Consider the following 232,599-nt stretch of genomic DNA (forward strand, 5'->3'; position numbering starts at 1 on the left):
GACCCTCCACTGCACACAGGGCAATTTCAGGTTTCATATAGTTGACCAGAATGTAAGGCCACTGCTGGGTCTTCGGGGCAGCTTTACATTGAGTATTATGAAAAGAAAGCGGAGGGATAGAGCAGTGGACCCAGAGTGCGAAGGAAAGAAAGTGTGGATCAGCCTCAGCAGTCAGCTGTGGGCTTTGCAATTAGATCGGAGTTGGAACGCAAACTCAACTCGCGTGCCAAAGCTATCAACAATCGACACATGGTACTTCCAAAAGGTTTCGCTCGAAACCACTATGCAACACTCATCGATGCATGTGCACCAACTCTGACACCATACATGCGGGGCGAAAGAAGCCTTCCACGATAAACTCAACAGCATAAACTCTTCATCCTCGGTGATATCAAGTTGGTACAGACTACAATACATGGAGGTAAGTACTGGGACATCACTGTGTTGATAGGGTAAACACCCGACAATTTCGAACAAACTGCTTGTGAGACACCAATCAAATTTATATGTATCTTACTCTCTCTTCTACAACAATGGTGTGATGTCTGTACCTGGTCATATGGTTAGGCCTCATTTGCAATTTATGCGCAGTTCTAGACTCCATGTTGCAACAAGGATATAAAAGCATTGGAAAAGGTATCAGAAAGATTTACAAGTGTAATAACCCTCACAATGCCCACGGGGACACACTAATCAATCCCCCCGTGGGACCCGTAGAATACCAGCTTCCCCAAGAGTGGGAAGAGGCTGGCTCACCTGGGGCTCGTTACCATGCTCTGTAAAAGCCGGCCTTGATTGGGACCGGAGGGGGTGACCCAATAAAGGTCTTTCAAGTTCTAAAAGGATTTGGTAGTGCAGAGAGAAGCTGTTCCCGCCTGTGTACAAGTCCAGAACATAAGGGCCATTATATATAAGCCAGTCATTAATTAACCCAATTGGCGATTTAGGAGAAACATCTTTACCCAGCGACTGGGGAGAATGTGGGACTCACTGGAAAATGGATCCGCACATGAGCAAGAAAGAATAAGAAAGTGACTCTGATAGGATGCAATGAAGGGGTTGGGAGGAGGTTTGTGGGAGTATATAAATACTGTTAGGCAGAATGGTTGTGCTGAAAATATATTGAAATTCTATGCCACTATTTGCATATCTCATGAAGATTGGTCAGCTGTTGCCAGAGCTGGCGGCTCTTTCCTCTCTGAATTAAATTTTACCTTGGAGGTGGAGTCTATGCTCCCTGTCATAGAGGCAGGAACAAGTCAGCTTCCGCTTCTCCCCTTCTCCCCATAGCCAATTAACGGCCTTCTTCCGCCATCTGGGAGAAAGCCCCACCTCTGAGAGCTGTTGACCAATCAAATTGGCCATCAGCTCTCCTGTACCAGAAGCATCATGGAGAGTGGTGACCACTGCTGGGATTATAGGCAGTCCCCTGAAGAAGAGGAGCCAGGAACCTGGATAAGTCCGGGGTCTCTCCAGGGCTAATATGGTAGCCCCTGCTAGTGGGGTGGTGGGCCTGGGGTGGACAGGGGGGTTGGTTGGGAACTGCAGGTTTGGGAAAAGACCTGTGGGAGCCCCTGCTGGACAAAGGGGCCCAAAAAGAAGGTAATTTTCTGCAGTAGTGCAGCCCCTTTAAGGGGGTGGGGTCTGTAGTGTTGGGTGTTCTGATGTACAGATGAACCAACACGGTTGTATTTGGTACAACGCTGTTTTATTTCAACTTGTTATTTACAGTTCTGTCTTGATACTCTGCACGTGGTGACTCCCTGTGTGTGATGTTAATCAGGTCCTGTCCTTGTCCTGGTCTCCAGATCTACTGGCCACCAGGTGTCGTGTTTCTTCTCTTATACTGTCTCTGTCCTTGTCTATGATTGGTTGTCGTGTTGTGTGTGTTGATTTGTCTGTTGGTGTGTCTATCATGATATGTGTGTTTGAATATCATGACAGGGTCCACGATCCACGAGGCCAGCTCGGTGTCAATCGCATGGGAGAGCGCAAACTCTGGCCAATGGGGAGTTTGCGCGGGGCCCTGGAAACAGGAATCTGGGCAGTGTGGATTAGGGAGCCAAAGTGTTAAGACCTGTTGTATAATGCTCTGTGCCTGTTACTTAACTCTCTTTGCCTTTCATCAATAAACCCCTTTGTTAACTACTGGAAGCCTCCAGTGCATAGAATTCATAGAATTTATTCATAGAATTTACAGTGCAGAAGGAGGCCATTCGGCCCATCGAGTCTGCACAGGCTCTTGGAAAGAGCACCCCACCCAAGGTCAACACCTCCACCCTATCCCCATAACCCAGTAACCCCACCCAACACTAAGGGCAATTTTGGACTCTAAGGGCAATTTAGCATGGCCAATCCACCTAACCTGCACATCTTTGGACTGTGGGAGGAAACCGGAGCACCCGGAGGAAACCCACGCACACACGGGGAGGATGTGCAGACTCCGCACGGACAGTGACCCAAGCCGGAATCGAACCTGGGACCCGGGAGCTGTGAAGCAATTGTGCTATCCACAATGCTTCCGTGCTGCCCGGCATGTCTGGAGCCATCACACTCTCCAAATTGCTCAGCCACCAGTCTGCTAGGATTCAACTTGCAGGCTGGATACTTGAGGTTGACCTCCAGAACCTCAGGTAAAATCCCAGCAGTGGCAGGAGGAGGCCCTTCAGTGACCATTGATTGCCCAATTAAGGGCCTCAACAAGCTCACAAGCGAGCAAGGTGCCCGACACCTGCCCCAGCGCTGGTGGAATTGTAACAAGGTGGGTGGCAGGCTGACACCACTGCACCGGTGCAGAATTTTACTGCCCCCCCCCCCCCAAATAAAACCCTCTCCCTCCCTCCCTACCATCCTGCTGTAAAATTCTGGACTCTTTTTTGAAACAGCCAAAGGTGCAGTACTGAACGTTAGGAATTCCTCTGTATATTGGAGCAGTGAGTAAAATTATTTGGGGGTTAATGTGGTTTCTATCAGTAACTGGTGGAGTAATGATTATGTTAATGATATTAGTCACATGCTGGAGAGGGTCAGAGTCTGGACTAGACTTGCAGGATGAAGCTTCTGGTGGAGTTGCTAATTGTTCTGTCTCTTTGGCCTGTGAGTAGACTTATTTTTTGGCTCATTTGCCACTGTGCTCAAGGCTCGCTCCCCGATTAAGACAGAAATGTTGGTGTCAGCTTCCATAGGCTGCCACATGTTGAGCAGCAGGAGATAAGTCCAAAGTGCTGATACCCGAGGACTGGTTCCTCGAGTGCTGGTGGTCAGAGCTCCCGTGTATACCAGTATCGGGCCCAGCGTTACAAACGGTCTCTGTTTGGTATACACACCACCCTTTATAAACCTACAGAACCTCATCCAGTCTTTACCTTCTGCTGTCCACAGGTTGAGAGCAGGCCCGCGACTGCAGAGACCAGGTTATTGTCACCTGTGCGGATCAGCCTATTCTATGAGTCCCGCTGCCCAGACTGTCGTCATTTTGTGGTAACCCAACTCTGCCCAACGTGGTCCAGGCTGAAGGAAATTCTGAATATCCTGCTGATTCCATTTGGCAATGCTGAGGTAGGAGTCACAATACATTCAATGGAGAAGTTTAAGCAATATTTGTGTTCCCTCACGGAAGATGGTGGGGGCCTAGAATTCATTTTAAACACATTTGGATATACCCGTGAGGTCTAACCCACCAGGGCTGTAGACCAAGAGCTGGAAGGTTGGATTCAGCTGGATCATTCTTTCTTGGCCAGCATGGAGATAATGGGTTGAATGGCCTCCTTCTGGACTGTGTACCTTTCTTTGTTTCTTTTTTATAACTTTCCTGGCAGAACGAACTGCATTGAAATGTTATACAAAGAAATTAAGACATCAGGTAGTGAATTGCAGACTGAATTCTAATTGGAAGATTCAGTGGGGTTTATGTGTGGAATGCCAAAGATCTGGTGGTGTGTATTTACTCACCGATCTTCCAGCATGGAGCCATCGGCCCATTGTGTCTCTGCTAGCCCTACGACAGAGAAATCCAATCAGTCTCGCTTTCTCAGCTTTTCCCAAATTGTCCTTCTCCAGTATTTCTACAATTCTCATTTGAATATTGCTACTGAATCTGCCTCCACCATTCCTTCAGGCAGCTCCTACCAGAACACAACTGTTAAAAATAATCCTCACCATCTCCCCATTGGCCCTTTAGCCAATTGCTTTAGATCTGTGAGGCTCTGGTTCAGAATGCAGGAAATAGTGTTTCCTGATTTACTCTTATCAAAACCTTTCATGATTTTGAACACCCTCGATTAAATTTTCCCTGAAGCTTCTTTGTTCAAAAGAGAACACTCACAGCTTCTCTAGTCGTTCCACATAACTGAAATCTCTTATTGCTGCTACATTCCAGTAAATCCCCTCCGCACCATCTCCTTAGCATCCTGTTCAAGTCTGAATTCAGTACTGTGGCTGGGCCGCAACCAGTATTTTATAGAAGTTGAGCATAGCTTCCTTTATTTTGTATTCTATTCCCCTATTTATGAAGTCAAGGATTTCCCTTTTTTTTTTTGAAAAATATACTTTATTCATAAAATCTATCATAAACATTACCGAACATTTCGAATTGTCTTGACTGTACATTTCCATCAGAGTTACACATTCCCTTGACTTTCTTCCATTCAATTTTGATAACATTACACACATATCGCTCTTTACATTACAATTTCTTCTTAAACATTTACATTGTCATGTTTCTTTTATACATTGGAGTGTTAATGACCCAGACCGAGGGGGGTTTACACTGTTACCCGCCCCTCGGTGTACATTTGCTGGGTAAGACCTTACACAGTGGTCTTTCCCCATTGCGCCTTGGTGGCAAACAGTCTTCAACTTGCACTGCCACCTTCAAAGGTCTCTTCCTGCATGCCATTTAAACTTTGGGTAATTCACTTCATATGTCACTTCACATTAAATAGCATTACATTTTACCCGCCATTTGTCTGTCCATTTCACCCTCTCTATGCCCCCCATGAAATTTATCATACTTGCTGTTTACTTTATTGGCACGTTTTGTATCACTAAACTTTGAAATTCGGCCCCGCACCCCCAAATACAGGTCATCACCATATCTCAGGAAGCATAATGCCCTGTCACTTACATCGGGTTGGTTGGCCTGCAGCTGGGGATTTATCCTCCTCCCTTTCCCAAATATAACATTTCCCAGTCTCTAGTGGTCTGACTCAGAGGAAAACAGGAACAGGAGTGAGCTAGTTAAACCCACTCCTGTACATCATGCCTGAACTGTGAACTAACTGTAAGAGGGTCACGCTCCTGTTTCCCCTGATGGATGGTTCTTGACTTTAGGACTTTAGGACACAATTTGGCTCAACCACAAGCTTTTCGTTAATTAAAAAAAACTCCCAACACCCTAAAACAAAAAGTTCTAAACAAATGTATGTGGCACTATTCAACACTTAATTGGTTCATCTAATTTAAATCCCTCCACTTCCACTTAATCACACAAATCATCATGACTCAGGCAAAACCCCACACTTCTATTCCAAACTATCCCAGCTTCAAAAATCCCCAGCATTTGGTTGTTACCCTTAATGTTGCTTTAAAAACTTTGGGTGCAATCTACCGGCTGCATTGTGCTCTCGCTCAAGCGCATCACAACTGGTAGATCCAGGGGGAAGCATCCCGCGAGATTCTTGGCAGCCATCACTCCGCGGGATCTACCCAAGTCCAAAAGGGGAATGACCAAACAGCGCATGCCTAAGTAGTGTTTAAACCTACGTAGGCGCGCTTACCCGGGATATACCAGCCTCCCAGCGAGGCTGCAGCTGGATGTCACACAAACATGGAGCAGACAGAACAGCCCCCGTGGGGTCTCACGGGCCATCGGAGGTCCTTGGGTGGTCTCTCCCAGGATCTACCGGCCATGTTGCGCATGAACGAGAGCGTAACACGGCAGGTAGATCGCGCCCATATTGTCGTTTGATAGCGGTGAGGAACTCACCGGCAGAGCCGACGGGAAACTCCCCGAGAAACCCACCACAAATGAACTTAGAAACGTGCTGCGCGGTTAATTAGGACGAGACGAGGGTAGAGAGTAATCGAGGCTTTATTAAGCAGAGATGTGTAGCCTCTTGCAGATGCTGCCGAAATGGCTGCAGCTCGGTGAGCACACACATTTATACTCCGCCTACTGGGCAGAGCCAGCAGGCAGGGATCTACCCCTGTACCTGTAGTACAGGAGCCTTACCGTATTACTTCTCATACACGTCATATATACAAACAGTGGTGACTACCACATTCACCCCCTGTTAAAAAAAATAGTCCAGGGGGGGGGGGGCAACGGTGGAAAACTACTTACATGTATGTGAGCATTTTTAAAGTGTACAGTTTGGTGAAAAGTTCACAAGTTTAGCCGGTCCGGTGCTTTGATCCTCCACTGTGAGCGCCGCAGTCCCGGTGGCGACGCAGGCGCCGGCTTGGTCGCCGGTGACTCCGGGAGCGTGTAGTCCTCATCTTCATCCTCGGGTGGAACCAACGGGAGGACGGATCGTCCTGGAGCGGGGGCTGTGATGTGGTACGTTGGGGGGAGGGTGGGTGGCGCCGGAGCAGTTGGGGGGGGGGGCCCACCTGGTGCCAGGTCCCTGAGGGAGATGTTGTCTTGGCGGCCGTCGGGGTACGCCACTGCAGGTTTGCATAGAGTAGCTGTACCCTCTCGACCAACAGGTCCGCCTTGTGGAGCCGCACGTGCTTGCGGAGGAGAACGAGTCCTGGAGCTGCCAGCCGGGTTGGGAGCGAAACCCCGGAGGTGGACTTTCTGGGGAAGGCAAGGAGGCGTTCATGGGGGGTTGCATTAGTCGCAGTGCAAAGTAGCGATTGGATGGAGTGGAGGGCGTCGGGGACGACCTCCTGCCAGCGGGACACAAGGAGATATTTAGGCCGTACGGCCAGCAGGACGGCCTTCCAGACCGTCCCGTTCTCCCTCTCCACCTGCCCGTTTACCCGGGGGTTGTAGCTGGCCGTCCTGCTCGAGGCAATGCCCTTGCTGAGCAGGAATTGACGCAGCTCATCGCTCATAAAGGAGGATCCCCCGTCGCTGTGGACGTAAGCGGGGAAACCGAACAGAGCGAAGATGTTATTGAGGGCTTTGATTACTGTGGCAGACGTCATATCGGGGCATGGAATGGCGAAAGGGAATCTGGAGTATCCGTCAACCATGTTAAGGAAGTACGTGTTTCGGTCGGAGGAGGGGCGGGGCCCTTTGAAATCCATGCGGAGGCGTTTAAAGGGGCAGGAGGCCGTCACCAGGTGAGCTTGGTCTGGCCTGAATGCCGCGCAGACCTGGTAGTCTTTGGTGACCGCCCTGACTTCCGCAATGGAGTTGCGGGCCTTTATGAAGTGAAAGAACCGGGTGACCCCTGGGTGACAGAGACCATCGTGTAGGGGCCGGAGTCGGTCCACTTGTGTGCTGGCACATGTACCTCGGGATAGGGCATCGGGGGGACTCGTTGAGCTTACCGGGGCGATACAAAATCTCGCAATTGTAGATGGAGAGCTCGATCCTCCACCTCAAGGTTTTATCATTTTTGATCTTGCCCTGCTGTGTGTTATCGAACATGAAGGCAACCGACCGTTGGCCTGTGAGGAGAGTGAATCTCCTGCCGGCCAGGTAATACCTCCAATGCCGCACAGCCTCAATGATGGCTTGGGCCTCCTATTCGACGGAGGAGTGCTGAATTTCGGAGGCATGGAGGGTGCGGGAAAAGAATGCGACGTGTCTGCCTGCCTGGTTAAGGGTGGCGGCCAGAGAGACGTCTGATGCATCGCTCTCGACTTGAAAGGGGAGGGTCTCGTCGACCGCGTGCATCGCGGCCTTGGCGATGTCGGCCTTGATACAGTTGAAGGCCTGGTGAGCCTCGGCCGTCAGGGGGAAAACTGTGGAGTGAATGAGTGGGCGGGCCTTGTCCACATAGTTAGGGACCCACTGGGCGTAGTATGAGAAGAACCCCATCGTTTGAGGGCCTTGGGGGAGGGGGGGAGGGGGAATTCCATGAGGGGGCGCATGCGGTCGGGGTCGGACCCTAGAACTCCATTTTGCATCACATAGCCAAGGATGGCTAAGCGGTTGGTGCTGAACACGCACGTCTCCTTGTTATACGTTAGGTTCAGGAGTTTGGCGGTGTGGAGAAATTTGAAAAGGTTAGCATCGTGGTCCTGCTGATCCTGGCCGCAGTTGGTGACGTTATCCAGGTACGGGAAGGTGGCCTGCAGTTCGTACCGGTCAACAATTTGGTCCATCTCCCGTTGGAAGACCGAGACCCCATCAGTGATGCCGAAGGGAACCTTAAGGAAGTGATAAAGGCGGCCATCTGCTTCAAACGCAGTGTATTGGCGATCCGCCTTGCGGATGGGGAGCTGGTGGTAGGCAGATTTCAGGTCCACTGTAGAGAAGACCTGGTACTGTGCAATCTGATTGACCATATCAGATATGCGTGGGAGGGGGTACACGTCGAGCTGCGTGTACCGATTGATGGTCTGACTGTAGTCAATAACCATCCAGTGTTTCTCCCCAGTCTTCACAACTACCACTTTGGCTCTCCAGGGGCTGTTGCTGGCCTCGATGATGCCTTCCCGCAGCAGCCGCTGGACCTCCAACCTGATGAAGGTCCTGTCCTGGGCGCTGTACCGTCTGCTCCTGGTAGCGATGAGTTTGCGATCCGGGGTGAGGTTTGCGAACAGGGAAGGTGGGTCGTCCTTAAGGGTCGATAGGGGTGGTAGGGTCCCGCCGAATATCAGAGTTAGACTTTGGAGGTTGCACTGGAAGTCCAGGCCGAGTAGCAAGGCAGCGCAGAGGTTGGGGAGGACGTAGAGCCAGAGGTTGCTGAACTCTACGCCCTGGACGGTGAGGGTGGCGGTGCAGTACCCCCGTATCTCCACGGAGTGGGATCCGGAGGCCAGGGAGATACGTTGGGTAATGGGGTGCACCGCGAGGGAGCAGCGCCTTACTCTATCGGGGTGGATGAAGCTCTCCGTACTCCCGGAGTTGAGAAGGCAAGGTGTCTTGTGGCCATCGCCTTCACCGTCGTTGTCGAGGTTGCGAGGTTGTGTGGCCGGGACTGTTCGAGCATGATGGAGGCGAGCTGCGGCTGGTGTTGGTGGGCCCCGGGCTGGTCGGCGGCGGTTGCGGGTGATGAGCGGCCCGATGAGGTGCCCGATGAGCAAGGGTCCTGAGGCGCAGTCCAAAATGGCGGCGAAGATGGCGGCACCCACGGGGCGCACGTGGCAGACGGCGTTAAAGATGGCAGCGCCCACGGGCCGCACGTGTTCTGATCTGAGGAAGATGGCAGCGCCCACGGGCCGCACGTGGGTTGCGGGGACAAAAATGGCAGTGCCCACGGGTTGCACGTAGGGTGTGCAGGAACAATGGGCATGGTTACAGCGGCGATCGACCGGGCCTAGCACACCGCAGCGAAATGTCCTTTCTTCCCGCAGGCCTTGCAGATTGCGCTCTGCGCCAGGCAGCGCTGCTGGGGGTGTGGTGATGTGCATCAATGTAAATGCATGTAGGCGAGCTAGACACTAGAGGGAGCACCAGAAACATCACACACACACACTCAACCAATAGATCAGTTAGATAGGACACGGCCAATGGACATTTACGATACACACACACACACACAGGGGTGACACCACAACAGGGGGGCATTACACCAACCCATATATAAAAGGACACCACACACATGATCTGCCTCTTTCCAGTGGAGACAGTCAGTGAGTAGAGACACAGGGTTGATTCAATATTACACCCACCACGTGGATTGCAGCAGCTGGTTAGTCAGTCTGGGTAGCTATAGTAGGATTAGCAGTAGTGTCAAACCCGAGTAATAGAAGTGTAAATAGTTTAATAAACGTGTTGAAGTTGTCTCCACGTCTGAACCTTCCTTTGTCAAGTGCACCACAAGGAAGCCGCTTCTGTTACATCTAGAACATAACAAATCAGGGGGTGCTTTGTCTGCCCGCAGAAATAGCGCTTGGGCCCCCAGAGGTTGGTTGGCTGCCACGCGGCGCAGGCTTGGGGTTGGCTGGGGGTGGTCACTGGTGGGGTCCACGATGTCCAGGAGGGGGGCGCCGTGCGGTTGGGGGCATACGCTTGTACATTACGGGAGGCTACCGTTAGTGAGGGCGTGAGTTTCTTGATCACTGCGAGGTCGAGCATACCCCCTTCTAAGAGGCGCTGGCGGATGTACACCGAAACTATGCCCGTAACGAAAGCGTCCCTGATTAGGAGTTCGGAATGTTCAACGGCCGCAACTGCCTGGCAATCGCAGTTCCTCGCCAGGGCGTGCAGGGCACGCCAGAAATCTTCCAGTGACTCACCGGGGAGTTGTTGCCGCGTGGACAGGAGGTGCCTGGCGTAGAGTTTGTTGATCAGCTGGGTGTAGTTCTCTTTCAGAAGCATCATGGCCTCAGTGTAGTTGGGCTCATCCCGGATAACGGGAAAAATATCGGGGCTCAACCGTGTGTACAGGATCTGGAGTTTCTGTGCTTCTGAGGGTTGTTCTGTCGCTGATCCGATGTAGGCTTCAAAGCAAGCTAGCCAGTGGTCGAAGGCCGACGTGGCATTGTCTGCTTGAGGGTGCAGCTGCAGGCGATCTGGCTTGATGCGTAGGTCCATCACTGTAAAATCTCTGCTTAATAAATTGATGCACTATCAATTACGACGAGACGAGAGTAGAGATAATCGAGGCTTTATTAAGCAGAGATGTGTTGCCTCCTACAGCTGCTGCCGAAATGGCTGCAGCCCGGTGAGCACACACATTTATACTCCGCCAATTAATTTGCCCTTTAGCTCCAATACCCTTTGGATTTGACTGATAAATTACAGCCCCTACACGGTTGTTCCTTCTGGCATGAATTGTGGGTCCACAAGTCAGGTTGACAATTCCTGACCCTCCTTCTTGACTGCAGTTCCAGACCCTTTGATCTTGTCCTTTTTTATGATGATTTTTAGCAGAATATCCGAAACACATTTCCTGAAGCCATCCTGCCGAATGGTCAGTGCATAGTACCTCTCAATCTCTTTAGTCTGTTACATGCTCTGATCCAGTCAGACTCATTAAGTGCTCATATTATTTCAACAGCCAAAAACAATGGGCTCCATTAAAGTGAGGTATCTCTGGCTCCAAAGCTGATATGCCGGCAGTGAATGCTGGTGTGTGATGGGTGTTGTCTGGGGCCATTTGGTGGTAATAGTGGCCTCCTCAGCTAATTAACTGGGTGTGGTGGTACACTGGGTTATCCAAGCACCTCTGTTGTAATAATGTCCCACTATCCTTTCATAGTATCAGTTCTGCTTCAAAGTTGGGATGCTTGAAATTAACCCCTGACACTATAGTCTGCCTCTGTGTGCTTTTGTGTTGTGGGTTGGTTTTTTTTATTTGCAGTTTTTTTGGGTGCAATTCTCCGGAAAAAATTCTAAGTGTTGTAGCGAGCAGGATTTGCCGCGACTTCCCGGCCCTCAGCCTTGGTCCCCTCGATGAGGCCTCACAAGCTGCTCGTTGCAAATAAAGGCTCGCCAGCTGATTTGCCGGGACCATGCTCGCCAGCTCCCTGCTAACGAGGTCGAGCAACACTCAAGCTACACTTGCTCAGCCGACCCCAGCCTGGGGAGGTTGCACTGGAGGCCAGGAGGGATGTCCTGTTCCCCCCGGGGTTCTGGAGGGTCAGCCACAAGGCAGCCAGTGCTGCCTGGGATGAAGTGGAGGCTGTCAGCTCGGGGAGTGTGACCAGGACTGGCTTGCACTAACTACCCCCCCCCCCCCCCCCACCAAGGGAATATCCACCCCGCCAATTCCCATGCACATTGGGAGTGGGGTTTGTACAACACATTAAACACCTTTTCGCACAACCATTATGATGCCTCTGTCACTGCCTTCAGCAATGTGGACTGACCTCTGGGACCTTTTGCCCATCTCTCCAGACATCATCTCAACCACGCCGGAGCCGATTCACCGCTCTGCCCCGGGCTGAGAGAATCCCGTCCCATACACCCATTTCGTAGACACTCCTATCTTCAAGGAGGTTTAGAAGATTCTGATCAGATATTCCACAATTTCCACACTTAACTTCCTCAATAATCTAAGATAACTGGATTCTATTCTAAATGGACTACAGTTAAGCGCTTAAGTACCTCCACTTTAGGTTTATCCTATCCAATTTCTGTACTACCTCCTTGTTTACTGTGACATTAGCATCATTTTTCATTGAAAACAAATGCAAAGTTTTTGTTTAGTTCCTCAGCATTGGCCATTGTCTTCACAAGATGATCTTTTTAATTTCTAATTGACCCCACCCTCCCTTTGATTATCCTTTAATTATTTATAGGTTTACAAATGTTTCATGTTACCCGTTGACCTCTTATATTCCCCCTTTGCCCCATCATTCCCTTTTCAGGCCTCCTCCATACTTTCTATTTTAAGCTTAGTTCTCTCTTATTATGGACCTGACATTTATCTCAAGACTCCTTTTCCGTTTTGTTTCATTCTCAACATCTTTACTCATCCCGGGAGTTCTAGCTTTAAATGTCTTTCCTTTACGTCAATATAGGCCAGAATTCTCCAGCCAATGGGATTCCTTGTCCCCGCCGGCAATGCACCCCTGACCCGGGTTTCAACAAACAAAGAAATGTACAGCACAGGAACAGGCCCTTCGGCCCTCCAAGCCCGTGCCGACCATGCTGCCCGACTAAACTACAATCTTCTACACTTCCTGGGTCCGTATCCCTCTATTCCCATCCTATTCATGTATTTGTCAAGATGCCCATTAAATGTCACTATTGTCCCTGCTTCCACCACCTCCTCCTGCAGCGAGTTCCAGGCACCCACTACCCTCTGCGTAAAAAACTTGCCTCGTACATCTACTCTAAACCTTGCCCCTCTCACCTTAAACCTATGCTCCTTAGTAATTGACCCCTCTACCCCGGGGAAAAGCCTCTGACTATCCACTCTGTCTATGCCCTTCATAATTTTGTAGACCACTATCAGGTTGCCCCTCAACCTCCTTCGTTCCAGTGAGAACAAATCAAGTTTATTCAACCGCTCCTCATAGCTAATGCCCTCCATACCAGGCAACATCCTGGTAAATCTCTTCTGCACTCTCTCTAAAGCCTCCACATCCTTCTGGTAGTGTGGCGACCAGAATTGAACACTATACTCCAGGTGTGGCCTAACTAAGGTTCTATACAGCTGCAACATGACTTGCCAATTTTTATACTCAATGCCCTGGCCAATGAAGGCAAGCATGCCGTATGCCTCTTGACTACCTTCTCCACCTGTGTTGCCCCTTTCAGTGACATGTGGACCTGTATTCCTAGATCTCTTTGACTTTCAATACTCTTGAGGGTTCTACCATTCACTGTATATTCCTTACCTGCATTAGACCTTCCAAAATGCATTACCTCACATTTGTCCGGATTAAACTCCATCTGCCATCTCTCCGCCCAAGTCTCCAAACAATCTAAATCCTGCTGTATCCTCTGACAGTCCTCATCGCTATCCGCAATTCCACCAACCTTTGTGTCGCCTGCAAACTTACTAATCAGACCAGTTACAGTCCCGGCAGTGTGGGGTGGCTTCAATGGGAAATCCCATTGGCAAGCGACGGGAGCAGAGATTCCCACCGCCAATGAATGGCGCATCGCTGAGAATCACATGGCTGGGGGACCGGAGAATCCTGTTCACAATGCATTTCTAAATTTCCCCAGCTTGAAGACCTCCCATTATTCAACAGCTGCTCTAAATCTAGAGGGTTTGAATTGTGTGTTTGGCAAACGAGGACCATGTAGGAGTGAATGGAAGGCAGACATTTAATCCACATCGCATATCATACAATGTTAATGGTTTGGTTTTATTTCTGTCCCCAGTTGCTCTTTTAGCAGACTGTCATGTTCCAGTCATGACCACATGCTGTACGTTGATTAATATCAGAAGGTTATCAATGGGGGAAATAAAGCAGCTAGGAGGGGTCCTAGCCGGGAAGGGGGGGGTGGTGGAAATCGAGTTGCTGCTGCTATGGTCAAGGGGGAGTGGGAGCGCGTAGGGGGGGGGGTCGAGACGGGGGTCTGCCGCCGTGGGGAACGGGCCGGGCGTGGGGTGCGGGCGCGTGTCTGGCCGAGGAGGGGTTATGGCTAGTCGGCGGGGAGGGGGTAGCCCCCTGATCCGGCTGATAACCTGGAATGTAAGGGGACTGAACGGGCCGGTCAAGCGGGCCCGCGTGTTCGCGCACCTGAAGGGGCTGAAGGCGGATGTGGTCATGCTCCAGGAGACACACCTGAAGGTGGCAGACCAGGTAAGATTGAGGAAAGGGTGGGTAGGTCAGGTGTTTCATTTGGGGCCGGATGCCAAAAATCGGGGGGGTGGCGATCTTGGTGGGAAAGAAGGTGTCGTTCAAGGTGTCGAGCATTGTGGCAGATAATGGCGATAGGTATGTAATGGTAAGCTGCAGGGAGAGAGGATGGTGCTGGTCAATGTGTGTGCCCCGAACTGGGACGATGCGGGTTTTATGCGGCGCATGTTGGGCCGGTCCCCAGATTGGAAGTGGGGGGCGACTTTAACATGGTGTTGGATCCGGCACTGGGTCGCTCCAGGTCTAGGACGGGTAGGAAGCCGGCAGTGGCTAAGGTGCTGAGGGGATTTATGGACCGGATGGGAGGGGGCTAGGGAATTTTCAAGGCCGGGGGCGAGGGAATTTTCATTCTTCTCGCATGTCCATAAGGCTTATTCCCGAATCGACTTTTTTATTTTGAGCAGGGCGCTGAAAGCGAGAGTAGGGGATACAGAGTACTCGACAATAGCCATTTCGGATCACGCCCCGCATTGGGTGGACTTAGAGCTGGGGGAAGAGAGGGACCAGCGCCCGTTGTGGCGCTTGGAGGTGGGGCTGTTGGCGGACGAGGAGGTGAGCGGGTCCAAGGAAGCACAGAGAGATACCTGGAGGCCAACGATAACGGGGAGGTCTGAGTGGGGATGGTATGGGAGGCGCTGAAGGCGGTTGTTAGGGGAGAGTTGATCTCCATTAGGGCCCACAAGGAGAGGAGGGAGAGGGAGAGGCTGGTGGGGGAGATGGTGAGGGTAGACAGGAAGTATGCGGAGGTGCCTGAGGAAGGATTGTTGAGGAAGATCCAGGCCGAATTCGACCTGGTGACCACCAGGAAGGTGGAGGTGCAGTGGAGGAAGGCCCAGGGGGCGATTTATGAGTACGGGGAAAAGGCAAGCCGGATGCTGGCGCATCAGCTGCGGACGTGGGACGCAGCTAGGGAGATCGGGGGAGTTAAGGACAGGGGAGAGAGTGTGGTGCGGAGTGGGGTTGGCATCAATGGGGTCTTCAGGGACTTTTATGAGGAATTGTATCGGTCCGAGCCCCCACTGGAGGAGGGAGGGTAGGGCCGCTTTCTGGACCAACTGAAGTTTCCGAAGGTGGAGGAGGGATTGGTGGCAGGATTGGGGGCCCCGATTGGGCTGGAGGAGTTGGCCAAAGGGATAGGGAGCGTGCAGGCGGGGAAAGCACCAGGGCCGGATGGTTTCCCGGTACCACGCGCCCGGTAGTGGCGGCTGCCCTCAAAATCTGGGGGCAGCGGAGGCAGCACAGGGGGGGGAGGGGGGTTTTGCAGGGTTGCTTTTTAACTGTGTTTCGTATTTAACCCTGTTGGGTTCCTTTTTCATTTTGTTATTGATATTCTGTGAAAACCTTAATAAAACATTTTTTTTTTTAAATAACAGAAGGTTATGATGATATAACCTGCTTGGCACCTATTCCAGTTTTTATATTAGAATTTGCTCAGCATTGAAACAAATTACTGTAAAAACACAGAGCGCTGAAGAGGGCAAGCTGACACTGATCACGGTTTACTGATCATAGGCAAACAGTGCAGAAGGTTCAAGTACAAGGTTTAATTTCCAGCGGTTAGTAACCACACATTCATTCCAAAGGGGGAATGTTACAAACTAAATTCAACTACTTTTGTCCCTTTGTTGATGTGGATGTTTGGAACTGGGAGACAGTTGATTTGAGGAGCTAAACCAGCGACTAGAGATTGGAAACTGGGGAGCAGCGATGTGCAACCTGGGCTAGTGGGTGGGCCGCATGATTGGCCCTCCTTCATCTCAATGGGCCGCAAGATTGAAATCGGGGTTATTCACTCACCATGACCCATGAAAAAGATTAAATACATTTAATACATGCCAAATGTTTCACAATGAGTTATAGAAAACACTTAACCATTTATATATCTAGAGGATTATCGTCAACTTCAAATGGTAAACACAAAATACATATTTATACTTTGGACGCAGAGGGTGCCTCTCACAGTCAATGCTATCAGCAATCAGCACAAACGTCACATCGCTCGCCCTTGTTTTATCACTCGAGTCATAAGCTGATGGAAATCAGCGGAATGTGGTGACCCTGTGCGTGGGCCGCATCCAGAACTCAGGTGGGCCACATGTGGGCGCCGGGCCGCAGTTTGCCCACCACTGCTAGAGAAAGGACTGGGGATGGAGCATCTTTTTAGCTTGAGTCACTCACTCATCTCTGAAGAAATCACAGCTGCTTTCTCACCCATCTCGGTGTTTCCAAAGTTGCATTGCTCCACATCTTTAACAGACTCTCCCCTTGTTCTTACTCCCGGCTCTCCATATCCCCCTCCTTTTCCGTATTTCCCCCTTGAGTCCCCAATTCCAGGACACCCTGGTCTTTCCAGAAGGGTTGAGAACCCGTCTCCTATTAGGCCACTCCCTCCATCATGTCTTTTTAGAGAAATGGACCTCAGCTCTCCGTTCTCTCTATATTTGTTTAATAATGATAAAGATGAAAATTATTGACAGCACTAATCCTCTCAAAGAATTTGTATTCTAAATTGCCTACCACAGGATAAGCTGGAACCTGACAATAATGCAATTACCTTTCTATTTACTTTTTGCTTCAAATTCCACTCCCATAACAACCTACGGTTGCCTATTTAACTGATGATGTCAAAACGAGGAAACAAATCACCACCACCTCTTGAAATACTCCTCAGTTTCACTTTGTTCGTGAAGAGGACAATGCTCAAAAAGAGCATTTCCCATGGGTCATCACAATACTAAAGGCTTAGATCTACAGGTATTTGGATACTGTGATAACCCGCGCGGGTCGAATGGGGTAGGGATGATCCACAACCCTATGGAGCTTGCAGAATATGGGCTCGTTTATAAGAGGACGGGAGACCCTTAATGCAGCTCGTGTGCCTTTGCATAGAGTCGGCCAGTCAGGAACTGGAGCTTAGATAATAGTTAACCTGTTAAACAAAATAAAGTTTTGTTTTTCTAGGTGTGGACTTCTTTTTGTTGACCCTTACAACAGATTCTAAAGGAATTAAGAGATATGGGAATAGTTGGGAAAATGGAGTTGAGGAAAAAGGTCAGCCATGATCTTGTTGAACTGTGCAGATGGTTCACAGGCTCAAATGGCCAGTTCTGCCCCTTATTCTTACACTATTATGACCCCTCTGTACCCATTGACAGTGGCAACAGGTTCGGTGGTGCCCATCACTGCACAAGGCTTTCCTGGCGGCACTCTGGGCAGCATGGTAGTACAGTGGGTGCTTCACAATGCCAGGGTTCCAGGTTCGATTCAGAGCTTGCGTCACTGTCTGTGGAGTCTACACATTCTCCCCGTGTCTGCATGGGTTTCCTCTGGGTGCTCCGGTTTCCTCCCACAAGTTCCGAAAGACGTGCTTGTTAGGTCGTTCTGAATTCTCCCTCAGTGTACCCGAACTGTGGAGTTCTCTCATAATTTGGCAGTAGCAGACAGAAAATGGGCGCTTAGTCCACCGGCAGTGGTGACGGGTTTTCGCGTAGTATTTATGTTTGGGACGCTAGAAAAAAGGTTCCCCCGCCGGTTCCACGCCACCTTTGTGGCGGGCGGCCTCGGATTCATCCACCCCGCCATCAGCTGAGCACTTCAATCAACGGGGTGCTCCCCAGCCACTTCGTCATGGTCCAACACAGAGAATAGCTGCTAAGCCGTCTGCCCCACGATTTCCGGAGGCCTCCCTCATCAGGCTGCTGGTTGCCGTGGAGCATTGTATTGATGTCCTCTCACCACACACTTGAGAGGAGGCCAGCAAGCAATGGGAAGCAGTGGCAGCGCTGGTAAGCACCATGTTCCTGCATAACCCTAACCCAATGCTGAACAAGGATAAATGACCTCCTCCGTTCTGCCGGAGTGAGTCACTCCTCCCATCACCCTCAACTCACACACCGAGGTTGTTAATGGGTGAGGGATGGTGCATTGAACAACGAGAAAGATTGCTGGCGTGGTGGGTCCAATGTGACATTTGAAGATGCATTTTCAGTGATCTTGGCCACTCATATGGGGTCATTGAATCTTTTCTGGGGCTGTATTTAGGTTCTTCGCACCAGATTCCTTGCATTGACCTCTGGACTCATGGACTCATTCCCGTCGAAGTTTAAGTCCGGTTGGCCTCCTTGACCCCTGTAGAATTATGATCCCACTTTCACTGTTGCGTCCCTTCCTTCATTGGAGAACCTAGGAGCCTTTTCTCTGGCCTGTTGTTCTATTGCTCCTCTTTCTTCCTTCTGAGAAACACGTTGACAGAAACTTTCAACATCTCCTGCAGCCAGCCTGCACCTTTTGTTTTTGAGAGGGGGAGGCTAACCTTAGTTGGCGCTTTTCTCTATGAAACTAGGCCCTCCTGCTGGCCTTGCAGCCACTTAGCAGCACGTATATTATTGGGCTTCATGCCACAATAGAATCCCGTCAGTAGGGAAAGGAGGCTGTCCGGCACCAACCCTCTGAAAGAGCATCCTACCTAGGCTCACTCCCCTCCCCATCTCCGTAGCCCCGTCTAACCTGCACCAGCCACATCCAATCATTAGGCCATGTGCTGCCGGGTTCCAGAAATCGGCTGAGAGATTTTTTTAAAAATCTAAATGGCTGGAATTAGTCATTCCTATTTCTGTAGAATATTCTAGTTTTCAGGGATGCATGTCTAGTAGTATTCCAATGTTAGAGGGCCGTGACTGGGATGAGATATTAAGCCAAGACCACGCCTACTCTGAGGTGAATTGAATTAAATGCAATGGCACTTTCGAAGGCAGAGTAAGGGAGTTCTCCCTGCGTGACGGCCAACATTTACCTCTCAACCAAAACCTGAAAACAATTTTGTCATTGCCAAAGGAAAAAGAGTTGCATTTAAATCGCGTATTTCTTGACCTTGGGGCGTCACAAAACATTTTACAGGCAAAGACGTACTTTTGAAATGTAGTCACTATTGCAATGCGAGCAACACGACAGCTAATGTGTGCACAGCAAGATCTCACAAATAGCAATGCGATAGCAACCTAATAATCTTACTTTTTTTGTGATGTTGGTTGAGAAATAAAAGTTGGCCAGGACTCTCAACATAACTTTCCTGCTCTTCTTCGACATAGTGACTGTGAGATCTTTCTCATCCAAGGGGCCAGCTTGTGACTCTCATTTGAAAGAAAGCACCATACTAACAACGCAGCACTCCCTCGGGAGCCAGATTTAAGGAACCTGGATGCAATGAGGATGTTGTGACTCTGACTGGCATGTCAGTCCTTTAACCCTTGTCCTTTGGTGACCCCCAACCCACCCTCCAACATTCTTGACTAACCATTATTCACGTTAGTCCTTACCCGCATCAGCATTGGTCAACCCTCCAGCACACTGGAGCTGCCCCCGTTATCCTTGAACTGCCATCTGTCATCTTCAACCATCTACCTCGTTCATTCACACGGTTTTGCCTTGACCAATCAGATTCAATCTGCCTGGTTTGAATTTAAGCAAAAGCTTCTCAGTTAACTCTTCTCTGGTGCATTCTCCATGGTAATGCCTCAAGCAATCAAAGTCCACCCGCAAATCTCTTCACATGCAGTATAAATTATAGTTTTCTTTAAAATTGGTATTCTTGCGTATCTGATCTGATGAGTGCAAGTCGAACAGTTTTGACAGCATATCTCTTTTTTCAGCAGATGATGATGGACCAATTTTCATCCCATAGTCGGGAATCTGACATTGTCTCCCGCTCAATAAAGTTAGGTAATTTGGACATTCTGAATTCTCCCTCCGTGTTCACGAACAGGCGCCGGAATGTGGGGCGGGATTCTCTCAGCCCTGGGCCGGGCCGGAGAATCCCCGCGACCGGGCCACGCTGCCCTGATGCCGGCACGAGATTCTCCACAAGAGCGGAGAATCGGCGCCGGCGTGGTTGGCGCGTCGTGGGCCGCTCTACGCGGCCGGCCCGGCAATTCCCAGGCCGGGTGGGCCAAGCGGCCGTCGTGGAAGCGCGGAGTCCCGCCGACGTCGTCCACACCTGCTCTCAGCTGGCGGGAGCTCAGCGTGGAAGGATCGGTATGCCCACTTGTGACAATAAAGATTGGTATCCCTGCCCACCTCATTTCCTGCTCCAGGGAGATTCACAAGATTTTGCCCATTATATCGGTCCCCTTCCTTCTCCTCCTATTCCAAGTCATGTCACTCTTCATTTTTCTACTATAGAAAATTCAATTCCAAGCGCAGGCTTTTGGAAGATGCTGAGGTCTTCAAGGAAAAAACAGAACAAAGTCTTCAAAAGACAGAAACATAATTCCATTGGTACATCTAATTATTTTAAATATTTTGCTTCAATCCTTATATTAGAAAGGTGACATACAGGAAGTAGATGATGGACTGGGCGCGATTCTCCGGCCATTACCGCGCCCGCCATTGGCTGGTGCTGGGATCCTCCGGCCCGGCCACCGTCAATGAGGTTTTCCATTGAATCCACCCCACAGCGCTAGGAAAGCCACGGCAGGGGTGCGTTGTTGGTGGACCCGGAAGATCTTGCCGGCGTGAACAGCTAGAACAGCCTTAGTGTTGGGTGGGGTTGCTGGGTTATGGGGATAGGGTGGGGGTGTTGACCTTGGGTAGGGTGCTCTTTCTAAGAGCCGGTGCAGACCCGATGGGCCGAATGGCCTCCTTCTGCACTGTAAATTCTATGAAGATCTCGCCCTCTCGATGTGTTTGTACATTCCCGTTTCCAAATAACCTCGCAAACATATCAAATACTTTTATTCACAGGAAATTCTAGAAGGTCGGAGTTGGCAGTTCAGATGTCAGCATGGAGAGAACGAGTGCCAAGGGAACATCATCCAGGTCCAGTGACTTCTTATTGCAAATCATCATTTGAATCGATAAATTCAACCGTGCAGTGTCTGTTCCTCAGGTTTTAATTAGCCTGCCAAGCCTCCATACAACAGGTAGAGAGAGAATTCTCATTTCCAACACAAATGCTACACCGGACATTGGTGCTAGTCCTTTGTATATGCAAATAAGGTGACTGTTTGAGCTCGTCCTGAAGCACATCACAGAAAAGCGGCTCAAGTTGGCTAGGTAGCTGGTTCATGATGCAGGGCAAGGCCAACAGCGCAGGTTCAATTCCCGAACCGGCTGAAGTGTGGGGTTATGTATTAGGGGTAATATGGTACACCATGAATGCCGAGGAGCTATTGGAGGACAGATGCTGGGTCCCGATTGGATCTGCCGCCTACTGGGCTCCACCCAGATAGGCGGGGTATAAGAACCCGTTTTACTCCCCGCAGCGGCATTCTGTGACTGAGCTGCTGGGGAACAAGTCTGCTCAATAAAGCCTCGATTGAAGTTTTTTACGTCTCGCCTCGTGTGTGATCGATGGTGCTACATGGTGATCTTCGGGTTAAGTCACCACCAGTCAGCTCTCCCCCTCAAAAATACTTGGAACTATGGCGACTTTACTTTCCTCATATGAACAGTAAGAGGCCAACCAGCACCTTGAGCCTGATACACAGGTACAGGAAAAAGTCACTCAAGCCTGTTAAGGTCGAATCATTGACAAAGAGTCAAAAGAACAGGAGGAGACCATTTGGCCCATCATTTTTATGATGGCTATCCTTAGAGCATTTCTAGTCGGTCCCAATGCCCCCACTCTATCCCCATAGCCATGCAAATTTATTTCCCTCAAATGTCCATACAATTTCCCTTTGAAATAATTCATTATCTCAACTTCCACCATCCTTGAAAGCAGCAAATTCCAGATAAGAATTTACAGTGCAGAAGGAGGCCATTCGGCCCATCGAGTCTGCACCGGCTTTTGGAAAGAGCACTCTACCCAGTAACCCCACCGAACACTAAGGGCAATTTTGGACACGAAGGGCAATTTATCATGGCCTAACCTGCACATCTTTGGACTGTGGGAGGAAACCGGAGCACCCGGAGGAAACCCACGAACACACGGGGAGGATGTGCAGACTCCGCCCAGACAGAGACCCAAGCCGGAATCGAACTTGGGACCCTGGAACTGTGAAGCAATTGTGCTATCCACAATGCTACCGTGCTGCCGTAATTACCATAAGCTGTGTAAAGATCGTTCTCACTGCCCCTCCCATCTTAAATCTGTTTCCTCCATTCTTTGCCATCAGCAAGTGAGAACCACTTTTCTCTCTCCACCTTCTCACAACCTGTATAATCAAGCATACCTCTAATAAATCTCCCCTCAATATCTTTTGCTTCAAGAAAAATGTCTCCAGATTCCCCAACCTTATCTCATAACTAAAATCCCTTATAATTCTGTTAAATCCCCTCTGCAACCTCACAAGGATCTTCACATCCTTCCCAAAGTGTGGTGGCCAGAATTGGACACAATACTCTCGCAGTAGCCTCACCCAGAGCTTTATAAAGAGTCAGCCTAACACCCCTGCTTGGTTATGTCTATTTATGAAGCTGAAGATCTCCTATGTGTGACTAACCACTCTCTGAATATGTTCTGCTCACTTCAAAGGTCTATACACATGAGCCGCCCCCCCCCCCTTCCCCAGGCCCCTCTGTCTCTGTATGCTCTTGAACTGTACCATTGAGTCAATATTGTCCCTTTCCCTCCCTTCTGCCAAGATGCATCACCACACACTTCTCTGTATTAAATTCCATCTGCATCCTGTAAGTTCCAATAAGATCCCCCCTCATCCTTCTAAACTCCAACGAGTACAGACCCAGAGTCCTCAACCGTTCCTCACACGACAAGCTCTTCATTCCAGGGATCATTCTTGTGAGCCTCAGGGAATTAAATTTCAGATTTCCACAAGCGTTTGGGTGCAGACGTACACCTTAGAGTTGAAGGTTGGGGTGGGGCTGGGTGTGTGTAGAATGCAGTCTGGTGGTTGTAGGAGATTCAATAATTATGGAGGCTGAGAGTCATTGAGACATAGAGAACATCATTGTCGGCAAGCTGGAGAATCCTCATATACTGAAGCGTGTCCATGTCCATGCAAGACCTGGGCAATATCCAGGCTTCAGCTGTGTTATGGGCCAGGGTTTAGAGAACCCCAAAGTGTATCATGGAGTTCACCTGACCCACAACTTTTAATAGATTGTGGTATTGGCAGCACACGGCCCACTCTACAGGTGTGGTACAGCAGAAATAGAAAAGTATTTTTTAAAGCAAAACCATGTTTATTCTATGAACTCAAGTTAACCTTTTTGAAACATAGTGAACATCTTAGCAACCATCAATTCAAATACAGTCCCCAAAGAATACAACACTAAGTAATCCTTTAAGCTTTCCTTTTAACATCCATAAGACTTAAAACACCTTTTACCAGAAGCACATCAGGTTAAAGTCACTACTGTTATTAGTTTTAAATCACCAGGATCGATTTACAGTCTTTAGGTTACAGAGAGAGACTCTAATACACCTTCTGGCTGTGACTGCAGCTATCCAGCTCTGAAAACGAAACTAAAACACACCCTGCAGCAAACAGCCTAAAACAAAAGTAAAACGCTGACAGACAGCCCAACTCCACCCACTGTCTGACATCACTGCAGTAATAAACACCCAGTTCTTAAAGGTGCTCTCACTACAGATATTTATATACACACCCATTTCTTAAAGATACTCTCACATGACAGCTGCCAAGTGGCAAGTAACATTCATGCCATCGCTAACAAGAGAGGATCTAACCATCATCCCTTGACATTCAATGGCATTAACATCAGCAAATCTCTCACTATCAACATCTAGGGGGTTAAATTGACCAACAATTGAACTGGACTATTGTAAGAATCTATAATTTATGGGATCTTAACCTGTCGAACTACACCAAGTTTGGGGGAAGCTTAGTTGATGAATCAAGTCCTGGCGCAATACGACAAGTTGTAAGATTTGTAATATTTGTAGACTTTGCCAAGTTGTTCGATTCCTTGTATTATTCGACTGTTAAAGTTGAAGGAATTCATATCATCTCTGCTATTCGGTTATCAGTAGCACTTTGCGAATACTGGAACTCAGCAGAAATTTGCAGTATAAACTTCTCAGGTGCCAAAAAGAATTGTTTTATTTGTAGTCGCTTGATTACAATTTGAAAATCATTTAAAAGGCAATTCGTAGACAATTCGAAGCTTTCAGAGAATTACAGACATTATCTTTCTTTGCTTAGGCAGACAGCTTGAAAGTAACTTTTAAAAGGTCAAAGTCTGGCAATGAAACATGAAGAGAGAGAGAAAGCTAATCTTCAGCTAAACTCAAACTCAAAGTCAAAAGTGGACTAACATCACTGACACAGACTGATAGACTGACAGAACCCCCAAAAGACATCTCTAAAATGGAGACTATAAAGGACAAAACTGACTCAACTAACAGAAAGACAACACAAAGACATCTCCTCAACACACACCCCCAAAGACAATACTAAAATGGCGGGTAGAAACTTTTCAGTTATACACTTTCATATCTGTCTTAAGTCATCTAATTACACCCCAATATAATCCTAATTGGTTTGGGTTAGACTCAAACACATTTGATTTGATGGCAAGCCGTCCATCTTCAATGTGCAACATCAGCTTTTTAATTGTTTCATGTCTACATGTTATGGAATGTGATATTTTGCTAATCTTTCAGCTGGCTTGGCTAATGTAAAATTGAGACTTCATATCGAGAATATATATATGATTCAATGCTCTTACAAACTGCATTGGACTCTTGCCACCTAGTTGCCATGGAACTCAGTCCTTGGCCTTGACAATTAGCAGTGTCAAATTGTCTTGCAACTGTGCTGCTATAATCTTATAATGGAATTTTATGCTGTTTCATGTATCATATTGAAGTACTGAAATTCTCATTTTTAAAAATGAGTCCTTAAACAGCTATTTTTTTTACCTATACTAGTTGTATTTGAAATACCTGGCTTCTACAGTCGGCCCTTTGATAAATCGAAAAATTAAGTGAGATATATCAGAAAAGGTTAAATACATCATTAATGATAGGATAGGTAAAAGCGCAAAGAATCATTGCAGTTTTAAACAATAAAATTGACACTTAAAATACAACAGGCATTTCAAAATAATTATAATTAATAAATTAATCAAATTTAATCACATTGGTATGTTATGTAAATGATGAATACAGCTACACAGGAGAATAGGATTATTCTTATTGTGGACATTCCAGTGTGTTCAAGCCACCCACAAATTTTATCACAGAGAGAGATAAATTGGGGTGGATCAAGTTTTTTGATTTCTTTTTGGATATGTAATGCCAAATCTTTAATTTCTTTCGAGTTATCGGGAATGAAAGTGCAACACTCTGCACCAATCAGGGCGCAGGTGCCACCTTTTTCAGCTAGCACATAGTCAAGTGTCATTCGATTTTGTAATACTACGGTTAACATTTTACAGATCTTACCATTGATATACTGATTGAAAATTGATATCATGATTACATAATTCAGCAATAAACAATTAATAATAACTTCATGTATACAAATAAAATGATTATACAGTAAAAAGTTGAACATATGATCTAGTAATAAATGGTAAAATGATTATTAAAATTGATGTCAAGTCTTTGACATCTTCTGGATAATACACAAAAGCTTGTTGAAAGGGTTAATTTTCTTGCAGAGACAAAAAGAGGCGTATAGCTTGGAATGATGCCATTCGCATCTTTAAACTTTATTTTTGTCACTCAAATAAACAGGGAGTAAAAGTTGGATTGCTGCCAAATTCCCGTTATCAAATTTCTTTGAACAACCTGTTCTTTTGGCTTTTAATCAAAGATTGTTGGGTTTTTTTTTTAAACCAGCTTCCACATTGTTTGAAGTTTTAATTCCCAGGCTAATTTTAAACATTTATTTTAAAATATCAAATACAATAACTTATTAAATATATAACTGAACCAATCTTGGCTGTATCTTGATTTTCTGTAGATGAATTTGTCGATTCTGTTAAAGGAAACACAGCTAACAAGATATGTTAATTTCTTTAAATTAATAAAGCAACGTTCAGAATAATGACAGTTTTCTTAAGTTGACAGTTCTTGGCAACTTTTTAGCGATACATTGAGGTTTCTTTAGTTGCTTTGATGGCAGCCGTTCTCTTCTGAGTAAGTTCCCTTTCTCGTTTGGAAATTTTCTGTCCCAAGTAAACATCTTTCTGGGCAATTTGTGCTTTGTGAAAGCTAGCTTTGTGACTGTTAGTACTGAGGTGGTACAAGACCACCCGCAAGTCTTTGTCATGATCATCTTTATTGATGGAGGTTATCAGAACATCATTTTCATATTGGATAATGGTGGAAGGCCGAACAGGCAGTTGCCTGAGATGATTCTGTAAAGCCATGTGGTAAACAGTTGGGCTATTATGATACTGTTGTTGATAACTGTAAAAGCAAACCATGGTTGTAGTTGCTTAGCCAGTGTTGCTGACCAGAAGCCAAACTGGGTGTGTCTTGTTGGTACGTGTTACATGGTTGACCATGAGGGGGAGATGTATTGTAGTGAACATGGTCTACTTCATTATCATCTCTCGAATCCATCCGTTGTTTTTGATAGCATTTTGCCATCCAGTGTCCTACTCTACCACAGAAAAGACATTGTGGTATTTCCTTACGTGATTTTAATGGAGCAAGGGTACATGTTTGTTCTAGCGCTGGTGGTGAAATTGTAGTTACTGCTGATATCCCTGCAAGTGCTGCAACAGCCACCGTTGGAGCAGCAGGTAACATGGGCTGGATTTGAGCACTATCTTCGTCTGATTCATCTGACAAAGTAACTGATTTATTCGTGACATTTGTTCTTGGCTGTGCAATTGCCGATTGTGCCACTAGGTGGGGTGCTTGGGCTGCTCTGAGTTTGTGCTGTTTGTTCAAATTTCTGCACAGAAATTTTGCAGTGTTCAGCTAAAACACATCTTTCTTTCATTAACTTGCAATTTTCAAGTTCAATTCACTCAGTTTTTAATTGCAATTGTCGGTATTTTGACTCCACTTCAAAGACTTGATTTTGGAATTCTGTTATTTGAAAAGATTACTACTGGAGTTCAGAGGTTTTGTTTTGCAAATCTGTTTTAATTTCATCATAATGCTCAAGTTTGGATTTTGCATGTTGCAATTCTTCAACAACTGCAATTAGTTGCTTTTTAGTGGACCTATACTCATCATCACTTCGCTCAGTATTGAATTGCAACTGTTGGTATTTTGACTCCACTTTAAAAACTTGATTTTGAAATTCTCCGATTTGAACAGATAACTGCTGGAGTTCAGAGGTTTTATTTTGCAAATCTGTTCTAATTTCATCATAATGCTCAAGTTTGGATTTTGCAACTTGCAAATCTGTTTTAATTTCATCATAATACTCAAGTTTGGATTTTGCATCTTGCAATTCTTCAACAACTGCAATTAGTTGCTTTTTAGTAGACCTATACTCATGATCAAATTTAATTTTTGCAATTGTCTCTTGATGTTTTTGGAGCTGTGCCATTACTGCAAAAGATCATTTCATACGTCTTCCACCGTTTAACCGTGTGGTTTTACCCCATGCCTTCTTGATATTATCAAGGGACCACTGTCCTTTGGGGATATCATATTTTGATTCAATTTTTGTAGCAACTTCAGACAGTCCAAATTGTCTACGAATGAAAGATCTAAAATCCCACAACATATCTTCAACAGAAACATCTGGTATTCCAGCACCCCCCTTGGATGTAGTGGGGAGTAATTTTCTGTCTGCTAAAGGCTCTGAATCTACACTTTGATTTGGATCAGCCATAACTTTTCTTGATCGCTGACTGCCGTTTTATTTTAGTTACTGCAGTGACTAATCTTGCAGTCACGTCTATGATAGTCTGAACGACTGGCACTTGATTTATTTAACACCGTCTATAAAAAGTGTTCTTTTCAAGGGTCGAAATACTGATTGATGCAGCTTTAAGACTTTTAATGGGTGAAAAAGATATTTCTTACCCTAGTCTAGCCGTGGGTTCCGGCTGTCTTCTGGGCCTCCTCCGATTATCTCCGAAGCTTCCCGACCTCCTCCGATTATCTTCGAAGCTTTCCGTCGTCACCTGGGCCTCCGAAGGTCGTTCAGTATTCCCCCCCAGCTGCTGACTACGCCAAAATGAAGAGAGTCTATAATTTATGGGATCTTAACCTGTCGAACTACACCAAGTTTGGGGGAAGCTTAGTTGATGAATCAAGTCCTGGCGCAATACGACAAGTTGTAAGATTTGTAATATTTGTAGACTTTGCCAAGTTGTTCGATTCCTTGTATTGTTCGACTGTTAAAGTTGAAGGAATTTATATCATCTCTGCCATTCAGTTATCAGTAGCACTTTGCGAATACTGGAACTCAGCAGAAATTTGCAGTATAAACTTCTCAGGTGCCAAAAAGAATTGTTTTATTTGTAGTCGCATGATTACAATTTGAAAGTCATTTAAAAGGCAATTCGTAGACAATTCGAAGCTTTCAGAGAATTACAGACATTATCTTTCTTTGCTTAGGCAGACAGCTCGAAAGTAACTTTTAAACGGTCAAAGTCTGGCAATGAAACATAAAGAGAGAGAGAAAGCTAATCTTCAGCTAAACTCAAACTCAAAGTCAAAAGTGGACTAACATCACTGACACAGACTGATAGACTGACAGAATCCCCAAAAGACATCTCTAAAATGGAGACTATAAAGGACAAAACTGACTCAACTAACAGAAAGACAACACAAAGACATCTCCTCAACACACACCCCCAAAGACAATACTAAAATGGCGGGTGGAAACTTTTCAGTTATACACTTTCATATCTGTCTTAAGTCATCTAATTACACCCCAATATAATCCTAATTGGTTTGGGTTAGACTCAAACACATTTGATTTGATGGCAAGCCGTCCATCTTCAATGTGCAACATCAGCTTTTTAATTGTTTCATGTCTACATGTTATGGAATGTGATATTTTGCTAATCTTTTAGCTGGCTTGGCTAATGTAAAATTGAGACTTCATATCGAGAATATATTTATGATTCAATGCTCTTACAAACTGCATTGGACTCTTGCCACCTAGTTGCCATGGAACTCAGTCCTTGGCCTTGACAATTAGCAGTGTCAAATTGTCTTGCAACTGTGCTGCTATAATCTTATAATGGAATTTTATGCTGTTTCATGTATCATACTGAAGTCCTGAATTTATGTGTGCTGAAATTCTCATTTTTAAAAATGAGTACTTAAACAGCTATCTTTTACCTATACTAGTTGTATTTGAAATACCTGGCTTCTACAACTATACACTGTGGCTACCAGAGCAGGTCAAAGGTAGAAATCCTGGGGCGAGTAACTCATCCGGCTCCTTGGTCTGTCCACCATCTACAAGGCACAAGTCAGGAATGAGATGGAGTACCACCCTCTTCCCTCTTGCCTGGATGAGTGCAACTCCAACTTGAGAAGATCAACACCATCCAGGACAAAGCAGTCCACTTGATTGGCATTGTCCTGATCCCAGCTGGTGTTACTATTGGGTACTCAACTGTTCCCAGAGCAGAACCCTAGCTCACAGCTTTTATTTTTTGTTTGGAGATGGGGATGAATGGAGTGCCAATTAACTTTTTAACGAAAGAATAAAACATTTATTATCCAAGAAAAGCTCAACTATAATATATCATTCCTTCACAGATTTATAAGGATTACACAAGTTACAAAATATATCTCATGTTCTAATGTTCTCACACAGTCCATGTAAATGCCCAGTTGCGTGTCCCACTGTGAGTCAACTGGTCTTTCTACATGAGTGTTTCCAAAGTTCACTCTCAAAGAAGACACCTTAAAATCTTCCACCCCATGCTTCCTTTCTGGTGCCTTCATGAAGGATTCGCATCCAGGATTTCAACTTCTCCTTTCAGTATTCCTCTGCCCTGGATTGCCACGTGCATTCAAGCTTCCGTGCAATCTCTCAGGTATCCAGTCATGCCACCAGAACACCACTACTTCACAGGCTGTATTAAGATGTCATCAACCTTAGGATCACTTTGGATGTCTGGCTTCTCCCGACCTGATGTCTCCAGATCTGCACTTCACAGCTCAGTCTTTAATGGAGAGTCTCTCTCGTTTCCTGATACTAAATGGAAAGCTTTCCCAGATTTTTGTTCTCTATTCTTTTAATTTCCTGGAACTCACACTCCCTGATTTCTTGCTGTTCTTTAGCTTCTGCGACTTGTTTCCTGCATCCCTGTATTGTTCTGCCTGTACTGGCAACTTATGTGAGAGTTGCTTTCTTCAGATACCTGGGGCGGGATTCTCCCCTACCCGGCAGGGCAGGGGGTCCCGGCGCTGAGGAGTGGCATGAACCACTCCGGCGTCGGGCCGCCCCAAAGGTGCAGAATCCTCCGCACCTTCAGGGGCTAGGCCGGCCCCGGAGTGGTTTGCGTCGCGCCGGCCGGCGGGGAAGGGGCTTGGCGCCACGCCAACTGGCGCGAAGGGCCTCCGCCGGCCGGCACGAGTTGGTACATGCACGGGAGCGCCAGCGTGTGCTGGCGTCATCCCAGCACGTGCGCGGGAGTGTTCTCTCCACTTCGTCCATCGTGGAGGACCACAGCGGCTGATGCGGATGAATAGAGTGCCCCCACAGCACAGGCCTGCCCCGGGATGAGTGGACCCCGATCACGGGCCAGGCCACCGTGGGGGCACCTCCCGGGGCCAGATCCCCCCCCCCCCCCGCCCCCAGAGGACCCCGGAGGCTGCCACGCTGCCAGGTCCCGCCGGTAAGGACCTACTCTAATTTACGCCGGCGGGATTGGCAAAACACGGGCGGCCACTCGGCCCATCGCAGGCCGGAGAATTCCCGGGAGCCCACTGCCAGCAGCCGCCGAACGACGTGGCGCGATTCCCGCCCCCGCCAAATCTCCGGCACCGGATAATTCGGCAGCCGGTGGGGGCGGGATTCATGCGCCCCCCCGGCGATTCTCCGACCGGGGGGGGGGGGGGGGGGTCGGAGAATCCCGCCCCTGGTTCCAATTGAACTCAAATGCTTCTACTTTTCAGTGTGATCCTCTGGTTGCTAAGCAATGGCTTAATATTTTTACCTCTGTAATTGATTTGCAAACCCTTAATTACAATGCAGGCAAAGTCTAAAGTGAAACTAGAATTATAGACATGCAGGCAGTTTTCTTTAGCTTGAAGCCACCTATAAAGTTTTAACCCTTTCTTAGCACACAAATCTAAAAACCCAAGTTAAGCTTAAACGTACACCTTATTTCTGCTACCCACAGACAAATATAAATTACTTTAAAGTATATCTATTTTTTTAACAGGCATCCCTTCCACAAATATTCACCCCCTTCATCAATGATAAAGTGGCAGCAGTGTGTACCATCTACAAGATGCACTGCAGGAACCCACCAAGGTTCCTTCATCAGTACCTTCCAAACCCATGACCACTACCATTTAGAAGAACAAGAGAAGCAGACACATAGGAACACCCCCAGCTGGAGATTCCCCTCCAAGCCATTCACCACCCTGACTTGGAAATATATTGCCGTTCCTCCACAGTCACCGGGTCAGAATCCCTGAACTCCCTCGCTAACAGCACTATATGTTTACCCAGACCACATGGACAGCAGTGGTTGAAGACGACAGCTCACCAACACCTTCTCAATGTCAATTAATAAATGCTGGTCTAGCCAGTGATACCCACATACCAAAATTGTATTTTAAAAAGCATTCAATATATCTAAAAATGAAGTACAAACCTGGTAATGCTCACCTTGTGTATCTCACCCCTCCTGACCCTCTCCCTTTCCACTGGGACCTCTCTCACTTTAGCACTGTTGCCCCTCTACCCTCCAGCCCTAGCCCTCTTTACCTCATACCCTCCTCTCTCCATGCTCCTATTCCCTTCTCTTCTCCTCGCTCTCTCTTCCCCCCCCCCCCCCCCCCCCCTGCTCATCATCTCCCCCCTCAGGACTGTTGAGGTGAGGAATTATTGTGGAATCTTTCTCTTCCAATTTCAGCAGGTATAGGCCGCTGTGATTTGAAGGACCCAGGCACTAAGTCAGTGAGCTGGTGCAGACACAATGGGCCAAATGGCCTCCTTTTGTGCTTCGGTGAATATCCAGACACCCTTTTTTCAGAAAAAATGCTAATTTTCTAAGTATAAAATAAAACATTTTGAAATAACTCTAATTGTCTTTTCTGCTGGTTTGAATGAGAGGGTGTTTATGAATCGTTCACTATCATAATCTGTCTCAGGGTATCTTATTTTCCAGTTGCCAAGGAGAAATTTCACATTCAGAATGGGGTAGTGCAAAAATGCACTTATTTTTTGTAATGTTAATTTAATGTGGTTATGCTTGTCCAGAGCTGCGTGATGCACTACCTTCAGAATGCTACAAGTTATATGCCAGTGATTTGCTGCATGGAATCTGCCTCCTCAGCCCTTACTGAAGCTCAGCGGGTGAGTAACATTACCGAGACTCAAGCCTATAAATGTTAAGGGCTCACAAAAAGGCAATGAACCAGCTAAAACAAAGCCAACTGTTAGCGCCCATCATAGAATCCCTACAGTGCAGAAGGAGGCCATTTGGTCCATCGAGTTTGCAATGACCTACCTCGGCCCACTCCCCCACCCTATCCCCGAAACCCAGTAAACCTATCTATCATTTTTGGACGTTAAGGGGAAATCGAGCATGGCCAATCCATTTAACCCGCAAATCTTTGGACTGTGGGAGGAACCCCACGCAGACACGGAGAGAATGTGCAAACTCGGCACAGACAGTGACCCAAGGAATTGAACCCGGGTCCCTGGCGCTCTGAGGCAGCAGTGCTAACCACTGTGCTACCCTGCTGCTATCAATGTGGCTACAATGATTCCGTCTAATATACTTTACCTGTCTTATTCTGGGAAACCATTTATCTCCACAGTGTTTGCAAACGCATGCACCAGCCGTGTTGTGGGATACCATTAGTGACTGTGTAAACGGGGATCAGGGAAATGAGTTGATGCATCAAAATGCTCAAATGACAAATGAACTGGAACCATTGCACAATTATGTCCCATGGATCCTGATCAACGGGGTAAGAGATGTTATATTTTTGTGTGAGAACTGTACATATCTCAAACAATTGACATTAGTAAATTTCCTGTTGTGCTATTCATATGAATCAGATATGTTGTTTAAAAGCCAGTAAGACTCACTATAAGGTTGGGGCTGAACGCTCTAGCAACAGCGCCGCTCCCGATAGCACCGGGGAAATACTCAGGGAGTCCGGTAATAATAGCTTGATTGAAAATCTGGAGGTAGTTTCGCCAACACTTCGGGTTGGGGGCAGGGTCGGGGTGGGGCGGGGGGGGGGGGGGGGGGGGGCGGGGGGTGCTGATCACGTTCATATGTTTTGGTCCTATCCAAAGCTAGGAGAGTACTGGAAGGAGGTGTTTAGGGTAATTTCCAAGGTGGTGCGTGTGAAACTGGACCCGGGAGGCCATATTTGGGGTATCGGACCAGCCAGGGTTGGAAACGGGTGCGGAGGCAGATATCATTGCCTTCGCCTCGTTGATCGCCCGAAGGTTGATCCTGCTGGGATGGAGAGCAGCCTCTCCACCCAGTGCCCTGGCGTGACAGGGGGACCTGTTGGAATACTTGACCCTTGAGAAGGTTAAGTTCGAACTGAGGGGAGCTCGGAGGGGTTCTACAAGTCATGGGCACTATTTATTATGCACTTTCAAGGACTGGATAACATCGAACATTAGTTGGGGGGGGCTGTGTAGATTAAGGGTGACTATGGGTAATCCCGGATTCCTTTTTGTCATTTGTTTATGTAAACATGCGGGCTGATATTTGGGGGTTGGTAGGAGGATGGGAGCGGTGTTACTGCTATGGGGATTGACATATCTGTTGCTGATTATTGTTTATTGTTGATGGGTGTAAATGCGGGAGGAAATGTGAAAAAGGAGGAGAATAAAAATATGTATATTTTTTTTAAATGACTCACTATCAGATTTTATTCAAGTATTTTGTTCGCATTCACCAAAAAGACTCAACAGTTGGTGCATTTCTTTCTAGAAAATTTCTAAAACCTTCTTTCCTTGGATGCAAAATAATAAAATGTGAAACATTTCCAAACTTTACTGACACTGACCCTGTATCAGTTCCCATCATGCAATTTGGTTCTGCTGGATTCAATTAGTTTCCATCAAGTGCTGTCCCTTCATCACTCTCTTAAAACAACTCAACTTTTGTTACGATCCGAGTTGACGTTATAACTGGATGGGAAGATCCCAGCCACTGTGGCTCAAAAACGTTTTTCATAAAACCTGCAGGAACAGAGCCCCAAATTAGTTTTAAGAGCAAGACAAACACCAACATGAAAACATTGGATTATAATACAATACATTACTCTCCCCTTAGCTTAACGATTACACACATGTTTTAGGATTAACCTGAATTGAAAATTACATCTTAATCTACAGTGGTTTCATGAACACAAAGTCTCTTTTAAGCACACAGATGATTGTGGTCAAATACACACACTCACTCAGCTCTGAACCCATGTTAGGGTTTGTGGATTTCTCTTCAGAATCCCCCCCCCCCAGATGATGATCACATGAGAGTTTCCAAACTCCACTCCCCAAAAACAAGTTTAGAAATCATAATCGTACTTTCCCTTAGTTGTTTGAATTCCAAATCCAATCCAAGCTTTCAAAATGACATTTTAAAATAAAGCTTCCACTCCATTTTTTTTACAGCGAATCCAGTCCAGGACTACCCCCTTTATGATTTATTTCTTTTGACTGTTTTACATAATCTCCATATCCAGCCACCTATTTCCATAGTAATTTCAACTCCCGTTCCACAGGCTGTAGTAACATTTCACAAACCTTTAAAAATCATTTCATATATCTTTCTGGCATCTCAGCCTTCTTCTCAGCTTTGTCTGCCTTGACTGAACATGCTCTCTTTTAGTACCTTCAACCTTAGACTTCTTGGAAACTTCTCTTCATTTCTATGGTTTCCTTAACTAGTTGCTCTTCAGGGGCAGGATACTCTGACCCGCTGCCAGGTCGGAGAATCGCCGGGGGTGGTGTGAATCCCGCCCCCGCCAGCCGCGGAATTCTCCGGGACCGGAGATTCAGCGGAGGGGGGAATCGCGGCGCGCCGGTTGGCGGGCCCCCCCACGGCGATTCTCCGCCCCGCGATGGGCCAAAGACCCGCTGCTGTAATGCTGGTCCCGCCGGCATGAATTAAACCTTACTGGCGAGACCAGGCGGCGCGAGTGGGCTCCCGGGTCCTGGGGGGGGGGGGCGCGGGGCGATCTGACCCTGGGGGGTGCCCCCACTGTGGCCTGGCCCGTGATCGGGGCCCACCAATCCACAGGCGGGCCTGTGCCGTGGGGGCACTCTTCCACCTCCTCCTCGGCCATAGCCTCCGCGATGGCCGACACGGAGGTGACCCCCCCCGCACATGTGCGGGGATGACGTCAGCAGGCGCTGACACTCCTGCGCATGCACGGACTTCCGCTGGCTGGCGGAGTCCCTTCGGCCCCGGCTGGCATGGTGCCAAAGGTCTTCCACGCCAGCCGGCGGGACGGCAACCACTCCGGCGCGGGTGTAGCCCCTAAAGGTGAGGGCTTGGCCCCTAAGGTGCAGAGAAATCCGCACCTTTGGGGCGGCCCGACACCGGAGTGGTTCATGCCACTCCATCCCGCCGGGACCCCCGCCCCGCCGGGTAGGGGAGAATCTCGCCCCAGATCGCTGCACTTGTTTTCTTAACCATTACTCTATGCTCTGGCTTTTCTTCTAGCAAAGCCGAGAGAGATGTTCCCTCACTATAATAATAATAATCTTTATTGTCACAAGTAGGCTTACATTGAAGTTACTGTGAAAAGTCCCTAGTCACCACATTCGGTGCCTGTTTGAGAACACAGAGGGAGAATTCAGAATATCCAAATTACCCAATAGCACGTTTTTTGAGACTTGTGGGAGGAAACCGAAGTACCCAGAGGAAATCCACACAGACATGGAGAGAACGTGCAGACTCCGCACAGACCCAAGGCAGGAATTGAACCTGGGACCCTGGAGCTGTGAAGCAACTGTGCTAATCACTATGCTACCGTGCTGCCTCGATTTGTGAATCGGCCTGGTGGGTTAGCACGCCACATTGTCCCTAGGCTGGGGTTCGTCTGGAATTACATCCGATTTGCACTCCCGGGAGAGTTGTAAATTGGTTGCAATTCTCCGCCAACGAGAGAACATAGGGCGGGATTCTCCATCCCGCCGCACACGTTTTTTGGTGCGAAATCCTCCGTCCCGCCAACTGGCAAATGGGGTTTCCCTTTGTGGGCACTGCCATACCATCGGGAAATCCGCAGGCATGAGTACACTGCCAGCGAATGGGAGGATCCCACTGACAGAGCATCCAGCCCATAGTCTCCCAAACAGAGAAATCATCCTGAATGTCTTCACAAAGGAATTAGATATATCTAAGGATATGGGGGGGAAAAGCGGGAACAGGTTACTGAGTTGGATGATCATAATGAATGGTGGAGCAGGCTCGAAGGACTGAATGGCCTCCTGCTGCTCATACTTTCTATGTTATTATTGTGTGATAACCGGGACTGGGGTTTGTCTTTGCACAGGAACATTCTGAGGATCTCCAACATCAAGCTGAAACTGACCTCTTTAACCTGGTGTGCAAGACTTACATTGTGAGTGAGAAGGTGTGAGTGAGAAGGAAGGTTCTGACCCACATGTTGTCCACAGTGCAAGGGAATTAAGTGAAAATCATTAACAAAACAATGCTGAAAATAAACTGCAGATCAGGGGCCATCTAACAAATTCGAAAGTTTAAAAAAATCTTTTTGATATTTGCGGTTTTTCCATCAACTAAAATATATCAACACTTGTCGAATAAAGTTGCACTTTTGACAGAATAAAATTTGGACTAAATTTCTTACGAAGTCAAATTAAGATTGGAATTGGAGATGGAGCCAAAATTCAATCTAAAATTATTTCCAGTACTAAATTGGAAGTGATAAAACAATCGAGTAAACATTGGAATTAAAATCTTCTTCTTTGCCGATCACTGGCTAATGAGCATGATTGTCCACCTACGAAGCTCCGTGTTGCTGGTCACGGGTTCTGTGAGTCCTTGCGTGGCTTATGGGCCTGACCCCAGAGCCGCACCTTCGACTGCACACTTGTCAGGTGTTCCCGGAAGGTGGGATCCGTCCTTGCACTCTAGATCGCTGGTATTCCTTTCTCGCGATCCTTTTCCGGGCCTCCTCTTGCCGTTGGGTGCCCTCAATGAACTGTGTCCCAATATTATGGCGTGAGATAGTTTTCCGATCTGTGACACTGTTGGAAGAGCAGGTGGGATGAGATTCCCATTTGCCCAATGCGTTCAGCAGCGTTTTTGGTGGGGAGGAACCCCCCTCCAAACATTCTCAATGCTTCTGCCTACACCGAAGAACTGAAATTCAAGTCATTTTACGTTGTCCATCAATTGCCTCCAGTGAATTTCCTGCTATGGCCATTGAAAGGACAGTAAGGTCAAGAGGCAGAGAGACGTTGAAAGGTATTCCAGAGTTTGGGGCCTAGGAACTGAAAGCACAGCCATCGAAGATGGAGCAATTAAAATTAGGGCTAGAGGTCAGAATATGAGTTTGTGTCTAAGACAGAGATCTGGATCAAAGAAAGACTGGACTGCGTGTTAAATATTCCTGAGTACAATGTGTTTAGGCAGGTTAGTGTAGACCGAGTGGTCACGTGATGCTGCTATGACGCAGTTACTGAAGAGGTCATGTGACAGAAGCACAGGAGTTCTCCCCGGAATGCAAGCATGGAGTAGCTCACCTTCCGGAAACACCTGCCAAGTGTGCAGTCGAAGGTGCGGCTCTGGGGTCGGAGTATCAGCTGGTTAATAAACTATTCAAGGGCAGCAATGTGGCTCAGTGGTTAGCACTGGGACTACAGCGCTGAGGATCTGGGATCAAATCCCAGCTCTGGGTCACTGTCCGTCTGGAGTTTGCACATTCTCCCCGTGTCTGTGTGGGTTTCACCCCCACAGCCCAAAAGATGTGCAGGTTAGGTGGATTGGCCACGCTAAATTGCCCCTTAATTGGAACAAATATAATTGGGTACTCTGAATTTACTTTTAAAAAACTATTCATAGAATCATAGAATCCTGACAGTCCAAGGAAGCCATTGGGTCCATTCAGTCTGCACCGACCCTCCGAACGAGCCTATCTTGGCCCCCGCTTCTGCCACATCCATGTAACCCCACAAACCTTTTGGACACTAAGGGGCAATTCAGCATGGCCGATCCACTTAACCTGCACACCTTTGGACCGTGGGAGGAAACCGGAGCACCCGGAGGAAACCCACGCAGACACAGGGAGAATGTGCTAACTTCACACAGTCACCCAAAGTCAGAATCAATCCTGGGTCCCTACTGCCGCGAGGCAGCAATGCTAACCACTGCGCCACCGTGCTGCCCACACAAACTATTGTTTGTTACAAGTCTCTGGTTGCCATTCTTTGGGAATCCAGCACTTCCACATGGTGTCAGGAGTTGGTGCTGGTAATGTTTGACTGTAAATAACAGGAGAGAGAAATATAGTACATTCTGTATAGTTTAATTTAACTTTCCAAATGCAGATGAAAAGGTGAGATTGGTGGTGTCAAAGGACAAAAGCATGGTTTTCAGAATGTCAAAAGCATTAGCACCAAATTGTGAAGCGCAGTATAGCACGTGGTGAAGCGCAGTATAGCCCGTGGTGAAGCGCAGTATAGCACGTGGGTTTTGCCACATCGACCTGCTCGCATTTGATGAAAATATTGCAGTCAACTGGGCCAAGTTTGAAAGTGAGTGGCGTGTACACTGCGGTGCTGGATTATCAGATAAATCAAAAAAGGTACAAGCGTACACCTTACTAAATCTACCTGGTTCTGAGGCCATCTACAGTGATAGAATCTACATGCAGTGCAGAAGGAGGCCATTGGGCCCATCGAGTCTGCACCAGCTCTTGGAAAGAGCACCCCACTTAAGCCCACAGCTCCACCATATCCCCGTAAACCAGTAACCCCACCTAACCTAAGGGCAATTTAGCATGGGCAATCCACCTATCCTGCACATCTTTGGACTGTGGGAGCAAACCCACGCAGGCATGAGGAGAACGTACAGATTCCGCACAGACAGTGACCCAAGCCGGGAATTGAACCAGGGACCCTGGAGCTATAAAGGAACAGTGCTGACCACTGTGCTACCGTGCCGCCCAAGTTTGAGTCTTTAGTGTTTCAAATGGAGGAGGAGAAAGAGGACCCCAAAATAATTCTAAAAACGTTTAAGAATGTTTGCCTGCCAGCAGTGAACATAACACGTACCAGGCACATGTTAAACTCTGGAATTGATAGAATCATGCACTTCAAAAAACTGCGTAAAGAAATGTGCATTTGGCACTTTTTCCTGATGAGTTAGTCAGGGATTGAATTGTTTACGGGGTCCACAGCGACCTAGTTTGCAAGCAGCCCCTGAGAGAGAAAGATTTAACACTACAAACAAGGATTTGCATGCTTGACAAACAGTCAGGGAAAAGCCAGGAGTTCAGGCAGGAAACTGAAGTTTTTGCAGTGCAGGGCACGCCCTGCTCCAACTGTGGTGGCCATCACCCTGAGAACAGAGCATTTACATTTTTTAGAAATTTATTTACGGGATGTGGGCGTCGCTGGTTAGGCCAGCATTTATTGCCCATCCCTAGTTGACCTTCAGATGGTGGTGGTGAGTTACCTTCTTGAACCGCTGCAGTCCCGGAGGTGTAGCAGCATGTTTGACGTATGATAAACTGATGATAAATGCTGCAACAAGTGTGAAAAGTGGAGTCACTTTGCAAAATTCTGCAGATCAAAGTCACAGCAGCTTTCTTTTGACAAGAGCCACCCTGCAGCCAGGTCTCCTCCAAGGTTAGGAGCGTCAGCAAAGTGAATGGATCTCGGTCAGAGCAATCAAACCACTGAGGCTCCGACAACACTCTAACTGTGAGAGTGTCGACACACGTCACAGAGAAGGGAGAGATCTTCACCACCCTGAACATGATTTACAGCAACGCTAAACTGAAGGTAAAGGTAGACACAGGAGCAAAGTGTAATGTGTTGCCCAGTCGAATGTTATGGGAACTAGACCCATATTTAGCACAGGACCCTAATACCCAGGTGAACCCCGTGGCCTATGGTGTATAAATCATCCACACAGAAGGCGCGGCCACTCTCCATTGCACACAGGGCAATTTCAAGGTTCATACAGTTGACCAGAATGGAAGGCCACTGCCAGTTCTTTGCAACAACATCACACTGGGGCTCTTCTAACCCGGTCCAGTGGTATATCCTCTGCAACTCCAAGCCCCAGAAATTATAGGGTTCAAAAACCTCTTCAACTGTGTCATTCGTGAGCTACCGGAAATTTCCAGGCGAGATTAGATGACTTGGTACCACCAACAGTCCGAGAAGATCACCAATAACCATGAAGCAGAAAGTAGCCATTGAGCTGTACCGGGGGATGACAGCGGGTATCATAGCTCCTGTAGACCAGGCCGCAGAATGGGTTTCAGCAATGGGACGGTCAGTATTTGCATTGACCCAGTGAACTTGAATAAGGCTCTGCATAGACCTCCTCACCCTATGAAGACAGCGGAACAGGTCTAACTCTGCTAAATGCAGACATGTCTAACACCAAGGTTCTCAGCATCCTGGATGTGAAATACGGGTTCTTCCAAACTTAACATTCATGTCTCCAGTAGGCAGATATTGTTTTCTTCATATGCCTTATGGGATCTCCACTGGCAGCGAGATCCTCCAGCGGTGCATGGAGCAACTCTCTGCAGACCAACCCTGCAAAATCATTGTTGGTGACATTCTGGTTTGGGGGTCGTACTCCAATAACTTGGGCTGGGATTCACCCCTACCCGGCGGGGTGGGGGGGGTCCTGGCGAGAAGGAGTGGCGGGAACCACTCCGGTGTCGGGCCGCCCCAAAGGTGCGGATTTCTCCGCACCTTTAGGGGCCAAGCCCTCACCTTGAGGGGCTAGGCCGGGGGCGGTGGGAAGGGGGGGGGGGGGGGGGGTGTCTCGCCGACCGGCATGCCGCGATTCCCGCCCCCGCCGAATATCCAGTGCCGGAGAATTCGGCAACCAGCGGGGGCGGGATTCACGCCAGCCCCCGGCGATTCTCCGACCCGGCGGGGGGTCGGAGATCCCGCCCATGATGTCTGTCTTCGTCTCGTCCTAGACAAAATCAGGACCATACTGCTGAAGCTTAACTCTGCTAAATGCATATCCAGGATCAACCGGGCTCAGTATGTGGGCCACTTACTCACAGCCGATGTAGTGAAGCCAGATCCAGTCAAAACAACAGATGGACATCCCCGTGGGCAAGCACGCTTTACAGCACTTCTTTGGTGTGAGAAATGATCTTTCGAAGTTCAGCCTAAGTTAATGTGAGGTCACTGGACCTCTTCCAACAAGATGTCAAATGCTGTTGGTCGGAACATCATACAGCGGGTCTTCAACAGACTCAAACAAGCACGCTCGGCCCCACCGCCGTTACAATACTTTGACGTTCGAGCACCTGTACTTATATCAGCAGACACTTCCCAGCATAGACTTGGCAAAGTCTGCATCCAAAATGACAGGCCTTTTGCATCAAGGGCCCTCACTGACACGGATACCCATTATGCACAGATCGAAAAGGGGCTTCTTGCTTTAGTTTTCGCCTGACAGAAGTCGTCTGACTCCACATATGGTCGTCCTGCAACTGTTGAAACAGATCATCAACCACTCAAACTACCTTAAAGAAGCCTCTCCACACTGCGTCTGTACCACTGCAGCGCATAATGCCACATCTACAATGCTACTAACTCAGTGTCGTCCACAAACATGGTAAGCAGCAGTACTTGACCAATGCCCTCACTCAGCCTTGACGATCTATGAATTCCAAGTCACCTACTACAGGTTTCAAAACCAGCAGAAGCCACAGTACCCCAGCCATTCAGTCTACAGCATAGGCCCCCTGAATCAGTGTAAATGGAGGCCCTCCAGAGGCCCTACACAACAAGTCCTGCAGCCACTTGGCATCCCTATGGAGCATTCCAGGTGGTCCACACTGAGGACACCAGCCGGAGAACATCTAGAGCACAGCCAACCGGTACAATCACACACTCAGGGCATGTGACCAAAAACAGGGTTCCAGGACTATGCAGGGAACTAGTCGACACGATTACTTAAGAGGTCGGGTGATGGGAGTGCGGGATTTCTCCCCGGAGCACGGCACAGCACCAACATGGAACAGTCGCTCAGCTAGTGAATAAACTATTGTTTGTTACAAGTTTGTGGTCGGCAGTCTTTGGGAACCCAGCTCTTCCACGATAGGAAAGGAAGAAAAGGAAGAGGGTGGCCATGTTGATTGAGAAGAACATTGCTGTGCTGGAGAAAGGGGATGTCCCAGAGGGGTCAAAGACAGAATCAATTTGGCTGGAGCTGAGGAACAAAGAAAGTGTAATTTCATCACTCGGTGTAATTTATAGACCACCAATTAGTCAGAAAAGAAATTAGAGAAAGGTGCAAAATCTGTCTGGAGGGTTGGGGGTGATTGTGATATAGTGATATTGTCACTGGGCTAGTTAAAATTTTAAACAATGACCATGAAACCATTGTTGATTGTTGTTAAAAATCATCTGAATCTCCTTTAAGGAGGGAAATCTGCTGTTTTTACCTGGCCTGGCCTACTTGTGACTCCTTACCCACGGCAATGTGGTTGACTCTTAATTGCCCGCCTCAAATTACCTATTCAGTTCAAGGGCAATTCAGGGTGGACAATAAATGCTGGCCTCGCCAGTCATGCCCACATCCCACATATGAATTTTCAAATTATATTGGGGACTTTAGTTACCCAAATATAGTCTGCGGATAGTGGTATTGTAAAGGACAGAAAGACCCAAGAGCTCCCAGTCTACAGGAACATTTTCTACAGCAGTATATGTTTTCCACTACAACTAGAAAGGAGATACAGCTAGACCTGGTTCTTGGGAATGAGCTGGGCCAAGTGGATCCAAGTGTCAGTAGGAGAACATTTAGGGAATAGTGATCATTGTAGCGTAAAGTTTACCTTGAATGTGCGGTTCAAAGATTGGTTTGGGAAAAACAGGTTTCGATGCATAGGGCACTTGCATCAATAGCAGCAGGCACTTTTTACTTACCTTCAGAGAGTAGAGAGGAATGGACTTGTGTGGATGCACCTCTAATCAGGGAGGCAGCTTGGGGCCTTCTCCTTCAGGGAGTTGAGAGAACCCTGACTTTTGTGGAAGCATCTAGAATCAGGAGCCTTCAGGAACTGACTGTGTTTGAAAAAAAATAAACAGTTATATCACAGGAAAACCATAGATTGATTGGCTGGTGAGTAACTGTTTTTGGGTGTATATGTAAATAGCTAAAAATTAGGTGGGGGGGGGGGTACTTTTTAAGTAGCTACTTTATAATTAATTAAGACATGCAAACAGAAGGGAAGTAAGAGACTGTATTATTTTGAAGTGTTATGGTTTATTGCATCACCAAGGTTTAAATTAGTAGATTGAGCGGTGGTGAAGAGAGGCATTAAGAAAATAATTAATTAGCTAATTAAAACTCAATAAAGGGCAGGTGATGTGTTGCAGCTGCACTCTCTGGGGTTAATTGGTGTCAATGTGATCCATGGCAACCACACCGGCAGGAAGAGTCTGCGACATGAGGAACTTCAATTTAGACTCAATGGCTGGAGGACGATGGGGAGGGGGAAAGATACCGGGACACTTGGCTCTGGAAGCTGCACTTCTTAGAACCCTTACAATGCAGAAGGAGGCCATTCAGCCCACTGACACTGCACCAACCCTCTCAAAGAGCACCCTAGGCCCACTCCCCTGCCCAATTCCTGTAACCTGCACACCTTTGGAAACTAAGGGGCAATTTACCACGGCCAATCCACTTAACCAACACACCTTTGGACTGTGGGAGGAAACCGGAGCACCCTGAGGAAGCCCACGCAGACACGGGGGAGAACGTGCAAACTCCAAACAGACAGCCACTCAAGTTGGGAATCGAACCCCGGTCCCTGGCATTGTGAGGCAGGAGTGCTGATCACTGTGACACCATGCTTAGGCTAGGGTCTTCTGATCTGGTCCTGGGTAAGGGACGGAAAGGTTTGACTGCGAGTAGTCAGGTATGGGAATCAAGGTGGAAGTGATGGTGCCTCAGCCCTTGCAATTGTCCAACAGATTTGAGGTTCTTTCAGTTTGTGCAGATGATAGCGGAGGCTGTCGTGTGGATGAACAATCTGGTCGAAGCACCAGGAAGCTACACAGGTAGGGGAGAGTAAACAGGAGGGTAGTGGTAGTAGGAAAAGTAGTCAGGGAGATAGACACAGTTCTCTGCAGCCAAGGGTGAGAGTCCCGAAGGAGGGCTCAAGACATCTGCTTCGGGAGGGAGAAGAACTGAGAGGTGGAGGGAGATGATCCAATGCTTGTAGGTACCAAGACATTGATGGGACTAGAAAATAGATTCTGCTCCGGGATTTTGAGCAGCTAGCGCTAAATTAAAAAGCAGAACCTCAAAGGTAATCATCTCTGGATTATTAGGGTATCCTCGAGAAAATTGGAGTAAGGTAAAGAAGATTAGTGAAATGAATGAGTGGCTCAAAGATTGGTGTTGGAGAAATGGGTTGCAATTGGTGTAGCACTGGCACCAGTACTGGGGTAAGTGGCAGCCGTACTATTGGATTGTCTTCACCTGAACCGCGGTGGGGCTGAGTTCTGGTGATTCACTTTCTAACACATAGCTGAAGGCACGGAGTCGGGAGAGGAGGCAGGAGCAGACCAGTCCAGGCACAACGGAGGGAGTAAATTGAGAGGCAGTTCAGCGAACCTTTACTTACCTGAAGACAGAGTTGAGAGTGGAGGCAGGAAAATGACTGTTAGAGCTGCAGGGTGTGGAAAGGGGGCAGGAACGTGGCTGTTACAGCTGCAGGGTTGGGAAAGGGGGCAGGAACGTTGCTGTTACAGCTGCAGGGTTTGCGATGGGGGCAGGATCATGACTGTTACAGCTGCAGGGTTGGGAAAGGGGGCAGGAACGTGGCTGTTCCAGCTGCAGGGTTGGGAATGGGGGCAGGATCATGGCTGTTACAGCTGCAGGGTTGGGAAAGGGGGCAGGAACGTGGCTGTTACAGTTGCAGGGTTGCGAAAGTGGGCAGGAACGTGGCTGTTACAGCTGCAGGTTTGCGATGGGGCAGGAACGTGGTTGTTACAGCTGCAGGGTTGGGAAAGGGGGCAGGAACGTGGCTGTTACAGCTGCAGGGTTGCGATGGGGGCAGGAACGTGGTTGTTACAGCTGTAGGGTTGGGAAAGGGGGCAGGAATGTGGCTGTTCCAGCTGCAGGGTTTGGAAGGGGCAGGAACGTGGCTGTTACAGCTGCAGGGTTGGGAATGGGGGCAGGAACGTGGCTGTTACAGCTGCAGGGTTGGGAATGGGGGCAGGAATGTGCCTGTTCCAGCTGCAGGGTTGGAATGGGGCAGGAACGTGGCTGTTACAGTTGCAGGGTTGCAAAAGGGGGCAGGAACATGGCTGTTACAGCTGCAGGGTTGGGAAAGGGGGCAGGAATGTGGCTGTTCCAGCTGCAGGGTTGGGAATGGGGCAGGAACGTGGCTGTTCCAGCTGCAGGGTTGGGAATAGGGGTAGGAATGTGGCTGTTACAGCTGCTGGGTTGGGAATGGAGCAGGAACGTGGCTGTTACAGCTGCAGGTTTGGAATCGGAGCAGGAATGTGGCTGTTACAGCTGCAGGATTGGGAATGGGGGCAGGATCAGTGGCTGTTCCAGCAGCAGTGTTGGGGCAGCACGGTAGCACAGTGGTTAGCACAATTGCTTCACAGCTCCAGAGTCCCAGGTTCGATTCCAGCTTGGGTCACAGTCTGTGGGAAGTCTGCACATCCTCCCGTGTGTGCGTGGGTTTCCTCCGGGTGCTCTGGTTTCCTCCACAGTCCAAAGATGTGCAGATTAGGTGGATTGGCCATGAGAAATTGCCATTGGTGTCCAAAATTGCCCTTAGTGTTGGGGTGGGGTTGCTGGGTTGTGGGGATAGGGTGGAGGTGTGGACCTTGGGTGGGGTGCTCTTTCCAGGAGCCGGTGCAGACTCGATGGGCTGAATGGCCTCCTTCTGCACTGTAAATTCTATGATGATAGAATGGGGGGCAGAATGTGGCTGTTCCAGCCTGCAGAGTTGGGAGTAGAGGTGGGCAGGGGACGTCACCCTCAACGGAATGTAAGATCCCGCCAGTGGGAAGGAAAATCCCACACACATGAAAACGACTTGGGAAACGACTATTCAATATCTCAAACCTACTCCATCAATGGATCATGACAGCGGGATGCCTCCACCCCTCGCTGCAGTGAATGGAGATTTGGCTTTGGCTGGTTATCTCAAGTGGAAATGTGGAGGATAGCCCGACAGGGTATTCCTGCCGTATTTTTAAACTCGTGGAGAAAGAAGGGAAAGAGGCGGCTCCTACAAAGTCACGCTGGTGGGTTGGGCTCTGCGTGACCTGATTTTTAAAAAACTAAAATTGAAACATGGCCCCTCATGGAACTTCCCCACCTCACAGAACCCCCCCTCCCTCTCCCTGCCGACGGATTTCCCTCCCCCCACTGCATGGAATCCCTCAGTACCTCCCCCATAACTCCCCCCTCCCCTGTGGATCGACCCCCCCGTACCATACGTATCTCCCCCACCACCACAGAACTCCCTCTCCCCCCACCCCACTGTACATATCTCCCCCCCACCACCACAGAACGCCCCTCTCCCCACCCCACCGTACATATCTCCCCCCACCACCACAGAACTCCCTCTCCCCCCCACCATACGTATCTGCCCCCACCACCACAGAACTACCTCTCCCCCCCACCATACATATCTCCCCCACCACCACAGAACTCCCTCTTCCCCCCCCCCTACCATACGTATCTCCCCCACCACCACAGAACTCCCTCTTCCCCCCCTACCATACATATCTCCCCCACCACCACAGAACTCCCTCTCCACCACCCCACCATACTTATCTCCCCCCACCACACAGAACTCCCTCTTGCCCCCCCCCTACCATACGTATCTCCCCCCACCACCACAGAACTCCCTCTCCCCCCACCATACGTATCTTCCCCCCACCACCACAGAACTCCCTCTCCCCCCCACCATACATATCTCCCCCCACCACCACAGAACTCCCTCGCCCCCCACCATACGTATCTCCCCCCACCACCACAGAACTCCCTCTCCCCCCACCCCACCGTACATATCTCCCCCCACCACCACAGAACTCCCTCTTCCCCCCCCCACCATATGTATCTCCCCCCGCCACCACAGAACTCCCTCTCCCCCCCCCCCCCCCCCACCGTATGTATCTCCCCACCAGCACAGAACTCCCTCCTCCCCGCCCCCCTCCAAAGAACCCCCTCGGCACCTCACCCACGGAATTGCCCAATCCCCACACAAACACCCCTCCCCTCCCCAATGGAACCCCCCCCCCCCCCCCATGGAACAGACCCCACCCCTGATTTTCCCCCAGCATTGAACACTGCCACTGTCTGGGCAGTGCCTAGTGGGCATTACCAGGGTACTGCTTGGGCATGACCCTCTCCCTCTGGGAACTGTACTTACCTGTGCACCTCCAGTGGGTTCTGCTTGCCAGGTGTACATTGTGCGGGGTGGGGGGCCCTCTTGTGATTCATGGTGACGCGTCATCGCGCTGACTTAAATGGACAATTTAACATGTGGGGGGGGGGGCTGTATCAGGTGAAAGGCCTGATAATCATATATAAATTGTTACTGATTCCCATTACTTCATTGGCGGGGAGTGGGCAATTGATTGGAGAAACCCTGCCAGCACAGAAGCTATGTTATGTCCCCAGCGCAATCCCCCTCACCTCCCACCATTACCCCCCCAATAATGGGAGCGGGAACCTCACCTCCCCCTTCCTCTCCCCCCAGACTTCTTTCAGTACAGGAGAGCCCAGCTATATCACACTTCCACTGTGGAGAAACAACTGTGGATCTCCTTGCATTAAAACCTGAAGGAGTGTTAAACTGGACAGCCCTTCCTGGAGGAAATTATTGCATGTACTTTTATTTGCCTTTAACAGCCTGCATTGTTTCTTGTTCAACAGGGTCGTGAGGTCTGTGACCTGGGAGAGGACATCGCAAAATAATTCTCAAAAATGGCAATATTGCTGCACTGTCGAGTGGGAGCATTTTACATTGGATGTCATTTCATTCTCATAATTCTGTAATTCTGTCAGAACTTTGTGCTGTGTTCTGCACATTGGACTCTGTAACGCAGTTGTACTAAATTACTTGAGTCCAAACCTTTTCAAATTTGCCTTTAGTTCAGTTTTTCAGGTTTATTTGTATCCATGATAATCTGTCAACCACATGGAGAACAAAGTGGTGTCACAGGCAGAATGTATTTTCTCTCGACTGTACACGATCAGTATGTTTCTTGTGGAAAGAAATGAAATGAAAATCGCTTATTGTCACAAAGTTCTGTCTCTTCTTACCCTTGAAGTGTGTATTCCAATTAATAATTCAGCAGTATGCTTTCGTGACTTTAAATTAAAGAGGGTTATTTATTCTCGCACACTCACCCCAAATTAATGCAACATCACACACTTGGTTTCACACATGCAAACACACACACATACATAAACACACGAAGGGGTTGGATGCAGATAACGCTAGTGTACTTTTATAGATTACAGTTAATTCCACTTCTGATTTATGATCTCTGCTCTCGCATGTAGCAGGCCTGTGGTTTCTTGGATGGATTTGATTATCCAAGGACACCCCACGGATGACATGAAGCCCTTCCTCACTAAACAACAAGAACTGAGTGTAGAAGATGGCATCATCCTGCGAGGAGCCCAAGGAGTCCCCCCCCCATCCCCGTCCCCCGCCCAGGTCAGCACCACCCTAACGGAATTACACAATGGACACCCCAGGGTGACCAAGATGAAAATGCTCACAAGGAGCTATGTGTCTGTGGCTCGGCTCAATGCAGACATCGAGAATCTGGTGAAGTGATGCTCCTTGTGCCAGGAGGACCAGAAGCTCCCACCTTCGGCCTCTTTGCACCCATGGGAATGTCCAGGAAGACCATGGGTACTGGTGGATTCTGCGGGACCGTTGTTGGTCCTTATTATGATCAATGCCCACTCAATACTGTTAGAAGGTCATCGTATGTCCTCTATGACTTTTTGTGCAAATGTAGGAAAACTCCAGCAAAGTTTCTGTATGCTCCCAGAGGTCCTGGTCTCCGATAATTCTACCCCCTTTACCAGTGGAGAATTTCAGGCATTCATGAAGTCGAACGGTATTAAACACATCCGAACGGTGCCATACCATCCATCGTCTAATAGCCTGGCCCAACGGACGGTTCAGACATTCAAAACCAGAATGTTTCGGGATAGGAACCATCAGGTTTCCCGTGCCCTCCGGAGAATACGAACATCCCCGGTAACGGGGAAGGGTTCTCCCTCAACAGGAGCAGCCCCTCTCATATAAAAACCCCAACCTGGGTGCGGGGCGGGGAAGGAGACCCTCCGGGAAGTGGTGGCGTTTGACTTTATCGAGTGATAAACTTCTGTGCTCTAAACTACTGTGTGGCTACTTACCTCGTGTGATGAACGGTTACTGCCTTATCATCATGTAAGGTGATGTCCCCTTTAAGACCGGGCTTGGAACCCTGGGGACTCCGCCTCTGGCTCCGCCCATCTGGGAGCCATACATAAAGGGCTGCCTCATGGCTGTGTAACAGTCAGCTCTCGTCTCTAGCTCTAGCATAGTTATTAGTCTAATAAGCCTTCTTTACAGTTTAATCTCTAAGCGTCATTATTGAGGGTACCTCACCTCGAATCTAACAATGAAATGAAAATCGCTTATTGTCACAAGTAGGCTTCAAATGAAGTTACTGTGAAAAGCCCTAGTCGCCACATTCCGGCGCCTGTTCGGGGAGGCTGTTACGGGAATTGTACCGTGCTGCTGGCCTACCTTGGTCTGCTTTCGAAGCCAGCGATTTGGCCCTGCGCTAAACAGCCTCCCTCTGTGGCCTTGAGGCGCTCAAAAGGAAGCGACAATCCCCAGCCACTTTTTCCATTTCACAATTTTGTACATTAGAACACATGAAATACTGCCCCTTGTGTGGAAGATTTTTAATTCAAAAAAGACAGCTAATGATATAAATTACACCAAAGGAAGATTTTGTTCTAAATAAGGTGGATTGAGCACAATAATACTGCTGACTACAAAGTATTCAGGAAGGTAATGGGGGAAGCTGATAACATTGATCACTGAGCATTTCTGCATTGGAGAGGGACAATGTTGTTAAAGGGTTAAAGAATCTGTTTGGTTAGAATTAAGAAATATAACCGGGTGAGGAGCTGGAAAAAGGGGATGGCTAATCGACAAGGGGGGGGGGGGTAAAAAGCCCCCCAACCCGGTTGATCACGTGGAATGTGAGAGGGCTGAACGGGCCGATAAAGAGGGCACGAGTACTCGCACACCTTAAGAAACTTAAGGCAGACGTGGTTATGTTACAAGAGACGCACTTGAAACTTATAGACCAGGTTAGACTACGCAAAGGATGGGTGGGGCAGGTGTTTCATTCGGGGCTAGATGCGAAAAACAGGGGGGTGGCTATACTAGTGGGGAAGCGGGTTATGTTTGAGGCAAAGACCATAGTGGCGGATAGCGGGGGCAGATACGTGATGGTGAGTGGCAAATTACAGGGGGAGGCGGTGGTCTTGGTAAACGTATATGCCCCGAACTGGGATGATGCCAATTTTATGAGGCGCATGCTAGGATGCATCCCGGACCTAGAGGTGGGAAAGTTGGTAATGGGGGGAGATTTTAACACGGTGCTGGAGCCAGGGCTGGACAGGTCGAGATCCAGGACTGGAAGGAGGCCGGCTGCAGCCAAGGTGCTTAAAGATTTTATGGAGCAGATGGGAGGAGTAGACCCGTGGAGATTTAGTAGACCTAGGAGTAAGGAGTTTTCGTTTTTCTCCTAAGTCCACAAAGTTTATTCGCGAATAGACTTTTTTGTTTTGGGAAGGGCGTTGATCCCGAAGGTGAGGGGGACGGAGTATACGGCTATAGCCATTTCGGATCACGCTCCACATTGGGTAGACTTGGAGATAGGGAGAAACAGAAGGGCGTCCACCCTGGAGAATGGACATGGACTAATGGCAGATGAAGGGGTGTGTCTAAGGGTGAGGGGGTGCATTGAAAAATACTTGGAACTCAATGATAACGGGGAGGTCCAGGTGGGAGTGGTCTGGGAGGCGCTGAAGGCAGTGGTTAGAGGGGAGCTGATATCAATAAGGGCACATAAAGGAAAGCAGGAGAGTAGGGAACGGGAGTGGTTGCTGCAAGAACTTCTGAGGGTGGACAGGCAATATGCGGAGGCACTGGAGAGGGACTGTACAGGGAAAGGCAAAGGTTACACGTAGAATTTGACTTGCTGACAACGGGTACTGCAGAAGCACAGTGGAGGAAGGCACAGGGTGTACAGTATGAGTATGGGGAGAAGGCGAGCAGGTTGCTGGCCCATCAATTGAGGAAAAGGGGAGCAGCGAGGGAAATAGGGGGAGTGAGGGATGAGGAAGGAGAGATAGAGCGGGGAGCGGAGAGAGTGAATGGAGTGTTCAAGGCATTCTATAAAAGATTATACGAAGCTCAGCCCCCGGATGGGAAGGAGAGAATGATGTGCTTCCTGGACCGGCTGGAATTTCCTAAGGTGGAGGAGCAGGAGAGGGTGGGACTGGGAGCACAGATCGAGATAGAGGAAGTAGTGAAAGGAATTAGGAGTATGCAGGCGGGGAAGGCTCCAGGACCGGATGGATTTCCAGTCGAATTTTATAGGAAATATGTGGACTTGCTTGCCCGATACTGATGAGACCCTTTAATGAGGCGAAGGAAAGGGGACAGCTGCCCCCGACTATGTCAGAGGCAACGATATCGCTTCTCCTAAAGAAGGAAAAAGACCCGCTGCAATGCGGGTCCTGTAGACCTATTTCCCTCCTAAATGTAGACGCTAAGATTCTGGCCAAGGTAATGGCAATGAGGATAGAGGATTGTGTCCCGGGGGTAGTCCATGAGGACCAAACTGGGTTTGTGAAGGGGAGACAGCTGAATACGAATATACGGAGGCTGCTAGGGGTAATGATGATGCCCCCACCAGAGGGGGAAGCGGAGATAGTGGTGGCGATGGATGCCGAGAAAGCATTTGATAGAGTGGAGTGGGATTATTTGTGGGAGGTGTTGAGGAGATTTGGCTTTGGAGATGAGTATATTAAATGGGTACAGCTGCTGTAAAGGGCCCCGATGGCGAGCGTGGTCACAAATGGACGGGGGTCTGCGTATTTTCGGCTCCATAGAGGGACGAGGCAGGGATGTCCTCTGTCCCCATTATTGTTTGCACTGGCGATTGAGCCCCTGGCAATAGCATTGAGGGGTTCCAGGAAGTGGAGGGGAGTACTCAGGGGAGGAGAGGAACACCGGGTATCTCTTTACGCGGACGATTTATTGGTGTATGCGGCGGACCCGGCGGAGGGGATGCCAGAGATAATGCGGATACTTGGGGAGTTTGGAGAATTTTCAGGATATAAGCTGAACATGGGGAAAAGTGAGCTGTTTGTGGTGCATCCAGGGGAGCAGAGTAGAGAAATAGAGAACTTACCGCTGAGGAAGGTAACAAGGGACTTTCGCTACTTGGGGATCCAGATAGCCAAGAATTGGGGTACATTGCATAGGTTAAACTTAACGCGGTTGGTGGAACAGATGGAGGAGGACTTCAAGAGATGGGACATGGTATCCCTGTCACTGGCAGGGAGGATACAAGCGGTTAAAATGGTGGTCCTCCCGAGATTCCTCTTTGTGTTTCAGTGCCTCCCGGTGGTGATCGCGAAGGCTTTTTTCAAAAGGATTGAGAAGAATGTCATGAGTTTTGTGTGGGCCGGGAAGACCCGAGAGTGAGGAAGGGATTTTTGCAGCGTAGTAGGGATAGGGGGGGGCTGGCGCTACCGAACCTGAGTGAGTACTACTGGCCGCCAACATCTCAATGGTATGTAAGTGGATGGGAGAAGAGGAGGGAGCGGCGTGGAAGAGATTGGAGAAGGCATCCTGTAGGGGGACTTGCCTACAAGCCATGGTGACGGCGTCGTTGCCGTTCTCACCGAAGAAATACACCACAAGCCCGGTGGTGGTGGCTACTCTGAAAATTTGGGGGCAATGGAGACGGCATAGGGAAAGACGGGAGCCTCGGTGTGGTCCCCGATAAGAAATAATCATAGGTTTGCTCCGGGGAGAATGGATGGGGGATTTGGAACATGGCAAAGAGCAGGAGTACCACAATTGAGAGATCTGTTTGTAGATGGGACGTTTGCAAGTCTGGGAGCGCTGACCGAAAAATATGGGTTGCCCAAGGGAATGCATTCCGGTATATGCAACTGAGGGCTTTTACGAGGCAACAGGTGAGGGAATTCCTGCAGCTCCCGACGCAGGAGGTGCAGGACAGAGTGATCTCAAAGACATGGGTGGGGGACAGTAAGGTGTCAGACATATATAGGGAGATGAGAGACGAGGGGGAGATTATGGTAGACGAGCTGAAAGGGAAATGTTAAGAAGAGCTGGGGGAGGTGATTGAGGAGGGGCTGTGGGCTGATGCCCTAAGTAGGGTAAACTCATCATCCTCGTGTGCCAGGCTAAGCCTGATACAATTTAAGGTGTTACACGGGGCACATATGACTGGAACACGGCTTAGCAAATTTTTTGGAGTAGAGGATAGGTGTGCGAGATGCTCGAAAAGCCCAGCGAATCACACCCACATGTTCTGGTCATGTTCGGCACTACAGGGGTTTTGGGTGGGGGTGACAAAGGTGCTTTCGAAGGTAGTGGGAGTCCAGGTCGAACCAAGCTGGGGTTGGCTATATTTGGGGTTGCAGAAGAGCCGGGAGTGCAGGAGGCGAGAGAGGCCGATGTTTTGGCCTTTGCGTCCCTAGTAGCCCGGCGCAGGATACTGTTGATGTGGAAGGAAGCCAAGCCCCCGGATGTGGAGACCTGGATAAATGACATGGCAGGGTTTATAAAGCTGGAACGGATTAAGTTCGTCCTAAGGGAATCGGCTCAAGGGTTCACCAGGCGGTGGCAACCGTTCGTCGAATACCTCACAGAAAGATAGAGGGAATGGAAAAGAAGAAGACAGCAGCAGCAGCCCGGGGGGGGGTGGGGGGGGGGGGGGGGGGGGGAGGAACCAGAGGGATTCTCAGGGATGTTAATATATAAGTATAATATGTATAGGTTGTTGTTATAGATAATTGTATATTGGACTGTTAAAACATATTTTTGGAGAATATTTATCTGGGACAAGGCAGTTGCCAATTTAGTTTTGTTTCTGTTTTTGTTTATATATTATTTATTTCTTGTTTATAAAACTGGCCATTGTTATTTATATTGTTATATTACTGTGTAAAGGATACACAATGTACTGTGATGGTTGGCCAAAATTTTCAATAAAATATTTAAAAAAAAGAATTAAGAAATATTGGAGGAAATATTGTGCTGATTGGTGTGTGCTATAGGCCGATGGTAGGAATTATATAGTGGGGCAACTAGACAGTGGAAGCATTGGGCGTGATTTGGGTGCAAATAGCAGGGTGTTTCTCAGAGCCTGCAGCACCAAGAGGTAACGGTAAAGTCGCCATAGTCCCAGATGACTTTAGGCTGCTTTCCACCTCACTAAATGCAACCACACTTCCCTTAACGTATACATGCCCCCAGCGACAGTGAAGGAATGACAATATATTTCCAAGTCAGGGTGGTGCGTGACTTGGAGGGGAACCTCCAGGTGGTGGGGTTCCCAGGTATCTGCTGCTCTTATCCTTCCAGATGGTAGTGGACGTGGGTTTGGAAGTTGCTGGAAGGAACGTTGGCAAGTTACTACAGTGCATCTTGTAGGTCGTACACACGGCTGCCACTGTTCGTCAGTGGTGGAGGGAGTGAATGTTTGTGGAAGGGGGCGCAATCAACCGGGCTGCTTTGTCCTGGATGGTGCTGAGCTTCTTGAATGCTGTTGGAGCTGCACTCATCCAGGCAAGTGGAGAGTATTCCATTACACTCCTGACTTGCAGATGATGGACAGACTTTGGAGGTCAGGAGATGAGTTACTTGCCATAGGAATCCTAGCCTTTGACCTGCTCTGGTGGCCACAGTATTAATGTGGTTAGTCCAGTTTGCTTTTTTTTAGAAAGTATTTTATTGAAGCATTTGTAATTTTCACAATTTAACATGTTGACATTTCTAAAACAACCGCACGGGTCGACGCACAAAATACCCCCTAGAAGAACAACAAAACAATAAACCACGTCCCCCACTTCTCCCACCTGATGCGACCATCAATTCACTCAAGGACTCGTGTCGGAGTAAAACAGTGGTTTTAATTAACTATCAACTTTGCCTGCCTGCGACTGGTACATACTGAGGACAGTCCCACAGGCCAGCTATTCTTATACTCCTTCAAAGGGGCGGAGCCATGGGCTGAGCCCATACATGTTCCAACATCCTCCAACATCTCCCCCTGTGGGTCTAGCCACACAATGGCCCACAGATAAAACCCACAGGGTTAATAACATAGAACATAGAACATAACTGGTGAATTAACTGTATTTACATTCACCACACCACCCTGTCCCCAATTACCCGTTGACTAAGCCTTATTTAACATTACCCTGCCTCCGGTTTTCCTCCCCCCACCCCCTTTTCCCTTTCCCCCCTTACTGCTGACGTTCAGTTTTTGTTAAAGAAATCGATGAACGGCTGCCAACTCCGGGCGAATCCCTTTACTGATCCTCTCAGAGCGAACTTGATTTTCTCCAGACTGAGACTCTCTACCATATTGCTGACCCACACTCCTGACTTTGGGGGCTCCGAGTCCCTCCATCTCAGCAAGATCCGTCTCTGGGCCACCAGGGAGGGGAAGGCCAGAATATCGGCCTCCCTCCCCCACTTTGCCCCCGGATCTTCCGACACCCCAAATATTGCTAATTCTGGACTCGGAGTTACCCTACCTTCCAGGACTTCTGACATAACATCCACAAATCCCTGCCAGAATTCCCTCAGTTTCGGACATGCCCAAAACATATGAACATGGTTGGCCGGGCTACCCCCACACCGCCCACATCTGTCCTCCACCTCCTCGAAGAACCCACTCATCCGGGATACCATTATGTGGGCCCTCTGGACTACCTTGAGCTGAATCAAGCTAATTCTAGCACAGGACGAGGATGCATTTACCCTTTTCAAGGCTTTTTCCCACAGTCCAGTTTCCAGCTCCTCTACTAGCTCCTCTTCCCACTTCCTCTTCACCTCTCTGATAGGGGCCCCTTCCCACTCTAACAATTCCCTGTATATTCCGAAACCTTCCCACCTCCAACCCCTGTTTTTGACAGCACTTTATCCTGTAGTCCCCTCAGGGGGAGGCGAGGAAAGCTTGGGACCTATCTCCGCACAAAGTCCTGCACTTGAAGGTACCAAAACCCGTTCCCACCCGGCAAATCAAACTCTTCCTCTAATGTCTCCAAGGTCGGAAAGCCTTCCTGGATGAATAGATCCCCAAACCTCTCAATCCCTGCCCGCTGCCATACCTTAAAGCCCCCCACCCCCCCCTCCGGGACAGACCGGTGATTGTCACAATCGGTGACCACACCAGTCTCATATGCTGCCTCCATTGCCCCCACACCCTTAGCGCTGCCACCACCACCGGATTTGTAGAGTACCGAGCCGGCGGGAACGGCAGGGGCACCGTCAGTAAAGCCTCCAAACTCGTACCTTTGCAGGATACTGCCTCCATCCACTCACAGACCGACCCCTCCCCCACTACCCACTTCCTGACCATCGATATGTTGGCAGCCCAGTAATAGTTAATAAAGCTCGGGAGAGCCAAGCCCCCTTCTCCTCCGGCCCGTTCCAGGAGAGCCTTCCTTACTCTCGAGTTTTACCCACCCATATAAACCTCAATATCACCGCATTCATACTTCTGAAAAAAGCTTTTGGGACAAAAATTGGGAGACACTGAAAAATGAATAGCAGTCTCGGAAGGACCGCCATCTTCACCGTCTGAACCCTCCCCGCCAGCGCCAGTGGGAGCGTGTCCTATCTGCGGAAATCCCTTCTCATTTGATCCACTGCTTTGCCCAAATTTAACTTGTGAAGTGTGGTAATACCAGGTATTGCAGTGCCTAAGAGGTGGATGCCCATTGGCTAGACCTAGGAGTCTCCCATTGGCCAATGTACATAGCTCCGCCCTGAGAGGCGGGGTATAAGAACCGGTGCCGTCCCAGCAGCCTTCACTTTCTATATCGAAGCTGCTGGATACAGTTCTAGCTGATTAAAGCCGATTAGTATGACTCTCCTTGTCTCTCGAGTAATTGATTGTGCATCATGAAGCTGCCTCCAATCCTTGGCCACTTGAATTCCCAAATATCTAAAACTCTTCCCAACCACTTTAAAAGGTAGCTCCTTCAGTCTCCTTTCCTGCCCGAGTGCCTGGATCACGAACATCTCGCTCTTTCCCATATTTAACTTCTCGCCTGAAAATCGCCCAAATTCTCCTAATACCCCCATGATTCTGGTCATCCCCCCCATCGGGTCCATGACCTAAAGCAGCAAATCGTCCGCATAGAGAGAGACCCTGTGTTCCACCCCCCCCCCCCCCCTCCCCCCCTCCCCCTCAGAGCCATTGCTGAGGGTTCTATGGCCAGGGTAAACAGTAATGGGGAGAGCGGGCACCCCTGCCTTGTCCCCCGACATAGACTAAAGTATTCCGACTGAACTCAGTTCTTACATTTGCCACCGGGGCCCGGTACAATAACCGGACCCACTCCACAAATCCCTGCCCAAACCCAAACCTGCCTAAAATATCCCATAGATACTTCCACTCCACCCGGTCAAAAGCCTTCTCCGCGTCCCTGGTGACTACCACCTCAGCCTCGCGCCCCTCCACTGGCATCATAATTACATTAAGAAGCCGTCTAATTTTGGATGTCAGGTGCCTGCCCTTTACAAATCCCGTCTGATCCTCCCCAATTCTCTCCAGGACACAATCCTCTATTCGAGTGGCCAGGATCTTTGCCAATAATTTGGCATCTACATTCAAGAGGGAGATTGGCCTGTATGATCCACAGCTGTCCGGATCCTTGTCACGCTTCAGGATGAGAGAAATTGATTCCGGTGATAACGTTGGGGGGAGTACTCCCAGCTCCTTGGACTCGTTAAAAGCTTTAACCAGGAGCTTCCCCAGGAATTGACTCATGCCCCCCTCCCCAACCGGGGGTTCCAACTCGTATAGCTGGCTATAAAATTCCCGGAACACTTCATTCACCGCCCCCGGGTCCGTCACCATCTTCCCCATCATATCCTTTATTTTCCCCATTTCTCTCGCCGCCTCCTGTTTCCTCAGCTGATGTGCCAGCATCCTGCTAGCTTCCTCCTCATGTTCATATATTGCCCCTTTTACTCTCCTCAGCTGACCCTCTGCCTTACCTGTGGAAAGGAGCCCAAACTCCATTTGAAGTCTCTGACGCTCCTTCAGAAGCTCCTCATTTGGAGACTGAATATCTCCTGTCCACCTGTAAGATTTCTCCTACCAACCTGTCCAACTCCGACCGCTCAGTTTTATCGCTGTGGGCTCGAATCGAAATACATTCCTCACTGATAACCGCTTTCAGTGCCTCCCAGACCACCCCAGCCACAATCTCTCCCGTGTCATTGATCTGTATGTATTCCCGAATGGCCCCTCTCACTCGCTCACAGATCTCCTCATCTGCTAACAGCCCTGTATCTAGTCTCCACTGTGGGGATTCCCGTGCCTGCCCGTAGATCTATCCAGTCTGGTGCCTGATCATAATTGCTGAGTACTCAGTGTCCTCCACCCCTGCTAACAGTGTTTTATCTCGCACAAATAAATCTATCCTGGAGTACGCCTTATGTACATGGGAGTAGAATGAATATTCCCTGCTCCTTGCTCTCTCAAATCTCCATGGATCTACCCCTCCCATGCGCTCCATGAACCCCCGCAGTTCCTTTGCCGTTGCTGATAGCTTCCTCGACCTAGCACTCGACCGGTCCAATCTCGGGTCCAGGACCGTATTAAAGTCACCACCCATGATCAGCTGGTGCAAGTCAAGGTCTGGGATCTTCCCCAGCACCTTCCTGACAAATGCGACATTATCCCAATTTGGGGCATATATATTCACCAGCACCGCTGCCATTCCCTCTAGCTTCCCGCTAACCATAACAAATCTGCCTCCCAGGTCTGCCTCTAACTTCCCCACCTCGAATGTCACCCTTTTGTTAATCAGGATAGCCACCCCCCTTGTTTTAAAGTCCAGTCCTGAATGAAACACTTGCCCGACCCATCCCTTCTTTAATCTAATTTAGTCTCCCAGCTTCGGGTGTGTCTCCTGTAACATGGCCTCGTCCGCTTTTAACTGTCTCAGGTGTGCGAACACATGGGCTCCCTTAACCGGCCCATTCAGTCCACAATCATTCCATGTAACCAGTCTGGTCAGGGGGGCCCTTACCCTCCCCTCCCCTGTCGCTCAGCCATGACCTTTCCTAGGCCAGCTCCTAGCCCGTGTTCCGCATCTCACTTGATCCGCCCCTTGGCAGCGACCGCCATCTGATCTCCATTTCCAGTCTCCTAGCTGTCCCTTACCCATCAGCAGTACTCCACTCCCGCCCCCACCCCTCGCCCCCTCCTCTTCGTCTTTCCTCAGCTCTCCCCCCACTTTGCTCCCGTGAACTAGCTATCCAGCTATCCCATAGGCTCCCATCCTCTGGCGTCAAAAAACCTGCCATCTGCCAGATTCCATCCCCCCTAAACATAGCGCAAGCACTCAACACAATAACAACAATCCCCAAAAACAAACACACTATCCCCCAAAGCACAGGCAACAGGGCCCCACCTCTCCCCCTTTAACCGATTCTTATCAGTCCCATCACCTTCAAACAGAATCGAACACAATAGAAGAAGCTTCAATTAGCTTAAGGAAGATTTTTCATGCAAAAATCAACCATCTTTCTTACAGAAAAGAAACCCCCCCGTCGCAACTTAAAAGTTTTTTCCTTTGTAACCCAGTACACAAAGCAATAAATCAAATCAAAATTACACAAGAAATTAAAAAAACTTTTCTTCCCGAACATCGCGACGTAACTCACAGAATTAGAAAGACTGAAATGTTAAACAAGATAAAACAAAACACAGAACTATTTTTCTCCCCCCCCCCCCCCACTTTATCCCTTCCCCCAAACTCAGTCCACCACAGTTTGAATTTAAAACCTTAAACCAGATTATTGTCCTTCATAAAAGTAGCCACCTCTTCCGGAGAGTTAAGTACAGCTCCCAGTTCTCGTAGGTCACCCAAAGACGAGCCGGATACAGCAGTCCAAATTTACTGTCGTTCGCAAACAGGACAGCCTTAACTTTGTTGAAACTTGCTCTCTTCTTTGCAAGTTCTGGTCCCCAATCTTGGTACACCCGGACCTCTGATTCTTCCCACATGTACCGTTTTGTCTGCCTGGCCCACTTCATGATACGCTCCTTGTTGAGGAATCGATATAGCCTCACCACCATGGCCCTTGGGGCCTCACGGTCCTGGGGCTTACGTACGAGCACCCTATGTTACCGGTCCACCTCCAGCGGCTTGTCAAACACATTGGCCCCGACCATCTCCTGCAACATCTTCCCCACATACCCTCCCGCATCTGATCCCTCCTTTCTCTGGCAGCCCGGCGATTCGGATATTTTGCCTGCGAGACCGCTTCTCCAAGTCTTCTACCTTATCCAGCAGTCGTTTCTGGCTGTCCTGTGGCATGTTAATTTCCAAAGCCATTGCAGGGCATTCCTCCTCTCGTTCAGTCGCCTGCTCCGGCAACCTCTGAATCTCCTGTCCCTGGGTCATCATTTTCTTCTCCACCCGCTCAACCACCTCCTTAATCGAGGCTATCGCGTGAGTCATGTCTTCTGCACACTCCTTACAATGCCGGGCGAACTTCTCATCCAGGTCCTTGACCCATTGCTCCATCGACCAGTGAGCTGGCGCGGAGACGCTTTGTCTCATCACCATTGTGCTCGGTGGCCTCTGAGCCTTGCTTTCACTCATCTTTTGGTTTCTTCTTTTTCGACTCTTATTTGGACACAATCCCATAAATTGAGGGTCACCTCCTTTTCCTCTCCCTTCGATCAACTGATGTTGAGAAATTTCCTGAAAAACTCAGCTTAAAAACCATTATAAAAACCACTAAGGGCAAGAGCTGCTGAATGTGTGACCTTTCACTCCATTGTCGCCACCGGAAGTCGTCCAGTTCAATTTCTGATCAATGGTAACCCCAGGATGTTGATTGTGGGGGATTCAGTGATGGTCATGCCATTGAATGTCAAGGGGTGATTGTTAGATCCTCTCTTGTAGGAGAGAGCCTGGCACTTGTGTGGTGTGAATGTAACTTGCCACTTGTCAGCCCAAGCCTGGATATTGTCCAGATCTTGCTTCTTTTGGACATGGACTGCTTCATTACCTGAGAAGTTGCGAATGGGGCTGAACATTATGCAGTCATCCACAACCATCCTCACTTCTGACCTTATAAAATAAAATCTTTAATAGTTTAAACAAAATAATCTTTATTATTGTCACATTAGGCTTACATTAACACTGCAGTGAAGTTGCTGTGAAAATCCCCTAGTTGCCACATTCTGGCACCTGTTCGGGTACACAGAGGGAGAATCTCCCAGAATCCCCATAATTTCTTCCATCCCTTCCAATGGGTCCGACACATATAAGAGCAGATCGTCCGCGTATAGCGAGACTCTGTGTTCTACCCTCCAGGACCAGTCCCTTCCAGCCCTTTGAGGCTCCCAACTCAATTGCCAGCGGTTCTATGGCCAGTGCGAACAACAGCGGGGAGAGGGGGCATCCCTGCCTCGTCCCCCGGTGCAGCCTAAAATAATCCAATGTCAGCCTGTTCGTCCGAACACTTGCCGCGGGCGCCTGATACAGCAGCCTGACCCAGTCAATGAAGCCCCGCCCAAATCCAAACCGCCCCAGTACCCCCCACAGATAATCCCATTCCACCCGGTCAAGTGCCTTCTTTGCGTCCATTGCGACCACTACCTCTATGTCCCTACCCTCTGGGGGCATCATGATAACATTCAACAGCCTTCTTCCATTGGCCGCCAACTGCCTCCCTTTAACAAATCCCGTCTGGTCCTCCCAAACAGGTCCGGAACGCAGTCTTCAATCCTTGAGGACAGGATCCTAGCCAACAATTTGGTGTCTACATTTAGGAGAGAGATCAGTCTGTCGGACCCGCATTACTCCGGGTCCTTATCCTGCTTCAGGGTCAATGAGATAGTGGCCTGTGACATCGTCGGGGGAAGCCCCCTCCTCTCCCTTGCCTCGTTAAATGTCCTCATCAGCAGCGACCCCAGCATCGCAGAGAGCTTTTTGTAAAACTCCACGTGGTACCCATCCGGTCCCGGGGCTTTACCCGACTGCATGGCCTTCAGCCCATCTGCTATCACTTCCAACCCGATCGGGGCCCCCAGCCCTTCTACCAAGTCTTCATCAACCTCCGGGAACTTCAGCGCCCCTAAGAATTGCCTCATCCCCTCCAACCCAGCTGGGGGTTCCGACTCCTACAACCTGCTGTAGAATTCCTCAAACGCCTTATTGACCCTAGCTGAATCTCCGACCAGGTTCCCATCCCTGTCCCTTACTTTCCCAATCTCCCTGGCCGCCTCCCGCTTTCTAAGCTGCTGCGCAAGCATTCTACTGGATTTCTCCCTATATTCATAGATTGCTTTCCTCAGTTGCTCCAGCACCTTCCCTGTAGTTAACAAGCCAAACTCCACCTGAAGCCTCCGTCGTTCCCTTAGAAGCCCTGCCTCTGGGGTCTCCGCATACCTCCTGTCGACCTGTAGTATTTCCTTTATCAGTCGGTCCGTCTCTGCTCTGTCTGCCTTCTCCCTGTGGGCCCATATCGAGATCAGCTCCCCTCTAACCACTCCCTCCCAGACCACCACAGCCGGAACTTCCCCCGTGTCGTTGACTTCCAGATAGTTCTGAATACATTTCGTCAGCCGCCCACACACCTCCTCATCAGCTAAAAGTCCCATGTCCAGCCACCAGTGTGGGCGCTGGCTACTCTCCTTGCTCACCTGTAGGTCAACCGAGTGCGGGGCATGATCCGCGATCGTGATCGCTGAGTAATCAGTGTCCACTACCCCCATCAGTAAAGCCCTGTTCAGGATTTAAAAAAGTCAATCCGGGAGTACACTTTATGCATGTGCGAGTAGAAGGAAAACTCCTTCACCCTCGGCTGCCCGAATCTCCATGGGTCCCCCCCCCCCCCCCCCCCCCCATCTGCTCCATAAACCCCTTTAGCTCCTTTGCCATTGCCGGCACCCTGCCTGTCCTTGAGCTAGATCGGTCTAGCCCTGGGTTAATGACCGTGTTGATGTACCCCCCAAAACCAGCTTATGCAAATCCAGGTCCGGGATCTTCTCCAACATCCTCCTTATTAACTCCACATCATCCCAATTCGGGCGTACACATTCATGAGTACCACCAGCAGCCCCCCCAGCTTCCCACTGACCATTATGTACCGACCCATCACGTCCGCAACTATTCTTCCCACTTCGAATGACACTCGCTTATTAATCAAGATCATGACCCCTCTAGTCTTAGAGTCCAGCCCCGAATGGAAAACCTGTCCGACCCACCCCTTACTTAGTCTGACCTGGTCAGTTACGCTAAGGTGCGTCTACTGCAACATTGCCACGTCCGCCTTCAGTCCCCTCAAATGCGCAAACACGCGTGCCTTCTCAACCGGCCCATTTAGCCCTCTTATGTTCCATGTGATCAGCCTGGATGGAGGGCTTCTCCCCCCCCCCCTCCCCCCCCCCCCCACCCCCCCCCCCGCCGATCAGTCATCACCTTTCTTGGGCCAGTCTCCATCCCTCGCCCCACGCATCCGCAGGCCCGCCCCCCGGCAGCCTTCGCCCCCCCGACCTCCCTATTGTCCCACGACATAAGTCCCTCCCTCGTCAGCAGAACATTCCCCCCCCTCTCTCCCCCTAGTAACAGCACTATACACACAGCCCCCTCCAACAAGCATACCATCAGCTCACTTCCGTGAGCTAGCCCGCCCAGCTAGCTTGGTGGCCCCTGCCCATGGCGTCAGACATTTTCCCACCTATTGTTCCCTCCCCCCCCACCCCCCTCCGCTCGGACACACATATGCAAACGTAAACAATCCCAACCCAATTGCCCAAAATAAAAACACAAAGAAAATCAAAAAGAAGATCCAACATCTAACATTCACACCTCCATCCCCCATCAGTGAAAATGCTGATTTTAACTCAAGCAGCTCGTCCACAGATCCCAAATCAATACAAAAGGTATGACAAGCAACATCCAAAAATAACTAAAAAGAAGAGAAAAAACCCCACATGAACATTGCAGCAAAGTTCAGTTCAAACACCTCAGTCCGCGACCAGCACTTTCCTTCTCGCAAAGTCCATCGCTTCCTCGGACGACTCGAAGTAGAAATCTTCCTCTTCGTGCGTAATCCAAAGACGGGTCAGGTACAGTAGTCCAAACTTTACCTTCTTCTTAAAAAGGGTCGATTTTATCTGGTTGAACCCTGCTCTTCTCCTGGCCACGTCCGTGCTCAGATCCTGACACACACGCAGGACGCTGTTCTCCAATTTGCAGCTCCGCGTCTGCCTGACCCACCGTACAATGCACTCCTTGCCCATGTGCCTGTGGAATCTCACCACCATTGCTCTCGGGGGGTCACCCACACGCGCCTTCCTCGCTAGCGCATTGTGTGCCCTGTCCACCTCCAAGGGTCAGGTGAATGTCCCCTCTCCCAGTAACTTCTCAAACATAGCCGCTATGTATTTCCCTGCGTCCGTTCCTTCGGATCCCTCCGGGAAACCCACTATTCTCAGGTTCTGCCGGCGGGACCTGTTCTCTAGGTCCTCCACCTTCTCCTGGAGCCTTTTCTGTTGGTCTCTCAACATTCCCACCTCCAACTCCACTTGGTCCGTGCTTTCTCCACTCTCTGGATCGCCCATCTTGAGCATCCAGTCTGAGTTCCAGTCGCGCAATCGACTCCTTTTTTTTTTAATAAATATTTTATTGAAAATTTTTGGTCAACCAACACAGTACATTGTGCATCCTTTACACAACATTATAACAATACAGATAATAATGACCTTTTTTATATAAACAAAAAACAACAAATAAATAAATATTAAATAACAAAAATGAAAACTAGCCCTAATTGGCAACTGCCTTGTCACAGGCTATACCCCCCCCCCACCCCCCCCCCCCCAATCCCTCCCCCCCCCCCCCCCCAAGTCCTGGGCTGCTGCTGCTGCCTTCTTTTTTCCCCCATCTATCTTTCCGCAAGATATTCGACGAACGGTTGCCACCGCCTGGTGAACCCTTGAGCCGACCCCCTTAGGACGAACTTAATCCGCTCTAGCTTTATGAACCCCGCCATATCATTTATCCAGGTCTCCACCCCCGGTGGCTTGGCTTCTTTCCACATTAGCAATATCCTGCGCCGGGCTACTAGGGACGCAAAGGCCTCTCTCGCCTCCTGCACTCCCGGCTCTTGTGCAACCCCAAATATAGCCAACCCCCAGCTTGGTTCGACCCGGACTCCTACTACTTTTGAAAGCGCCTTTGTCACCCCCACCCAAAACCCCTGTAGTGCCGGGCATGACCAAAACATATGGGTATGATTCGCTGGGCTTCTCGAGCACCTCGCACACCTATCCTCCACCCCAAAAAATTTACTGAGCCGTGTTCCAGTCATATGTGCCCTGTGTAATACCTTAAACTGAATCAGGCTTAGCCTGGCGCACGAGGACGACGAGTTTACCCTGTTTAGGGCATCTGCCCACAGCCCCTCCTCGATCTCCTCCCCTAGCTCTTCTTCCCATTTCCCTTTTAGTTCGTCCACCATAGTTTCCCCTTCGTCCCTCATTTCCCTATATATATCCGACACCTTACCATCCCCCACCCATTTCTTTGAGATGACTCTGTCCTGCACCTCTTGTGTCGGGAGCTGCGGGAATTCCCTCACCTGTTGCCTCGCAAAAGCCCTCAATTGCATGTACCTGAATGCATTCCCTTGGGGCAACCCATATTTCTCGGTCAGCGCTCCCAGACTTGCGAACTTCCCGTCCACAAATAGATCTTTCAGTTGCGTTATTCCTGCTCTTTGCCACATTCCATATCCCCCATCCATTCCCCCCGGGGCAAACCTATGGTTGTTTCTTATCGGGGACCCCCCCAATGCTCCGGTCTTTCCCCTATGTCGTCTCCACTGTCCCCAAATCTTCAGTGTAGCTACCACCACCGGGCTCGTGGTGTAGTTCCTCGGTGAGAACGGCAATGGGGCTGTCACCATAGCCTGCAGGCTGGTCCCCCTACAGGACGCCCTCTCTAATCTCTTCCACGCCGCTCCCTCCTCCTCTCCCAACCACTTACTCACCATTGAAATATTAGCGGCCCAATAATACTCACTTAGGCTCGGTAATGCCAGCCCCCCCCTATCCCTACTACGCTGTAAGAATCCCTTCCTCACTCTCGGAGTCTTCCCGGCCCAAACAAAACCCATGATGCTCTTTTCTATCCTTTTAAAAAAAGCCTTCGTGATCACCACCGGGAGGCACTGAAACACAAAGAGGAATCTCGGGAGGACCACCATCTTAACCGCCTGCACCCTCCCTGCCATTGACAGTGCTACCATGTCCCATCTCTTGAAATCTTCCTCCATCTGTTCCACCAACCGCGTTAAATTTAGCCTGTGCAATGTGCCCCAATTCTTAGCTATCTGGATCCCCAGGTAACGAAAGTCTCTTGTTACCTTCCTCAACGGTAGGTCTTCTATTTCTCTACTCTGCTCCCCTGGATGCACCACAAACAGCTCACTCTTCCCCATGTTCAATTTATACCCTGAAAACTCCCCAAACTCCCCAAGTATCCGCATTATTTCTGGCATCCCCTCCGCCGGATCCGCCACATATAGTAGCAGATCATCCGCATATAAAGATACCCGGTGTTCTTCTCCTCCCCTAAGTATTCCCCTCCATCTCTTGGAACCTCTCAGCGCTATCGCCAGGGGCTCAATCGCCAGTGCAAACAGTAATGGGGACAGAGGACATCCCTGCCTTGTCCCTCTATGGAGCCGAAAATATGCCGATCCCCGTCCATTCGTGACCACACTCGCCACTGGGGCCCTATACAACAGCTGCACCCATCTAACATACCCCTCTCCAAAACCAAATCTCCTCAACACCTCCCACAGATAATCCCATTCCACTCTATCAAATGCTTTCTCGGCATCCATCGCCACTACTATCTCCGTTTCACCCTCTGGTGGGGCCATCATCATTACCCCTAACAGCCTCCGTATATTCGTGTTCAGCTGTCTCCCCTTCACAAACCCAGTTTGGTCCTCGTGAACCACCCCCGGGACACATTCCTCTATTCTCATTGCCATTACCTTGGCCAGGACCTTGGCATCCACATTTAGGAGGGAAATTGGTCTATAGGACCCGCATTGTAGCGGATCCTTTTCCTTCTTCAAGAGAAGCGATATCGTTGCTTCAGACATAGTCGGGGGCAGTTGTCCCCTTTCCTTTGCCTCGTTAAAGGTCCTCGTCAGTACCGGGGCGAGCAAGTCCAAATACTTTCTGTAAAATTCAACTGGGAATCCGTCCGGTCCCGGGGCCTTTCCCGTTTGCATGTTCCTAATTCCTTTCACCACTTCTTCTACCGTGATCTGTGCTCCCAGTCCCACCCTTTCCTGCTCTTCCACCTTGGGAATTTCCAGCCGATCCAAAAAATCCATCATTCTCTCCCTCCCATCCGGGGGTTGAGCTTCATACAATTTTTTATAAAATGTCTTGAACACTTCATTCACTCTCTCCGCCCCCCGCTCCATCTCTCCTTCCTCATCCCTCACTCCCCCTATTTCCCTCGCTGCTCCCCTTTTCCTCAATTGGTGTGCCAGCAATCTGCTCGCCTTCTCCCCATATTCATACTGTACACCCTGCGCCTTCCTCCATTGTGCCTCTGCAGTGCCTGTAGTCAGCAAGTCAAATTCCACATGCAGCCTTTGCCTTTCCTTGTACAGTCCCTCCTCCGGTGCTTCCGCATATTGTCTGTCCACCCTCAAAAGTTCTTGCAGCAACCGCTCCCGTTCCTTACTCTCCTGCTTCCCTTTATGTGCCCTTATTGATATCAGCTCCCCCCTAACCACCGCCTTCAACGCCTCCCAGACCACTCCCACCTGAACCTCCCCATTGTCATTGAGTTCCAAGTACTTTTCAATACATCCCCTCACCCTTAGGCACACCCCCTCATCCGCCATTAGTCCCATGTCCATTCTCCAGGGTGGGCGCCCTCCTGTTTCCTCCCCTATCTCCAAGTCTACCCAGTGTGGGGCATGATCCGAAATGGCTATAGCCGTATATTCCGTTCCCCTCACCTTCGGGATCAATGCCCTACCCAACACAAAAAAGTCTATGCGCGAATAGACTTTATGGACATAGGAGAAAAACGAGAACTCCTTACTCCTAGGTCTACTGAATCTCCACGGGTCCACACCTCCCATCTGCTCCATAAAATCCTTAAGCACCTTGGCTGCTGCCGGCCTCCTACCAGTCCTGGACTTCGACCTATCCAGCCTTGGTTCCAACACCGTGTTAAAGTCTCCCCCCATTATCAGCTTTCCCGTCTCTAGGTCCGGGATGCGTCCTAGCATTCGCCTCATAAAGTTGGCATCATCCCAGTTCGGGGCATACACGTTTACCAAAACCACCATCTCTCCCTGTAATTTGCCACTCACCATCACGTATCTGCCCCCGTTATCCACCACTATAGTCTTTGCCTCGAACATTACCCGCTTCCCCACTAATATAGCCACCCCCCTGTTTTTCGCATCCAGCCCCGAATGGAACACCTGCCCCACCCATCCTTTACGCAGCCTAACCTGGTCTATCAGTTTCAGGTGCGTTTCCTGTAACATAACCACATCTGCTTTAAGTTTCTTAAGGTGTGCGAGTACTCGTGCCCTCTTTATCGGCCCGTTGAGCCCTCTCACGTTCCACGTGATCAGCCGAGTTGGGGGGCTTCCCACCCCCCCCCCCCCCCCCCCCCCCCCCCCCCCCTTGCCGGTTAGCCATCATCTTTTTCCAGCTTCTCACCCAGTTCCCACGCAGCTGTATCTCCCCCAGGCGGTGCCCCCCCGCCCATCCTCTCCCGTACCCACTCCCCCCTTTCCCCAGCAGCAGCAACCCAGTAATTCCCCCCTCCCACCCCCCCCGCTAGACCCCCCGCTAGCGTAATTACTCCCCCCATGTTGCTCCCAGAAGTCAGCAAACTCTGGCTGACCTCGGCTTCCCCCCGTGACCACGGCTCGCACCGTGCGACGCCCCCTCCTTCCTGCTTCTCTATTCCCGCCATAATTATCATAGCGCGGGAACCAAGCCCGCGCCTCTCCCTCGGCCCCGCCTCCCATGGCCAACGCCCCATCTCCTCTCCCTCCCCACCTCCCCCCATCACCACCTGTGGGAGAAAGAAAAGTTACCATACCGCAGGATTAGAACATAAAACCCCTCTTCGCCCCCCCCATTCGTCCCACCACTTTGTCCAAACGTTCTTTTTCATAATCCACTCATTCCAGTTTTTCTTCTACAATAAAAGTCCACGCTTCATCCGCCGTCTCAAAGTAGTGGTGCCTCCCTTGATATGTGACCCACAGTCTTGCCGGTTGCAGCATTCCAAATTTTATCTTCCTTTTGTGAAGTACCGCCTTGGCCCGATTAAAGCTCGCCCTCCTTCTCGCCACCTCCGCACTCCAGTCTTGATAAACACGGATCACCGCGTTCTCCCATTTACTGCACCGAGTTTTCTTCGCCCATCTAAGGACCATTTCTCTATCCTTAAAACGGAGGAATCTCACCACTATGGCTCTGGGAGTTTCTCCTGCTCTCGATCCTCGCACCATAACTCGGTACGCTCCCTCCACCTCCAACGGACCCGTCGGGGCCTCCGCTCCCATTAACGAATGCAGCATCGTGCTCACATATGCCCCGACGTCCGCCCCCTCCACACCTTCAGGAAGGCCAAGAATCCTCAGGTTGTTCCTCCTTGCGTTGTTTTCCAGTGCCTCCAACCTCTCCACACATCGTTTCTGGTGTGCCTCCTGTATCTCCGACTTCACCACCAGGCCCTGTATATCGTTCTCATTCTCGGCTGCTTTCGCCTTCACGACCCGAAGCTCCTGCTCCTGGGTCTTTTGTTCCTCCTTTAGCCCTTCGATCGCCTGTAGTATCGGGGCCAACAACTCTTTCTTCATTTCCTTTTTTATCTCCTCCACGCAGCATTTCAAGAACTCTTGTTGTTCAGGGCCCCATATGAAACTGCCACCTTCCGACGCCATCTTGGTTTTTGCTTGCCTTCCTTGCCGTTGTTCCAAAGGATCCGCTGCAATCCGGCCACTTTCCTCTCCTTTTTCCATCCGTGTCCAGGGGGAACACCCTCCTGGTTTACCGCACGGTGTTTTTAGCCGTTAAAATTGCCGTTGGGGCTCCTATCAAGAGCCCAAAAGTCCGTTTCACAGGGAGCTGCCGAAACGTGCGACTCAGCTGGTCATCGCCGCACCCGGAAGTCCGCAATCGACTCCTTAATCGGGTCCAAGCATTCCTGTTTCTGCTTGGCGAAGCCCTCCTGTATAAACTATATCAACTGCCTGGGGCTGGTTTAGCACAGTGGGCTAAACAGCTGGCTTGTAAAGCAGAATAAGGTCAGCAGCGCGGGTTCAATTCCCGTACCAGCCTCCCCGAACAGGCGCCGGAATGTGGCGACTAGGGGCTTTTCACAGTAACTTCATTTGAAGCCTACTTGTGACAATAAACGATTTTCATTTCATTTCATTTCTCCGTCGACCGCTGGGTCGTCGAGCCAGAACTCCGGTCGTCCGCCATGCTTTCTCCCGTTGCAGCCTCAGCCGAAGCCTTCTCCGTTCGCCTATTTCTTCTTTGCGAGCACTCCTGGTCCGCTTCTCCATGCACTGATGTAGGATTCCTCGTCACAGTTGTATCCAACATCAATTTTCCACTTCATAGAACATAGAAAATACAGCACAGAACAGGCCCTTCGGCCCACGATGTTGTGCCGAACCTTTGTCCTAGATTAATCATAGATTATCATTGAATTTACAGTGCAGAAGGAGGCCATTCGGCCTTTTGAGTCTGCACCGGCTCTTGGAAAGAGCACCCTACCCAAACTCAACACCTCCACCCAACACCAAGGGCAATTTTACTTTAGTAATGGAGAAGGATAGGTGCATGCAACAGGGCAAGGTTTACAATTGGGGGAAGGGTAAATACGATGTTGTCAGACAAGAATTGAAGTGCATAAGTTGGGAACATAGGCTGTCAAGGAAGGACACAAGTGAAATGTGGAACTTGTTCAAGGAACAGGTACTACGTGTCCTTGATATGTATGTCCCTGTCAGGCAGGGAAGAGATGGTCGAGTGAGGGAACCATGGTTGACAAGAGAGATTGAATGTCTTGTTAAGAGGAAAAAGGAGACTTATGTAAGGCTGAGGAAACAAGGTTCAGACAGGGCATTGGAGTGATACAAGATTGCCAGGAGGGAACTGGAGAAAGGGATTAGGAGAGCTAAGAGAGGGCATGAACAATCTTTGGCGGGTAGGAACAAGGAAAACCCCAAGGCCTTTTACACGTATGTGAGAAATATGAGAATGACTAGAGCGAGGGTAGGTCCGATCAAGGACAGTAGCGGGAGATTGTGTATTGAGTCTGAAGAGATAGGAGAGGTCTTGAACGAGTACTTTTCTTCTGTATTTACAAATGAGAGGGGCGATATTGTTGGAGAGGACAGTGTGAAACAGATTGGTAAGCTCGAGGAAATACTTGTTAGGAAGGAAGATGTGTTGGGCATTTTGAAAAAAAAACTTGAGGATAGACAAGTCCCCCGGGCCTGACGGGATATATCCAAGGATTCTATGGGAAGCAAGAGATGAAATTGCAGAGCCATTGGCAATGATCTTTTCGTCCTCACTGTCAACAGGGGTGGTACCAGGGGATTGGAGACTGGCGAATGTCGTGCCCCTGTTCAAAAAAGGGACTAGGGATAACCCTGGGAATTACAGGCCAGTTAGTCTTACTTCGGTGGTAGGCAAAGTAATGGAAAGGGTACTGAAGGATAGGATTTCTGAGCATCTGGAAAGACACTGCTTGATTAGGGGTAGTCAGCACGGATTTGTGAGGGGTAGGTCTTGCCTTACAAGTCTTATTGAATTCTTTGAGGAGGTGACCAAGCATGTGGATGAAGGTAAAGCAGTGGATGTAGTGTACATGGATTTTAGTAAGGCATTTGATAAGGTTCCCCATGGTAGGCTTCTGCAGAAAGTAAGGAGGCATGGGATAGTGGGAAATTTAGCCAGTTGGATAACGAACTGGCTAACCGATAGAAGTCAGAGAGTGGTGGTGGATGGCAAATATTCAGCCTGGATCCCAGTTACCAGTGGCGTACCGCAGGGATCAGTTCTGGGTCCTCTGCTGTTTGTGATTTTCATTAATGACTTGGATGAGGGAGTTGAAGGGTGGGTCAGTAAATTTGCAGACGATATGAAGATTGGTGGAGTTGTGGATAGTAAGGAGGGCTGTTGTCGGCTGGAAAGAGACATAGATAGGATGCAGAGCTGGGCTGAGAAGTGGCAGATGGAGTTTAACCCTGAAAAGTGTGAGGTTGTCCATTTTGGAAGGACAAATGTGAATGCCGGATACAGGGTTAACGGTAGAGTTCTTGGCAATGTGGAGGAGCAGAGAGATCTTGGGGTCTATGTTCATACATCTTTGAAAGTTGCCACTCAAGTGGATAGAGCTGTGACGAAGGCCTATGGTGTGCTCGCGTTCATTAACAGAGGGATTGAATTTAAGAGCCGTGAGGTGATGATGCAGCTGTACAAAACTTTGGTAAGGCCACATTTAGAGTACTGTGTACAGTTCTGGTCGCCTCATTTTAGGAAGGATGTGGAAGCTTTGGAAAAGGTGCAAAGGAGATTTACCAGGATGTTGCCTGGAATGGAGAGTAGGTCTTACGAGGAAAGGTTGAGGGTGCTAGGCCTTTTCTCATTAGAACGGAGAAGGATGAGGGGCGACTTGATAGAGGTTTATAAGATGATCAGGGGAATAGATAGAGTAGACAGTCAGAGACTTTTTCCCCGGGTGGAACAAACCATTACAAGGGGACATAAATTTAAGGTGAAAGGTGGAAGATATAGGAGGGATATCAGAGGTAGGTTCTTTACCCAGAGAGTAGTGGGGGCATGGAATGCACTGTCTGTGGAAGTAGTTGAGTCGGAAACATTAGGGACCTTCAAGCAGCTATTGGATACGTGCATGGATTATGGTAAAATGATATAGTGTAGATTTATTTGTTCTTAAGGGCAGCACGGTAGCATTGTGGATAGCACAATTGCTTCACAGCTCCAGGGTCCCAGGTTCGATTCCGGCTTGGATCACTGTCTGTGCGGAGTCTGCACATCCTCCCCGTGTGTGCATGGGTTTCCTCCGGGTGCTCCGGTTTCCTCCCACAGTCCAAAGATGTGCAGGTTAGGTGGATTGGCCATGATAAATTGCCCTTAGTGTCCAGATCCGACAAAATATCGGAGAAAATGGTCCAAAGTTCCGAAGCGAGCGGGAGCCACCAAATGTGCGACCTACTCCTTCATAGCCGCCACCGGAAGTCTTAGTTGCTGTGTCACTGTGCACCAGGTGTCTGGGGGATTTCCGATTCCAAATGGCATGACTGGACACTGGTATAACCCATGCAGGATCCGAAGGCGGAGGTTTTCTTTGCTTGGGTGGTGAAGGGAACCTGCCCGTATCCTTTGAGTAAATCTATTTTAGTGATGTAGTCTACATCAGTGTTCTTCAAACTTTTTTTCCGGGGACCCATTTTTACCAACCGGCCAACCTTTGGGACCCAACCCGGCCGACCTTCGCGACCCACGCTGGCCAACCTTTGCGACCCACGCCGACCGAACTGCGCGATCCACCATTTTCTCTTACCTTGTTCAACAAAAATGGAGGAAATGGTTTTGGTTCCTTTTGGCCCTCGTACACGCTCCTCCAATGGAACCTGTTGGATGAAGGTGAAGCCTTCCGGTGTCGGAAAGTATGAAGTCGCCATCTGTCCAAAGTTTTGCATTTTTTTCCTGTAAGATTTTATCAAATAAACCTCGCCCGAACTTGTAAAAAAAAATGAATAAAATAAATGAAAAACTAAAAATTAAATGAATAAAATAAATGAATAAAAACCTCCCGAACTTGTCAAACAAAAATCTGCAGCCGTTTAAAAAATAGCGGCCGCACTGCGCATGCGTGCCCGATCATCGGCCTGTAAGCGCTATGCGGCCAAATTTTTTTTACATGTTCGCGGCCATTTTGAAGGCCGCTTGCAGCCGGCGTTATTAAAAGCCGGCTGCTGCGCGGGGATTTGCGCGATTGGGAGCGCCGTGAAGGACGGCTCCGCAACCCTCCCGACACTCGCCTGCGACCCAACCGCGGGTCGTGCCCCCGAGTTTGAAGAACACTGGTTTATATTACCCACGCTTTCTATGCAGCCCACCAGGTGGGAATCTGGTTGGAGCTGACTCTGGTCACTGCATTAACCTTTTGGTAGCCAATGCAGAGCCGTGTGGAGCCACCTGGCCTGGGTGTGAACACAGCTGGGGAAATCCAGCTTGCTGTCAATCTCTATTAGTTGGTGGTCCAGAATGTGGTATAAGTTTAGCTCACTTGGCTAAACAGCGGGTTTGTGATGCAGAGCAAGGCCAGCAGCACAGGTTCAATTCCCGTACTGGCTGAGGTTATTCATGAAGGCCCTGCCTTATCCTCAGGTAAATCACCACCAGTCAGCTCTTCCCCTCAAAGGAGAAAGCAGCCTATGGTCATCTGGGACTTTGGTGACTTTACCTTACCTTATAACTGGGCGGCACGGTGGCACTGTGGTTAGCACTGCTGACTCACAGCTCCCGGGTTCAATTCTGGCCTCGGGTGACTGTGTGGAGTTTGCACTTTCTCCCCGTGTCTGAGTGAGTTCCCTCCGGGTGCTCCGGTTTCCTCCCACAGTCCAAAGATGTGCAGGTTAGGTGGGGTTAATTGCCCCTTAGTGTCAAGAAGGTTAAGTGGGGTTACTGTGTTATGGGGATTGGGTGGAGGTATGGGCTTATGTTGGGTGCTCTTTTGAAGGACCGCTGCAGACTCGATGGGCCGAACTGCCTCCTTCTGCACTGTAAAATCTATGATCTATTATCTTCTTGAATCTGGGCCAGCCTTCCAGGACACAGATCGTCGGTGAAGTGTTGGGTGCTCTGAGGTACAGACGAACCAACACAGTTGCGATTGGTACAACGCAGTTTTATTCCATTAAACTATTTATACATCAAACTTGGTACTCAGCACGTTGTGACTGTGTGAGTGTCTTGCTTTGAGGTCCTGGCCCTGTGCCATCTCCAGATGGACTGCCCAGGAGGTGTCGTGTTTCTTGTTTTATACTGTGTCTGCTCTTGTCTGTGATTAGCTGTGCGTGTTATGTGTGCAAACTGGTCCGTTGCTCTGTCTATCATTATGTATGTGTTATGATGTATGTTTGAATATCATGACAGTCGGGATGTTGCCTTATGTTTTTAAATGTAGGGACAGTCTTATCAGGCTCTTCCTTCTGCGTTTAGGCATGCAAGATGGTGTCCAATTCTGCTAGAATACCTGTGTATGCTACCTGGCCAGTAGGAGGTTCTATGTGGGCCTCACTCATGTCTCCCTCCAATTCATCCTCACTCTTCCTTTTGCCCTTCAGGTCTCTTATTATTGGAGAGTCGGGATACATGTGCGTCCCCTTGTCAGCTGGGATTTGTTTTACCATGTTGGCGTGACACTACCTTTGCTTTCTCCTGTGGTCTGCAGTGTCAAGCTTCTTTGCGACTCTGTTTGGGCCCCTGACTTTGTCTTTTAGGGTCTCACCCAGTAGTGGTAGGGGCAAGCTAACATGCAGTCTCCTAGCTGCATGGTAGCACAGTGATTAGCACTGCGGCTTCACAGCGCCAGGGTCCCAGGTTTGATTCCCAGCTGGGTAACTGTCTGTGCGGAGTCTGCATGTTTTCCCCGTGTCTGCGTGGGTTTCCTCCGGGTGCTCCGGTTTCCTCCCACAAGTCCCGAAAGATGTGCTGTTAGGTAATTTGGACATTCTGAATTCTCCCTCTGCGAACCCGGAGAGGCGCCGGTATGTGGCGACTAGGGGCTTTTCACAGTAACTTCATTGCAGTGTTAATGAAAGCCTACTTGTGACAATAATAAAGATTATTATTATTAATAGCTGAAAGGTTAGGACCCTGCCATGTTTGGCTGCCTGTTTTTTCATAACTATTTGGGAGATTTAGAAATGTTTTTGACCCACGTCACAGCACTCGAGGGAACACAGTTGCATTGTCGAACAAGGAGATATGATAGTTTAATTTAATGCTAGTCTTCATCCAATGACCAGTTGTACGCGCTTCCACAAGAAGTTTCTCGCTAGCAGTCAGGATCTGGAATACTTGCCGATCTTCCTTGATCAAACCTGTTTGCTGAGCCAGCCCAGGCAGAATCACTTCACCTCAGCACAGATGAGAGATTGAGCTAGAGGCCTTCCTAATCCACACATGTCAGCTATCTGCCAGATAAATTAGCTACTGGTGGAACGGTTTTACCACGCTTTATGATGGTACTATACAGACTGGTCTGGGTATCTTTTGCGAGAGCCACGAAGAATCCAGCACGTGTTTCAAGGATACAAAGAAATACATTTATTGACAATAACATATATATACACAACAGCAGCAACCTCGCTTGCTGCTTACTCATTCCTGCTGGTTCCAAACTGGCCAGCTTTATTTATACAGGGAGTCTGCTAATGATTTCTCCGCCCCCTCATTGGGGAAGCTCATACTCCCACAGGATTGTGGGATTGTCATTAGTCCCCAGCCAATGGTAAGCAGGCAGGTTATAACATCCCTCCCCCCCAAAGTCCAAGGAATCCACCGAAGACCCTGGCGAAGGAGGGCGTCGGACTCGTTTTGCCGCAGGCCGGACACCATTTGCACGAGGCGCTGGATTGGGCGGCGTGTAACGAGACGGAGACCGGCGCTTCCGTGATGAACTGCGTAACGGTTGTACATCCACGGCCCGTGGGCCCGAGGATTCCCCCTCTGATGCGTCCTGTGTCTCCATCTCGGAGTCAGAGTCTGCTGCCTCTGTCATCTCGGAGTCTCTATCTCCGCGCGGTTCTGTAACGACCTGCGCAGGCTTTGAGTGAGGCACCAGAGGAATATTTTGAGGACTACTTTCCATTGTCTCTGGTCTCTGTGGCTGTAGACATGAGCTCCGGGGGTGGGGAATTTTTGGAAGGGATAGCCTTCTGGACCTAACGTGGTCTATATGTTTGTGCTGGAGACGACCCTGGGCTTGCACCTGGTAAGATATAGGGCCCGTTTGGCAAAAGATTACGCTAGGGACCCACTGGGCACCACCAGCAAAATTGCGAATGAACACTGGGTCACCGGGCGCAGACTGCCGAATCGGCCGATGCCGAGAAAAACCCTGTCCCTGCCGTTCCTGTGTGCGGCGTACTTTTGCGCCAATGTCCGGGAAAACCATACTAAGGCAGGTGCGAAGTCTCCGGCCCATTAGGACTTCTGTGGGAGCTACCCCAGTCACCGCATGGGGGTTGGTCCTATACGAAAACAAAAAGCGAGCCAGTCTAATGTCCATTGACCCGGAAGACTGCTTCTTTAGGCCTCGTTTGAATGTCTGCACTGCGCGCTCCGCCAACCCATTTGAAGCCGGGTGGTAAGGGGCAGTGCGGATATGGCATATGCCGTTCATCTTCATGAACCTCGCAAACTCCTCACGGATGAATGGAGTGCCGTTATCCGTGACCAGCACCTTGGGGAGGCCATGTGTACTAAAAGACAAATGCATCTTCTCAATTGTTGCGCAGGACATTGTGCTTAGCATCTTATGTACCTCTAGCCATTTAGACTGGGCGTCGATTAATAAAAGGAACATGGATCCTTGAAAAGGGCCAGCGAAATCCGCATGCAAGAGCGCCCAAGGCCGCCCTGGCCATTCCCAGTGATGTAGGGCGTGGCCGGCGGAAGCTTCTGATGCTCTTGGGAAATGGAGCAGTTTTGGGCCACCTTCTCAATGTCGGCGTCGAGGCCTGGCCACCAAACATAACTCCGAGCCAACATTTTCATTTTGGTCACACCTGGATGCCCATTGTGCAAGTCTCTTAGTATCAGCTCCTGTCCTTTTTCCGGGACAATCACACTCGTCCCCCACAAGAGGATGCCGTCTTCCACGCTGAATGCTGACAGCTAGGAGGAAAATGCCCGCAACTCGCCTGGGAGCTGTCTATGCTGCCCACCATACAGGACTATGTGTCGAACCTTTGACAGGACTGGCTCCGTCTGGGTCCACTCACGGATCTGTGATGCCGTGACAGGCAAGGTGTCCATAAAATTTAGGGTTGCAACCACCTCACCGGTCGTGGGGGTCAACATGGGGCCGGTCGATAAAGGCAATTGGCTCAGTGCGTCGGCATTCGCTATCTGCGTTCCTGGTTTGTGCTCCAGAGAATACTCGAATGCAGTGAGCAACAAAGCCCAGCGCTGGATCCGTGCGGAAGCAATGGGCGGTATTGGCTTATCCTCTCTAAAAGTCCCAGCAGAGTCTTATGATCAGTCACGATAGTGAAGTGGCGGCCATACACGTACTGGTGGAAACGTTTCACCCCAAGGACCACTGCCAGGCCCTCCTTCTCGATCGGCGCGTACTTTTTTTCCGCTGCAGTCAATGTGCGGGAGGCGAAAGCTATCGGCCGCTCGGCCCCGTTCTCCATCTTGTGGGACAGGACGGCCCCAATACCATATGGGGATGCATCACATGTGACGAGCAAAGGTTTTCCAGGATCATAGTGGGTTAGTAACCCAGACGATGACAATTGTTTTAACCGCCGGAAAGCGGTTTCTTGCGGCTGACCCTAAACCCAGGTGTGATTTTTCTTTAGCAGAAGATGCAACAAGGCCAGCGTAGTTGCCAGATTGGGGAGGAACTTCCCGTAATAGTTTACGAGGCCGAGAACGAACGAAGGTGCGAAGCGTCAGTCACGCGCACCTTCTCTGCGACAGGGTGCAAACCTTTGCGGTCCACCCGGTAACCCAGGTTGACTATTTCCTTCGCCTGAAAGACGCACTTTCTGCGACGTAAACGGACTCCAGCCTCCGAAAAGCGTCTAAGGACAGCCTCCAGGTTTTCCAAATGTTCCTGCTCCGGCATCCCTGTATTCGAAACGTTGTCTAAGTAGACAGCGACACGCGGTAAACCTCTCAAAATGCCCTCCATAATGCGTTGAAAAATAGCGCAGGCAGAGGATACTCCAAAGGGCAAACGTGTATATTCATACAGGCCCCGGTGTGTATTAATCGTTACATATGGTCGGGAGGCAGGGTCCAGCTCCAACTGTAGGTAGGCGTGACTCATTTCTAATTTTGTGAACGAGAGTCCGCCTGCAAGCTTCGCGTAGAGATCCTCTATGCGAGGCATTGGATATAGGTCGAGTCGGGAAGCCGTATTCACTGTACGTTTATAGTCGCTGCACAAGCGAACTGTGGCATCTGGCTTCATTACAGGTACAATTGGTGCTGCCCAGTCAGCGAAACGGACGGGCCTGATAATACCCAAAGTTCCCAAACGAGTGAGCTCCCCTTCTACCTTCTCGAGCAAGGCGTAAGGCACCGGGCGCGCCCGGAAATAGCACGTCGTGGCTCCTGGTTCGACTTGGATACGGGCTATGACCCCTTTTATTTTTCCCAAACCGGGCTGGAATACATCTGGGTATCGTCCTAGCACCTCAGTCAACCCACCAGAAACTGTTTGGAGGATGTGCTGCCACTGCAAGCGCAAATGGCGCAACCAGTCCCGACCCAACAGGCTGGGCCCATGGCCGCGCACCACGATAAGTGGGAAACGTCCCTCCTGGCGTTCATAAACAACAGGGGTCATCGTAGTTCCTGCAATGTTCAATGGTTCCTCCGTGTAGGTGGCCAACCTGTCCTGTGTGTCGGTTAATGTAGGGGTCTGTATACCCTGCCTGATGCGGTTGAATGTCCTCTGGGCGATCACGGAGACTGCTGCGCCAGTGTCCAACTCCATCTCAAGCGGGTGACCATTGACCCGTACTGTCACCTTAATGGGGGCCACACGGGGAGCTGCCACACAATGCAGCTGCAAGCAGTTGTCCTCCATCTCCACGTCCTCAGGAGTAGTCGCCACAGGTTCATGCACATGGAAGGTACGGCCCCTGGGCTGGTCCCAGTTTCGGTCAGAACGACGGCGCCTCTGGCGCCCGAAGGACCGGCGCCCGCGACGGGGTCGGCGCCTACAATTCTGACACGGACATGGCTCCTCATCCATTGGTTCTGGAGAAGGCTCCCTTCGGGGAGGAATGTCCGACAGCCACTGGCGTCGATCCGGACGTCATCTTGCCCAAGGTACCGCAGGAGTGCGGGGGGACATTTTCGGACGGAAGGGGTTGCGCCCCAAGGCATGCACTTCCATTCCCTGTATCTCCTGCACTCCTCGTTCTGCGCTCTCTCGGGACAATACTATTTGAATGGCCTGTTAAAAAGTCAATGTTGGCTGAGCTAACAACTTTCTCTGGGTGGCCGCATTGTTAATATCGCAAACCAAACGGTCGCGTAACATTTCTGACAAGGTCTCACCATAGTCACAGTACTCCGCAATCCTGCGTAGCTGGATAGAAAGTCGGCAAGGGATTCTCCTGGGTCCTCTCAGAGGTATCAAACCGGTAACGTTGGACTATCGTGGACGGGGTTGGGTTAAAATGCTGCCCCACTAAATTCACAAGTTCATCAAACCATAAGACCATAAGACCATAAGACATAGGAGTGGAAGTAAGGCCATTCGGCCCATCGAGTCCACTCCACCATTCAATCATGGCTGATTTCAACTCCATTTACCCGCTCTCTCTCCATAGCCCTTAATTCCTCGAGAAATCAAGAATTTATCAACTTCTGTCTTAAAGACACTCAACGTCCCGGCCTCCACCGCCCTCTGTGGCAATGAAGTCCACATACCCACCACTCTCTGGCTGAATAAATTTCTCCTCATCTCTGTTCTAAAGTGACTCCCCTTTATTCTAAGGCTGTGCCCCCGGGTCCTAGTCTCCTCTGCTAATGGAAACAACTTCCCTACATCCACCCTATCTAAGCCATTCATTATCTTGTAAGTTTCTATTAGATCTCCCCTCAACCTCCTAAACTCCAATGGATATAATCCCAGGATCCTCAGACGTTCATCGTATGTTAGGCCTACCATTCCTGGGATCATCCGTGTGAATCTCCGCTGGACCCGCTCCAGTGCCAGTATGTCCTTCCTGAGGTGTGGGGCCCAAAATTGCTCACAGTATTCTAAATGGGGCCTAACTAATGCTTTATAAAGCTTCAGAAGTACATCCCTGCTTTTATATTCCAAGCCTCTTGAGATGAATGACAACATTGCATTTGCTTTCTTAATTACGGACTCAACCTGCAAGTTTACCTTTAGAGAATCCTGGACTAGGACTCCCAAGTCCCTTTGCACTTCAGCATTATGAATTTTGTCACCGTTTAGAAAATAGTCCACGCCTCTATTCTTTTTTCCAAAGTGCAAGACCTCGCACTTGCCCACATTGAATTTCATCAGCCATTTCTTGGACCACTCTCCTAAACTGTCTAAATCTTTCTGAAGCCTCCCACCTCCTCCACACTACCTGCCCCTCCACCTATCTTCGTATCATCGGCAAACTTAGCCAGAATGCCCTCAGTCCCGTTATCTAGATGGTTAATATATAAAGAGAACAGCTGTGGTCCCAACACTGAACCCTGCGGGCCACCACTCGTCACCGGTTGCCATTCCGAAAAATAACCTTTTATCCCAACTCTCTGCCTTCTGCCTTACAGCCAATCGTCAATCCATGTTAGTACCTTGCCTCGAATATCATGGGCCCTTACTTTACTCAGTAGTCTCCCGTGAGGCACCTTATCAAAGGCCTTTTGGAAGTCAAGATAGATAACATCCATTGGCTCTCCTTGGTCTAACCTATTTGTTATCTTTTCAAAGAACTCTAACAGGTTTGTCAGGCACGACCTCCCCTTACTAAATCCATGCTGACTTGTCCTAATCCGACCCTGCACTTCCAAGAATTTAGAAATCTCATCCTTAACAATGGATTCTAGAATCTTGCCAACAACCGAGGTCAGGCTAATTGGCCTATAATTTTCCATCTTTTTCCTTGTTCCCTTCTTGAACAGTGGGGTTACAACAGCGATTTTCCAATCCTCTGGTACTTTCCCTGACTCCAGTGACTGTTGAAACATCATCACCAACGCCTCCACTATTTCTTCAGTTATCTCCTTTCGAACTCTAGGATGTAGCCCATCTGGGCCCGGAGATTTGTCAATTTTTAGACCTCTTAGTTTCTCTAGCACTTTCTCCTTTGTGATGGCTACCATATTCAACTCTGTCCCCTGACTCTCCGGAATTGTTGGGATATTACTCATGTCTTCTACTGTGAAGACTGACGCAAAGTACTTATTCAGTTCCTCGGCTATTTCCATGTCTCCCATCACAAAATTACCAGCGTCATTTTGGAGCGGCCCAATGTCAACTTTTGCCTCCCGTTTGTTTTTAATGTATTTAAAGAAACTTTTACTATCATTCCTAATGTTACTGGCTCACCTACCTTCAAATTTGATCCTCTCTTTCCTTATCTCTCTCTTTGTTATCCTCTGTTTGTTTTTGTAGCCTTCCCAATCTTCTGACTTCCCACTACACTTTGCCACATTATAGGCTTTCTCTTTTGCTTTGATGCATTCCCTAACTTCCTTTGTCAGCCATGGCTGCCTAATCCCCCCTCTGATAACCTTTCTTTTCTTTGGGATGAACCTCTGTACTGTGTCCCCAATTACACCCAGAAACTCCTGCCATTGCTGTTCTATTGTCTTTCCCACTAGGGTCTGCTCCCAGTCGATTTTCGTCAGTTCCTCCCTCATGCCCCTGTAGTTACCTTTATTTAACTGTAACACCTTTACATCTGATTCTACCTTCTTTCTTTCAAATTGGAGGTTGAATTCGACCATATTATGATCACTGCCTCCTAAGTGCTCCCTTACTTTAAGATCTTTAATCAAGTCTGGCTCATTACATAACACTAAGTCCAGAATGGCCTGTCTTGGTGTCCGGCACAGCTGGGTACGCAAGGCTCCTAATCACCCCAAACGTATGCGGGCCGCAGGCGGTGAGCAATATGACCACCTGGCGTTCGTTTTCGGTGATATTATTTGCCCGGAAATAGTAACGCATCCGTTGTGCATACTGGTTCCAACTTTCCAGCGCAGCATCAAAAACATCCAAACGTCCGTACAGAGGCATGGTGTAATAGAAAACAACTTCCAACCTGTATCCAACAAAAAAACAGGGAGGTGGCTTCAGCAATGTAGACAGCTATTCACTTTAACCCTCGTCGCCAGTTTTGTGAGGCCAGGAAGAATCCAGCACGAGTTTCAAGGATACAAAGAAATACATTTATTTACAATAACATATATATACACAACAGCAGCAATCCCGTTTGCTGCTTACTCCTTCCTGTTGGTTCCAAACTGGCCAGCTTTATTTATACAGGGAGTCTGCTAATGATTTCTCCGCCCCCCTCATTGGGGAAGCTCATACTCCCACAGGATTGTGGGATTGTCAGTAGCCCCCAGCCAATGGTAAGGAGGCAGGTTACAACAGTATCAGTCTCGTTTATGCCTAGCCTTTTTTCTTTTAGTTTCTGATTCAATCTAAGACAAATAATATTTTATGAATAAAAAGCTTCAAAAAGAATCAGTGCTTGAGGCTAATGTAATATATGGCTCACCCGCCATTTTATTATTATACATTCTCGTAAGTGAGTGTGAGTTTCTGTCCATTTTTATCATTTCAATTTAAACAGGAACCAGCTGTACTTCAATAAAACTGCGAAACCATAACTATTTCTGTCGTAACCTAATCAAGATCAGGATACATCACAGGAAAATATTTGGTTAGTTTAATTAATCTAAATGAAAATACTAGATATTCATTTTATTTTTATAGTGGTAAGACGATTTTACCCCCTGAACCATGGTATATTGTGACAATTTAGATGTTCTTTGTCGTGCATCTGAAATGGGGGCCAATTTTTTATATCCTCCTGTGGCAATTTGTGTGACCCAGACAATGCTGAACTGAAGAGCAGACTGATTGCATGTATCAGCTCAGATTCCTCAATTGGGATCAAGTGAGTGTTGTGTAGTCATACACGTTCATCTGTAAGATTAGTCAACTACGTGACTGGCACTGAAGTGACCAGACAATGCCAGGAGCACTCAAGTGAAGAATTTAAAATGACATCATGTTGGTATTGTTAGCACATCTTCACAGCCAGATACTGATTTTTTTTTACCCTTTGGGGAATAGTGGGGGAGGGGTTTCCGGGCTGATTACCAGACTGTTGCAACACGTTGAACAGGCTCCTTTCATGGTCAATAAGTCCTGCCATTGGACTTGAACCTTGAGCTTCTGGTCCAGCGGTAGGGGTGCTACCACTGCGTTACAAGGCCTCCTATAATTACGGCATTATGTATATTGAGAGTAGTCTCTCTCTCTTTTCACATGGGGGACGGACCCATTTCGATTTTTTTTGTTTTTGGTAAGATATTAAGGCTCCCCCCCCCACCCCACCCAATCCCCCAACTAGGCCCGTGAAACCTGGGCACTTTCAAGAGGAATCACATCAGGAGGTAGTAGCCAAGCAGGTCCTCCACTCATTTGGTGGGCTTTTCCTTTATTTAACAATATTTTTTATTAATTCATGTATCTAGGAATCAAAATTCATTGATATCACATTTTAAAAGGGCAGAAAAATACAGATCTGTAAAGAATGTTGAGCAATATATGCAAGGGTCTAAAATTGGTTTCGACAATTTCATGCAAATGTAGACAATGAAGCCATCAGAAGTTACTGAAGCTTTAATTTTTATCTTAATATACTGCAAAGTTTGTGATAGATTATGTACAAAAAGGACTGATGGATATAAAAGAGTATGGATGCGCTGCAGAAATGGTTCAATGGTTTCTCTGTATGGCTTGTTTATTATATTCCCGCAATAGAGCATAAAATACAAGATATAATAATTTCTATATTCATCACAATGTGCTTACAAATTTTTAATATTTTATTCGAGTGTGTATTTGTCGTGGAAATTATAATAAAGACAAATTACTCGAGGTTCGATTTAAGGAAATTTATTTACACAATTATAATTGCGGAGAGAGAGTGTTCTGGCTGTATAGCCGCACTGCACTCTGAGATTCGATTGAAGAAAGCATATTTTTATAGTCTGAAATAACAGCTTGAAGTAAACAGCCATGTTTATATTAAATAGACCTTGGAAAGTATGTAAGATGAAATACGTGGTACGTATGTTCTTGCCCTTGGCTAAAAACAATTCGAGTACACATTTTGTTATCTTTTGGAGGACAATGTGTTGTCACAATAAGGCCGAGACCAGAATATTAAGCAGTATTTTGTTTATGTTATCTGACCTACTTATTTTCATTCAAAAGCAGTGTTGAACTATAGTCAAGCATTTCCCAGCATGCTTCTAAGTTGGCAACTCCTTACTTTCCCTTCCACAGTATATATATATATCTATGATTAATTAAATAAGCAAATAAAAGAAAGAGACACAGCCAAAACTGGAATATTCAGGTGAGGCTGTGAACTAGCTGCTGTCTGGTGTTAGGTTGCCCAAAAGAAACCCAGACTTAAACAATTACACCTGGAAGTGCACTGGCAGTGATGATGCTAAATTGCACTTCCTCATTCTGCCACTTTGAAGACTCCATTTGCTGTGACTGCTTTTCCTTGTGGCCTCCACGGACTGTTCCACCAACTTGACCTTATTGCTCCTTTTGGGGCTGCGGCGCATGCGGTGGAGGGTGAAAGGGAGCTATGCTGTGAAAGCAAAGGATAAGGGGCTGGATGGGTCACCCTCATGCGTCCGGTGTGTGGGATGACTTGTTATTCCTGTGGTGGAGAGGGAAGGATGCCCTTCCTTATTGAGGGGTTGGCGCTGCTATCCTTGTTGGCGGGGGTTGACATTTGCATTGTGGCATGGAATGGGGGGACTATCCCTGGACGCTGGGATCATGGTGCCCGTTCAAAATGGCAGCCTGTACCAGTGATTGCAAGGAAACCAGTGTGTTCACTGCTGTGCATAGTTTTACATGGTAAGGGTATGAGAATATCACCTCGACGACAATCCTAGCTCCAGTGGGGATCAGTCCTGATTCTTGGCTGACGGGATCACTTTGCCTCTGAAACAGAGTTCCTGCCCCTTGTGTCTAGTTAAAAAGGAAGATTAACTTTTATTTTCCCTCAGAATACTCTAATATCACAATTAAATCTTCATGATAGTGGTGATTGTGAGACCGGGTGTGCATATATCTGTGCATGCATGAAGATGTTTTGTTTTAAAGATCAAGAACAACGGCAATGCCGAATCCATTGCTTATCCCGAGTTGCCTTGAGAAGGTGACAGTGATCCCTGTCCTTCTGCCTCTGCAGCCCCTGTGGTGGTAGGGCTGTCACTCCTCCAGGACTGTCCCAGAGTCTCCAGGGATAGAAGATTAACCGCCAGGACACTGCAGCGGGCAACTAGGGAGAAAAACCATAAGGATATTAAAAAAATAATTTTGTGTTCATTTCAGTTTCTTTCAGTACTTCTATTTATTCGTTATAAAAATAAGATTATAAAGATAGTTTTACCAGGTCGGGCAGAAGGAGGTCCCCCTTCAGAAATGTGTCTGACACATTTCAATATTTTCCTTAAGTATTATGACACCTGATTCCAGCCCCACTTGACCCAAAGTCACAACACAATTGAAATTAACAAATAATTCTGAGAGAAAGTCTTTGGCCTTTGGCTGCCTAATAACTACAGGAACGAGGGGCGCGATTCTCCGACCCCCCACCGGGTCGGCGAATCGCCGGCGGCTGGCGTGAATCCCGCCCCCGCCGTGTCCCGAATTCTCCGCCACCAGAGATTCGGCGGGGGCGGGAATTGCGGTGCGCCGGTCGGCTGGAATCACGCCGGTCGGCGGGCCCGCCCCCGGCGATTCTCCGGCCCGCGATGGGCCGAAGTCCTGCCACTGTCAACCCTCGCCAGCCGGCGTGGATTAGACCTCCTTTTGAACGCCGGGACAAGGCGGCGCGATCTGGCCCCGGGGGGCACTCTTTCTTCCACCTTCGCCATGGTCTTCACTATGGCGGAGGCGGAAGAGACCCCTTCCCTGCGCATGCGCGGCGATGCCGTAAGCGGCCGCTGATGATCCCGCGCATGCGTCGCCCGGCGAAGTCCTTTTGACGCCGGCTGGCATGGCGCCAAAGGCCTTTCCTGCCAGCTGGCGGAGTGGAAACCGCTCCAGCCGGGCCTAGCCCCTCAAGGTGAGGGCTTGGCCCCTAAAGGTGCGGAAAATTCCGCACCTTTGGGGCAGCCCAACGCCGGACTGATCCGCGCCGTTTTTGGCGCCGGGTAGCGGACATCGCGCCGTTTGCAGAGAATCCCGCCCCAGGTTTATAAATGTAAACACAATTAATCTTTATTAATAATGTTAGGGGCGAGGCATTTTAAGAAACCCAAAATGTATCATGGAGTTCAACCAACCTCTCCCTTTAATGCATTTGTTGCTTTTCCTAGCACACGACTTTTTCCCGAGGTGTGGGATTACAATTATGGACACGTGAGTTTTTAAACACAAAACACTGTTTATTCCATGAACTCAACTTAACATCTTAAATAAACATTGGATCTCTTAACACCCCTTACTTCAAAGATAACTCAGAAAATATTGCAACAGTAAATAACTCCTTAAAATGTTCCTTCAAACTTCCAAGACCTGTCCTTGGTTCTCTGAAAACCATCCCACTCAGGTAGGACCCGATCACCGCCCGTCACCGGGCAGAATTCAGCCTTTTGCTAATTCTTTGGCCACCAACCAATCAATCGAACCAAATCCCCCCGAGCTTTCCCAGGTGCCAAAAAGTTTGAGTTCTGCTGTTCAAAGGCTAGCACAGTGTACTATATTGCAACTTTTGAGTTCCTCACTTTCTCTGCTCACCTTGTCTATTATACATCAATGGATCATAAATGACAACAGCAAAATAAAAGAAATGGGAAATAAAGAATCAACAGGAAGGGTCCTTACAACAGTGGCACAATTCTTTTCAAACTATATACCTTGATAATGTTGCACTCTGTGGCGCTTCAATACATTTACATACGGTTAGGATTAAGCACACAGTTCAAGGGGTTTTACACTTCTACTAACCCTTACACAGTGGCCTTTCCCCAGCAATATGTCCGACCGGTTTGGTAACATTATGTGGTGATGACGTGACCAGACATCTGGGCCAGGATTCTCAGGAATCCAGGCCAAGTGTTGACGCCCGTGTAAACACCGGAGTGTTGTACGCTGGAGTCAACGGCCACCTGGCCCAGCAATTCACCGGTCTTTAGGGGGCTAGCATGGCGCCGGAGTGCTGCGCGCTGCTCCGGCGCTGAAAGACGGCCCTGCACGGCTCCGCGCATCCGAGCGACAGCCGTCTCTACGCCAGCGCATGCATGTGGGTGCCGTCAACGCGCCGGCACATGCGTGTGGTTGCCGTCCCTGCGCCGCCGCGGAGCAACATGTCGGGGACCTTACAGCAGGCCGCGCGGAAGGAGGTAGGGCCCCTCCAGATCTCTGCCGCCCGTCGATCGGAAGCCCCCGATTGCACGCCTGGACCTTGTGTAGGGCCACCCCCCACCCCCCCCCCCCCCAACCAGGATGTTCACCGCGGCCGTGGGTCTGAGCTCCCGCCGGGTGGTACCAAGTTTGAATCACGGCAGCGGGACTCGGCGGGAGTACGGCCCTTCGCCAGCGGAGAATCGCTCCGGGGGCCTATTTCAACGGTCCCAACCAGCGCCAAGGCGACCTCACAGGCGCGATTGACGCCAATTCTACAGTTGCCGGAGAATCAGCGTCCCGGCGTCGGTGTGGCAGGTATTTCCCGCGCTCCCACCGATACTCCAACCCGGCGCGGGCTTGGAGAATCCCGCCCCTGGATTTATACCAGACAGCGTGATCTTTAGCCGGTCTAGCCACTGTTTGCTCTGGGTGGCCTCACATCCTGTATTTTGAACCTTGGCCCACTTACTTTATTAAAGCACTGGCAGTGAGGTGGCTGTGATCATTCCTTTCCCCATCTGTAGCAGCCTCAATGCGATGGAGATGCAAAAATAAGATTTGTTTTCACAATTCAACCCCCACCCCCTCCCCCACCCACCCACCCTTTGTCTGTCCAATGGCAGGTAACCTGCATATGTGGTGACATCATTGTGGTACGAAGTTACATCAGCCTATGCTTGACGATGCAATCTGGAGAGTCGCGAAGGTGTCCTGTTTTGCTGGCCTCGACACTGGCCACCATGGTGTTCCCACGATGGAATTCTGGCCTTGATGGTCTTCACTTGGATGGTGACTCGGATGGTCGTGATCCCGGGACCTCCATTGGGGTTATAACAGGGCCCTCCAAAGTCCGGAGCAATATCCACAACCATGGGTAAATGCGCTGGGTCTATTTTTACCGTTTTGCCTGTGGACGGCGTTTAGGCGCAGACCTTGCGGTGTCAGGAGACCTGGGAGTGGAGTTTGCGTGACTAGCATCTGGGCAGCTACAGTATTGCTGGTGTGGCCACGAGGGCCAGCACAGGCGCCTCCAGTGGAGGGATGGCAGAACGTCCATCTCGGTTTTCACGTCGGAGTTAGGCCGTTCTTCACCCAGCATCTCAGTGTCTTTTTTTTTAAACTTAAGAGTATCCAATTATTTTTTTTCCAACTAAGGGCCAATTTTGTGTGGCAATTTTGTGTTGTGGTGGTGAGACCCACGCAAACACGGGGATAATATGCAAACTCCACACGGACGGTGACCCGGGACCGGGATCGAAACTGGGTCCTCAGTGCCATTAGGTAGCAGTGCTAACCACTGCACCGCTCCCTTGGTGTCTTCAAAAAAGATCTCGGGAGCCGGTGGAGACAGGGGTGGCAACAGGTGCAGTGGTGAAGATGGCAAACTGGGACATCCGAATCAATGGGTGGTACAGCTGGAGTGTCTGGCACACAGCTTTGAAAGTGGTCCGCCTGGCAATTAGACCCGTGGCTCTGTGTCTGTATTTGGTAGGAAACCGGACTTGTTTTCGCCAACCCAACACCCAGGATCCAAGCAGCCCCATCGCCAAAATTCCGGACGTGTACCACGTCTCCTGGGGCGAACTCACACAGTGGCCTGCGGCGGCCTGTGTCTGCTTCGGTTTGGTCCTGAGCGCAGCAGACCTTTCCGCCAATATCTGGAAAGACGAGATTCACGCGGGTGCGGACAGCGACCCATCAACATCTCAGTTGGTGCGATGCCTGTCATGGTATGCGGGGTTATCCGGTAGCAGGAACCCGATGTCTCATTTAATGTTACTCCGAATTCGCAAGTCTCAGCTAGTTTTCAGAGGCAGGCCAGGAAGTCACCAGCAACTCGGTCTGGGCCTGGGCAGCCATGTGGAAACGGAAACGGCGCACGATGAGCAATGGTTTGGGATCTAAATACTTCCCCTCTAGGGCCACCAGAGTGGTGAATGACTGAGTACCCAAGAGGTCCAGGTGAGTCAGGCTCTTTATCACACTGTAGGTAGATCCTCCGCAAGCCATTAGCAATACCAGTTTGTCTCTCATCACATTGTTTGAAAAAAAAAATATTATGCGTTCTACGTATTGCCCCCAATCATCTGCACTTGCGTTAAAAGGTTCCAGCTTTCCGATATGTGTTCAGTCGTGTTGAATCCCCGATAAGCAGAATGCCTAGACGGTAAGTAGAAATGAACAAACAGGGTTTATTACAATACAAATCCAAAACTCCTCCACTCTCCTAAGAGTCTTCTTCCCCAACCTGCACCCATGCCTGGGTTTTTAAGCAAGCAGAGGCTCACCTTGTTAAGGGGAAGTCCTGCCCCCTTAAAGGGGAAGTTCATATTCTGGGGAGGTCATGAGAAACCGTCATTCTCCAGGCCCTAAAATACATCATGGGAAACTGTCATTCTCGAGGCCTCCCATGCTTGGTGGGCACCACAGGGGTTGGATTGCTTTATTGACTCCTCTTTTCACATTATGATTTAATGTTTTTAAGTTTCCGTTTTTCTTTGTTATCTTTGGGCAATGCCCCGACCAGGAGCGGCCCCTTTTAATTCGTCCACGAGTTAATTTCTTTTACTATATTGTTTTAGAAGCGAAACCATACGGCCCTGATTCCGGGACCTCCACTGGGGTTCTAACAATTATATGTTAAAAAATAAAAATTTGCGGTCAAAAATGTGACTTTATTTCCTTCCTTGCCGTGGCTCATTTGGTCGCACTACACCTTCAGAATTGTGGATTTAATTGAGCACAACAATCTAGGCTGACATTGTAATACGGGCATATGAACAAGGAGCAGGAATAGGCCATTAAGTCTGTTATAACCCCCATGGAGGTCATGGGATAAGGACCATCCAGATTCCCGTGACCTCCACAGAATACGAACTTCCCCAGTAACATGGCGGGGCTTTCCCTTAACAAGGGGAGCCCTCACTTGTATAAAATCCCTGTCCTGGGTACAGATCGAGGAAGGAGACCTTTAGGGGAGTGGAGGTGTGTCGTATTGCGGATAAACCTTTATCCAGTATTTCCTATCTGCCATTTTTGCATGCTGCTTTATGCGGATTCGACACAGTCCCTCGAGCTTGCTCTGTTATTAAATAAGATCATGGTTGATCTGATAGTAACCTCAAATTTGCACCCTGTACAACTCCTGATAAGGTATCACCCCCTTCCTTACCAAGAATCTATCTGCTTCCTCATTAAAAATATTCAAGGACTCTGCTTCCACCACCTTTTCATGATGTGGAGATGCCGGCGTTGGACTGGGGTGAGCACAGTACGAAGTCTTACAACACCAGGTTAAAGTCCAACAGGTTTGTTTCGATGTCACTAGCTTTCGGAGCGCTGCTCCTTCCTCAGGTGAATGCAGAGGTCTGTTCCAGAAACACATATATAGACAAATATTTGTCTATATATGTGTTTCTGGAACAGACCTCTGCATTCACCTGAGGAAGGAGCAGCGCTCCAAAAGCTAGTGACATCGAAACAAACCTGTTGGACTTTAACCTGGTGTTGTAAGACTTCGTACCACCTTTCCAAGAAGGGAGTTCCAAAGACTCATGACCCATTGGGATCATGTCGGTCAGTGCCATTGTTTGAACAGTTATAGCCCCCCCTACTCTCATAGGTGGATGTAAAAGATCCACAGTGCAATCGGGTGGCACAGTAGCACAGTGGTTAGCACTGTTGCTTCACAGTGCCAGGGACCCGGATTCGATTCCCGTCTTGGGCCTCTGTCTGTGTGGAGTCTGCACGTTCTCTCCATGTCTGTGTTTCCTCCTGGTGCTCCGGTTTCCTCCTACAAGTCCCGAAAGACCTGCTTGTTAGGTGAATTGGACATTCTGAATCCTCCCTCAGTGTATCTGAACGAGTGCGGCGACTAGCGAATTTTCACAGTAACTTCATTGCAGTGTTAATGTAAGCCTACTTGTGACACTAATAAAGATTATCAAGAAGAGCAGGGGCGTTACCACAGAAGCAGCAAAAGTATTTATCCGTCAAACAACATCACGCAAAAATATAAAACCCTCAGATTAATACGGTCACAATCGCACCGTGGTTTGCAGGAGCTGGCTGTGCGCAAATTGGCTGCTGCGTGGCTGTAGAAGTGAGTGATACACTGGCTGTAAAGTGCTGTGGGACGCCCTGTGGTGGTGAAAGGTGCTACATAAATGTAATTGTCTGGTTTATTCACCCCCCCCCCCCCCCGGCTCCTAAATGTTTGCTGAGGGCAGGAGGCCTCACTGACGTCAGAGGCTGGAAGGAACCAAGATGGCGGCGGGGGGCGGGCGCAGCGGAGGGAGTGAGAGGGCCGCTCGGGGCTGAAGGCCGCTCCGCCAACTCCCTCCCTCCCCCACATACCCCCCTCTCGAAACCTCTCGAGGGGGGGTGATTATGCCTTGTCCCCGAGGCCGGGACCCGAGTGCAGAATGCTGCGTTCCACCGAGTTTTTCCGCAGCATCCAGTGTCCGTTTTACGGCGATGGCGGCGACTCCTCCTGTAACCGGCCCTATTGTCACTTCAGGCACCGCAGCCAGAAGCCCAGGGAGAGGCCCGAGGCGGACGGGCAGCCTCTAGCAGCCGACCGAGGTGAGTCGGCGGGAGGTGACTCTCCCGGTGTCCGCGGGTGGGGTGGGGTGGAGGAGGGAGGGTCTCCATTTCTGACCCTCGGCACACTCACGCCCGGGGGGCCGGGGGGTGATCTTCATGTCTGTTGTGGGTACGCTGTCCAGATCAGGTGCAATTGAATTTTCCCCGGGGGAAGTGGGAGGGCCTTCCTCCCCTCCTTCTCGGTGCACGCGTCAGTATTTTGGTTCAGTCGCTGCTCTTGTTTTTCCTCTTAAAGGTGTCCGTGTGGAGCCACCACTCTAGCTGCCAGCGACAGGACAAGAGTGTTGACCAGGTTAATTGGTGTTGACCAGGTTAATTTGTGCGGTGGTCTGAGGTGTGTGTTCCACAGTTTGGTGCTCTCTCTCTCTCTAACTGGCCTCTGTGCAGGTTTAAAGGGCAAGACACGTTTCTCAGAAAAATAAATGTCTGTGTAACTTGCCCTCCTTCGCTTGCGATCAATAGTTGGTCGTGGTTAAGTTTGTTTAGCTTCTCGGCCAGCCCAGCAGCCGGTGGCTGATCCATTTTGTGCTCCACAATAGGGAGAAAGGGGTGATGGAGGGGGGGCAAGAAAGCAGTGACCTCCAGCTTCCTCACAGACTTAATCATAAAGCTTGGAGAACTGATCTATCGTTGTTGGGTCAGTTGTGCATTTAGACAAAATTCAAGGAAAATATTATCTTTGATATGCAACACATTCAATTTTGATCACTCCGTCTGAGGTACAGCAGTAACACATTAAATTTAGATAACTCCATCTGAGGTACATGCATAAATTCTTTTCACAGATATGCCAAGTACACTATTTCATGCAACAATTATGAAAAGGGCACTTTCCTGACCTCTATAGGTGTTTAAAGATCGGATGGTGACTATTCAGCTTTTGTCAGTGTTTCAAAGCAAGCCCCATAGCCTTGAATATTTTCCAAAATGGAATGATCTCCACCTGAACTCCTTCCTGTGACAAAGCATTCCATGTGACAACAGTTTGTTCTAAAGACATTTCTCAAAACTTCAGTACATTTACTATTTTAAATTGGTGGCCCTTCACAGGATAATCTTTTTCTGTTCACTTTATCAAAAACCTTTTTAACCACCATCTTTTACTTTTTTTTAATACAAATTAAAATAATCCCAGTATTGATGTCTCTTTTCTCATAAAAGGTGCCATTCTAATCAACTTACTCTCCATATTCCATATCTTTAATGCCTATTCTAACCAACACATCCAAAATTGGACCATGATTCCATCTATGGCCTTATACAATTTTACCTTTACTACTTTGGCTTTGTTCTCTATCCTGTTTAAATTTTTTTTTATCACTTCTTGCAAATTCTGCTCCCTGACAGCCTTTTGCATCTTGCAATAGAGTAAATATTCTAATTCCTTTTTCTTTATTAAAGGCATTGCACACAGTTCTCCACATTAAATTTCATCTACAATCTGTTTGTTGTTGCTCTCTTGAAGTCTTTTACATTCCATGAATTTTTAATCTGTACCATTGGTAAATTTTGACATCGCTTTCCCAGTGCTCCAACCTAAATTATCTAATTGTGTACAAGTAAAACATAAGTTGATCTTTGAATCTGACACTTACAATCCTGCTCCAATCTAAGCATCAGCTGTTGACCTAACATTGGTAGCACAGTAGTTATAATAATAATCTTTATTGTCACAAGTAGGCTTACATTAACACTGCAATGAAGTTACTATGAAAAGCCCCTAGTCGCCACATTCTGCTGCCTGTTCGGGAACACCGAGGGAGAATTCGGAATGTCCAAATTACCTGACAGCACGTTTTTTTCGAGTCTTGTGGGAGCACCCGGAGGAAACCCACGCAGACACAGGGAGAATGCGCAGACTCCACACGCAGTGACCCAAGCTGGGAATCAAACCTGGGACTCTGATGCTGTGAAGCAATAGTGCTAATCACAATGCTACCGTGCCGCCCAACCTGTTGCTTCACAGCACCAAGGACCTGGGTTCGATTCCTGGCTTGGGTCACTGCCTGTGCGGAATCTGCACTTCCTCCCCATGCCTGTGTGGGTATCCTCCGGTTTCCTCCCACAAGTCCCGAAAGATGCGATTGTTAGGTGAATTGAACATTCTGAATTCTCCCTCAGTGAACCCGAACAGGTGCTGAAGTGTGGCGACTAGGGATTGTCACAGTAACTTCATTGCAGTATTAATGTAAGCCTACTTGTGACACTAATAAAGATTATTATTATTTTTGCTCATTAGCACACACACCATTCACTCGACATTTCCTGATGCACCATACAACTGAATGTTTAGTAAAGTGAGACATTTTATGGGATGCCCTTGAAATTCCACATGCAGCACATTTACTCATGTTCTCTTAACCCAACTGGTCACTTCTTCAAGAAATCCTATTAAATTTGTCAAATACATCCTTTCCATAAAAGAACATCTATGCTGACGATTCTTGGTTAACCGTTAAAGGTCAGGTGACCTCTGTACCTGAAAGTCAAATTTTGATTTTTCTTCTAAGACTCATTGGGACATTATTCATGTAACATTATTAGATGCATAGATTCTGATTTTTTTTTTTTTTTGTCACTTCCTGAGCATTGTGCAGGTTGAGCACCCCTATTCGAAAGGCTCTGAAATCCACACTTTCTTTCGACCGCCAAAATCATGTTTCTCGTAAAAAATAACATGATGTTCACCTGAGATCGGCGTTTCACAACTATACCTCTACAGGTATTCCAAAATTCGAAAAATTCTGGAATCGGAGATACTTTCGGCCTCAAGCGTTTTGAATAAGGGATGCTCAACCTGTACCTTGATGAAGGTAATTGTGACACATTGTTTGACATTTGTTGCTGGCTAAGGCTGATGAAGTTTGTCGAAAGTGAAGGTACATCAGAGTGTTGGTCATCTCAATTTATTTGTGGTTGAATATTTGGGAGTTGAAGGGCCCTAAGGAGAAATAAGTGAACCAATATGTTTCAAAATGTACAGGAAATTGGAGTGTTTTGGTTAAATGCAGCCCATGCTCAGTGTAGCAGTTTTGTCTCCTATCAGGAGACTGTGGGTTCAAACCCCACTACAGAGATTTGACCATATATGATGTACACCATTGAGGGTGTGCTGTTCTTGAGGTGCTGTCTGTCAGATTTAATATTAAATCGCGATGCAGTCTGCTCATTCAATTGGATATAAAATATTACATTGCTCTTTGTTGTTTTGACCCATATTTATCTCTGAACCATCTTGAACTTATGAAAGGCGCTATATAAATGCAATTCCCAACTTTAGCCAAGACCTGAAAATGTACTTTGTGTTTATAAGCTTAATGATAAAACTGCTACATTATTTGGTGATACAAATATTAACTGATCACAAAATTGCCAGAATATTAAATGCTATGTCTAGTACTGTGGGAGGTTGGAGAATTTGTTTTAATATATTTGTCATTTTATTTATGCATTTCATTGAATCATATAGAGGTTATTTGACCCATCGTGTCTGTGCTGGCACTTTGATAAAGCTGTCCAATTAGTCACAATCTCTGTGGCCCAGAGTTTTTTCCTCCCCTGTTCTAGTATAGGTCCAACTTCCTTTTGAATTTTGCTACTGAATCAGCTTCCATCACCCTTTAAACCAAATCATAACTTGCTGTGTTTTTGAAAAAAACTCTCTTCCTCTTCCCCCCCCCCCCCCCCCCCTCTGTTTCTTCTACAGATCCGTGTTGGCTGACTTTTATTAACCAAAGTTAACCCATGTTCTTCCAAGTGTCAATTTTGTCCTGGATCAAAATATTCCATGGCCTGTTAATCTCTGGTTAACATCTCTCATTTTTCCTCTGGCACCACTCCCACATCTAAGGTGCATTGAAAATTGTGATTAAAGCAGCTTCTATTTCCAACCTTCCATCAGCAATCTGGGGCAGGTGACTTTTCTACTTCTGGGTGCTGTCAGCAGTTACATTTCACCATTTGTATCCTATCCAATCTCAATATCCCTCCCTTTTCCTATGACATTGGCGGCATTCTCTTTTGCGAAGACAGATGCAAAGTATTAATTTGGTATCTCATCTGTGCCTGCACAAGATTTCCTTTTTGGTTGTTAATTGGACCCACCCTTTCTTTGACTATCCTTTATGATTAAAGATAGAGGTAGAAACAGAAAAAGGAGGCTAATGATAACTGCCACATTCGTAATAAGGTAGAGAATCAAACACAACACAGTATGCAAAGGGGAACCAAACTATATTGCTGCTCCTTCACTGTCGCTGGGTCAAAAACCTGGAACTCTCTCCAAAACATTGCTGTGGGTGTACCTACACCACGGACTGCAGCAGTCCAGGAAGGTAGCTGACTCGACCTTCTTGAGGACGTTTAGGGGTGGCCACGAAATGTTGGCTTTGCCAGTGGTGTTCACATTTCATAAATTGAAAAGAACGACAGCTTCAGTGCTCCCTTTTGTTATCTGGTAATCTTTTCTCGTACCCTTTTTGACGTTTTTACTTTCTTTTTTGGTTCTCCTCTGCATGCTCTGTATTCTGTTTGATTCTCCACCTTATTAAAGCTGGGTGGCAGAGTGAACTGTGCGAAGGATGCAGAGATGCTTCATGTGATTTGGACCAGTTGAGTGAATGGGCAAATGCATGGCAGATGCAGTACAATTGTGGATAAATGAGGTTGTTCACGTTGCTAGCAAAACAGGAAGGCAGATTATTATCTGAATGCCTATAGATTGAGAGAACGTAATGTACAACATGACTTGAGTGTCCTTGTACACCAGTCGCTGAAGGTAAGCATGCAGGTACAGCAGGCAGTAACTAAGGCCTATGTAGCAAGAAGATTCGAGTACAGGAGTAGGGATGTTTTGCTGCAATTATGGTTGGCCTTGATAAGACCACACTTGGAATATTGCACTCCTTATCCTCCTTGCTATGGAGGGAGTGCAATGAAGGTTTACCAGACTGATTCCTGGCTTGGCGGCACTGACGTATGAGGAGAGATTGAATCGGTTAGGATTATATTCACTGGAGTTCAGAAGACTGAGGGGGGATCTCATAGAAATCTATATATTTCTAACAGGACTAGACAGGGTAGATGCGAGAAAGATGTTTGCGATGGTGGGGGAGTCTAGAACCAGGGGTCACAGTATAAGGATACACGGGAAAACCATTTAGGACTAAGATGAGGAAAAAATCCTTCACCCAGAGAGAGTTAAGCATGTGGAATTCAATACCACAGAAAGCAGTTGAGCCCAAAACATTGTATGTTTTCAAGAAGGAGTTAGATATAACTCCTGGGGCTAAAGGAATTGAAGGATATGGGGAGGGGGAGGGGGAGGACAACTGGTTACTGAGTTGGATGATCAGCCATGATCACAATGGATGGTGGAGCAGGCTCGAAGGGCAAATGGCCTCCTCTTTTCTATGTATGTTTCTGTGTGTTATGAACTTGGCAAGTATCATTAGCTTCCTTTTTCTGTTTCCATCTCGTATCTTTAATCATCTAGCTCTACCTTTGGATGACTTTCCTTTTTCCTCTTCAGTATGTACCTAGACTGCACCTGAACTATGTCCTCTTTGAAGTATCGACCTCCCACTGCTCTACCATTCCTGCAAGAACAAAAAAGATCTAAAATTGAATGAAGTGGATCTCTGAGCAATGCACAAGCAAATTGTAAATTGGGTAAGAAAGCACTTACACAAAGAACCGAAACAGGATAGAAAACACCAAAAGGTTTGGAAATGGAGCACTAACACAATAATGTTTCAACCATATTCTGTTCTTAGTTTTGTCAAAGTTGGAAAGACACGGCACGGTGGCACAGTGGTTAACACTGCTGCCTCACAGCTCATGCGACCCGGGTTCAATTTCAGCCTCAGGTGACTGTGTGGAGTTTACACATTCTCCCCGTGTCTGTGTGGGTTTCCTCCGGGTACTTGGTTTCCTACCACAGTTCAAAGATGTTAAGTGGATTGGCAACGCTAAATTGCCCCGCAGAGTCCAACATGTTAGGTGGGGTTACGGGGATAGGATGGAGGCGTGAGCTTAAGTAGGGTGCTCTTTTCGAGGGCCGGTGCAGACTTGATGGGCCAAATAGCCTCCTTCTGCACTATAAATCCTATGATTTTATGATACCTGCCCAGGCCTTCGTATAGACTGGAATTTTTTAAGAGCACCCAAAGTTTTGTACAAAGCAAAATTCCACAAGGCAAGAAGATGGAGGGAACTCGAACTGATCTACGATCTACATGCTACACAATCTTTGTTCATACCCCTTCAATAGTAATTTTCTGACAAGTAAATTGAAATTTCCGATGCATAAAGCATTTCTTCCTTACTCCATTCTCCTCCCAATCATTTTGATTATTTCACCTGGTGTGGAAGCAGAAATGCATTTACATTTTATATTAGCACCTTCCATAATTTCATGATGTTCCAAAGTCCTTTGAAGTGTTGTCACTATTGCAACGTAGAGAAATGCACAAATAAGTTTCAGATTTAAGGCTCGCAATATTTTTGGAATGGATAGCAACCATTGCAAAATATTAGTTTTTGACAAAGACATGCAGCTGACTGAAATTATGTTTACCTTTCTCCGCAGTTATTCAGATGATTAATATCCTTATAAATAGGTACTAGGCACGGTTTGGTCTCCATGATACAGAAAGAATTTAGAGGCACTGGAAAAAGTTATGGCTGATGCCGGAAATGAGGGGCTGTACTCCTTGAGAAAGAATAAACAGGCTGGGGCTCTTGAGGAAAGAGATGCCTGAGCGGTAACCCGATGGAGTTCTTTAGGTAATGAAAGGGTATGATAGGATAGATGTCGAGAACATGATGCCACTTGAAGGGAGACCAAAACTAAATATAATACAGTCATTAATAAATCCAGTAGCATTCAGGAGAAACTTCTTTTCTGTAAGAGTTCTTGGAATAGGTCACGCTTCCACAAAGATTAGTTGGGATGAATAGCACAGATGCAGTTATGAAGCTAGATAAATAAATGAGGGAGAAAGGAAAAAAAGTTTGTTTCTAATAGGGGTGGTGAATTTTTTGTGGAGCATAAACACATGGAAACCCAAGTTCAGCTAAGTGACCTCATTTCTGTGCTGTGATGAAGATTGTTGTAGACCAGATCTGACTGTGTTGTATTATTAACTAAAATATTTAACCACTCACGATATAAATACTTTCACACTTTACTGCACACCTGAAAAAAAACATCTGATGACCGACCGTGTGACCTTTTATATCAGAGATGTCAGTAGGTTGACATAGCCCTGCTTCTGATCATCAATGTTAATAAACATTACAGTTTGCACATGGAGTCCACAAAAGAATGTTCATAAAGGCCTTGTGCAACTTTAAACTTTAACAACTTTGGATTTGCATATCTCTGTAAATGACATATGACAACATAACGCTTTTTTGGTAATGCAATGACTTCTGTTCTGCTATATAATACAGTTCACCTTGTTTTCTACAATTGCTTTTTTAAAATAAATATTTTCAATAGCTTTTTCAAATTTTTCTTATACATAAATAACATTACAAATATTTAACTAACATTTAACAATCCCTTCCTCAACCCGAAAGCAATTAATTAGCTAACTATCCCCTCCCACTTTAGTTGCTGACTGAGATTAATTCCTTAAAGAGAGCCATAAACGGTCGCCATCTTTTATGAAACCCCTCCTCGTTCCCTCTTAAACTCGTTCCCTCTTAAACTAAATTTAACTGTCTCTAGGCTTAGAAATTCCATTAAGTCTCCCAGCCATATTGAGGCACATGGCTGAGAAATTGACCTTCAACCCAATAGGATCCGCCTCCTCACCACCAGCGAGGCAAAGGCTAAGACATCTGCCCCTGTCTGGAGCTCCGGCAAGTCTGACACCCCGAATATAGATCCCAGGGGACTGGGTTCTAGGTCCAACTGTAACACTGCTAACATTGTGCTAAAGAAGGTGTTCCAGAATTTTCTAAGTTTCAGGCATGACCAAAACGTGTACACGATTGGCTGACCCTCTCTCACATCTGGCGCAAGTGTCCTCAACCCCTTCAAACATGTGACTCATTCTTGATCTCCTCAAATGTGTTGTGTGAATTACCTTCAATTATATTCGTTCCTACCTCACGCATGAGGTTGATGCATTTATCCTCCGTGAAATTTCATATCATAGCCCTTCTTCCAACATCTCCCCTAATACCTCCTTCCATTTGGCCGTAACTATCCAGAGACTCTGATCTTGCTCCATAATTTTTCTTTGAATTTAGAGGTAATTCTCCCTTCTATCCCCAAAACAATCGACATCTCCTCCACAAAAGGCTGGTTTAGCGCAGGGCTAAATAGCTGGCTTTTAAAGCAGACCATGGCAGGCCAGCAGCGTGGGTTCAATTCCCGTACTAGCCTCCCCGAACAGGCGCCGGAATGTGGCGACTAGGGGCTTTTCACAGTAACTTCATTTGAAGCCTACTTGTGACAATAAGCAATTTTCATTTCATTTCAAAGAAGAAGGGGCTAACATTAGGAGTGTAGGGAAGGTCTCCATTATGAAAGGCCGTATCTATGTGTATCTAAAGGCCTCCATCCTTGTAAGTTTATATTTCTCCCTCAATTCTTCAGATGTTGCAAAATGACCTTCAAGAAACAAGCCTTTCAACGTGATCACACCTTTTTCCTCCCAGTCTTCAAACCCAGCGTCTATTCTTCAAAGTTTAAATAGATTGTTTTCTCGGATTGGCATTAGTTTCGACCCTGCCTCTAATTTAAAATGTTTGCGAAACTGCTTCCATATCTTCAGTGTTGACACTACAACCAAGCTCATTGAGTATTTCCCTGGCGTCTGTGGGGGTGGCGCTATAGCCAGCACCCACAGCCCCGAGCATTTACATGCCCCTTCATCCATCTGCAACCACACTGTATCTGGTTCCCTCCCCCAGTATCGAACCTTCTCTGCATTCACCGCCCAGTAATAGTGCCTAAGATTAAGCAGGGCGAGGCCACCCAATTGTCGCTCCTTCTGAAGTAACAATTTACGAATCCTAGGAACCCCACCAACCCATATAAACAAAGAGATAAATCTTTCTACCCCATAAAAGGAACTTTAGTTAAAAAGACATTGAAATTAAAATGAAAACATGGCAGAAATGTATTTTTACCACTTGGGGAGGTGGTGGTTAGCTTCAAATGTACGACGCCTGTTAAACATGGTTTTGACTCCAGCAGAGGGGAAGGAGCAGGAGGTGATACTGGCATTCGATGCAGAGAAGGCGTTTTATAGAGTCGAATGGAAATATTTGTTTGTGGTGTAGAAATAGTTCGAAATTGGGCCTAAATTCGCTGCTTGGGTCAAATTATTGTATGCAGATCCGAGGACGAGTGTACAAACGAACAAAATGAGCTCAGTGTACTTTCAGCTACAGAGGAGAATGAGACAGGGGTGCCCCATGTCCTCTCTACTGTTTACTTTAGCGATAGAACCCTTGGCCATTGGGCTGAGGAACTCGAATAAATGGAAGGAAATAATGAGGGTGTGGGTGTGGAACAGAGTATGCCATTAATACGCCGGCGATTTACTTTTTTTAATATACATAATATGGGCGGAATTCTCTGATAATGGGGCTGCGTCCCCACGCCTGCGAGCAAACAGGCGCAAATCACTCTAGACTTTCCTGGAGAAAGTCCAGAGTGATTTTCCGTTTTGAAGGGGGCCAGCAGGGCCCCGGAGTAGTCCACGCAGCTCCGGCTGCTGATCCGGAGCCCTGCACCTCCAGCCACGGGTCCACGCATGTGTGCGGCGGCTGCCTGTGGCGGCGGTCCCCGCGCAACATGGCAGACCCACACAGCGGGCCGGCCCCAACAATACAGCCCCCCCCCCCCCCCCAGATCGCGCGCCTGCCGATTCGGTGGCCCACGATCTCAAGCCTGCCCCCCCCCCCGGTAACGGATTCCCCCCGACTCCCACCAGGGCGGTTGCTGACTGTGTCCGCAGCTGCCACTCCGAGTGCCCGCCGCAGGGAACTCGGCCAGTTGTTGGCAGAGAATCGCGGCGGGGGCCTCTTTCAATGGCCCCTGAACGGCGCCTCGTCGAATCATGGGAAGGCATCTGACCCCATCGCGATTCTGACACCCCATTCTCCACCCCCGCGCTGAACGTGATTGCGGTGCGGAGGCTCGGAGAATACCAGCCTATCTCTGTCTCTCGTCTCTGTCTCTGTCTCTCTCTGTCTCTGTCTCTGTCTCTGTCTCTCTCTCTGTCTCTCTCTCTGTCTCTCTCTCTGTCTCTCTCTCTGTCTCTCTCTGTCTCTCTCTGTGTCTCTCTCTCTGTCTCTCTCTGTCTCTGTCTCTCTCTGTCTCTGTCTCTCTCTGTCTCTGTCTCTCTCTCTCTCTCTGTCTCTCTCTGTCTCTGTCTCTCTCTGTCTCTGTCTCTCTCTGTCTCTGTCTCTCTCTGTCTCTCTCTGTCTCTCTCTGTCTCTCTCTCTCTCTCTCTGTCTCTCTCTCTCTCTCTCTGTCTCTCTCTCTCTCTGTCTCTCTCTCTCTCTCTGTCTCTCTCTCTCTCTCTGTCTCTCTCTCTGTCTCTCTCTCTGTCTCTCTCTCTCTCTGTCTCTCTCTCTGTCTCTCTCTCTGTCTCTCTCTCTGTCTCTCTGTCTCTCTCTCTCTCTCTGTCTCTCTCTCTCTCTCTGTCTCTCTCTCTCTCTCTGTCTCTCTCTCTCTCTCTCTGTCTCTCTCTCTCTCTCTCTGTCTCTCTCTCTCTCTCTGTCTCTCTCTCTCTCTGTCTCTCTCTCTGTCTCTCTCTCTCTGTCTCTCTCTCGCTGTCTCTCTCTCGCTGTCTCTGTCTGTCTCTGTCTGTCTCTCTCTCTCTGTCTCTCTCTCTCTGTCTGTCTCTCTCTGTCTCTCTCTCTGTCTCTCTCTCTGTCTCTCTCTCTGTCTCTCTCTCTGTCTCTCTCTCTGTCTCTCTCTCTGTCTCTCTCTCTGTCTCTCTCTCTCTGTCTCTCTCTCTGTCTCTCTCTCTGTCTCTCTCTCTGTCTCTCTCTCTGTCTCTCTCTCTGTCTCTCTCTCTGTCTCTCTCTCTATCTGTCTCTCTCTCTCTCTCTGTCTCTCTCTCTCTCTCTGTCTCTCTCTCTCTCTCTGTCTCTCTCTCTCTCTCTGTCTCTCTCTCTCTATCTGTCTCTCTCTCTCTATCTGTCTCTCTCTCTCTATCTGTCTCTCTCTCTCTATCTGTCTCTCTCTCTCTATCTGTCTCTCTCTCTCTCTATCTGTCTCTCTCTCTCTCTATCTGTCTCTCTCTCTCTCTATCTGTCTCTCTCTCTCTCTATCTGTCTCTCTCTCTCTCTATCTGTCTCTCTCTCTCTATCTGTCTCTCTACCTCCCTCTGCCTCTCTCTATATATCTACGATTGGAAACATTATGGAACTATTAAAACGTTTTGGGACCTTCTCAGGGTAAGTTAAATGTAAGAGTGCTTTCCCCCCAATCTGTAATAATCACCGGTTTGCCCCGGGAAGTATGGATGGGGGGGGTTCCGGATATGGCTGAGAGCAGGGATTGAGAGGATGGGGGATATGTTTATAGAGGAGAGCTTTCCGAGTATGAGGGCACTGGAGGAGAAGTTTGGGCTGGCGAGGGGAAACAAATTCAGGTATCTGCAGGTACGGGACTTCCTACGTAAACGGGTGTCAACCTTCCCGCTCCTACCGCTAAGGGGGATTCAGGACAGGATAGTTTCCAGAGGGTGGGTAGGAGAAGGGAACGTCTCGGACATTTACAAGGAGCGTATGGGGTCGGAGGAGACGCAGACTGAGGAGCTGAAGCGCAAGTGGGAGGAGGAGCTGGGAGGAGAGATAGAGGATGGTCTGTGAGCGGGACGTATTGAGTAGAGTCAACGCGTCCGCAACATGTGCCAGGCTCAGCCTGATACAATTCAAGGTCATTCATCGGGCTCGCATGACAGTGGCCTGGATGGAAGACAATTGTGTAAAATGTGCAGGAAGACCAGCGAACCATGTCCACATGTTCTGGGCATGTCCAAAGCTTAGGGGATTTTGGCAGGGGTTTGCAGATGTCATGTCCACGCTGTTAAAAACAAGGGTGGCGCTGATTCAGAGGTGGCGATTTTCGGGATGTCGGAAGACCCGGGAATCCAGGAGGATAAAGAGGCAGACGTTCTGGCCTTTGCTTCCCTGGTAGCCCGGAGACGGATACTATTAGCTTGGAGGGACTCAAAGTCCCCGAAGTCGGAGACCTGGCTATCGGACACGGCTAGCTTTCTTTGTTTGGAGAAAATCAAGTTCGCCTTGAGAGGGTCACTGTTAGGGTTCGCCCGGAGGTGGCAACCGTTCGTCGACTTCTTCGCGGAAAATTAATCGTCAGCGGAAGGGGTGGTGGTGTTAGTTTAGCTTGGAGTAGGGGGTTAATAAAGGTGGGACCTGTAAGGGAGGGAGACGGCTTTTGCACTATGTTTATAGTTTCATGTATATTGTGTTGTAAAAATACCAAAAAATACCTCAATAAAATGTTGATTTTTTTTAAAAAAAAGAGTGCTTTTCAATCTCAACACAGGGAAGGACAAAGCATGTAAGACATGTCATTTTGATCAGTAAATGACCTCTTTAGATACCTGGGGGTACAAGTAGCTCGAGACTGGGCTCAGATCCGTAAATTACATTTTTTCAAGCCTAACGGCAAGGTTTAAAAAAGACTTATAAAGGTGCGATGGTCTGCCCCTATCGCTTGAGGGCCAAGAACAAGTTGCTATTTTAATCAGTTTCGGAATCTGAAATCAAGTGAAAAATCAATATTACAGCATAAACAACATTAACATATGTGCCATTTGTAGATTCCTTCCATGGAAAGGGAGAATGTGTTTGAGGAGTCACAGGCTGCAACTATTAGTTTGGAGTTCAAGAGTGGAAGAGCTGTTCTACTGCTAGGTGTATACTGTAGAGCATTCCAAACTCCCTCTCTCGGGGATATTGAAATTAATGTCCCAAATCTAACCTGGCTGAAACCTGTTAACTCAGCACAGACTAGGAATTGCACATGTTACTGTTTCTATGTTACTGTTTCTATGTTACTGTTTCTATGTTACTGTTTCTATGATACTGTTTGTATGATACTGTTTGTGTTGCAATTACCAGCCTAGCTTTTGGGAGAGCCTTGGAATTCTTTTTTGTAAATAAAATTTTGTCTGAGTATTACATCTTCAGATTGTCATGTGATAGTCAAATTTTGTTATCTGATGCTGGATTTTGAAATTCGGTGATAACTGTAATGCAAGTTTAGAAACAAATAGTGAAACACAGTGTTATAAACACTAATTTTAGCTTCACACTTCAAATTGAACCGACGACAGGGTGCTTCAATCAGGCAGGCAGATAATTGTGCAGGATTGCTCATCATCGTATCAGAATTCGCCAATAATGACACGTGCACATGTGTGTGTTTTGTAATACAGACAGAAAATGTTGGAAGTATTCAGCAGGTCTGATGGCATCTATGGAGGGAGAAAGAGTTGACGTTTTAGGTCAATAACCGTTTTCATCTTGAAGCATTAACATCTCCCTCCACAGATGCTGCTAGACCTAAGTATTTCCAGCATTTTCTCCCTCTCCTGTAGAAAACCAGGTGATCTGTGTTATGGCTAGCAGTTTCCAATATCTACAGTATTTTGCTCTTGCATAACTTACTGATTGGAGAACATCAGAACTGTGCACAATTCATGATTACACGGAGAATACATAAAAAAAATTGTTACACATTTAACTTTTTTTTGTAGCTAAAATTGCAGAGACAACCTTGAAAGAGAAATCACATTCTCAAGGTTTCCTACCTTTGCATCTATTTTAGCCCTACTTTGGAGTTTATGAAATTCTGAAGGACAAAATTAAGTGAGTTCTATACAGCAGTTTCAGCTCACTGCATCTTATAATAACTTGCATATATCTTGCTGATAAATGTTTGTATATTGTGGGTAGATTTTTTTTATCCCATTTTATCTCCTGTGGCATAGCTCTGAGACAAACGTTTCTCTTCCTGCTTCCTCCCCAACAACTTTCCCCTATTTTGTTACTTCTCTCTTCTACATTTTGCTTCCCTTCTTCCAAGCCTTTTATGTGCTTTCAGTCATTGGGAGACTACCTGTGGTGCTATACATTTCATCTCATAAATGTGATGGCAAGATTTTCTTTGACTATTTAATGAAATGTTTAATGTTCACGAAGAATGGGTTTTGCAATTTTGATTACAAATCTGAAATCTTTTAGTTTGCTACAAACGCAGTGAAACTGGAAACAAATATTGCAACCCATGTTGTTTCTGTGCAGGTTTGTCTCCGTCCCAATTGCTCCGTCCGTTCCTTCTCATTTTCGCACTCTTGTTTACCTCTCACAGTCATTTTCTGTCTTCCTTTTATGTTTTCACCTGCCTGTCCCCTCATGTTGAACCTAAGCCAGACTTGGGGCCCCGACTCAAATTTTCAGCAGAAATGGTGTTTCACGTGGAGGGATGTGTGATGTGTGTTCCTTTTTTATGTTTTTGTGTGCCCCTCATTCCCTTTCGCACCAGGAGGAACTGAGTGGGTAGATTGGTGGATGCCTGCGGCTGGGGGGCAACAAGTGGGTGACTGAGTCTGGAAAGTAATGGTAATAATAGTATTTGATATTAGTCCAATATTTGGGAGTAGTTTGTAAACCCCCCCCCCCCCCAACAGCAGTTATGCTGTTGGACAGGACATTAAACAAGAAATTATTGGAGCTTGCAACAATAGCAATGTGATGGTTATAAGTGGCCTTATAGACTGGAGCAATCAAATTGGCAAAGGTGGTCTGGAAAATTAGTTTGCAGAATGCTTTGTGACATAGTCCTGCAGCAATGTGTTGTGGAACGAACACGAGATTAAGCTAATTTAGATCGAGCATTGAGATGGAGTTAATTAGTAATCGTAAAAGATCCACATAATACAATTGAAAGCTGCAATAAGTTTGAAAGCAACATAACTCCAATCATAAACAAGAATCTTAAACAAAGCCAATTTATAGGTATGGGGGGGGTGGGGAGTGACTAAGGTTGGTTGGACAAATAGACAAAAAGGTATGGCGGAAAATAAACACTGTAAAACATTTAAACACTTGAAACACATTGTTGAAAAACTCAGCGAGAAAGATACATCCGTGTCTTAGAAGGCTAAGGAATGTATTTGATTAAAAGGAGCGACTTACAATGTTGCAAAAACCAGTAGGAAACCTGCGGATTGGGAATGTATTAAAAACCACCAAATGGTCTCCAAAAAGTTGATTTTAAAAAGGGAAAAGTAGGAAAGTAGCCAGAAAAAAGATTGTAAGAGCTTTTATAAGTATATAAAAAGGAAGAAAACAGTTAAAGTAAACATTGGTCCCTTTAAGCAGACAGGAGAAATTAACATGGGAATGAAGAAATGGCAGAAACTTTGAACAATATTTTGTCTTTTGTCACAGTAGAGAAAACACATCATACCAGAAATAGAGGGTAACCTAGGAGCTAATATTGAATGAGAAAATAGGATAATTTATGCCAGTTTAGAAAAAATGCTAGAGAAACCTGAGGGACTCAAATCCAACAAATCCCCAGGATGGTCTACATCCTAGAGTTCTAAACAATACAGCTGCAGAGGTAGTGGACATGCTGGCAATGATTTTCCAAAATTCCCTAGGTTCTGGAACGATTCTGGAAGTTAGTAAATGTTACACCGCTGGTCCAGAAAGGAGGGAGAGAGGAAGAAAACCGGAATTTCAAACCAAGTGGATAATGGGGATCCTGTAGATGCCACATATATGGACTTCCAGAAGGCATTTGATAATTTACCGTATAAAGGTTAATACACAAGGTAAGATCACATGGGGTTCGGGGTACTTTGTTAGCTTGGATAGAAGACTGGCAAACTGACAGAAGGCAGAGAGTAGGGATAAATGGGTCTTTTTCTGGTTGGAAAGACACAACTAGTGGGGTGCCACAGGATTTGGTCCTAGTTATGTTCAGGCCAGTTAACCTGACGTCTATCATCAGGAAGTCTTATCAATGCACTTGGAAAAGCATAATCTGATCAGCAGAAGTCAGCATGATTTTACAAAAGGAAAATCTTGTTTGGCAAACTTAGTAGAGTTTTTTCAGGTTTTAACTAGTGGGTAAAAATATAGAAAATAGTAGTTGGAGGAAGCCATTTGGTCCTTCGAGCCTGCTCCATCATTCAACATGATCATGGCTGATCCTCTGTCACAACACCGTACCCCCGCGCCCTCTCCATACTCCTCGACGCTTTTAGAGTCTAGAAATCTATTTCCTCAAATATACTCTGTGACTTGGCCTCCACAATCTTGTATGGTAAAGAATTCCGTAGGTTCACCACCGTCTTGAGTGAAGGTGTTTCTACTCATCTCAGTCCTAAATAGCCTACCCCATATCCTGAGACTGTGACCCCTTGTTCTTGACCATCTAGCCAGAGGAAACAACATTCCTGTATCCAGTCTGTCCAGTCCTGTCAGAATTTTATGTTTCAATTAGTACCCCTCTAATTCTTCTAAATTCCAGTGAATACAAACCCATTTGTATTCTCGGGAATCAGTCTGGTGAACCTTTGCTGCACTCCCTCTTATGGCAAGTATATCCATTCTTAGATAAGGAAACCAAAACTACAAAAATCTCCAGGTGTGGTCTCATCAAGGCCCTGCACAGCTGCAGTAAAACATCCTTTTTCCTGTACTCAAGCCCTTTTGCAATGAAGGCCAACTTACCATTTGTCTACCTAACTGCTTGCTGTACCTGCATGTTTGCTTTCAGTGACTAGTGTACAAGGACACCAGGTCCCCTTGTACATCAACATTTCCCAATCTGCCATTTGATTTCTCCATTCAAAGTGGACAACTTCATATTTATCCACATCATACTGCATTTGTCATGTATTTGCCCACTCACTCAACTTGTCTAAATTACCTTGAAGCCTCTTAACATCCTCCTCACCACTCACATTCACACCAATTTTCATGTCGCCTGCAAACTTGGAAATATTACATTTGACAATCATTGATGTATATTGTGACTAGCTGGGCCCCAAACAGTGATCCCTGCAGACCCCACTAGTCACTGTCTGCCACCTTCAAAAAAGATCCACTTATTTCTACTCCGTTTCCTGTCTGTTAACCAGCTCTCAGTCCATACCAATATATTACCCCCAGTCCCTTGCGCTTTAACTTTGTACACTAACCTCTTACGTGAGACTGTATCAAAAACTTTTTGAAAATCCCAATACATCTTGTCCACTGATTCACCCATATCAATTCTACTGGTTACATCCTCAAAAAAACTCCAGTAGGTTTGTCAACTATGATTTCCCTTTCATAAATCCATGTTGCCTAATCCCATTTTTAAAAAGATGTGAGACTTGTAAATATTGATTTTCAGATTGACTAGGAGCATACTTGTAGAAGGAACTCACAAAGTTACAGTGCAGGTGCATATAACAAGCAGTTTGGTAAATTAATGCATGCTAGCCTTTATTTCAAGGGGATTGGTGGTGCACATGAATAAAGAAGTCTTGCTACAATAATAAGGGGCTTTGGTGAGACCGCATCTAGAGTATGGTGTGCACTTTTGGACTTTGTTTTTTGAGGAAGGATACACTTGCATTGGATACAGTACAATGAAAGTTCACTGGATTAAACACCGGGATGAGACGCTGAGTATAATAGGTCTATACTCTGGCGTTTAGAATAATGAAAGGTGATCTCAGTGAAACATTCAAGCTTAAGGGGTTTAACAGGGTAGATATTGAAACGCTATTTCCCCTGCCTGGGGAATCTAGAACAAGGGGACACTTTTCAGGATAAGGGGCTGATCATTTAGGCTTGATGAGAGATTTCGCCACTTGAGGTTGAGAGTCTTTGGAATTCCCTATCCTAGAGGATTGTGGATGCGTCATCATTAAATATATTTGAGGTTGAGACAGACAGATTTTTGGTGTCTCAGGAAATCAAATATAGAAGCAGGCAGAAAGAGAATCAAAGAGCATGGGGAGCAGACGGAAAAGTGAAGTTGAAACCCAAGATCAGCATGACTGTAATGAGCGGTGGAGCAGGCTTGACATCCGTAGGGTCTTCTCCTGCTCCTCCTTATGTAGTTACCAGCCTTAGACAGTGTTACTGATGAAATCATGCTCTACCTTTTCATCATCTGGCTGGGTGGGACTGCTTTTGTCTGGCTTCATTAGTGCCCCTGCTTGATCTGTCTTTGACGCACTCGTGTTTGTCAACTGCACAATGCCCCTGGTTAACAGCATCAGTTTCCATGTGTACACTGATGTACTCAGTTCCACTTCCTCTTCTGGCTCTAAAGTGTCAGACTGCTTATTTAACCTCCATTGCCAGATGAGTAGAAATTTCCTCGAACTCCATATTGGGAAGAGGGACACCATTGCCTTTGATCCCTTTCAGGAACTTCATTCCCTTTCTAACTCCATCCGTTTCCCAGACAACAAGGCTGTACTAGACTATTTGCAGCCTTGGTGTTGTATTTGACCCCAAGCTGAGCTTCCAGCTACATATCCAGACGTTCACCAAGATTGGACATATCTATCTCTGCAATATCACCTGACTCTGCCCTCGCCTCAGCTCATCTGCCACTGAAACCCTCATCCATGGCTTTGTTACTTCTGGATTTGACTATTCCAACACATTCTTGTCCAGCATCCCTAGTTCTGCCCTCTGCAAACATAAGTATTTCAAATCTCTGCTGCATGTGTCTTAATTCACAACAGGCCCCTCTCTCCTAACTGTTCTGTGCTCGCTGACCTACATTTGCTCCAGGTTAGCAACGCCTCAAGTTCTCTTTTTATTTTAAAATTCCTTCATGGGTTTGTCCTCCATATCTCTGCGATCTCCAGCCTTGCAACCCTTCCACAGAACTCTGCTCTCTGCCCGTTCTGACCTTTTGAGCATTTCCAATTTTAATCACTAGCCTTGCTGACAGCTCTCAAATTCATTCCCTAAATCTTTGTTTCTCTTTCCTTCTGTAATACACTCCTTAAAACCAACTGGTTAGGCCATATGACCAAAATCTTGCTCAGATTTTTCTTTATGTCGCTCTTATCAAATTTTGAAAGAAAGAACAAAGAAAAATTACAGCACAGGAACAGGCCCTTCGGCCCTCCAAGCCTGCGCCGATCCAGATCCTCTATCTAAAACTGTCACCTATTTTCTAAGGATCTGTATTCCTCTGCTCCCTGCCCATTCATGTACCTGTCTAGATACATCTTAAATGACGCTATCGTGCCCACCTCTGCCGGCAATGCGTTCCAGGCACCCACCACCCTCTGCGTAAAGAACTTTCCACGCATATCTCCCTTAAACTTTTCCCCTCTCACCTTGAACTCGTAATTGAGTCCCCCACTCTGGGGAAAATGCTTCTTGCTGTCCACCCTGACTATACCTCTCTGATTTTGTAGACCTCAATGAGGTCCCCCCTCAACCTCCGTCTTTCTAATGAAAATAATCCTAATCTACTCAACCTTTCTTCATAGCTAGCGCCCTCCATACCAGGCAACATCCTGGTGAACCTCCTCTGCACCTTCTCCAAAGCATCCACATCCTTTTGGTAATGTGGCGACCAGAACTGTACGCAGTATTCCAAATGTGGCCGAACCAAAGTCTTATACAACTGTAACATGACCTGCCAACTCTTGTACTCAATGCCCCTTCCGATGAAGGAAAGCATGCCGTATGCCTTCTTGACCACTCTATCGACCTGCGCAGCCACCTTCAGGGTACAATGGACCTGAACACCCAGATCTCTCTGTACATCAATTTTCCCCAGGGCTTTTTCATTTACCGTATAGTTCGCTCTTGAATTGGATCTTCTAAAATGGATCACTTCGCATTTGCCCGGATTGAACTCCATCTGCCATTTCTCCGCCCAACTCTCCAATCTATCTATATTCCGCTGTCTTCTCTGACAGTCCCCTTCACTATCTGCTACTCCACCAATCTTAGTGTCATCTGCAAACTTGCTAATCAGATCACCTATACCTTCCTCCAGATCATTTATGTATATCACAAACAACAGTGATCCCAGCACGGATCCCTGTGAAACACCACTGGTCACAGTTCTCCATTTTGAGAAACTCCCTTCCACTACACCTCTGTCTCCTGTTGCCCAGCCAGTTCTTTATCCATCTAGCTAGTACACCCTGGACCCCATGAGACTTCACTTTCTCCATCAGCCTATCATTGGGAACCTTTATCAAATGCCTTACTGAAGTCCATGTATATGACATCTACAGCCCTTCCCTCATCAATCAACTTTGTCACTTCCTCAAAGAATTCTATTAAGTTGCTGCGACATGACCTTCCCTGCACAAAACCATGTTGCCTATCGCTGATGAGCCCATTTTCTTCCAAATGGAAATAGATCCTATCCCTCAGTATCTTCTCCAGCAGCTTCCCTACTACTGACGTCAGGCTCACCGGTCTATAATTACCTGGATTATCCCTGCTACTCTTCTTAAACAAGGGGGACAGCATTAGCAATTCTCCAGTCCTCCGGTACCTCACCCGTGTTCAAGGATGCTGCAAAGATATCTGTTAAGGCCCCAGCTATTTCCTCTCTTCCTTCCCTCAGTAACCTGGGATAGATCCCATCCAGACCTGGGGACTCGTCCACCTGAATGCCTTTTAGAATACCCAACACATCCTCCCTCCTTATGCCGACTTGACCTAGAGTAATCAACCATCTATCCCTAACCTCAACATCCGTCATGTCCCTCTCCTCGGTGAATACCGATGCAAAGTACTCGTTAAGAATCTCACCCATTTTCTCTGACTCCACGCATAACTTTCCTCCTTTGTCCTTGAGTGGGCCAACCCTTTCTCTAGTTACTTTCTTGCTCCTTATATATGAATAAAAGACTTTGGGATTTTCCTTAACCCTGTTTGCTAAAGATATTTCATGACCCCTTTTAGCCCTCTTGATTCCTCGTTTCAGATTGGTCCTACATTCCTGATATTCTTCCAAAGCTTCGTCTATCTTCAGTCGCCTAGACCTTGTGTATGCTTCCTTTTTCCTCTTAGCTAGTCTCACAATTTCACCTGTCATCCATGGTTCCCTAATCTTGCCATTTCTATTCCTCATTTTCACAGGGACATGTCTGTCCTGCACTCTAATCAACCTGTCTTTAAAAGCCTCCCACATATCAAATGTGGATTTACCTTCAAACAGTTGCTCCCAATCCACATTTCCCAGCTCCTGCCGAATTTTGGTATAGTTGGCCTTCCCCCAATTTAGCACTCTTCCTTTGGACCACTCTCGTCTTTGTCCATGAGTATTCTAAAACTTACGGAATTGTGATCACTATTCCCAAAGTAATCCTCGACTGAAACTTCAACCACCTGGCCAGGCTCATCCCCCAACACCAGGTCCAGTCTGGCCCCTTCCCGAGTTGGACTATTTACATACTGCTCTAGAAAACCCTCCTGGATGCTCCTTACAAATTCTGCTCCATTTAGACCTCTGACACTAAGCGTATCCCAGTCAATGCTGGGAAAATTAAAATCTCTTATCGCCACCAACCTGTTGCTCCTACATCTTTCCATAATCTGTTTACATATTTGTACCTCTATCTCACGCTCGCTGTTGGGAGGTCTGTAGTACAGCCCCAACATTGTTACTGCACCCTTCCTATTTCTGAGCTCTGCCCATATCGCCTCACTGCTCAAGTCCGCCATAGTGCCCTCCTATGGAGAGCTTTTATTATATTAAAGGTGCTATATGAATGCAAGTTGTTGTAGTTATGACTGTATAACTTCTAGTGTATGTACTACCATCTTAGATACAGATCAAATAATCCTTTGCTCTCAAGGTTTGTAATGCCATTGACATGGCTCAATTGACTGCCTTGAATCTCTTTGCCATCATCCTGTATTTATTGATAGTCTTTCAAATGTTTCAAAAGTACAAATCAATAGCTATAATGTAAAGGCATTGTATTACAGGTACTGATTCATTTGAAACTTTACTTCGAACAAAACAAAGCTGTAGACCCAAGTTTAAATGGCAGCTCTGAGTCATTTTTGCGTTGTGTTACATAGAATATACAGCACAGAAACAGATCATTCAGTCTAAATTATCTGTGGTCCACACGCGTGTCCTCCACTCCTCTTTGTTTAACCCTATCAGCATAACCTTCCAGTCCTTTCTCTCTCATGGAACTTGCGCTCCAGGACTTTGCACAAATTGAGGTTGATATTCCCGTGCCGTCTAAGGGAGTGCTGTGCTGTAAGAGGTGTGATTTACAGATCTCACATTTAAACTGAGACCTTGTCTGTCCTGTCGGATAGACGAAAAAGATTCCATCGCACGATTTTGAAGAAATGTAGAGGAATTATCTCTGAGCCAATATCCCACAATCAACCTCAAAAAAAAATCTATCTGGCCATGATCACGCTGCTGTTTGCGGGAGCCTCCTGTACACAAATTGGCTGGAAATAACGCCATTCTCTGGTTGCAAAGAGTTTTCTCTAAATTCTTTCTATAAAACCAAGTCTTTAGTTCCCTTTAAATGCATCTATGCTATTTGTCGCTGCTATTGTTGTAATAGCGAGTTCAATATTTTGTAAAACAGTTGAGTCAATGATTGCTTTAATGTTCAAATTAATTTAAATATTGAAACTTAATTTTATAGGTCTGCAATGAGTTCAAAGCTGAAGTTGATAATGAAGGTCTCCAGTCCTTGCTTTAATGGTTTGTTTTATTTCACATCCAGAATGCAGTGCACACATGGTGTACGTGCAAAGTTGATGCCGCTATCCATCCTAACCGTATCAATTTTTATCCAGAATTTAACAAATGGTCTTGCATCCCTTTTTTTCCTCTTTGCTTGTTTGCACCAATATTCCAAAATAGTTTGTATATTTGGCAAATGTAGAGCAGTCAACAAAAAGACCCTCCATTCCATCGGTGGTCTTAAGACTTCAATATTGACTAGTATCCAGATAGTGTTATCGTGGGAAGGCACGGTAGCACAATGGTTAGCACGGTTGCATCACAGCACCAAGGTCCCAGGTTCGATTCCCGGTTTGGGTCACTGTCTGTGTGGAGTCTGCACGTTGTCCCTGTGTCTGCGTGGGTTTCCTCCCGGTGCTCCGGTTTCCTTCCACAAGTCCCAAAAGACGTGCTGTGAGGTAATTTGGACATTCTGAATTCTCCCTCCGTGTACCCAAACAGGCGCCGGAATGTGACGACTAGGGGCTTTTCATAGGAACTTCATTGCAGTGTTAATGTAAACCTACTTGTGACAATAAAGATTATTATTATTACTGTACATTAAATAGAACCAGTTTTGCTGTTAAATGTTTTATAAAATAGCTGTTGTGATGAGATCTGTCTGAACATCATTTTGGATCCTGTTGTAATGGCTTTCTTCATTAGGTTCGCACTAACCTGGGGCCTGACAAAATATACATTTAGACCAATTGTACTGCAGCATGTGCAGAATTGCACATTTGCTGGGGTAAAATAGTCTGGTGCAGATCATGCAAATGTGAATTGTTTGCTTATTCTGGTGTGCACCATGCAAATAATATGCTTGAAAAACTTTAGTTAGACCCAAATTTTAACTCTGGTGGTTTCCATTGAGTTTCTTCTTGTGGATCTGGCTGGGTTATGTTGCTGGTTTAGCAAGGTAACTCCATTGGTCATGTGTGTTATTAGTTCTCTTTTATGAAACATGGATGTTGGTCACTGCATTTAGTTTCATACTTTTGGAAGAAAACATTATGGTGGTGTCATGAGCTTTAAATCTGCCCATTTCTGTCAGCAGTAAACTTTTCATTGGTGAGAGTCCCATCACCTGTCATTGTTTTGTTTGTGAATGCACCAGTGACTTCTCCACGTTATTAATATGGAATTTGGGAATAGCCCCATTATGGGAATGGGAGGGGAGAAAGAAGAGTGAGTTGGATGGCCATTCACCGAGAGCTATTTGACTACATCTTAACTTAACTGAATCCCAGGAGATAGATCTCAAATCTGTTTTCCTAGATAAGTTTGATGTCGGGGAGTGAAAACAAGAAAGATTAAATACCCAGAGTGAGTTTCTAAAAAAGGGGTTAAGATGAGGAAACCAGTTGTATCTAGCAGAACTGTGTGTAAAGAGACACTTGCAATCCCTGTACATTAGAAACAAAGCGAGACTAGGGGTGAGATTTAACTAAATGGGAACAAGGTCACATAGCGAGGGTGTTTAGCCACGTGTTTCTCGGTGCTCACAGCAGGGAAACACAACACTATAAAATGGCACTCATGTTAGATTGGGGACCTCAGTGTGGAACGCGTGGCCGAGGCCGCACATTGACCCATTTTGTGCACTGAGGAACTCGGCTCACTGAAACTTCTCAGTACAGCGAGAGATTGGACGTCATTTAAAAATACTGTTTTGATCTCTGGAGCCTCAAAGTGATCCCGATGACCCCCAAAGCCCAAACACACTATCGGAGCCCCCCCCCCCCCCCCCTCCCAAGCACCAGTGCAGATCATCCTCGGCCCGGTCGCCACCACCCAGAAAATGCCAGCTTGGCACCCTGACAGTGCCAACCTGGCACCCAGCTGGCACTGCTAGGGTGGCACTACCGGGTGTCCAGGTGGCACCAACAGTGCCAGGGTATCACCCTGCCCAAAGGACTTGCACCTGCGGGCCTCCGATCCCCTGGGAGACCCCCACGAGTGCTGTTCCGTCTGGTCCCCATGGAGATCAGTACTGAACGGTGCTCGCCCAAGGTCTCCGAGGCAAAGGGGATAAATGCCAACGCCTCGGGTACCTTGGGAATCTGCACGTTAAAGTGAGTCGAGCCCACAGTGGGCAGGATTTACATTGCTAATCCCAGGAACGGGATCTCCAGGCTTCGATCAGCCATGTTGCGCCGCGGCGGTCTGCTTCTCGGCCCGAAGTGTGGCCATTCGATTGCGTCCTTGATAACACATTATCATGATTGCACATGCCATACATGATTTTGTTTGGAATATATTTGTCAGTTATGCTGTGTGGGATGTTGAGATTTTGTTAAAGCCTAGCAATGTGTTTCCTTGGTAAGACTTTTTTCTGCATCCTTGAGCTTAACTTGTTGGAAATATGATAAAGATGTGGAGAGGGCAGCAGGGCATCTGGGTCTTAAGTGAATGGCAGGGCCAACCAATACTTATTCCTAAAATTGCAATGACTAAGGAGATAAAGAACAAGGTAAAGAATGACTGGGATGGAGGGTGAATTACAGTCAAATTGGCATAGAAAGAAGAATAGAGTGAAGGTGATTTTGGATTGAGAGAGGGAACACTGAGAAAAGTAAGAAAACGCATTTAAAATATTACATTTTTAAAATGACTTTTATCTATCTGAATTTTAATTTTAATTTTATTCCTTTCACAGAGCTACAAAGTCCGAGTGGACAGGGCAAACCATTAATCCATCTTCTTTCTCACCTCAAAAAACAATTCCAATTGAATCCAACAATGCTGTATGGCAATTCCGCATCATTATTTGTCCAGCAAGATGCATTTATTTTATGTAGTGTCTAGTTGTGCCAAGCAGACCAGGAAAGACCCAGATGCAACCCCTTATTTCTAAGCTAACTCCTCTCAACTCTGGTAGCAGTAGAAATGTCTTCCATATTCTTTATGGGAAAAAAAGTGGGAAGAAATGTCAAGCAAGGTTCCTACTCCTATTTCTAGAACAGTCACATATTATTGCAATTATGCAGTTGTTGGATGGACATTAGTTAAGGTGGATGTAATGCTTCAGTGCACTTGAGTGAGGTATGGGAGGTGCCCGAAGCCTATGCATTGGAACCCCATCAAGAAATCAATGCCTTCAGAAGGCGAAAAGAACATGTGTTCGGGGGCAGCACGTTGCACAGTGGTTAGCACTGTTGCCTACGGCACTGAGGACCGGGTTAGAATCCCGGCCCTGGGTCCTGTTCTCCCCGTGTCTGCATGGGTCTCACCCCCACAACCCAAAGATGTGCAGCGTAGGCAGATTGGCCACGCTAAATTGCCCCTTAATTGGAAAAAAATAATTGGGTGCCAATTTTAGAAAAAAGAACATGTTCATAAACTAAATATTGCCAAATAGGACAATCAAAAATGTAATGCATTGCGATTTCCATTTGTCTGTGAGCATTTGTTATGATTTTTTATAATGGCTCCGCCCCATAGATGAAGTTGTTTTATTTGTTTTAATATGCTCTGTCTTTCTGAAGATGGTGATGCAGAATGGTGTACAAGGCAGCAGGAAGAGGAGGCAGGAAATCCCCCCCACCTGCTGTTGCATGCACTGAAACCATATGCTTGAAAAGTAATTTCTCAAACAAGATAATTAAATTGAGAAGGAGCCATTTAGTTAATGGAATGAATGTTCAACCATTCAACTTAAAACTCATCTCTGTTTCAAAGTGGTGTGTTAAGCATGCAGGCATAATGCTGAGATGGTAAATTTTACAACAGTCCATTAGAGCATATTTTTCATTAAACAAAATAATTGCAGTGCGCCATCTTGCCAATCATATGGCTAGTATGCGAAATAAATGTCGAGAGGAACAAATGAAACATGTTTTGTTAAATGATTTGATTTTTTTTAAAGTGAAAGCTTTTGGGCTTAGTCCTGGGTTCATTTTGTGACACTTTTTAAACAAAGGTAATTCAACAGCCATCGGGCATTGCAATCTAGGTTTAACTTCACTCCCATACCCGTACATGCTTGGAATGCCAAGGCGAACCATACCATCTGTAATGTTGCCCAGCTGATTGGACCATTTTGGCTCATTGCCACATCACCATGTGCCTTTAAACCTATCTGGCTTTGTCCCTTTTTTTCAATAAGTTTGTCACCTGCCTCACTTTGTGATTATAAACTTCCTCCGTGGTTCATATTAACTTTTTCCCCCCCATTCTGCCTTCTGAGGGCATTGACTCCTCGTTATGTATGGATTCACAGGTACCAATCATGCATTTGGCTATTCTTCCTATGAGAGCACTGATTGAATTTAGGCTGTCACCCAGGCATTTTGATCTTTACAGTCCAGTTCAATCTGATTATTGGTCAACACTAATGCATTCATTTCATCAGCAAAGGTCACTGGAGAGCATTTGAATCTTGCCTCAAAAACTGGGGTGCTGAGGCCAATTGCAGTATGTCAACAGCTGTCTGGCTGAAATAAAGACGCAAAATGCTGGAAGCATCAGCAGGTTAGGCAGCATCTGCGAAGGAAGGAAGGTGAGGTGAAACATGTTCTGTCTTCTGAGCCTTCACCAGGCTTGGGTGGACAATTGGCCAGAAGACCTGAAACATTGAACCCTACCATCCCCTCTCCATAAATGCTCCCTGACCTGAGTGTTTTCAGTAGTTTTTCTTTTATCTCCGGTTCCCACACCTGTAGCATTTTGCTTTTTGCTGCCTAGTTTAGATGATTTAACTAATCATTGGGTAGTGACTGCTTTGTCTTTGAGTGCACATCACACAATACTGCTTCGACGTGATTTGCCTTGTTTAGGAGGAACACCTTGAATCAGGCCCTAGCCTCTGTATCAAGAAGGCTGTTTGTTCAAGTCCCACTTGAACACAATCTAGGCAGTTACTCCTGTGCAGCACTGAGAAAGCACTGCACTGTTGGGCGTGTCTAGTTTTCAGACAAGATCTTCACATTGCACTATTTGGAGAGAAAAAACAGCAGAGGAGATTTGCTGACTTCATGGCTAATATTTATCCATCAGCCAATGCCACTAAAATCAGGTTAGCTGGTCTTCCATCTCAATGACGTTTGCAACATCTTGCTGTTGGTAAACTAGCAGTGACTACACTTTCAAAAGTAAATCATCAGCAGTAAAAATGTTTGGGATATTCTGAGAATTATTTTACTTCTGCAATAAATGTGCGTCTGGTGTTGAGCACAGATCAGCATTGGATTGAGTCTGATTTGCTCATCCATGTTGGAAAAACTGGATGCTCGGAGGTGAGTGTCAGTCTGTGTTATGGGGGATATTCAGAAATATTGCGTATAACTATTTGGAAGTAGTTGGTATGATATTTTAATATCATCACCGTACCTCTAAGCATTAATAAATTGACCCTTTTAAATAAATTTGGTTATATTTTGTTAACTTTGAAGTGGCTATAAAATGACAGACCTTTTTTGAGAATTGCCTCTTCCAATTCTGACTTTAAAGGTTCTATGGTGCTCTTTGGCTCTTGTGTGGCCATTTTACATGGATAAGTTAAGTTGATAGAATACTTCCCATTCACCAGTTGGGTAAATAACAACTGCAACATTTATTTACATACAAATACAATGCAGAGGCTTTTGTGACTACAAGTTAGCTTCTAGGTCAAACCTGATGCAGATACCCGGGCTTGCTAGGGTGATATCCCCCCCGGTGCCTGATTGGTCACCGGGGCCACGTGACCCTCCCGGCACATCTCCCCTTAAAGGGGGGCAAACATCACAGTCGGTGAGCAGCCTATTTAATCGTAGGTGACATTGCAGCCAAGCATGAGCCTTCCCTCACTTTAAGGCCACAAAGGATATGTTTTAATAATGATCATTGCAGGTGTGAGTTTGGGTTGTCTTTTCATTCCCACCGTAAGGCAGGGGCGCGCCTAATGCCATCCCAACGGACTTTGGTAACTCTGCACAGAGATTGGCACCTCACCTGTGTGGCTCCGTTGAAAACCTACCTTTATATTTGCATGAGTCGCACCTAGATATTTTTGACTTGAGCTTCATTCAACTCCCCATGGTCCCTCAACTGGGATTAACAGTCAGGAGTTGGCACACAGTTAGAAATTGCAGTATTGTGTATGCTGTAAATACACTTTTTAAGGCTGATTTTTGAGTGCAAGCTCATTATCCTGTAAGGAGCATCATGGAAGCATTTCATTGGGAACAGTGGGAGCTGTGAATTCAGTCCAGCCGAAGCTGTGCTTGCCGATAGACCCCAGGAAACCACACTACATGTTGGGGATTTAGGAGTTCTAGTATAGGACATGTTGTTGAATTGAGAACAATTATCTCTTGACTTTTAATTTGCATCTCAGTAAGTGGCACAAGTAATTAATATGTGCGTTCTTGAACGCTGCTCAAAATTATGAAGTGTAAGTTGAAGGTGAAGTCATCACTGAGACATGTGCACTTTTCTCATACTGAGGTGTTTTTCGGGGGTGGCCTAATGAGATATTAACAGCTGCGTAACCCTGGGATCTCTGATACCACGCATATTATCTTCAGAAACTACGTGGTCCCTTGTCGAGAGTGCATATTACAAAGATGAGTGGTGCAGTGAGTGGTCTGCTGCAAAGTTAGATTCTAGGAAGACATGAACAAGTATATTTTATACCTGTTGAGCAGCAGAAGTCGTGGTAACTGATTGTTTGTCTGTAGATCTAATTTTAGACTTTGGAAAACAAGTAACATATCGGGTTGTACTGTAGTTAAATCATTCTCTATGTGGCTAATACTTAAAATATTTGATGTGGACTGCAAATGTATAAGTGTGTCAGAATGTTTTTTTTTAATTTGTAGTGCAAGATTGTACTTTTAGCAAATAATGCCAAAAATAATATATTTGCTTCTATTTTAATATAGCCAGGAGAGGCATTTTGCGATTCAGCTTGAAAACTAGTGCACTTAAGATAAAATGCTTTGTTCAGTATGCTAAAGAATATTTAGCTAATTGGTGAATTAAAGTAATACTAGCAGTTACCTTTATTACGGAGTGTACAGCGGGTTGTGTATATGCTCGTTACAGGTACAACTGCATCAGACTCTTGCTTCATTACTTGTTTATTTAGAGCACGTTAAATGAAGCAATGATTTTCTTCTTATTCGGTGTTACTAAAAAATAGCGGCTAGGTTATGTACAAAACAGTTGTAAAATATTAACTTTTATGGCAAACATTGCTATTTGTATGCACAAGCAATATCAAAGTAGTTGCTAAGCCTTAGATTTTGTGTGCCTGCCAGTCCGATCCTGAACGCGCGATGGGAGTGTTGATGCGGCTGAACCATTTCCTGTTCTAAAACACATCATTTTTTTATCTTGGGCTGACCCTTGTTGGAAAGTGCAGAAGTGTAAAAGTCAGGTGGGAATAGAATTCAACTTTGACTCAGTCTTCCCCCTAGCTTATCTGCTGAATCTACAAATATACATGTTCTTGAGGTAGGTGCCAGAAAGCTGATGTTACCTGCAGAGCTATAGCTCGATGCTGATAAATAACTTAAAAATGAGCGAGCAAGGATATTATTTGAATTTGCTCCCAATCGAATGCTGAGGCCAATTATAGTGTTTGTATTTTTGTTGCAGCGGAGATCTTCAAACTGAGCATGGATCAGAGAGTGAAAATGTGACCGTTTATTTCTAATTAGCTCAGTATAAACTACAATTTGCATTGTCAGGGCATCTAAACTTTGCGTATCCAGGAATTCTATATCCCTTTAGTCTGCTGAACTAAATTAGTTATTTAGTTGAATGTAAGAACTACATCTACACTGTTCTCCAGCTCAAAATTCCCAGGAAATTATGGTGTGCAAGAGTTACAGAATAACGCAATACTAAATTATAGTACTGTGTGAACAATGATGTAATTGTGTTATGCAATTATTCGCACTGTGAAATAATTTCCTGGAATATTTTCCCAAATACCTTTTGCCAAATCTATGAAAAGTTGATCACCGTAGCTTCATTCTCCCATACACATCAGCGGCGATGGTGAATTTCTGAGATTTATGCTAGTCTTCTCACCACAGCCACTTAAGGTTAATAATGGCGCAGGTGGACCCTTGGTATTGATGCGAACACCAAGTCCAAGAATTCTAATTAATGACCATCCTTATACTTGGCCAATCTCTTTGTTATCAGATTCTTACTTTCAAGTGTATTACACCTTTATGAATTTAGGAGAAACTGTTACTGTTTTAGGGAGGCAGAGATTCCAGATTAAGATAGTGACAGCAACATTGAGACATTTTCCAGTGAGAATGCCATTGTATTTCTTTGTGTGATATGCTTCTAAAAACCAACGCCAGTGACTTTGCAAATTTGAAGATGTCCTTTTTTGTATTTAATAGAGCAACCTTCCTAATACATAAACATGATACATGTTTCGTAATATAATAGAATCGCTTCTTGGCCCTTTGGCTAAGATCAAGTATAGTATCTGCTCTGCCTTTTGGCTCGGATCTGGTATGTCTCTTGCAGGGAACATGAATTGGATTCAATTTGAATTGTTTTTTGGAGCAGGCAAGGAGCTGGATTAGAGGTTCGCCCCTGTCCACACTCTGAGCCCTGGCTTTGTAACTCAGAAAAAGTAATTAAAAAAAAAAAGTAAAATAATAGAGTTGATGACTGACTACACCTCAGAAATGTGGTGACTACCTTGGTGACCTTTACCAAAACAGTTTGTTAGAAACCGTTTGGTCCGTCTCCCCAACTGCTGAACGTCCAGGTACTAGACAGATAATAAAAATGAAACCAAATAAAATCATAGGATTTTCTTGGTTTCTGATTTCATTTTATGGAGCAGAAACTGTCTGAATTTTTTCAATATGTGATTCTGCAATCCGTCTGTTTTAGAATATATTTGGTTATTCAAATTTTTATTCAGTGTAACTGATTTGTACATAGATCACATTCAACAGCAAAAAGATTGACGGATGAAGTTGTGATATCAGAGTCTTTTTAAAAAGGGAGGTGTTGTGCTAGCTGTAATAATAAATAGCTTTGGATTGGAATTTTACAGTTTGTCACAGGTCAGACCAGAAAATCATTCTTTATGAAAATCTGCCACCGGTGAAAAATAATGGAGCATATTTGCTTTCCACTTGTGCAAGTATATCTACATCTTGCTGTGAATCCTTATTTTCAGGGTGGGTGGGTGGAAGAGTGGATGTTTCGGACATCTGAAATAAAAACAAAATGTTGAAAATACTCCGGCCAAGCAGCAGCTGTAGCAAGAGAAACACGCTTAATGTTCCAGGCCGATGATTTTGAATTATCTTTACATTTTTTCAATTCTAATTATTATCAAAAATCATTGATAACGACAATCTGTTCTTGTGTTATAGCCTGCCAATAAAGAGAATATAAATTGGGTGCATTGCTGTTTAATTGGAACCAGTACCTGGAAAAACTGTTGGGGAACTAAAAGTTGGTTGGGAAAGTCCCTTTAATAAATGATTGGGCAGTCTTCAAAAATGGGTATAGTGTAAGTTTCCGTTTGTATCAGAGAGTGAAGATAGTTGTGCTTCAAATAAACTTGGTTTCAGGTCAAGTACATTGTCCTGATGTTTGTAGCTGCAGCAGGAATAGCAACGCGCAAGCACGCATCTACCAATATCATCTGCATGCGAATACTAGAATGTGTGTTTAAAATTTGAATGTGTGTTTTTTAAAAAAAATTATCAGTGAATTTTTAATCGAGTTATAAGGATATGGTTGTGACACTTGTTTACCCCATTTTGGTTTATATATTTTCACACTGATGTTCAGCTTCTGCGTGGAGTATTATCTAACTGCCATTCAACATCTACCCCAGAGGCAGTCAGTCCCGGAAGTTTGAAAATTTATTGCTTTTTTGGAGGGGAAGAGAAAGATACAGGTGGAGAAAGCACACAATTCTTTATATTAATACACTGCATCACCATTGCAACTAGCTGAAGTTAATGCTGTGAGCAGCAGAGGAATCTTGCCCTTTTAAAACTATTGTTTGTGATTTTCACCCAGCTACAGTGTGTTTTCAATGCACATTTTGCTGCCTACCTTGTTCAATTAACATCAGGGTCAGTTTAATTATTAGATTCTTAAATCATAATGCAAGTATCTTAATTCTAAATTTAAATGATTGCCACCAGTTTTTTTTTCTCATGCCACTCCCTCGTTCAAATTTTAACGTTAGTAATATTTTTGATTCGGTGAGGAAGTCCTTAAGAGTAAAGAAAAGGGAGGGCAAGAAATTGAAATAGTAATTACCTTACCATGTAATAATAATAATCGCTTATTGTCACAAGTAGGCTTCAATGAAGTTGCTGTGAAAAGCCCCTTGTCGCCACATTCCGGCGCCTGTTCGGGGAGGCCAGTACGGGAATTGAACCCGCGCTGCTGACCTTGTTCTGCATTACAAGCCAGATGTTTAGCCCACTGTGCTAAACCAGCCCCTGCGCTGTGGAAGTGAACTTTTGTCGAGTGTTATTTTGGATTTGTTTTGAATGACTTATTCTAGTGCTACTTTGAAAGGAAGAAACTGTATTTGTGTAGGATATTAATACAACTTTGTAGATTGATTTGAACCCTTTACTTAATGTTTACAGTACTTTAATGTTTATCTTTCTACAGAACTTGGTTACGATCCATATAATCCTGAGCTTCCTAAGGGTTCGTCCAGAAATGAAGATGGGATATCAGGTGACCTTACAGAATCCAGCTCCAGTACGCTGGAATTGGAACTGGTCAATAAAGCCATTGAGGTTGTCAAGAATGAAGTTGAACAAGAACAGAAAAAGTTGTCGAGATATGAGGATCTTCTGGATACAGAGGAGGAGTATGTCCCTTCGACGCCATCAGCACAGAAGGCACTTAGCAAGACCAAGACTTGCAAAGAGCTTTTACCTATTGAGGATAAGTTGACAAAGTCTTTGGAATATATTCCAGACAGTTACCGCCAAAATAGCAATGTAGAATACACCCCTACTCCACTTTCAATTACTGCTTCTTTCAGTAAATATACTTTGGATACAGATGATGAAGCTGATGCAAAGGGTAGTTCGTTAAAATATGTTCCAACGCTCGTGACTAAGCCTGTCAAATATGCTACCTCTGTACCCAGTCATAAATATGTGATCGACAATACCAAGCCATGCACTGATTTAGAGTATGATCCTTTGTTGAACTATTCAGCACGGCTGATGAACAAAAAAAAGACAAGGGAACAGGGAACCAAGAGGCTCAGAGAGAGCAGCTCGGAGGAGCGTAACACAGCTGCTGCAAAGAAACGTTGCCATCGCTTGAAGTCAAGCAAATGTGATGGGGGTTTGGCGTTCTCAGACTCTGCAGAGGAACTTAGTAATACCTATCCGCAAAGTCATGGGGACACTTCAAAGTTTCAAAATCCTGTGCTTTGTGACAATAAGTCGGATGAAGGATTGTCTTTAAAGGCTAAAGACTTGAATAAACGATCTATGAAAGAGATTGCAGTTCAGTATGATGTAGACGATGTTTGCTGTTTTGAGAGCAACCAACAGGAGAATCGAGGGAAACAGAAGTTGAAAGCCACCAGTCATTCATCTAAGATTTCAAAATGCAACAAGGAGGAGCTCAAAGTGCGAGAAAGTAAAGAGAAAAAGGATAAAGGTAGTGACCTAGATGGCTCCAAAGTAAAGGTGAAAAAGGACAAAATAGACATCACTAAAAGCAAATCTCCTCACCACTCGGAGAAAGCTAGCAAAAAGGGGAAAATAAAATGCGATAAAGACAGACTAGAGGTTAAGCGAGAAAAACAGGGGGAAAAATTAAAAAACAAAGAAAAGAATGGCGTTGACTTGGTTATTGAAAAGAAACACAAAGGTGATGAGAAACATAAGGTCAAAGAAGAAAAGCAAAAGATTAAAAGTGATGGAAATTTTAGTAGGAAGATGGAAAAAGGAAAAACAAGCAAATTGAATGGGGTAAAAAGTGAAAAACAGTCAAAATCTGGGTCAAACAGTTCATCAGTTACTGCAGGAAAAATCAAATGTCATGGAGTTAAGATCACAAGTATCCGGAAATCTGACAAAAATAACGACAACTCAAAATCCAAAACATTGATGCATAAAAATGGGATTCATTTAGGTAGTAAAAGGAAAGGAGAGGAGATCAAGGGTTCAAAATCTGTGAAAGATAAGGCAAAACGTTTGGAAAATATAAAAGAAAATTCATGCTTTGCAAAGCGAACACTCAGTCACACAGAGTTGTTTGGTGATGACAGTAGCGATGAAGAAATCACCAGTAAACCTGTCACTGCCATGACTTATAAGTCAGACTCCGACTCTGACCGAGACCCCTATTCCAATTCTAGTGATGATGAAACTGGGGGGAATTTAGAACAAAGATCTTTGTCTTCAGAGGAGGAAGTTGATTTCCCTAGTCTTGAAAAGGATTTCGAATTTGAGTCTGATCCTATGGAGGAATGCCTGAGGATTTTCAATGAGTCTAAAGAAGTAAAGAATGAAGATAAGGGCAGAGTTTCCAAGCAGGTAAGATTTTAAATGTCTGTCTTGTTTTGAAATATTTGATTTTATTTGAGCTAAGTTCTGGGTTTCTTATTCTTTTTTGATTGTGAACATCTATTGCTTTTCCATGAGGCTGTGTTTTACACCAACTGTGTCTGAGAGCTATGCAATGCCTTTAAGATTGCTTTTTGTGTGCACTGCTTGCGTGTAGTCCTTTGTCTTCTGTTCAGCTTTTTCAGAATGCTGCTCTGGCTTGGAGGGAATCTTGCACAGAAATATTGTCATTGTCTCTCTGAGCAGTGTAATTAAGCGACCAGGCCCAGATTTAGTTTTGGGTCTGATCTCGTAGTGCTTTCCATGTGATGTGACTCTGATCCCAGCCCTACATAACACAATATTGATGCTCCCAACATAATGCACCACTACTTTAGGTTCACTCTATTTTCTTTTCTTCCTTCCATGCTAAAAGTAGTAGGCCTATCTGTTGCACTTATTTTTGTTTTACACCACATAGTAGAATACTGAGGGATGCAAAAGATGTCTGTAATCTCTTGATTTCTAGGAACAAACAATTAGACTTTAAATGCAATGCATCCTCAGATTCACCTAAGTACCATTGCAGCAAGTTCCAAAGTGGAAGTAATTATTATAGAAACATGACCTTCCTGTGTCAAACTTCTACATAACCACATTCACTATGATTCATTTACACAGTTTCTGTTGAGCATTTAGAAGGTAAACTAGTCAAATCACTTAAATACTTTTTTTAAACATCCGATTTTTCTTCTCCAGTAGTCAGCTACAGCAGGTGTTATTTTTGAAAATGCAACTTTTAAACTTGCTCTTCTTAAAAACCAACAGCTTAAAAATGATATTTCAACTTTCAATTTTCCAACTTTGGTTAGTTGAGTCGATATAAATCCTTTTCCCGAGACTTATCCTCTAACAGAAGAATGGAGATTCCGAGATGTCCAGAGCAATGTCCCTTCTTTCCTCTCGCCTCACTAGTAGTTAACCCAGGATTGCTTTCCCAGTCTTGTTACTTTCCAACACACTTTCACTCAACGCCACCAACAAGAACAAATCCCCACCAATTCTTGAAAGCTCAGAACGTCAGTGCTACTTTTTTTAAATTATAAATTTAGAGTACCCAATTACTTTTTTCCAATTAAGGGGCAATTTAGCGTGGCCAATCCACCTAATCTGCATATCTTTGGGTTTTGAGGACGCAACCCACGCAGACATGGGGAGAATGTTCAAATCCACACAGACAGTGACCCGGGGCCAGGATCGAACCCAGATCCCTGGCAGCTCTCTGCAGCAGGATTTGGAGATCACTGGTGCCTTACATGTTGGGTTGCCAACCCTCTGGGGATTGAAAATTAATCTCCAGGATTAACGGCTTTGAGCAGCCCAGAAGAAAAATCATACGGCCTTTATTAGTTATAAAAATACTGGAGGTGGAATACTGTAGACAGTAGTGCTAACCACTGCACCACCGTGCTGCCCCACTCCAGTGCTACTTAATGTCTCATTGATTCCAGTACACTAATAAAAGTCCCAGAAAATTGTATAATAATGCAATTTGATTTATTTTGTTGTCACAAAATGGTGATCCTGGTATAACCTTGCATAACCTCATTGTTATGAATTGGCATCCTCAAAAGATCTGATAGTATACACACAATCCTTTGTCAACATTTTAAGTCTATATTTACAACCGGAAAACTGTATGTAAGCGGGAACATTTCACTTGTGTTGAATTGCTTCATTCAAAGTTGAACTTTCTAACGTCAAATATAGTTTTTAAGCAACACGTTTTTAAAAAATTATATTTTACAAGACGGTTACATTTATTAGGATACTTTATACATTAAATACGGTATGCAAATACAAGTTTATTTTGTGCCTTCCAAGTGAAAACTTTCATGAAGGTATTTGAAAAAAAATAAATAAATAAAAATTGTTGACTTCGACTTGATATCCCCAAGAGCAATGGCCCGGATTTTGCAGGCAGCAGCAAGTAACAGCACTTGCCACTGACCTTGCAAGCGGCCCACAAAAGTCTAGTAATCTCTGTGGCATTGATTTCGCCTTTCCTGATGGTAATTCTATTCTGGTGCCAACTGTAGGGCACCTCCGGAGTCCAGCAATGCTGATACGATTAAGCAGCCAATTATATTCTCGGCTAGTCCAAGTGACTCATTGTTTAATCATTTTACAAAAGCTAAAGATTGAAACATACACATGGGATGGGTAGAGGCTAAATACAAGTTTTTTTGGGGAAACATTACTGTTCAAAAACAGATGAAATTTTTACCATCAGGAAATCTGACATTCCACAATGATGAGGTGGCTTTTTTGGGAGCCAGAGAAGTTGTTCAATAATTATTACAACAAGAACCTGAATTCACATTAGCACCTTCATAATGAAATGTCCCAAGGTGCTTCACAGGAGCATCATAAAACCAGTGTGACACCAGGTCACATGGAGATTTCACGTTGGATAATCAAACGCTTCAGCCAGAGGTTTAAGGAGCATTTTAAAGGAGGAAAATAAAGGAGAGGTGTCGGGAGGTGATTCCAGAGCTTGGCGCCTAGGCCACTGAAGGCAAGGTGCCGAATAATGGAGTGATTAAAACCTCGAGGTTACAGGGACCAGCCAGCACTGGAATAGTCAAGTCCAGAGGATGCAAAGACATGAATGAGGGTTTCAGCAGCAGATGAGCTGAGACGGAAAAAGTTGAATCATGTTACCAAGGCGAAAATAGACGGAAGTATGACACTTAATGTATGCCAATTCAAGTGATTTCTGAAGATTTCCATCCCCCTGGATTTAAACACCATGCCCTGCGGAGAAGCAGGGAATCACTGAAAGTGACTTGCAGCTTTCTGCATTTAACTGCATATGTGCAGGTGCCAAATATGTCCACTTGTAATGACAATGTCTGCCAATAATTCCCCTGTCATTACAATTGCAAAATCCAGGCAGTTGTTTTTCATAAGATGAAGGGCCTGTTCTGTGCTGTATTTTCTATGTTCTATGTTCTTGTAGCCTCTTAATTCATCTTGGCAATCATGCTTAACAAAGATATCCCAAGTCAGAGTTCTGATCTGCAACATGAACACCAGTTCAATTTCGATGTTGTCCATCGGTGGCACAGTGGTCAGCCCTGCTGCCTCACAGCACCAGGGACCCGAGTTTGATTCCTGCCTTGGGTGACTGTGTGGAGTTTGCACTTTCTCCCCGTGTCTGGAGTTTGCACTTTCTCCCCGTGTCTGGAGTTTGCACTTTCTCCCCGTGTCTGGAGTTTGCACTTTCTCCTCGTGTCTGCACGAGTATCCTCCAGGTGCTCCGGTTTCCTCCCACAGTCCAAAGATATGCAGGTTAAGTGGATTGGCCATGGTCAATGCGCGGGGTTGTGAGAATGGGGCGGGCGAGTGGGCCTAGGTAGAGTGCTCTTTCAGAGGGTCGGTGCAGACCTAATGGGCCAAATAGCCCCTTCCTACGCTGTAGGGATTCTATCGATTCATCCAACCCTGTGCTTTAATCTTCACATGAGAACAGAGTATGACTTTGGCACATTTTCACTTTGTATTGTGTAATGTAGAATGGCAAGGTCCTTGATAAAACCACATAATAACTGAATTATCATGTGCAATACCACTAGAAATCCAGTAACAATTGTCAGATGTATGAAATTTAGTATAAAGCTAATTGATAACATTTTGAAATCCAGCCTATTTCAAGCTTGCAAATTTGTCTATGCTTTTGCACTTAGTGGTTTCTTCCCCTCAGCCTCCATTAGCAAGCCAGTTTGAACTGCTTGACAGCGTATGTTTCTAAATAAACTGATATAGGAATGCAAGCAGCAACCATTTTCTTAGGCTGTTTACAGTTGCTAAGTTTTAAAGCGAGGTTCACTAATTAAAATGAAAAGAAAATACATAATTTTGTTAGTGACTTTCACAAGCAAATTAATTTTAGTCAACGTCTCTTTTGCCAGTCTGTGTTTGCCATTTTGTTCCTTTTTAGCACTTGTTTTCTTTTAATAAATTTAGAGTACCCAATTTTTTTTTCCCAATTAAGAGCAATTTAGCATGGCCAATCCACCTACTCTGTACATCTTTGGGTTGTGGGGGTGAGATCCACGCAGACACAGGGAGAATGTGCAAATTCGACACAGACAGTGAAGTGTTTTTTAAACTTCAGTCTCTGGATGTGTGCGTAGCTGCAAAGGCTGACATTGTTGCCCGTTGTTAGTTTATTCTGAGAAGATGGTTAGCCACCTTCTTGAACTGGTGCATTCATGTGGTGAATATGCTGCTGCAATGTTGCATTGAACGTCAGTAGTCATGTTCCTTCTTGGGGAAGGATGTTACTTGTGTCATTTATGTAGTGAGAACGTAACCTTCCACTTATCAGCCTGAAGTATAGGCTGTAATATTGTCAAAATTATTCTCATGATTTTTCACTTCACCACTTGGAGGTCTTGAGTGGCCATTTTGTCCTCAGTAAATTGATGACCTTTTGTTTGGTTGAAGAGCAAAACATTCTGGGTTTGCCATTAGGGCAATGTTGTGTTCTCTGAGCACCCCCAAATAGCAGTTGGGTCTCCTCTAGGAGGAGTGTAACTGGGAAGAGATGCAATGAAATTATGGAGCTAATAGCAAGTTATTTTTGTTTCTTTCCCCAAAGGAGTTTTTTTTTTGTTCTGTGCTTTTCATTCCACTGTGCCTTAATTGATAATTAGCTGATGCAAGAGGTGTTGGTCTTCCCTGGGGAATAAGAGTCCTTCGTATAATTCATCCATTATTGCTAGACTTCTATTTATAGTATAGAATAATATATAGTTTACTGAACATTTTACTGATAGTAAAGCAGCTGGGTGCGCAGGAGGGAATATTAATTAATGGCTGTCACCAACTGATCACCTTAGTGTTTTAACAGATCTCCTATTATTGCTTCTTGAAATAAAGCTGCATCACGACATGCATGCTTCGTCTGTAGTTATTTGGTGCTTAATAGGTTTTTAAAAATCTTTGCAGTCATCGAGTGATTCAGTTTTCAGTTATCCCATGAAAAACATTCAGGCTGGAAGCTTATGGACTCTAATGTAACAAAATGTTACATCAGTAGCAGAAGTGAGAAATAGCACATTGTTGACTTGTTATAAGACTACATGATGAATTAAATGATGGCAAAATAAAATGTTATCACTTCAGTTTATTGCTACAAGTTTTCATTTACAACCCACCTCTTGTTTGTAGCCGATACTTTGACTTTAGAAAATTCGTATGACCCCGACAAGACAACTTGGATATTTCTTGACTTCACAATGTTCATAATAAACTAGAGCTGAATGATTTGATTATCCACATTCAAAGGTGAAAATGGCAAAAGACCATCTTGTCATCAGTTACTCTGCCATTACCACCATGTCAGACGATCAACCCTGGTTCAGCGAAGTGTGCTAGGAGCAGCACCAGGCATACCTAAAAATGACGTGTTAACCTGGTCAAACTACAACACAGGGCTACTTGCATGCCAAACAGCATGAGCAACAAGTGACAGACTGAGCTAAGCGATCCCATAACCAACTGTTCAGATATAAGCTCTGCAGTCCTGCCATCCAGTCGTAAATGGTGGTGTACAATTAACTCGCTGGAGGAGGAGGCTCCACAAATATCCCATCCTCCATGATGGGGGAACCCAGCACATCAGTGCAAAAGATTAGGCTGAAGCATTTGCAACAATACAATCTTCAGCCAGAAGTGCCGAGTGGATGATCCATCTCTGCCTCCTCCAGAGATGCCAGTCTTCAACCAATTTGATTCGCTGCACATGATACCAAGAAACGGCTGACGGCATGATGCTGCAAACGCTATGGGCCTTGACAATATTCCGGCAATAGTACCGAAGGCTTGTGCTCCAGAACTTGCTGTGCCCCTTGCCAAACTGTTCCAGGCAAGCTACAACACTGGCATCTATCTGGCAATGTGGAAAATTACACAGGTATGTCCTGTGTACACAAAGCAGGACAAATCCAAGGCGAGCAATTATCTCCCCCCTTGGTCTATTCTTGATTATTAGTAAAGTGCTGGAAGGAGTGATCGCTACCAATTGACATTTGCTTAGCAATAGCCTGCTCACTGATCTTCAGTCTGGGTCCTGCCTTATTACAGCCTTGGTTCAAACGTGAACCAAAGAGCTGAAAGATTAGGTGAGTGTGACTGCCCTTGATATCAAAGCTGCATTTGACTGAATGTGTGATCAAGGAGCCCTAGCAAAACCAGTGTCAATGGGAATCAATGGGGAAACTTTCCACAGATTGGATTCATACCTAATGCAAAGGTTGTGGTTGTTGGAGGTCAATCATCTCAATTCCAGGACAACACTGCAGGAGTTCCTCAGGATAGCATTCTAGGTCCAACCACCTTCAGATGTTTCATCAATTACCTTCCTTCCATCCGAAGTGGAGGATGTTCGCTAATGATTGCACAAATGTTCAGTGCTATTGACGACGACTGTTGCTATATTTACTTGCTATAAATATGGCAGTCAATAAGGTTGCCTTTCTTAATATGGATATGAACATGATATGCTTTCAGAGTCGCCAGGTATCAAATGATACCGCCACAAGGTTCAATCGGGTATCGATCAAAGAGCCAAACAACCAGTTAGTTAGTTCAAGGTCAATGATACTTTATTTACACACTAGGTTAACTTACACATGCAACATAAACACTACGAGCTAAACTACACCCATCACTATAGCAACCTGTACTTAACTTCAGGCACCCTGCTTAGGTCAGAGGAACAGTGGCCTTTGTTTGAATCTGGACCTACTGGGTCTGGAGAAGTAACTGCGGTTCAGCTAGGATCATCCGTCTGGTAGCGAGCATTGAACTTGCTTCTGGTCGTGGTGCTGCAGTTGGAGATGGACGTTGCCAGAGCGCCAGGTCCAAAAGAGGCCGAACACATGGCAGTGTCTCTCTTTATCCTTGGGGGGGGGGGGGGGGGGGGGGGGGGTTTCGCGCTCTTTTGGGCGGTCCTTGGGTTTGGACCCAATTAATTGGGCAGTTCTCGATCACTGCCTTCGATCTGAGTCAATAAAAGGGGTGGGTGCCTTAATGGCTGGGCATGTCCTAAGTGGTCATTGACCTTGCTGTTTATGCTTCCTGAGTAAAGGGAGTGGCGCCGAAATGTCTGGAATCATATCACATACCTGAGTATCAGTCCTTTGTCTTACGGAGATGGGTCATTAAAATGCAAATCAGCTGTCTGGATTCTCTGTTCACAAATATACATTCCGGCTCTGTGCCTGCCTGAACCTTACATTGGCCATATTTCCCTTTAGGCTTTGCGAACGTCCATGTTTCTTGTTGTAAGTGGCCATTCCAGATGTCTACACGACTCAAATACTGAAGCAGTCCATGTCCAAATTCAATATCCAGGCTTGGGCTGACAAGATGCAAGTAGCATTTGTGCTATGCAAGTGCCAGGAAACGACCATCTCCAACAAGGGAGAGTCTAACCAAACCCCCTGACATTCAATGGCATTACTATCGCTGAATCCCCCACCATCAACGTCCTGAAGTTACCATTGTCCTGAAACTGAACTGGACTAACTATATTAATATGTGGCTACAAGAGCAGGTCAGTGGCAAGTTACTCATCTCCTGACTCACCAAAGACTGTCCATCATCTACAAAGCCTAAATCGGGAGTATGATGGAATGTTCTTCACTTTGGGGAGGCAGTGACACAGTGGTATTGTCACTAGACTAGTAATCCAGAGACCCGGGGTAATGCTCTGGGAACCCGGGTTCAAATCCCACCTTCGATCATGAAATGTGAATTCCAATAAAATATGTCCTTTAGGAAAATACATCTGTCTCCTCCCTGGTGTGGTCTATATGTGACTCCAGATCCCCAGCAATGTGGTTGACTCTTAAATGCCCTTGGGTGTTCAAGAAGGCAGCTCACCACCACCTCAAGGGCAATTGGGGATGGACAATAAATTCTGGTCTTGATAGCAATGTCCACATCCCATGAATGAATAAAAAATAAAATATTCCTTTCAACACCCTGAAGCACTCTTTCAAGAACAAGAGGAACACACCTACTCACAAGCCTCCCATTCTCAGCTACCCTGCATATTTTTGTTATTATTAACGCAAAACGCTTCAGGCGTTGAGGGCAGCACGGTAACATTGTGGATAGCACAATTGCTTCACAGCTCCAGGGTCCCTGGTTCGATTCCGGCTTGGGTCACAGTCTGTGCGGAGTCTGCACATCCTCCCCGTGTGTGCGTGGGTTTCCTCCGGGTGCTCAGGTTTCCTCCCACAGTCCAAAGATGAGCAGGTTAGGTGGATTGGCCATGATAAATTGCCCTTAGTGTCCTAAATTGCCCTTAGTGTTGGGTGGGGTTACTGGGTTATGGGGCTAGGGTGGAGGTGTTGACCTTGGGTAGGGTGCTCTTTCCAAGAGCCGGTGCAGACTCGATGGGCCGAATGGCCTCCTTCTGCACTGTAAATTCTGTAAATAATTAATGTTTCAAGTCCAAAATGACAACTTCAGAACTCTCAATACTTTTTTGTTGCTTGAATTTACCCTCCCTCTGAATAATATGTTTAACTTTCGAGAGAGGGAGAGAATTCTAGGAATCTGTGCGCTTTGCATGTTTTGGTGATCACTTGCCAAGAGCGATGATTCTGTGCAAATAATTATTTCCTAACATCTAACCTAACTCTATACCTATATTATTTATAAACGTGTCCCCTAGTTTTTCCCATTCCTATAATTCTTAAGTAACCCATCCAACTCGATGGAATCTATTCCCTTCATTTTAAAAATCTCTTCTCTAAGACTCTGTTTCTCCAATGAAAATTTTCCTGGAACCTGTCCATGGCCAATAAACCTAAGAATGATTACTTTCACCACCACCTCCTTATGTACCCCAGCATGCCTGAGAAGAAGACCCTCAAAGTGATCAAAAAAACTCTTGTTGGCCAAGTATTGTGTTCTTAATTTTCTATTTCCGATCAATACAATCCAAAGCCGCCTTTGCTTTCCCAAAGCTGACCAGTGACTTGTTGCCGAGTGCTTTCTGGAAACCATAGCATACAATGTCGATTTGGTTGCCGCCATCCACGAATGTCGGTCATTTTTTCAAAGAAATAAGAGGTAAGTGAAACTGGATCTCCATTTCCTAAAACAATGCTGAGATGCTCCAGGTGCAAATGCATCTCGTCTTTTCTTAATGACGTACAATATTAAACTATAACTGCCAGGGAGAATGCAATATCTTTTTTCAGTTCTATTCATTCTTCAGTCTGGCGTATAATTCCCACAGTCTGATTACTTCCTCATCTTTAATATTGGAACTCCTCCCTCTGAGTATGCCTGATGTATTGAATGTATGATACTATCTTGCATAATAGCCAAATTTATTTCTACACCCCAGAGCAAAGGTTAACGGGTCCACTAACTTTACCTTCTATTTCATCATTGACTTTTATGGAATTAAATTTAGAAGCACCCATACCTGGAGCTGGTGGTAGGTACTGTAGCATTTTCAATACTGATAAGAGAAGCAAAGTATCCATTTAACCTGTAGGCCCTGGAATCATACAGCACAGAAGGAGACTTTTGACCCATCTAATCTGTGCCGGGTCTTTCCAAGAGCAATCCAGTTTATCCCACTCATTTCTGCCCCATATTCTTCCCAAATTGTTTCTCCAAGTAGTTATCTAATTCCCTCTTGAATCTGTATCCACCACCCTATCAGGCGACGCATTCCAAATACTAAGCACTCATTGTGTGTAAACTTTTTTTTTGTGTAGCCTCTGATTCTTTTGCTAATCACCATAAAATCTGTGCCCTCTGGTTACTAACTCTTTAATCAAAATCCTTTGCTTACAAGATTACACTTTGTTGTACATTATTTCTCAAACTGAAAACAGGTCAACATGTGCTTATGTTATATAATTTTGTACATTAAAGAATTTTGAAAAAGATTGTTAGACCAGTGTTTTTCGAACTTTTTTGCCCGGGACCCATTTTTACAAACCGGGCAACCTGCGTGACCCACGCCGGCCGGCCTTCGCGACCCATCATTTTCTCTTACCTTCAATGCGAGAGGTGAGCCTGGGCTTCTATTCTATAGTCTAGAATAGCTAAGATTGAGAAATGACCTCATTGAAACAGGCATTATTCTCTCAGGATTCTACAAAGCAGATGCAGAATGTACATTTTCCTCCTCAGATGGGTGGTTTACGCCTGGGGATGCAGTCTGCAAATTACAATGTAACGATTTTCGACATGGATGAGGAGGGATTACTCAACTCAGAAGTATTGCGAATATTTTTAATCTCAAAAATTCACTATCAAAGAGTTCTGCAGGCTCAGCCATTGAGCATATTCAAGACAGATACAGGTAGACTGAATTGAATTTTTAAAAAGATCTTCTCTTGGGTCAGCGTGCTGACGTCAGGAGAAGGCGGTGTTTCTCTCTGGGGTCCGGGCATGCACACTGATGAGCGGTCATGCATGTGCAGCGTGTCCGCATTTTTAAAGCCGCTAGCAATCAGCATTTTTAAAAGCCGGCTGCTGCTGCCATTGCGCCTGAATTCCCATGATCGGGAATGCCGTGATGGATGGCTCCGCGACCCTCCCGACACCCACCCACGGATCGCGACCCCCACTTTGAAAATTCTTGTGTTAAACTACCATGCATGTAGTGGACACTGTTATTTTGGCACCTCTAAATCATGGGCCATCACCACTGCCAGATGGGCCATAGCTCAATGCCGGAAACAGGAACACTGCATGTCAAAGTCATGGGAGAGGGCTGGCGAGTTCTTGGGATGGTCAACAGCAAGCAAGGGAGGGACACTGGACAGTGATGTCACCGACCGTGCAGGTGCAAACCATACTGACCCCACCAGACAGGCGCACACCCATGACATCAGCTGCAGGGGAGAAACTGATTCAGTTCAAAATGATAGCATGTGCACCTGTTCCTGGCACCTCGTTGATCAGCCTCAGGAGTTACTGAACTTCATTTTTCAGGTTTTTTGCATTTTTTATTATTTATAGGCTATTCTTTGAACATCAGTACAGCGTGCATTCTGTTGGTGGAATGATTAGCTCTATGCCCATTGTCTGAAATGAGTAACGGGTTAAATTTATGACATATTCTTGTATTATCCTGTAGAAACTTAGTTTGAAAGTGAAAATTCTCTTCCCAAGAGTAACTTGTGTAATAACTGTAGTTATTTAGTTATATACAAAACCCCTGGGATTTTCCGAGTGTGTAGTTGTACTCATTAACTTGTAGCTTGATAAAACACATCACCCAACGTCAGGAGAGGGTGGTTCGGGGGTTCGTTATGTACAATGAAGTCACAAACTCATTGTTAAAAGTAGACTTTTTGTTAGATGTAGCATATAAATTAACTGACCCTTTTTTCTTTACTAATTCAAATGTGTTTGGAAGTGTTACATGACTTTCAAATTTGTACTCAGCAATTATTTATGCTTGTATGTAGGTGTCTATGGAAAGTAATGAAGATAAAGAATCCAGTCTAACCACACTTTTCCCAGGACAGAAAAGGAGAATTTCGCATGTTGCAAAGCAAGAAAATGTAAGTGGAATATTAGCGTTATACCATCGTAACTTTGCATATTCAGTTCACTATCTGTCTATTCACCCTGCCCTAGATTTTCTATTTCAATTAGCTTTGAAGTTAGGAATACACTCAACCTGAACTCCTCCCAGATGGAAATCGATTAGAAATCACTGAGTTGATGTGAGCTTGCAATGTTTGCTCTATCTTCTCACTGGAAAAACCTTTGATTATCTGCACCTTGTTGAGTGAGGTGTGCATGGAATTTTAAACATTGAAAATTCCCTCGGCCACTGGAAAATTTATTTTATTTCTGTGAAATATTGAATTAATTTGGTTCATGATATATCTTGCACAGTTTTTAAATTATAAACATTTAAAAAATTGTTTATGATGTTTCTGCTTTTACCTTATTCTCATGTGTAAGTTCCAATCTTTATTTCACTTCTTGTACAATTCTAAAAACTAAACGATAAAACTTTCTTGTTACTTCATGATGTCTGTGAGAATTCTCTGTGATTGGCTACTTAGCCTGCTTGATATATCACTGTCGCTGGGTGCCTGAATGAAAATACAGCTGGTGTCCAAATGAAATCAACATTGGAAATGATTGAAATCCATCGCTAGATATTCTTGGGCAGCTTTCTTTACGGTTCGTGCTCGGCTGACTGCAAAATGGGCCTCTTGATTACTCTCTCCATCTTCCAGGATTTAACAGGGAGGCAGTGAGGAAGTGGTAATGTCAATGGACAAGTAATCCGAAGGCTCAGGTTAATGTGCAGGAGACGCGGGTTCAACTCCCACCACGGCTGCTGGTGGAATTTATATTCATGGGGCAGCACGGTGGCACAAGTGTTGGCACTGCTGCCTCATGGTGCCAGGGACCCGTGTTCAATTCTCACCTTCGGTGGCCGTCTATGTGGAGTTTGCACATTCTCCCCATGTCTGCGTGGGTTTCCTCCGGGTGCTCCGGTTTCCTCCCATGGTCCAAGGATGTGCAGGTTGGGTGAATTGGCCATTAAAATTACCCCGTAGTGTCCAAAAGGTTAGGTGAGATTACTGGGATAGGGCAGAGGATTGAGCCTAGGTAGGGTTCTATTTCAGATGGTCGGTGGGCCGAATGGCTGCCTTCTGCACTGTCGGGATCCTAAGAAAATGTGTAAATTTGTGTCTTGCACACGTTGGCTGAGAAGCACTTCGGTAAACATATTTGTTCGTTTAGGAAGCAGTAGCGAATATTCCCAGTTTTTAAAGAGTTATCTTCTAGAAATTAGTTTACTCATTGCAGGAATTTTTGTGAGCTTGATGTAATTTTGCTTGATACTTTGTGGATAAGCAGATTGGTACACAAAATTCAGACCAGCAAGATCCTTGATGAAGCCATTGGTTTGTGGAGAATTTGCTGATCTCAGCAGGAGTGGTGATTATAACACTACAATTGCTTTTCGTCCTGGGCTCCAGTAAAGGAAAATTAACCCCTGATTGTAAGTACGTGAATGAAGCATCAAGTATGAAAGTATTGAACTCAGCAGTGATGGCTTCCAATTGTGTGATGTCCCAGAAAGTTGCCACGTACTGTGATAGCTTACTTTTCCGCAAGGGGCAGCACGGTGACAGTGGTTCGCACTGCTGTCTCTCAGTGCCAGACACCTGGGTTCAATTCCGGCCTCAGGTGACTGTGTGGATCTTGTACGTTTTCCCAGTGTCTGCATGGGTTTCCTCCCACAGACCAAAGATGTGCGGATTAGGTAGACTGACCATGCTAAATTGCCCCTTAATGTCCAGTGATGTGCAGGTTAGGTTATGGGATTACGGGGATAGGGCGGGGTGGACACACATAATGGGCAGAGTGCTCATTCAAAGGGTCGATGCATATTCAATGGGCCGAATGGCCTCCTTCTGCACTGTAGGGATTCCACGCAGTCACTATCTTTTAGGAGCTCAACTGGTGGAGAATGTTAAAAATAGAAAAAATAAATTGCACTTCTTTACATCTTGTTCTGTGTTTGCATTTAGGAATCTGTTACCTTGTAAAACTGTCCCATCTATACTGAGGATAATCCAGCAAGTTGATAAATAGCTGATTGGTGTACTCACTTTTTTCTGTATACTGGCTGTTGCACAAGTGACTGAAAACCACAAAATAGGTGTGGCACTAAATCTAGTTTTCTGAGTATGTAATTGGGACCGGGTGACGGGAGCAATATTTCTACACAGGCAATTTTTGTGGTCGCTTCTTTGAATTCTATATCACAATTTGTGAGAAAGGAATAGAAGGATATGTTAATGGGGTTAGATGTGTGTTTGGGGGCTTGTGTGCAGCATAAACACGGGCATGGACCTTTTTAAAAAAAAAAAAAAAAAAAAAAATTATGCTTGCATGGAATGTGGACATCGTCCGAAAGAGCAGAATTTGATGCCGTCTTTAATTGCCCTTAAACTGAATGGCCTGCTGGACAATTTCAAAGAACAGTTAAAAGTCATTGCTGTGGGTATGGAGTCGCATGTAGGCCAGACCAAGTAAGGATGGCAGCATTCCTTTAGGACATTCATGAAGCCAGATTGATTTTTACAAAAATTGATGTAATAATCTGGATTATTAGTCCAGTGACATTACCACTATGCTACCATCTCCCCTACCTGTTTGGCTGAATGGTATGATCCTGTGCTTTGAATACAGCATATGTATTTGTTACCCTGATTGAAGAAACACAATTCTTTAAGGGCACCCAAAGGCAAGAGAGGCCTGTAAAAGGAGCCTGAGAAAGGAACAAGGACCGATGCCACCTCCCGGAAACACCTGCCAAGTGTGCAGTCGAAGATGCGGCTCTAGGATCAGGTTCATCAGACATGCAAGGACCCACAGAACCCATGACGAGTAACACAGAATTTCTTAGATGGACAATTATACTCGTTCGCGAATGATTGCCAAAGAAATGTGATTTTAACTAATGAACTCTGGATTTATAGTCCACACTATTATATCTTGCCTAAACTCAGTGGTGAATCAGTGTTCGACTGAAAAGTTACTGTTATAGTCTCATGGAATTAAAGCACTTAAAATATGATTTAGACAAATTTTGAATAAAACGTTTGCTCTCCAGCTTCAACATTATACATAAAATGGTATTGCAAATTTGCATTTTAGGGGGAAAATAACCTTCTTGAAATATGTGACAAAATGTATTTTTCTTTAGGTGGAACCAGCCAAGCCAGTCATCCGTCCTTTTCGTAGATTTACTGCTCAAGAGGTTTGCTACCAACGAAGTTTGATGGCACAGCAGCAAGCAGCACAGCTGGCAGAAGTAGAAAAAGCAGCTAGCACATCTTTTACCAATCGAGGGGACAAGAAGAGAATTGCGCATAAGCCAAAAGCAGATGCGACGCCATCAGCAAGACATGATGTGGAGATGCCGGCATTGCCATCAGCAAGACAATGTAAGCTGTCCTTCCTGTTTTTGTGTAATATTCCATGTAACTATTTTGATTCGGTTATATTCACAATTTCCTAGAGTAATTTTGTATCCGTGCTCTCTTCCACCTCTGATCTGTGACCAATTTGCCTCTTCCATGTCTCGCTTGTCCTGCATTAATGTCCATAATGTCCACTGGTTGTTGACCAAGTCGGGGTTTGTTGTATTCCCTTAAAAAAATAAGGCAGCAAATGCAAATATGCAGTAAGGTTTTCCACACAGTAAGTAAAAAGGCTCTATTTAAATAGAATTTATTTATTAGAACTCTTGGCCCTTCAACCTTTTGGAATCAGGAGCTTTTTATATGAGGTACAGAAGATGCAGACCCAAACAAAATCTCTGCGGTGTACTATGTTGACAGTTGACAGCTCAGGTTGACAGTTTTCCTGAAAATTGTCCTCGCATTTAACATTGATTTATGATTGTGCCCGCAATACAAAGTAGAATAAAATTATCTTTATTCATCCTCTCTGTCGGTGTCTGAGAGTGCAATTTTCCCCCTTGTATGTAGTTCATATTATGCAAACTATTTTTGAATCACTGGAACCCGAAATGACTCATTGAAGGAACTGCATTTGAAAAGCCGTGGAAATCTTGAACTCCTATACCACTGCCGCCCCAGCCTCATTTCAAAAAGCTGTTGAGACCAGGCCAAGTGAAAATTTCAGATCTAAGGTTGATTTTTTTTTTTTAGGAAGGAACATTGAGGGTTATGGAATTGAAGTACTTTGTAACCCTCTATCTTTGCCTGTCAAAATAATGGAGTTATAACACCGATCAACCATGATCTAATTAATCTAGGACAAAGGTTCGGCACAACATCGTGGGCCGAAGGGCCTGTTCTGTGCTGTATTTTTCTATGTTCTATGATAGACTGAATGGCCTACTCATATTCCTATTGTCATGAATCTGCCTAGCAACAGCAGTAAAACGAAGTGAACAAAAATGGGATTTGAGATGTCCACCAACAAGTAGCAATCTGCCTTGAGACAGCAGTAGACAGTATTCAAAAGGCCCCATTGATATGCGTCTCTCCTAATAAAAAGATTAGAAGGCCATTTAGATAGTAAATCTGGTGTGACTAGTTTATGAGGAGACCCAGCTTATAAATGATTGGGAATGTCAATAAGGAATACAAACATTAATGTATAGTCAAGGCAGTTGGTCGGGGCAGACAACCGAACACACAAGGCATAATCAAAGAAGAGCAAAGTTATAAATGGCCCAGAAGCCAGGGAGGCAGTTAACATCTAGCACTCTCAGAAAGCAGACCAGCCAGTTTCCAGCCACCAAGCCTGAAAGCTGATTTTCCAGCTAGCAGCCGAGAGATGAAGTTTACATGAAACAATTCTCTAAGTCTTGGAGGCAAGACGGTGCAGAAAACCTTCATAACAGCAGTTTTAAATATCTTCGCTAGCATCCCAGTACTGTGCGGTAACTATAAGCTGGTTATTTAATTTTGGATGTCGTTTGGAGAAACTGGGAAGTCTTGCAGAGTTCAGATAATGTAGATCTATTTTGGAACAAGCGGTATGTTCTATATAAACTGTGTGTGTTTTATAATACATACATCTTAATTACATGCACATAGCCCTATTTGCATGTATTTGTCTTTACTTTAATAAATAGTCTTTACTAATTGTTACAAAACTACAACCCCCCCCCCCCACAAACCAGTATCCCAAGTTGGGATACCCTCGCAGGTAACATCCGTGTGCTTTGTGATGCTATCTCATTATGTTCCTTGTGGTTCTCATCATAACCCTGGTACCTTGTTGAAGCGGCCATTTTTTATGTATGAGCCTGGACAGTGAACATTAGCAGGCTATTGATTTGATTTGGTGTCACGTATACCGAGGTACAGTGAAAAGTATTGTTCTGCGTACAGTCCTGACAGATCATTCCATACATGGAAAAAACATAGACATACATAAATACACAATGTAAATACATAGCCACAGGCATTGGGTGAAGCATAAGGCGTGTAGTACTATTCCATAGAGAAGAAGTGTGAAGAGATCAGCTCAGTCCATAAGAGGGTCATTCAGGAGTCTGGTAACAGTGGGAAAGGAGCTTTTTTTTAACCTGTTAGTGCGTGTTCTCAAACTTTTGTATCTCCTGTCCAAAGGAAAAGGTTGGAAGAGAGAATAAGGGTCTTTGATTATGCTGCCCGCTTTCCCAAGGCAGCGGGAGGTGTAGACAATGAATGGGAGGCAGTTTTGCGTGATGGACTGGGCTGTGTTCATGACGCTCTGTAGTTTCTTACAGTCTTGGGCTGGGCAGTCGCCATATCAGTCTGTGATGCAGCCAGAAAGGATGATTTCTGTGGTGCATCTGTAAAGATTGGCAAGAATCGATGCGGACATGCCGAATTTCCTTAGTTTCCTAAGGAAGTATAGGCGCTGTTCTGCTTTCTTGGTCATAGCGTTGACGTGGGTGGACCAGGACAGATTGTTGATGTGCACACCGAGGAATTTGAAGCTGTCAACCATCTCCACCTCGGCACCATTGATGCAGACTGGGTGTGTACGATACTTCGCTTCCTGAAGTCAACGACCAGCTCCTTAATTGTGCTGATGTTGACGGAGAGATTGTTGTCGTTATACCACGCCACGAGGTTCTCTATCTCCCTCCTGTACGCTGACTCATCGTTGTTCAAGATTCGACTCATACAGTCACGTCATCAGCAACCTTGTAGATGGAGTTGAAGCAACATTTTGCCACACAGTCGTGTGTGTACAGGGAGTATAGTAGGGGGCTAAGTACACAGCCTTTTGGCGCTGCGGGTATTAAGGAGTATTGTGGATGAAGTGGTGTTGTTTATCCGTACTGATTGTGGTCTGCAGGTCAGGAAGTTGTGGATCCAGTTGCAGAGGGAGGAGCCAAGTCCTAGGTTTTGGAGTTTTGATACAAGTTTGGCTGGGATTATGGTGTTGAAGGTGGAGATGTATGGGTGTGTCCGAGACTGCTGAGGCAGTTGACGACAATGGTTGTTGGTTTCCTGCTCGAAACGAGCAAAGAATGCGTTGAGTTCATTGGGAAGGGGTGCGCTGCTGCCGGAGATTCTACTCTGCTTTGCTTTGTAACAGGTTGTTTAAGCCTTGCCACAACCGATGAGAGTCCGTGTTGTTAGTCTGTGACTCTAGCTGAGTCTGGAGGAGCTTCACCGATGATCGACCCTCCACACACGACACACTTTTTTTAAATTAAATATTTTATTGAAAATTTTTGGTCAACCAACACAGTACATTGTGCATCCTTTACACAATATTATAACAACACAAATAACAATGACCTATTTTATAAACAAAAAATGAATAAATAATAAATAACAAAAATGAAAACTAGCCCTAATTGGCAACTGCCTTGTCACAAGTAACACTCTCCAAAAATATAATTTAACAGTCCAATATATAATTATCTGTAGCAACGACCTATACATACTATACAGTATATATTAACAACCCTGAGAGTCCTTCTGGTTCCTCCTTCCCCCCCCCCCCCCCCCCCGATCCTGGGCTGCTGCTGCTGCCTTCTTTTTCCCATTCCGTCTATCTTTCTGCGAGGTATTCGACGAACGGTTGCCACCGCCTGGTGAACCCTTGAGCCGACCCCCTTAGGACGAACTTAATCCGCTCTAGCTTTATAAACCCCGCCATGTCATTTATCCAGGTCTCCACCCCCGGGGGCTTGGCTTCTTTCCACATTAGCAATATCCTGCGCCGGGCTACTAGGGACGCAAAGGCCAAAACATCGGCCTCTCTCGCCTCCTGCACTCCCGGCTCTTGTGCAACCCCAAATATAGCCAACCCCCAGCTTGGTTCGACCCGGACTCCTACTACTTTTGAAAGCACCTTTGTCACCCCCATCCAAAACCCCTGTAGTGCCGGGCATGACCAAAACATATGGGTATGATTCGCTGGGCTTCTCGAGCACCTCGCACACCTATCCTCCACCCCAAAAAATTTACTGAGCCGTGCTCCAGTCATATGTGCCCTGTGTAATACCTTAAACTGAATCAGGCTTAGCCTGGCACACGAGGACGACGAGTTTACCCTGCTTAGGTCATCTGCCCACAGCCCCTCCTCGATCTCCTCCCCCAGCTCTTCTTCCCATTTCCCTTTTAGTTCATCTACCATAGTCTCCCCTTCGTCCCTCATTTCCCTATATATATCTGACACCTTACCATCCCCCACCCATGTCTTTGAGATCACTCTGTCCTGCACCTCTTGTGTCGGGAGCTGCGGGAATTCCCTCACCTGTTGCCTCGCAAAAGCCCTCAGTTGCATATACCTGAATGCATTCCCTTGGGGCAACCCATATTTCTCGGTCAGCGCTCCCAGACTCTCTAACTTCCCATCCACAAACAGATCTTTCAGTTGCGTTATTCCTGCTCTTTGCCACATTCCATATCCCCCATCCATTCCCCCCGGGGCAAACCTATGATTGTTTCTTATCGGGGACCCCCCCAAGGCTCCATCCAGTCTTTCCCCTATGCCGTCTCCACTGTCCCCAAATCTTCAGTGTAGCCACCACCACCGGGCTTGTGGTGTAGTTCCTCGGTGAGAACGGCAATGGGGCTGTCACCATAGCCTGTAGGCTAGTCCCCCTACAGGACGCCCTCTCTAATCTCTTCCACACCGCTCCCTCCTCCTCTCCCATCCACTTACTCACCATTGAAATATTAGCAGCCCAATAATACTCACTTAGGCTCGGTAGTGCCAGCCCCCCCCCTATCCCTGCTACGCTGTAAGAATCCCTTCCTCACTCTCGGGGTCTTCCCGGCCCACACAAAACCCATGATGCTCTTTTCAATCCTTTTAAAAAAAGCCTTCGTGATCACCACCGGGAGGCACTGAAACACAAAGAGGAATCTCGGGAGGACCACCATCTTAACCGCCTGCACCCTCCCTGCCAGTGACAGGGATACCATATCCCATCTCTTGAAATCCTCCTCCATCTGTTCCACCAACCGCGTTAAATTTAACCTATGCAATGTGCCCCAATTCTTAGCTATCTGGATCCCCAGGTAACGAAAGTCCCTTGTTACCTTCCTCAACGGTAGGTCCTCTATTTCTCTACTCTGCTCCCCTGGATGCACCACAAACAACTCACTTTTCTCCATGTTCAATTTATACCCTGAAAAATCCCCAAACTCCCCAAGTATCCGCATTATTTCTGGCATCCCCTCCGCCGGGTCCGCCACGTATAGTAGCAAATCGTCCGCATACAAAGATACCCGGTGTTCTTCTCCTCCCCTAAGTACTCCCCTCCACTTCTTGGAACCCCTCAACGCTATCGCCAGGGGCTCAATCGCCAGTGCAAACAATAATGGGGACAGAGGGCATCCCTGCCTTGTCCCTCTATGGAGCCGAAAATATGCAGATCCCCGTCCATTCGTGACCACGCTCGCCACTGGGGCCCTATACAACAGCTGCACCCATCTAACATACCCCTCTCCAAAACCAAATCTCCTCAACACCTCCCACAAATAATCCCACTCCACTCTATCAAATGCTTTCTCGGCATCCATCGCCACTACTATCTCCGTTTCTCCCTCTGGTGGGGCCATCATCATTACCCCTAACAACCTCCGTATATTCGTGTTCAACTGTCTCCCCTTCACAAACCCAGTTTGGTCCTCGTGGACCACCCCCGGGACACATTCCTCTATTCTCATTGCCATTACCTTGGCCAGGACCTTGGCATCTACATTTAGGAGGGAAATAGGTCTATAGGACCCGCATTGTAGCGGGTCCTTTTCCTTCTTTAAGAGAAGCGATATCGTTGCTTCAGACATAGTCGGGGGCAGTTGTCCCCTTTCCTTTGCCTCATTAAAGGTCCTCGTCAGTACCGGGGCGAGCAAGTCCACATATTTTCTATAGAATTCGACTGGGAATCCATCCGGTCCCGGTGCCTTTCCCGCCTGCATGCTCCTAATTCCTTTCACCACTTCTTCTACCTCGATCTGTGCTCCCAGTCCCACCCTTTCCTGCTCTTCCACCTTGGGAAATTCCAGCCGATCCAAGAAGCTCATCATTCTCTCCCTCCCATCCGGGGGTTGAGCTTCATATAATTTTTTATAAAATGTCTTGAACACTCCATTCACTCTCTCCGCTCCCCGCTCCATCTCTCCTTCCTCATCCCTCACTCCCCCTATTTCCCTCGCTGCTCCCCTTTTCCTCAATTGGTGTGCCAGCAACCTGCTCGCCTTCTCCCCATATTCGTACTGTACACCCTGAGCCTTCCTCCATTGTGCCTCTGCAGTGCCTGTAGTCAGCAAGTCAAATTCTACATGTAGCCTTTGCCTTTCCTTGTACAGTCCCTCCTCCGGTGCTTCCGCATATTGTCTGTCCACCCTCAAAAGTTCTTGCAGCAACCGCTCCCGTTCCTTGCTCTCCTGCTTCCCTTTATATGCCCTTATTGATATCAGCTCCCCTCTAACCACCGCCTTCAACGCCTCCCAGTCCACTCCCACCTGGACCTCCCCATTATCATTGAGTTCCAAGTACTTTTCAATGCACCCCCTCACCCTTAGACACACCCTCTCATCTGCCATTAGTCCCATGTCCATTCTCCAGGGTGGGCGCCCTCCTGTTTCCTCCCCTATCTCCAAGTCCACCCAGTGTGGAGCGTGATCCAAAATGGCTATAGCCGTATACTCCGTTCCCCTCACCTTCGGGATCAATGCCCTACCCAGCACAAAAAAGTCTATTCGCGAGTAGACTTTATGGACATAGGAGAAAAACGAGAACTCCTTACTCCTAGGTCTGCTAAATCTCCACGGGTCTACACCTCCCATCTGCTCCATAAAATCTTTAAGTACCTTGGCTGCTGCCGGCCTCCTTCCAGTCCTGGACTTCGACCTATCCAGCCCTGGTTCCGACACTGTATTAAAATCTCCCCCCATTATCAGCTTTCCCATCTCTAGGTCCGGAATGCGTCCTAGCATCCGCCTCATAAAATTGGCATCATCCCAGTTCGGGGCATATACGTTTACCAAAACCACCGTTTTAGTTTGCCACTCACCATCACGTATCTGCCCCCGTTATCCGCCACTATAGTCTTTGCCTCGAACATTACCCGCTTCCCCACTAATATAGCCACCCCCCTGTTTTTCGCATCTAGCCCCGAATGGAACACCTGCCCCACCCATCCTTTGCGTAGCCTAACCTGGTCTATCAGTTTCAGGTGCGTTTCCTGTAACATAACCACATCTGCCTTAAGTTTCTTAAGGTGTGCGAGTACCCGTGCCCTCTTTATCGGCCCGTTCAGCCCTCTCACGTTCCACGTGATCAGCCGAGTTGGGGGGCTTCCTACCCCCCCCCCCTTGTCGATTAGCCATCACCATTTTCCAGCTCCTCACCCGGTTCCCACGCAGCTGTATCTCCCCCAGGCGGTGCCCCCCCGCCCATCCTCTCCCATACCAGCTCCCCCCTCTCCCCAGCAGCAGCAACCCAGTAATTCCCCCCTCCCACCCCCCCCCCCCGCTAGATCCCCCGCTAGCGTAATTACTCCCCCCATGTTGCTCCCAGAAGTCAGCAAACTCTGGCTGACCTCGGCTTACCCCCGTGACCTCGGCTCGCACCGTGCGACGCCCCCTCCTTCCTGCTTCTCTATTCCCGCCATGATTATCATAGCGCGGGAACCAAGCCCGCGCTTCTCCCTTGGCCCCGCCCCCAATGGCCAACGCCCCATCTCCTCCACCTCCCCTCCTCCCCCCCCATCACCACCTGTGGGAGAGAGAAAAGTTACCACATCGCAGGATTAGTACATAAAACCCCTCTTTGCCCCCCACATTCGCCCCACCACTTTGTTCAAACGTTCTTTTTAATAACCCGCTCATTCCAGTTTTTCTTCCACAATAAAAGTCCACGCTTCATCCGCCGTCTCAAAGTAGTGGTGCCTCCCTCGATATGTGACCCACAGTCTTGCCGGTTGCAGCATTCCAAATTTTATCTTTTTATGAAGCACCGCCTTGGCCCGATTAAAGCTCGCCCTCCTTCTCGCCACCTCCGCACTCCAGTCTTGATAAAGACGGATCACCGCGTTCTCCCATTTACTGCTCCGAGTTTTCTTCGCCCATCTAAGGACCATTTCTCTATCCTTAAAACGGAGGAATCTCACCACTATGGCTCTGGGAATTTCTCCTGCTCTCGGCCCTCGCGCCATCACTCGGTATGCTCCCTCCACCTCCAACGGACCCGCCGGGGCCTCCGCTCCCATTAACGAGTGCAGCATCGTGCTCACATATGCCCCGACGTCCGCTCCCTCCACACCTTCAGGAAGACCAAGAATCCTCAGGTTGTTCCTCCTTGCGTTGTTTTCCAGTGCCTCCAACCTTTCCACACATCGTTTCTGATGTGCCTCCTGCGTCTCCGTCTTCACCACCAGGCCCTGTATGTCGTCCTCATTCTCGGCTGCCTTTGCCTTCACGACCCGAAGCTCCCGCTCCTGGGTCTTTTGTTCCTCCTTTAGCCCTTCGATCGCCTGTAGTATCGGGGCCAACGGCTCTTTCTTCATTTCCTTTTTGATCTCTTCCACACAGCATTTCAAGAACTCTTGTTGTTCAGGGCCCCATGTTAAACTGCCACCTTCCGACGCCATCTTGGTTTTTGCTTGCCTTCCTTGCTGCTGTTCTAAAGGATCCACTGCAATCTGGCCGCTTTCTCCTCCTTTTTCCATCCGTATCCAGGGGGGATTCCCTTCTGGTTTACCGCACAGTGTTTTTAGCCGTCAAAATTGCCGTTGGGGCTCCTATCGAGAGCCCAAAAGTCCGTTTCACAGGGAGCTGCCGAAACGTGCGACTCAGCTGGTCATCGCCGCACCCGGAAGTCCCCACACTACACACTTTTGATGATGAGTAGTGCTAAGGTATTGAGGGCAGGAGCTCTGATGCCTAACTAGCTCTGTGGTGCCAAAGTCAATCTTAGGGCCTCTACTAACTAGCTCTGTGGTGCCAAAGCCAATTTTAGGGCCTCTATGAACAAATCTTCTGACATGAAATAACACAGATTAAAGGTCACACCTTTGACCTTTTATAAGTTGCACTTTAATGCACTGACTGTTGGACAAGCACTGACTGCTGGACAAGCGTTTTCATCCTTTTAACAAGAGCGAATATCAATAATGTGTATGTTTATGCATCAATAATGTGTATGTTTTATGCTGTCCGGAATATTGCATTTATACCTAAAAGTACAATTATGAACTTTGATTTATTATCCTGCATAATTATATGGATGTAATATTTGCTGTGAAAAGTGGAATCACTTTTAGTAATTTGTTTTCATAACTTGTTTGTGTATTTTAGCTCCAGTAAAGCTGAAGATGGAATCAATAAATAGAACTGTAGTATCTCCTAATTGCCCAAGAAACAGCAACCTCAATTTAAAATCTCAAACTATTGCTGGTATGGCACCAAAAACTGTAACTACTACAGCACAGAGGAGGATAGCGCATGCTCCCACTTTGAAGGTAAGCTTCCACATGTTGTCTCTGTGCATGCTTGAATATTGGAGCATTTAGAACAGTACTGTAACAGTCTGCTGCAGCGTCGGATTCAGGTTCTGTTGCAGCAATTAATTTGACATTTTTATTTTATCAATCAGGGTAATATCCCCTTCTGTTTTTGTTTCCTCAATAGCTTCTTCCTTTATTTATAAATTTGAAGTTGTGTTGTGGGGTTTCAGTTCATTGTCATCAGTAAAACTCTGGTATATTCTGCCCTGCCTCTCCTGTGAGCCATGTAACCAGCTCCATTCTCCACAAGCTACTCTGCTATAGGCTTTCATTCCTCCTAGCACGTGGCATTGTCTTTTGTCAGGGGCTGCACAGTGCTATCCTGGTTTGAAACTTTCTGTTTTTGTCCTAATAGCACCATCACAAAAGCGTGTGAATACCCAATATCTCATATAGCAGGACAGATCTCTGGGGCGAAATTCTCCCCCAACGGCGGGATGTCCGCCGACTGGCGCCAAAGCCGGCGCCAATCAGACGGGCATCGCACCGGCCCAAAGGTGCGGAAGGGTCCGCATCTTTGGCGGCCTAGCCCCAACATTGAGGGGCTAGGCCGACGCCGGAGGGATTTCCGCCCCGCCAGCTGGTGGAAATGGCGTTTGTTTCCCCGCCAGCTGACGCGGAAATGCGGCGCATGCGCGGGAGCGTCAGCACCCGCTGTCAGTTTCCCAGCGCATGCGCAGGAGCGTCAGCGGCCGCTGTCAGTTTCCCGCGCATGCGCAGTGGGGAGAGTCTCTTCCGCCTCCGCCATGGTGGAGGCCGTAGCGGAGGCGGAAGGGAAAGAGTGCCCCCACGGCACAGGCCCGCCCGCGGATCGGTGGGCCCCGATCGCGGGCCAGGCCACCGTGGGGGCACCCCCCGGGGTCAGATCGCCCCGTGCCCCCCCCCCCCCCAGGACCCCGGAGCCTGCCCACGCCGCCTGGTCCCGCCGGTAAATACCAGGTTTGATTTACGTCGGCGGGACAGGCAATTCCTGGGCGGGACTTCGGCCCATCCGGGCCGGAGAATCCAGCGGGGGGGTCCCGCCAACCGGCGCGGCCCGATTCCCGCCCCCGCCCAATCTCCGGGAGCGGAGACTTCGGCGGGGGCGGGATTCACGGCGGCCAACGGCCATTCTCCGACCCGGCGGGGGGTCGGAGAATGACGCCCCTGATCTCTCATTTGTAGTGTTGAAATATTCAAGCAAGAACTAGTCTGATGCATCTACTTTGCAAAACAAATTTGAAGTAAATAATTCCCCTGCCAACAGCCTCTAAGACTTTTGCATGCTTTGGAAATATTGGTTTTGAAGGTAAGGTGCCAAAGCAAATGCTGCCAGATGTGCCAGCATTTTCTGTTTGTATTTCAGATTTGCAGCATCTGCAGTGTTTTTCTTTTGTGTTACTATTGATACATATGTTCTCATTTAGGTAATGCTGTCTTATCTGGATGCTTGCAGCTTCTTGTGAAACTGATCTTTACAAATCTTGCAAATTATTGGTTGCTGTTGGCTATAGAATCATAGAAACATTACAGTGCAGAAGGAGATAATTCGAGTCTGCACCGACCCTCCGAAAGAGCACCCTCACACCATCCCAGTAACTCCACCTTTACGATACCTATTGGGCAATTTAGGATGGCCAATCCGCTTAACTTGCATATCTGTGGGTGGGAACCCATGCAGAGCTGGGGAGAATGTGTAAACTCCACACACACACAATTTTGGAATAGAAACCGGGTCCCTGGTGCTGTGAGACAGCAGTTGGCCACTGTGCTATCTTATGGATTATTGCTTTCAATTTTGTTTACCAAATTAGATATGTTGGAGAAGTCATTAAAAAAAAAAAATATTCCAACAATGATTATAACAGAGTAGAGGTCAATTTCAATGACTCTCTTAATCTATTTCTATGTTTCATTTACTTGAATTTCTAGCTACAAGTAGAAATTCAGTGAAGCTAGAAATAACAGATTTTTCAACCAAAAAGTGTTGGAATTGCTGATATATTTAGAACTTCCAATTGGTACAATGATTCCGACTTTGCAATTGTAACTTAATTTCTGTTGTGGACGCCACCCGTTTTATAATATGATCTACCCGATGTGAAGTCTGTTTAATAATGCAAACTTGTCTTATGGAGAGACAAGATTTTCATTCCATTAGTCTGAGACAAATTTCAATCTCGGTTCCCATTCGTTTTTGGAAGGACCTTGAGCTCCTAATTATTGTAGGAATGGACTAACCAAAAGTTCAAACAAGAGACTGCTTTAATGAGCTAAAGGCAAACTAAGTTTATTAAGTTCTCAGGTAAGCTAAAGCAATGAACTCAGGCAGTGATTTACAGTCTTATGTGGGCTATATACTCTCCGTATTATGACCTGATGGGGGTCACACAATGTCTCTTGTCTTGTTGCCTAAATATTTCCATTGTGTGAATCTGATCGGGAGCCCTGGCTCTTATCTAATTAACCCCTCCCTCGTCCAATCAATTTCTGCCTCGTAATCATGCTTTTCTTGACCAGCCCGGAACAGTTTATGTGGCTGTTGCTAGCGTTACATTTTTACATAATGCCCTCTGTATTTACCACGATATCGCAAGCCTTTCACATCCCGTGCTTTCTTATCTTGTAGAGGGAGACATCTACTTTCTATTCTTACGCAAGCAGTTTCTTACAGGCAGCATTCAAGGTCTCACTTTTTACTACAGTAAGCAGCAAAACTTGACAAACTCCCAGAATTCCCCCTCCTACACTGGCAACTTTTATGTACCCTGCCCTCCTCCTAGGTTTTCCCATTTTATTGTACTACCAAGACAAGTTCCGGATAAAATTGGGTGTTGGTTTCAAATGATAAAGTTAGATTTTAATGATTAAATTTCTTGATAGTAACCTAATAACCTTACATTTCTTTAAAGAGCTGTTTCCTAACTTTTTCTACCCAATATTTCTTGACCTGTTTCACATCCTCAGGACATATCAAAGCACCTAACGGTCAATTCATTGCTTTTAGAATATGTTGGGTTGTTTTGCAAGCAGAAATGGCAACCGGTTTGCACTTGACAGAATCCCAAAGCAACATTATGATAAATGAACAAATGATCTGTTTTTGTGGAGGTAGAAGATAAATTTTGGCCAGGACACTAATTAGTAATCTTTTTCAAAGAGAAGTGCCATGGTATCCATCTACTGTCTCATCTGAAAGATAGTTCTTCCAATAGTGCAACAACTGCACAAGATAGCATTGAACCATTAGCCTAGATGATAATTCCATAGTTACACATGAATCCACAATCTTATTCAGAGGTGAATGTGCTACAATTGAGTGATAAGCATTTATAGAAATTCTTCTTTAATCGCCTTTAATCAGTGAGGTAGCAAAATGAATTTGAGGTGTTATTTTTGGCAATAATATATTGTTTGTATTTTCAGCCTTTTGGTGATCTGAGCAATTTTGTATTAGTTTTATTTTCCTTTTTCGAATGACTATTTGTTTAGTGTTCTTTTACTCTGTCCTTGTGCTATAATAATTATATATCGCCCATATTTTGGATCTCGATGTAGATGATATAACCCAACATTTTCTTCAAAACATGGAATACCTGGGTACAAAATAATTACATTTTCATTCTGGAATTTATAGATGTGAAACAGAAGTAGTTTTTCTTTTGAAATGAATGTTTTGGTTGGGAAATGCGGAAGTATTTTTATTTTGTATCTTCACTATGATTTGAGGATTTCAGTGCTTATTTCTAAATACAGTGGATGTTGTGTTGGAGTTATTTGCTCAAAATAACTACTGATTTTTAAAAATATTGTAGTCACATTAACTGGAATATTCTATTTTTATTGTATAATAACGCTTTTCGCAAAAATACTTTTCCATGTGCAAGGCAACTGACCATTTCTTGCAATTTAAATCTGTATTGAAAACATTTATTTACCTGTCTTTAACATATACAGAGTTGCAGTGAGATGTCCTATGCAGAATAATTATTGATCAGGAATGCTGTTGCGTTTTCAGGGGTATTACTGAGCACATGGAAACTGTTAACAATGACGTTTTGAGTTTATGCAATCATCAGTACCCAGAAAATTGTGCAGCCATCTCACAGTTAACTGTTGTTGTTTTGCATGATATTGGTGCATTCATCTGTGCTACTTCCATTCCCACCAGCATTGAGTTTTTCCATTCCGATTTGTACTTTGTACAGTCTTATTCAATGATGCCATCACCTACATTTAACTAAAAACAGAACAATACTTGCAACTTAAAATCATCAGCTTTATTAAAACATCATATGAATGGATGGTGAAATATCTAGATGTTCACACCTAATTTGATTTGAACTGTTCACCCAGTTGTTGGATAGGTGTATATGTATGTATGTAGTTAAATGTTGCTGAATAAAGGGAAGAAAGTAGTGTGCTAATAACTACCGGATTAACTGTCCTACCTTTTTAGCAGCAAAAAATTAGTTTGAAAAGTGCCTGAGGACTGTGGGCTTTGCTGTTTGCTAATTGTTAAGTTCTTCAGTATCTGTATTTTTTTATGTGGGATTTTTGTAAAGTGGAGGAGGGCGTGGTGTTATGTGGCGTGTTGGTGGGGGGTTGTGTCCAGGTGAATTTGGGGGTTGTTTAATGTATTGTTGAAAATGTTTGGGGGAGGGGATTTGGATGTAGTTCTTTTTTCTATTACTATAATGTGCAGTATTAAACTTGGATATGGGTAGGGGGGCTGAAGGACTTTGATGTTAACCCCTGGGTGGGGTCACCCTGCTAGCAGTATAGCTAGTTAACGGGGGCGGACGGGGAGATGGCTGCAGCTGGTTACCTGGGAGGTGGGGGGTTCTTTTGTTTTTCAAGGTAACAAACTTAGGGTTTTTTTGGTTTTAGAACATAAGAACTAGGAGCAGGAGTAGGCCATCTGGCCCCTCGAGCCTGCTCCACCATTCATTGAGATCATGGCTGATCTTTTGTGGACTCCGCTCCACTTTCCAGCCCACTGGGCAAGGAATTCCATAGATTCACAACCCTTTTGTTTTGTTTGGGGGCAGAGGAGATTTGGTTCTCAGTCGGGTGGTTGTCTGGGGGGTTGCGGGGGATGCTGAGGGGGAGGTAGGGGGAGGGGTAGTTTGCTGACGGTGACAGGGGTGAGAAAATCAGAGGTATGTATTTAAATGTTGCCTAAATGTAGGGAAGAAAGTACATGGATTGGTTATGGATTGTGAAGGGGTTACGTGGCGCAGTTAATAGGTCTCGGGGGTTTGTCCACCTGAAAAGTTTGAAAGCTGTTGTGTTTTTTTTTACAGGAGATTCATTTGAGAGTCCGGGATCAAATGAGGCTGCAGAGAGGATGGGTGGGGCAATTGTCGCACTCTGATGTTAGGACAGGGGGGGGGGGGGGGGGGGGGGGCGGTTCTGATTAACTGGAGGGTAGCTTTTTCTGCGGTTAACATGTTGGCAGACTCGGGAGGGAAGTTCATTTTTGTTAGTATGGGGTTAGCGGGCACGACGGTGGTTTGGGTCAACGTATATGCACTGAATTGGAATGACACGGATTTCATTAAGAAGGTGCTGGCCTTTTCAGATCTCGACTCACATCAGTCAATTAAGTGGGGGGAGGGGGTGGTCTTCAATTGTGTTCTGGATCCTAGGCTGGATAGCTCAGTGGGCGAGACAGCTGGTTTGTGATTGGATTGGATTTGTTTATTGTCACGTGTACCGAGGTACAGTGAAAAGCATTTTTCTGCGAGCCACTCAACAGATCAAGTACATGAGAAGAAAAGGGAATAAAAGAAAATACATAATAGGGCAACACAACATATACAATGTAACTACATAAGCACTGGTATCGGATGAAGCATACAGGGTGTAGTGTTAATGAAGTTAGTCCATAAGAGGGTCATTTAGGAGTCTGGTGACAGTGGGGAAGAAGCTGTTTTTGAGTCTGTTTGTGTGTGTTCTCAGACTTCTGTATCTCCTGCCCGATGGAAGAAGTTGGAAGAGTGAGTAAGCCGGGTGGGAGGGATCTTTGATTATGCTGCCCGCTTTCCCCAGGCAGCGGGAGGTGTAGATGGAGTCAATGGATGGGAGGCAGGTTCGTGTGATGGACTGAGCGGTGTTCACGACTCTCTGAAGTTTCTTGTGGTCCTGGGCCGAGCAGTTGCCATACGAGACTGTGATACAGCCCGATTGGATGCTTTCTATGGTGCGTCTGTAAAAGTTGGTAAGAGTGACTGTGGACATGTCGAATTTCCTTAGTTTCCTGAGGAAGTATAGGCGCTGTTGTGCTTTCTTGGTGGTAGCGTCGACGTGGGTGGACCAGGACAGATTTTTGGAGATGTGCACCCCTAGGATCCAGAACAAGGCCTGCAGCGCGGGTTCAATTCCCGTGCCAGCTTACCTGGACAGGTGCCGGAATGTGGCGACTAGGGGCTTTTCACAGTAACTTCATACTTGTGACAATAAAAGGTTATTATTATCCCAGTTGTTGTTTGCCTTAGCGATTGAACCGCTAGTCACTGCGTGGAGGTCATCTGGCAGTTGGAGGAGGATAAAGCTAGAGGGAGGGAAGATGGTGTTTCCTTATGTGGATGATTTGCTAAAATACACCATGTGGGGTAGTAATGGAGGTGCTTAGGGAATTTGGCTCTTTTTCAGGGTATAAGTTAAAGCTGGGCAAGAGTGACGTTTTCTCGGTGAACCCTCCGGGGAGGGGAGCGGGTCTGGGAGGCTACCATTTCGTCCGGTGAGGACAAGTTTCCGGTATCTGGGAATTCGAGTGGCCTATGATTGGGCCTTGCTCCATAAACTTAACTTGGCCCGACTGGTGGATGGGGTGAAGGCTGATTTGAAGATGATAGATGCTCTTCCTCTGACCTTGGCGGGAAGAGTACAGACGGTGAAGATGAATATCCCCCCCCTAGGTTTCTGTTTGTGTCTCCCATTCTAAGGCTTTCTTTGGTAGGGTCAGTACTTAATATCTACTTGTGTCGTGGGCAAGACCCCTCGGGTTTGTAGGGTATTTCTGCAAAGGGATAGACTATCGGGGGGTTGGCACTACCTAAATCTGTTGTGTTATTACTGGATTGGATGGATTGGATTGGATTTGTTTATTGTCACGTGTACTGAGGTACAGTGAAAAGTATTTTTCTGCGAGCAGCTCAACAGATCATTAAGTACATGAGAAGAAAAGGGAATAAATGAAAATACATAATAGGGCAACACAACATATACAATGTGACTACATAAGCACTGGCATCGGATGAAGCATACAGGGTGTAGTGTTAATGAAGTCAGTCCATAAGAGGGTCATTTAGGAGTCTGGTAACAGTGGGGATGAAGCTGTTTTTGAGTCTGTTCGTGTGTGTTCTCAGACTTCTGTATCTCCTGCCCGATGGAAGAAGTTGGAAGAGTGAGTAAGCCGGGTGGGAGGGATCTTTGATTATGCTGCCAGCTTTCCCCAGGCAGCGGGAGGAGTAGATGGAGTCAATGGATGGGAGGCAGGTTTGTGTGATGGACTGGGCGGTGTTCACGACTCTCTGAAGTTTCTTGCGGTCCTGGGCCGAGCAGTTGCCATACCAGGCTGTGATGCAGCCTGATAGGATGCTTTCTATGGTGCATCTGTAAAAGTTGGTAAGAGTCAATGTGGACATGCCGAATTTCCTTAGTTTCCTGAGGAAGTATAGGCGCTGTTGTGCTTTCTTGGTGGTAGCGTCGACGTGGGTGGGCCAGGACATATTTTTGTAGATGTGCACCCCTAGGAATTTGAAACTGCTAACCATCTCCACCTCGGCCCCGTTGATGCTGACAGGGGTGTGTACAGTACTTTGCTTCCTGAAGTGCTTACTGGTGGCAAGCATTAAAAAGGTGCAAGGGTGGTATAAGGACCTGGATTTATAATGGTTTGTGCTGTCTGGTTTGGACTCAAGTGTTCAGGGAATGGGAGGGGGAGGGGTTGGAGAGGCTCAGATTTGTTTCTGCAGGGCATGTTTGCTGGTCTGGATGAGACTGGAGAAGTTCCAGCTCCTGGGAGGGAATGTATTCAGATACTTTCATGTGTGCGATTTTGTGCGTAAGGAGCTTCCTTCGTTTTCCCTGGTGCTGGCAATCTTGCTTTTGGATAGGGTTTTGTCCTTGGAGGAGCTAGGGGAGGGAAGGATCTCAGTTGTTTATGGGCAGCTGTTGGCGACAGAGCAGGCATCATTGGAATAGATAAAGAGGAAGTGGGGGGACAAGATGGGTTTAGGTTTGAGGGTGGGGGGGGGGGTTTTGGAGTGAGGCACTTTATAGGGTTAACTACACCTCTTGCAAGCTTAAGTCTGATCCAGTTCAAGGTGGTTCACAGGGCGCACCTGATCAGGGCACGTATGAGCGGGTTCTTCTTGGGGGTGGAGGACAGGTGTGAGTGGTGTTCTAGGGAGCTGGCGAACCACACACACGTTCTGGTCCTGCCCCAAGCTTGTTAATTTTTGAGTCTCGGGACAACGTCGGGGATTCTGGGTGTTAATCTGGAGACCGGTATGAAGGCCTTGGCCTTGCTCATAGCCCGGAGACAAGTCCTGCTTGGGTGGAAGTCTCCAGTGCCACCTCAGGCTTTGTCCTGGTTTGGGGACCTGAAGAATTCCTGTACCTGGATAAGGTTAAGTATGCGGTGAGGGGGGCGGTGGATGGGTTTGACTCGAGGTGCCTTTTTCAGGGAGCTGGTTACCATCAGCTGTTTGGCGGGTAGCGACAGGAGGCAGAGGTGAGTCTTGTATAGAAGTTTTTCTTTTCTCTAAGGGGAGGAATCGGGTTTATAATGCACCATTTACACAAGACAGCTTATACTTGCACCAAAATCATGTTGGCTTCTGCTATCTGAAAAGTTTGTCTCAATCTGTTGTACAAATTAGCAAAACCACCAGAACTAAATAAAACAATCTCCTTACTATTTGTCCCCAAAAACAAGTCAAGCTTGAAGAGACCCACGATTCCTACAGAATATGGCTCCAAAGTTCCAACCAATGTGAGGCAGCGGTATCTGAATGTGTTCATTGATGAATGTTTGAAATTTTGTGGATCTGAACAAATGGCCTTTGAAAAGGTACAAGATTTTATATCTATGGTATGTTATAAGCATAATTGTTGGGCAAATGCATGCCAATCCTAATAATGAAGCCTTCTAAGAATTTAAATGTTTAACAATTTAACTAACAGTTTTTGAAGGAATACGTATCAAGTGGTTTTGCATAAATGTGCTTCTTTTAACCTGTGACTGCTTTTTGTTATATTCAAGTTCAAATTCATTGTTGATTAATTTCTCCTTTTCTAAAATATAATCTTCAATTGTTGAAAATGAGCCTTGGTCAAACGGCATTTGAAGAAAGAAAGATAATGCTATGAATATAAAGTCCATCGCAACTTGCATTTATGTAGTAACTTTTAACACAGTAAATTATCCCATTATGTTTTGCCCAGGATATAAAGTGCTATGGCATTTGGAAAAGGTGACTTAAAAATTGGGTTGGAAGACGGTTTTTAGAGAGAATTGGAGAAAGCAAACGTGTTTAGTGAGCTGGTTCCAGAGAATAAGACCAAGGTGGCTGAAGACTCTGTCACCAATGGGAAGACAAAAAGAATGGTAGAGTTTGAGAACCCAAACAATTGAGATGGGGGCTGGAGAAGGTTGTAGAGGCAGGATTGAAAAGGTTGGGGAGAAATTTTGAGATGAAGGCAAGAATTTTAACCACAGCAATTTTGGGGGCAAAGTAGTTTTGGAGTCTTGCTAAGTGTTCTGTGATGCTACTTTTTTTTACAGTGTTAAGGTGAAAAGTTGTTGCTTAATATGAGGAAATTTGGAACTTTAGCCGAGATATGTTTGCTGTCTTAATTCTGCTTTTGAAAATAACCTGGTAAATTTGTAACCCGCCTCTCAGGCTTGTACTTTACAGTATTAATTCAACTGAGTAAATGCAGGTTAATCGTGCTACAGTAGAAAAATGAGAACCCATGATATCTCTTCAACATGGATACGTCTTTATGTTTGTATAATTAACTATTATAAATAAAGTATACTTGACGAGCTGTGATTTTCCATTTGAATGTTGCAGGCTTTAAGCGAAGAGGAGAATGTATATCAACGAAGTACTAGCAGGACTGTGTACCTGAATGTCGCTGTAAATACCTTGAAGAAGCTGAGGAGTCAAAATGATACCATACCATCACCTACAAAGAGTATGTTGCTATATGATACTTATCAGTTTACTTGCCATCAGCTATAATACTTCTGTCTTGCCTGTGTTCTTCTCTTTCCTCGTTAAGGCATTGACTATTTAGGAAGGTACAGTTTCACTGACATCCACAAATTTGTTTGTGATTGCCAAGTCTTTTGCCCATTTAACATCAGAGTTGTATTAAGAGCCCCATTTTATCTTATGGCATTCGCAAGAGCACCTGTAGAATAACTCCTATATGCAGCGCCTTTAATATAGAAAAATGTCCTACGGTCCTCCCTTGCTCTATACCTGATCCCAAATATTACAATGTTAGGATCGTAGGAGGACAGGAAAGGAACATTGGGTTATCAGCAATTCAGTGGAAAATAGTTCAAGGACGCAGGTGGTGAATTGCATGGGTAATCTCAAGTTAGATGCAAGGTAAAGGATGGAAGCACAACATAGGCATTCGAAAACTTGAAATTTAATTATAAGTGTCTTGCAGGATGGAGAAGCGGCATTGTTTTTATCAGTTAAAGAAGTGGAATGATTTTGGTGGTGAGGGCCACAAGGAAATGTACAGAGATGGCCAGTAGAGGGATTCTGTGAGATGGCAACATCAAAACACCATTAATGTGATAGCATTTAACCGGAGGGAGTGGTTTAGGAAGGTTGGGAGTGAAATCGGAGAAGCATGCGAGAAGCGAGTTGAAATGAAGATTGAAATTAAAGTACTAGCAGATGCACAGTGCTGAGGGAGAGTGGTGCATCTGCAGAGAAAGTCAGGATGGAATTGGGAATGTAATAGTGACTGAAAATTTAAAGTGACATGAGCAGGGTGGAAGAGGGTGTGATTTAACAAGTCCCGTGTCTGGTGCGTTTACCTGGGTATTTCCTGGTGCTTACAGTGCTGAGAACGGCCCTGCTGTTAAAAGGGACTCTGCTTCATTTCTGGGCCTCGGTGAGGGACGCCCCGCCAAGGCCACACTTAGTCCCATTTCCTGCACTAACAAGCTGCGCTTGCCAGTGCAGGAAATGGCCCCCTGATCTCTAGTCACCCCATCGTGGTCTCCAGACCCCCCCCAGCGCCCCAACTCACCAATTAGGGGGATCACCAAGCGCCCCCGCACCCCACCTCGGGGCACAGGGCATCCTTGGGCCCAATCCCCGGCACAGGCAAGATGTCACCATAGCACCTTGGCACTGCCAGCCTGGCACTGCCCTGCCAGTCTGGCATGCCACCTGGGCCCCCTGATCACCTGGGAGTTCCTTCCAAGTTCCAGTACGCCTGGTCCACATTTGTGGAAACTCGTGCTAAACGACGCCTATTCCGGGTCTCCGAGGCAAGACCGTTGGTTTGATTCCAGACGTTGGAGAGATCCAGTATGGACGTATTCAAGTGAGACTAACTACTCACTTAAATATGTAAATCTGGATCCTGACCTCTGTGATCTCACAAGGCGAGACGAGGCTGGTAAATCCCACAGGAGGCCTCTCACGAGATTTACCAGCTCCGCGCGTCCCGAGTCAACCGTGACAAGGCCAATAGATCGCGCTCAGGGAGGGATAATGGTGTATTATGATGATGCCGAACTGCCACTTGGGCAGGGAAAGTAATGAAAATTATAGCCATGTGGGGAGGCCTCCATAAGGAGCAAGATGTCGTAACCATGAGCCAAGTTTTTGCAAATCCATGGTGATAATGCTCTTGTCACAAGATGGCCATGGGTGAAAGGATCTGGTTTGCGAATAAACAGACAATCTAGACTGAAATGTGGAGAGGAGCAGAAATTGTTGATCTGCTAGAAGAATCGAAGAGGAGTAGTGGTGGGTATCATCAGGAATCCCTGTTGCAGGTTGATCTTCCACTCAAATTTTATTTGAGTGCACATCAGGGCAGCAGGTTTCATAAGCAGATTGTGTGACCCTTATGAATTGTAGATTGTGAACTGAAGCCCCATCTTCATTCCCCAACATGTATTGATTAGTGTTGCTAAACTTTAACATATAACAGATAGTTGCAATGATCTAGTTATTGGAGAATAGATGGCATGCCAACCACATTCTGCTGTCATCTTGAAAGGGTCCAGATGTACGCTTATTAGGCTAATTCTACTTAGTTAAATTTGTTTCCCAGTGAACTTGATATAGAGAAAGAAAAAAAGACAGCAAGGTATTGATGTAGCCCGAAAGCCATTCTTGCACAATCTGTCAGTTTTTTAAAACAAGGAGGTATAAATAATGACTTGTGTTAACAAACTATAGAGTCGGCAACAGATCTGCCAGCAATTTGTGACATCTTGATTTAATTTAACAAATATTTTAAAGACTTTATATTTTACTTGAAAAATTGGGCTTTTAAGGGAGTGTTTGGTGCAGTGTTATAAAATACATTGGTATGAAGCAGTTTGACTTGTCACCAACGTAGTTTCCGCCTGAGTCTGGCTTCAGGGCCCAACCAGAGAGTGAAAGGAAGTAAAGTGAGATTCCATAATGGACGTCATCACAATCTGCTTCACTTCAGAGTAATTCAGGGCCTTGGCACTTGATTCATGTTGCACTCATTTAATGTTACAAAGTGGAAATCAATTTTCGAATTTGTACAAAATGAATACCTCCCCCCAAGCTGTTGTGTTTTGGTATCTTTAATTTCTGAGCACCCAAATGCTGCTGAACTGTTTTCACGGAGACTGCTAGTTTAGTAAATTAGTGTTCTAAATGTAAATGTGTACTTTTAAGTAACACCAGTCTTCTAACCCTCATGCCTTTTACACTTTCCACATGAAGCTAGCAGTTTTTGCAAAATGCTAATTTATTAAAGAACCAAGTTCAATAAGGTCAATACCATCTGTGTTTTGAAACTATGGGATTTCGAGGTGAAGTATATGAAATGCATGGAATTAATAAACTGACTACTGGAAATGTTGCCAATTGACCCCATTCAGAACCAGGTGCTGCTTGTTGATGCAACATGCAATGCTTCATGTTACAGTTTTAATAGAGAAAACTGTTGGTGGAAAAAAACCCAGACCAGAGACAAATGCCTCTGAGATGTGCCTTAAGAATTCTCTGTATAGTTTGTTTTCTCCTGGAATGCCATTCATTGCAGACTCCTATGAGTACTCTGTAAAGGTTCTGATTCAATCTATCTTTACTACTGACTATATTTTCTTTCAGAGACCGCTGCTGTATCTGCAAACAAGAAAGTCCAGTCACATGAAGCAATGCTGGGGGGAAAGTTGGCCATGAAGACAAGTTTCACTCTAAATAGATCTGGAAAGCAACAAGATGTTGAACTTGCAGGTGAGTGAAGGTTTCTAAAATATTTGGTACCAGCCAGATTCAAATTCATATTTATCTGTTCTTATGCAGTCTGTTGAACCTGCATGTAATGTGATAATACAGTGAATTGGAATTCCCAATATGCTGTGCTGTAGTTCTAAACAAACTGCACTGCTGATGTTTGCCAATGTGCAGGGGAGGTACTGATTGAAGATCAGACACTACCCCACAGCAAGAGAAGAAATTGATAGAGAAGCTCAATTTGGCCAGTATCAAAGCAGCATTGGCAATAGATTAGCAGTGGGTCCCTATCTGCCACATGGGTATACCCAGGACCGCAAGAAACTTCAGAGAGTCGTGAACACAGCCCAGTCCATCACACGAACCTGCCTCCCATCCATTGACTCCATCTACACCTCCCGCTGCCTGTGGAAAGCGGGCAGCATAATCAAAGACCCCTCCCACCCGGCTTACTCACTATTCCAACTTCTTCCATCGGGCAGGAGATACAGAAGTCTGAGAACACGCACGAACAGACTGAAAAACAGTTTCTTCCCTGCTGTTACCAGACTCCTAAACGACTCTCTTATGGACTGACCTCATTAACACTATACCCCTGTATGCTTTATCCGATGCCGGTACTTATGTAGTTACATTGTGTACCTTGTGTTGCCCTATTATGTATTTTCTTTTATTTCCTTTTCTTTTCATGTACTTAATGATCTGCTCGCAGATAAACACTTTTCACTGTACCTCGGTACACGTGACAATAAACAAATCCAATCCAATCCAATGTGTTCTACTATAAAACTTTGAAGATTGGCAACAGCATCTAGGAGTGAACTGCAAAAGCTGTCAACTAGAATGTGTGTTCAGTCCTAAACTGCAGTCACCCTTGCTGTGAATTAATGATATCTTAACCTCGTGGGTTTTGATGACAGTCTTGCCAACTGACTTCATTATCATACTTCAATTCCTCATGTATCCTGGACTTGAAGTTGAGCGCACATTTTGGTTGCCGTAAAATAAAAATATCCATCTATCTGATGGTTATGTTATTACCTGGTCATTAAGTAGTGAAAGGAAAATAAAAAGCTTTGAAGAATTTCCAAGAACTGAGATGATGGAATGAGTGCTCCCATGTGCAAGTTGCAATTACAAAATACAGTTGTGTAACTCAATTAGGTTCTTTTGAGGACATGTGCTCAGCTTCTCTTTTGGCTCTCCATTTATAGATATTTAAATAGAAATAGCCAACATTTTCTTTTGGTTTTCTTGCTGCATTCACATCCTCCTTTTCGAAAAGACTAATTCTTAGGGTCTTACTGAATGAGACCTATTACATCAGACTAATGCTGTCCACGCATCGGACTTTACAGAAATTGGAGAGCAATCTAGGCCAGACAAAAGACTTAACTGAGTCCATGAGTAGAGCAATGTTATCCATGATAAAGGTGGATAGATGCATCTGTTCCAATTTAATTTTGGCGTGACTGGCTAAACTAGCATTTATTACCCATCCATAATTGCCTTTGAGAAGGTGATGGTGAGCTGCTGCCTTAAACTGCTGCAGTTAGTGCGGTGAGGTTACAGGGCGAGAAGTCTTGGTACCCTTTCAAGAGGCATGTCTAATGCCAAAGTTTCTTCATCTGTTTAATCCAGGTTCAGATTTGTAGGTGACTAATTGAGCTTGGATTCCAATCAATCAAGAAATACAAAAGACAGGAAATGATTCTTTAGTTATACAGAGCCTTGGCCATACCCCATCTTCAGTACATTGTTTGGTATTGGGCATTGAATATCAGGATTTGGCCTTAGGAAAGGATACACAGTGCAGGTTAACCACAATTGTGTATTAAAAGATTAAAATGAGAGCATATGGGCAGCACGGTGGCGTAGTGGTTAGCATTGCTGCCTCACGGCGCCAAGGTCCCAGGTTCGATCCCGGCTCTGGGTCACTGTCCGTGTGGAGTTTGCACATTCTCCCCGTGTTTGCGTGGGTTTCGCTCCCACAACCCAAAGATGTGCAGGGTAGGTGAATTGGCCACGCTAAATTGCCCATTAATTGGAAAAAATGAATTGGGTACTCTAAATTTTTTTTCTTTAAATAAAAAAAGATGAGAGCATATGACTTGTCCTGCTGTGCCCTTGCTACCCTCGATGCTTCTTCAAAGTGCTTTTCTATGTGGTGGAGCACTGATTCATCAGTAACTTACTCTGAGTGATAAACATTTATGTCCATCAGCAGAGTGATTTGGCAGCACCACTATTTACGGAGCTGACAAAAGTCCTGAAAGACATTTTTTAAAATTCAAAATGATGGGAAACTGGAATAAAAAGGCACGTTTGGCAGAATCTGCAAGAGAAAAGAGCAATTCTAATTTAGGTTTCCCTATGACCTTGAAGTATATGTAGAAGTTGTCTATAGATGGTACTCTGTGAAGAGGGGAAATAGAATGCTTCAAGTGTCATTGTATCTGCTTTTCTTGGCTCTTTCATGAACTCTTGATGTTTCGAATCTTTAAAAGAATGCCCATCTTTACTAGTTGTCTGATCCAATTTGAATATCAGCAGCAAGAATGATAAAGTATTAAGAAAATACCCCAAATATTATAATAGTGGACTGTCTTACAAAACTAACTCAAATATAATTGCCAACAGCAGCTGAAACGGTCTCCCACCCTACATGAGGTGACTCTATTTGAGCCACCTGTGTTCCAGGACGTTCCATGTCCCCATTTTGTATTGGTAAACTCTAGGTGAACCCTTATCTAAAATTGTAAAATACTTGGTCAGATTTCAGTAATTTCCCAAGATAAATTGGATTTGTTGTTCCAAAATAAAAATGGCCAGAGATGAGATATTTTGCACCGTCAGGAACCTTGTAAAATTTTAAACAAAAATATATTGGATCTAAATTTGGGGCGAAGTTCACTTGGGAAAAGTATCAGGGCCAGATTGTTTTTACATTCATGGAATTTAGCATCAAGACATTCAGAGGTAGAATTGGAATGATTCAGAATAAAGCCCCCACTATATTTTCCCCATTATTATGCCTTAAGCATCAACATAACATTCCTATTTCAGCTTGGAATGAATCTGTCAATTTACTAGCAAATTATTATTTTGTGCTGTGCAGTTCTATTCACTAAGAACGGGTTCTAGAATGTTGAAACAAATTTAATTACAGTTGTGAGGTGGGGGGGTGCGGTGGGGGAGGGTGGGGTGGGGGGCGGTGGGGTGGGGGGGTGGGGTGGGGGGGGTGGGTGGGGGGGGGGTTTGGGGGGGTGGGGGGGGGGGGGGTTTGGGGGGGGTGGGGGGGGGGGGGAGTTCTCCAGCCAGTTTGGGCTGGATTCAAACTTGGATCGTAAAGATAAAATTATTACTGTACAACCAGTCACAAATATGATGGCAAATTTCATTTCACCCAGGTGCTATGCTGTACAAGAGGCTGACCGAATATGTTTTAACTGAAGAGCAATTGCAAGAAAATTGCTACCCAAGGCCTCATCCAGAGAAGCCTGGTATTGCAGTGCTTTATAATCAGGGTGAAAGAAAGAATAATACTGACCGTAAGTAAATGTTATACTACCAGCAAAAAATTTTTTTTTTTAAACTTTTAAAAGAATCCAACGGATTTTTCTTTTACATTTAAATTTTTGTACTGTGAAAATCTAAGTGTTCATAGTAAGCAAGCCAACCAATTCTGAATTCTGCACCTGCAAAATAACTTTGTTTTCAATGGCCAAATGAAACTAGAGCCGGAATTTTAAAGTCACAGTATATTTCTCTTGCATGCCTTGCAACCTAGAATTTTCACCCTTTACTGCAAAACTCAGTGGCAATTTTAAACTCCCCTAACTGCTATTTAATTACCTGTCCACGATATTGACCAATATCTTAGGCTTGTTTTGATATCTGCCAGTTTAAACACATTTTCCTCCGTGCTCCTTGATGAAGCCAGGGCAGCTTTTAAGAACTTCCCAAACTTGTCATACCAGCTGTTATTATTTTAGAAATATTTGTTGCTCGTTGCCATCCAAGGTTATGCTCAAGTGACAATTCTTTGAGCGAACCTGAACCTAGCCTATTGGCTGCTTGAAGGCTGAACTGAGTTATGTGGATTTTGAGTTGGACTGACTCATCTAGCAAGCATGCCGTACTCCTTCTTGACTATCTTGTCCACCTGCGCTGCCACTATCCGTGATCTGTGAACCTGTACGCCCAGATTTCTCTGCCTGTCAATATTCATAAGGGTTCTGCCATTAACTGTATAATTCCCACCTATATTAGACCTTCCAAAATGCATTATTTCAGTTGACTGCTGGTCATTGAAGCTGCAGGTCATTAATGATGAATTAATGTAACCACAGGCATCTGTGCATCTGAAATTTTCCTAAATGCTACTTTTGAGTAAATTGACTTTTGGATCAGTATAATACATCATGGAAATTGAAGTGCAAGTGGCCATGGGTATTGTCATGATATTTAGATCAGCATATCATGGTGCAATCGCGCACACACTGATGGACATGCAGTAGGACCAACCAACACACACACAACATCGCAGCCAATCACCAGTGAGAGCACACGCACTATAAAAACAGGGGACACTACAGTTCCCACTCATTCCACCAGCAGCCAGCTCAGAGCACCGAGCTCAGAGCCTGCCACTCAGACGTTCACCATGTTCTGAGTGCCTCACCCAGATAGTGATAGGACAGGGTCCACAGATTAGCTGGTAATGCACGTACCCAAGTTAGCAGTGTGCTGTTACAGTTGAGTTGTTAATAAAATTGAGTTACACCAACTCCAGCCGTGTTGGATCGTTTGTACATCAGAACACCCAACACGACATGATACCAGAAGTGGACGCAAACCAGCGCCTGTGAGACCTACCTGCAACGTATCAGCAATCCGCCGTCCTGCACCATGGAGAACATCAACCCGCCGCCGCCGCCGCTCCGAATCGCTGGCAATCTCGGGGTCAATTGGAAACTGTTCAAGCAGCGCTTCCAGCTCTTCCTTGAGGCCACAGACAGGGAGAATGCATCGGACACCAGGAAGATTGCCCTTCTTCTCTCCACGGCGGGGCAACATGCCATCCACATCTTTAACTCCCTTACATTTGCGGACGGCGAGGACAAAACCAAATACAAGACGGTGCTCCTGAAGTTCGACGAACACTTCAGCGTTGAAGTAAACAGGAGCTTCGAAAGGTACCTGTTCCAGCAGCGCCTGCAGGGTAAGGACTAACCTTTCCAGTCTTATTTAACACACCTCCGCATCCTCGCGCAGTCCTGCGGCTATGGGACCACCTCTGACTCCATGATACACGACCAGATAGTTTGCGGAGTCATGTCGGACACCCTACGCCAGCAGCTCCTTCGGGTCAAGCAACTCACCCTGGCGACTGCCGTCGAGACCTGCGTCCTGCAGGAGAACGCCACCAGCCAGTACTCACACATCCAGGCAGCCGAAAGGGCGCGGCACGGGCCCCACAAGGCGGAGTGGGTCCAGACGATAGAGTACCTTCCGGGCCGCGGCCTGGAGGAGTCCGGCCATTTCGCGCGCTTTCCGAGGCGTCCCGCGCTTGTACGCGCCAAAAGAGGGGACGCTGACGCAGAGGAACACGATGCGCAGGCGGGCACTACGCAAGACCGCACTGCGCATGCGCGGTGGCGCAACGAATGCACTTGATGTCACGACGTGCGGCAACTGTGGCTCCGCCCATTTAAAGCGGCAATGTCCTGCCAAAGCGCTGTGGCAGGTTGGGCCGCTGTGCTGCCTGCTGTCGAGCAGCTCAGCCTGCCAACTCGTAGCTGTTTAACCAGCCTCGCAAAAACGTTTGGGCAATTCAACCCACGTTCACCGAGTCCGATCCCGACATCACACAGACCAGTGACACTGACGACAGGGAGCCCTTCCGCGTTACTGTCATCAACAAGAACAAGCTGTCCCCGAATCGAAAGCACCAGCCGCTGTCAGTGCACAGCATTGATCCGGATGATGAGTGGTGTACCACCCTGACGGTCAACCCGAATTCGCCGCCCACCTGAGAGACTTAATTTATGAACCTTTTCATATTGGACTCACTGACTTGTTCTGACATACTGTTTCAGACTTTTTGCCATACTGTTTAAGATTTTGTTATTGTTAATAACATTGGTTTCGCTCTTGGTGTAACATAGTTAGTTTCTGCACCTAGCACCTTCCTGTGTATATAGTATAGCCACATGTACATATTGTTGTAAATATTGCACACACATGATTACATGCACTCACTGCACTTCTTTATTTATTATCATGTAGGCACATATTCTTTGCGAAAAGGGAGGATGTCATGATATTTAGATCAGCATATCATGGTGCAATCACACACACACTGATGGACATGCAGTAGGACCAACCAACACACACCCAACATCGCAGCCAATCACCAGTGAGAGCACACGCACTATAAAAAACAGGGGACACTACTGTTCCCGCTCATTCCAGCAGCAGCCAGCTCAGAGCACCGAGCTCAGAGCCTGCCACTCAGACATTCACCATGTTCTGAGTGCCTCACCCAGATAGTGATAGGACAGGGTCCACAGATTAGCTGGTAATGCACGTACCCAAGTTAGCAGTGTGCTGTTACAGTTGAGTAGTTAATAAAATTGAGTTACACCATCTCCAGCCGTGTTGGATCATTTGTACATCAGAGGGCAGCACGGTAGCATTGTGGATCGCACAATTGCTTCACAGCTCCAGGGTCCCAGGTTCGATTCCGGCTTGGGTCACTGTCTGTGCGGAGTCTGCACATCCTCCCAGTGTGTGCGTGGGTTTCCTCCAGGTGCTCCGGTTTCCTCCCACAGTCCGAAGATGTGCAGGTTAGGTGGATTGGCCATGATAAATTGCCCGTAGTGTCCAAAAGTGCCCTTAGTGTTGGGTGGGGTTACTGGGTTATGGGGATAGGGTGGAGGTGTTGACCTTGGGTAGGGTGCCCGTTCCAAGAGCTGGTGCAGACTCGATGGGCCGAATGGCCTCCTTCTGCACTGTAAATTCTATGAAATTCTAAATTCTATGAACACCCAACACGACAGGTATGACTGGCTTACGTTTTAACTTCCAAAATCGTTTTTGCTGCTATTGTCAATTAAACGCAGATGTCAATTAAACGCAGTACACTGATATCTGGGTGGAAAACATGCAGACGCTCCAAGCCTGAATCATCGTGGACTATTTAATTGCAGGTGCATCACAACTGAACCACTGTCATCAGACATTGCATCTAACGTGCAGAAATAGGCCATTAAGCCCAGATGTGTTAGCCAGCATTTATGCTCCATGCGAGCCTTCTCCCAATCCACTTCACCTAATTCCATCAACATACCCTTCTGGTATTTTCTCCCTCATGCATTGCTCTAGCTTTTTCTTGGATGCAGCTATGATATTTCCCGCCGTTGCTTCCCATTCCACATTCATGATAGTCTTTGGGTAAAGATGGTTCTCAAGAATTCCCTATTAAGATTGTTAGTGACTCTTGTACTTATGGTCCCTGGTTTTGAATACCATCTAAGTGGAAACATATTCCCTGTCTCGAGTCGCCTCTCTGACGTTTTGTTTTGTAGAAAAGAGCCCCAGCTTACTCTGTCTTTACAATCTGATATCAACCATACAGATTTTTGTTTTTGGCATCTTCTCCAATGCCTCTATATCCTGGTTACCATATGGATATCAAAAGTGCAGTGTGTGGTCTAACCAAGGTTCTACTTCCCTGCTTTTCAATCCTCTCACTCTAGAAATGAACCCCAGTGCTTGGTTTGTTTTTTGCGATGGCTTATTAACTTGTTGCTATTTTTAGTGACGTGTTTATCTACATCCCAAACCTCTTTGCTCCTTGTCCCTTTTGAGTGTTCCACTGTTAAGGCATATGGCCTCTTTATTCTTCCTACCCAATTGCACCATCTTTCACTTGCTTATGTTTGTTTTTTATTTGATCCCAAGATGAGCCTCCAACCACTTACCAATATAATTTTAAGACAGCCTGTTTTCACCTCCGTAACGTTGCCCAATTTTGTTCCTGTCTCAACTTATCTGCTGCTGAAACTCTTGATCATACCTTTGTTACCTCAAGTCTTGAATATTCAAGTTCCATTCATCCATCACCCGAGTTCACTGACTCACGTTGGCTCCCAGTCATACAGCATCTTGAGTTTAAAATTCTCTTCCTTGTTTTCAGATTTGATATGGGCCAGGGTTTAGAGAACCCCAAAGTGTATCATGGCGTTCACCTGACCCACAACTTTTACTAGATTGTGGTATGGGGAGCACACGGCCCACTCTACAGGTGTGGTACAGCAGAAATGGAAACGTATTTTTTAAAGCAAAACCATGTTTATTCTATGAACTCAAGTTGACCTTTTTAAAACATACAGTGAACATCTTAGCAATCATTAATTCAAATACAACCCTCAAAGAATACAACACTAAGTAATCCGTACTTTCCTTTTAACTTCCATAAGACTTAAACAAAAACCTTTTAACAGAAGCACATCAGGTTTAAATTCACTACTGAGAATAGTTATAACTTTGAATTCACCAAATGATCAAGAGATAGTCTTTACATGGCAGAGAGAACAACATTACACATTCTGTGGCTGACTGCAGCTCCAACACTGAAACGAAACCAAACAAACACAGACACACCCAAGCTTTTCTCAAAATTAAACTAAAAGCTGACAGACAGCCCAGCTCCACCCACACTCTGACATCACTGCAATAATAAACACCCATTTCTTAAAGGTACACCGACTACAGTTATTCTATGAAAAACACCCATTTCGTTAAGGTATTCTCACTTGACAGATCCCAGCAGGTCCTACCGCCCCCACCCCCCCAATCTCTAAAATTGGTTCCTGCACCACAACCCTCTGAGCAAACTGCACCCATCTAATTCTGGCACCTTGAGTCATCCCCAATTTTAATTGCTTCACCATTGGATGTTCGGTTAGGAAATAGTTTACAATCAAGGAGTGTTTAAATAATTTGCGTTAATTGGTTAAGCACATCACTGGCTGATTCTAAAGGGAAAAAGGGTGTAAAATGCTGGCGTTTTGGGTTATAAGAATAAAGCACTGAAAGGCGGCAAGACCTGGCTGCTCATGGGATCTTACGGCCCTGCCGATGGCGACCCCTTCCCCATGGCGTGTTCCCCGGCGATGGAGGGTGTGGGATATGCAAAACTATTCCGCTGCCAGCCAATGTTGGGCTACCTCCGCTGCTGGAAAATATCTCATGGGGACTGGAAAATCTCATCCTTGGTTTCTGTCTTTATTTACGTACTGGCCCACTGCTTCTGCGGAGTCTGCACGTTCTCCCTGTGTCAGCGTGGGTTTCCTCCAGGTGCTCTGGTTTCCTCCCACAAGTCCCGAAATACGTGCTGTTGGGTAAATTGGATATTCTGAATTTGCCCTCCATGTACTCGAACAGGCGCCGGAGTGTGGCGACTAGGGGATCTTCATAGTAACTTCATCGCAGTGTTAATGTGAGCCTACTTGTGACAATAAAGATTATTATTATCGCCTTTGGAGTTTTACAGTGCCTTAGCTGCCTAGGCACTAAGCTCTAGAATTCCCTCCCTGCACCTCTTTGCCCATTTACCCCACTCTCCTTTAAGACGCTCCTAAAATATATCTTTTTGACCAAGTTTTTAGGTCATCTGACCTAACATGGCCTTCCATGGCTCGGTGTCATATTTAGTTTTTTTAAATGCTCCAGTGGGAGTGTCTTGGGAAATTTTGATATTTTAAATCATGATATAACCGCAAGTTGTTATTGAAATTAATTTGCCATCTAATAGCTCACTCTGCAAGTTTATTCACACAGCCTTTCCAGCGTGGGTTTTTGGATGGCGATTAGGAGATATAATTCCCCTGCTGATTTGGTCAATTTACAACTCCTATAGCTGCTGAAGCTTAGGTTGGCTAATTCAGTTGCTGACTATCTAAACTAGCTGAGCTATCTTGAATGAGCATGGACATGATTCCGAAGAGCAGAAAAACTCGATGGGCTTTTTAGTGCTTAATGTAATAGTGTTTAAAGATAAAATTACATTTCTAAAATCTCCGTGATTGTCAAGTTCGGATTGTATCTGCACCTGTCTACAAGTTGCCTAAATATAAGAACATAAAACTGGCCTTGCCATTTAAAGCAGAGATGTATTTGTATGGCTTTTTAAAATCAATTTGTACTGATCAATCTTCCATGGTGTTGCATATGAAGAGTTATGAGCAAGTGAAGTTGGAATGGAGGGCCAGGGAATAATTATAGCATATTGCATTTCTGGCATTGAGTCCCTGTTTAGGAGTCATATCGAGGGCTGGTTTAGCTCAATTGGCTAGATAGCTGGTTCGTAATGCGGAGTGAGGCCAACAGCGTGAGTTCAATTCCCGTACCGGCTGAGGTTATTCATGAAGACCCCGCCTTCTCAATCTTGCCCTCGCCTGAGGTGCGGTGACTCTCAGGTTAAATCACCACCAGTCAGCTCCCCCCCTCAAAGGGGAAAGCAGCCAATGGTCTTCTGGGACTATGGCGACTTTACACTTACACAGGGATCATAAGGTTCACCCTTATATTTGTGTAATTTTTGCAAGATGCTTTTACATGTTTCAGATACTGTTAATTTATGGCAGTTCAGAAAGTTTAGAAGTAGACTTGGTTCAAATATTGGTGTTTCTCTGTGTACAAGTAGAGGAAATAGACAAGCAAAATTAAGGTGCTGCAGCGCCACCTTTTGTGGGGCAGTATGTTTACAGTTTGCAAATCATTTCCACTATACATGTGGACATTTTCAAGTATGACGGTGTATGGTTCTAAAGCTTTTTATACAGGTTAAGTATCCATTATACTTGGTGACAGTAGCATTTCAGAAACCACATATAGACCGAGGCCTACTTGCATTACAATTGCTGAAACCTAGGCGAGCTATAGTCTAAATAAAATGGCTAGAAAAGTAAGACGTATCACTGAATAATAAATACAGGACACCTGTAATAAGTTCCCATCCAGAGAGCCATCTGTGATTCTTCTTGTAGGAGAGTGAGGTAAAGAGTGTAGACAGACAGCTAGACTTCCCACACTGAAGTTTAGGTGCGGTTGGCGAGGTTCATGTTGCTCGGATCAAAGAATTCCTGCGCTAAAGGTTGTGTGCAGTCGGTAAGGTTCATTTCAGCTCTGGTCAAAGGATTCCTGCGCTAAAGGTTTTGTGCAGTCGGCGAGGTTCATTTCAGCTTGGGTCAGAGACTTCCCATGCTAAGGTCCATGAGGTTTAAAAATAAAGTGTAGTTTTTGAACTTGTTCAGTTTTCGGATTTATGTATAAAGGATACTCGACCTGTAGCTATCAAACTGTGAATGGTATTTTCAAATATTTTTAAATATAATTTGTGATATTTGCATCAGATATATAATGCAGATCTCTAATATATAACCGTTCCCTCCTTTCTTTCTTTCCTCCTTTCTTTCTTTCCTCCTTTCTTTCTTTCCTCCTTTCTTTCCTTCCCTCCTTCTTACTTAGACATGAGTCTTGCTCAGTTCTGTGTGAAAATATAAATTCCAGGCTCCTTTATGGTTTTAGAATTATTTGAGGCACATCATACTTGTAAATATATTCAACAAACAGCAAATTTTACCATATTTCCTAAAACTAAAGGACTCATTAATAGTTTTGCTGATTGAGTAAATTATTTACAATACTATCAAACGCACAAAAAATTAGTTGATTTCTGCATCACGCTTATTACACCGAGAATACACATGTGTTTGACTATACCAAATTTTTTGGTCTTTAGAAAGTTAAGTTCAATCAAGTGAATTAATTTGCCCTGTTTGGGTCCCTTGACTTTGAAAGCTCATGTAAAGACGATCAATGGAAAGGCTATATTTTGTAGCAAATTACATGTTATCACCTGTTTGGAAGCAAGTGACAAAACGGAAATTTTAACTGAACATTCTAGATTGCAGCCAAGATGTGAAAAAACATCAGATTTATTGGTGTTGAAAATACAATCGGTTTATTTGTACATGTGTAGAATCCTGTGCAGTTGGCTCCCACAATTGATCGTGCTGCCAACCCTCATTGCATAGACATACACGTAAGGAATGATGGTTGTTACAATTCAAAGATGATAGACCGCTCCTATTGGTAAACTTGTAGCTTATGTAGATTACATTTTGTGCACAAAGAAATGAGATATTATGCCCTGGATAATAACAGATTCACTGATAATTCTATGTATAATAGCGACAAACTGATTATTTGCTTCAGCTATAGCTAGACAGCCTACGTCTAAACCCGCATTCCCATACTTGACTTATTGGGTTGCAGAGTAACAAGCAATTGCTATTGAAATTCAATGCCTTCAGCTGGTAAAAGTAGGGGTGGTGTGCATCTGTACAATGCTCAGGAGGATGGTGAGAATAGAATTGTATTTTATGAAAGTTATGCTATTTTGGAAGACTTGGGCTGTCTAGCAAGATTCTAGATTATTCAACAGCTTTCCTGAAAACTTGGTGAAAAAATTCAGCCCAATAATCTAATGGTTAGAATGTGTGACTTTGGTAATCAGGATTGCTAAAAACTAAGAATAGATGAGTGTTTCAATCTACTTGTACCCATTACGTCCCGTCCTCTAAATGCCTCTTTGACATCCTTTTAAATAAGAAATTCCAATTAGGTGACCTAATATTTTGTGTTAATTGAATGAAACTTGTGTGATGTGAGCAAGACTGTAACTCTTCCACCAAGGTATTATACTCCGGAGGTCTGTGTAAGATGCCCATCTTATTCTTGTCCAGTAAACAGGCAGGACGTTACATGCACTCAAACTGATGAAATCAGTTGAAATCTAATCGTAAAATATATTTACATGCAATAATACATTGAAGTAAAAACACACAATGTGGCACTTTTTCCAACATAAAGATTAAACCACAAGAGATTAAATATCTCCTTCAGAATCTATTTCCAACAAAGATCTTTGGGATAGAAAATGATCAAAAAAGTGGTTTGAAACATAAATTAATTAATATGACAAGTTTAAAATTAATGCCTCGCCCTGGTCTCGCGCATCTAAACTAATGCTTTGGCAATGTTTTATCTAATAAGTACCAAGATCCAATTCCTGCGTTCTGACTGATCTTCAGGTCAAAGACTTTGTTTGCATTTCAGTGATATCTTGACATTGGGCTTCCGTTTTCTTGCTGGTCGATAATGACGCCTGTCACTCAACTCTGATTCATTCAAAAACAACTGTTATTATTTAATAGCATTACCTGAGGTGAATTGAAGAAAATGGTGCTCCTTATCAATTGCAATGTTATAAACCAGGTGCAAGAGGGAAAGAAGGATGCTTGATAGTTGTGCATACTACAAATGATTTATGCAAACAGAAATGTCCTTGTTTAAGCATTGCTAAGAACTGCTTTCTTCACAATCTGGCTGTGCTGAGTCGGCTTGTCTCACTCCGATTAGCACTTGGGCTCCAACGTTCTCGATCATGATTGCTGTCCAGTGACCTCTGTTGGTAGATACAAGTATTTGGATGTAGATGATTGGGTTAGCTGTTGTGGTGCCTTGCTTGACTTGAGTATTCAACTGATTTTCACTTGGCCAATTGTTAGAATTTGTGGAAGTGTACATTGAGAAGGTGAGGAAAACCTGAGTTAACAATTGCTTTTAGAATTTGTGATAGCAACTTCTGGAAATTCCTGTAGCTGAATTTGTGTATTGACACTTTGCTGCCTAAAATGTGCATACTTCAAGTTTGTTTGTTTTAAATTTAGCTTTATTAAGGATCTGCTGTCGCTGCGGATCTGAGTACAGTGTTTCCATTCGTGGGGATTGCATCCGCAAAGAAGAGTGCAACTACCACTGGGGACGGTTACGCCGACATAAAAGTGAGTTCAACGTTGATATTTCATTGAGGAAATGATCATGAAGAAAAATCTTGTTACACGATCAGAGCATAGTTTTATGTTACATCAGTGAATATTTGAATAGAGTTTTTGCCTTGCTCTGACCAACTTAAGAATCTTCTTTCATGTGAGCATAATGGAGTTAACTTGTTGCGTAGAACTATGTAGAATGTACAGCACAGAAATAAACCATTTGTTACCATTGGTGTGAGGTAAGTACCATATTTTATTATTATTATTCTTTTTTTTTAATTTAATTTAGTTGTTAGCCAGATCTTGGTAGAAAGTTAGAGGGATGGCAGGGAAGGGAGTGCAATGTTCCTCCTGCAGGATGTTTGAGGTGAGGGATGCCGTTAGTGTCCCTGCTGATTTTACCTGCAGGAAGTGCTGCCATCTCCAGCTCCTCCAAGACTGAGTTAGGGAACTGGAGCTGGAGTTGGAAGAAATTCGGATCATTCGGGAGGCAGAGGGGGTCATAGATAGCAGCTTCAGGGAATTAGTTACACCAAAGATTGGAGATAGATGGGTAACTGTAAGAGGGACTGGGAAGAAGCAGTCAGTGCAGGGATCCCCTGCGGTCGTTCCCCTGAGAAACAAGTATACCGCTTTGGATACTTGTGGGGGGGATGACTTACCAGGGGTAAGCCATGGGGTACGGGCCTCTGGCACGGAGTCTGTCCCTGTTGCTCAGAAGGGAACATAAGAACTAGGAGCAGGAGTAGGCCATCTGGCCCCTCGAGCCTGCTCCGCCATTCAATGAGATCATGGCTGATCTTTTGTGGACTCAGCTCCACTTTCCGGCCCGAACACCATAACCCTTAATCCCTTTATTCTTCAAAAAACTATCTATCTTTATCTTAAAAACATTTAATGAAGGAGCCTCTACTGCTTCACTGGGCAAGGAATTCCATAGATTCACAACCCTTTGGGTGAAGAAGTTCCTCCTAAACTCAGTCCTAAATCTACTTCCCCTTATTTTGAGGCTATGCCCCCTAGTTCTGCTTTCACCCGCCAGTGGAAACAACCTGCCCGCATCTATCCTATCTATTCCCTTCATAATCTTATATGTTTCTATAAGATTCCCCCCTCATCCTTCTAAATTTCAACGAGTACAGTCCCAGTCTACTCAACCTCTCCTCGTAATCCAACCCCTTCAGCTCTGGGATTAACCTAGTGAATCTCCTCTGCACACCCTCCAGTGCCAGTACGTCCTTTCTCAAGTAAGGAGACCAAAACTGAACACCATACTCCAGGTGTGGCCTCACTAACACCTTATACAATTGCAGCATAACCTCCCTAGTCTTAAACTCCATCCCTCTAGCAATGAAGGACAAAATTCCATTTGCCTTCTTAATCACCTGTTGCACCTGAAAAACAACTTTCTGCGACTCATGCACTAGCACACCCAGATCTCTCTGCACAGCAGCACGTTTTAATTTTTTATCATTTAAATAATAATCCCTTTTGCCGTTATTCTTACCAAAATGGATAACCTCACATTTGTCAACATTGTATTCCATCTGCCAGACCCTAGCCCATTCACTTAGCCTGTCCAAATCCCTCTGCAGACTTCCAGTATCCTCTGCACTTTTTGCTTTACCACTTATCTTAGTGTCGTCTGCAAACTTGGACACATTGCCCTTGGTCCCCAACTCCAAATCATCTATGTAAATTGTGAACAGTTGTGGGCCCAACACTGATCCCTGAGGGACACCACTAGCTACTGATTGCCAACCAGAGAAACACCCATTAATCCCCACTCTTTGCTTTCTATTAATTAACCGATCCTCTATCCATGCTCCTACTTTCTCCTTAATGCCATGCATCTTTATCTTATGCAACAACCTTTTGTGTGGCACCTTGTCAAAGGCTTTCTGGAAATCCAGATATACCACATCCATTGGCTCCCCGTTATCTACCGCACTGTTAATGTCCTCAAAAAATTCCACTAAATTAGTTAGGCACGACCTGCCCTTTATGAACCCATGCTGCGTCTATCCAATGGGACAATTTCCATCCAGATGCCTCGCTATTTCTTCCTTGATGATAGATTCCAGCATCTTCCCTACTACCGAAGTTAAGCTCACTGGCCTATAATTACCCACTTTCTGCCTACCTCCTTTTTTAAACAGTGGTGTCATGTTTGCTAATTTCCAATCCGCCGGGACCACCCCAGAGTCTAGTGAATTTTGGTAAATTATCACTAGTGCATTTGCAATTTCCCTAGCCATCTCTTTTAGCACTCTGGGATGCATTCCATCAGGGCCAAGAGACTTGTCTACCTTTAGCCCCATTAGCTTGCCCATCACTACCTCCTTGGTGATATCAATCCTCTCAAGGTCCTCACCTGTCATAGCCTCATTTCCATCAGTCACTGGCATGTTATTTGTGTCTTCCACTGTGAAGACCGACCCAAAAAACCTGTTCAGTTCCTCAGCCATTTCCTCATCTCCCATTATTAAATCTCCCTTCTCATCCTCTAAAGGACCAATATTTACCTTAGCCACTCTTTTTTGTTTTATGTATTTGTAGAAACTTTTACTATCTGTTTTTATATTCTGAGCAAGTTTACTCTCATAATCTATCTTACTCTTCTTTATAGCTTTTTTAGTAGCTTTCTGTTGCCCCCTAAAGATTTCCCAGTCCTCTAGTCTCCCACTGATCTTTGCTACTTTGTATGTTTTTTCCTTCAATTTGATACTCTCCCTTATTTCCTTAGATATCCACGGTCGATTTTCCCTCTTTTTACCGTCCTTCCTTTTTGTTGGTATAAACCTTTGCTGGGCACTGTGAAAAATCACTTGGAAGGTTCTCCACTGTTCCTCAACTGTTTCACCATAAAGTCTTTGCTCCCAGTCTACCTTAGCTAGTTCTTCTCTCATCCCATTGTAATCTCCTTTGTTTAAGCACAAAACACTAGTGCTTGATTTTACCTTCTCACCCTCCATCTGTATTTTAAATTCCACCATATTGTGATCGCTCCTTCCGAGAGGATCCCTAACTATGAGATCCTGAATCAATCCTGTCTCATTACACAGGACCAGATCTAGGACCGCTTGTTCCCTCGTAGGTTCCATTACATACTGTTCGAGGAAACTATCGCGGATACATTCTATGAACTCCTCCTCAAGGCTGCCTTGACCGACCTGGTTAAACCAATCAACATGTAGATTAAAATCCCCCATGATAACTGCTGTACCATTTCTACATGCATCTGTTATTTCTTTGTTTATTGCCTGCCCCACCATAATGTTACTATTTGGTGGCCTATAGATTACTCCTATCAGTGACTTTTTCGCCTTACTATTCCTGATTTCCACCCAAATGGATTCAACCTTATCCTCCATAGCACCGATGTCATCCCTTACTGTTGCCCGGATGTCATCCTTAAATAACAGAGCTACAGCACCTCCCTTACCATCCACTCTGTCCTTCCGAAAAGTTTGATACCCTCGGATATTTAACTCCCAGTCGTGACCATCCTTTAACCATGTTTCAGTAATGGCCACTAAATCATAGTCATTCACGATGATTTGCGCCATCAACTCATTTACCTTATTCCGAATACTACGAGCATTCAGGTAAAGTACACTTATGTTGGCTTTTTTACCTCTGTTCTGAATCTTAACACCTCGCTCAGTAACCTCTCCTAACTTATATTTCCTCTTAACCTTTCTCCTAATTTTCCTTGTCGTCGAACCCACATCTTCCTGTAACAACCTGCCGCATCGCTTACCATTAATGTTTTCACTTCCCGTTTTATTTCTTTTAGTATTCCTTTTAGTAGCCCAGGAAGGGGGGAGAGGAGCAGAGCATTAGTAATTGGGGACTCGATAGTCAGGGGCACAGATAGGAGATTTTGTGGGAGCGTGAGAGACTCACGTTTGGTATGTTGCCTCCCAGGTACAAGGGTACGTGATGTCTCGAATCGTGTTTTCCGGGTCCTTAGGGGGAGGGGGAGCAGCCCCAAGTCGTGGTCCACATTGGCACTAACGACATAGGTAGGAAAGGGGACAAGGATGTCAGGCAGGCTTTCAGGGAGCTAGGATGGAAGCTCAGAACTAGAACAAACAGAGTTGTTATCTCTGGGTTGTTGCCCGTGCCACGTGATAGTGAGATGAGGAATAGGGAGAGAGAGCAATTAAACACGTGGCTACAGGGATGGTGCAGGCGGGAGGGATTCAGATTTCTGGATAACTGGGGCTCTTTCTGGGGAAGGTGGGACCTCTACAGACAGGATGGTCTACATCTGAACCTGAGGGGCACAAATATACTGGGGGGGAGATTTGTTAGTGCTCTTTGGGGGGGTTTAAACTAATGCAGCAGGGGCATGGGAACCTGGATTGTAGTTTTAGGGTAAGGGAGAATGAGAGTATAGAGGTCAGGATCACAGATTTGATGTCGCAGGAGGGGGCCAGTGTTCAGGTAGGTGGTTTGAAGTGTGTCTACTTCAATGCCAGGAGTAAACGAAATAAGGTAGGGGAACTGGCAGCATGGGTTGGTACCTGGGACTTCGATGTTGTGGCCATTTCGGAGACATGGATAGAGCAGGGACAGGAATGGATGTTGCAGGTTCCGGGGTTTAGGTGTTTTAGTAAGCTCAGAGAAGGAGGCAAAAGAGGGGGAGGTGTGGCGCTGCTAGTCAAGAGCAGTATTACGGTGGCGGAGAGGATGCTAGATGGGGACTCCTCTTCCGAGGTAGTATGGGCTGAGGTTAGAAACATGAAAGGAGAGGTCACCCTGTTGGGAGTCTTCTATAGGTCTCCAAATAGTTCTAGGGATGTAGAGGAAAGGATGGTGAGGTGATCCTGGATAAGAGCGAAAGTAACAGGGTAGTTATTATGGGAGACTTTAACTTTCCAACTATTGACTGGAAAAGATATAGTTCGAGTACATTAGATGGGTCGTTTTTTGTACAGTGTGTGCAGGAGGGTTTCCTGACACAATATGTTGACAGGCCAACAAGAGGCGAGGCCACGTTGGATTTGGTTTTGGGTAATGAACCAGGCCAGGTGTTGGATTTGGAGGTAGGAGAGCACTTTGGGGACAGTGACCACAATTCGGTGACGTTTACGTTAATGATGGAAAGGGAGAAGTATACACCGCAGGGCAAGAGTTATAGCTGGGGGAAGGGCAATTATGATGCCATTAGACGTGACTTGGGGGGGATAAGGTGGAGAAGTAGGCTGCAAGTGTTGGGCACACTGGATAAGGAGCTTGTTCAAGGATCAGCTACTGCGTGTTCTTGATAAGTATGTACCGGTCAGGCAGGGAGGAAGGCGTCGAGCGAGGGAACCGTGGTTTACCAAAGAAGTGGAATCTCTTGTTAAGAGGAAGAAGGAGGCCTATGTGAAGATGAGGTGTGAAGTTTCAGTTGGGGCGATGGATAGTTACAAGGTAGCGAGGAAGGATCTAAAGAGAGAGCTAAGACGAGCAAGGAGGGGACATGAGAAGTATTTGGCAGGTAGGATCAAGGAAAACCCAAAAGCTTTCTATAGGTATGTCAGGAATAAGCGAATGACTAGGGAAAGAGTAGGACCAGTCAAGGACAGGGATGGGAAGTTGTGTGTGGAGTCTGAAGAGATAGGCGAGATGCTAAATGAATATTTTTCGTCAGTATTCAATCAGGAAAAAGATAATGTTGTGGAGGAGAATGCTGAGCCGCAGGCTAATAGAATAGATGGCATTGAGGTACGTAGGGAAGAGGTGTTGGCAATTCTGGACAGGCTGAAAATAGATAAGTGCCTGGGTCCTGATGGGATTTATCCTAGGATTCTCTGGGAGGCCAGGGAAGAGATTGCTGGACCTTTGGCTTTGACTTTTATGTCATCATTGGCTACAGGAATAGTGCCAGAGGACTGGAGGATAGCAAATGTGGTCCCTTTGTTCAAAAAGGTGAGCAGAGACAACCCCGGCAACTATAGACCGGTGAGCCTCACGTCTGTAGTGGGTAAAGTCGTGGAGGGGATTATAAGAGACAAGATTTATAATCATCTAGATAGGAATAATATGATCAGGGATAGTCAGCATGGCTTTGTGAAGGGTAGGTCATGCCTCACAAACCTTATCGAGTTCTTTGAGAAGGTGACTGAACAGGTAGACGAGGGTAGAACAGTTGATGTGGTGTATATCGATTTCAGCAAAGCGTTTGATAAGGTTCCCCATGGTAGGCTATTGCAGAAAATACGGAGGCTGGGGATTGAGGGTGATTTAGAGATGTGGATCAGAAATTGGCTAGCTGAAAGAAGACAGAGGGTGGTGGTTGATGGGAAATGTTCAGAATGGAGTTCAGTTACAAGTGGAGTACCACAAGGATCTGTTCTGGGGCCGTTGCTGTTTGTCATTTTTATCAATGACCTAGAGGAAGGCGCAGAAGGGTGGGTGAGTAAATTTGCAGACGATACTAAAGTCGGTGGTGTTGTCGATAGTGTGGAAGGATGTAGCAGGTTACAGAGGGATATAGATAAGCTGCAGAGCTGGGCTGAGAGGTGGAAAATGGAGTTTAATGTAGAGAAGTGTGAGGTGATTCACTTTGGAAGGAATAACAGGAATGCGGAATATTTGGCTAATGGTAAAGTTCTTGGAAGTGTGGATGAGCAGAGGGATCTAGGTGTCCATGTACATAGATCCCTGAAAGTTGCCACCCAGGTTGATAGGGTTGTGAAGAAGGCCTATGGAGTGTTGGCCTTTATTGGTAGAGGGATTGAGTTCCGGAGTCAGGAGGTCATGTTGCAGCTGTACAGAACTCTGGTACGGCCGCATTTGGAGTATTGCGTACAGTTCTGGTCACTGCATTATAGGAAGGAGGTGGAGGCTTTGGAGCGGGTGCAGAGGAGGTTTACCAGGATGTTGCCTGGTATGGAGGGAAAATCTTATGAGGAAAGGCTGATGGACTACACACAACTTCCCATCCCTGTCCTTGACTGGTCCTACTCTTTCCCTAGTCATTCGCTTATTCCTGACATACCTATAGAAAGCTTTTGGGTTTTCCTTGATCCTACCTGCCAAATACTTCTCATGTCCCCTCCTTGCTCGTCTTAGCTCTCTCTTTAGATCCTTCCTCGCTACCTTGTTTTCGTTGGAGAGAAGAAGGTTAAGAGGAGACTTAATAGAGGCATACAAAATGATCAGGGGGTTAGATAGGGTGGACAGTGAGAGCCTTCTCCCGCGGATGGAAATGGCTGGCACGAGGGGACATAGCTTTAAACTGAGGGGTAATAGATATAGGACAGAGGTCAGAGGTAGGTTCTTTACGCAAAGAGTAGTGAGGCCGTGGAATGCCCTACCTGCTACAGTAGTGAACTCGCCAACATTGAGGGCATTTAAAAGTTTATTGGATAAACATATGGATGATAATGGCATAGTGTAGGTTAGATGGCTTTTGTTTCGGTGTAACATCGTGGGCCGAAGGGCCTGTACTGCACTGTATCGTTCTATGTTCTATGTTACGTTTGGATATTGCTTCTGTTTACACTCTACACTAACCTCCTCCAACCTACTTCACCTAACCTCCTATCATTATAATGCTATTTGCCTCAGCTACTCATTATGCTGGAACATTCCATATTCTGACCACTCTGAGCGAGTTTCCCCTGAATTCACAAGTGGATTTATTAGTGACTAGAATATTTTTATGATCCTTTGTTTTAGTTGCGCTCCTAAACAACTGAAAACGTTTTCTCTACGTCTAGCTTGGGATTTGTTTTAATCTGAACCATCACTGCACTAAAATGGATCCTGCTTCAAAAGATCAGGAATGTTCACTGACCCTTTGCCTTTCTTGCTGGTTAATGCTCAAAATGTCAATATAAAAGTTACACACAAAGATAAAAGTAAATTACTGAGGATGCTGGAATCAAACAAAAACAGAAAATACTGGACAATCTCAGGAGGTCTGACAGCATCTGTGGAGAGAGAAGGGATCTAACGTTCTGGGTGACTGTTTTGTCAAAGCTGGAGAGAACTAGAAACAGGGTACGATTTAAACTGTTGGGGTGGGGCGTGGAGGAGTGAGGCTGGATAGAGGGCCAGCAATAGGTAGAGATTGACAATTATATCGTGGAGAGAAAGACAACAGGAATGTAAATGAGGGTGATCAAGGCTAAGAAGGGTGCTGATACGGGCACATTAACAGATCATAATGTGTTGGACTTCCGGTGCCGGCTATGAGGCGAGTGGTCACCACTTGGTTTTTGGCCCTTTTTGCCTAGTTAACGTGTGCAGTTTTGGGAAGAAAAGTGGAGTAATTGAAATTTGTTGGTTCCTCCTCCGGTGGGGGATATCTGGAGGAGGAACCAACAAACATAGAGAAAGTGCAGAGGTGAATGAAGGAGCTGGGGTGGGGGAAGATGGAGGAGGCTTCCTATGTACGTTCACGTGTAAGGTGTTACTTACATTCTCTCCGACCAGGTTCTCCACTAGCCCCGGTGGCGTCTCTAAGAATTTGGGACCAATTCAGGCAGAATTTTGAATTGGGAGCGTTGTCACTGCTGTCACCAATTTGTGGGAACCAAAGGTTTGCAAAGTCCGGGATGGATGCAGTGTATAAGATTTGAACCTCATCATTTCGCTTTACCGCAAACCCACGGATAACCTCACGATGCTCCACTTCTCCAGCTTCCACCCTAAACACATTAAAGAAGCCATCCCCTATGGACAAGCTCTCCGTATACACAGGATCTGCTCAGACGAGGAGGAGCGTAACAGACATCTACAGACGTTGAAAGATGCCCTCGTACGAACGGGATATGGCGCTCGACTCATCGATCGACAGTTCCAATGCGCCACAGCAAAAAACCGCACCAACCTCCTCAGAAGACAAACATGGGACACAACCGACAGAATACCCTTCGTCGTCCAGTACTCTCCCGGAGCGGAGAAACTACGACATCTTCTTCACAGCCTTCAACACGTCATCGATGAAGATGAACATCTTGCCAAGGTCATCCCCACACCCCCACTACTTGCCTTCAAACAACCGCGCAACCTCAAACAAACCATTGTTTGCAACAAACTACCCAGTCTTCAGAACAGTGACCACGACACCACACAACCCTGCCATGGCAATCTCTGCAAGACGTGCCCGATCATCGACATGGATACCGCTATTACACGTGAGAACACCACCCACCAGGTACGCGGTACATACTCGTGGGACTCGGCCAACGTTGTCTACCTCATACGCTGCGGGAAAGGATGTCCCAAAGCATGGTACATTGGCGAGACCATGCAGACGCTGCGACAACGAATAAATGGACATCATGCGACAATCACCAGGCAGGAATGTTCCCTTCCAGTCGGGGAACACTTCAGCATTCAATGGCATTCAGCCTCTGATCTCCGGGTAAGCATTCTCCAAGGCAGCCTTCAGGACACTCAACAACGCAGAATCGCCGAGCAGAAGCTTATAGCCAAGTTCCCCACACATGAGTGCGGCCTCAACCGGGACCTGGGATTCATGTCGCATTACATTCATCCCCTGCCATCTGGCCTGCAAAATCCTACCAACTGTCCTGGCTTGACACAATTCACACCTCTTTAACCTGGGGTTACCCCAACTCTGGATCTGTAAAGATTTAATCACCTGCTAATGCTCACATTCCAAGCATTATCTGGCATCTTTGAATCTGTCTATATATATATATATATATATATATATGTTTCTGGAACATACCTCTTCATTCACCTGAGGAAGGAGCAGCGCTCCGAAAGCTAGTGACATCGAAACAAACCTGTTGGACTTTAACCTGGTGTTGTAAGACTTCTTACTAAAATTTGAAAGAGGGAGGTTTGGGAGAGGTTTAGGGATTTGTTTGTGGAAGGTAGGTTTGCGGAGCTGGAGGAAATAGTTGAGAAATTTCAACTCGAGTGGGAGTTCATTCCCTTGGCTACCGGGACCCACACTTATGGGGAAGATGCTATCTTCATATCAGATTGGAAATGGAAAATATCCGATGTATATGGGTGGTTGTTGGGGACTGGGAGAGCACCATTAGAAGAAGTAATGGGGAAGTGGGACGAGGAGCTGAAGCTGGAGGGAGGGGTGTGAAGCATTATCTTGCACAGGGTGAATTCCACCTCTTGTGCCAGGCTGAGCCTAATACAGTTCAAAGTAGTTCACAGGGCACACTTTGGACTTTGGGAGGAAACCGGAGCACCCAGAGGAAACCCACGCAGACACTGGGAAAATGTGCAAACTCCACATGGTCACACAAGGCTGGAATTGAACCCGGGTCCCTGGTGCTGTGAGGCAGCAATGCTAACCATTGCCACCGTGCTGCCTTGTGCTACACCACCATTGCGTAGTTCCCTGCTGCTTAGTTGTGAAATTTACACTCTTGTGTAGTTGAACTGCTCCCACACACAATCTAATTCATCTTACAATTAAAGAATGAGTATAACAGCAGGTATTATGAGACCAGCAAACACCAAATGGCTGCCGTTTCTCTCCATATATGGCCTCTTAATATCAGGTCGTATTGCAGCAAAGACCTTCTTTGACAAAATCCAGGAGATGCATTATTTTTATGCCTGTAAAAGTGCCTTGTCAACAGATCACTCATCTCCATGCTGATTGCTGTAGCATTATGGTGAACTGAATGGGGATGAACTCTTACCTCTTTTTTTGGAGAAAAAAAAATTCCTCCCTTATCACTAAAGCCAATGAGGGACATCTCTGATGCAAGCTCAACCATTTTAGAAATCAGCTGGTGTACAGCGAGTATACCTGGAGACCCAAATAGCCCCCTGTGGCTGTGGTGCTGTTGAGGGCATTCTACATCTACTGAATGATTGGCCTTTTCTATAATGACCGAAAAATAACAGAAGTAATGACTAATTACATTTTCCTTAATTTTTACTAAAGGTGATGAAATAAACACTTCTGTTGAAGAAGATTAATATGGTTAGGGTAAAAAGGGAGAAAATAATTGACAAGCTGGCAGAGGATAAGAGTATAAAACCTCAGGTCTGGATGATATGCATCCAAGCATTGTCCAGGAAACTAGGGAGGAGACAGCAGTGGGACTAGACTAGTTCCTTAGAAGAGGGAATATAGAGTACTGGTGAAGGTCTGTGATAGAAAATATACTGGAATCATTACTAAAAGAACTGTTGATAAGAGCAGAAAATATAATTAATAGTTAGCATGATTTCTGACAGGCCAAGTCATGCTTAACTAACCTGATCAAATTCCTGGAATATGTAATGGAAAGAGGGTAATATAGGAAATGTTGTATATTTGGATTTTAAAAAGCTTTCAACAAGGAATCAATTAAGAAGTTCATGACAAAGATTAGAGCGTGTGGGGAAAGTAGATAAATAACTGAATGGATAGCAAAGGAAATAGTGGAAGCGTAGTTATTTAGTTTGGAGGAAAGTAGAAACCTTTGTTTCACAAGGATCTGTGCTCGGACCACTGTTATCCATAATTGACGTTAATGATTTGAACTTGGAAGCGTGCAACTCTAACAAAATACCAAACTTGGTGGGAGTCTGCAACTAACACTGAGGAAGAATGCAGCATAATTAATACAAGAAAACCTTAGAAAACTTGCAGATTAAGTAGTTAAGTGGTAAGTGAACTTTCACACCGATAAATGTGATGTGATGAACTTTGACAGGAAAAAATAGAAAATCACTTGACTGGAGCAGATGAGCAAAGGGTTCTAGGACTACTGATGAATTTCATATCAAGAAAGGAATTTAAAATTCTAACGGAGTGCTGGGGGTTATTTCTAGGAATATGGAATTTTAAAGTAGTTATATTAAACTTGTATTGAATGCTGGTCTAACAGCACTTGGAATTTGTGTGTACAATAAAAAGGACTTGGCAGGGCAGCACGGTGTCGCAATGGTTAGCAGTGCTGTCTCACTGCGCCGAGGTCCCAGGTTCGATCCCGGCTCTGGGTCGGTGTCCGTGCGGAGTTTGCACATTCTCCCCATGTTTGCGTGGGTTCCGCCCCCACAACCAAATATGTGCAGGGTAGGTGGACTGGCCACGCTAAATTGTCCCTTAATTGGAAAAAAATGAATTGGGCACTCTAAATATTTTTTTTAAAAAGGACTTGGAAGTGCTGGAAAAATTGATTTTTTAAAAACTTAGAAGGATGGTACTAGAACTGACGGATTGTAGGTATTGAGAAGCATTGAATAGCTTGGGACTTTGTTCTTTGGTCGAGAGAAGACTTGGAGATGACATGATAGCAGTCTTTTAAAATTGAGGTGAGCAGGATAGATGTGGCAAGAATGTTTGCGGTTGTGGGAGAATCCAAAACAAGGAGGCATAATGACAGGATAGGTACTAATAAATCCACGATGACAGGCTTGGTGCTAATAAATCCCAACCTGCAAATAAGGAGAAATGTCTTTATTCAGAATGGTTGAACTGTAGAATTTTCTACCCAAGGAAATAACTTGGATGCTTTCTAAAGAAAAACGAGTGGGGACATGAGAGGAACAAGGAATAGAATGATCACTGAAAGGCTGAGATGAGGCAAATAGGCTCCCTCATGTGCAGTATAAACTCCAACACTGAAAAGCACAAATGACTTTTTTTGTGCTGTCCATTCCATGTAATTGTACGTAATTTCATGACTTTTCCGGCTCCACAATCCTTACCTTTGAAGTTACTGATTGCGCAAAGCACATTTTGATGCTCAGCTTCTTGATATTTTTGGTTGTAGTTTACCTCCTTTTAATAGCCCATATGAAGTTCAGCGAATTGATGCTAAATGAACATTCTGCTACCTCTTGACAAAAAAACATGCAAATGATGTTTTCTAATTTTATTGTTTATATCACAGTACCCGGTGGTTGGGAAACGCAATACAGCTGCTGCGGAGGAGCAGTAGGATCTGCAGGGTGTCAGACAGCAAAGGTAAGAAGAGCTGATTAAGAGCGACAGATCATGTGTTCATTAACTATTAGGAACATGGGGACTTCCGGTTGCGGCTATGCAGAGCTAAGTCGCACGTTCGGCAGCTCCAGCTTGGAACGGACTTTTGGGCTCTTTTCAGGGCCCCCAACGGAATTGTTTCGACATTTCCCGGTGTGGGAAAAAGACTGCAACATTCCCCCGACAGTGTATGGCTTGGACCAGGAGTGGGGCGACTAAAAAAGTGGTGGTGAACCCAAAGAAAGTGTGAGGGAAGAAGAGCAAGATGGCGGCGGGCGGGGACCAGGCAGCATGGATGCAGTGGGCGCAGGAGCAGCAGGAGGTTATCCAGCGCTGCTCCAGGGAGCTCAAAGCGGACCTGCTGGAGCCGATGAAGGCTTCTATTGATAAGCTGCTGGAGACCCAGACGGCCCAGGGGGTGGCGATCCGCGAGGTCTGACAAAAGATCAGTGATAACGAGGACGAGATCTTGGGCCTAGCGATAAAGGTCGAGGCGCTCCACAAGAAATGGCAGGAACGGTTCGAGGAGATGGAGAACCTGTCGAGGCGGAAGAATCTGCGGATCCTGGGCCTCCCGGAGGGGCTGGAGGGGTCGGACGTGGGGGCCTATGTGGTCACCATGTTAAACTCGCTGAAGCTGGAAGGGGGCCATAGAGTGCTGGCGAGGTGGCCCAAGGCTAACTGGCCACCGCGGGCGGTGCTGGTGCGGTTTCATCGGTTCGCTGATCGGGAGTGCGTACTCAGGTGGGCCAAGAAAGAGAGGAGCAGCAGGTGGGCGAACGCGGTGGTTCGAATATATCAGGACTGGAGCACGGAGGTGGCGAAGAAGAGGGCCGGGTACAACCGGGCAAAGGCAGTGCTGCACAGGAAGGGGGTGAAGTTTGGCATGCTGCAGCCGGCGCGACTGTGGGTCACCTCAAGAACCGGCACCATTATTTTGAGTCCCCGGAGGAGGCGTGGGCCTTTGTTCAGGCCGAGAAGCTTAACACAAACTGAGGGTCGGGGTGGGGATGGTCGGGGATTGTGGTTGCTGTGTTCCATTTTGAGGGGGGGTTCTTTGTTCTTGTTTCTTTTTGATTCGGTATGGATGGTTAGGATGGGTTGGGCACTGTTTTGGTTGGGTCTGTCGGGTGGGCTCTTGGAGTGGGGCAAGTAAATGGAGTAGAGGGTGGATGATCGGTAGGGGGGATGGGGCCCCGTGAGGAAGGGTGAGGCCCGAGTCGGGGGTGAGGGGACTTGGCCTGTAAAAGGAGCTGCGCCAGAGGAGGCGAGGCTGGGCAGGTGGAAAGCGCGGGCTTTTCCCCGTGCTGGAGGGGGCGGGGCCGGGGCGTGGAAGCGCGGGTTTTCTTTCCCGCGCTTGGGATGGAAGGGGGAGGCGGAGAGCCTGCTGGTTGGTAATGGAGGGGGAGGGGAAGTCCCACAATGGGAGGAGTCGAAGGAGAGGTGGGAGTTGCCGGAGTCAGCTGACTTGCGGGAGTGCAATGGGGGGAGCAAAGCAGCTAGGAGGGGTCCTAGCTGGGGGGTAGAACCGGGTTGCTGCTGGTATGGTCAAGGGGGAGCTGGAGCGAGTAGAGGGGGTTGGGACGGGGGTCTGCCGCCGTGGGGTATGGGCCGGGCGTGGGGTGCGGGCGCGTGGCTGGCCGAGGAGGGGTTATGGCTAGTCGGCGGGGGAGGGGGCGGGTAGCCCCTGATCCGGCTGATAACCTGGAATGTAAGGGAACTGAACGGGCCGGTCAAGCGGGCCTGGGTGTTCGCGGACATGAAGCGGCTGAAGGCGGATGTGGTCATGCTCCAGGAGACACACCTGAAGGTGGCAGACCAGGTAAGATTGAGGAAAGGTTGGGTAGGTCAGGTGTTTCATCCAGGGCTGGATGCCAAAAATCGGGGGGTGGCGATCTTGGTGGAAAGAGGGTGTCGTTCGAGGCGTCGAGCATTGTGACAGACAATGGCGGCAGGTACATAATGGTAAGTGGTAAGCTGCAAGGGGAGAGGGTGGTGCTGGTCAACGTGTACGCCCCAAACTGGGACGATGCGGGTTTTATGCGGCGCATATTGGGTTGGATCCCGCCTGATAATGGAGGGGGGACTTTAACGTTGTGTTGGATCCGGCACTGGACCGCTCCAGGTCTAGGACGGGGTAGGAGGCCGGTGACGGCTAAAGTGCTGAGGGGGTTTATGAACCAGATGGGAGGGGATTGGAGATTTGCAAGGCCGGGGGCTAGGGAATTTTCATTCTTCTCGCACGTTCATAAGGCCTATTCCCGGATTGACTTTTCTGTTATGAGCAGGGGGCTGATGGCGAGAGTAGAGGATACCGAGTACTCGGCGATAGCCATTTCAGATCACGCCCCGCATTGGGTAGACCTAGAGCTGGGGCAGGAGAGGGACCAGTGCCCGTTGTGGCGCTTGGAGGTGGGGCTGTTGGCGGACGAGGAGGTGAGTGAGCGGGTCCGAGGAAGCATAGAGAGATACCTGGAGGCCAACGATAACGGGGATGTCCGAGTGGGGATGGTCTGGGAGGCGCTGAAGACGGTGGTTAGGGGAGAGCTGATCTCCATTAGGGCCCACAAGGAGAGGAGCGAGCAGAGGGAGAGGCTGGTGGGGGAGATGGTGAGGGTAGACAGGAGGTGCCGGAGGAGGGACTGTTGAGGGAGAGGCGTAGCCTTCAGGCCGAATTCGACCTGTTAACCACCAGGAAGGCGGAGGCGCAGTGGAGGAAGGCCAGCGGGCGGTTTATGAATATGGGGAAAAGACTAGCAGAATGCTGGCGCATCAGCTTCGGGAGCGGGACGCAGCTAAGGAGATCGGGGGAGTTAAGGATAGGGGAGGGAGTGTGGTGCGGAGTGGGGTTGGCATCAATGGGGTCTTCAGGGACTTTTATGAGGAACTGTATCGTTCCGAGCCCCCACTGGAGGAGGGAGGGATAGGCCGCTTTCTGGACCAATTGAGGTTCCCGAAGGTGGAGGAGGGACTGGTGGCGGGATTAGGGGCCCCGATTGGGCTGGAGGAGCTGGCCAAAGGAATAGGGAGCATGCAGGCGGGGAAGGCACCGAGGCCGGACGGTCTCCCGGTCGAATTCTACAAAACATATGCGGACCTGTTGGGCCTGTTGCTGGTTAGGACCTTCAATGAGGGAAGGGGGGGGGGGGGCGGGGGGCCTTGACCCCGACGATGTCCCGGCTCTGATTTCCTTGATCCTGAAGCGGGACAAGGATCCTCTGCAGTGTGGGTCTTACAGGCTGATTTTGTTGTTAAATGTAGATGCCAAGGTGCTGGCGAAGGTCTTAGCCACGAGAATTGAGGATTGGGTGCCGCAGGTTATCCACGAAGACCAGACTGGGTTAGTGAAGGGGAGGCAGTTGAATGCGAATGTGCGGAGGCTCCTGAACGTTATTATGATGCTGCCGAGGGAGGGGGAGACGGAGATAGTGGTGGCGATGGACGCTGAGAAGGCCTTCGATAGGGTAGAGTGGGGGTACTTGTGGGAGGTGCTGAAGAGGTTCGGGTTTGGGGAGGGGTTCGTCTGGTGGGTTCGGCTGTTGTGCGAGGTCCCGATGGCAAGTGTGGCCACGAACAAGAGGTCTGAGTACTTTCGGTTGCATCGAGGGACGAGGCAGGGGTCCCCCCCTGTCCTCCCTGCTCTTCGCACTGGCGATTGAACCCCTGGCTATGGCACTGAGGAAGTCGAGGAACTGGAGGGGGTTGGTGCGTGGTGGAGAGGAGCATAGGGTGTCGCTCTCTGCGGACGACTTGCTGCGAGATGTGGCGGACCTGGTGGGGGAAATGCCGGAGGTAATGAGGATCCTCAGGGAGTTCGGGGATTTCTCAGGGTACAAGCTCAACATGGGGAAGAGCGAGTTGTTTGTGGTTCATCCAGGGGACCAGGAGAGGGGGATTGACGAGCTCCCACTAAAAAGGGCGGAGAGGAGCTTCAGGTATTTGGGGGTCCAGGTGGCCAGAAGCTGCGGGGCCCTGCATAGACTTAATTTCATGAGGCTGGTGGAGCAAACGGAGGAGTTTAAGAGGTGGGACGAGTTGCCACTGTCCCTGGCGGGTAGGGTGCAGTCAGTCAAGATGACGGTGCTCCCAAGGTTTTTGTTCCTTGTCCAGTGCCTCCCCATTCTTATCCCGAAGGCCTTCTTTAGGCGGGTCAACAGGAGCATAACAGGGTTTGTGTGGGCGCGAGGGACTCCGAGGGTGAGAAGGGTGTTCCTGGAGCGGAGTAGGGATGGTGGGGGCTGGCGCTGCCCAATCTCTGTGGGTACTACTGAGCCGCCAATGCAGCGATGGTGCGCAAGTGGGTGATGGAGGGGGCTGCATGGAAGAGGCTGGAGACGGCGTCCTGTGAGGGTACGAGTCTGGAGGCACTGGCAACAGCGCCGCTGCCACTCCCTCCAATGAGGTATACCACTAGCCCGGTGGTGGTGGCTACCCTCAAAATCTGGGGGCAATGGAGGTGGCACAGGGGGGGAAGTGGGGGCCTCGGTGTGGACCCCGATATGGGGGAACCACCGGTTTGTCCCAGGGAAAATAGATGGAGGGTTTTTCGGGGTGGCACAGGGCAGGGATAAGAAGGTTGTGGGACCTGTTTGTGGATGGGAAGTTCGCGAGCCTGGGTGAGCTGGAGGAGAAGTACTGGCTCCCCCCGGGGAGCACCTTTAGGTATCTACAGATAAGGCCGTTTGCCAGGCGACAAGTGGTGGAATTCCTGCTGCTGCTGCCATGCACGGTACAGGACAGGTGCAGGGTGCTCTCGGGGGTGTGGGTTGGAGAGGGGAAGAGCTCGGCAACATACCAGGTGATGCAGGAGGAGGAGGAGGTCTCGGTGGAGGAGCTGAAAGGTAAGTGGGAGGAGGAGATGGGGGAGGAGATCGAGGAGGGGACGTGGGCAGATGCCCTTGGGAGGGTGAACTCTTCCTCTTCGGGCACGAGGCTCAACCTCCTACAGTTTAAGGTGCTGCACAGGGCACACATGACCAGGACAAGGATGAGCCGTTTTTTTGGGGGTGAGGACAGGTGTGTTAGTTGCACAAAGAGCCCAGCAAACCACACCCATATGTTCTGGGCATGCCCAGCGCTGGAGGAATTTTGGAAGGGCGTAGCGAGGACGGTGTCGAGGGTAGTAGGATCCAGGGTCAAACCGCAATATTTGGGGTTGCAGGGGAGCCGGGAGTGCAGGAGGCGAAAGAGGCCATGCGTCCCTGGTAGCCCGGCAAAGGATTTCTTCTTCAGTGGAAGGATGTGCAGCCCGCAAGCATGGAATCCTGGATCAACGATATGCTGGGGTTTATTAAATTGGAGAGGGTGAAATTTGCCTTACGGGGATCGGTGCAAGGGTTTTTCAGGCGGTGGCAACTGTTCTGGACTTCCTGGCAGAACGGTAGACAATGGCCAGCAGCAGCAGCAACCCGGGGGGGTTCTATTTTATTTTTGTTTGTCTATACTGGGGGATCTGAGGGTGTGGATATATTTGCTATGTGTTAATTCGGGGTGTTAATTTATTATTTATGTATAGGGGGAGGGGGGTACGCGGTTGTTTTGCTTTGTACTTCATTCTACTGGGTTCCTTTTACATTTTGTTGATATTTTGTGAAAACTTTAATCAAAATTATTTTCCAAAAAAAAACTATTAGGAACAAAGAGCATGTTGAGAAATAGCCTAACCCACAAGTAACATGTTACTGAGCTGAATGATCAGCCATGATGGTAACAAATGGCAACGCAGGCTCGAAGGGCCGAATAGCCTCATCCTATTTTCTATGTATCTGTATTGATGTGGTATAAATTAATTGCAGATCAGAATGTCCATACTACTCAATTTTGAGACTGGCAGCATTAAAATTAGTGTATAAACATCTCAGCCTAATGCTGTTAACTCAAGTTGAAGATTACAAGAGGTGCTCAAATGATGGACACTTAAATTATGAACTCTCGACAGCCTTATCTATTTCATGTATTTTATACCATTAGAGATGGATTGACCATACATTTTTCCTAAGGTGATAACTCAAATGCTCCAATGAAGCCTGACCAGTGCTCTGTATGACTGATAGTACTTGGCTGCTTGTAGGAACATATGAAATCGGAGCAAAAGGCATTACAGCCCTCAAGTCTGCTTTGTCGTTCAGCAGGATTATGGCTGATCATCTATCTCAATTCCTGCCAAATCTCTTGAGTCGCTTAGTGTCCGATATTTGAAACTATTTGTGACAAAACATAATATCCCAGAAGCCCTTTGATCATTTTTTAGCCAAGTAGGCAAGCTTTCATAAGTGGCAGTAGAGAAGGGAGGTCGGTATGCTCTCAACCCACAGAGTTGTGGCGCAAACGCAGAAGTTGCAGCTGTCCTTCTGATTTCCCATACTTGCCGGCTCTTCTGCTTCTTTGTGGTCAGGCATGGCCTTCCATCCATCATAGTTGTTAATCTATGTGGTCATGATGTGAGTAAACTGTGATAGGAACTTGTGACCGCCATTTCAATGCCTCTTGGAAACTAAAGTTTGTTTATTTAGATTATTGCAGTTAATGCCTTAGCCAGAGGGGCATTTTATTGAGGCCAAAATGAAGATTTCCAAGAGACGTTGCATAATGATATATTGAAACAGTCCCTGCAATCATTTTGGGGCATGGTAGCACAGTGGTTAGCACCATTGCTTCACAGCTCCAAAGTCCCAGGTTCGATTCCCGGCTTGGGTCACTCTCTGTGCGGGATTTGCACTTTCACCCCGTATCTGCGTGGGTTTCCTCCGGGTGCTCCGGTTTCCTCCCACAGTCCAAAGATGTGCAGGTTGGGTGGATTGGCCATGCTAAAGTGTCCAAAAAGGATAGGTGGGGTTACTGGGTTACAGAGATAGGGTGGAGGAGTGGGCTTGGGTAAGGTGCTCTTTCCAAGGGTCGGTGCAGACTCGATGGGCCGAATAGCGGTCTCCTGCATTGTAGATTCTATGATTTATTAAACCTTGATATTAATTTGAATGTATTCTTCCTGCAGCAACATGTACAGGATGGCCGTAAAGAGAAATTAGCTGGTTTCATGAAGACGTTTGATAAAGAAATGCCACCAGATGAAAACCCAGGTATCTTTGCCCTGGATTGTGAGATGGTAAGGAATACCAATGTACTGCGTTATTCTTAGTGTGTGTATATTGTGTGCACATAGTGTGCATATATCATATATGAATTAAAATATGGATTTATGCCAGTTACCTTTCATACAGCTGAGTCCCTCAAATCAGCTGTACTAAATTCCCCAGAGGAGGACAAATCACAAGAGAATCATCATGGTAAATGATACATGGCAGCATTATTAGTAAAGGCATGTGAGCAGGCCAGCTGTTCTTGCATGACTAATAAAACCCAGAGACAGGAAAATACAGGAAAGCTTCCTGGGAATACGGCGTGTACTCTTGTGCATTATTATTCAGTACCAATAACACTTTAAGCGACTGAGCAATATTAAGCATCCTGGGTTTTGGTCAAGAACCATGAATCAAGCAAGATAGAAGCACTGTCGTGCTGAGCTGTACAGATATTTGTGGCATGAGTGAATTCTGTGTAATGCGGGAAAACATGGGATTAGCGGTACACCTTGAGATTCCTCATTTCTGATATACGCATCCATTGATTTCGGTGGTCAGAACAATCACTAGGACAGGATTTCACTGAATATGCTAGTTCACACTGAATTAATAGTACAGTGCGTATGTGCAGAAATATTTTGCACAAGTGGTGCCTTGTTCAATGTCACTTACTGGAAGCATTACAGTCTATTCAACAACAAAAAAAGTCAATAGTAAGTTTTTAGCACCGTAACTTTGCAAAAGGCTACCCATCCTGAATTAGTATTACATTCTATAGATGTCAGAAATACGATTTGAATGCCATTTTACATAAAAGGAGGATTTGAGTATGTACCCATTTAGAGTAATATGTAATTTTGCATTTTATTATGACTTTCCTTCTTTATCTAATAACTGAATGACTCTTTCCAGTGCTACACAAAGCAAGGTTTGGAGCTGACAAGATTGACTGTTATCAACCCAAATCTAAAAGTGGTGTATGATACATTTGTCAAACCAGACAGTAAAGTCATTGATTATAACACCAGGTATGTTTAATAATTAAGTGGCAGTTCTTGGCAAGTGGGCACACTTAGTTTATCATTAGAAACACAATCTTTAATTCCTGCAGTTATTAGTTAACTTGGACTTTGATGAGTCACTACAAAGAGCTAGTTGCAATGATAACTCAATAACTATGTTGGAGAAAGATTGCTGGTCATTTCCACAATGTAAATCTTATTTTAACTAGTTTTCTGTACTTGAGACGTTTATACTGAAGAAAATAGAAAATCTTGATCGAATTCTGTAATTTCCATACTTTTCAGCAACTCTTGAATTGTTCCTGAATTGTTCAGATGTAATTGAGGGGAGGGACAGTAATAATGCAAGTTACGTCCAGTTTCCATTCTTAACATGAATGTAGACTTTCCTAGTGATCCAATTCCTCACTTTTGAAAAATTGGTACTCCTTTCCCCCATCTTCCCCCATACCTTTTTTCCTTTTCCAAAGGTTCAGCGCTTGCTGGGGTACCGCTTACAATCCATCAGCATGCTGTCTGACCTCACCCCAGTGAGAACTCTGTGAAAGCCCACTTAACAATTGACAGCAGGTCATTCAGTCCAACAGGGCATGGCTGTTAAGATCAAACCTGGCAGTGGGGTGTGGGATGTTCGTATTCCCTTGTCCTGTTACTCCTTTCCAACCATTGCTGCTCGAATTGGGTCAGCTAACTCCACACAATCAAGGCTCAAGTCTGAGTTGGTACCAGCTCCATACCTTGTAGGATGATATCTGAGTCATTGGGAAAGCAGTTGATTGGTGAATTTCTCGTGATTGCCATTTAAAACAATCCATTCTCTGTGGGGGCTGAAGTGTTTCTGCAGGAAAGGCTTGGTCATTTACATAATTGGAATGAGGTAAAATCTTTAAATCATGAAATAAAACTACTGTGCATATTGTTTGGGATTGAGACAGAGCTTTGGCTTTGGGCGTCAATAACTAATGGGCTGCAAGATTAGACATATCTGAACCCCTTGATTGTATTGCTCATTTGTTATTCATTTCAGTCCATCCTTTCTACTCTATTGTATAACATTTAAACTCCCCGAAGTTTGGGTACTGATCTACTTTTAGGCAATTGCATTAGTGAACCTTCTATTCATGCGCAATCTTAGTGTGCTGGCTTGGAGTTTCCTCCTTGAATGCAAGCTGAAATTCAGACCTGAAAATGCACCAAGTGTTGTGCCCAGTTTGCCAGTGTCAATTTAGATTATTAGAATGGTCAAATTTAAAATGAGTGGTTTTGCTGATTTACAGTCAGAATCCAAGGTGAACACCATATACACACTTTGTTCCTTTAAGCATGAACATTTTAGTTTCAACTCACTTAACCATCATTCAGGCTCAGCAGGTTTAGGATCCTGCATTCAGGGATGCCTTTCAATATTTGATTTTAATTAAAAATTGGGAGGACTGAAATTATCGCATTTGGCCTCTGATGCAGACTCCATTCCCGAGCCACCAATTGCATTCCCATTCCTGACCAATGTCTCAGACACTGAACCAGACCATTATCAGTCTCGATGGCCTTTTTGACTTCGAGCCAGCTGCTAATTCCCTCAATCAGAAAATCTACCTATTGCCATCTCGTATCATATAGTTGTCACTGCTACCCCCTCAGCTTCCCTCATTGTGCTTTTGCTACCTTCACAATTGACCATTCAATGCTGTCCTATCCAACATCTTGCCATCCACCCTTCATAAACTTTAACTCCTCAAAACCTTTGCTAGCCATATCCTAATGCGCCAAATCCTGTTTGCCATCACCCCTGTGCTCATTGATCCAGTAGGCTCCCGGTCCATCAATGCTTTGATTTTAAACTTTTCATCCTCATGTTAAAGCCCTCAATTGCCTTGCTTTCACCCAACATTGTTACATCCACCAGCCCTAAAGCCCTCTGAGAGCCCTGCATTCCTCCAAGTCAATTCTAATAGATTGTATGAAGGACAGGTGTAAATGATCAAGGAGATGGGCGTATTGTAATTAGGCACATAACTCACTTATGCTGAAAATTCAACAATTATTTTCAAGCGCATAACTTGTTTGCACCCAGATTGCTGTTGTATCATAATGGCCTGGTGTTTCTTCCATGTTATAACCATGTTTATAGTGAGGCACCTATTTTTTTTCTTTTATTTATGTAGATTTTCTGGCGTAACAGAGGAGGATATGGAGGGTACAACAATTACTATTCGTGATGTACAGGCAGTATTACTGAACATGTTCAGTGCTGGAACTATATTAATTGGGCACAGCTTGGAAAGTGATTTATTTGCACTAAAGGTATCCATTTCTTAAAAATAAAATTACTAATTTAATATCCATTCTCTTAAGCAACTAATGAGCTGTTAACCTAAGCCTTGCAGCAAAGTTTCTGCAGCAAAATAACTTGGCAAGTTTCTTGTTCCATATTTAGAAAAATAGGCATACTATGTTTCATGAAACATGAGAAATTTATCTGAAGTAACCTTAATAACAGAATCGTCTTGATTTTTATATCCAAAGCATTCATGCTTTTTAAAATATTTATATTCAGTAATACATATTTACAGGGCAGTACACCATGCAGAACGAGAGTATGTGTTCTGTGTATGTTACACAGTATTTGTAAATATATACACGGAAAGTCCTGCTGCGTGATATGTTATGTGCTTCTACATGTTTCGTCCGAATGTCCTGGCTTTAAGTCTGGCAAAGGCTGTAAAATTTGTTCAAAATGCAACAGCGCATTTGCAATGATTGATGTTCTTAATTATTGAATAAGGTGCTTGAAACCAAAACCGTAAAACTTTGATATGGCGTTTATTATATTTGTAAAGAATTTTCGAATTGGTGCCAGATTGTGAAGCAAAGTTCTCTCTAACCTAGACGTTCCTATGAGGGGCAAGCACACGCACTTAGTCAGAGCTTTGACAAAGCCATCCAGACTTGAAATATTAGCTCCGTTCTCTCGCCACAGAAGCTGTCAAACCTGCTGTGATGTCCAGCATTTTCTGTTTTTGTAATGTTACTTGATAATTAAAACACTTTGTCCTCGCCTGTTTTGCTGGCTTTTCGTGTCGCTGCAAATATCAACCGCTTCTAGAAGAACTAAATGCAGTTATCTGGTTCTAACTGATCATCTTTTATACATGTCTGTTTTTAACATGGTAGGCTACAAAGCACAAGTAAACACACTGAACCAAATTTTGCAAAAGGAATGATGGTTGAACTCCATAGTCATCATTGTTACTCTTGTGGGGTGGGCACCCATCCCACCACCTTACTGCCAATATTGGACTGGCTGGCAGCGCTTTAGGGTGAGATCTCTGCCCCAATGAGGGCTGGAAGTCCCACTCTGCCCTGGTTAGTCTGCCCCGCAGTGCACTATGGCTGTGGTTCAAGTTAGCATGGATCATTTTGGTTCCATGTGCCAACGTCGTTTCCAAAGTATGTCATCTGTCGCTCCTTCCCAACACCACATATTTTTCAGCCTGTTGTATTATGATCCCACCTATCCAAACCTGGAGACATATTGTACCTTGAGGGGCAAGTGTTCTGGGTCAGTAATCACAGTTTATTTAGCTTCAGGACAAAGCAAGATAGTGTTTCGCACAGGTGCTAAGGCATCATGCAATAGAATATGAGGAAACTGTATCGCACTGTCTAGCTGCAATATCACTAATATTTATATGGCGAGGTAGCATTTTGTTTCTCTGAAACCAGTCCAGTACCGTGAAATTGTCAAATTCCAATGACACAAAATCTTGTGTCGAAATGATCAACCATTCCTTTTTTTAAAAAAATAATTTTTATTAAAGGTTTTCATAAAATATCAATAACAAAATAAAAAAGGAACCCAACAGGGTTAAGTACAGAACACAGTCCAGAAAAACAACCCTCCATACCCCCCCCCCTGTACATAAATAATAAATTAACATTAACACCCCGACTTAATACAACAAGTATATACACCCCCTCAGACCCTCCAGTGTGATTAACAAAAACTAAAAATAATAAAGTGACCCCCCCCCCCGGGGTGGTTGCTGCTGCCATTGACCAATGTCTACCGCTCTGCCAGGAAGTCTAAGAACGGTTGCCACCGTCTAAAGAACCCTTGTACCGACCCTCTCAAGGCAAATTTCACCCTCTCCAACTTAATAAACCCCGCCATCTCGTTGATCCAGGATTCCACGTTTGGGGGCCTCGCATCCTTCCACTGAAGAAGAATCCTTCGCCGGGCTACCATGGACGTAAAGGCCAGAACACCGGCCTCTTGCGTCTCCTGCACTCCCGGCTCCTCTGCCACCCCAAATATTGCGAGCCCCTAGCCCGGTTTGACCCTGGCTTCTACCACCCTCGACACCGTCCTCGCTACGCCCTTCCAAAATTCCTCCAGCGCTGGGCATGCCCAGAACATATGGGTGTGATTTGCTGGGCTCCCTGAGCACCTAACACACCTGTCCTCGCCCCCCCGAAAAACCGGCTCATCCGTGTGGTCCCGGTCATGGGTGCCCTGTGCAGCACCTTAAACTGTATGAGGCTGAGCCTCGCGCACAATGAGGAAGAGTTCACCCTCCCCAGGGCATCTGCCCACGTCCCTTCCTCAATCTCCTCTCCCAACTCCTCCTCCCACTTACCTTTCACCTCCACCACCGAGGCCTCCTCCTCCTCCTGCATCACCTGGTAAGTTTTCGAGATCTTCCCCACTCCCCCCCCACCCCCCCGAGAGCACCCTGTCCTGTACTGTGTGTGGCCATAGCCGTGGGAATTCCGCCACCTGCCGTCTGGCAAACGCCCTTGCCTGTAAGTACCTGGAGGTATTCCCCGGGGGGAGCCCGTACTTCTCCTCCAGTTCACCCAGGCTCGCAAACTTCCCGTCCACAAACAGGTCCCCTAACTTGCGTATCCCTGCCCTGTGCCACCCCGCAAACCCTCCACCTGTTCTATCTGGGGCGAACCGGTGGTTCCCCCGTAATGGGGTCCCCGCCGAGGCCCCCCCCCCGACTGCCGCCTCCACTGCCCCCAAATTTTGAGGGCAGCCACCACCACCAGGCTCGTGGTATACCTCCTTGGAGGGAGCGGCAGCGGCGCCGTTGCCAGCGCCCCCAAACCCGTATCCACACAAGACGCTATCTCCAGCCTCTTCCATGCAGCCCCCTCCCCCTCCATCACCCACTTGCACACCATCGTCGCATTGGCGGCCCAGTAGTACCCACAGAGGTTGGGCAGCGCCAGCCCCCCTATCTCTACTCCGCTCCAGGAACACCCTTCTCACCCTCGGAGTCCCTCGCGCCCACACAAACCCCATTATACTCCTGTTAACCCGCCTGAAAAAAGCCTTCAGGATAAACACTGGGAGGCACTGGAACAGGAACAAAAACCTTGGGAGCACTGTCATTTTTGTTGACTGCACCCTACCCGCCAAGGACAGCGGCAACGCGTCCCACCTCTTGAACTCCTCCTCCATTTGCTCCACCAGCCTTGTAAAATTAAGCCTATGCAGGGCCCCCCAGCTCCTGGCCACCTGGACTCCCAGATACCTGAAGCTCCTCTCCTTTTTTAGTGGGAGCTCGTCAATCCCCCTCTCCTGGTCCCCTGGATGAACTATGAACAGCTCGCTCTTCCCCATGTTGAGCTTGTACCCCGAAAAGTCCCCGAATTCCCTAAGAATCCTCTACCTCCGGCATTTCTCCCACCGGGTCCGCCACATACAGCAGCAGGTTGTCCGCAAAAGTGACACCCTGTGCTCCTCCCCACCACGCACCAACCCCCTCCAGTTCCTTGACTCCCTCAGTGCCATAGCCAGGGGTTCAATCGTCAGTGCGAAGAGCAGGGGGGATAAGGGACACCCCTGTCTCGTCCCTCGGTGCAACCGAAAATACTCGGACCTCCTCCTGTTTGTGGCCACACTCGCCATCGGGACCTCCTACAACAGCCTAACCCACCTGACAAACCTCTCCCCAAACCTGAACCTCTTCAGCACCTCCCACAGGTACCCCCACTCTACCCTATCGAAGGCCTTCTCAGCGACCATCGCCACCACTATCTCCGCCTCCCCCTCCCTCGACGGCATCATGATAACGTTCAAAAGCCTCCGCACATTCGCGTTCAACTGCCTCCCTTTCACAAACCCCATCTGGTCTTCGTGGATGATCTGCGGCACACAATCCTCAATCCTCGTGGCTAAGACCTTCGCCAGCACCTAGGCATCTACGTTTAGCAACAAAATCGGCCTGTAAGACCCACACTGCAGGGGATCCTTGTCCCGCTTCAGGATCAAGGAGATCAGTGCCCAGGACATCGTCGGGGACAAAGCCCCCCCCCCCCTCTCTTGCCTCATTGAAGGTCCTAACTAACAGCGGGCCCAACAGGCCCATATATTTTTTTATAGAATTTGACCGGGAAACCTTTCGGCCCAGGTGCCTTCCCCGCCTGCATGCTTCCTATCCCTTTGATCAGCTCCTCCAGCCCAATCGGGGCCCCCAATCCCGCCACCAGTCCCTCTTCCACCTTTGGAATCCTCAATTGGTCCAGGAGTGGCCCATCCCTCCCTTCTCCCGTGGGGGCCCGGCTCGATACAATTCCTCGTAGAAGTCCCTGAAGACCCCATTGATGCCAACCCCACTCCCTCCCCTGTCCTTAACTCCCCCGATCTTCCTAGCTGCGACCTGCTTCCGAAGCTGATGCGCCAGCATCCGGCTTGCCTTTTCCCCATACTCTTAAATCGCCCCCTTGGCCTTCCTCCACTGCACCTCCGCCTTCCTGGTGGTCACCAGGTCGAATTCTGCCTGGAGGCTACGCCTCTTCCTCAACAATCCTTCCTCGGGCTCCTCCGCATACCTCCTGTCTACCCTCACCATCTCCGCACCAGCCTCTCCCTCTCCCTCCGCTCCTTGTGGGCCCTAATGGAGATCAGCTCTCCCCTCACCACTGCTTTCAGTGCCTCCCATAGCATCCCCACTCGGACCTCCCCGTTGCCGTTGGTCTCCAAGTACCTCTCTATACTTCCTCGGACCCGCTCGCTCACCTCCTCGTCCGCCAACAGCCCCACCGCTGGTCCTTCTCCTCCCCCATCTCCAAGTCCACCCAATGCGGGGCGTGGTCCGAAATGGCTATTGCCGAATACTCAGTATCCTCTACTCTCGCTATCAGCGCCCTACTCAAGATGAAAAAGTCAATTCGGGAAAAAGCCTCATGGACATGTGAAAAGAATGAAAATTCCCTGGCCCCCAGCCTTGCGAATCTCCAAGGGTCCACCCCTCCCATCTGGTCCATAAACCCCCTCAGCACTCTAGCCGCCACCGGCTTCCTACCCGTCCTAGACCTGGAGTGATCCAGTGCCGGATCCAGCACCGTGTTAAAGTCTCCCCCTATTATCAGGCCCCCCACTTCCAAGTCTGGGATCCGACCCAACATACGCCGCATAAAACCCGCATCGTCCCAGTTCGGGGCATACACATTGACCAGTACCACCCTCTGTCCCTGCAACTTACCACTTACCATTATGTACCTGCCGCCATTATCTGCCACACTGCTCAACGCCTCGAACGACACCTTCTTTCCCACCAAGATCGCCACCCCTCGATTTTTGGCACCCAGCCCCATGTGAAACACCTGACCTACCCTCCCCTTCCTCAATCTTACCTGGTCTGCCACCTTCAGGTGTGTCTCCTGAAGCATAGCCACATCCGCCTTGAGCCCCTTCAGGTGCGCGAACACACGGGCCCGCTTAACCGGCCCATTCAGTCCCCTTACATTCCAGGATATCAGCTGGATCAGGGGGCTACCCGCCGACTAGCCATGACCCCTCCTCGGACAGCCACGCGCCCACACCCAGCCCGTTCCCCACAGCGGCATACCCCCGTCTCGACCCCCCCACTCACTCCAGCTCCTCCTTGACCATAGCAGCAGCAACTCTATATGCCCCCCCCCCCCCCCCCCCCGGGCTAGGACCCATCCTAGCTGATTTACTCCCCCCATTGCACTTCCGCAAGTCAGCTGACTCCTGCTGACCCTGGCCACTCCCGCCTCTCCTTCGACTCCTCACATTGTGTAGCACACCCTCCTCTCCCGTCCCCCCTCCGTTCTCAGCTTCCCCGCCCCCTCCAGTCTTCAGCGCGGGAAAGAGCCCGTGCTTTCCACCTACCAGGCCCCGCCACCTCCTTTTACAGGCCCGGTCCCCTCACCCCTGGCTCGGGTCTCCCCCTCCTCCGCAGGGCCCCATCTCGCCTCCAAGAGCCCCCCCCGACCAACCCAACCAAAACAGTGCCCAACCCGCCCAGCCACCCTCACCAACCCAAAAGAGAAAAAACACAAAGAAAAAGAACCCCGGAGCAATACAAAGGCTCGAAACAAAAATAAACATAGCATATCAACCGCAGTCCCCAATCGTCCGTCCCGACCCTCGATCTGTGTCCAACTTCTCGGCCTGAACAAAGACCCACGCCGCCTCCGGAGACTCAAAGTAATGGTGCCGGTCCTTGTAGGTAACCCACAGTCGTGCCGGCTGCAACATGCCAAACTTCACTGCCTTCCTGTGCAGCACCGCCTTTGCTCGATTGTACCCGGCCCTCTTCGCCACCTCCGCACTCCAGTCCTGATATATCCAAACCTCCGCGTTCTCCCACCTGCTGCTCCTCTCCTTCTTGGCCCATCTGAGCACACACTCCCGATCGACGAACCGATGGAACCTCACCAGCACCGCCCGCGGAGGCTCGTTAGCCTTGGGCCTCCTCGCCAGCACTCTATGGGCCCCTTCCAGCTCCAGGGGGCCCTGGAAGGACCCCGCTCCCATCAGCGAGTTCAACATGGTGACCACATAGGCCCCCACGTCCGGCCCCTCCAGCCCCTCTGGGAGGCCCAGAATCCGCAGATTCTTCCGCCTCGACCGATTCTCCATCTCCTCAAACCGCTTCTGCCATTTCTTGTGGAGCGCCTCGTGCACCTCCACCTTTACCGCCAGGCCTAAGATCGTGCCCTCATTGTCAGAGATCTTTTGTCGAGCCTCGTAGATCGCCACTCCCTGGGCCGTCTGTATCTCCAGCAGCTTATCAATAGACGCCTTCATTGGCTCTAGCAGGTCCGTTTTAATCTCTCTGAAGCAGCGCTGGATACCCTCCTGCTGCTCTTCCACCCACTGCATCCACGCTGCCTGGTCTCCGCCCGCCGCCATTTTGTCCTTCCCTCGCACCTTCTTCGGGTCCACCACTACCTTTTTTGTCACCCCATTCCTAGTTGAAGCCATATACTGACGGGGAGCTGTTGTAGACTCCTTCCCACACCGGGAAACGTCAAAAAAGTGCAGTTGGGGGCCCTGAAAAGAGCCCAAAAGTCCGTTGTTGCGGGAGCCGCCGAATGTGCGACTTAGCTCCGCATAGCCGCTCCCTCATCCCTATGCGGCTCCGCATAGCCGCAACCGGAAGTCATTATCAACCATTCCTGACAGCAGAATAGCAAAAGCTATGAGACAATGCCTGTGGTTAGCTGAAATTCTGTAGTAATTCTTCCAGGTCTACTGTCCCTTTTCTTTGAAACCAGCCGGAAAAACATTCTGAACTAAGGTGACTGCACTGAGCAATCAGCGAAGTGATTGGAGCTAAGCGTGCTCACATTGCTCTGTGAAGCAATTTGCAGGGAGTGCAAGTATGGCAAAGCCTGAGAGAAAGTCAAAAGTGTTGATCAGAGAGATTACGTTTATTGAGCAAATGGGAAACAATGGCATGAAATCAGACATTGCAAACGAATGGGAGATTCCACAATCAAGTTTGCCCAGCATTAAAACCGTGGGGAACATCTTTGTAGAATTTACTGTGTAGAAGGAAGCCATTCGGCCCATCAAGTCTGCACCGGCCCTTGGGAAGAGCACCCTACTTAAGCCCTTGCCTCCATTCTATCCCAGTAACCACACCCAACCTTTTGGGCACTAAGGGGCAATTTAGCATGGACAATCCATCTAACCTGCACATCGTTGCATTGTGGGAGGAAACCGGAGCACCCGGAGGAAACCCACGCAGACATGGGGAGGAAGTGCAAACTCCGTACAGACAGTCATCCAAGGCCGGAATTGAACCCGAGTCCCTGGAGCTGTGAGGCAGCAGTGCTAACTCACTCTGGAACAAGTCAACAGATATTCTCTCCAGCAAAGAGGAGAATGAGAATGGCTGCCTGTCCCAACATCAGAGAAGCTCTGCTAACGTGGTTCAAGGCAGCCTAAACAGGCAACGTGCTCTTCTCCAGCTCAATCCTGAAAGAAAGGGGAGTCGCTGTGGCAAAGAAGTGCTGGATGGCTGGACAAATTCAAAACGAGGCACAATATAATCTTTGGTTCAGTAAGTTGTGTGGGTAATAACATTACCTCTGTAATGTCAGAGAATTGGCTCCAAAATGGTCTTGTCCATGCCTTGAACGAGTATGCACAGACACATTTTGTCACGGGTGAACTGGACTGTTTTACCATCTTTTTCCAGATCCCCCTCTGATGTTTATGGGGGGGGCACGTGCAATGGTGTAATGTGGAGCAAGGAACGGGTCACTGCTGTAGCTATCACTGCCAATATTAATGGCACCAAAAATCTGCTGTTTCTCATGATGGGGCAGCCCAAGAAGCCACGTGCTTTTCAAAAGTCAAGACACTACACAGTGCGAGGCAAATAAAACTGCCTGATTGGTCGCCAATATTTTGGAGGCACGGGTAAGAAAAGTGGACAAAACGTATCAACAGGGGAAAAAGAAGATTGCCCTCATTGTAGACAACTGTCCTACGTACAGCCATCGCTGGCTTGAAGAGCATCAAGCTGATGTTCTTGTCTCCCAATGCCACAGTCAAGCTCCAGCCAATGGATCAGGAAGTGATTAGGAACTTGAAATCCCACTAGCGACAGCAGCTGATCTCTCCGCGTATCGAGGCCATCTATAAGAAGTAGGACTGCAATCCCACTGTGCAGGAGATGCTGAAGAAAGCCGCAATCTCAATCTGCTTTAACCATGGTGGGCTCAAACAGTTTACAGTTACGCAGGATGACGATAGCTAAGAGAAGCAAGGTGACGCCAACCAACATGATGACCAGGCAATTTCCATTCATTTACAGGATGCTGGTATGGCGATTCTGGCAGAGACAGGAGGTGGGCACTGCTGTGCAATGCGTGACCAAACTGACAGATGATGCCATCGTCCGTGCAGGAGGTTCTTTAGCCAAGGAAGGTGAGGGAGTTAATGACCCTGAAGATTCCAATGAATGCCCACTCACTCGCCTACCTGTTTTCTGACCATTACTATGAAGGCTGTAGAGATCCTCTAGAATTTAACACTTCAGGCCAAAAACAGGAAAAAGTATTTGAACGCAATGACGGCACAGCAAACTATATAGCACGCAGAGCTGTTGCGGTGCTAAATCCTGGTCTTTCTCGAGACCAACACGGTGTAAACTGTGAACAAATGGATTAATGATTTTATTACTCTTACTGTGATTTAAAATGTTTTTTTTAATTTGCCATTTGAATCTGAAAAACGAAAGCTTGCATAGAGGTACATTTGTGTGGCAAATTAGGCCTCCTTGGCTATCTCAAAGCTCTGCTTATCGCAAATGTGATGGCAGCTTCCCTAGGATTTGACTCTGTTTACTGTATGTACACTTTGTAGAGGATATATCGGCCAAATCTTCCTGTCTCCCCAGTGTCAGATTTGGTTAAAGATGCTCTGGAGAAACCCTCTGGGAGGTTCTCGGGTAAGGCAATTGTCCAGGAGTGCTAACTCCCCCTGGACAATTGCTCTGTGTTGGGAACCATTTGACAAAGTGATTGAAGTCGCTTACTTCAGATGTTGCGCTAATAGTTACTCTGAAAAGGTGAGAAGCATTTCTAACTTCAGCATAATTTTAAACGTCCAGACTGAGCCCTGCACAGGCCACTCCCACCCCTCCCTAATTCGTCCAAGCCATTCCGCCAGAACCCCCAGCCAACCCGCTGCCCTGACCACACACATGCCCACCCCAAAATATGACACCCCTTCCCTCCTCATCCCAACTACCGACACAACCCTCCCAACCAACCAACCATTCACATACCTTCTCCCTGACCTGTCAATTTCACTGGGCCCTTTAAACCTACTTACTTTATGGCAGCCAGTGCTGCAAAACAAAGTACATGGCCTCCCTGAGTTTGCTGGAGTTGCACAGCACTGTGGCTCTTACACTGCAGGATCCAAGGAGCGGAGGTTTGAACAAAGTTTTCCAGAGTGGATCAGTGCACTTTAAACTATTGTAATTCCAGCAGACCAGGACTTTACAACGCTAGCCATGGCCCATTATGTAATTTTGGATATCATTATTCTATTGACAAAAATTGTCTAATGACTACATATTTACAGAACAATTATGGTCTTCGTCCTTTTGTTCATTAAAGAATTTGGCAAGTTGTCATGGTGCTTAAAGAGTGGAAAGCTAATGCCCTCTCTAATGGATTAAAGTCTTACAGGTTGCCATGTGAAATTTTGAATTATTGGATTGTTTACCGAAGAGCAGACAGAAACTGCCGCTTCTAGATAATTCATTAAAGTATTCCCAGTGCTCCGCAGTTAGATCATATGTATGAGACATTTAGAGCAGGTGTATGCCCCTTATTTCATCCCCAATCCATACTTCCAAACAGACGTGCACATGCTTAATCGTGGATGAGCTGCAGGTTCAAAGTTGTCTTTGATGCCTCTCCAGTCAAATTGCTGCCCACTGCTGTTTGCTCTTTAGGTTCATGTCTTATTTGGTGAAATATCAAAGGGTGTTTTGAACCATTGGAAACCTATCCTAGCATAGAATCACTGGTTTCAGAAAAGGAAGAATCACTGGTTTCAGACAAATGAAGGCTAAATTGGTAAGAAGCAATATAAAAAGGGTATCACACAAAAATGTTTTTTTTTTTTAAATTGTGTATATTTTCATGAAGTGTACATAACACATCTAATGTGTGTGCATTAGATAATATTCCTTGCTGTGAGGATGCAAAGCACTCTGAAGGAAATTGGTTCAGTTCATTTACCACAAAAATGGAGGATAAGTAGTTTGTAGGCTATTGTTTGAGTCCAAAGTGTAATTAAACTTGCAGTATGTAGCAAAATTTTACTTGTTGCAATATGCGTGAGGTCTTAAACAAGAGACTCCATCTGCCCTCTCAAGTGGACATAAAAGATTCCATGCACTATTTTGAAGAAGAGCAGTGGAATATTGGGTCCTGGGGATAGGGTGGAAGTGAGGGCTTAAGTGTGTCGGTGCAGACTCGATGGGGCGAATGGCCTCCTTCTGCACTGTATGTTCTATGTAATAATTCCAGGCCAATATTTAACCCTCAATCAATGTCATAAAATAAACAGATTATCTCCTCATTATCGCATTGCTCTTTGTTTGAGCTTGCTGTGCTTTTATTAATTCAAAGGATGTGGGCTTCACTGGTTAGGCCAGCATGTGTTGCCTGTCCCTAATTGCCCTCGAGAAGGTGTTCAAATTGACTGCTGCATTTCTTGTATTACAACAGTGACACATTAAAAGCAGGTGTTTCATTAACTGTAAAATGCTTTACAACATGTAGTCGTGAAATTTAAATGCAAGTCTTTTTTCATATCTTATCTTTTCTTAAGACATGGGTCCCATTATTGAACTTCCCTTTTCCGGTTGTACCTTTCTCGAAGGTCAGGGAATGAAAAAAACATATTTACAAGGTCTTTCTCTTTTTCCAACTTCCCTTTCCTCTCAAGTCCTGGAGTGTATTGTGGAGTTTCAAACATGTGCCCATTTTTAACCTGTCTGCGGCCCCTACCACACTGTGAAATAGACATTATCAAAATCACAAATGATAACCTGTGTGCCTGTGACCACAGTAAACTATCCTTCCTTCTCCATCTCAATCTGTTCACCACCGTTAACCACACCATCCTCTATTGTCTGTCCTGTGTTATCCAGTCGTCCACAGTGGATTCTCTTCTCACTCCTGCACTGTTACCTCTGGAATCCCTCAAAGACCTGCTCTTGGCCCCTTCCTATTTCTCATATGTATGTTGCTTCTGGGCAACAGCATCCAAAAACTCATCCGGTTCCACTCCTAAGCTGATAATACCCAACTCTACCTCACCATCACCTCCTCTCTCTCTTGCTCTGCAGTCCCTGATCTTTCACACCGCTTGTCTGGCATCCAGTATAGGATGAGTAGAGGTTTGCTTTGATTAAATAACGGGGAGACTGAAACTATTGACTTTGGTTCCTTGTCCTAGCCCCCTACTCCGTTCCTTTCCCAGACTATTGAGGCTGAACCAGACAGTTGTATTTGATAATGATGAGCTTTTGACCACACATCCGTTCCATCATCAACAGCATCTACTTCCACCTCAATAGAAATTGCCAGTCTCAACCCCTGTCACAGTTCATCCGGCTGGTAAAACCCTCATCTACTTTGTGTTACCTCCAGACTTGGCCAATCCTCTCCTGACTGTCTTCTCATCTTCCAGCATTCATAAACTTGAGCTCATTCAAAACACTGTTACCCACAGCCTAACTCGCACCAAAACCTATTCATCCACCACTTTTGTGCTTGCCAACTTGCATTGTCTCTCTGTCTGGAAATACAACAGCTGTAAAATTATCATCCTTAATCTGATCTCTCCGATATCTCTATAATTTAATTGAATCATCCTAGATTTCTGCTCCTCTCCTATCCTTACCTTTTGCATGTCCTCGGTTTTACTCACTGCATTATTCACAGTTGCGGCCTTCAGCTGCATGAACTGAAGCTTTGGGATTCACTCCTTAAACCTCCAAGCTTCTTCCTCTCCTCTGTTTTTTAAGATGCCCCTTAAAGCCAATGATTTTGACTAAATATTTAGCTACATGTTGTAATTTGGTGTCAAGTTCTGTTTGATAAAGATCCTGTGAAACACCTTGAGGCATTTTATTATGTTAACAATGCTTTATAAATATAAGTTGTTGATGTTTATACATTTAAGTGTAATTTGTTGAAAAGTTATAGATTTAAGTACAATTTGCTGAAAAGTTTAAAATAAACATGGGAGGAAATTGATTCCCATTAACTATGGTGGAAATAAGTGGAAGTGACAGGATAGACAGTATAACTGTGTTTCTTCTCTTCCAGCTTATGCATAGCACAGTGATTGACACAGCAATTGTGTTTCCACATCGACTGGGATTGCCATATAAAAGAGCACTGAGAAACTTGATGGCAGACTACCTCAAACGCATCATCCAGGATAATGGTATGTGGTAGTTAGTAAGAAGAGTCACTGTATCTTTGATTATCTACGAATTAAAGCAATTGGGACTGGGATTTCCAAGGTCCAATCATGTGTAAATAATTTTACACTTATAATTTAGGCTTTGGAATTGTTCATCGTCTATTGCCTGAGATTACCATAAATGTCTGATTAACTCTTCCAGATTAAGTATAGATGCCAAATTTCTTTTTTCTCTGAAGATCTGAAACCTGTACAGTTGTACTGGAAACGCACGTAGTTTTTCAGCTTGTAAAAGCAATGGAGGAATCCAATTAACCATTGTTGTATTGGCTTTGAATGAACACATTGGGAGGGGATTTTCCAGCCGTTCTCGCCAGCAGGATCTTTCTCCCGCCAACGGCGAACCCCCACCGCGGGTTTCCCGACCGCCGGGGAGGGAGGTGGATTCAATGGGAAATCCCATCAACAGCGGCGGGACCAGAAGATCCGCCCAACGGCAGGCCGAGGAACACAATGGGGGGGGCGGGGAGGTGCGTGGAAAATTCCCCCCCCCCCCATCTGTTTAAGAAATTAAATAGAATGCTATGGCTGTCACTTTCCTACCAGAACGAGACTTGTTCTGAAATTATAGCTCAAATTTCATTAAAGTTTGTCTGTGTAACAGTTTTTGTTATTTAAAACATTTTTTTTTTATTGTTGAACATTCTCTATATTATGCAATGTATCTTCTTGGATCCATAACTATTGAATATCAGTGCCATGAATAAGCCAAGAAATGACCTTGAGCCACAATTGCCTAGTGGATGGTTTTGTTCCATTAAAGGAGAGCCCATTCTTTCTCAATTGCTTATTATTTCTTGGTTAGTGTGTTATTACGGAAATTCATGATATATTTTCAAAGAGGATAAAACAAAATGAATACCGACACACCGGAAGGGCAGCGCTGCATACTACACTACCACTGTCTCAAGCACAAATTCCATTTAGAGCACCAGCTTGACTTCTTAATTTTCTGCTCTTTGTTATTTTAAAGACAGTATGTATTTGCTGTGGAATCATGTGGTCTTGGAACTGATTTAGGACAGCAATATTCAGTTGCCTTGGTAACCCTTCAAAGCCATCAAAGAGAGATGACTTGCATCCCAGCTGCTGGTCTTGGATTAAAATTTCTTCCTGGAGTGCTAAGACCCACCATATTACGCTGCCCTATGCCCTGACCAATTTTCCAGCTTTCAGCATATGACCATCTCTATTAACGATGTTTGTTTCCCCCCCCCCCCTCCCAGTGTACAATTGAGATCAAATCTGGTGATTGTAGACAATGTAACAAATTAACATTTACTTTTATATAAGAATCCAATATTACTGCAACTAGTTCTCCAACTAGTCATAAAGTATCACCATGAGAAGTAATGTGATAAGAAAACCTATTAAACACGGCACATTCTGTCATTGTGTGCTTTGAAAATTCTGGTGGCACAGTAGCACAGTGGTTAGCACTGTTGCTTCACAGCACCAGGGACCTGATTCAATTCCTGGTTTGGGTCATTGTCTGTGCGGAGTCTGCACGTTCTCCCCGTGTCTGCGTGGGTTTCTTCTGGGCATCCCGGTTTCCTCCCACAAGTTCCGAAAAACGTGCTTGTTGGGTGAATTGGACATGGAATTCTCCCTCAGTTTACCCGAACAGGCGCCGGAGTATGGCGACATGGGGATTTTCCACAGTAACTTCATTGCAGTGTTAATGTAAGCCTACTTGTGACAATAAATATTATTATTAAATATGTAATCTCCTTGATAATTCTCTCACTTTTGTTACTAGTTGAAGGACATGATTCCAGCGAAGATGCTTGTGCCTGCATGGAGTTAATGATGTGGCGATTAAAAGAAGATGCAAAACTGAGAAGATGACATCTCTTGTTGCTTTTTCACATGTGCAAGGACTGACATTGCCAACAAAAGTCATAAAGGATATGTGATACAGATGTTGCGATTTGTAATTGTTTTGCAGAACAAAAGGCAAGGTTTAGGCTGTTAAGATGATCCAAAACTGCCTTTTTTGTTTACAGTATTTATTTGTTTTTATATATGTAAAGATCTTTTCACAAAAATTACTCCACACCCATTGTAAATGTTAGACTTAGTAGCATTTTGACATTTCTTTAAAGTGGCATTCCAAGAAATGCAGTAATTGTTGCTGCTAAGCAACTAGTATGTATGGGTAAGTACAACTCAGTAACACAAAGCCCGGGATTTTTTAAAAATCCGATTTAAGAAAAACATTTTGACTATCGACCCAGAGATAGAGTATGCTTTTTCTTAACTTTTCTGTTTTGTTTCTTCAATGTTGAGTTATGTGATTTTCAATGCTGAAAGGATTAAAAATCTGATTCTTTTATATGTAAAGCCTGCTAAATAACTTTTCCAGAAGTGTTTTTGTAAGACTGATTTGGTATATCTTTTGTGTCTACAGTTACGTTATACATAGAATACAGCAGACCTTTTGAGTTTTGCTTGGATATTACTTCCTCACTCCTTTTTTTTTGTCCCATTCCAGAACTTAGGACAGACTGGCTGACTTTTTCTTTGTCTCTTGTTTTCATCAAGCCTCACATTACCTCTGTTATGCTTTTTAATTGGCCATGCTGGTCCGCAATGAGGCAATTGTAGATGAATGAAGACATGTTGGCTCCCAATTTCATATCTATCGTATTGTCTGATCATATGTTACTGCCTAATTCTACACTGACAGATTTATTGTGGCTTTGTTCCGAGATTGATCCTACGCGCATTATTGCCCATGTGATTTCTTTTTTGTTACTGTACCTTCATGCCAATTATTACATCTGAAATTAGATAAATTATTGGGGACTACCTTTAGTGAATATATCATTAAAATGTGCCACATTGTTTAGTGGCAACATACACAGCAAGGACACTTCCCCAACACCATCTTTTGTGCACAAGTCTAAAATCTCAATGCATTTTAGAAAGAAAATTTGATTGAATTGTTAAATCGAATATAGGTATTTTTATGATAAATGTTTGGCTGTTTTTATTAGCTTAAAATTCAATGGCAATATGTCTTTAACGAATGGGAAATACTGCTTTACAAGCCAAATATTAGGTGAATTGAACTTGCTTCAAAAGCTTCTATGATAGCACTAAACACTTGCTCCAGCAAGAATTCAGATAGGGCTTTAGTTGTACATTATGATATTTGACCTGCAGAATAATCATGGCCTGAGAGTTGCAGTTGATTTTATTGTTTATCCAGTAAATAGCAGAAATATTATCTTTTTAAAGTTTATATATACATATGTAAATACACGTGTGTGTCTTTTCAAGGGTGAAACACTAGAGAGATCATAGGTATTCTAAAGTTTCCTAAACTGCACCAGTTTGTGAATATCACTGGGACTCTTTGTTGCACCTTGTAACTGCTTTACATATTCCTAAAATGGTTGTTAATATTCTACTTAAGGTGGCTTGGCACACTGGAGTCTGCAATGAACTATTGTTTGAAGCAATAGTTTTCTCTCTAAACTTGACAAGGTAGTGTGACAGAGTTAGTTTGGGTACGTTGCAACATGTGGCAAAGGGCTACTGCTGCAGGAGGAAATTCTGCAACAGTGTAAAATAAATAAACTTTGTTGGTTTAAGAAAACTACTGCAGGTTCCCTGAAAGCTCAGTGTGGAAAAGAACCATGCGTGCTGGAAAGATTCAGTTTTAGCCCCTATGCTGCATTGGTTAACTTCAATGGGTGACAATAAGGGTACTACATCTAACCTGTTGGGCTAAGGGAGGGAAGATTAGCCAGAGCTCCAAATCTAATTATTAGCCACTGACCGTGCAAGGGTGACTGAAGGCCAGGGTGGGCTACTGGGGCCTGTCAGTTTGCATCGAAACATATCTTGCATCAATTAATACTCTCCTGTTGGGAGAGGGGGTTGGGGAGGGGAAGGTGGTGCTATCACGTGTTTATTTTTACAACTGAATAGTAAGTAAAGACAAATATCTGCACTGAATATTTTTGGTGAGGAAAAGTTAGTATTTTATTTCTTCAAAATTATTCTTAGCGAGCTTTCTTAATGACTACAAGTCAACAAATGCATCATGCAGTACGGTCCAAAGCCATACCAAAAACAGGTCCAAGAATCCAGTCCTGATTTGAAGAGCGTTAGCTGAACCCGGTTAGAGCAGAAGTTGGGCCACCACAATTTGCCTTTGATCTTTTCTTTAACCCAAGAGCACAATCACCTAGGGATCTTGTGCTTTATTGTTGTCCAGTCACGATTGCTCGAAAGGGCATGATCGTAGGTATCTAGTGAGGACAGAATCTGACTTAACTGTGAAGGGCTGGCAAATGACAATAGCCTCCTAACACTTACTGTCGCCACTTGAATGAGGTACTGACTGGAGTGCTGCTTGACACATAAGGAATTGACCCCAACAGGAATTGAGAAAGGAGCAAATGGGAAATCCGTGTTGCTATTCATGTTGTTCAAATGTTTTGTTAAATGCACAAATGTTTCATTATTGTTTAGAGCTGCAGCTAAAGAAACATTCACTGTCTTAGGCTTTCTCTTTTTTGACTTGTTTCAGAAAAGGTGAAGGTGAGTCGAAATCTTAAAAATGAAGGCATTGTCTGCCCTGTGTTTGCAGTAACTGGGCAGTCTTTACCCACATTATCCGGGGATTTAATACATTGTGATAGTTCTTTCTTTAGATGGATAGGCCTCTATTCAGGTGGCCTGAGTTTTATTTTCTGCTTCCAAAGGCATACATTCTGTTTCAGAAAACCAGTGTCTCGACTACCAATTAAATAGGCTACTCCATGATGACTGAACAGGACAACTTGTAGAGTAGCACTGCTTGCTTTGCCACTGAACAGCTATTAGTGTGAGGGGAAAACTTTCAGACTAGACAAGCCTATCATGTTAGTTTAAAGTAATGGAAGAGAGTGGGCTGAAAGTGACTAAATTGAAATTTATTTTGTTGGGAAGAAAATACCCCACATTTGTAAAGTGTTATAATTGGTAGTGAAGTTTGCAAGTTTGGAGAAAAATTATTTATCAAGACCGTTTCATTTTATGATCAGAACAACAGTAGACGTTTCACATGAAATCTACAAGACCTGGACAAAATATTTGGAAACATCATCACCTTTTTTGTTTAAAGACCCCTCAAAATGGTACTAAAACACAGCATCCCTTAATCAGTTTAACGTATTAGGTGTTTAAAGTTTGCGATTATTTTTTACATGTTTAATTTAGGATGTAAAGTACTAAGATTCTATGAAAATAATCCGGTGAGAGAGAAGTTATGCTCTGAATCCCCTGATGTACAGTAAGCATGAAAATGCAGTGAGTTATGTAAAGATTTATAGTATTCGAAATATGTTCTATTTGTCGGCCTTTCTGACCAGTCTGTGAGCAGAAAATATCTGCTAATGATCTGGAAAGATTAATTGAAAAATTTAAATACAGTACTGAATTTTAAACCACGTCGGATAGAAAACTAAACTTCTGTAGTGTCTACTAAACATTACGAAGAGGTGGAACTGTGATTTTATATATATATATATATACATACATATATATATATATATATATATTCTGTAGTAATTTACATTCCTTGTTTTGCAATAAACTTTTTTTTTAAATAAATACTTATGGCTTCTTGTGCGTTTGCTTCACATTTTTGTGTTAAAATGGCTCTTTAAGGTGCATCTCGTTGCAGTGAGAATGAAAATTGCTACAGTGAGCCTGCTGGCTGAACTATTCCTGCTTCCAACTGAGTAGTTTTGAGGAGATGGTTTGTGTCACATTGCTTTTCTCCAGAATTAGCTGCATGGAATACTGTGATCAACCATTCCATTTCATTTTATTGGAGCGGGTGAGGTGCTAGGATAGAATAAGTTCAATCCCACACTTTTGTGCCCACTCTTCCCCTACCCGCCCAAACAAAAAAAGCTATTGAAGAAATGCATAGTTCAAATTGAAGCCGGTTAAATGGCAGCAAAGCAGCCTCTATTGGTGATAAACCGGGGGGTGGTGGGGGGAATAAAATATTTGGTATAACGTAGTGGGTGTTAACCATTATAGCTAATGCTGAATGCATCACTTGGTGTTTGTCATTGATTTGCATTCCCTTGCTTGCAGAACTGTGGATGAATGCAAGGTATTCAGGAACTTAAAGTCTGCTTCTAAACAAATTTAAAGGAGAATAATGTCTTAACTTTTTTTTAAATTGATAATATTTTTTAAACTTATACAAGTCACTCACCAGTGCAGCAGTTTGTTTAATTGAAGAATTTCAATACATTGCAGTCCTTCCTTTTAAACAGTTACTGACATTTTATCTTAAAACTGTTATTACTTAAATCCCGCTGGATAGAAAAGGTTTTGGGTGAAAGTCTGCCCCATGTTTTTTTTCCAAAGGATAGCCTCATCTGTTGACCTCTATACAATGCCCATGACCTTTAGGGTTATAGGTGACCAGGGAGATCAATTTTGGTAATCAGGAAGTCTTTTAACTTTTTCTTTATTGTGTTTTTGGAACCACGTGGTATGTTGTCATCTGTTTCTTAAAGTTGAAAGGCTACATTGTGGTGGTATTGATCACCAATTGTGTTTTGCAAAGCAGTAAAGAGCTTTTAAGTGCTTAACTGACCAGTGAATACCAATGTTAATTTCTATATTGATTGGTGATTATCAAATTAACCTTGGACAGATTGGCTGAGCATCTGTTGTAGGAAAATAAAGCTGATGCAAATTTTAGAAACCCCAAGTTTTCACCTGCCCCACATATTTAAAAAAAAAAAAAAAAAAAAAATTGCCCACCTCAATTTCAATGTTGGATTTTATAAACCGATCTAAACAATTTTGGAATGTAAGTTTACTGCAAAGCACTATCTAAATTTGCCAATATATTTAATTTCTGAAAATGCAGTTGAGGATTCAGTATGACTAAACTCCTAATCTGAATTGAAGATTTGCACCATATTGTAATTTTGAAACTAAACAACATGCACATTTTCATGTTTCAGTTCTTTAATGACTCCGTCTATTGGCTAAGAATCATTAAACAAATAATACCCATTTTTATGTGAACCAGTTAAGTTTCCTTTAAATCGATTAACTCATAGTTGGGACAGGTTAGAACACGTGCATTTTTGTGGACTTCAGTGTTCCACTTCTGTCAACCTGATGGGAGGTACAATTAATTATGGGTTACTTTTCTCTGCCATCAACCTATGCGCAACAGAAAAAGGTAAGAGCCAAGACGTGGCGACATTATTCATTTTTAAGTAAAATCATGGAATTTATTATCAGGGATAAACTCAGATTATTAGTGCAATAATAAAGTAGCACATTGATGTCAACATTGATTTAGAAGAAGCTCCTGCTTGATGAATCTTGACTTCTGAGAATGTGACATTCAGCTGGACCTCCAAACACATTGCAGAAAGTATTTGACAAAAGTTCCAAATGAAAGGCCATTGGTTAAACTCAAAGTTGTGAGTTCAGTGTAAATCTTGAACATGGATTTTTAATTAATTAAAGAGTAGAAAAATTGCTTGCTAGAGGGGATTTGATTCTTTTTTAAATCTCACCCTTGTTTCCAAATTCCTTGTTGAACTTGTCCCTTTCTATCTCGAATCTCCTCCAGCCCACATCCCTGCGAGATATCTGTGCTCCTCTAATTCTAACCACTTTAGCATTTCTGGTTTTAATTGCTCTACCATTGGTGGCAATGTCTTCAGCTGCTAAGACCCTAACTAAGCTCGAGAATTGACTTCCGGTTGCGGCTATGCTGAGCTAAGTCGCACGTTCGGCAGCTCCCGTCAGAAACGGAATTTTGGGCTCTTTCTAGGGGCCCCAGCGGCATTTGTTCGACGGTTCCCAGTGTGGGAAGGCGACAGTACGATTCCCCCAGTACTGTATGGATTGGACCAGGAGCGGAGCGGTGAAAAAAGTGATTTTGGTGCAGCGAAAAGTGCGAGGGGAGGAGAACCAAGATGGCGGCGGGTGGAGACCAGGCAGCGTGGGCGCAATGGTCGCAAGAGCAGCAGGAGATCCTCAAGCGCTGTTTTGCGGACCTGAAGGCAGAGCTGCTGGAGCCGATTCAGGCGTCGTTCGATAAGCTGGTCGAGACCCAGAAGGCCCAAGGGGCAACGATCCGGGAGGTGCGGTAAAAGGCCTCGGAGAACGAGGACGAGATCTTGGGCCTGGTGGTGAAGGTGGAGGTGCACGAGGCGCTGCACAAGAAATGGCAAGAAAAGTTTGAAGACATGGAGAATCGGTCGAGGAGGAAGAACCTTCGGATTCTGGGTCTCCCGGAGGGAGTGGAGGGGTCGGATGCTGGAGCATACGTGGTCACTATGCTGAACACGCTGATGGGTGCGGGAGCTTTCCCGAGGCCCCTGGCACTGGATGGGGCTCACCGAGTCCTGGCGAGGAGGCCCACGGCCAACGAGCTGCTGCGGGCGGTAATGGTGTGGTTCCACCGCTTTGTGGACAGGGAATGTGTCCTGAGATGGGCTAAAAAGGAGTGGAGCAGCAGATGGGAGAACGCAGAGATCCGTATATATATATCAGGACTGGAGCGCGAAGGTGGCCAAGAAGAGGGCCGGGTACAACCGGGCTAAGGCGGTTCTGTATCGGAAGGAGGTGAAATTCGGGATGCTGCAGCCGGCGCGATTGTGGGTCACGTTTGAAGACCAACACCATTACTTTGAGACGTCGGAGGAGGCGTGGACCTTTATCCAGGCCGAAAAGTTGGACACGGACTGAGGGTTTGTTGGGAGAGGGGGTTATTGTGTTTTGGGGGATGTTTTGTTCTGTTTTCTTTGGTGCTGGGTGGGTTGGGTAAATGGTTTGAAGTGGGGGTTGTGTGAGAGTGTGGTCTTCGGTGGTAGGAAGGACTGGTCCCCGCCCGGGGGGTGGGGGGGGGGGGGGGGGCCGAGGTGGGGGAGCTGAAATAAGGCCACAAAAGGGAGCTGCGGCAGAGAGGGCGGGGCCGGCTTGGTGGAAAGCGTGGGCTTTTTCCCGCGCTAGGGAAGGAAGGGGGTGGGGCCGGGGGGAGGGCAGTGTTGGAGAGGAGCGCATGCTGACTGCCAGGAGGGGAGGAGAGAGACTCTCACTGGGGGGTCGACGGAGTGGCGGGAGAGGCCGGGGTCAGCAGGAGTCAGCTGACTTAGGGGAGTGCCATGGGGGGAGCAATACAGCTGGGGGAGGGGGGGGGGGAACTGGATTGCTGCTGCATTAGCCAAAGGGGAGCTGGAGTTCGGAGAAAGAGTCAGGGCGGGGGTCCGCTGTCTGGGGGAAATGGAGGGTGCGGGAGGCGCGGGCATGTGGTTGGCCTAGAAAGGGAGATGGCTAGTCGGCAGGGGGGGGGGAGGGGGGAAGCCCCCTGATCCGGCTGATAATTTGGAATGTGAGAGGCCTGAACGGGCCGGTCAAGAGGGCCCGTGTGTTCGCGCACCTGAAGGCTGATGTGGTTATGCTCCAGGAGACGCATTTGAAGGTGGCAGATCAGGATAGGCCGAGGAAGGGGTGGGTGGGGCAGGTTTTCCACTCTGGGTTGGACGCGAAGAATCGAGGGATGGCGATCTTGGTGGGGAAGCAGGTGTCGTTTGAGGCGCTGAACATCGTGGCAGATAATGGAGGTCGGTACGTGATGGTGAGTGGTAAGCTGCAGGGGGTGCGCGTGGTACTGGTGAATGTATACGCTCCGAAATGGCAGGGTTCATTAAATTGGAGAGGGTAAATTTGCCTTGCGAGGGTCTGTGCAAGGGTTCTTCAGGCGGTGGCAACCGTTCCTAGACTTTCTAGCGGAACGTTAGGAGGTGGTCAGCAGCAGCAACCCAGGGGGTGGGGGGGCGGGGTTCGTGTATGTGTTTATTATTGTTTCATGGGGGGGGCGGTTGTACATTGGGGGAATTCGCGATATAAGTGTACAATGTTGATCTGTGTGTTTTATGCTTTTTTTTCTGTAAGGGGGAAGGGTTTATTGAAAATTTGCTAAAATTGAATAAAAATATATATTTTTTAAAACCTAAGCTCTAGAATTCCCAACTGTAAATCGCTCTGCTTCTTTACCTTTCCTCCTTTTAAAATATTCCTGAGGACCTACCTCTGACCAAACATTTAGTCATCTGCCTTGAACTCCTTATGTGACTGGTATCAAATATTGCTTTATAATGCTCCACTAAAGTTCCTTCTGATATTTGTTTTATTAAAGATGCAAAATGAATATAAGTTTTTGTTGGATAAACTAGGATGTAACAACTGTATTGTACTTAAAACGCTTTTCATTATAATACCTGAGTTTTGCAGTCATCAAAATGTGGCAGTCTATAATGTCTTGATTTTGTGCCATTTGCTATATTAAGCGCTACAGTATATGAATGCTTGTGCATCTTCAAGATGTATTTGTTAATCTCTCAGTTAAAATGGTAAACTTGCTTTCTCTCAAAATATTTATCATCTTGCCTTTTTTCAGGCAAGTGTTTTGAGAACAAAATGTTTGTTTTGGGCTCTCAAATGTGCATTTGCAATTTGTGAAGTTATTTTGCTACACGCAAAAGAGTGGATATCAAATTTTGTTCTTGGGGTTTGAAACAGTTCAATATTATCATTCCAGATACTTGAGCACTTAATCTGGGCTGGCATTTCAGAGTGTTGCAAAGTCAGAGGTGCTCCATTTCAGATTAGATGTTAAATAGAGCCCCCATCTAGCCTTTATGGTGGCTGTATACCATGCTAAGAGTGAGGGAGTCGTCCACTCTCTTGGCCAACATGTATCCCTCAGCCAACATCAATGGCACAGGTTGGTTATTATTTCAATACTGTTTTGCCAGCCCTGTGCTCAAATTGGCTGTTCATACAAGTGACCTCATTTCAAAAGTACTTCATTGCTCTGAATCCCTTTCTGAGATTGAGGTTTTGAAAGCCATAAGCTCTTTTTTTGATATTTTCTTTGAAAGGAATTCAATGTGTTATTCATACTGCATTCAATTTGGGCATTTATACAGTGTCAAAATTACCGAAGCTTCAGTGAGGAGTTTGGGTAATGGAAAACTACATAGGTTGTTGATGGCAACTGAATATAAAAAGCAATGGCGTGCCCAGCTCCTAACCCAGTGTTTGAGGTTGAAATAGAGCTACTGGCCAATGAGCTTTCTTGTTGAATGCGTAAATTAAATTTTGTTGATTCTGGAATCTTTCATTCCATAACTGAAGAAAACTAACAACCGTGCATCAAACTAAGCTTAGCACAGGAATCGTACCTTTCTTTGTATATTTAAACAGCTCATGAACTGTGACCGAATGTAAATGACAGTCGCTAAATCAAAACAATAACAATGTTGCCCTGGCCTCCTTTTGAAATTGGTGCATTATGACACTACTTTCCCATTTTGGACATCACGATGATGTTGTCAGCCCATGTTTATTCTCACAAGGCAATGTTCCATTGCACTAGATTTGCAGTTTTGACATTTTGTGAGCCTATATGGAACTATATTAGAATGTACTTTAAATGCAGGTCTGCACAAGTAGTTTGCAGTGTACCAAGAACATGCAATAATTCTTTGTCATGTATGCAATAAGTCATCTCTTGTAATTTATTATTTAAGATAATTTACTTGGTCCTGTATAACACGCGTGACTTAATGGACAGGAAGGAACTTAGAAAAGTGGGACACACCAGTCTCCAGCGAACCTTGAAAAACTTGATTGGTTGATTGGCCTTCCTCTTCAAGTTGCCAAACAGCCAGGGGAGACGAACGCTTTGCGGAACCCCTTCGCTTAGTCTGCAAGCATGACCCCAACATTCCTGTTGTGTGTCATTTTAACTCAACACCTTGTTCTCATGCCCACATGTTCGTCCTTAACAGTGAAGCCCAGAGCAAGCTGGAGGAGCAGCATCTCCTCTTCCAATTGGGCATGTTGCAGCTCTCCGGACTCAAAGTTCGCAAATTAAGATGGAGGAGATAGGTCAAAATCTACTCCCACCCCCCCCCCCCCCCCCAATTCTATTTGTTTTTAGGATATTCCATACATATATTGCCTCAATTCAAAACAGCCTTCTCACACCAAGCCATCTTGTCTTTTGTTCTGAAAGTTACTACTTTGATATGAATGAATGAAATGAAAATCGCTTATTGTCACAAGTAGGCTTCCAATGAAGTTACTGTGAAAAGCCCTTAGTCGCCCCATTCCGGCGCCTGTTCGGGGAGGCTAGCATGGGAATTGAACCATGCTGCTGGCCTGCCTTGGTCTGCTTTCAAAGACAGCGATTTAGCCCTGTGTTGCAACTTGTTGCAACTTTTTGTTGCAGTTTCTACATTCTTTTTCTTTTCAGTTCCCACAAAGAGCCTGAGGACTCAAAACATGAACTCTGCTTCTCTCCTGACAGAAGCTGCCAGTCCCAAGTTTTTCCCGTGTCCTCTGTACTTGTATCAAATTCCAGCATCCACACGCAGTGTTTTGCTTATCTTTCTCTGTTTACCCTATCTTGCTTGTAGAAGATTCCATAGCACCACTTTGAAAGAATGGGGGAGTTCACCTCGGGTGTCCTGGCTATTAATTATTTCTCAATCAACACATGATTTGGTCGTGGTCATATTGTTCCCCCTGGGATCCTGCTATGCCCATTTCTTGCATTACAACAATGATTAACTACACTTCCAAGTCCCTTTTTCTCTATAAAGCGCTTTGGGCCTTTTGCTCTCTGCTAGGTGTAATTAACTTTTGAGAAACTGGATGGATGAATGGATAACACAATAGCTGTTAATTCTTCCAAATAAATTTAATATCTTAAAATTAGGTCTGATACCCCATTGCTGTGTTGCTTTCAAAGACTGAAGCGAGACACATGATGGTATAAAATATTTCCAGTGACTGGAAGCAGATATTAGACATTTCTTGGGCGCATTATCAAAAGTTTAAATAGTTATCCAATCAAGTTACACTCAATGGTAGAAAAACCGATACGTGGTAATTATTTAAGTTCTGAAAACCGAAATGTTCAAGGATAAGAAGATGAGAAAAAAAAATCCCCAAACTGAACAGTGAGTTACAGCTCCAAAGCATTGGCGAACAACGATTAAGGGATAGATCGAGGTTTTTCGCATCAGGAGAGGATAAGTGGTGACATTGATAGTTCATAGTGTGAAGTTAGAAATATATGAACTGAATGAGGAGCTTGAAACTCAGTCTCGCTTGAGATTGTACTCATTATCAGAGCTTGCAAACCATCAGCATCAATCTGATTAGCAAAAGATAGATCAGTGTGCCTATCGCACATAGCTACTGGCGGAAATTGGACAGAATGGGGGAGGGGGCAAAAGAGTCTGTGGGCAAAGAAATAGCCTGGGCGATCAATTTCAGGGCGCGAACTGTCTGTCTCGATCATCCCCAGAGTTGTAGCGTTTGCTGAATTGGAAATTGCTGGCTTGCATGTCCAAAGGTGGCCAGCGATGTTACAGTGGTAAGGGTTTGGCATCACCTCAGTTAGTGGTCAGAGATGTTACAGAATGCAGCGGGTGCAAGTGGGGATGATGCCACCTAGAAGGACCCGGATGAATCACCACAACCCCAAGTGGAGGAGGAGACAATATAATGGGGCCCTAACGGGACTTGGACATGGAGATATCCCATCCTTTCGGGCGGGGACTGCATACGAGTAGATCAGAAGCTAACATGTCGAGATCATATGTGGAGTCAGGTGGCGATGTATTTCAGAACCTTAAAACAGAAAGGAAATGTAGAGAGGGGAGGGGGAGGGGGGGGGGGATAATTGTGTACGGTGGTAGTTTTGAAAGGATCTGCATCGATTGAAAATGTAAAACGGGGGTAACAATGCTATACTGAACACCAAAAAAGGTAATTAAGTAAAATGACTGAGTGAGAGACAGCATTTTTTACCTGCTCAAACAGCACATGATATTTTTTAATGTTCATTTGTCTTGCATTATATGCTTACATTTCTCCGATTGCCCCACCAAATGATGTCATTTTAATTTAGATATGTATTAAAAGTTTACTCTGGGTTGGGATGTTGTTGATGGATACAGCCAGAAGCTTCAGTGTCCATCACTTCTTGACCTCTCCAATGTTGACCTTGTGAACAAGTCCACATATATCAAGTCATCAAAGCCAGAAAACGCTGGAATCATTCCTGCAAATCGGGAACTTTATTTTTGATTCCGGAGTCTCAGGTCTGCAGTATGTTAGTTAAGTCCCTCCGAGTTTATATTGATGGTTGTTTAATTGCCCACACCCACACTGGAGTTTAGTTACCATTTTAGACAGTGGAATTGGGGTAGGAATAAGCATTCACAAAATAACCTACACCGGGCTTGTGTTGGAAAATGCAGGTGGGTGTGACGGAGAGAAAGAACAACGTTGGCAGCAAATCCCATTAATTCTTAGAAACACTGGTGCTCAGAATGGAAAATGTGCTAAATTTGGTCAGGGTTTTTTTTGTGTGGCTGGTCAATTCATCCAGCTCACAATAAATTGGCCCTTCTCGTTAATAAGTGTCTTGTAACATGATCAATAAAAGTCCCTAACTGGGCGCCCGCCAGCCCTATTCGGCTGTCAACGTTCATTAGTTTCCAACAAAGTACGTCGTTTAGATCATCCTTCAACCCTCCCAAATCTCCAAGTCTTTTAAATCCAGCAGATTAGAGCAAGGGCCTTTGTTTTGCCACACGGGAGGATTAGGAAAGATTTGCCGCTAGGAAAGTTGGCGATTTAGTCGCACGTTTATCCCTGAATACCTCTTTTTTTTTAAATGGTGCTGGTTGCGGATTAGGGCTGCACAAAGAGACTCCTTGTGCAGAATGAACTGATGAGAGAACCTTCTCCTGTTCGTTTGAAAGTGAGAGGGATGTCTGCAGATTTGCCCGCTGTCATTGTTCCCTCCCCCAAACCCTGTTTTCAATCGGTTTCCATATTTCTCGCCCCTTTTTGCAATGATCAGTGGCAATATTAACTTCCCATG

The 232,599-nt window shown here is 46.1% G+C and overlaps 2 protein-coding genes and 1 non-coding gene across 5 annotated transcripts; all 3 read left to right on the forward strand.

The window, feature by feature from the left end:
- The first annotated feature begins 3,023 nt into the window (after positions 1–3,023).
- LOC140395072 (gamma-interferon-inducible lysosomal thiol reductase-like) lies at positions 3,024–48,919 on the forward strand. Its single transcript, XM_072482441.1, has 7 exons — positions 3,024–3,096; positions 3,382–3,558; positions 21,124–21,198; positions 32,682–32,777; positions 33,245–33,397; positions 36,956–37,024; positions 48,547–48,919. Exons 1-7 carry the CDS (start codon positions 3,052–3,054, stop codon positions 48,586–48,588), a joined length of 657 nt encoding a protein of 218 aa, XP_072338542.1. The 5' UTR covers positions 3,024–3,051; the 3' UTR covers positions 48,589–48,919.
- Positions 48,920–93,718: 44,799 nt separating this feature from the next.
- Positions 93,719–223,262, forward strand: rexo1 (REX1, RNA exonuclease 1 homolog). 3 transcript variants are annotated; one of them, XM_072482442.1, is made up of 16 exons: positions 93,719–94,044; positions 127,445–129,339; positions 140,871–140,966; positions 144,146–144,386; positions 153,735–153,898; positions 162,870–163,025; positions 164,011–164,134; positions 167,293–167,418; positions 170,829–170,969; positions 181,224–181,337; positions 194,159–194,232; positions 201,242–201,352; positions 202,242–202,357; positions 204,517–204,655; positions 217,484–217,604; positions 219,403–223,262. In XM_072482442.1, the coding sequence occupies exons 1-16, from the start codon at positions 93,885–93,887 to the stop codon at positions 219,489–219,491; spliced, it is 3,867 nt and encodes a 1,288-aa protein (XP_072338543.1). In that variant the 5' UTR covers positions 93,719–93,884; the 3' UTR covers positions 219,492–223,262. The 3 variants fall into 3 exon arrangements, with proteins under 3 accessions (XP_072338543.1, XP_072338545.1, XP_072338546.1); XM_072482444.1 differs by having other exon boundaries at positions 162,870–163,004; XM_072482445.1 differs by lacking the exons at positions 202,242–202,357; positions 204,517–204,655.
- Positions 125,232–125,423, forward strand: LOC140395785 (U2 spliceosomal RNA). Its single transcript, XR_011936298.1, has one exon. It is a non-coding gene; the product is annotated as a U2 spliceosomal RNA (small nuclear RNA).
- Positions 223,263–232,599: the final 9,337 nt, after the last annotated feature.

The sequence above is a fragment of the Scyliorhinus torazame genome, chromosome 18 (genome assembly GCF_047496885.1).
Source record: "Scyliorhinus torazame isolate Kashiwa2021f chromosome 18, sScyTor2.1, whole genome shotgun sequence".
Classification (NCBI taxonomy): Eukaryota; Metazoa; Chordata; class Chondrichthyes; order Carcharhiniformes; family Scyliorhinidae; genus Scyliorhinus; species Scyliorhinus torazame.

Coding starts and splice junctions, on each gene's coding strand:
- rexo1 (XM_072482442.1), top strand. CDS start 93,885: ATGCTGCGTTCCACCGAGTTTTTCCGCAGCATCCAGTGTCCGTTTTAC. Junction 94,045..127,444: donor GCCTCTAGCAGCCGACCGAG/GTGAGTCGGCGG, acceptor ATCTTTCTACAG/AACTTGGTTACGATCCATAT. Junction 170,970..181,223: donor AAGAAAGAATAATACTGACC/GTAAGTAAATGT, acceptor TTTTAAATTTAG/CTTTATTAAGGATCTGCTGT.
- LOC140395072 (XM_072482441.1), top strand. CDS start 3,052: ATGAAGCTTCTGGTGGAGTTGCTAATTGTTCTGTCTCTTTGGCCT. Junction 21,199..32,681: donor GCCAAGGGAACATCATCCAG/GTCCAGTGACTT, acceptor ATGCTTGTCCAG/AGCTGCGTGATGCACTACCT. Junction 37,025..48,546: donor TGGTGTGCAAGACTTACATT/GTGAGTGAGAAG, acceptor CTTGTTCAACAG/GGTCGTGAGGTCTGTGACCT.